Below are 218,238 nucleotides of genomic sequence, written 5' to 3'. Positions count from 1 at the left end.
CACGAGACTGTCACACATAGGGAGTCCAGTGAAATTCTTTGGAACGTGCAACACATCTCTGGTGCCATCGTTACCTGATCTTGAAACTAATGTCATCCTTACCTGTGTAAATGGTGACATCCCAACTGGGTCACAATGGAAAAATGGACAGTGGAACTGGACAAAGCAACCAACCCAGCCAGGATGGCTAATGAGTCCCATCCCAGTCGAGGCAGCTGGGGTGTAGTGAATGGACCGGGACAGTTTAGTGGCAGTGCCTTCTCCAGTCAGCTCCCGATTTGGACACCCACAGGGAACCTGGTCGTGTGCTCAAAGAATGTGCCAGTCAACTGGCTGGCGTCCTCACAGACATCTTCAACACATCTCTGAGCCAGTCGACAGTCCCAGCATGCTTCAAGTCGACCACCATCATACCAGTGCCGAAGAAGTCATCAGTGACATGCCTGAATGACTACCGGCCAGTTGCACTCACGCCAATCATAATGAAGTGCTTCGAAAGGTTAGTCATGTCACACATAAAGGCGAATCTCCCTGCCTCCCTTGACCCTCTTCAGTTTGCATACCGCTCAAAGAGGTCAACTGAGGATGCCATGCGCTCTGCCCTTCACCTCTCCCTGACACATCTGGATAAAAGAGACACACGTCAGGATGCTATTCATAGCCTTTAGCTCTGCCTTCAACACAATCATCCCTCCAAAGCTGGTTGTAAAACTGAGCAGGTTGGGCCCTGAACACCACGCTCTGCAATATTGGATCCTGGACTTCTTGACCGAGAGGCCCCAGTCAGTTCAGATGTGCTACAACACCTCCACCATCATCACACTGAACACTGGAGCACCGCAGGGCTGGGTGCTTAGTCCACTGCTCTTCACCCTGCTGACTGCACAGCCACAACAACACCAACCACATCATCAAGTCTGCAGATGATATGACGGTGCTGGGATTGATAAGCAGGGATGATGAGGCCGCATACAGAGACGAGGAGGAACGGCTGTCCACATGGTGTGAAGACAACAATCTATCTCTCAATGTCGACAAGACAAAAGAGATAATCGTGGACTTCAGGAAATCACATCCTGCCCACATCACACTCAGCATCAACAATTTAGATGTGGAGACTGTTAGGAGTACCAAGGTCCTCGGTGTGCACATAACTGAGGAACTTACGTGGACACATAACACCTCATCACTAATCAAGAAAGCCCAGCAGTGACTACACTTCCTGAGGTGACTGAAGCAAGCAAGTCTTCCCCATGCCATCCTCGCCATGTTCTACAGAGACACCATTGAGAGTGTCCTGACCAGCTGCATCACTGTCTGGTATGGCAACTGCAACATATCCGACCACAAAGAATAGTGAAGACAGCAGAGAACATTATTGGGGTGCCTCTCCCTTCACTACAGGACGCATTTTACAAACGCAGCATTGAGCAGGACCCCCTTACACCCCTGACGTGGACCTTTCACACTTCTGCCATCCAAGAGAAGATACTGCAGCATGAGAGCCAGATCTGCCAGGCTGCAGGAGAGTTTTTACCCCCAAGCTGTCAGACTCCTTAACACCAGGCTGCCCCCTGGGGTCCTCCACACGGCCTCAGCCACCTCTACAAACAGAACTTTTAGACATGGGAGCCACTGACCTGTGAAGACGAGTGTGCAGGGAGAGAAGAAGAACTGAAAATCTCATAGTGACATTGAAGGATTTGACACTCTGGATGTCCTTCTGCTGTGAAACATTCTGACCTGTCACTGTGTACACACGACTTAAACAACTATCTTCATACGCTGGTATTATCTATATTATTTATTAATTATATCACAGATCTTACACATCGATATTGCTGCTACTTCTTTGTCTTGTCTTGTTTGTGTTTTAATTTTTACATTTAAATTTAAATTCTATTTTTAATTAATTATTTGCACGTCATGTTGTTACACTCTTTACCCTGAGCTTCGCAATTTCATCTATCTGTATACTTGTATATGGTTGAGATGACAATAAAGTTCACTTTGACTTGAATCATGGGACTTGTAGTCTCAAAGGGCAACCCTGTCAGGGTCCTTGGAACCTGCTGCCTAAAGAAGCTCTCGCTACTTTAAGGAGCTTCTGCCTGACCCATAAGTGCTTCTCATGGGCTATGCCCTGGCACCGGGTGGACTGCCAGGGCTTGTGTTCAAGATGTCACCTCACATCCACATGGGGAGTCAGAGGACGTTGCTCACCTGGAGGAGTGGATGGAGAGAAAGAAAAGGGAATGGCATGTGTGCTTGAAAATGACCAGTATGAAGATATTGGCTAAAATCAGCGAGCATTTGAATGAGGAACTTGTGTTGGTGTCGCAGTGTTTAGGGGCTCAATGGCTCCCCCTATGGGTCACACCTAAAAAAAGTCACAACAGAGTTAGAAGATAGATAGATAGATAGATAGATAGATAGATAGATAGATAGATAGATAGATAGATAGATAGATAGATAGATAGATAGAATTCTTTATTGTCATTATGCACACACATAACAAAATTTTGTGTTGGTAGGACTCGGCTTTAAGGCAGAATACTTAAATACACAACACACTATAAATAATACAATAATCATAATAAGTATAAAAGACAGCAGCAATAAGACATCATCAAGTCCAGACTTTTCCTGAGGTAGTACACCTGCAGTGGGTCTACAGCAGAGGACTACAAGTGTGTGTGTTTGATTACGAGGTAAAGTGCGTGTGCGTGTCTACAGGGGGGCAGGTTAGGGGTAGACGTACGTGTGTGTGTGTGGGTATCAGCAGGGCCAGGTGGACTTCACAGCTCTGGGGATAAAGCTGTCTTTCAGTCTGCTGAGATGTATTTTTATGTTTCTTTACCGCTTTCCTGAAGGCAGTGGTACAAACAGTCCATTTCCCGGATGGGTGAGATCCGCAGCTATACATTTGGCCCTCTTCTGCGCCCGTCCAGCATATACAGAGTCCAGGTCTAGGAGAGGGACTTCCCCATGATCCCCTGTGCTGTTCTCCCCACCCCATGCCAAGTCCTTCCTGTCCTGTGCTATTAGCTGCTGTACCCACACTGTCATACTTGCTTTCTATAGCAGATCTGTAGAAGTTTCGTGAGCAGCCAAGAGGAGAATCCAGCACATCTCATCTTCCTGAGGAAGAAGAGTCTTTGTTGGGCCTTCTTTACCAGGTGAGATGTGTTCAAAGACCAGGTCAGATCCAATGTGATGTGGATACCCAAGAACTTGATATTGTCCACACACATTACAAGCCCTCCTCATGTTCTGTTCTTCTGGACCTCCTATAGTCCACAGTGACCTCTTTGGTCTTGCTGGTGTTCAAGATGAGGTTGTTGGCTGAGCGCCATAGTGCCAGGTGTCGTATCTCCTCTCTGTAGTGAGTCTCATCATTGTCTGATATGAGACCCCACCACAGTTGTATCATCCGCAAACTTCACAACCATATTTGTGGCATGGATGGCAGAGCAATCGTGCGTAAATAACGTGAAGAGTGCTGGGCTGAGCACACAACCCTGTGGCGTGCCAGTGTTCAGAACCAGTGTGGCTGATGCATGATCTCCAATTCTAACCACCTGAGGCCTGTTAGTGAGAAAGTCCCTGATCCACAGACACAACGATGTGGACAGACCCAGATTATGAAGCTTTTGTACCAGCTTGTCCGGGATTACAGTGTTAAACGCTGAACTAAAATCGACGAATAGCATCCTAACATAAGTGCTAGGGCACTGCTGATGAGTCAGGGCTGTGTGAAGTGCCATTGAGATGCCATCCTCTGTTGATCTGTTCCTCCTGTAAGCGAAATGATGGTTGCCAAATCCAGCAGGGATGGCATCCTTGATGTACTTTAGCAGGATTCTCTCAAAGCACTTCATTATTACTGGGGTCAGAGCCACAGGGCGGTAATCACTAAGGTGATTTTTTAGGCACTGGCACAATAGTAACACATCTACTTACATTTACATTTTTAACTACATCATATATTTCATTCAATATAACTTTTCGCCCGAATTCTGAAATAGCCGGATGCGTTGTACAGTTCACTGTCTGTAATGGCCCCTCGCCCCTGCTCAGGATATGCGGGTTTGACAATGGCAGGCAGGCCGGCCGGCCGGACTATTTGTAATGGCACAGTGATTGATGCCTTGTCCTCAGTGCAGTCCGGACAGGCCCCCTATGTGGAGTTTGCACTTGCTCTCTGTTGGTGTCATTTGTCTCTGACACGCACGCACACGCACACACACGCACGCACGCACGCACACGTGAAATTCACATAAAATGAGCAGGTGGTCCCTTATTACGAGGCGGGATCGGTAAACAGAATGCCAGCACTATCCATAATACGTATAATAACATACCTTCTCAGTTCCCAGTTGTTCTTGTTTTCCCGAAAGCCGAGACCCGCTGGCGTTTCTTATTTTTTCCATCTTTACATCCAGACAAAAAGAAGTCTGGTTCCATAAAAAAACATCTCGTTCAGCTGGCCGTTTAAAAACAGCTGACTTTGACAGCACTTTATAACGAAACTCCTTCCTTCCTTCCATCCCTCCATTTATTCATTTCTCTCACCCGCTTATTCTCATCTTCACAGAACACGAGCCCCTCGCGTACCAAATGTCTACGCTGCCGTCCATTAACGAACTCCAAAACTCGCGGGGAAGTCGGCAGCGGCCGCAAGACACTAATCAGCCCTAGACGGCAGTGCTCTCCCATCTCTGCCACACGAACGCACAAATCCACACTTTTAAAATCGCTAATTTACCTCGTGCGCCCTTCACCGGTCCTCCGCTCCGACAGAGTCTTTTACTTTGACACAACCTAACGGGGTGAAGACAGGAAGTTGCTCTTCCTCACTGTTCATTGGTGCTTACTGAATGACGTAACACCTTCTCGAGCCCGCCCACTTGCCTTTAGGAACGGATGACAAGCTTTCCCGTCGCTCATTGGTTCTCGTAGCTCGACGTTGCGCGTTTCCCCTCCCCTCCCGATGGGCTGGGCTTCTTTGAAAGTTCAACTTGGAGGCGCGCTTCTTTCTGGTTGGCCCTGGCAACGTGCAGTAAACAAACGGACGCAGCGCACAAGGGAGGGCAAAAAGGCGACGAGGCGACCCGGAGTGAGCGCCACTGCAGACGCACGCCATGGTTAAGCAGACCATCCAGATATTCGCTCGGGTTAAACCTACCAAGAAGCCCTTGGGGGTGAGTAGAAGAGCGGGCCGCACTCGCCGGTTTAAAGTGTTGTTTTGACCTCGTTGTGTTCGTCTAACGCAGAGGGCCGGCGTGGTGGTGGTGGTGTTGGTGACTTGCCCTCCCGCCCACAGGCAAATACCAGTTCAAATTTAGCTGTACGGGCCGGTGGTGTGTGCCCGCTCTCCGTCCGAGTGCCCCCTATTCTTACACTCGCCAGCCTGTCCTGAAAATTGAGATTTGTAGAGGCTGCGCTTAACTAACGAGTGGGCGAGCGAGTGACAGGCTGGCGGAGATTGGTGGTCTCCGCTTTACTGAACACGTATTGGTGTTGTCATCGTCATACATTTTATTTATGTTGCGTCTTTGCCATGTTTGAAGGGCGCCATTAATCTTCAGAAGTAAGCAGGTGCGGGAAATTGGTGTGTCGGGTGGTTTTAGGTCATCTGCTGTGCCCTGCGCCCCCCCTGAAAAAGTTTGATTTATGTTTGTACCCCTTTCAGAGGTAAAAGCGCATTGATGAAGACAAAGGCAAGATGAAGTCCAGTCTGTTTTGAACCGCATACAGAACACCGTGGATGAACAAATGGAATTAAAATACAATAAGCTGTTAACTCCATGTGTAAAAGTTAAATGTAAATTGATCAACTTACCTTTCTAAGTCTTACAAATCACATAAATGTGCCCCCATGGAGCTCAGACACTCATTGATGATCAGGGTATCCCACAAATAATCAGGTGGCACACGGTTGAGGGATCTGGAGGATTGGAGACCCCCGTGAAGCAATGGGGGCCGGCACCGTCAATAAGCTTTGACCCCCCCCGATAATGCCTGCATGGCAGTTCAGAAGCAGTTGTGCCCCCAGTTAAAACTGCTGTGCCACTGCCAGGACCGCCAGCAGGAGAGATGGGCCGAGTGGAAGCAGCAGGTGTGGCATCCAATTCAGTGCCCCTTGGTGCAGAAATGTCTGTGGAACCCCAAACGTGTCACCATCAGGGCTGGCACAGTAATCCGTACTCGAGCGATAATTGCAAGGTCCAACTATCGTAGTGCTCCAGCCGCAGCAAGGGACCCGTGAGAATTGGCCATTTTGGGACAGGAGCGCCGATTTGTGAATTTCCCCTTGGGATTAATAAAGTATCTATCTATCTATCTATCTATCTATCTATCTATCTATCTATCTATCTATCTATCTATCTATTATATAGCGCCTTTCACTCTATCTATCTATCTATCTATCTATCTATCTATCTATCTATCTATCATATAGTGCCGTTCATATCTATCTATCTATCTATCTATCTATCTATCTATCTATCTATCTATCTATCTATTATATAGCGCCTTTCACTCTATCTATCTATCTATCTATCTATCTATCTATCTATCTATCTATCATATAGTGCCGTTCATATCTATCTATCTATCTATCTATCTAGCTAATAAGTGGTCCTGCGGTGGGCCGTCATTTGAAGGTCACACTCCTCACTCGATGTTACTGAATTGCCACACAGCCTTCCTCTTTGGGACCCCCTGCTTCAGGTGAAGCCCCCAATTGACAAAACAGGGGTGAATGGAGACGTAGAGAGGAGCAGCTTGTGAACCTTCTGGAGTTCTAAGTGAAGTGTGTTGAAGTATTTTATTGTTGGGTCACTTGACAGAGCCGTGCCATGCCATTGATATGACACCTAAGCGCTGGAGATCTGGCATCAGTTAACGATGGGTGCCTGCTTACCATTTGCCTGCCTGCCCGCCCACCCGCCTGTGTGTGTGTCCAGCTCTGTCCTGGCACTTGTCTCCGCTCCCTAACCTGTAAGCTGTCCTATGAGTGTGTGCCCAAAGACAAACTGTCGTCTCATCTGTGACGAGCTGCGCCCTGCCAGGGAAGCCGAAGTGACCCTCGAATGCCAGGGGTGTCCGGCTGCGCTCCTGGGGGGCTGTCATGGCAGTGGGTTTTTCTTCCTGCCCCCTTTCCTTTTGCTTCTCACTTGGAGTTTCCTCAGATGAGCCTCCTTTTCCTCAGTCCTCGGCTGCCTTGCGGGTGACTCCAGGTTCGTTTCTTAAGGGCTCTGTCACCTGGTGACCTGTCCACGTGTCCCAGGCACTGCTGTTGCAATAATTGGGGAGATTAGATCACTCCTTCTTTACTAAACCCCAAGGAAAAATTCAGCTCCATAAAATACTCAAAGTACAATTAAATCAATCGAGACGCGGAGCACAATAAAGTCACAGCAGAGCGACTCTTCCTGTGGCTACCGGCTGGGATGAAGAAAAGGATGTTGAGACGAAACGCTGAAGGCGGCGGGCAGAAAACGAATCTCTTTACGCCACTGCAGGGGGCGTCTGTAGCCGTCAGTGCCCCATGATGGTGCCACCCGGAGGGCATGGGCTGAATTGTGGCATTTGATTGTTGCCGCTCTTCTCTTTTCCAGCATGGCCTCCATCCAGAGGGTCAGCCCTGTGACGGGGTGGGCTTGTCTCATCAGGCTATTCAGGGGCTTTGCAAGGCCTCAGCCCAAGTTGCTATCCCAGAACACGGGTGACTGTGACTGTCATATGAACTTTTTACAGAGGTGACAGGCTTTCCTAAAGCTGCATTAGAACTCCACACTGGAAAGGTGGGCTTCTTGTGGCAGAATGCTATAAATGTAGATGTTTAGCACTGGGCAGACCACCGCCACCTGCACGCCGAGCGTCTTGTCAGACCCCCAAGTCTGTGATTTGTCACTTCATCAGGCTGGCAGAGCTGACAGGCAGCAAAGGAGACCACCTTGGGTACAAGCGGGTGCTGCCAAATCAAAGTGGGCCTTCATTTTTATAGCAATAACATAAAAAGTTCTTTAAAAGATGAAATCTGAAAAATGCAGAATGTCACTCAGGGCAAACATTTGGGGGCGAGTTGTTGAAAGTGCATTTAAAATGGGGGGCCCGAGTTTAAAAGGTGCAATCTGTGGGGTCACGTCTGGGCTTTAATGGTGGGCTGGTCTGAAGGTGGCGCCTTCTGTCCCCTCTCGGGTGCCCCCCGGTCCATTTCTAAATGCTGACTCTCACCCGTCTTTAACAGGTTTACTCCGCAGACAATGAAGAGCCTGGCAGCTCCAGCTTGGAGTTCCTCGTCCCTCGAGATTTGGCTGATGGCTTCATCAACAACAAAAGAGAGAGCTACAGGTTCAGGTGAGCGGGCGCTTCGGCCAGCGTCTCCGGGGGGACTTCATGTGCTTGTAATTCCCCCTTCATGTGACGCTTCTTTGTCTGTGAGATGTTTGTCTGCTGTGCGTGTTTGAGGCAAATGAGGGAGTGACGGCCACCACTTCAGTCAGTCACCTCCTTCTGCTTATGTCTCGTCGTGAATGTGTGAAGCACGTGAAATCCTCAAGGGCCTGCCAGTCCTGTAGTGGGCACACAGACTGGTGGTCACTGGTACTTGGGTCTCTGGTCAGCACGCCTTTGGGCTCTCCGAGAAGACCCCACATGTTTTCTGGTGTTCCCATTCTCACTTCCAAACTTGTTATTACAGGGACCTGAACGGAGTGTCCCAAATGCCACCGCCACCCTCCTGTGTTACCCTCGCCCGGCTGTCCCAAGCCAAAGCAGGCAGAAGAGAAGGGTTACTGTATGTTGTTAGGCACGTGTCACCGATTTCTTAAGGTTCCTGTGTGACGAGTAACATCACGTCACGTACAGCCTGGAGGGACAGCAGCTGGTCTTACTGGGATTCTTAGCCTCCAGCTGTCTCTGAGCTGAGTGGTCTCCAAACCTGTAAGACCCTGTGAGACCCTCGCTTTCTCTAACTGCCTGATTTTATGTGCCCCTTCATCCAAGGGGACCTCGTAGTGGAGGGCTGACCCCCCCCCCCATCATTTGTTTAGGCATGAATTAGCAGTGTATGGCCAAAGCTACATGGATGAGACCCTCCAAGTGATTTGAGTTTTAGGCATGTCATTGTCCACAGTTGCTTCAAGTCACTTTAATTGTGTCCCTGTCACACAAGGCCCCCCCTCTGCTCCGCCAGGTCTGCTGTCAGTGGGGTTTGTGGGACGTGAAGGCGTCGAGGAGCAACGACCAGTCAGCCACAGTGTGGTAGACCCCACACACTCACAGAGCAAGGCAACCAAGTGCTGAAGTGTGTAACGGTGGCATCACTCACAGCGGAGTGCCAACCTGAAAGCGAACTGGGCATCTGGAGCTCCGTGTAATGGGGTTCAATGGCCAAGCCCATGCCTGCCATGTGTGACGCTCCGTAGCGGTGGGAATGTGGACTGACGAATCACACTTCACCGTCTGGTGGACCAGCCTGTGTGTGGTGGTGGGTGGGCTAGGAAAGGTGTGGACTCAAGCCCCTGGTCCCGGTGAGGGGTACGGCTAATGCTGCAGCAGACAAAGTCACGTGGGACAGCCATGCGTTTGCAGGATGGAGAAGACCCCCTTTCTGTTCCATTCACAGCCCCTTCTAGAAAGACACGGAGGAGCTTGAGTGGCCTGCCCCCTAAAACGGCGAGTGGGGGCCTGGTCTTCTGGTCCAGCGTCGCTAACTGACCTCAACACAGACGCACCCCAGTATCGTGTAGAAGGAGAAGTGGGAGCAACTCCATATTACTGTCCACGGTTATGAAATGGGGGGGCCAACAAGCTTATTACAGGGGTGAGGGTCTTTTTTTTTTTTTTTTTCCCCTCTTGTCACATCCTCCCCTTATCCCCCCCCCCCAGACTCAGTACATGAGTGGGCCGTGTGACGGTTCACTTCCTGCCTTGTCCGGCGCCGCTTGGTGAGGCTCCACTCAGTAGTGGAGAGAAAGTGAACGAGGAACAGTGTGGCCCCCTAGTGGTCGAAGTGTAAAGCGCAGGTTTTGAGGGTCTAATGGGTACAGAGAGAGCCCCCCTTGGCTCAAGATTTCATTTCTTTACCCTGTTCTTTGTTTTTAGTTTTGTTCTGTCGGGATTGTACTTTTCTGTGGCGGTGCTCTTTACTATTCACGCCTCTCTCGTGTCTATTGTGCTGAGTTTTTGGGGTCACTCTCACGGGGTCCTGCTCTGTCACCTACCTGTGGAGCCTAAGGGGGCGGGGCCACTTCACGATGCAGCTGGGCTCCAGGCTCCGCACAGCCAGCATTTAAGGAGGAGACTTTTGTTTTGTTTCTGACTCCGCGGTTCGGCTTTTTGATTCCCAATTTTTGTTTTTCCGTGGATTTCCTGTTTTTGCCCCCTGCGGCTGATAGACGGTCACAATTTGGTTTTGTTTTTGTTCTTTTTGCTATTTTAAGAGCCTTCATTCCATTTTGGGCCTGCGCAGTCCAACAGCCTCCCATTTGAGTTTGGTGCTAGGCTGCTTTTGGTGGCGAGAGCCGTAGCTGGGCACTTGGCGAAGTGCTGCTTTGGCATGGGGTGCCCACAAACGTTTGTCCATTATGACTTCTGCCAGCTCGGCTTTTCACTGTGGTCCATGGGGGAAGGCAGACATGTTTTTGTTTTTGTTTTTTTTTTTTTGTCCTTGTATGTGGTGGTCCCCAGGGAAGATCTTTGGGACTTCTCTGTCCTCCACTGAAGACCCTTATATCAAGCGTTGCACCCACCAGGCCTTTAGAATTGTGAAGGTCTGCTCCCACCCTTCCCACAGTCTCCTTATCCCACTTCCATCTGGCACAGCGCACACACCACACCATGAAATACCTGGTTGGCGACCCCTACAGGCAGACATGCCACCGCAGTTACCCCAGAGATGCCCATCTATTTGCCCCAGCCAGGTGTTACGTGGGTGCCCCCTTGGCCTGGTCCTGCCACATTCAGGGTTGTTTAATAAGAAAACATGAAGACTTTTTCCCAGGCCCTCCACTGTGCCTGTCTCTCAGTCTGCACACACGTAATATCCAGACAGTAACCTAATCTCAGACCCAGTAACACCCAACATGGTCACGGGTTCAGATAACGGACTTTTTAATCCACACAATGAAGCTCCTGCCCTCCTCCTGCCACAAGCCGCTGATGCCATCGAAGTGAGGCAGTGGTCTTCCAGTTACAGTTGACCCGGGAGCTGCGTCCTCAGAAGCACTTCCAGGTTGTACACGACCCAGGACAGTCCTCCCCCTGGCAGTGCCCTCTGGTGGTCCCCATAGACCTTGACAGGGCTGCGTCTTCCAGACTCCCAACTGCCGTGCCAAGTGGTCCACCTGTGAGGAGCACTGCCACCTGGTGTGTGGGGGAGTGAGCTGCTCCTTCCATTATGGCCTCCTATGCTCCATCCTTTATGCCAGCTAAGATGCCTGTCCTTTCTTCCTTCCTGGTTCCTACAGTTCTCCATATAAACGTATTTGCAGATTTTTCTGTCTCCAGTTGTGCGTGTGTCTCACCTGCACCACCAGCCCTCTGTCCAAGTCCATTTTGTCTTTTGCCGCCTTCACCTGGGTGGTCACTTTAACGTCCAGCTCTAGTGGGGGTCTCGTTCACATTCCCAGTGGGGTCTGCTCCTTGTATGCCAGACTTGGGACGGAGTTTGAAATGAGATTCTCCACGTTGACTTCTTCTTCTCTCCTCATCTCTTCAGGTTTCAGAAGGTCTTTGATCAGGCGGCCAAACAAGAGGACATCTTTGAGGAGATCGCCAGGCCGGTGGCTGACAGGTGAGTCATTTTGTACGTGGTGGAGTTGTAATGCCGTTCTGGTTAAGCTATTCACATGGCACTGAGTAGTGGGCATTAATGTGGGCACCCGGGCCCTTTACCAGCTACAGGCTTGAACTCGAGTAGTATGAAAAACGCCCGCCCTGGCATCTTCGTCTTCACCAGTTGGGCGTCCTTTGGTCCCTCAATAAAGTTGACACGATGTAGTGGGCCGACTGACTCTCCCTGCCACAGAGGGGTGACTGAGCCTGCTGACCATCCCAGCAGCAAAACCTCCAAACACCTGTGTGTGTGTGTGTGTGTGTGTGTGTGAGAATTTCAGAGCCTCTCCACTTATCAAGGCTTGGAAAATGAACACAGCTCCAGAATGTTCTGACCACAGTTCTAGAAGGAGCAGCTGAAAATGAGCCGGGCAGCTGGCATTCACCCGCCGCATGTCATACTTGTCATTCATGGGGTCTTTATGCTGCATTTGAAATATTGTTTTGTTACTCAATACATCTTTGTCTCCTGTTGTGTGATTTTTAAAATTATTTTATGGTGTTGCATGAAAACATTAAGCTGTCGTCGTGTCGGTCATGTGGCTCAGTCTTTTGAGGGGGCGGGGCCTGCTGGCACTGCTGTTATGACTCCGCCCCCCAGGCCGTTACCCACCCATAGCCCCTACACTGGGGGAAAAATAATGTGTGAGTACAGCATCTGTTATATAGCACCTTAACTGTCTATTATATAGTGCCTGTCAGTCATATATTGCCCTTTACTCTGTGTATCTAATATAGCGCCTTTCACATCTTTTATTCCTCTTTCATTCTTGCCTGTCACATGTGTCTGTCTCTGTTTCTCTCATATTGCGCCTTTCATATCGGCCTTCTCTCTTTCGGTTCATTCCTTCATGCACCGCTGCCATGTTCCTATCTCTTACTGTATAAAGCACCGTTGCCATCTCTATCTGTTATATAGCGCCTTTCTTATGTCCCATGATGGACTCCCCCATTTGGAGTGATCAGGTCTGGACACAGATTGGCTGTGTGGATAATTCATTTTATTTTCTTTCATTTCTTCTTTTATTTTTATTGTATGCTTCACAGTGTGTACCATTGGCTCAGTTTTCTGTTCAGTGGTCTTTGCTTTCATTGATGGGCGCTGACCCCCACTGACCCTTGTGTGCCTCGTCTTTTTCACGGCTCCACGGATGTGATGTTGTCTCCATTTTCTGTACCCACAATGTCCATCATCATCATCAGTTGATTTATTTTTTTTTTTTGACAGCCCCCCAGTGTGACTCCCAAAAAAACCTTGTAGGGAAAAAAAAAATGGAAGGAGTCTTGGGGGAAGGGCAAGTCAGAGAGACCCCCTTCCGGGTAGGTGGGGTACACGCAACACACAGAATGGGAGCTCGAGGGCTGGCAGTACAGTGATGGTCACCATTACTGGTGTCCCCCGTGAGTCGCTCCCCTCTCTCCTTTGGCGCGGCCCCGATACCCCCCAATCCCCCCCCCACCCAAGGCTGCACTCAGGCCTCGTCGTTCTCGCCGCTGTTCATGGCGCCCTTTTGCCGTCTCACATGACACTCGGGTCGGCAGCAGAACTGCTGAGAAGCGATTTCTGTGAGGTCTGCCTGCCCGACCGCCGTTTCCTGGTGTGGATCCCGAAGCTGGCACTCCCGCCGCAGCGCCATCCTTTCTATCTTTATGCAAAGGAGCCAGCTGACGCTGGGGCCAAACATGCAATTTGCGTGCTTTATTTAGCGAGGAGCTTCAAATCTGCGCTGCTCGTTGTGTTTCGCTTTGAACTCGTGCAGGCCACACCCTCGGCGCGCGAGCCAAGCAACCTATCATTAGGCTAATGGCGAGTGCCAGAGGAGAGGCTCCGTGTGTGTGCAGCGCCCGCTTTCCATTTCAGGCCGGGCCTGTGAAACTCAAGACCCCCAGAGTTTATGTTAGAGCCATCTTCTTTATTCTGAGGCCTTGTGCGGCTCGTCTTTGTCTCCGTGTAAACTGGCGTAATTGAGGACCACCTTTATAACATCCAGTAGACACATAAACACGGCAGATTGTGTAGCCACTGGAAGGGCAGGGCAGGGCACAGGGTGCAGGCCTCACGCAGGGTGGGGGGGCTGACTTGATTGTTTGCTTCTTAAGTAAACCGGACCGCCACCGAATGATGCAGGATGTTTAGGGTATCTTTAGCACTGGGAATGTGGTGAAGCCCCCCTTTTACTTCACTCCTTTATTACAACACTCCTTGTATTGGCTTTGGAGGGCACAGCGGTCAGTGCTGCCGCCTCACGACTCTAGAGATGCCAGTTCAATTCCCAGCAGGTTTTCAACATTGTGGCAGACCACCAGGGTCCTTACCCAGCTGGGACACCCCAACCATCTGTTTCTCACCTGGACCAACACAGGGCGGCCCCCTTGGTTTCCGGGCGGGGCGAAGGGCTCATGAGCACTGCCAGGGGATGCCTGGACGCTTGCAGGGCCCTATTTGATAGCACTTGTGCCACACTCGTCAAGGTGGTGCCGGAAGAAGCTCAGTGGGCACCTGGACTCCTTCTGGGTGCCCACTAAAAGGAGTCGGTCACCGCCACTCAATGGCAGGACTGCCTGAGAGAGGGGACTGTGCTGTATGGACTGGGTTAGTGTGGGGGCTGGGCGTGCCCGTTGGCATCACAGTGGATTCGTTCTGCTTGTGTTATCTCACTTTTTTGGTTGACTTCTTACTTTTTATTTGAATGTCAAGTCCATGTTGGGCTCAAGGGGGCGGGGCCATCAGCTGCTGAGGCCCCTCCCCTATTTAAGGAATTTGCATAGAGTGAATTAAAGGGCATCAGACTGGGACCCTCTGGGGCTGCTCGCCATCCTTTTAAGGTCCACTCATTGCTGCCACACTTTAAGGGCCTTGTGTGACGAGTGTCATGTGTGGTGTGGTGTCCAAGAGCGTGTGGGCACCAGGCAGGTGTATGTGCGCCAGTCTGAGATGGGCATCGGGGTGCTTGGCTGATCGCACATTCACATGCCACGGTCACATCCTTGGAGCAGGTGCAGGGCCGTGGCTTTAAGGTGGGCCTGTACGTTGAAATGGGGTGGTGGGGGGGCAACATAATTAGTTGAGACAAAAGAAGGAGAGCTGGGGAGGTGGACGGACACGGCAGCAGGAGTGCAGGAGATGACGGGGTGAGCGGGCACTCCATGGGCACACCCACTGAATGGTGTAGCAGGTGGCCTGGCTGTGTGTGTCCCACCGGAGTTGGGAGAGGTGGTCCTAGCAGTCGATGTCTCCACCTGTTGGAATGCCAATCTGGTTTTATCTGGATTGGCACGGCTGGTTTATCTCGATTTTTAGAGTTGTTTTTAATCCTCCGCGAGTTTCACTGCAGTTTTATCTGATTGATTGATTGATTGATTGACTGATTGATTGATTGATTGATTGATTGATGGACACACAGCACCCTTTTAGATGTTGCTTGCTATAAATATAACAGCTAACCTCTTGCTGACTTGTTGTGTGTCCTAATTTGCCCGGCTTATCTCCCCCCCCAGCCCATCACAGCCTCCCATTCTCAGAGCTGCTCCAGATAACCTGAGCGCTGAGTTTAGAGCCGGTGGTCCGGCCAGGTGTCCACAGATGGATGGCCCCCCCTTTGACTGGCTCTTTGGTCAGTGATTGTTTTGTCGTCTTTGTTTTCTGGGTTATTTGTGAAGGTCTTTTGTGTTTTTAAGAGCTGCAGGATGTGTAAAGATGGAAAGCGTCTTCGAGCGAGAAAGAGCTAACCTGTTAGAAAGGCCTGGGGGAGAGCAGTGTGGTGGCTCAGCAATTGGCTGCCACATAGGAGCCGTGCATTTCCTTTGATCTTTGGCGTGGATTCAGCCTGGTGCTTGGCGTACGGCTAATTTATTTTTCTCTCAAATATTTTAGATCTGCAGATGTGAAAGCCATGGATGTGGAGGGCAGGCAGGCAGGCTGCAGTTTACATAAATGGACATCGAAGCGTTGTGAGGTGGAAGGACAGGGAGAGGCAGCTTACATAGAGCTTTGTCTCCCCCAGGACGCTAGATGGCAGCAAGCCCCTGCTTGGGTGCCCACAAGGGCATGCTGGGTATTGTAGTCCCAGGGGACAGCTTTGTTGGGTCCCGATTCTGTAGGGCTCCATCCTCACCCAGAAGGGCTTGGGAGCTGCAGCGTCATACCACCAGAAGCACTCTGGGGGGATTAGAAAAAGGGAGATGCCAGCGTTGAGAGGGAGAGGATGACGCTTGCCAGGAGGAGTGGAGGGGGCAATGCCAGAGAGAGAGAGAGAGAGAGATAAGGAAGAAATGAGTTATAATGGTCCCTTTGAGTATTAGTTAGAGTTGTGGCTATGGTGGGAAACGCTTATGAGGAAGACTCTTTGCCTTTGATAGTTGTGCCCGAGTCTGCTTGTGTTGCGTGTTTGGGGAGCTGGAGCGCCCCCCGGTGTCCAGGGTGTATATGACTATACATATTGTATCAGACTCGCCAACAGTTTGAGTGGGCATTCTGTCATTCAAAGGAGCGCCAGCGGCAGGTGAGCCTAGAAGAAGGGCACACCCACCGTAGTCACATGACTGACCAAAGCGAGACGATCCTCTGAGGTAGCAGGATGCCTGGCAGAGCCCTGAAAAGGACCAGTGCTGGTTTTATGTATCTATAGTGGCGTTAGGAAGGTGACAAGCTCCCTCCATTTTTACATAAATGTGACCCGATTTTTATGCCAGTCCTGAAACTTCACGATAAAGAGAAGGCGATGAATCAGATGGCACAAACGCGTTAGCCGTGGCCATTTATTTAGTGAGGAAGATGACGGTACACATCTCTGTGAAAAAGTCTGTGAACCACTGGGGTTTGAAATCAAGACCAGGGTGACAGTCAGGTGTGAGTGTGGGGGGCTCACACAGTGGATTCCGAGACCCCTGGGGTACATTTTCGTTGTAAATGGCTCCTTCCCCATTTATGCCAATTGATCTCCTCTCAGTAACCCGTCATGGCAAAGTGAACGACGTGTTCTCGGAGAGGCCAACTGAAGCCCCTAATTCCTAGAAATGTTCGGAGCCTTGGCCGGGGGCTCAGGTGCACCCTGCTTCCTTTCATTCTTAAGGGCCTGATTGGAGTCCACCGGTGCCAAACTGAATGGAGTGGGCATCACTGACAGGGGCCCACGTGTCCCACAAGTTACTCTGCACGTCAGGACTTTCCAGAGACCCTCCGCCTTCAAATGGTGGTGAGGTACAGATCAGACCAGGGGGATCTTGAGTGGTCCCAGGAGCTCAGTGATGCGGATGAAGTTGGGAGCCACCGGGACTCTTCCTAGAGTTGGCCGCCATCTTGCCATACAGAGGAACTGGGTAAGAGGGGCTGCGGTCAGAGAGGTGACCGAGAAGCCAACAGTCACCCTAGCTGAGCCTCAGAAGTGTCCCCTGCTGTCGGAAGGACAACCATCTCGGCAGCCCCCCCTCAATCTGATGGAAGCCCCTCTTGAATTAAAGCCAATTAAAGCAAAAAAGACTCTCTGGTCAGATGAGACATAAATGGAAGTCTGTGGGCAGAACTGCAAGCACTACAACTGGTGAAGACCGGGCACTGCCCTTCACTTGCCTAATGCCATCCCTGTGGTCACCCCTGGCAGTGGCAGCATTGAGCTATGGGGACGGGTAGACTGGTCAGAATTGAGGGAAGGATGAAAGCAGCCAAATACACAGAGTGGTCCAGAGTGCAGACCACCTCAGACTGGGACAACGGGTCAGTGACATGAAGCACTCGGCCAGGACAGCAATGGGGGGGGGGGGGGCTTTGGGACAATTAAACATCGTAGGACATGTGGGGAGAGGCCTGAAGGTGGCACTTTTCGTCCAATCTAGCGAAGCTCGAGAGGAAGAGTGTGGTCAACTGCCCAAACCCAGGTGTGCCAAACTTGGAGAGATCGGCTCCTGATGACTGAAAACTGGGGAGCGGGCTTCTGCAAAGTACTGAGTGAAGGGTCCGAGAACTTCTAGGAAGGAGAGACTTCAGTTTCTGCTTATAAATAAATGTGCAGGCCTCTCCTAAACAGGTTTTCATTTTGTTCCCGGTGGGTAATTGGGGGTCGACTGGTGGGCAAAAGTGGCAAATCCATCCATTTACATTCAGGTGTGCAGAAAGTGACGAGAGGGTCTGAGTACTTTGTGAAGCCAGTGTCACACACAGCTTTGTACAAGTGTGTCCTGCCTCGATCAAAGTGGTCTTCTGAGGACCCTCATGATCTTCAGCATCTCTTTGGGGAGCTAAAATGGTGGCCATTAAGTCAGCAGGTGAAGCTCCGATGGCTGGCTCTGGGTCTGAGTGACACAAGCTTTATCTGCTGGGTGCCATCCTAGAGCTCCATAAACATCCCAGTGCATGCTGTGTATTGTTGAGGGTTGGCACACAAACAGGCTGAGTGACGTCCCCGGGGGTACACAGTGTGTCGGGTTTGACGGGACGTCAGGGTTTGTGTTCACAATTTCTAATAAAGCAGGCAGAAGTTGGATTTTTATATTCATTGTGACATACAGCACAGAACCTCAGAAGTAACACAAACTTCCAGTTCCAGGTCCAGTTTGAACTGGCCATTTTTTTTCTAACTGGTAAATTTTCTGCTAGTCAAAGCCTCCTCCCATTTAAAATGGCTGCCCCTTCGATGTCTGCGCTTTAAGTGAAGGCTTCTTGATGTAAATGTGTGGTGACTCACCGGCCATCAGCCCGTCCAGCCAGAGCTTTGGGGACTTTGTGGTCCGCTGCCAACGCCGTCTCACACTCCCGCTCACCCGCAGCACTGTCTGGCCTTGGTGTCACCACCTCAGGGTAGATTTGTCAGGTGTGACTCAGCCATTCTTTGGGTACTGGGCTGGCATCGTTGGAACATTTGAGCTGCTTTAGGAATTCAGACGTCTGGTGGTCTGTCCTGGCCTGATGTGACACCACTCTTGTGACCACACCAGTGCCTGGCGCTTTAGCTTTTCTTACCCAGCATTGGTATTGTATTGTATTGTAACGTTGGTACCTCTGCATTTTTGTGCCGTCATGTCTTTTGTGAAGGGTCTTAATTATCCACGGGAAACTATACTCTGTGTTTGTAATGGTGGGGTGGTAGGGGGGTCCCCATCATTCAGTTAACGAGGAGGGGTACCCCGTCCCGATTTTAGACCTGCTAATCCTCTGTTTGACTGACTCCAGTGAGCTGTCTGACCATTCTAGTGGATTTTTGGCTTTATAGCGCCCCCCGCCTGTAGTGCTGTTAAGATGCAAGTGAAGCTCCACCCCCTTTTCTCTCATTTCAGTTTAGACCTGCACTTATAATGGACTCCTGCAGACTCCACTGGGCTGCTAGTTAACTTCAGTACAATTTTGGCTTTGCAGTGCCCCATGCCTGTGGTGCTGTTAAGATGCAAGTGAAGCTCCGCCCCCTTTCCATCTTTACCCCTCAGACTGCTCTAATGCCCGTCTTTCCTCCACAGGGTGATCAGTCCACGTCAGTGCATATTCCGCTTTATAGCGCCCCCTGCCAGTAGTGCTGTTAAGAGCCAAGTGAAGCTCCACCCCCTTTTCTCTCATTTCAGTTTAGACCTGCACTTATAATGGACTCCTGCCGACTCCACTGGGTTGCTAAGTCAACTTCAGTATCAATTTTGTTGTGTAGCGCCCCCTGTCTGTAGTAACCCTCAAACCATAAGCCCCCTTTTGCTTTATTCAGCTTTTACATTCCCACTCTCTGAATTCAGCTCTTTCATAAAGGACTCTGTTAGGCTCATGTTAAGTTCATTATGCTGTCAATTAACTGCAGTGTATATTCAGCTTTGTAGCGCCCCCTGTCTGTAGTCAGTTTCAAAACTCTACCTGAAGCTCCGCCTCCTTTTGTTTTTTCACTTTACACCTTTTTTTTCCAGTATTTTATTATCATTATTTTTTTCTGTATTTCTTGAGTCTGCTGAGCTGTCAATCAGTTCTTAAGGATATCCTGCTTTACTCGCTGAGACTGATGCTCGCCCCCCCGATTTAAAACCTGCCCTACCTGAATTGAATTCTTCTGGTTATCTAGATCTATAGCGCCCCCTGTCTGATTAGTGATGCTAAGACCCACCCCCCCAATGAAGCCCCTCCCCTGCTCTGTCATTTTGATTTGAGCTCCACTTACACCTCGACTCAGGTGGTGCCATTGGGCTTTCAGTGTACAGTGTATGTTCAGCTTTCTAGCGCCCCCTGCCTGTAGGAAGTTTTACAGCCGTAGCTGAAACGCCACCTTTTTGTTTTTTCTTTTATGCTGTTTTTTTTTCTCCAATATTTAATTCTTTTATTCCACGTTGTAGCGCCCCCTGTCAGTCGTACTTTTCAAAGAGCTCTCATTTTCTCCGTTTCTTTTAGTCCTCTATTCCTTTATTTTTTTTTTTGAGTCACTTAGACTGCTGTTCAGTTGTAATAAAATTCTGCCTTGTAGCGCCCCCTGTCTACAGTAATGCTAAGATCATGCTGATTTTTCCTTTTCACCTACCCTGAGCTCTTTCTCTTTAGACTTGCTCTGCTCTCATTTGATTTGTTCCACTGGGCTCTCAGCCCACTCACAGTGGCGCCCCCTTGTCTATTGTGACATTTGACTCCTGCTGAACCCTGACAATTCTTTTTCCTTTCTTTTAAATTTACGTCTGCTCTTTCTTTACTTAATTCTTTTATAACCGACTCTCCTGTTCTTGCTGTATTCATACTGATCAGCACCCCCTGTCTGTACTCATGCTAAAATTGTGCTGAAGCTCCACCCCCTTTCTCTCTCTCTCTTGTCCATTTAGACCTGCTCTGCTCTGATCTGCCCCTACTGGTAGATGGTTCTAACTGCAGCCTGCAGTGCCTATGGTGTATGTCAGGTAATGCCCGCAACGTCAGTCACGAAATGCCCCTTGAGGTCTCCCACAACCCCGATCATGCGATGGCAATTTCGTGATGTTAGGGCACTACGTGACTGACCTCATAGGTATGGTGGTCTGCAGTTACATTCTGTTGTCTGCTGGTCTTGTGCTGACTCTGCTGAGCTGTCAATCAACTCCAGTGCACAGTTAGCTTTTTAGTGCCCCCTGTCTGTAGGAGTGTTTCAGTTGCCTTTAAATCCCGCCCCTTCAGTCCCGCCCCTTTTCCGTCTTAGAAGGTCTGCCCTGCACCTATAATGGACTCCCTCATTCCTGTTGAATCCCCTGAACTGTCAACCCATCCCAGTGCATATTCAGCTATATAGCGCCCCCCCGTCTGCAGTGATGTTCATGTTGCACTTGAAGCTTCTCCTGCTCTTACTCGTGTGAATTCTCGTTTTCTGTCAGTGAGTTCTAATGCATTTTCAGCTCTCTGGCGCCCCCCCATCCCCGGTCTTTAGTATCTTTAAGAAGCTCCGCCCCTTTCTCTCTTTCTGTCTTCAGCGCACATCCTGCTTTACGGCGCCCCCTGCCTGCCCTGCTTTCCCTCTGCAGCCCTTTTTCTCTTCTGCTTTGGCCTCCACTTTGACTTTGAGTCCTTTGACTCTTTTGTGACTCGACTGGCTTGTCACTCAGTCCCCACTCTCTCTCTCTCTCTCTCTCTCTCTCTCTCAGTTGTGTGGGCCTCTTTGTGTTGTTTGTCACGCCAGTATGGTGTGTCACATTGTCATTTTATGTCACAGCCTGCTGCAGAGACGCAGGTTCAGGCCCAGGCCTCTCTTTTGCTCTGTGAGTTTGTTGTGTTTTTTATTTCTTGCCCATCCCAAAGGCCTGGCGTGTGTGTGTGTGCCAGTGTCCGTGACTGGCTTTGGTGTGCCCACCACAGACCCTGCCCAGGCAGACTTACGTGGGATTCCTAGAATGTGTGGCTGGTGATGAATGGGATTGAAACGCAGGCTGTGTGAGATGTGATGGAATGTTCCAGAAATGATTATTTATGTATGTATTTTTGTTTGCCTCCTGTGTAGCTCCGGCGTAGACCGTGGCATTCCAAGGAATTGTGCAGATTCCTGTTTTCAATGTGTTCTCTCCCCCCCCCCCCCCACCATTTATATTTTTTTGTAGCTGTTATCAATTTTGCCCGCTGCAGTGACAAAGTGTCTCGGTATGTGATGGAGCGCCTCCACTCCACGTGTGTCGAATAAACGGGCTCTCCTGAGCGGCTCTCCTGTCCAGACGCTGATCACATTTTCCGAGATGCCAATTTGTGAGATGCCAAGGCGTCAAACGTGGAGGGCTTTGCTGCCAGCTCTTTGCCTGAGGTCCATCGTTCCTGACGTTTTGCTCTCTTTTCAGTCGTGCAGGTCTTTTAAGTTTGTGGTGGCACAGTGAGTGGTGCTGCTTTCTTACTTTTTCAGGGGTCCCGAGTGGAATTCCTGGCTGTGTTTCTATTTGTAGGGCTAAGTGAACCATTGGGGCCCCCCGCCATCCTGTCTGGGATTAGTTAGGACAGCACAGTGTCAGTCGATGACCTGAACGTGGAAGGATGGTTGTGTGTTTGGTCACCCAGTGACTCGAAAGGGGCCAGTGGGCACATGAGCGGGCAAAGCCATGGACTGGTGCCCGCCGTCTGGGGTTCAATCTCCCACAGCCCTGGGAACACAGCTGGAGTGTTTAGAAAGGTGTGTAAAGTCCACTGAGGTGGCATCCTAGTTGGAATTTGAACCTGGGTGGGTCCGCAGTGCTGACCACTGAGCCACCCAGTTAATGAATGAATGAATGAATCAGAATGTGTGTGCTTGACCAGCTCAGACTGGATTACTCCGTAATTTTAAATTTCATTTATAAACCTTCTCTTCTGTACTGGGCAGTCGGCTGACTGAGCAGGTAACCCCCAAAGATGCCAGTTCAGTGCCCCCTGGAGTATTCGCAGAGAGCCACTGAGTCGGAGCCCAGCCTAGAGTTTGAACCCCGACCCTGTCCGCTGTGAGTCTGCAGCACTGACCACTGTGCCCCCCTGTAAGTGACTGAATTATTTGTGATGTTCATCTGTGGCCAGTGTACACTGGACGCCTTCTCCTTGTAACTCCCGGACTTCATGTACAGACAATGTGGTGCAGGGCAGGGGGCCGAGTGGCTAAGGCCTCAGACTTCATACCTCAAAGATGCCAGTTCAGCTCTCGCCACATAGCCTCGGATTCAGACGCCAGCCATAATAATGATAATAATAAAAGCCAGAGGTCAATGGTCATTCTAAAGTGACCCCATGTTGACCTGTAGGAGTGTTGAAGTTGCATGTAAAGCCCCGCCCATTTTCCGCTACTCCTGCTTTTCCTATAATTAATTGCATTGCTGTTTCTCTTTTTGAGTCACCTGGACTGTCCTGATATATCCCCCCCCGCTGGACTTGTGCTGACCTAACTGTGCTGTCAAACTCCTCCAGTGAATCATCAGATTTTCAGCGCCCCCTGCCGTATGAATGTTCAAACTGCACCCAAAGCTCTACCTTCTTTTGTTTTTTTTCCATTTTCCCACCACCTTCTTTTCATATTCTTTTAGTATTTCTTTGAGTCTGCTAGATAGTCCTTCCTCTTTAATGGATATCCAGGTATGTAGCGCCCCCCTGTCTGTAGTAACATTAAGGTCCTCTCTGAAGCTCCATCTGCTTTTCCTGTGTTTAATTCTTTTATAACCGCCTCACGCTGACTGACAAAGCCCTCCAATGCAGATTTGGCTCTGTAGCGCCCCCTGGCTGTAGTTCTGTCCTGTCTGCACTTGAAGCCCCTCCCCTTTTCTCTCTTTATGTCAGACCGGCTCCATCTGTTTAGTTCACTTTTGAGTCACGTGGACTGGTGATCAGTGCTGATGAAGTTTGGCTATGTGGCGCCCCCTGGCTGTTGTAATGTTAGGATGACGCAGAAGCTCCACTCCTTTTCTCTCTTTTCCGTGTAGACCTGCGCTGATCTGTTCTTACTGGACTTGTGTTAACCAACTTCAGTGCATATTCAGCTTTGTAGCGCCCCCCTGTCTGTAGGTCCGTTCCGTCTGCACTTGAAGCCCCTCCTTGTTTCTCTAGACCTGCTCTTCCTGTTTTTTTTATGATTTTATTGCTGGCTCACCTGAACTGTCAGTGGATATTCGGCTTTGTAGCGCCCCCTGTCTGAAGCCCCTCATCTTTTCACGTGTACACCGGCAGGACTCATGCTGACCCTAGTGGGCTGTCAGCCCCCTCCAATGCAGATTTGGCTCTGTAGCGCCCCCTGTCTGTAGTTCCATTCCGTCTGCACTTGAAGCTCCTCCCCTTTTCTCTTTTTTCTGTTACCTGCTCTCTCAGTCCCTTTTAATGGATAACCAGTTTTGTGGCGCCCCCTGTCTGTGGTAATGTTGAAGTCACATTTAAATTCCTTCTTCTAAATGTATTTTTGCTCCAATGCATATCCAGCACCGCAGCGCCCCCTGTCTGTACTAATGGTCACTTGAAGCCCCTCCCATTTTCTTTAGCCCTTTCTTCCTATTTTTGATTTTCTTTGATGTTTGGGGAGGCCCGGCCTCTTCAGCTCTGTAGCTCCCCCTGTCTGTGGGTTATGCCTTATTTTTTTTATTATTTTTTTTCTGTTTAATTTTTATCTTATGCTCGTATTCCCCTGTTCCTGCTGGGCTCATGATGATGATAGATAGATAGATAGATAGATACTTTATTAATCCCAATGGGAAATTCACGACAATGACGATAAAGGTCAGGTAAAGTGGTGTCCATAAACTGACCCCATGGTGTCTGTAAGTGGGCCCTGTGATTGACTGGCACCCTGTGTGGGTTTTGTCCGCCCCTAAGAAGCCTGGTACCTCCAAGTTGTCACGTTGGTATTCCGCTCCCATTCTTAGAATCATCAGAGTCTCCACGGCTCCTGGATGTGTGACAGGAGGTGACATTTGGTTGTGGACAAAGCATTTGGCATGACACCCCCATACTGTGAGCCTCCATAAGAGACCTCTGAGTGGCTTGGCGCTCGGAGGGCTCTGTCCCGTGTCACCTGCTCTGGGGATGCAGTTGGCACCAGCGGGCTTCTCTCACCCTGGGAGGTGGCACAGAGCCACACCAGCTCTTTTCCAGGTACATTTCGGGGTTCATCTCCAGCCTTCACTCCACAGACCATCAAAAACCCCCTGAGACCGACATGTCAGGGGGGGAGTGGCACATGTACCCTCGCTTTAGACAGCCCCCGGGTTTGTCTGACAGAAGGACCTTTTCACATCTACTCCTCTCTTTGTTATTGTACTTCATCCTCATCCTCCTCATCATCGCGGTCACTAATTCTTCCCAATGGCAGGCGTCTTCTGTGCCTTATGGACAGTCCCCTTCCTTTCATGCCACTAGCTTCTCTTGTGCTCGTCCCTCTGCAGAGGCTCGGCGCCACCTTTCATGATGTTGAGGGGTTCCTCACAGGCTTTCCATTGTCACTTGGACACACTCAGTCCCCTGTGCTGTTACAGGACATTCAGTGCCATTAGCACACTTGGGGGTAGGTAGGCACCGAGAAACGGGTGGGATGCCACAGTCACGGCAGCTTCATCCTGGGCTCAGGTAGCTTTTCTTGTCAATTTGTCTTTTCACGTTTTATTCTGTTGATTCTGTTTGACCCGTGGGATTTCTTGCTGAATGTTGTCTTGTCATCTGTGTATTGTTTTGTGTGGGCAGTGGCCCACTGATGTCACCATGTGGGTGGAGTCCTGTGGTGTCACAATGTGGGCTGTGCTCAATGATGTCACCAAGTGGGTGACCTGTGATCTCACAAAGTGGGCGGGGCTCTGTGATCTCACTAAGTGGCCGGGGGCCTACTGATGTCACCTTGTGGGTGGGGTCCTGTGGTGTCACAATGTGGGCGGTGGCCTGTGATGTCACTAAGTGGGCGGTTGGCCTACTGATGTTACTATGTGGGTAGGGTCCTGTGGTGTCACAATGTGGGCGGGGCCCTGTGATGTCACTGAGTGGGCGGGGCCCTGTGATGTCACTGAGTGGGCGGGGCCCTGTGATGTCACAGCTGTAGCACCGCCACCCAAAACACCCACCCACCCTTTGCCAGCCTCGGTGCTGCTGCAGGCTTATTGACTGGTGGCGGGTTCAGGGCTGTTGTTTGGCTGCCATTACTTTTTCCCTTCTCTCAGTTTATATGTGTCACCTGCACTAGAAGCGTCACGATAAACCTCCAAATTTCAACTGGTACACATGACCACGAGGTGGCGCCAGTGAGCCCCAAACCCATGACACAGTAACACAGCAGGCGTTGTTTAAATAAACGAGACGAGGTTTATTCCTTCATGGCACCTGTTCACCGGCCCCTCAGGTAATTGTCCTCAGTGCCCAACAAGTCACCTTCCTCTCGTCCTCTGCCGAGCAAAGTCGGAGTAAGGAGGCTCCTGGTGGCATGCCATGTCTTCCAGGCCATAAAGGAAGTAGGGAAGCTCCCGAGGACCTTGACAGATCTGCATTTCCAGAATGAGGACCACTGCCACCTGGAGCGCTGGCCCGTTGTAAGACCGCGTGTGGATTTAAAGAAGTCCGCTGACACGTGAAATTGCGTCCTGTGATCGCCGTTGTCACTTTTGAATACGACTTTGTGTTATAAGACCCTTTGGCGTGACGTTTGTTTCTCTGTCAGAAGCGTTGCACTTTTTATTTTGAAACATTACGTTTGAATTAAATCTCATCTTTCTATTGTAAAACACCAAAAGTGCAAAGTCAGAAGTGTAGAAAGTGTGATGAGGAGCACACTGACCATGTGACGTGAGTGTCACCTACGGCGTTTCTTATGAGACCCCATCATGAAGCCAGCAGATGACACGTCTACACCGTTGCCCCGGTAACGCTCAGGCCTGACCCTTCTTTGAGACACACCTACAATGTCACACGGGTGACACTCACACTAAGGAGGTGCCGCCATTCACAGCAGGTGACCGTGACACCACACTGACCTCGGTGAACTTGTCATTTGAACCCCCCCCCAGGTACAACTCATGGTATTGCCTGCTTCTTTGATCCCGAGAGCCCCTCCGTGGTTGATCTTTTCGACTCGTGTCCCTCATCCATTAGTGTCCCCTCACGATGTTCTCGTGTGGCGACGTCTCGTCTTGCTGTCTGCTTCTGAATCTCTCGCCGCTGTCCGCATTGTGACCGAGCGGCTCACCGTCATTTTGGAAATGAGCTTGGCACTGAAACGTCGCCCCTCCTGCCACCCCCTCTTCTTTGGAGGTTTTGGACTTTGAGGAATTCGTCTGCTGGTGAAATCCCTCGTTGAAACCACTGAACACGTCCCGCCTGCGTCGTTTTGGATGTCCTTTTTGATTTCCGTGGGCGCTGCCACACGAGTCCTATGGGACCTGATGTCACCTTCGTGACGATGGGCAGCTCCTACAGTGTCTGGCCCTCCGTGTTTGGGCTGCGAGTTGTTTTGTCTTTGTGGGCGCCGAGTGCCACGTGTGTGTCGTGTTTTGCTGAATGGTGACGAAGACGTCCAGGTGGCACTTGTCAGGGTTACTTTGCCAGCGGCCTTTCCTTCAGGTCTTCTCTTTCTTTTTGTGGCTGCGCTTCAGCAAAGGGAGTGAAGTCTGAGATGATGAGCAGGCCCCATTTGGGGGGCTTCTTCTGCTTTTGTGTGGGCCCCTCACTGAGTCCACTGGCGAGTGTGATTCTCGTGTCCTCATGGGTGTCGCTGCCCGTCTGTGTGGGTGGTCTCGGTGGTCGTCGCCCCCTTTCAGCTTGACTTTCTTTTCTTCTTTAATTGCCACGCCTGCCGAAACGTGGGCTTAATCTGCATGGCTTGGAGTTAAAGCGTCGAGACGGGGGTCTTGTAATTTGGGATGTGAACATGAGAGCCTCACACAAACAGAGACTGGCAGGAGTCGCTGTGTGGCACCACCAGGCACCGTCCCCCCCATTAGCAGAAGTGAAAGCCGAGCTGCGGTCCCGTCACGGTTTGTAATTGTTGATCCTCAGAGACCACCGCCGATGGCGCCGAGAGACGCCTTGTGAGTCTTCTTCCCTTTAAACGTTGTTAGTTTTCAGTTCAACATAACGATCTGCGCCCACCTGAGGAAAGGCCGCTTCACGAGAACCACCTGGTGCTCTGCAGGGTGGGCTTGCTGCCGTAGGATGGCAGGTGGCACTCAGGAGTTGGCTGTGACTTCTTCTTCATCCTTTTATCAAATCAGTCACTGCTTTAGTGCAGGGGTGGGCACCGTGACGCCATTTTCAGCGGCCCCTGTGAGGTCGATAGACACGTGTCCACAAAACGATTCGATGTTTCTCGTTAAAACACAAATGCAGTAAAGTCGTGTCGTTCAAGTTCACTACAGCGTTTGTAGGGTCGCGTGTTAGGCCGGTCCCGGAAAAGTCCGGAAAAAACTGTGCATGTTGGGATTTTAAGAACTGGCTGCCCCCCTCAGTGACTTCACCGTCCCACCTTGTGGTGTGGTGATGGGTGTCCCCTTGAGCTTTGATGCACTCTGGAGATTTAATAAGAGACCCCCCAAATTTGTGGTTGGCACACGGGAGGGCAGCAGTGAGTAGTGATGCGATTGGAAGTTTATTGTTTCTACACCCTGGCGACTTCCTTGGCCCCCCCCCCCTTATGGTGCAGCACAACAGGGAGGTGGGATTAAGACAGGGGGTCTTTTGGAGTAAGCCATTATTTGTTAGGAAACTAATCAGGTAGCGGTACTGAGGTGTGACAGCTGGCATCGATACCAACGTCAGAATTCTAGTACCAACCCGACACTAGTGCTGTAGCAGCGCTACCTGAGGGGGCCGCGACTCCCACCACCCCTGGGAATCGGAATAAGCTTCGGATTTGGGTTGGCCAGAAACAAGAGGAGGTGCTGCTTTTAAAAAGCTGGCATTGGAGGTCTGACATCCCTTTGTCTCTGTGGCATCCCACACCACAAGTGGCACTGCAGTTACGATTAATGCCAACGAATTGCAGGTGACCATCCGAGAGCTGAATGAGTGACCAACTTTCAGTACCTCAGTGTTTCGGGCTGAAGAACGATGAGGAGGTCCGGGCAGGAGTAGCCAAAGCTCAGTGAACTGATGAAGAACGACACCCCCCCAAACCTGCTACACAGACATGGGCACGGGTGGGCAGCTCCACAGTGAGGCGCACAAACCTCTGCTCTGATGCTGGCACTTGAGAAGAAGATAACGGCTCTTAGTGTGGCACAGAAGAATTCCGAAAATTAGCTGGGTAAAGGATTGAGGGGCTTAGGTGGGCATCATCTGAGCAACGCGTAGAGGAGATTAAAGTGGCAGATGAAATGCTGAGTCACATCAAAAAAACTGTTGGCTCTACTCAGACTCTCTAATGCACCAGCGAGACCACAGCTGGAGTCCTCAGTGCCACCCTGCTCACCATCCGAGTTGCAGAGGGGAGCAGCCAGGTGCATCATGGGACTGAAGGCCTGTTTAGTCTTGGGGGGGTGGCGGACAGAGTGTGGGGCTCGTCATTCAGCTCTTCAGCGTCCCCAAAGGCATCGATGAAGAAGACCAGCAGGAGACTCGAGGATGACACTGGAATTGAAGGAGGGGAGTCTGAAACACCTGGAGGGGGTCTCTGGGCGAGACGGGGGGGACGGCTTAGCTAAACAAACAATCCACAAGGGCACTGATGCCCCCCCAATCACCCCCCTCGTCTGTCTGATGTTCTTGTTTGCCTTCAAAGCCTCTCACTGTTTTTTCTTCTTCTTTTGTTTCCCCTCCCAGTGTCTTGTCTGGCTACAATGGCACCATCTTCGCCTACGGGCAGACTGGCAGTGGCAAGACCTTCACCATCACCGGAGGGGCCGAGCGCTACGGTGACCGGGGCATCATCCCGCGCACACTCTCCTACCTCTTCCAGCAGTTTGACAAGGTAGCTTTTGGGGGGTGTTGTTGGGGGGGGGGATTCATTTCAATAAAATCCACACCCTGCTGTTTCAAGTGCTGTGGAGGGGCAACCAAACAATTTGACCAGCGAATGACCCCCAGAGACAAAGAAATGCTTGGGTATCATCTGATGGGGGGAGCACTTGGAGGCACTTGCCAGGGGATAGCACCATTCTGGGCATTTGCTCTTCATGGGTGCCACCTGCTAGTCATGTGACACGTGACGTCCTCCAGTGGAATTCCAGGTGACAAGACGGTCGTGAAAGGGCTTTCAGATCGACGTCACCTAAAAGTACCCTGTGAAGTTGGGGCCATTTTGTAAGAACTTCGTGGTGGGGTCACTGTGGTACAATGTGCCATCTGACTGGCACGTAACTCGCTTCTGTTTATCAAACACAAGCTGATTTTTCATATTGAGATCCTCATGCAGCGTCTTTGTTGAGGTTTATGGTTTCAGCACTCATTTGGACCCCAAGTCGGTGGTCTTCTCAAACCGGCTGGCTAATTTTTTTGCAATTCGTGAAGTGGAGGCTTGTCCCGGGCGCTCGTCATCTTCCTCATTCTCGCATCCTTCGCTGAATCTTTTGTGCCACTCAGATACCCGCGCACCAGACTGGCAGACATCCCCGTAACATTCCCTTGGTATAGGAATTTCAAATGGAGCCGTCGCTCACCTCTTCAACTTGGCATGACTCGGGGGCACATGAGGGCAAACACGACTGCATTGGACAGAGGGCCGTGCGGGTTTGGACAGGTTGAAGCCGTCATGGCATTGAGAGAGAAGCGCAGTGGCGTTGTTGTGCTTCACACTAAGTGGACGACTTTGATTTAATTATACAGTTGGTTTTGTTACAGACGTGGCAGAGTGGGTGTGAGGCCTCCAGAATGCTCTACGAAAGGCAGACCGGGACCCTCATTAGGCTGCCCACCTGCTACCTGCTGTTTTCTGGCCTAGCAGGCCTCCTTGTCGCCAGAATCCCCGACGTACGCCAAGAAGCCCCTTATCATGGCGCTGTTAGCCCACTTTTGTGTTGCAGATGTGTGGATTAACAGCCTGCTACACACCAGACCCCCAATTCTGTCAGATGAAGGCATTGCCCTGCTGTGGTCCTCTGTGCACCCCTGGCACACCTTTCCCCGACACAGAGACACAAAGTCCCACGCAGCCCACCTTAATTTACATGTGGGGGGCACTTCCACAATGTCCAGAGCAGACAGCGCAGTATAAGTCAGCAAAGCTCAGTCCTCTCCACCCCTCCTCGTCCTTCTTCCTCCCGACTCGGGCCCTGGAGTAGTGACGAGTGGACCCCCTTTTTATAGGACACAGAGAAGGACTCCAGGTGCCCACCGCCCAACCAAACCCATTGCCCTGCTATAAGCCAAGGGGGGGCTGCCCTCTATCAGCCTGGAGGGGGAAACTGTCCTGAAAATACTCTCTCGTCTGGTCCTTCCATTGTGGGGGTGTCCCGGCCGGGTAAGGGCAGCTGGAATCTGGCGATGCGTTTGTCAGGAGTTACATACGGTGGGTCCTGAAACCGCGTGATTTGACATGCGGACCCTTCACGTGTGCACAACGATCGGCGTAAGTAAAGAACGGCCGAGGAAATGCGAGACAAGAAACGCAGAACACACGGCTAAAACCCAAAACGTTTGCTTATGTTAGGGTGACGTGACGTGTAGGAGGGGTGAAGACCAAATATCAAATTTAACAAAACAGGGGGGCATTTAATCAAGAAGAAAAAGAATCTGCTCAGTTGACGTGTCGCTGAAGCCCACCCATCAGTCGGTGCGAAGTAAAAGACATTCACACGCGTGTGTGTTTAGTCTGATGATGATGATGAAGGTGAAGTCCGTGTCGAGACCCAGCAGACATCAGCCTTTCACTTTCTATTTATTAGTAGAGGGTGGGTCGTGATGATTGGCGAGGGGAGTTCATGTAAATGCCAGGGACGTGGACACACGTGCAGGAGGAACGTTCTCTGACGGCCCCACCCCGATGTTCATGCCACGTGTGCCACTGGACCTGAGGGGATTACGCATGAGGGGCTCCTGGGAGTATCAGAGTGCAGTAGGAAGCCCACCGTGGATGTTTTGTTTTCATCTCTCTCTTTTTTTTCTTCCTTCTCTTGGCATAGGATACAAGTAAAGTGTACAGTGCCCGCATCTCCTACTTGGAGATCTACAACGAGAACGGCTACGACCTCCTGGACCCCCGGCATGAGGCCGCCAAGCTGGAGGATTTGCCGTAAGTCCTTGACTTCGCCATTTTTGTGGGTCTTTGATGTGCCTGTTGTGTCAGGTGAGTTCCCAGGGGGCTGCCATTCTGTTTGTTTTCTGTGCCCATGCCATGCCTGGAGTTTTACCTTGTGCCCAGTCTGCAGTGGCTTTGAGCCTTCGGTGAGACACTGAATCTAATATTATGACCCCCTCGGGCCGCTTTAATATACGCCTGTACGTTTTCAAAAGGGCCCCTTTAATGTTGTGTGCCCCAAGTATGTGGCACAAAGGCAGGATTGAGACCCCCACAGGCCCCTGTATGTCTGAGCTTCTCCACAAACTTTTAATAAACACACACCCACAGCACACTGTTCTCACTCTTGATTTCGTTGGCTTCAGCGTCCTTGGGGTGGGGTGGGGTGTGGTCCCCCCCCCATGGTCGGATAACTATATTGTTCCATCAAGCGGTTGGGATTGGGAAGAGCCTCCCTCGATGATTCTGGCCCGCGGATACTCCCCTCGTTTCAACAATGTTGGCGTAAAGGCCCCCTTGTTGTGACGGTGCCCTCCCAGAATGCACCAATGGGAGATCCGCTCTTTCGTGATCCTACTTTATGCATCGGTGGCAACCCTGCTTGCCGCTGTCCTCTGTGGGCGTGTTGGGAGCTGCCAGCGTTCAGAATCTGATTTGGCATGGAAGTCGGGATTTGCACAGAAAGAGTCCGTTAATTAAAATGTTGGCAAAAAACGTTTCAGACTAATCAGTGAGAAGACCGTGAAACGGAGCCCACCAGGACAAGCCACAGTGTGTGTACCGTATGCGAGCCCAGGACCTCAGTGTTGCAGAAGCAGAAAGACGACTCCGGGGTGCCAACCTTACAGCTTCAACAAGAACGTTAAACTGGCAAAGAAAATGAAAAAAATAAAGAACAAACACGGGGCGGTGGAGTTCTGGAAGATTCCAAACATCTGGACACGGCTTTGTAAATCAGTCCTGCTGTCTGTCCATCCGTCCGTCCTTTCATTTCTGCTGTCCCCCTGCCCGACTGTCCCTTTGTCTGTTTGTCATTCCAGTCATCTGTTATGTTGGTCTATTCCTGATATCTCAACAAAGGCAACATGGTTCTGAGACCCCCAAAAACTGCCTGGAAGGGACCCCCTAAACTCAGTCAGGCCCCAAATATGACCTGTTGGCTTCGTCCAGAGCAGGCCCCCACAAAATGTTCACAAATCTGTCAAAAAGCCTCACAAGAGGGAGGACAACCGGCAACCCCTGCAGCTCAGTTGCATCTCACACAGTAAACTCGAGGGTACCAACGCTCTTCCCACCACCCCCCTCCCCCACGGAGGGTCAAGAGGATCCCCATTGGCGCAGCACGATGTGGTTTGTTTGCCAAGCATGGCTCTCTTGTCTGATGCCAACCTCAGCCTCGATGGCCTGACTGCTTTGCCCCTTTCCGCTGCACTGACTCTGGCAGGCGGTAATCTGTGTTTGTTAGGAGTGCTTCCTCCTCGGATCGTCTTTCGCTTGTCCAGGCATTTCTCAAATAGTTCACCTCGTGGAACAAAGAAACGTGAAGTCGCGCACTCAAGTGTGAAATCTCTCGAGCTCGCGCCAGTCCTACAGACGCCACTGTCTGCGGCGCTTCTGATTTGCTTTGCTGCTTTGTACCCTCCTCGGCCGAGAGGACGGATTCTTGGGAATCACAGAAGGTCCCGACCTGGGAAATCGTTTGTTGTTCCTTTCACAGTTTCTGTGACCCGAGCCTCATCATTTTTTGCCATTGGGGTGGCCTGGTGCCATGTTTGGAAGGGCACTGGCGCTGAAGCGAAGCTCTCCGATACGCTTTGCATATTTGGAGCTGTGCTTCCACAAAGGGATGAGATGAGCCCCATAGATCACAATGTGATTGGAATCAGAAGATACACGAGATATCGCAGGATGAACCCCGTAGCCTGAGATACGCAAGATGAGGTCGTCTTCATCATCATCATCGTCGTCTGTGCCCACCAGGAGCCATCATCAGGGGAAATTGATGGGGTGGTTAATAAGGTGGTGGTGTCTTTTATGGATGTGGCTGCTGTTCTTTTTGAGCCTGCGCATGCTGAGTGTCCGTCGATGGCGTTTTTGTTTGAGAGCCACTGAGATTCGTTGGCACGCTCGAGTTGTACTTGCACCGTCGCCCAGTTTTATTTATTTATATTGTCACATAAAACCAGAGACACGAGTCCTAAAGAAGGTTTGGGGCAGCCACCCGTCTAATGTCCCCTGGCTACATAAATGGGTATACAATAGCACTGATGTGCACAGATCAGAGTCCAAGAGCGAACATGAGGGCTGTGAAGGCCAGAAAGGGAAATGATGTCATCAGGGGCGGAAGGTGAAGGGTCCTCTTCTATAGGCTCAGACCCTGACGGGATGTCATCCAAGGGGCTGTAACCGGAAGTGATGTCACCGGTGGCTAGCCGGAACTTCCTGTGAACGGTCTGCAGAGAGAGAGAGAAGGAGAGTCGGCGCACTGTGCCACCCCCTGGTCTGGCGTGGAATTACACTCATTTAGACCCTTTAGCTGCCTCCCATGTGCACATGTGTGACAACAACATGTATATATTTATACTCTCACATAATTAATTAACTAATACTGTCAGTTACATGCTACTTAATTGTACAAATACATTGCACTTCTATGAGGTTTTGATCTTTTTAAATTGATGAGAAGGTCGTACCACACCTGGACTATTGCAGTGCCCTTTTATTTTGGGGTCCGTTGGCTTCTCTCTCCCACCAGTTCTGAACGCTGCTGCCCATCTTTGAACCTTGACCTTTAAAAAGTGACCAGGGCTGTTGAGCTGCCCTGATTAACCCCTACCTGCCTGCTGTGCAGTTCTTATGCTGGCAACACAAAGGGCCAGAGACTGAAACTGAGTGCCCACCGGGCCTTTTGTGTCCTGGCTGTGAAGTTATGGGATGAGTTCGGCCCCCTCGTCTCGCAGCTCGTTCCTACTGTTAGTTCACCGTGACAGCTGATTGTCCTCCCGTGGGCTCTTTTCATTTTGTGTATTTGTTTCTGTCGTTATTTATTATTATACTTATCAGTTATTGTCCTTGTGTAGCACTTTGGCCTCACCTCTGTTGCTTTATAAATATCTGATTGATTGATTGATTGATTGCACTACAGCTGACATGTGCTTTGTCTGTTTGTCTGTCGTCTGTCTGTGTGTGTGTGTTGTGTTTTTTTTTCTCTTCAGTCTATCAATTACGTATTTGTGATTCTTGTGGTGTAATTATAAAGATGGACTGCCATTCTAATTCTGTACGTCACACAGCAGCCGATCACAAGCCTGGCACAAATCGGCCTACCGTTTACTAAGCAGCCATTTGCGACACTCCACTCGCTGCTCAACTACCGTAATACTTCATGTAGAGGAGCACCCTAAAGCTTAGAAAAGCTGGGGGCTGAAAAATTCTCGTTTTTTTGTGATTGGCCCTTTTTACTGCTTACTAATCGAGCCTTTTTAGTGAGAATCGGCCGATTCCGATCACAGCGTCACTAAACATCTGTTGCTTTCCCTGCAGGCGAACTTCTCAATTCTGATCAGCAGTACACCTCACGTCTTCTGCCTTCTCCTTCCTGTTTATCTTCCAAAGGTGTTCTTCATCCTTCCAACTTCCTCCTCACTTCCTCTTTTCTGGTGCTGCTCAACACCACCACGCCCTCTTAGCCCCTCCCCTGTATTTGTTATTGGCTGCAGTTCTGCCCCTTGCCTTTCCTTTATGACTCTTATTGGCTGGGGCCCTCCCTTTCCATTTGTGATCGTCAGTGTCTCCACCCTCATCCCACACCTTTGTTTCTTATTGGCTTGGGCTCTGCCTTTTCCTTTCCTTTATGTTTCTTACTGGCTGCTGCTAAGCTCTTAGCCCCTCCTTTCCATTTGTGTCTGCCTGTATCTCCGCCCCCTTGCCTTTTCTTTTTGTCTCAGATGGTCTGTGGTTCTGCCCCCTTAGACTTTGTGTCTTATTGGCTTCAGCTCGGCACTTAGCCCCTCCTTTCCATTTGTAATTGTCAGTGTCTCCACCCACTTGCCTTTTCTTTGTTTGTTATTCGCTCAGGCTCCGCCCTTTCCTTTATGTCTCTTACTGGCAGCTGCTTAGCACTTAGCCCCTCCTTTCCATTTTTGCCCCTCTTTTATATTTGTGATCATCTGTGTCTCCGCCCCCTTGCCTTTCCTTTGTTTCTTATTGGCTCAGGCTCAGCCCTTTCCTTGATGTCTCTTATTGGCTGCTGCCCAGTTCTTAGCCCCTCCTTTCCATTTTAGCCACTCCTTTAGATTTGTGTCTGTCTGTGTCTCCGCCCCTCGCCTTTTCTTTTTGTCTCAGATTGGCGGTGATTCTGCCCCCTTTGACTTTCCTTGATGTGTCTTATTGGCTGCTGCTCCACACTTAGCCCCTCCTTTCCATGTGTGATCGTCAGTATCTCCACCCTCTTGCCTTTCCTTTGTTTCTTATTTGCTCAGGTTCCACCCTTTCCTTTATGTCTCTTATTGGCTGCTGCTCAGCACTTAGCTCTCCTTTACATTTCTTATTGGCTGGGGCCCCCTTCTTAACCCCTGTGTCTCCACCCTCTTGCTTCTCCTCTGTTTCTTATTGGCTCAGGCTCCACCCTTTCCTTTATGTCTCTTATTGGCTGCTGCTCAGCACTTAGCCCCTCCTTTACATTTCTTAAAGATAAAACACGATGGAGTCTGCAGGCTGAGAGTCGGCGTGCCCACCGGCTGTCTGTCAAAGCTGCCATTACGGCCTTCATCAGCAAAAACAATAATTATTATAATGGGCACTATAATGAGAGCCCGCTAAAGCAAAGGGCAGACCACCAATCAGCAGCCTCATTGTAATCAAAATAAACATCAGGACCCCCGTTATTAAAAAGCCGTGGCTCACGTCTTCACTTTCTACAGCTGGCTAACATCTCAGCTCCTTTGTGCCCATCACCCAGGGTGTCAGGCCACCTGAAAAGCAATGCGTGTCAACATCTGCATATATGGCTGGGCACAGCAGCTCGTGGTCCTCTAGCCGTAACTTTTGGTGCCCCCACTAGGCATGGTGACATTTCAGGAGAGATGGTATCTTACTGGCACCAGGTTAGCAGGGTGAGATTGCTGGGTGGTGAAGCAGCCTGCACAAATTGGCACAGCATTACACTGCATTATGGGAATGTTAAATTGGACTGGGTCGGTGTGCAAGAACCCCCCCCTCCCCTCAGTCCACTGGGCCTCTGGTTCAGTCTGTGCCACCCTGTGCACCAGTCGTCAAAGTTTGAAGGCCATTTTACTGGACCTTGAAACAACTTGTTTACGATGGCCAGGTAGAGGAGGCACCATCTGAGCAGCTCACCCCACGCTGTACAAGTAGACCAGTCAGGTGTCGTGAGATGGCATTGAAAGGTGCTATATGAAGACCAAAGGACTTTAGGTGCCCAAGTGTGCCAGTCTCAGCAGGTCACTCCATTTTTAAAGTGACTTCATTGTATAAATTGGCTAAACAGCTGTGCTGCTCCAGTGCAGTGTTATGAGAGTGTGCTGAAAGGCACTATATACAATAAAATGGGGGTTGAGGGTATCTTACTTTTGACTTAGTGAGTGGACCTGAGCCAGTCGCCCCATTTTTCTGTTTCTACAAAGTGATCAGCAGGAGGTGAATCGGCAGTTAGTTGGTAGCGAGGGGCTGCACTAGAGCCTTGGTGTTATATAGCGCCTTTCCATTTTGAACGCACTCCTGTGAAACTTGACTCGCGTGGTATGCTTGGTGAGTTTTATTTGTACGATGAAGTCACTGCAAGATGGAGCCCGGAGTGAGTTGGAGATGGAGGGGCGGTACATTGGGACCCTGTGATTGTATATAGCGCCTTTTATATACAGCGCGTCACCTGGAGACACTAGAGCTGCGTTCCCCTCTCCATAATGAGACCACTGAGAGGGGAATCCGTTTGCCCAGATGTACACAGCTGCCCAGCGTTAAGGGACTGTGCCTGCAGCTCTTTGCTAGTTCAGTACAGCTTGTAAAGTCAGACCCCTCTAAGATTAGCATGAAGAGGGGGTGTCGGAGGCCTGTACTTTGAAGCCTTGTCATTGTATATAGCGCCTTTCCTCTCCATACTGATGTGGTCCTGGGCTCCTGCTCTCCACTTTCTCTGCTGTGATTGCCGACAGGTGAATTGTTTCAGTCAGGTTACCTGTCGGGGGATTTAGTGGGAGTGATGGGTTGAACTGGTGACTGGTTACTTTGCAGTTCAGTGTCTTAGCCACTAGGGGCATCAGGCCCATTAAGTGGCTGTGTGTGACTCGTTTTCCGTTTTCAGCGGGCGCGTCACCAACACAAGCAAATGGCATATCTTGGGCATCCGTGCCGTGGCTTTCCGTTTCCAGAAGATTCCACCACCTGCATATCCTCGCGCTGGTCCTCAAGGTGGGCTCTCACTCCTTCCAGCGTTAGAAGGGGCGTACTTTGGGTTCCCCTTTAGGGCAGCTGTATAATGCCAATGTCACTAATGTTGCCCATCCTTCCTATTTTGCTTTTCCTCTCGGGCTGGTTGTTTGCGCCGATTCTCTCAGGCCTTTTGTGTGAAATTATTAAATATGAGCGTCCCGGAAATCGAAGCGGCTTCCCTTGGAGCAGACCCACGCACTCCATCAGGGTCCTGGCCCGTCTCCCTCGCCTTTGTCCTGTTGATTTGTCAGGAGGGCGCGTGGGAGTCGGACTTGCTGGGCCTTTCATGTGGTCTTGGCAGCACATGCCGTGAATGTACAAAGAGCTCATGTAGCCAGGAAAAATAATGGGGGCTACCTTCTGGGATTGGGGGGGTGGGGGGGGCGGTCAACCACAGAAGCGTTGGTGGTGGGCTTTTCTGGATTTACTGCACTTTTTGACAACAAGCCGTCAAAGATGGCTCTGAATTCCTGACAAGCCTGTGCCAAGTTTGAAATGGCAGGGATGTGAGTGACGCGCTTCAAGAATCCCATCACTGCTTCTCACACACGCGCGACAAAAACAAAAAGGGAAACGGCCCACCGAGGGTCCGGTCGAGCTCCAGTTCTTCTCCTTACGTCTGGTCCAATTCGGGGGGGGTGGGGGGGGACAACAGTCGGACCCCAAAAAATGGGACTCACCCCAGGGGGCCTGGCCCCAAACTGAACAGGCAGCCTTCAAAGCCTAAAGATGCCTTTTAAGGGAGAGGACAACTGGGAACCCCAGGCTGTCGACTGACAACACAACCCAATGACCTTGAAATGGGGGTTTCTTTTTTCTTTTCTTTTCTTTTTTTTCTCTTCTCTTTAAACTTGCAGCATGTGGACGAGTCGAGCGCTGATCTTCGTGTAAACTATATAAGTAGATCAAGGCGATGCAACGTGACAAACGTCAGGCCACATCCACACTCACAGAGCAAATTCTTGCAGTTATCTCATCGGCCAATCATGCGGCAGCAGTGCAGGTCTGGAGCTTCAGTTCACGTTCACTTCAGACACCACAATGGAGGAAGTGAATGTGATCTCCGCAGTCTGCACCGTGGCGCGAGTGTTGGTGCCATCTGGCTGGATGAGGAGTTCTGACCTCTCCATGGAGTTGGCGTGTCTCCGGCCTTCATTCATTCACTTTATGTCACTTAACGGGGGCAGCAGTCTTAGCAGTGACGTCCTCGTGTCCCTTTCTCCTGCCACACTTACCAGCTCATACCGTGGGATCCCAAGGCCTTGCCACACCATCTGGGAGATGTAATTCTCCCAACAAGCCGGGGGTCTCATCCTCAGGCTGCTCAATTGGCTCCTGTCGATGTAGAGGGTCTCTGGAGAGGTTTGTGTGCCCCCAAGGTGGTGTCCAGTGCAGCAGCTTCTGATAGGGCCCCTCAAGACAAAGTGGTCCCTGGATGGTGGGGGGGGGCTAATGTCACAGAATCACGAATTGAAGTAGAGTACCACACCCGTTATGGGGTTACTGGGGTCTCTGCCTGGAGCCCCCCCCTTAAATTGTGACGTGGCGCTGCCCTCTGGTGGCATTTGTGTGATGTGACCGTGGCAGACGGAAACTCGGACACACAAAACCACCTCTTGGGACGTGGAGTGTTACCTTTATGAGTGAGCAGCGGGCACTTCTGCAGACAGAAACCCCTCATTGATGATGAAGGTCAGAGGAGAGCGGCCAGAGTGGGTCTAGCTGACAGGACGGCGACGGGGAGCAGAAAAGCATCTCCACATGATCCACACTTTGCACCTTGAGGATGGTGGGCTGCAGCAGCAGAAGACCACGTCGGGTTCCACTCCTGCCAGCCCAGAACAGAAAGCTGAGGCTGCAGTAGACACCGGACCCCCAAAACCGGACAGCTGAAGACTTGGTGGTGCGTCTCCTGGTTCTGCCAAGGCACACAGATGGCAGGTGCCAACAGCAATGAATCCATGTGCCCAACCTGCCTTGTGCCAGCAGTCCAGGCTGGTGATGGGGGGGTGGCGCTCTGTTTTCTTGGCCCACTTATCATCACTTGAGTGCCACAGTCTCTCTGAGAACCCTTCTTGACCCCATACACCCCTTCATTGCCTCATCTTCTAATGGGTTCAGTGGTCTTCGCCGTCTCCAAATCGGAGTCCAGAAGGACGGGAGATGAGCTGATAGATCTGAAGGAACCGCCGACGTGGAGCAGACCTGCCAGGAAGGCACCCACAGCTCTTCAGAGAACACGAGGAGGTGCCACCCAATGTTGGTATGGTGGGTGTACACGTTGAGTAATGACACAGAATGTACTGGGTGCCAGTCTCGTTTCACTGGTCACACACACGGTACAGCATGTAGGGAAAGCTCGGCTGCTGTGCGCTAAACGAGAAAAGAACACGTGACAATGGCGGCTCCAATGATCTCATTAACAGCAGAGCGCCCTTTAGCGCTGCCCTCGTTGTCCCAGAGTGGTGTCAGCGGTGGGATATGAACCCCCGGTTTGAGGTCTGAAGCCTTAGCAGCTACACCACACGCCTACCACCCACTTCATGGGCACACAGACCTCCTCGCGCCGTCCATCGCATCCCAAACTCCTGTCACCTCTGTCACCTTTCCTCCTGGTGCTAATTTGGCACCTCTTTATTGTCTGTTTAGGAAAGTCACCATAATGGAAGACACAGAACAGAACATCCACTTGAAGAACCTGTCGTCCCTGCAGGCGGCCAACGAGGAGGACGCCCTCAACCTGCTCTTCTTGGGAGACACCAACCGCATGATAGCTGAGGTGAGAGTTCGGGGGTTTGAGGGTTCACTTGGTATTAAGGGGTGTAGACGGAGGGCATGTGGACCCTCCCCCTTGACCCGTCCCCTTGTTTCCACCCTTCTTGCCCCAGACCCCCCCTCCCCCCCCATTACCCTCCTTTCTTTATATGTTGGTGTCCTTGGGTTCGAGGCCCCCTACAGGCCACCAGCAGGTATGACGTGATTGGGCTTTGTGGGGTGGCAGTGCTGCGCCTTGACCTCAGGTATGTCACTGTGATGCCTGTGTGGCCTGCGCTGTTCACCCCACTCCCAGCTTGTGCCCGACGCCCACGACAGCATAAGCAGCTTATTGTTCCTGCCATGCGACCCCGAGGACGACGCGCTGCGCCGCTCCCATCTTGTGTGGCCGCTGACACTTCTGCCTTGGACAGGTGACAAGGCCTTTTCTGTGCTGGGGGTCAAGCTGCAGATGTGTTGAGCCCCCCTTCAGGCCTCTGAGATCTTGATGTGCACCTCATCATAACATCTAGCGGTCTCACGGCGCCAATTTTGGGTTGTTTACATCTTTTATTACTGAACCTCATCCAGCTTCCAGTGTCCACGTGTGAAGTGTGAAAGTCACTTCGCCCGTCTCTGTTGGGGGGGCTCCGGCCTAATGAAAAACTCAAAGCCCAAATTCTACCCTTAAGGCCTGAGGCCTAGGGGCTCAAAAAGGGCCCAAAGTCCGCACTCCCACAAGGGCCTCGCCACCCAGAGAGAGCAGAAAGTAAGGGGACACGACCAGGAGGTCAAAGAAATGGGCTGATGGTCAGAACTGGGGGGACGAGGGTCTCTCCTCAAAGCCACTATGGAGTCCTAAACAATAGCAGGGATTGGAAAAACTAACAAGGGCTAAACAGCCATCTTTTAAAACGGTTCATCTGTCAACTTTGGATGCCCAAGAAATGCCCAGGGTGGCATTCCTGAGCATAACTCGGAGAGTTCTGGGAAAGATCTCCATGGAGACACCTTTGTGATAAAACATAATCGAACTGTGAACTTTATCAAAGCAGGTCTGAGGCAAAGTTAAATTCAATGAGTCCTAAAACCTTACCACCCATTTACAGTTTAAAGCGTGAGGAGCAAAACATTTAGAATAGCTGGAGGTCCTGACCGCTTCCCTCTACAGACGTCACTGGAAGGGAGAGGGGAGCCGCCAAACCCCTAGCCCACCAACCGAACCCTTCATCACTGCATCTGCCTGGCGTTGTGCGGGTCCACCGCTTGTCACGCTGAGACGTGGACTCCATGAGACCCCTGGAGGTGTCCGGTGGGATCGGACCTTAGTGGCAGGAAGTCCTGAAAGTCGCAAGGTGGGACCTCCGTGAGGAGTTTGGAGGCCAGGTGAACATCCCGAGCTCTCTGCTGTGCTCATCCAACCAGTCGTGAACATGTGGTGGGGTGCATTATCCTGCAAAAATAGGCAACTGGCCCTCACCATGAAAGGGTCTACAGCAGTCTTTAAGTAACATCCACATGAATTGCAGGACCCCAACCTTGCACAGTGTCACACTGCCTCTGCCTGCTTGTCTTCTTCCCATGGTGCACCCTGATGCCATCCCTTCCCTGGGTAAATGTTGACCACACGCACCCGGCCGTCCACACGATCTGGAAGAAAACTTCACTCATCAAACCAGACCACTGTCCTCCCATTCTGACACTCACATGCCCATTGTAGGTGCCTTTGGCACCCTCTGACCAGTGCCAGTCTAGAGGGATGGCATAGCCTCCTGTGTGGTGGACTGGACTATTTGGTGCCTCTCAGGTGGTCTTGTCGCCCTGCCCAGATCTGTGCCATCGTCATCTAATGCCTCCTTGTCTCAAGTGGCAGCAAAACACACAGATGGAATGGCACTGGGGACCCCACTGGCCAAAAAGAAAAGCCAAACCCGCTGGCGTGGGCTTCATTTATCTAAGGTGGGTGGGCACTCACCCTGTGCCGCTGCCAGGTTGGCCCAGATGTGATCGTACAAATGAGAGTACAGAGGTCCCTCAGTGTTACTAAGGTGGCTCCTGACCCACCAGAAGGGGCCTAAGGTGGCTCCTGAGCCCCCCAAAATGAGCGTAAGGTGGTTCCTGCCCCCCCCCCCCCCCGGAGGGGCCTGGTGTTTTTTTTTCAGCAGCTCTAGGCTGGGGTGTTGCTCCCCTGAGACGTTTATCAAGGTGTCTCTTGTTCTTCTCTCTGCAGACCCCAATGAATCAGGCCTCCACCCGTTCCCACTGCATCTTCACAGTCCACATCTCCAGTCGGGAGCCCGGCTCGGCCACTGTGCGCCGCTCCAAGCTGCACCTGGTTGACCTGGCTGGCTCTGAACGTGTGGCCAAAACTGGCGTCGGTGGTCACCTGCTGACTGAGGCCAAGTACATCAACTTGTCCCTGCACTACCTGGAACAGGTGAGACGCGTGAGCAGCCACTTACAACTTTAGGGGGTCTTTACTAATAGTCACACGGAATGAGTGCAGTACAAGTCTCACTTGGATGAGCTCATCGACAGCTGTGGTGGGTAGGACAGTCATGTGACAAGTGGGCCATTTGTGGGTATAACACGAAAGCACTCGTGCCCTGCCTGCTTACCCTATAGGGGTTGCCCATGTGCAGCCATTTATGGATTTGACAAGGAGACCCGGGCAGGACACATTAGGAGAGTCTTCATGCAAGGCACTCAAACAACTGCCACCAAGTGTGACATATTGGACATGTGCAGCTACTCGTGGGTGTGACAGATAAGACGTATGCAGTATGGAGTCACTTCTGTGTGTGATGTGTAGGACACATGCAGGGGAACATGGGCAGCCACTTATGGGTGTGACAGATAGGACATGTATGCAGCCACTTCTGACTATGACGGGTAAGACACGTGCAGCCACTTGTGGGTATGACAGACAGGGCACATCATGAGAGTCTTGGGTGAGACTGGGGACAAGAGTATCTGCTTGTGGCCAAGACAAATGACAGGAGAGTCTTGTGGGTGTGACAGAGGAGACGTGTATGGAGTCACTTCTGTGTATGATGGGTAGGACACTCGCAGTCACTTGTGAATGTAACACAAGGACATGGGCATCTGCTTATGGGTGTGACAGACAGGACGCTTGTGTACCTACTGCTGTCTATGACGGGTAAGATGCATGCAGTCACTTAGGGGTATAATGGGGGACGTGAGCAGCCACTTAGGGGTGAGGCACTTCTACCAAGTATGACAGGTAGGACACTTGCAGCCACTCATGGGTGTGACAGATGGGACATGTGAGGAGAGGTAAGACGCATATGGAGTCACTTCTGTAGGGCACTTACAGTCACTTGTGAATATAGCAGGAGGACATTGGCATCTGCTTCTGGCTGTGACAGACAGGACTCATGAGGAGAGTCTTCTGGGTGTGACAGGTAAGACATGTGCAGTCACTTAGGGGTGTGACAGACAGGACACATGAAGCACTTCTACCAAGTATGACAGGTAGGACACTTGCAGCTACTTACGGGTGTGACAGGGGGACATGAGTAGCCACTTCTGGGCATGACAAACTCTTCTTGGTATGACATGTGAGACACACGTGCAGCTTCTTCCAAGTGTGCCAGGTGGGACGCGTGTAGATCTGAGAGCACACGCCGTATGGGACAGGGACTTCCTCTTACTTGGTGGATCAAGTGGGCCGCACGTTGAATTGAATGGCGGCTCATTTTCTAGGAAGTGGCCTTTGCTCTGCAGCCACAGATGGGATGACAGGCCAGTCCATCAGTCAAAGTAGACTACTTAGGGGGGACATCTCGTTGGGCTGAATGACCTGTCCTGTTGATGTCACAATGGTGTCACACGAGAATATTGGGGCACTTTTTGTGACAAGAGCAGGCCGCTCAGCCCAACGCGCTGCCCGAGGTGGTCCCAAAGTGTGACCCTTGATAAGACGGCGCGGCTGCTATTTGAGTTGTGCTCAGATCTCTCCGTGTGTCTCCACTGCAGGTGATCATCGCTCTGTCAGAGAAGAATCGCTCGCACATTCCCTACCGGAACTCCATGATGACCTCGGTGCTCCGAGACAGCCTGGGAGGAAACTGCATGACCTCGATGATCGCCACCGTCTCTGCGGACAAGAAGAATATCGATGTATGTGAAATGTCTGACGGGAAGGGAGACCTTGTTAGAGAGGCCGCTGGCCCCGAGTAAAGATTCAAACTGGCAGCCCCGCTGTGCCCCTCACGCCGCCTTTCTGCACATCTCGCTGTTTTATGAAATGTGAAGGACGGCCGGGCAGGCGGCCAGTGTGGCTTTAGTGCCCTCCGATTTCCGCTGGTCAGGTCCAACTTGTGTAGCTCTTGGAGATTTTAGGGTTTGCTTTTCCTTTGGTGTCAGCTTTGGGTGTCCGTAGTGCTGTGAAAAAGTATTTGCCCCCTCCGGATTGAAGCTTGTGATGCTGCGGGCTTTCAGATCTTTAACCAGAGTCCTTGAAGGGGGTCCTTGAGGGAACAAATCGCCCCTTTTTGTTCAACTCATTTAACTAATGAGCAAAGTTATCCAACATCAAGTGGTGCTGTGTGAAAAAGTAATTGCCCCCCAGTTAAATCAAGAGATCATTCAAGTCAGCCGACTACCCTGCTCAGTGTAGACGTCACTTATTTTGGCCTTCACCATCAGGCTCCGTTTTCTAGAATTCCCCAAGTCCACGACCCCACAATTTAAAGAAATTTTAGAAGAGATCAGAAGATGAAGAGCTACACGGCCATTTCAAAGGCTCTGGTCCTCAGTCAGCCATGCTGCCCTCTGGGCACCTCAGGGCATCTCATCTCAGAGAATCGAAGAAACAATCCCATGAGCTGCGGGCTTCTATAACCTCTGCAGAGGTCAGGGGCGATGACACTGGGCAAAAAAATGGGCTTCATTGAGCAGCAGCAGGGTGGAAACCTCTGCCAAGCAAGTAGAACTTCAGTGCTGCTCATGTCTCCTTTGCCAGGAGGTGCCACCTGGGGGAGCTCCATGCCAGTTGAGAGAACGTTCTGTGAGCAGATGAGACAAACATGAAACTCTCTGGAGGATGCACACCCCATCATGACCAGCGTAAGGCAAACACAGCAGTCCAGGGTAAGAGAATCGGCATTACAGCCGAACATGGAGGTGGTGATGGTGCTTTGGAACTCGGATGACTGGCCCTAAGTGAAGGACTTTCAGGTCAGCATCAGAAAACTCTGAAGTGGAATGTCTGCTCATCCGTCCGAGAGTCACAGCTGAAGCACAGTGAGGACGTGTAGTGACAGCGCCATTTAAAGCACAAGAACAGGTCCACCTACGGCCTAAAGCCAAAGGATATGCCATGGCAGGACATGACCAGGAAAGCCCAAGAATGTTTCAGAATTTAAGAGGGTCTGCTGTGAACAGTGGGCTCAAATTCCCCACGGTCATATGAAAGGCTGATAGTGGATTAGAAGAAGCGCTTGGTGGCAGTCATTGCAGCTAACGGTTGCACAGCAGGTATTAGTGCAAGGGGGCAGTTATTTTTTCACACTGTGCCAGTTTTTGTTAGCTCATTTTGTTTCAATCAATAAAAAAATAAAGAATACCTTATGAGTTTACTCCGGTGCCCTCATTAGATTTTGGGAAGCCTTCCATTTCAATGATTTGCAAGGACCCAGGAAGGGGGCAAATACTTTTTCACAGCACAGTTTTTTTTTAAATTCACCTTCCAGATCTTGTGCCCTCCTCACATCTGTCTTGACCCCCTTGTGCTTCTCTCTCTATTCCTAGGAGTCGATCTCGACCTGCCGCTTTGCACAGAGGGTGGCCCTCATCAAGAACGAGGCGGTCCTCAACGAGGAGCTGGACCCCGCACTGGTGAGCACTTTTGGATTTCTCTGAAGTTCCCCTAAAACGGAAGGCAGTGAACCCCTTAAGGGTTTCAAGGATGCAGTGCGAGCTCCTCGATTTGTCTTCTGGAACATTCTACAGTGTCATGCCAACCTCCGTGATACCCACATGGACACCTCATGTCTTGCCACCCGACCTTTCGCATGTCATATCAGTCTGTTCCCTCCACCCCCTGCTACAACATGTGGCACGTGCCCCACTATCAATGTGGCTGGATCAGCCCAAGACCAGTAAGAACGACGGGAGTGCTGACCCGTCAGGGGGCTTCCAACATTTTGATCCGATTGTCCGTCACAAACGGTATGGTCATGTTTCTGCTGTTCACGTTCTGCCAGTTACACCAGTCGGATTGGAGGGCATCATGTTATGGCACATATGGTAACGACTGTGTTGAACCTGTAGAGCACTAGAGGCACAAAGGCACTATATAAAACCCACGAGTTTGCAGGGCACAAGCTGTCCTTTTGACTCTGGTAGCTGTATGGTACTGTGCAGCTAAACCTACCCGGGCACTGCCCTCTGGTGTGGGCCTGTTTTTGGGCCACTTTGCCCTCTGGTCAGTTGTGCCCTTGTACTTTGTAAGTCACACAGCATGACCGCACAGCTGTACACTGCATGTTGCACTACTGAAGCCATTTAGGTGCCAGGCTGCTGTGTCTTCATCCACACAAAGTGCTGTACTTGTAAAGCTGCCCGGGCACTGCCCACTGGTGTGGTTCTGATTGAGTCACTTTACCTTTGAGTCCTTTAATGCCCTTGTTCTTTGTAATTCACAGTATGGCAGCACAGATGTTCTGTAGCCATTTAGGTGCCAGGCTGTCATGTCTTCATCTTCACACAGTGCTATGTCTCTAAAGCCACCCGGGCACTGCCCGTTGTTGTGGTCCTGATAGTCACTTTGCCATTTAGTCTCTTGTGCTTTGTAAGTCACAGTTAGACAGCATAGCTGCATACAAGTTGTGGTTTTGCTAGCCATGTAGGTGCCAGGCTGACGTCTCTCCGTTTGCCTAGGGTGGATGGTCAGATGATGGACACTCCAGTTTTGCTCCACTGCCTGCCGAGATGACGTTTTGTGACACCATCTGTAATGGAGGGATTGGTTTCTGTCATGACATATTGTTAGGCTAAGGCAGTGGACAGTAATCGGTGAGGGCGCCAGTTCAGTCCATGCCCCCACCTCACTGTGTCATGCCAAGCAAGTCTCCTAACCTGACCTATGAAGAACCAGGGCTGTAGGGGTGGAGCATAGCACTGCAGCATCGGGTCCAAGCCTGTAGGGGGCGCTAGTTCATTATGTGACATCCAGACTGCACGTCTTTGAAGATGTGAGTTCAAAACTTGAGTTCCCTGCGAAGCACCAGATGGGCACGGGGAGATTGCCCAGACTCCACACAGATAGCAGGGGACAGGATTTGAACCCAGGACTGCTCTGGTGCTGTGAGGCCAGCAGTGTCAAATATTCAGCGAGGGGTGCCAATGCCAATCTCGGGTTCCATGGTACCCACCTGCTTTCTCATTTTTCTTGTGCATGTGCCTCGTGTTAAACGTTGGAAAAGCGAAGTGTTGACCCTGAGGAGTCCCTGAGAACAAAAGCAGATTGTTTGCCAGGATCCATCCATCCATCCATCCTATTCCGCTTGTCTGTCAGGATTCTCGAGGAAAACGAGAACAAAGTTGAGCGCTGGAGTCGCTTTGGAAACGTGTTCACCCGGGAGAGTTTGAGCGGCACGTACGGCACAAGACAGGGAACGGACAAAGGCCGACGTCAAAAGGGGCTTTCAGTCTTGTCGGCCCCCCGAGTGCCCAGATGTTTCCACGTCGGCCAGCTGAAGCCACAGAACCTGAAGGAAGGGCTGAGGGGGGAGCCATGGAATGAAAGCACATGGAGCTCCCTGGGAGTAAAGGCTGCGAAGGCCGAGTGCTGCAGTGCCAAGGACCGCCGGCCAGCTGCTCCACGTACGTGAAGATGGCCTGCGTGGTGGGCTGTGGGGTCCAGAGCACTGCTTTGCCAAAGGGAGTGCAGGATTTCAAAAGGAAGGAGGTTGTCTGAGAAAGGAAGGGAGGTGGGCACAAGAGCTCCAGTGACCAGCCTGGGGAGATGTCCATGACACGTGCTGGACAGTCACTTTAGTCAAGCGCATGTGCTCCTCTACCAAGAATACACCTGTCAGAGCGGGCACAGTCTGGAAAAGAAATGTAACCTGGAAAATTGGTGACCACGTCCAGGTGATCCTGCCCGGATGGCACATTGTAGCCCAGATGGAGTGAAACTGCCCCCGTGAATGTGCTGCAGTTCACGCATTAACCACTAGGGGGCTACCTGAACGTTTTGAATCAAATCTCTGAATGCCAAGTATGTCAGTGGAGTGATTGACAGTTTGACCACCAGCCCTGCATAAAGACTTCCTTTGCTTTATATAGCGCCTTTCCATCATAAACTCCCACCCAGTGGTCCTTACTGGTGGAAAACAACGGTGGCCTTCTATACGGAGCACAAACTCTAACAGGCAGAAAGATTCGCTCAGGTTAATAATGAGTGGGGACTGTGTGTGTTAGGCTGACATTTTATATAGCGCCTTGCCAGAATGAACACAGACCCGGGGTACTTAATTGGCAGCTTACAGTTTGGGTAATGTGGGCGGTCAAGTAAAACACTGCACAAGGGTTCACGCCGGCCACGTGATTTACAATGTACACCGTAACCTCTAGGGGGCCACCCTGCCCACATTTCAGATTATCTAATGCTGTGACCACTGAGTTTGCACTGGGAGTCTGACTGCCATTAGCTCAAACAGGCGTACTTTGAATTATATAGCACCTTTCCATACTGAACTGGCTCCTTACTGGTACAATTCGGTGGTCTCTACATAAAGTGACCTGAAGGTTTTGTCAGGGTAATAATAATCGAGGACTGAGTGTGTTCCATATATAGTGCCTTTCTAAATGGGAAAACGTCCCTCTGGTCCATTCATACAGCTGGCATTCCAACACGGGGCGCCCCGGCTGATAAAGCGACACACTGAGGTTCATTTTTGGGGGTTTCGTCTGGTAATCTGACAGACATTGTAATTTACGTTTCTTCATTGGGGGGAAACTGCTCACCTTTCATATCTAATGTCATAAACACGAAATATTCTGATTGGCTGGGAGTTTGACCATCTCTAGGAGAAAGGTGTGGTCCTACATAGCACCGTTTATTTATTTATTTGTAAATGAAGTTGGTGTTCACATAGAATGAATTTGTGCCCCTAGCTGGATAAAATATCTGCTAAGCCTCATATTAAGGGATGGCTGCATTGATACTTTTATATAGCACCTTTCAATTTCAGAAACAAGACCTGGACTACTTTATAGATAGGCAGCAGTTGTCTCGGCATTTCTACAACGGGGACATTGGCTGGTCAAGTGGCTCAGTCGAGTCACATAAGGGGGTCAATTTTGGGGGACTTTGCAAAGTTGCGCTTTCCAATTTAATGCCCTAACCACTAGGGGGCCACCCCGTGCCGTTTATTTACTTATCCCACGTATTTCACGCAGGCTCTCTAGGGAGCTGGTGCCAAGCCATCACAGGGTGAACACAACCACCCACCCGGGCCAGTTTAGCAGTGCTAAATTCACCTAGGTGGGCATGAGACTGGATCACCTGAAAGAAACCCCCTGGACGTGGAGAGAACACGCAAACTCCATACAGGAGCCCCTGTGACAGGAACCTCTGTCTGCTTATTTCTGCACCACCATTCGTGTCTAAAGTGACCAGCTGACCATCTTATCGGACTGCCAGTTCAGACAGTGGTCATTTATTTTATATAGTGCCTTTACAACATCAGTTTTTTTTAACAGGTATAATATGGTGCCGTCCATACCAAGTGACTGTGAGCTCCTGTGGGGTTAAAGATTATCTCCGGTTAAAATGAGTGAGGCCTCCATTTGTTATGCTGATACCTTCTTATATAGCACCATGGCATGCCGAACTGAGCCCCCTGGTACTGGCAACAGTGGGGCGACACTGGCTGGTGATGTCGCTCACTTCACATCCAATACTGGGGTGTCAGTTTTGTAATGTGACGGTTGCCAGTTTGATGCCCTCACCACTAGGGGGCCACACCGTCCACACAGACATTCATTTCTAGTGTTGTGCCACTGAAATATTCTTACTGGACTGAGAGTTGGACCGTGTTCTTTTGTTTTATATAGCGCCATTCCCTTTACACTGCTACTATCTTTATAGCGTCTTTCACTTTTGAAAGCAGACTTGAGGCCCGTTTATTGCTTGGCTGCGGCCGATTCCAGTTCTGGGTGGTGAAGCGACTTGCTCAGAGCCACATGAGGGTTCAAAGCTGCCACTTTATGGTGGACATTTTAGATTTCTTTGCTTTATATAGCGCCTTTTCATAACGAACTTCCGTAGGTAGTGGCCATATAAACTGAATTTAAATCCCAACGAGTTGTTCTTCTGATTCTTTTTCTATATGGCGCCTTTCCACAGTGCTGAGGTACTTCAGTTGCACATTTGGGAACACCAGCAGGTGAAGCGACTCACTTGGGGCCACCCACAGGGTTTGGGGGTTTGAACTGGCTGCCATTTTAGTACCCTCGCCTCTAGGGGGCAACACTCTCCACATGGACATTGACTTTTAAATTTGTGGCCAGCGCTATATTGCTGTGTGACTGCGGGGTTGACGGGGCTCTTTGTGTTGTATAGCGTCTTTCACCAGTGACCTTCCTCCCAGGTTTTTACTGCACTGTGGGGTAAGTGCTTGCCCTATAATCTTAGTAACCCATCAGGGCTGAGGCTCTTTTATAGCGCCTTTCATTATTGAAACCTTGATTGTTGGGCTGCAGGTGACTCCACATTTCTTCAATTTAGGGTCACACGGGGGACAGTTTTAGGGGCTCAGACTGGCAGCCTTGTGGTTTACAGTTTGTAGCTTTAGCACTAGGGGGCGATGTTTCATATCTGATGCTGTGAGTTCTTATTTGTCATTCCAGATACGGCTGGTGGCATTTCTTTTGTTAGCCCCCCATCCGGTGCACCAGCAGGTGACGTGACTTATTCGTGGTGTCAGTGGTGGGATTTGAGCCCACAATCTCGAATGTCGTCAGTGCTACCTCTCCTAGAATCAGACTTGTTGCGTTTTATATAGCGCCTTTTCATAACCTGGTATAATGCAGTGCTGCCCGATTACGAGCTCTAGCAGGGGGTCCGTGTCGAGGATTCAAGCTGCCCCCCTCGGTTTAAGTGCTAGACCACCAAGAATGTGGGTGCACACGTCCCTCCTAACGATGGCCACTGCCTTACAAATGCGGGTGGATGTTTCATTTTTGAGGGCTGGTGCCCGTTTGAAGGTGGGGACAACTGCAGCTTAGGCAGCCCCCCATTAGTGGGTCAGTCGCTTCTCTTATCCCCTCAGATCCGCTGAGCGTGTTTGTGGTTTCATTTAAAACTCGGAACAAAGCACGTCCCCTACAAATACAAAGTGAGCCCAGAGGAGAAACGCCAAGCGTCGTCAGACCCCCGGCTTGGCAGTGGAACAAAAGGGGGTGTCAGACATGAAACAAGGCGACTGTGGGGTGCAGTGGCTGAGCCCAGTGTCTGCGGAGACTCGATGTGGGCATGGTGGGCCTGCAGAACAGCACCCTCTATGGGCAGGCAGTACTGCGGCGCCCCCTGCTTGTGCCTCAAGTGGTACCTGAGCTCTGGGCGGTGGAATGACCTCAGCCTTGGGTTCACATTTCACCCGGGGGTCTCCAGTGCTGTTATGAGGGACTTGGTGTGATGGATGGTCTGGGACTCGTACCCTTCTCTTGAATTCCATAAGCTGAGCTGCTCCTCTCTGGGTGGGCACCAATGTCGCCCTTTAGTATGACAGGTTGGTGGGCATTCAGCCCCTTTACATCACCAAACTCAAAGAAGGCCAAATTCCATAGGCCTCCTCTTTTGTGCCACCCTTCTTCTCTAATTAATGGTTAAACTTCAGCTGGTGAGAATACCCCAGTGCCTACCACAGGCCTGCCCATGTGCGCACAAGACTGGCTGCCAGCACTCAAGGAGTGCCACACTACCCTGTCTGCCCGAGTTGCAGCTTCACCTGCATTCACATTCCATGCCCTCCCCTGCACTTCTGTTTGCCCGGATCTGCTTGTTGTGTGATTGGCACTACTGTTGAATTTTTCCATTAGCCATTTTAGGTAGGGGTATCCGCTACGGTGGCTCCACTAGTTGGTAGGGCTGTGTGGGCCTCTCTCTGGCTGTTATGCGCCAGTCAGTGGTCTTAAACTCTGGGCTGGCAAGTTAAGGTGGCACAACTTCTGACGGGGCACACTGGCGGGCCATAAGCACCATCGTCATATTCCTGCCAGGTCTTGGCATCCAAGGAGAATTCTGTGCTGATTTAAAGCATGTGGCATACCTGTCAGGTTCAGCCCCCAACAGAGGGACCTTGCCCTGTTGTGCCCATGTAAGCAGGGGAGCTGGGGCTCACTGTGAAAAGGCACTATATAAAGTAATCCAGCCTGTCAGTGCCAAGCCACTCCATTCCTGTCCAAAACTTACTTCATTGTGCCACTGAGGTGTGTGAGGTGACCCTGGGTGACTGATAGTGACAATTGTGTCATAGCCTGACAGCTGTATAGTGCCTACAGAAAGGCGCTATATAAAGTCAAGGTGGCACATTTGGGCTTAACCAGTGACCACGCTCTACAGCCACTGCTGACCTTCAGCACGTCGATGGGCTGGTCTGTGGCGCTCGGGGGGCCGCCTTCTCAGCGACTGCAGGCTTTGGCAGGCCATCTGGAGGGGAGCGTTGGAGTTTATGAAGCCTCCTAAATTTATTTCTAAGCCCTGCAATAAAACTCCTGGCGTTTGCCGTCTCAGCCTAATGGCTGATGGCAGCTGCAACCTGGCGGGCTTCCCGAGGGAGAAGCCGAAAACGCGGCGAGTCGAGCGAGCGAGCGAGCGACTGACTTTGTGTGTTCTGCCTTCCAGATGATCGCGCGCCTCAAGAGAGAAGTCCAAGAGCTGAAGGACGAGCTGGCCCTGGTGACGGGGGAGCAGCGGACGGAGCAGCTCACCGAGGAGGAACTCCAAAAGTAATTGTGGTTTGACGTCCGCATTCACGCCAGCGCCTGCCCGCCCGACGCTATGCTGCTCGACACGCCGTTAACTCGCTGAACTCCGGGTTTGACTGAAGTGTCCCGGCGGTCCGTCAAGTGGGAGGGTGGGGGCCAACTGTGCTGTATAGCGCCCCCTGGCTCCTCATTGAGCCACAATCTGTTGCTCATGTTTGCTTACAGCGCCCCCTAGCCATGCCATGAGCCAGTGCCCGTTGTGCCCGTGAGTTTGTTCACTCATTATAGCACCCCCCTTGGCCCCATCGTTAGCCTCTGCCCATTTTGTCATGTTGATTCTGTTTCTGTTCATTCGTTACAGCGCCTGCCCCCTTGCCCCCACATTGTGTAACTGCCCATTTTGTGAGGGTATTTCCTTGTGTTTGTTCGTTCATCACAGCCCCCTTAGTGTCACATCGCTCCACTGCCTATTTAGGTTTTTTTTGATTTACATTGTCCCCTAATGTCACATTTGCCCATTTTGCCATGTTAATTCATCGAGCTTATTCACTTGTTTATAGCGCCCCCTAGCTCCCCCATTGCTCCACTGCCGGTTTGGACATGTTGTTTTATAGCGCCCCCTAGCCACCTGTCATTTTGTCATGTTGATTCTTTGTTTTTGTTCATTTGTTATGGCGCCCCCTTGACCCACATGGTGCAACTGCCCATTTTGCCCTCACGTTTGTTAATTCATCATAGCCCCCCACCCATTTCCACATTCCTCCATTGCCTGTTTTGTCATGTTGACTGCAGCACCCCCTAGCCCAGCCATGTGCCACTGCCCATTGTGTCCTGTGAATTCCGAGCTCCATTGACTTTGTTCACTCATTACAGCACTTTTCTCATTTTCTCAAGTTGAGTTTGTGTTTCTGTTCACTCATTACAGCGCCCCCTAGCCCCACATTGTGTAACTGCCCATTTTGTGGGGGTATTTCCTTGTGTTTGTTCGTTCATCACAGCCCCCCCCCCCCCTTAGCGTCACATCACTCCACTGCCTGTGTACACCTGTTGATTTACATTGTCCCCTAATGCCACATTTGCCCATTTTGCCATGTTGATTCGAGTTTATTCACTCGTTCTAGCGCCCCCTAGCTCCCCCATTACTCCATTGCCTGTTTCTCCATGTTGTTTTATAGCGCCCCCTAGCCACTTGTCATTTTGTCGTGCTCATTTACACCGCCCCCTAACCCCACCATGAGCCAGTACCTAATTTGCCATTTTGCTTCCTGGTGTTTAACTCACTACAGCGCCACCTACTGTAGCACCAGGGTTAGTCTGTCCAGTTGGAGGACTTAAGGGTGGTCTCCAGCACCGGCAGGGGAGACTTGTAGGATCCAGAAGGAGTCGGAGTTTAAGTGCAGCCCCCTGACCCAAACCAGCTGAGTAATTGCGGGTGTGAAAGGTGCCCAAAGTGCAGCGTGGTCAGGGCTTATAGGCTGTGGCAAAGATCTCACGTGGGCAAGGAGGGGGCATCTCTGGATTTTTTTTTATTTTTTTTTTTTTAGGGTCTGTCACCAGTCCGGACTGGAAAGTCACTCAGGAAAACGCAGCCAAGGTCCACAATTTCAGTTGTCGCCAATGTGCGATGGTGAAGCGACTTCCGTGTCTTGATTCTCCATCACTTCCCACGCTCGGGTGTGAAGGGAAACTGGCAGGGCTCCCCTGGCATACGGCCCCCCAATTGCTTTTCCACTCCATCTTTTGGTTAAACGTTTTCCAGTTCCAACGAGCAGCTGGACTTCAGTGTTTGAGGCGGGACTTGGCAACACACTGTGCCCCCTCGCCAGAGTCCGTGGGCTGACTGGCGCCCCCTGCAGGGCAGCTGTTTGTGGGAATTGGAGACGGAATAAGAAGACCTTTCTGTGTGGTGTGGGGCCTTTCATATTCATCTTATGATCTGTTATATAGCGCCTTTCATATCTGTCTGCCTACCTATCTAGCCATCTGTTTATTAGATCAGAAAGGCACCTTATATACAGTACAGTGTGTATATATTTAAATATATATAGTGAAATAAATATCCTCGACACACAAAAAAGGTTTGGGACAGCCACCCGTATACTTGAGTAGCACAGATGTGTACAAAGTCGAGTCCGACAGAAGACAGAACCGAGGTTACAGGAAGGTGGTCTTGTATTTAAGGTAGAAAGGCGGAGGTGACGTCATCGAGACCCGGAAGTGACGTCATCGGGGCTCAAGCTGGCAGAAATTCCCATATCTGGTCTGCACAGATAAAAGAAGTAGGTTTAGTGCACGGCGCCACCCCCCTGGCCAGCAGTGTAATTACTTTCGTTTGGTCCTTTTAGCTGCCTCCTATGCGCATGTGTGTGACAATAGAGCTCTATATAGATGTGTACGCTAGTGTCAATGTGTGACATTCTACAGAATGAGGAAATCGGGATGTCAAAGTATGACACGATTAACATTTCAGACATCTCCTTGGCCAAACTGGCAAGTCATTCTGTATGATGGCGAGGGGGAGTACTGAAGTGACAGAAGTGACGTCACATATTCTGTACAATCCCTGCTTTTCACACATTGCCAGTACCTTTACATCTGTCTATTTTATGGGGCCTTTTGTATCTATTACTGTGTATAGCGCCTCTCTTCTCTGTCTGACATATGGTGCCTTGTATATCAATCTACTTATCTGTCCATCTACCTGGCTGTCTGCTGTATAGTGCCTTTCATTTCTGTCTATCTACTTGTCTATCCGTCTGTTTATTAGATAGATAGGAGCACACATTATATGTCTCTGTATTATATAGTGCCTTTCATTTCTGTCCAGCTCTCTGTCTGTTTTTTATTGAGTGTCCTTCATATCTGTTATGTAGCGCTTTTCATGTGTGTCCACCTGCCTGTCTGCTATGTCACGCCGTTCACATCTGTTACATAGCATAGATATGAAAGGCACTATATAGCGCCTTTCTTGTCTCCCCATGTCTTTTACAGTACCACGTGTTTGTGTGTGTATTATTGTCTTCACTTGTCCCTCTCAGACCCTCCTCAGTCATCCTTCTTTTCAGTTTTTTCTGAGTGTCATTTGACTGACGGGTGTTTGACTGAGTCGTCCCCCTCTGATGCCCCCTGGCCAGGTGCTGACCTGTCCAGTTTTCCAGCCTTCGGTTCATTTCCTCTCCGGCCAACATGGAGGCTCTGTTTCATGTCCATTGCGGTCACCTTGATTGCCCTCTGCACAGCCTGCTGGCCCAGAAGACCATGCAGATTCCTCGCAGCCCCCCAGCGGCCGCAGCGGTCACTACTCACCTGCTCAGCTGAGGCCCGCGCAGGCCACAGACTGCTGGCAAACTCCCCCTCCGGGCACTGAAGCCTGGTGTTAGAGCGAGTGTGTCAGCTACAGTGTGGACCACCACTGCCCTCCACACCAGTGGCCAACCAAAGCCTAAAAGTCAGAAAAGTTGGGTCAGCCCTGGGCCTGCGTAGAAACAGGAGTCTCACCGAGTGCTCGATCCCAATTACCTTATATAGCGCCCCCCCCACAGCATAGAGAGCCCTCATGATAAGAGGGGGGACTCATCAGTCACATCTGTGTTTGATATAGCGCCCTTCATACCAAACCTCGTTACAGAGCTAACACGATGACAGCATGAACAAGTCGTGATATAGCGCCCTTCATATTGTTATTTCATATAGCGCCTTTCAGTGAACGCCATTAACAAGAACCTAAAAACAAGGCAGGCAGTCACTGTTTATTTCACATAGTGCCAGCTTCACCACAAAAGACATCATCCAGTCAGCCTTCTACGGCGAGCACAGTATCAACACAAATCTTTGACTCGTATAGCGCCTTTCAGTGAAGCCAATTAAGGCACCTAACATAAAAACAAGGCAGGTGGTCACTGGGTGCTTTATAAAGCACTTACAGTGTTAGGGCAGATCAAAAGATTATTTAAGACCACCATAATTAAAAAAAAAAAGTCTTGATATCAAATAAAAAATAAAAATAGCTTAAAGCAAGGGTGCTTATTCCTGCCACAGGTGATGGGCACACTGGCATTGAGTATAAAATAAATCCAGGAGTAACAGAGGAAGGGACGGCATCTGTATTCAAACCCTAGACCACCAGGACTCGCTCATCCATTTCATGCTTTATTTCCTTCATCTGCCTGTCCAAGTGGCTCTGGCTGCTGTAATTCAGCGCCCTGCCCATGAAGGGGGCACTAGACCAGTACATGGTAGTGCACGCCCTGACCACATGGCTTCGGACAACTGGAGGACCACCCTGCTGGAGGCCACGGGGGTTCAAGTTCAAAATATGTTAGTTGAATGTAGCGGCCTGATGCCCTCAGGATGCCTACTGTGGATGCCCTGTCCATTTTATGTGGCATGTGTCCACGTGGACCCCTGGTGATGCCACCCTCTTTGTCCTCAGGACCTTCTTCAGAAATCTGCGCTCCCTGGTACCTCCTCAGCCTTTGTCTTATATAGTGCCTTTCACAGAGAGCACAGTCTGAATGACTGGATAGAACAGGACTGGACACGTATGTGGTGCCCGCTTCATATGGCAGTTTAGCCACCATATGGGGGGTTTAAAGTGGATCCCTGAGGCCTGCCATACCCAGTGCTGACACCGCTGGTGACTCTTGGACTGTGCTCTCTGACATTTTCATTTGTTTTTGTTTGTTTTAGATTGGAAGAGCAGATTAAAACATTTCTGGAAGATGGAGACCCTGAAGCATCTCTGAAGGTCGGGGTGGACATGCGCAAGATTCACCACTGTTTCCAGAGACTCAAGGTGGGCGCCGTTCACTCAGTTTTAGGAGATCGGCAGGCTGGTCCATTACCAGTAAGACAAGGCTAATTCGGTCTGGGTGGACCCCCGCCATGAATCATCTGTCCGGGCCACCCAAAGGCATATTGTGTACTCGGTCTCTCCTGAAATCTGCTGGGATTCCAACAATTTGGTTAACATCTGTGATGAAGCCACACCCCTTCAGTACAGCTGTGCATAAAGCATGTAGCCCCGCCCATTCATGTTACAACTGGTCTGATTATGGGTGAAGCCCCGCCTTTTCACTCTAGACATCCTCAGATCAATGAAGAAGCCCCGCCTCTGACCTCTTCTCTAAAGACATTACTCAGATGTTCGACAAAGCCACGCCCCTTCACTATTGGCATGCTCAGCAGATCTGTGATGAAGCTCCGCCCTTTCACTTTGGAGGTGCTGAGATCAACAATCACATCCTTCACCTTAGGTGTGTTTAAAGGCTGAAGCCCCACCCCTCCATTATAGACATGCTCAAGTCTGTGGTGAAGCCCCGCCCCTCTATTACAGACATGCTCAAGTCTGTGGTGAAGCTCCGCCCCTTCATTATAGACCTGCTTGTCTGTGGTGAAGCCCCGCCCTGCCATTATAGACCTGCTTGTCTGTGGTGAAGCCCCTCCCCTCTATTATAGACATGCTCAGGTCTGTGTGTTGAAGCCCCGCCCCTCCATTATAGACCTGCTCAAGTCTGTGGTGAAGCCCCACCCCTCCATTATAGACATGCTCAGTTCTGTGGTGAAGCTCCGCCTCTCAATTATAGACATGCATATCTGTGGTGAAGCCCTACCCCTTCATTATAGACATGCTCAGGTCTGTGGTGAAGCCCCGCCCCCATTATAGACATGCCTCAGTTCTGGGGTGAAGCCCCGCCCCTTCATTATAGACATGCTCAGGACTGTGGTGAAGCCCCGCCCCTCCATTATAGACATGCCTCAGTTCTGTGGTGAAGCCCCGCCCCTTCATTATAGACATGCTCAGGTCTGTGGTGAAGCCCCGCCCCTCCATTATAGACATGCCTCAGTTCTGTGGTGAAGCCCCGCCCCTCTATGATAGACATACTCAGGTCTGTTGTGAAGCCCCGCCTCTCCATTATGACATACTCAGATCTATTGTGAAGCCCCGCCCCTTTGATATAAACCTGCTTAGATGCTGTGACATGTGTGGTTACAACTCATCGGATTCCTCATCAACACTCTGCCTCTCCCAAAACTGACTTTGCACATTTCGTTGTCCCCATCAGTGACCCTTGACATCTAGCCACTTCTGTCACTTGGCTGTCCCAAACCTCTTCTGGCTCTTCATTGGTCGATCTTGCAGCTCCTACACCAGAAGAAGCCTCTTCACCTGAGGGTCGTTTCAACGGCCTCTCTTCAGGATTCACTAGCGCCCCCATCTGAAATCCTCTGCTGGATCTTCAGTCTGTCCATCCTGCTGCCTTGTCCTTGTCCTTCGCACACTCCTTCAGCTGGCCATCATTGCCATTGTATTAATTGTACAGCCAGGAGGTGAGGTGGTAGTAAGTTGTGGAATATTCTCCATTCATTTGTGTGTTGGGGTCACTCCTAAAGCCCAAAAAGTGTCTGATGTGAGTGCGCCCCCTACAGGTGAGCCTGCTGGGGTCACAATGAAAGCTGTCGTATGAAATGGCTTTGTTTTCTTCCCAACATCCAGTGCAAGTTTCAAAATTTCTGACTTGGGTGCTGCACACAGCGTTGGCCTGAAGGGGGCGCTCGTGAACAGAAACCTCAAAGAGCAGACAGTGGGGACCAGAAATCCAAACCCAAAGGGCACATTTGGGGGCAACACATGGCTAATCCATCACCCCTTCTGTTAATGCCAACTATAAAAAGAGGAAATGCTGTTTCTCTCTTGGAGCCTTACTGGGCAATGGCTGAGCCCAGCTGGCACTCCTCTTGTCACCTCCAGATCCTTTCCTTCTGTTCTGCCCCTCCCACTCCACTTGCACCCAACTCAAAGCCCCCTTGGATGAGGCTGGCTGCGGTGCTGGAGTTCCTCTAGTGGCTCCTCCAGGTGTTGCGTGTAAAGACCACAAAGTGACCACAGCATCAGACTTTCAGCCTTCCTTTAATTTACCATCATGTTTAGGGTTTGGGGGATTCCAGTTGCAGTTTATACCCACAGTGGGTCTTTGTTGTCCCCTTCAGGGAGTGTTCTGTCCAGTGGTCATTCGACCTGAGTGGCTCCTCACATTTCCTTAGGCACCTACTGTGAAAGGCGCTATATACTGTCTGTTATTTATTTATTCATGTATTTGTTTCTCTTTCCTTCAGGTATATGCCAAAGAAAAAACGGTGCCTTCTGCTGTCGGAGACCACGGAGATTCGCACGCCGCTCCCCAAGATGAGCTGCCGCCCGACGAAGTGAAGCTCAGTAGGCTGGTGAAGCTGGAGGAGCTCCTGCAGCAGAGAGATAATGAAATCAGTATCCTTTAGTGACTTGGCATTGCTGCCCTAGTGTCATGACACATGCAGGGCCTGGCACAGTCCAGCCTGGCAGACCACCATTGGTGTGGTGCCCGGGTCAGGTTCTGGAGGAGCTTTATCTTGAGGGGCACCGGAAGCTTAAAAAAATGTCCACCAGGTTAGGCGGTGCAACTAAACTGGCCAAAATGGCTCCACATTCCCTCAGTCAGGGCTCTCTAAAGGCTGATGACCGGGTGCCGAATTCTGTAGCGCCCCCCCACTGTGCGGAGTGCAAGTCAGGAGAAGTTACAGAGGAGACACGGACGTCACCGGGCTGCAGGTGAGCAGCAAGGTCGGTGAGTCGTGAAGTACCAGGGAAGGCTGAAGGAGCTGAAACACACATGGCTGAAATGGTGGACATAAGGGGGCGCCACTGAGGCTGGACGACAGGCTATTTTAACAAATGTCAGAAAATAACGCGGGGACGTCCAAAACGAGTGACATGGGCCAGATGGCGAAAGGAGCCACCTAAGCTTCATAGTACCTGGGGCTCTGTTAACTGGTGCCAGTGGGCTGGGGGGCGCCTGGTCCATCTAAGGGGCTTCTTCAGCCATCCATGACACCCAAACTCAGCTACAGTGATACGGCCACAAAAGAGGAAAAACAAAAACTGGAACAAGCTGGCACCACTGAGTTAGTGTGTGTTACACGAGCAGATGAGAAGGTGGCGTGCCATACCACAACATGGCATGACATGCGATATCTGTTACAGAGTGCCGTTTCATGGCTGTGTGTCACCTGTCTTATATAGTGCCTTTCATAGGTGTGTCTGTCAATCTCTCCTTGTATTATATGGTGCCTTTCATATCCATCATCTGTACGTTATATAGCGCACTTCACATCTATCTATTATATAGCGCCTTTCCCTCTCCATCATATATCTCTACTTTATACAACGCCTGTTTGAGGCTCTCTCTCTCTCTGTATGTGTTATATAGTGCCTTTCAGATCTCTGTATTTTGTAATGCCACGCTCTCTATCTGTCTGTCTGCTATATAGTGCCTTTCCTGTCTGTCGTCTATCTTTTGGGCCTGTTGAGTTCCTTCCTCTGTTGCCTTTCATGAATCAGAGCCTGGTGGTCTGTCCTCGGGTGACAAGCCCTCCCACTGTGGAGTGGAGCCTTTCCTGGCATCAGATATCCCTGACAATGTTCAGAAGACCAGTATGGAGCCCCTGGGCCAGGCCTGGTGTGGCAAGGCTGCAGGTGCAGATCTCCCTAAGGCTGCCCGACTCGTCACTGATGTCGCCACCCATTTGTGACAAACACTTTTTTTTCGTGACACGTCCTCATTCTGTTTCTCACAAGTTGCTGGTTAAAGCGGGTGTTGCGGCACCCCTAGTGCCACTGCCCCGACTGTGAGAGAAGACCACTCGCTTTGTCTGCCCCTCTGGTTAGATGACATGTAAAGTGTGCAGCCGCGGTGCTGACTCACTGTCCTGGAGGGGCACATGAGTATGCCAGAGAGATGCTGGCACTGGGCACCTTTGTCCATTTTAATACAGGGGCTCTAATTGTCTCATTCGTGCTTTAGTGCCAGGCGTGTTTCCGGACTTCCTTGCCTGACCCCCTCCAGTTCCCTGCAGGGTAACAGCTGGTGTGTGGCACCATATTCCAGTGGCACAACTGCCCCCCTCAGCCACTGGACAGGCTTTTCTAGGCTGTGGTGGTCTTTTCCTGCCTTGCAGTGTTTTTCCATATTCAGTTTAAAAAGGGGTGTCCACCAGAGTCGATACCTGCATAGGAGACCACCAGTCCTGGGATTCTGTCCAGTCTTGTTTTATTACTTGGGTGGTTCAGCAATTAGTTCTCAGACATGGGTTCAACTCGGGGGGTCTGCAGAGTCTCATCCAGGGCCGCATTCTCTCTGGCCAGTGGACAGTGACGAGGGGCTTACCTGTGGTGGTCTGGGTGGGTGTTTGTCCTAAACTGTACTCAAGTCCCACTTCTTCAAGTGCCCATCTTAGGGAAGTTCAGTCAGTTTGTGTTGCTTTCTCTTGTTCAATCTATTTTATATAGTGCCTTTCATGGCCTGTTCTGTCACAAGACGTGTCACAGACATACAAAGAGAACGTCCCAAGAATCACAAAAGTGAACCCAAGAGCGCCACTAGGGGGCGATGTGCATAGGATGACAACATAAACTCACTTGATCATGTAAGGCTGGCACAGGGCACAAAGTACAAGCAAAACCCGAGGGGGCCACCAGTCCATCACAAAGCCCACCTGCACTCCCAGGTAGGGGTGTTTAAAGTGCCCGAGGAGGGCGAATGAGAAAAAGTCACAAAGACAAATGGCACCCTGGCAGGGGCGTTGGATCTGGGAGTCTACACGCTAACCTCTGTGCCACCCACCTACAGGGAGCGGAGAGTAGCTGTAGTGCCATAAAGCCAGAAGGTGGCGTGAGAGGCGGGCGAAGGGGTTCGTGTTCAAAGGTGCCATAGTAGAGGAAGGTTGCCTGGAGTGGAGTCCGCTGTGAAAGGTGATATCGCTGTATCTGCTTTATTCAAATGAATGGTCAAATAACCTTGAAAGGCGCTATATCAACACAAAATGAATTCATTGTGCCTTGAGCTGTTATCATCATATTTGGGTCACAGTGATGTCATTTCAGGTTCACCCCGTCAGGCGCTATATCAGTGTCTTTAAATAATGGGGGGTCTGCCAGACAGCCGATGTGCCTCATACTGCACTTGTTTTTATGATATAGCGCCTTGCGAAGGCACCCACTTGATGACGTTCGCCCACTGGCGCGTTCCAGACACTGTGCTCTTGTGATGTATGACGCAGGCTCCAAAATAACTGTTGGGGTCCCCCTGGTTTAATAAGGAGGACTGCCACAGTAATAGCGCCCAAGAGCAAGCTGCTGTGCCTTCTCTACCCAGGGTGCCATGTCTGAGTGGCACTCCGTTTCCATCTGAGCTTTAGTCCGAATGAGACGGCACATTCCGGAAGGGGCGGAGTTGGGGGGGCCCTCACTGGGTGTCCTCTCTGCGCTGTTGGATCAGAAAGAGACAACACCACTAGCGACAGCAGCGCCCCCTTATGTCCTGGGGTGGTATTGCTTGCCAGGGATGATCCTCAGTTGAGATGCGTCTGAGTGATGGGCAGTTTGTAGTTCAGCTGTGAACTTCCAGGTGTCTGTTAAATAAGAGTGGATCTGTCCAGGATTCTACATCAGGGACCATTGAAAAGCCATCACACCTCTGACACACACTGCATGTCTACAAACAGAGTCATCAACGGCGCGTCTTTACAACATCAGAGCCACTTTGACGAGAGCAGGCCGTTCAGCTCATCGGGGTCTACCTCAAGTCGAGATCTGAAGGCCACTGGATTCATGTTGTCACTTCATGCCATGGGCTTGTGGTGCTGTGTGAAGAAAAAAAAATCCTACAATTTGGGCGAATCTGCCCTCACGTTTCCAGCTGTGTCCACGAAGAGTAGCAACTGGGATTTGTTGTATGAACTCCCGTCATAATCTGAAACACTTCAGCTGTGCCAACATGTGATCTGTAAATGGCGCTCCTCCTCAGTTTCATTCCGTGGTCCTGAATCCCCCAGTTGCTCTCCTCTGGACTTTCTCTTGTGCTGCTTTGTCTTTATTTTGTAAATGTGGACACCAAACCTGAACACAGCACTGCAGGTGGTAAGTGTACACGTCAAGGTGCTATATAACCTCGCTTCACACCGAATCACTTCCACCATTCGCTCTGTTAACCTCCCTTTGGCTCGGCACCTTAAGTCTTTCCTCCTGTCTGTGGTCCTAAATCAGCCCTGTTGTCCCCCTCTGGACTCTCTCTGGTGCTGCTGTGTCTTTTTGTAATATGGAGACCCAAAGCTGCACTCAGGACTCCATATGAGACCTCACTGGTGTGTTATGCTGCTGAAGTAGGACCCCCCTACCACTTCAGGGCGCTATATAACCTAGCATCCTATTAGCCTTCTTATTTGCTTCTGTTAACTTCACTCATGTCATCTCTTCATCTTCATTTCCATCATCTCCTCCAGTCTTTGCTGCTCTGTTGCTCTCCGTGGTCCTGAATCTGCCCTGCTGTCCTCCTCTGGCCTTTCTCTGCTGCTGCTTTGTCTTTTTCTAATATGGACACTGAAACTGCAGAAGGTATTACAGGTGAGTCCACACTGGTGGTTTATGCAGCTGAAGTAGGACCTCCCTTATCATCAGGGCGCTATATAACCTAACATCCTGTTAGCTTCCTTATTCACTTCTAACCACTTCAGTCAGGCCACCTCTTCATCTCTCCTTCAGTCTTCCTCCATTGCTCTCCATGGTCCTGATTCATCCCTGTTGCTCTCCTCTGGACTCTCTCTGGTGCTGCTGTGTCTTTTTCTAATATGGAGACCCAAAGCTGCACTCAGGACTCCATATGAGACCTCACTGGTGTGTTATGCTGCTGAAGTAGGACCTCCCTTAACATCAGGGCGCTATATAACCTAACGTCCTGTTAGTTAACTTATTCAGTTCTGACCACTTCAGTCTTCATCTCCCATTGGCTCAGCTCCTTTAGTCTTCCTCAGCTGCTCTCCATGGTCCTGATTCAGCCCTGTTGCTCTCCTCTGGACTATCTCGAGTGCTGCTGTGTCTTTTTCTAATATGGAGACCCAAAGCTGAATTCAGGACTGCAGGTCTGCTTTCCTAAAAGACTTGTGCAGTGAAGTATTAGAATTGTAGCAGTAATAAGTAACTGTCGCATTCAGCTGTACAAATGTCCTTCCTAACTTGAATCTCTTCACTCCTGTCACCTCTTCACGTCCTTCACTCTTTCCTCCTCGGTTGCTCTCCTCTGTTCTTTCCTCTTGTGCTGCTTTCTATTGTTTGTACCCTGGAGACCACAACAGCACTCAGTACCCCTGATGAGGTCTCACAAGTGTGTTAAACTACTCAAGTAGACCTCCACTGACTTGTGCTGTCAGGACGCTATATAACCTGACCCCCTGTTAGTCCGTTTCTGTCCACGTCCTTCTCCTTCATTCTTTCCCCACTCAGTTGCTTTCCATGGTCCTGAATCTGCTCTGCTGCTCCCCTCTGGACCTTCTCTGGTGCTGCTGTGTCTTTATGGAGACCCAAACCCGACGTAGGACTGCAAATGAGTCCTCACAAGTGTGTTATGTGGCTGTAGTAGGACCTCCTGTAAATGTGTACTGCACACATCAGGGCGCTATATAACCTAAAGTCCTATTAGCCTCCTTGTCACTTGTGTCCACTTCATTGTGTCACCTTTTGCTTCACTGGTTCTGCTCCTCCACTCCGTTCTTCTGTCAGTGGTCCTGAATCAGCCCACTCGACTCTCTTCTGGACTTTCTCTGCTGCTGTTATGTCTTTTCTTTTCTTACAGTTGTGATCCACTGCACTATTTCTATTTATTTTTATAATTTTTAGCAGTTCAATCTTGTCACCTCAAAGTCCCAGCACCTTCACCCTTTCCTCTTCGTTTGCTCTTGGTGGTCCTGAATCAGCCTGGTTGCTCTCCTCCGTTCTTTCTCTTGCACTGCTGTGTGTTTTTGGCAGTGTGAGGACCACCGCAGCACTCAGTACCCCTGATGAGGTCTCACAAGTGTGTTAGATACCTCAAGACATTGACTTGTGCTCCACACATCGGGATGCTGGATAACCTGACGTCCTCTCAATCTTCTTACTCATTTCTGTCCACCTCTTCGGTCAGCCACCCCCCCCCCCTTCTTCTTCTTCATCTCCCCCAGTTGTTCTTCCTCAGTTGCTCTCCATGGTCCTGACTCGGCACTGTTGCTCTTCTCTGGACTTTCTCTTTTTGTAATATGGAGGCCCAAGATGCACACAGCACTGTGGACAAGTCCTCCTCTGCAGGGTGTTGTGCAGCTGATGTAGGACCTCCATTGACTTGTACTCTACACGTCAGGGCGCTAGATAACCTACCTCAGTCCCCTTGATTGTGTCACCTTTGAGTCGCCATTTGCTTTGAAGGTCTTTACTCCTCGTCTGCTCTCCATGGTCGCCCTCCTCTGACCATCTCCGGTGCTGCTTTGTCTTTTTATTTTTTCACGTGGACAGCGCAGCTCCACCCAGCACTGCAGGTGACACCTCACTTGTGTCTTGTGTGGCTTTTGACTTAATTAACAATAATTTGTGTCCTTTTTCTATCGTGACATGGCACCCTTTGTTTTTAAATGGGCGCCAGTATCTTGTGAACGTTTGTTTGCGGTTGCCATCTTGGTTGCTACCACATGACCACCGGAGGGGTGATGTCATCACGGCCACAGTGTGCACCATTTCCTGAATGTCCAAGGTTGTGGATTCTTCTCCACCGTTTAGACTGTTGCCTCGTGATCTACGGGAGTCCAAGACACTTTCAGAAATTGTCCACTAGAGGGGGTAAATGGCATCAAAACCCCGGCTGGACCCCCAAAGGGCCATAAAGATCTTGAGATTTACTTTAACAAAAAGCACAAAGCTCTGAAGAGCACAAAGGAATTGCCAAGTTAAAGGACAGTAAACAAAGTCCCAATCCAGAATGTCAAAAATCGAGAGAACACGAAAATCAAAGATAAGGCGCCGTGAACTCGAGATTTAACACTTCACTGCCCAGTGACTGAACTGTGAGGAACGATGGAATGTCTGCCCATAAACCGGATGAGGGGCCGTTCCTGGCAGTGAACAACCCACAAGACCCGAGGGACGTCACGTAGGCCACACCCCTTTACAAATAAGTAAAATGCGCCTAATACCCCAAACCAACATTAATACAAATTCAAAGAATTCGAACGACACACAAGTGTGGACCCCAGCCGGAGGGGAGTGCGACACGCTGATTTAAACTTCGCATTTAGATTTTGCTGCTCTGCATTTTTGCAGATGGTTCAAGAACAAGAGATGAAGTGCGTGACGAGAATTCCGACATATCAGACCCCCGTAGCTACGGCCACAAACCCCGTGAGCAGCGCACACCCTCACTGCACTGGCGTTTTCTAGAATAATCCAGTCAAATCCAATGGGAAAGATTAAGTTGCAATCATTTGACGTCCAAACACGAAACGTGCAAATGAGAATGAAGCCGACACCCTCAAAGTCGTCCCCCTCATGTGACAATCGGCACTAAATGGAGAACCTGCTGTTGTTCGGGTGTCGTCGTCCCATCCAGCCCCCGACGTCGTGATGTCACATTTGGCCTAAAATTGAATCGCCGCACTTTAGAAGTGAAACACTGGGAGCGTCTCGCTGGCATTATGTGGTAAGAATTGGGCAGATACGACTGAAACAAATGGCTGCATCTCCCCAAAACACAGAATGGCAGCGTCTCGGGTAACAACAAAGACGTCCAACATGGCGGCACCGCGAGGTCAAAAGCATAACATTAAAGTTGAATAACATTAAGAAAAATCAACACTGCAAATGTGAAAAGGAGAAAAGGCAAATGCCACGCCACAAAGACAGCCAGATCTGTGACGGGCAGGGTCACACTCGAGCCATGGAAAATTAGTGGCGTAGTCGGCAGGATCTGAGATGTCCTGGTGAAGACTCCGACTTGATGGGTCAAGTTTTCAAAAAGGAGAAGTTAGAACTGATGGCTCTTGAGGTGGCATAAATAAAGACGTCTGTGGATGGATGTCACCATGGTGGTCTTCCCCTTGATGCCCTCCCTTGGCTTTGTGACTCTCCTGTTGTTATTTCCTTAAACTCGCCGTGCAGGTATCCTGGTGAATATGCTGAAGAAGGAGAAGAAAAGAGCCCAGGATGCCATTAACCAGGTGTCCGCGGGTTCCAAGGAAGTTTCTGCCACAAAAAACCCCACACCTCCACCTACGGGCATTCAGACTGGCGAAAGCGTGACCACGGAGAGCAAGCGCCGCCCTCTGCACTTGAAAACAGGTAGGAGCCTCCAGGCATTTTACTTTCTTTACTGCTGTGCCCATTGCGTCGCAGTGTTGAGGTGACCAGTTGTCACGTCCCGTGGATGCCAGGTTTGGCATTAAAGCAGAACTTCGATTTTCCAGTTCCTGCCTGACTGGGAGGAGGAGGACGTCCAGCAGCGTCTGAGCAGAGCTGGAGGGCAGTGAAGCAGGACTGGAAGTGACCCAGTTGACGGGTTGAGTCCACACAGATGACAGACTCGGGGACACAGTGGGTGTCCTGTCACCTTTCTGCACTAACCCTGCGTGTGGCCGTGTCCCATCAGAGGGGCACTATATGAATATAGGCTGGGGCCATGTAATGTAGCAGGGTGGCAGGCTGGTTTGGTGGGGTCACAGCTACAAGTGCCCACTGACTCCAAACAAAGGATCTCGATCTGAACTGCCAGCTGTAAACGCCCGATTCACTGAAGCGAGGAAGAAGAAGGTGGGCGCCTGCCTGCAGCAATGAGCTCCTGTGAGCGTGCAGAGCAAAAAAAAAGACATGTGGACCCCCGTTGTGACACAAGTCTTAGTGCGTGGAGGCGTATTGAGGGGACGATCACCCAGTGTGACCTCGAAAGGTGAAGGGTAGGAGGAGGAGGAAAGACGAACGAGGCCATTGAGCGCCTCAAGTGTGGCACTAAAGTCAATGATGACGAGGGGATTTTATACTGCGAGGAGGGGATTGTCACCGAGGGACGGCGTGTCAAGTGTTTTTAGAGCGAGACAACAATGTGAGGGACCTTGGCGTTGGGCAAATTGTGACAAAAAAGAGGCAACTTGTGGCAGTGGCCTGGGGTCTAGATTACAGCACGCAGTACCCGTCCACGGTGGAGGAGACCACCAGTGGGAAGGGCGAGAGACCCTCCGTGCCGCGTCAGGGCCGTCTTAACAGCATTAAAGGGTAAAGCAGTGCACTGGCGCCCCCTACCTACACAACCACTCAGCAAGTCACCACATAGACAGATTAGCGTGGGGCCCCCGGACAGCTGCCCACCGTGCCCATGTGTTAAAATGGCACTGCGCTGCATCATTCCTGGCCGGGCTCGCGATCTTCAGCACACTCAATGTAAATCTACCCGGTGATGTCTGCTGTCACTGGGTGGGGTGGGCACCCGTCTGTCTGCCCATTCTCTGAAGTTCCAGCCATCCTAGAGGGGGTGCCACCAGTCTCATTCAGACACTGGGCCACACGTTTTAATTTGAGCAGTTGGCAGGCCCACGGGTGTGCGTTTGTGCCCCTCTCTGGTCTCCGGTTTGATTTGATTCTGTGGGTTTGGAAACGCGTCGACGTTAACGAGGATCGTCTGTTTTGCGTTTCACTTTAGTTTTCACTTTTCTTAAGGTTTTGTTTTACTTGTTAATTCAGTGATTCAGTTAATGAATTATTATTATTATATTATAGTGAGCGCCGTGGCCACTCTGGCGTTTTGTTTCTCAGTCTTGGGACTTTGGGTTCTCCTCCAGCTAGCAATGCCATTGGGGTGCCAGTACAAAAGTCAGCATTGGGGCCTTCCAGGTCGCCCGAGATTGCGGATGAACACAAAATGAGACCCGGCAGGTTGGCTATTTTTGGGCTGCGTTTCATTGACGGCCATTTTGGGTTTTGCTGCGGCGACGTTTTAGTGCCCTGCCCGGGGGTTTCCTTCTCTTTTTGTCTCCTGGGCCTCTCTGCCAACTCTGACTGCGCCTTGAGCTCTGTTTACATTCACACAACAGCTAAAGATGAACGTCTCTCTCTCTCTGCACCACCCCAGCCCCACCCTTACTGTGGTGCCCGCTGACCACCGGGACAGTAGGCCAGTATGTGTCCCCGTGTCGCTTTTTTTGTGTGCCCACCCTGCCTGGCTGGCTGGCTGGCTGTCCTGCTGTCCTGCTGCCTTCTCCCATTGCAGAACCAGGATGAGGAGCCCACACATAAAGTCCCCCAAGCAGACCAGGACCACCATCGGCCAGCCCGGACCAGCCAGACCCCCAACTGTTACCTGCAGGCTTCAGCCTCGGCAGACTTTGCACTTCGACTACCAGCTCCCCGTTGATAAGTGCAGGAAATGTCCCAAACCTGAGCCTTGTTGGGACATCCCGAGGGTGGATCAGGGCAAAGAAGTGAGAGGCTTCTTAAAATCGCGCCGATTCCCTGTGCGTCGTCACCTGATATGCTGATCCAGTAGATGTCAATCTGTGAATATTTCAAGACATAAGTCTAAAGAAATCGACAAATCCAAATGAATAAATACGCTTCGATGCAAAGTTCTTCCCTCCAAAGGTGTTGTCCCTCTCTTACGTGTGTCCTGTCACTTAGCCCAGCCTGTCACCTCTTCAGGTCACCGCAGACACACTCTTGGCACCACTTGCTGTGTCCACCGTTCTGGTGAGACCACCAACTTCCCTCAGGGCGCCTGGCCCTCCCACCGGGTGTCACCACGCTCTCCAGATCAAAACTCGTTCCTGTGGTCCCCCTCCATTCCGTGTTTCCTCCGTGGATCTGCCATCTTGGCACTTGGCCCCTCTTTCATCACAGAGCTGAGCAGCCCCCCATCTTGTACACGTCTGACTGCGAGCGACCGCGGGCTCTCTTCGGCTTCATTACTTCTCCCCTCTCTCTGTGTTGACCCCCCCGCTGACCACCGGGACGTCTAAACGGCAGTCACTCCAGTTGATGGGCTGCGTTCCCACCTTAAATGACAAACACAACGCCCACCTTGACTGAGTTCGCCACACAAGGGGAGGGTGACCGTAGACCTCTGGCCTATCTGGACTTGGGGTCTTTCTAATTTTTTCCTCCATTTTCTGAGATCATTCGTATGTTTTTTTTGGGGGGGGGGTCCCTGACTGTGAATTCGATGTTCACGTCTGGAGTTTCATTTCGCTCCTGTACTACTAGAAGGACGTTTCATCCGCCATTTTGCGCCGTCACTTTGTGTTTTCCGTCGTTAGGGGCGTGTCCTGGCAGGTCAAAGGCTCCCTTCCTCATCCTAATGGTGGATTCGTCTCCGGTTTTTCCACAGAACTTTCCCTTCTAAAGCCGCCTTTTGGTTTTTGCCTTTGCCTCGTGTGTTTGACCTCCCCATCTGGACCGTCTTCTGTTTTAACGTCTTACCTCCTGGGGCCTCATGTATAACGCCGTGCGTAGAACTCACACTATAACATGGCGTAAGCACAAAAGCGGGAAAGTGCGTACGCACAGAAAAATCCAGATGCAGGAATCTGTGCGCACGCATACTTTCACGTTCTTCTACTACATAAATCCCGATTTGCGTGAAAAGTAACGCACGTGCACGCGCCTTCTGTCCCGCCCCAACTCCTCCCAGAATTACGCCTCTTTGAATATGCAAATCAATATAAATAGCCTTCTGTGAAAAGACAATGGGAAAAGCACGGGAGAAAATATAAGAATTTCAGCGAATACCAAGTGGAGGCAAAGGAAAAACGTACAATTTGTTGGTTTAAACAGTGGGATAATCAACAAAAGAAAGTTGATCGAGTGACTTAGTGTCGGAGAAACTCGAAAGCTCAAGTTCACAAAGTCGCACAGTGCCCGAAATAAAAAAGAAATCACATATCAAAGTCGCCGTGAAAAGGTGAGTCGTAGCCCACCGTCTGAGTGTCATATGAAAGCTTATTAGAGTACAGACAAAAAACATAGGCACACAGTGGGGAAAAAACACGAAATGTCAACTTTAATCTCGAAATTTACACTTTAATCACGTAGTTTATTTTGCCATTAAAGTAGAACATCATAAACTTCATCTTAAAATCGTTTAATTTACTAGTTTCTCAAATCCCATTGTAACTAAAGTGGCATGTTAAATGCTTTGTTCTGTATTTGATCTTCTATGTGTGTGAATCACTACGGGCTTTTTAAACGGGCTTTCTCTTTCTCCGACAGGACACAGAATCCATTACATTCGTGATATTACAGCTCTCTGAATAATTAAAATACTGAGATGTATACGTGATATCTTTTTCATGATGATAGGAATGAAAGCATGTTATTAAACATGGGAACACGGTGGCGCAGTGCTTGTTCATGTCTCACGCAAGAGGCTTGCTGCGCCATGCGCAACCTTCAGTTAAATAATTTATCACAGCAGTACTGTCTCTTTCAAACGTACTAACCTCCAATTCCTGTCCTTACTTTTCTTTCTCCAAAAACTCAATCACCACACAATCAGCTCTGTAATAGACGTGAAGCCATCTGTAAGCTTAGAACTTCGATTCTTCAAAACTTTTAAGGAACATTGAAATATCTTAGTAGTACGTGTTCAATTATTCTATCCGTCTATCTTTCCAGTGTCGCGTCAGCACCAGCAAGAATACAGCGAGAGGCAGGAACAATTACTGAACAAGCTAGCGCTGCGGCACCGCGTCCTCACATGTTTAATTATTAACAATACAGATTATTTAAATGAAGTTAAAGTTTTATCTGTATAATATAATCAACATGTTTTGCTGCATTTCATCTTAAAAATGAATACCGTCATCACATGTAAATACACGCTTTATAAAGTGGCGCAGGTTGTGCAATATTATAACTGTATCTCAAGTTTACAGTGAGGTGATTGTACTTATAAGTCCAAACAGCTGTACAAGGAGCACTTGATGGACTGATTTAGTGTGTTTAGAGTTCTTGGGATGAAACTGTTTCTAAACCGCGAAGTCCGTACAGGGACTAAAGCGTTTGCTGTGGCTCAGGCAGCATCTGCTTCATGCTGTATACCGATAATTCTCTTTCCGATCAGCTGCTGCTGTGATTCCCCACTCAGATACAGTAATATAAATACTCCGAGTGGTGCAGTGAGAGTAATGTGGGAAAAGATGATCTGCCGTGGCAACCCTTAACGGGATCAGCTGAAAGAAGATGCAGTGAGAGTTACAACGCTAAAGCAGTTCTGGTATTTGGAATACTATGGCTATTCCCTGGCCCATTATATTGCTGCAGGTTAATTACAATCAGATGCGTTACACTAATAAACAATATGCAGTTAATTTCAGTGTATTTATAAAGCCGCGCCAGGAATGTGGATCTAAGAATGAAAGGGTGATCACACAGGAACAGTAGCACTGCTTTGACGCTGGGGGCCGCCAGTCTGCAAAACCGAGCGGAGAAATTGCGTACGCCAAGGAATGAGTTACCGTGGAAATGTGCGTGGCTTTACGCCAAGTTTAGGTTTTATACATCGCGATTTGAGCGTGGAAACGGGAGTACGCAACATTTCTGTGCGTACGCACCGTTTATACATGAGGCCCCAGGTCTCTTTTACTTAAACAGCTCTCAGTGTGCTGACGTAACACAGACGACTCCAAACGAGGTGTTGCTATAAACCGAGGACTTCTAAAAGGAAGCACAAAATCATAAAATGAGGATCCCGATACACAAGCTGATAAAACGGGGCAGCGAGTCACAAAAAGTAACAAATTGAGAAGGAAAAGAAAGACGACGTCCAAACACAAACCCCACGACGCTGCCAGCTCTCGCGTCTGCCTGGCAGTAGAAGGGCAGCTCCACCCACAAAGCACATGACATGAGTGACAGGCCACCATTAACTCCTACTGAAGGAAACTGCCAACAAAATCAAAAGGAAACACAAGACCCCCAAGAGGTGGGCTCCCTTCACGCCGGCCATGTTGCCCTGATCCAAAATTAAAATCCATTTGTGACCCAAAGGCCGTCATTTCATGGAATGGAGGCCGAGGTGGATGGCAGCTCCTGTGCTGTGATAAAGTCTTTGCCCCCTTCCAGATCTTCTCAGAAATGAAAAATGGCACGGCCACACAGTCCGGAGTCACTTGAAACAAGCCCAGACCCCCACTCAGCATGCAGGCCTGTGGTCTGCACAGACCCCAAACCAGGGCTACATAAAGGTCAAGTGCCCAGAAAGGGAGAGAAGAAAATCGTACAAAGATCTGTTACCGAAACAAGTGAAACGTCCAAAGCAAAAAACACAACACGGGCGCCAGAAAGGACAGCCCCCCAAAACGCAGACCGAAAACTGAAGGAAGTCGAACATAAAATTAAGAACGTCCATCAACCACAAAATCCAAAGAAGTAAGCGGAAGTAAAGAAACGGTGACGATGACAATGACGGAGCAGGGGGGCTGCTGACCGTTAAATAGTGCGGGCATGGCGGGGTCAGGGGGCGGGACCACACGGGTAGTGTTAGGAGCCCCCGCCCTCTCAGATTGAGCATCTAAACACCTGCACAGGTGTGGAAGCAGAGGACTGAGAACAAGGCTGTGAAAAAGTCTTTGCCCCCCTCCTCATCGCCTCTGTTCTTTACATATTTGACACCCTAAATGGCGTCAGACCTCCCAGCATTAGAGGACGGGGGACTGAGTGGACCCCCAGTGCCGGTTTTTTCAGTTCGGAATTTTCTTTAGTCGGTCTTTATTTTTAATCCAACTTTTATTCAGCCCCACCACATTTGGATGGGGTCCGAGGCAGGGCTGTGATGTCAGCACACAAACCCACCGACTCCGACTAAAACAGAAACTCAAAGCACACGACGTGCGAGACGAGACGCCCGACGCTTCATCACTGCCAACTTCTTAGTGCAATAAAAGAGGTGACAGGCACCGCCACACAGTCCTGAGCCACACCAAACAAGCCCGGACCCCCACAGCCTGCACAGACCCCAAACCAGGGCTAAAAACACGTTTGAAGTCAAGTGCCCAGAAAGGGAGAGGAGAAAATCAAAGAAAAATTAGGAAAGATTTGTTACCGAAAAAAGTGAAACGTCCAAAACAAGAAACACAACGTTTGGGCTGAAGGGCATCGTGATGCCACTGTGGCCTTCTATGTTACTTGGTAGGGAAGTTACAAGCATTCAATAACATTCAACAAAAGACAGAAGGCGCTATATTTTAATCTACGGGCTAGAAGACACAAATACGTTCACCTGAATGAGTGCAATACGTGAAATTCCAAATGTTACCACTTTATTATTATTTAACGACTTCCATTTAGTCCACGACGGTACATTTTCAATGACTCCACAGGCACAGGGAGACGGGCACAGGCGTTTTCTGGCATCCCCGGTGGGTAGAGTTCAGTCCAGGCCTTTAAAATGGCGGGGTGGGCCCCCTGCTCAGAATGGCCAGCTGTCTGTAATAATGAATGGCTGCCCCCTCAATCATGATGGCTGCTAGAATCCCATGTGCCCACCCTCAGGGCAGAATGGGAATTGTGGGCCTGCTGGGTCTCATGGGAGCTGCCAGGGAGGACAATCCCGTATTCTAGTGAGGGTCCGCCTGTCCCAGTGGTGCTCCCTGCGGTGTGAGGCTGTGCCACCAGGAGAGGAGAGGACAATATGTGCTGATACTTGTCACTTGATCAAGAAGACCGTGTGTGGGAGCTCCGAGGTGCCCCCTGCAGGCTTACTGCGCCCGTGTTTGAATTTTGTACACGCAAGGCGAGGTCGGCCCTCCACCTGCACAGTAATGCCATTGGGAAGTGACGTCCAGTGACATTTGATGTGATTGTGACGAGGCCCTGAATCAGCAGGCATTGATTGGGCAGACAGGTGGCCATTCTGGAGAAGGACGCGTCACATTGTAGGGATGGCGTCGTGCAGAGGAAGGACGCCGGGGATTCTGCAGACCCCCCCCTATCCAATAGTAAGTGGAGGTGCTATAAAAGGAATCCTCCCCCTGAAAATCCCCCTTGTTTGTGTCATGTGTTCTGGTGGCCATCACCTGTTCATGGAGACTGAAGATCACAAAGTTTATGATAGGACAGGAGTCTAAGGGGCCATCGGCCACAAACGACAGCAAGGCATCCGTAGAAAGACCTCCGGTTACTCGTGTGCCGAGATCCACCTCAGGGGGGCACAGATGGGTGGTCTCGATGCCCAGGACTGCCAGCGTTTCATTCCAGGCCACCTAACTGGTGGACTAGTAGATGTCCTTGAAGACCCAGTTCTTAATAGAAGACCCTAATGTGAGTGTCGCCTATTAAAGACCGCTGCTTATAGCACACCACACACACACACACACACACGCGCTAGTGAACGACAGAGTGTGTAAAGTAAGCGAGAGAAGCGAAAGCATTAGCTGAAAAACAAGGGGGGCCGCGAGGATGAGGAGGGTAAAAGTCATTCGTGTCCCCTCGCTGTGTACCCCATATAAATGAATGAACTGAGACTTCATTAAAGGGGAGGACAAGGCGGACCACCCGGTGACTGTCATTACAAGTGACAGATCATCACCTTACGCTTACTTATTTGGCGGACCCCTTTATCTGCGGTGACTTGTGACACATGAGGTGCCGTTGGCCCGATTGGAGCACAAGCTGCTGCTGGTGTCACAAGTGGGATTTGAACAGACATCTTCAGAGGGCCGAGTCCGTCACCAGTACACCCCACTGCCCACACGTCGTCATGACGACAAAAATAGACTTGTCAAATGCTGGAAGAATCGGACTTTCATCGGATTAATTAGGGAGGACGTTCCTCGAAGCAGCGATGAGGCGTCCACATCATCACCAGGACCACCAAGATCGCACGCGTCCAGAAACCCCCAGCGCCCTGCTAGTGTTAGGACCGTAAAGGTGAGACGTGGCAGTGCAGGACGAGTCGTACCACGCCGTGATAAAGTATGTGCCCCCCGAAATCTCGTTTTTTTAAGTGATCATTTGCATCCCCACTGTGAGAAAGTAATTGCCCCCTCCATTAACTCCCTTAACCAATAAACCAAATGTCAGTGACAGTGGCTCGAAGGACAAATCCTGTATTTTTCAAGTCCGCGTCATTACCTCGCCGTCGCCGTTGAACGTTTAAACTCAGACACACACACGACGGAGACGTTGAATTATTTTTTTTTTCCAACAAGAAAAAATGTTCCGCATAACAGAAAGGTGTAAATACCAGAATGTCACCACAAAAACAGTCGGTGAGGGCTGTCGAGTGCCGACATGTCCTTCATGTGACACGCTTTGAGATGGCCACCAGTGTCCAGCGTGACATCACCTTCGGTTTCTTTGCACACTTTTCTACCTGCACACGAGAGGGTCGAATGTCCGTGTCTGACCTGCACGACTGGCGCGCCCCTTGTGTTCCTGTGGGCTCTTAGTGACTTCCACACAAACATTGACAGCTTAGGGGGGCTGACGCCTTTCTGTCCCCTCACTCCACTGCACTCATTTTGACTTTTTGTCCCACAGCTGCTGCCGCACCACAGTGAAGCTTCACACGAGCGAAGTGGGCAGGCGCGTCACATCGGTTCAGTCATCCAGTGCCACATGTATCGGTGTCACTCTCTGTGTCAGCGTCTGATCACTAATCCACACTCTCGTCACTGTCACTCCATCCCACTCGCCGTTAGCTTTCAGTTTGTTCTGAATCTGCCTTTTCATTGGCATGCCATGGTATTTTGGTTGAAGACTCCGCCCCGCTCATGAATATTGATGAGTTGAGGCGGAGTTGTGGCTCGGAGGTGACAGACCTGCACTGGTATCGGGAAGGTTGCCAGTTCTAGTCCTGTTACTGCCAGAGGGGATCCTCCTCCGTTGGGCCTTTTCAGCGAGACCCTCAACCTGAGAACTGCTCCAGGGGGTGGTGCCCTGCAATGGCTGACCCTGCGCTCAGACCCCCCAAAGGTCATGCGAGAAGACCGTCACCCCTCGGGGATTAAAGCAGGGTACCCAACATCGAGGGTCAGTTGGGCTTCGCACGTTAAAGCGGCGGATCTTCACACGACACCCGCGTCTGACTTGACCAGAGCCCACTTTACGTGGAATTGTGAGGCGGGGGCAACGCCAAGGGGCCTGACAGGTGGTCATGGTGGCTGCAGGAGAGGGGGACACGTCAGGGAAAATGTCTGGGGGGCAGGACAGGGCGGGGGGGGTTGGAGTTGTTTCTTTCTTTGTTTTTTATCTCCAGAGCCCTTCACCTTTCTGTATTATTACTTGTAATAAATGTGTCCTTTTCCTTGTATTTCGCATTTCTTTGTGTTCTTTTGAGTTTGGGGACTGCAAGAGCGCCCCCCTCTGGATAAAACTGGGGTGCAAGATGGCAGGTGTGTGTGAAGGGGACCCTTCTTTATTTTCACTTTATTGATTTTTTCAAGCACATCACAATAAGGAAAGAAATGTACCTAGATTGGTAGACAGATTGGAAAGGCGCTATATTAGATTAGATGACATCAGCCTTGTGGGGACATTCAGCTGCAGACAGCAGCAGAAACATAAAAGATCAAAGATACCGAGTCACGAGACAGATAACACAATCGATAAATAAATGAAGGGCACTGGGCTGCACTGGGAACCTGCATTACAGAAAAGAAAGGTGACGCTTTTATTATTGAAAAGGACATTTGGTGGCTTGGCCTTCAGTGCCATCAGGGGGCTCCACTTCCTAGGACAGAGCAAATTCTGAAGCAGCAGGAGATCAGGTGGAGTCGGACCCTCAGGAGAAGATGGCATGGGCCGTGCAGCCTTAAAATAAAGAAGTGCCCACCTGTCCAGGGGGAGTTGGCCCAGCCCCCCCCCCCCCCAAAAAACCACTCTTATTCACTGCGTTGGCTGGCATTGCCAAGTGAGCTCAGGCCAGGGTTAGCTTGGTGTATCACCATGTAGTGAAGTTGCTCTGCTTTTCACAGAGAAAGTCTCTGTCTGTCTACATATAATATAGCGCCTTACACATCTGTTTATCTATCAGTTATATAGCACCTTTCATATCTATCTATCATATAGTGCCTTTCATTATCTATCTATCATATAGTGCCTTTCTATCTATCTATCAGTTATATAGTGCCTTTCACGGTTTGTCATATCTCTGTAACACACCTTCCTAGTGCCTCACTGAGACTGAGCTCTGTCTGGCTATCTTTGTCATATCTGTCTATCATAAGAGTGCACGTTATCTATCTGTTATATAGCGCCTTTGACGTCACTCTATGTATTTATGTATGTGTGTATCTCTTATGTAGTCCGTCATATCTGTCCGTATATCGCATAATGCCATTCGCTATCTGTGATCTGCTGCCTTTCTATCTATTGTACAGACCAGGTGACCTCTAGGTGGCGCTCTGTTGCTCTTCTCTGTGTGTGGACCCTCTGACCGCCCTTTGGTCCCGGACTGTGCGTTCTGCCAGAGTTTGAGGCCCCCGCTGCTCCACGTTGTCTTTCTCAAGTCCCACCTCGGACGTTCTTTACAAAGTGCGCGTCGTCGTCTTCGTCGTCTCCTCTCAAGCACTATACCCCCCACCCCCCATCCAAAGCCCCAGTGTCCGTGTTGTCCGCTGGCGGCCCTCACATCTCCGGCTGACACGCACGGCAGCTGTTTTCGTTTACCGCCCGCACCGGAGCCGCACGCTGTTCCGCTCCACAAAGGAATGTCGAAGCCGCGAGTGTCCGCCGGGCCGAGTGACGTCACGGATTCTCAGCGCACGACTCGGGGAAATCCGTGAAGTCCGCAGAGGAGAGAGAAGCTTGGAGGGAATGCGCGAGTCAGGCGAGCTCGTGCCCGTGTGGGAGGTTGGGGGGGTGGAAAGAGAGCGCGAGAGTTCCGATATGGCGCCTTTTAACGAGTTCCGGCTTGGAGCGCGGGCGCAGGTTTACGACGATTACAAGGAGATGAAACTTTAGCGGGTGTATTATATGGGGGTCCCACGGTCACTTCCAGTCGCCGGGGTCCTTGAGGTGTGTCACTGGGAGGACCTCGATGTGCAAATGAGAGTCTGACTTTTAAAGTATGGCACGTTATGACAGGCACTATATGAGTGCCGCAGCTGCAGTTGTCACCTTTGGGGTGACAGTGTGACGTGAGGGAGCCATTTCACCTGTCAGATGACATTATTTTTATTTACTTATTTATTATTATCTTTTACCAGTGAAGGACACTGCAGAATCCTAAGGTCTCTGCCACACTCTTTTGGGTGTACAAATGATGGCATTTTGTCATTTTCAGATATTGTATTACATGGTGAAGTGCCCTCCCCTTTGAAAGGCACTTTATTAAAGGTAAAGGACAGTAAAACTCACCTGCCTGTGTTTACACTGCAGAGAAAGTGACACCGTGGAAAGGCACTATATATATATATATATATATATATATATATATATATATATATATATATATATATATATGAGGGTCACAGCCTTGGTGCCACTGAGTCTCCAAGTGTGTCACCATACAAATAAGAACTAACCTTATTACACCCATGAAAGGCGCTATATAAAGGGTTAGGGCTGCTAATCCTGTGCCACTGAATCTCTGTATGCCACTTCACCCACCCACTGCATTGAAGGACTTGTTGTGATTTTGGGATGCTATTCCGTGTAGAAAGGCGCTATATTATATGTGAGGGTCACCGGTTTAGTCCCCCCTCCCCATCTGAGTCCTTGTAAGTATGTGGAAGAGACTGTGATGGCGGTCACTATGGAAAGGCGCTATACAGTCATCCTCTGAACTGTGGGGGTCAGTCTTTAAACTTTTATATGGCGCCCTTCACTGCAGCTGCATGTGTCCAGAAGTCACTTTGGGTGCCCAGATGCTACCCCGGCATGAATCAACCCTGAACGGGGTGCCAGTCTGCTGCATGGCACAATAACAAATCGGTCACAGTGGGCACATCTACTGTCACCCGAGTGCCCAGTGAGCCACTTGTATGAAATGTGAAAGCAGAGTAAAGCACCTCTGGAAAGGCGCTATATAAGGAGACAGTGACCCTCACAATGAATTCTTTTAGCCCCCCCCCCCCCCCCGTTGGCAAGCTTTGTGCTGGCCCAGTAAAACAGCTGGAGATGGTGCCAGCAGTAGAAAGGCGCTTTATATAAAAGCACACATTTGACAGTCCCAGTAGCCTGTTCACTTTCTTACAGTCCGTCTATTGGCATTGAACCCTTGCTGTTTTTCCCTAAGATGGCATCCAATCCTGGATTGTCCATTTCCTTTTATTCTCTTAGCGAGTGTGCCACGATGCGGGCGGGGCTGCAGCTAGCAATGCCACCTCATATATCCAGCATCCCGGGTTCAAATCCCTGCACCTGGAGTTGGCGTGTTCTCCTCGGGTTTTCAGGTTTGGCGCCAGTGTGAGTGGACTGGTGCCCTCTGCAGGGCTGTTTCTTCCCTCGTACCCGGTGCCGACAGGTTAGGCTCCACCCACACACATGCTTGAGATTGGCTAACTGAAACTGGGGCAGGATGAGGTGACCCCGGAATGTCACAATAGGGCAAGGCAGCCCCCCCCCCGGTGGGCACCACCAACCTCCTGCGCCCGCAGCAGCCGAGACGCTGACACTAGCGTGCTATTTTTGTATAAAATCTGAGCAGAACACATCCGAACGGTTTGCCTTCCAACTGTCATTTTCTCATAAAAATGCTTGGAAATTCCCCGAGTGGCCGCACTTAATGACTCCCAGACACACTGACCAGCTCTGCGCCATTTCATGTGCCTGCCAAGGCGCTCGATGTGAACGTGTTATTTAAGGAGCGCCACTAAATATAACTCTGTGTTTGCACTCGGAGCGCCGGCCCAGTCCTCGACCTTCGGCAGCAGGGACCCCGAGGACAGAGGAGGCCAGCCTGTCTCTGCTATAGCGCCTTTCTCTGTGGTATCCGTCCCACTGTCTAGTGTCTGCTTGTTCACGTGTTATGTAGTGCCCTCCGTCGCGACTGCATGATGATTTTCATGGCTTATATGGCGCCTTTCACATCTCTTTGTCTGTCTAACTTATCATAAAGCGCCTTTCACAGGTTTGAGCCTTCAGCCTCGTGTCACTTCACAGTGTGCAGCCCCTCACTGTCTCTCTCTCCCTTATATGGCACCTTTATCTCTATGTCTGTCTATTCATGTTGCTCTTGTACTCCAGAATGAAGGGGCACTGCCAGCGCTGATTGGCACTGCTCACTTTGCGTCGCCCTCTCCTTTGTTTGCCATCCTCTCTGCTTCTTTCTGTCTCGCCCGTGGCCTTTGTGATGTTGTGGGTGGGCAGCAATGGCAGCAGCACATAGGTGGTGGACGGTGAGTCGGTGCGAGGCCATACATGGTGCCCTCACGTCTCTCTAGTTCCCCCTGGTGGCTGTGCTTTTAGATTTTTTTTTCCTTTGTTTGGTGGTGGCGCGGGTGCAGGCCAGCTCTGGTATTCATTCTAGGGCACCTGCCAGCTTGACTTGGGCAGTCGCTTTGGGTTTGGATGGCCCTGCCCTGCCCTGCCCAGCCTCCCACTGCATCAGTAGCCAAGTGTGAAAAGCCGCTACGCCCAGAGCTGCTATTCCCGGAGCGGTGGCGTCATTCCACGGTGACGTCTTTGGCCTCCTCCTGCCGCTCATAAATTGTGGTTTGAAACTTCTTGATACGTCCGCATTAGGCGGTGGCTGCCAGTCCAGTCATTTTAAGCCATCTGACTCCTCCTGGGTGCTATGGAGTGTGCCGCTGCCCGCTCTGCCCACCGCACTGAGCACAAATCACATGATTCCGATGCTCCAATTTCCCCTCCTGACCTGAAAAGTGGAAGTTCAAGTTGGTGGCTTCAGTTTGGTGACATTTTGTGGCCATGTGACCCCCAACCGGCCAAGACACGGAACTGCAACATGTGAGACCGCCGCCTGCAGGGGCGCCTCTAAGGTGTGCCAGTGCTAATCCAGTGAACGTCCATCCAATAATATTCGGAAGCTGTGGGCTGGCAGGTCCTGCACGTGTCACTTCAGGATTTCATTACAGCTGTGCGCCGTCGAGTCCCACCATGGGGGACAGCAGCGTGACGCCTCCAGCGCCATTCATCGCGGTGGTCCGAGGAGGCCAGCGGCCATGGCAGTGAGTCTTTGGTCTTTGACTTTTTATTCCGGTCCTTCAGCCGTGGCCCCCAATGCTAGCGTGAGCCCAGGAGAAACAGAGACCCCCTGATATGACCACTGAAGACCCCCATGTAGCACAACCGCTGCTGTGCTTGGAGAGCCTCACTTGGGGGGTCAATGCACTGACCAGCCAGGACGCCATACAGAGAAACTCCAAGTGGGCAGGCCTGACCCCCCCAATACAAGTAAAAGGCCCCATAGGAGAGGGGGATGGGAAAGACCCCTGGCCCCAAAGAGCAAAGCTAAAATACCCTTTGTAAAGAAATGGTCAAAAATAAAAACAAAGTCTCGAGAATTCAAAAAACACATCAAAGTATTGAGGCCCAAAAAGCTGCCCCCCATCCCAACCCCCCCCACCACCCCCATGGCCCACCAGAATAAGAAGAAAATGACCAGTGAAACAAATCAAAATGTTGTCATTGAGCACACGTGGGCACACGAAACAGTGAGCCGCCATCTTAAATAGTGGTGAACGTGACACCAATTGGCCAACCAAGGTGGACACCAAAACAAAGTGACTTCATCAAGATGGCACCATGAACCAAAACATGAACACCAAATATAAACCAAAAATGCAAAGCCAGAAGGATCAAAACAGTCAAGGTCTGAAGACCACCAATGTTTGGAAAGGGGGGCCGAAGAACACAAAATGGAGTTGATAGCTGAGGAAGACGCCTTTCTATTGGCTGAAGGGTGGCCCCCAATGTTTTAAATTGTGGACGCAGTGTGCCGCCATCTTAAATACCATCACGAGTTACAAGGTTGGGGTCACAAAACACCAACTGGCCAAACAAGCCACAACCAAGATGTCCACCAGAAAATGAAGTGACCTCATCAAAATGGCGTCATCAAATTTAAATAGAAATGACAATAAAGTTTTGAAATACTGTGAAAACAGAAAGATTTTTGAAAAGCAAGTACAAAGATGAAATCTTCACGGGTTCAAAGCCTCGAATCTTTCAACATCACACAGAGACTTGTGGGTCTGAGGGGCATCACAGTGCCCGCTGGCGAGGGTCAGCCATGAATGAACCAAGACAGTCGACGGACACGTCCAACATGAAGAGCGCGGGGAAGTGACGTCCCACGTGACACAGCAGGCAAGGACACGCTTCATCACGGCAACAAGGTGCCCACCCTGGAGTGCCAAGTAAGGTGTTACTGGAGTCACAGTGCCCCCCCCATTGTGTCACCCGCTCGGTGGCTGGGATTGTTTGGACAGATCCGTTAAAATATGAAGACAAACTGCAGGTGGTTAGCTGACTGAGCGGCAGGAAACTTGAACACTTAAATCAAAGGAATTCTGATTTAATTGGCATCAACACTGCGCCCATTGTTTACGCTGGCATCTTAGAAATGCCAAGGAGGGCAGCAGCAGAGCCTCCAACTAAATTTCCAGTCATTCTTAAAGCCACTTTGCGGTCCACAGTGGTGACCTGGCTGTGACGTGTCCACACTTGGTGGGCAGTCATCTGTGGTCACAACTGAAGGCCACCTGGCCATCAAAATGTCAGCTTTCTAGTTTTATATAGCGCCTTTCAGCAGTAATGCCCAAACATTAGTGCTTTACTTCCACAGCGCACTTCTCCCCACCTTTCTCTGTTGATTTTTCTGACAGGTTAAATGACACAATTCAGGCGGGAGGATCCCATGTTTAAGTGTTTGCGGGTCAAACTCATCATTATAGTTGTATATAGCGCCTTTCCATGGTGTGGCCTGTCCGTCCGAGCTGAACACTTACAGTGCACTTGTTCCCGTTTCTCTTCATTGATTCACTCAGGGTCGCAGTTAAAGTCCTTCAGCGCATCAAGCTGGCAGTTGTGTGGTATGATATAGCGCCTTTCCATGGAGAACACTGTCCTGAGGCACTTTGAAGATGGATGAGTGTGAATCCCGGCAGCCTCACTGATCCATTCAGGCAGGAGGTCCCACTCTGTGGCTCTTGAAGAGCATGCTGTCAGCTATATAGCACCTTTCCTTAGCAGTGCCTAACCCTAAGCGCTTTAGAGCGCTTCACTACTCGTTTCCATCTTTCCCCGCTGGCTTCCCTGACAGGTTAAGTGACTCATTCAGGGTCACAATTTAAGTCCAACTGAGATTAAACTGTCACCTTTCTAGTCCTATATAGCGCCTTTCTGTTGGAATGCCCCTCCTTAAATGCTCTACAGCTGTCGCACAGCTGGTCCCATCATTACCTTTCGAGTTCCCTGATGGGTTAAATGACTCACTCCAGATGGTGGTCTCACTTTAGGTCTGGGCTTTTAAATTGTCAACTGTGATTTTTTGTTAAAGTGCCTTTCCATAGCAATGCCTGTTTCCATATAGTCCTAACTTTTGATTCGAGGGTCTCTCTGGCCATCACTTATTGAGTGACCTGCTCTCCCGTTATGATTATAATTGACAAGTGAGTGCCGCCTGCAGTGCCACCCAGAGGACGACTCACAATTCACCCAAAAAAATGGAAATAACACGAGCTGACCTGAGCCCAGCAGGTGGTCTGACAAGAAGGTTGAGGTGCTCGTGAAGTCTTGACCCGTAGATCCCACCGATGACGCTGTGTGTTTTGAGGTCTCCGATGTCACATGACCTTCTACTTTCTAGATTTTTTTTTTCCCCTGCTTCATCCCTCGCAGGGTTAATTCAAGTGGGTTGGCGAGGTCTTCCAGTTTCATTTGGAGAGCCAGTAGAAGCGGCCCGCCCTGCCCAGCCCGGCTGTCCACCCACCACCCCCGTAATAAAATGTGGCCATCTCACCACAGGCTCTATTTCGGCTCAGATATTTCATCCCTCGTAAATGAGGGCGGTGAGGCGTTGATGGCAGACAGCTGGCAACATCTGGAAACGTGCCGCCTGTCAACAGCCATGATGGATTTGTGGACCTTCCGGGCGGAGCGAAGTGTTGGCATCCGACACCGGCGCTGCACCGCGGCCCTTCATGTGAGGATAAACAGACGGCCCCCGCAACACCCGCCAACCGCGCCATCTCGAGGGCGGCCAGGGCTGTGAAGCTGCCACTTCGGGTCCTTCATGGAGACGCGAGGCTGCAGTTCGGCCATCTGAGTGTTTCATGAACCTCCTGATATGCCAATGGAGGAGGAGGATGAGACAACCTGGGGTGCCGGTCAGGGTTAGCGTTAGGGGTCAGGGCCATCGGACACTGATGGGTGATGTGGCCCACTCCGAGTGACACTGGCAGTGGGCTTTGAACCGAGGGGGTGCCCGGGCACGGCTCAACTGAATTAACAGCCTTTAGTGAGACGTAAACAGCATGCCATATAGCGCCTTTCCGTGGTGAACACGAGAGAGCACAAGAGGTGTGAACCCTGGCAGTCTAAGTGACTCACTCGGCCCTGGGGGTCCCATGTGAGGTTGGGGTCCAAGTACTCACCTTTACGCTTTTATATAGCGACTTTCAGTAGGGTTGCCCAGCCCTTAGTACTTGTCCTTGTCCCCGTGTCTAGCAGCCTAAGGGTCTTATGCAGACAGGGGGTCTCACTTATTGTCACATTTATGGTTTCTATAAGTCCCCCCAGCTTTATAGCTGCACTGCGCTCGTCTCATGAGGCAGGAGGTCCCGTTTGTTTCAGGGGAGAATCAAACTTTCAACTTTATGGTTTTTTATAGCGACTTTGCTTTGTCATGCCAGCTACATTACATTTGTCCCCATGTGTCTCACTCTGGCAGCAGGTGACACATTAAGTGCAGTTTTATATAGTGCCTTTCCAAGGTGCCTTCCGGCCTCTTCCTGTTTTTCACCCATGAAAGGTGGCATCACAGCATGCACTGCCACCACCCACGTATGAATAGTCCTTGAGCACCTGCTGTGCCACCTGGTGCCACCGCGCTACTGAGCTCAGGAGAGACACCCAAGATACTCGGATGAAAAGATTCTGACGTCACATTAGAGGCCTCACCGTGGAGTGGCCAGCCGGGGGTGGGAGGTCAGTAGGCCGAGGTGTCCAGGACTCTGACCGGCGCTGACCACATGGACCTCCCTGAGCTTTTCTTTTCTTTTCCTCGCCTCTGTTATTGGAGTGTCACTACGAGGGTCCGTTCACGGTGATCAGTGCCGGACTGCTTTGTGTCACTGCGTCTTTAAGCAAATCACTTTGGGCTGTGTGGTGAGTCATTGGTGACGTTTGTGTGCACTTGGGGACAGCACTCTGAGCGTGCGCCTAGAGAGGGGCGCTATATAAAACGAATTGGAATAGGAGGGGACCCTCAATGAACCAGTGGGCTTGGTTATGCTGAAATGGGAGTGGCTTCATATAAAACGCTGGCTGTGATTTAAAATGAATTAGGAAGCACATCGGTGGGTGTGGTTTTCACTTTACGAATGGGTGTGGCTTTAGATACTTTAATGAACTTGCCATTAAACAGATGAAGGGGTGTAACTGTAAAGACATGATGAATGGGTGTGGCTTTATTAATGCACTGGGAGTGGCTTCATATAAAGTGCAGGGTGTGGTTGAAAAATTAATGAAGAAGGTGACCAACACATTGGTGGGCGTGGTTTTGAGTTTACTAATGGGTGTGGCTTTAGACACTTCAATGAACTTGCCATTAAACAAATGAAGGGGTGTAACTTTAAAGTCATTAATGGGCAGAGCTGGAATGAAAATGACTACTATATGAATGGGTGTGGCTTTATACAATGCAGTGGGTGTGGTTTCGTATTTATAAAAAATTGTGCTTTTAACTACATAAGAGTGTGATGTGTAAACAGTAGTGGGTGTGACTTCATATACATAAAAACACTCATTTTAACAAAAAGAATGGGTGTGGCTTTTAAACAATTGTGGGGTGGTTTTAAAGAGGTATTGGGTGTGGCTTCATATACAATGAAGATTGGGATTGTTAACAACATAAATGGGTGTGGCTTTTAAAGAATCATGCGTGTGGCTTACAGAAGGAAATGGGCGTGGCTTCATATGCACAAGTAATTGCCATTTTATTTACATGAATGGGTGTGGCTTTTAAAAAATAACGGATGTGTCGTGAAAACGCACTTCCAGTAATGTCCACTAGAGGCGTGAAACCGTCAAAACCCGGCTATTAATGGAGTAAACACAGGATCTTCAGAAACGTAAAGATTTATTCTTCACAAAGTCGTATCCCAAAAGCAATGGAGCTCCGTGGAGCACAAAGGCAAATTGGAATTGCTTAGACCCAAAGCAAACAAGTCCCAATACGGCGAATCAGCGAGAAACGGAGCAAAGACACACAAACTCACCAATAAACTCCCCAGCGCCTGTGAAATGAACCGCCAGGGGGAGACCCCCCTAAAGGGTAGGGCAGTGATTGACAGGTGGCCCCGCCTCATCTACTTCAAAGTGGTCATTGGACTTACAGGAATGGCTGTGGCCTTTAAACATTACTGGGTGTAGCCTAAATTAATATAAAGGCCGTGTCTTCATTATAATTTAAACTTCTTATTTATCTTCAAGTACACCAATGGGTGACTTTTAAATACCAGTGGGTGTGACTTTACATGACGCAATGGGCGTGGCTTCAAATGCATCCAACTGACTATTCATTTAAAATGAATCTGTTTAGCCAAATAAATAGTAATGGGTGTGGCTTTGCATGCAGTCATGGGCGTGGCTTCATATGCATTTTTAAAATTGTAATTTTTAACTCCATAAATGGGTGTGACTTTAAAAAAGTGGTGGCTGAAGCTTTAGATGAGGTGATGGGCGTGGCTCCATCTACATTGAAAATCCTTGGTTTTAACTTCATGAATGGGTGTGGCCTTACATGAGGTAATGGGCGTGGCTTCAGCTACATTATTAACTTTGATTTTAACTTCAGAAATGGGTGCAGCTTTGAAGGACTAGTGGGTGTGGCCTTACATGTGTTCACGGGTGTGGCTTCACATACATAAAACAAACACATGGGTAGGTGTGGCTTTTAAACACCAGTGGGTGTGACTTTACATGAGGTAATGGGCGTGTCTTCATTCACATTTAAAGGCTTATTTCTACATGAATGGGTGTGACTTCTAAATGTGAGTGGGTGTGGCTTTATGTGGGTGATGGGCGTGGTCTTGCTGTCTGTTTCCAATCATGAGGACAAGCTGAGACCTGATTGTGTGCCGGGGGACAGAATGACTGCACTAAAGTAATGGAAGCCCCCCTCCTGCCACTCTGACCTTGTCAGTGCCCCCTGCCACACCGGCCCTCCATAACTGTTTTAGATCCGTAGGGCTCAAGCCGTTGCTGGCTGCCTGGACCACCGGAGCTCCTCACACATCCAAACCTACGGCGGCCATTTAACCAGAACTGCGTGTCTTTGGTAGGAAAGCTGAAAGAAGCGTCTTGTAGACACCAGGAGACCCCACGGGGCTCTGGAGTGGCCTGACCACGGTGCCACCCTGCTGTCAGTCGTGGTGGTCCGCCATGTCAGGGCCGGCTGTGCCCCCTGCTGGGTGGGCTCCTTCCATTCCTTTCTGCTCCCCTGACTTAAAGGAGCGGGGCTATGGATTGAGGGTCACCGGCCCACTTGTCCTCCATGCCATGGGGGTGGGGGGGGCCACCGGCGCGTGCTGCCCGAGTCGTCGGCTTTTTTATCTTTTTTGAATTCTGTTTTCATTTGAGTTTCTTTGTCATTTCCCAGAATTGTTGGCCTGGCGCTGCTTCTCGCTTCACGTTGCTGTCACGCCATTTGCCGTGCGAGCCTCCAGAAGCCTTTTCACGGCGTCACCTCGTTTGGTGAGACGCTCGTTCGGCCTCCCAGGACCCGTTTGAAGATCAGCACCACGACGGGCCGCCTGCGCCTTTGTGTCGGCTCCTCGGCGGGCATTTCTGTTGTTTGTTTGCGCATGTGTGTTTGTTTAGAACCAGATGTTCCCCCAGATGTGCCGCCGACCGCAGTGCCGTAGTCAATCAGCGGGCACTTAGAGGCAGAGAGCTGGGCACGCGTGGCGAGAGCGGGCCTCCATCACGGAGCAGCACTCCAGCGTCCACCTCGGGCGTCACGCCAACCTGGGCATCCCTGGGCATTTGGGGTCGTGTGGGGGTCACGGCTTCAGAAGCGGCTGGCCGGACCCCTCACAGGTCATTGCTTTCCTTTTCATTTTCTTCCTTCGTCCTTCTTCAGCGTTCGTGTTCCATTTTCGGGTTAAGAATTCCCGAGGAGCCATTTTGTTTTTTTCTATGTTGCTAGAAGGGGTGTCACATGATATCGCGGGCATGACGCTGTTCAAGCTGGCATCTCGGGAGTCTGTTTATCCTGAGACCCATCATGGGGGGTCCTGTGTCATCTACTGAATCCCACCAACGACTCAGGGCCAGACTTCCAGACTCGCGAGGTTCAAAGCCAAAGACCCGTCCAGCAGGAGGTCTCCTCACACCCAGGACCCTCCTTTTGTGGTTTTACTTTCCCGTTTCCGTCTATTTGCTTAGCAGACGCTTTTATCCAAAGCGACTTACAAAGCAGGCCAACATGATCGACTAAACATCAGTTTGGGGAACAAGTGTGACAGGACAGGGTGACAGATGTGATCGTCACAAGTAACGAGCTCAGATACAACATTCAGGTGAGTTACATGTCCTCGGGCACAAAAAACGAAAAGTGTAAATGGTGGGCAACTTGTTCCGCCAGCCAGGTGGTACACATGGAAAGGGCCTGGACTGACGTTTGATGACACGCCGAGGTGGGTGAGAAGGAGCAGAGGACCCCACAGGTGCTGACCACGGATCTGAACTGAACACGGGCTGCCACCGGGCACCAGCGGAGTGACCTTAAAAGAGGAGTGGCACATTCACCACCCGATACGCTGCAGTGGTCTGTGTTGTGACAAGATCCTGAGCCGGACCAGCAGTTGAGCTGCACACTCCATTCGAGGAGGTCTGACCTTATGGTCAGTGGAGGACAGCTGGTCACCAGTCACCTCCCCAAGGTTGTGTCCCAGCTTGGTGGCCCTTAGTGACGAGGAGCTGAGCTGAATGGAGATGATGGGTGGGCTCAGATACCAAGAAGGGCCTTCCTTGCCAGGCTGAGTTGGAGACGCTGCTCCTTCACCCAGGTGAGACATGCAGAGACCACCGCATGGAACGACTGGCACACCTGAGTGGCATCACAGTGGCACTGATAAGAGACACCAGCTGATGGGGCCTTGTGAGGAGGTGCACTGGGAGAAGAGGAGGACAGACGACTCGGCACTAACCCCTGTGCTTACCTGGTGCCCCTTGGCACCTCTCCTCACCAGCACACACAGTAGGATCTGCCCAAGTGGTAGGACTCAGACCACCTCAGTGCTTTTCAGGGGTCTCTTCTTGTCGCTCAGCGTCTCCCATCTTGCACATATGACTGACGTCCCCGTTGCCCACTTTGCACTTTTCTGCCTTGTGCGTCAGTGTCCATCCAGCTCGGACACTCGGCCACTCAGAAAGGGGGCGGCGAGGCGCAGAACGGACCCCCGAGGGTCCCCACTGATGACTCCCCTCCCCCACGAGACGATTCCTGTGAGTGACGAGCGGACCAGCAGATGTGGAGAGACACGCGGAGTTTCATTTTTAGTAAAGACGAACCCTAAGCGGCGGGCACATCAAAGCCTCAGGTAGGCACATTGGGGGGGTGGGGGGGGGAGTGCCGCTGTGGGGTCAACTTTACAGAAGACAAGCGAGAGGAAGCCACTCCGGCCATGTGGCTAAGGGCTAAGCTGTGCCAGCATTAAGAAGTGGAGTGCCCCGTATCATGCAGGACAAGTTCATCCCCAAATTCAGAAGCCGTAATAAATTAAGGAAAATAAGGAGATAAAACAAAGGAATGTGACGCCTCATTTCAGGGCTACCTGTACGGCGTGTGAGGTCAAAGGTTAAAAATGGGGATAGGAAAGAGAAAAGGCATTTGGAGAGAAATACTGAGGGAAAGGGGAAAGTCGACCCGAGGAGGAGGTGAGGGAGCATTAAATCATACAGCAAAATGGCCAAAGCGCCAGACTGGGCGAACGCCAAAGGGCTGCCAAGGAGGCCCTGAGTGATCTGAAAGTTCTAGAGAGGGAAGAGCAGCGATGACCAGAAACCAGGACTGTCTCATCATGGAGGACTCGAGGAGGTCCGCAAGTGCAGGTGGAGACCCCCTGCTGTTGCATCAATGCACTGGCCTCCCGTCTGGGTAAGGAACCTTCCTCTGATTCGGCCAGGATGCCTCTTCTCCTGCTACAATATATAGAAAGTCAATGACCAACAATCCAAAGGACATGTCTGTGTGTCCAACTGGTTGGCGCATCACAAACATTCACGCTGCTTCGTTAAATCCCATTGTAAATGGCATATAACAGAGAGATATGCGTTGCGTTCTTCATTCCAACAGATGGTGCATCACAACCATTTGCAGTACTTCATTTTTTTTACTACAAATGTTTGTGACGCACCATCAGTTGGAATGACAAACGCAGTACATTTCATTACTACATGCGTTACCAAATACATTCCAATTGATGAATTCTGAGATCTACTTTGATTGGTTAGATTTCAGTCCATTTTAGAAGGGCAGTACAACTAGTGTCTGTGTATCTGTGTGTTCATCTGCTGGCTATGTGTCTGTCATTCCAACAGATGGCACACTAGAAACCTTAACGCTGCTGTTACAAATCCCATACCAAATGGCATATAACAGAAACATATGCATTGCACGTGTCATTCCAACAGATGGCGCACAACAAACATTTGTGCTAATGCATTTTATCCCTAGAAAAGTTTGTGCTGCACCATCCGTTTGGGTGACAAATGCAGTACATTTTATTACTACATGCACTACAAGACACACTCCACTAGATGGTGCACTTCAAGCATTAACTCTGAATGTGCTGAGGTGTACGTCGCTTACTTGGATTTCATCCCATCATAGACGGATAGCACAGCCAAAAGAAAGGAATCGACAAAGAATAAGAAAATAAAAAACAAAATCAAATGGCCCTTGAACCCCAGTCAAGGAAGGAACCCCGACTGAAATACAACAGCTGGCCTCCAGAAATCTCCTAAGAAAACCTCAGTCCTTGAAACAAATCTTTATAAATCTGATTAGTTATCAAAAGCATGAAAAATAAAAAGAACTCAAAAGAGCAGAAAAGGGAGACGAGGGGCGTGTGCTGAAAGAACAATACGTGAAGTCAACAAAGAGGCCAAGAATTAAAACGACAAGCAGGGCAAACCAGGGGAGGCTCAAGGAAATGCGAGACCCACAAGACCTCCGTGTAAGCCAGAGGGGAGTCTCCAGTGGCAGAATAAGAAGAAATCCACGCCACACAAAAATGGAAAAAGAGGATCACAAAGGAAACCAATCCAAAGTCGCGATCCAGCCGACACAAAACAGAAGAACTCCACGAACTCCATGAACTTCAATGAAGGATCAGCTCTCAGCTTCAGAGTACAAAGACAGGGGGCGGTCCTTCAGCAGTGACATCAGAGTGGCCCCGCCTCCTCGGGGGTACCACCCACAAAGCACAAGGAACATGCGGGAACATCAAGAATAAATCTCCATGAAACAAGCAAAGACCGTGTGCCATCCTACATAAAAAAAAAATAAAATAAAAACAAAGAACCAAAACATGAAATCCCCCAGAAATCCACTGAAGCCAACGGCTCGAATCCTGGCTGAGCCCCAATGGTTTGTGGAAGAAGACAATTAGAGTAAAGTATTACACGTAGGAAGCAGAAAGAAACACAATGAGAAGTCCAACACTTGAAAGTACCCCTTATGAGTCACAGTGGACAGGTGAGGGTCAACATCCAGACAGTGGACAGAAGCAACCAAGAAGGTTAGGATTATTATATAGCGCCCCTCATGTGTGAAGTACAAGGCACCGGCGGTTTTGCTTAATCTTTATAACTCACTGGTGAAGCCTCACCTGCAGCGCCATCTGCTGTTTCAGTGTCAGAATTACCAGAAAGACAAAGCAGCAGAAGAGAAAGTCCAGAGAAGAGCAACTGGGCTGATTCAGGACCATGGAGAGCAACTGTGGAGGAGCTGCACGAAATGGAGACGTGAAGGACGCTTTTAAAATGATGGGGGGAAATAAAAGAGTGGAGGCAGGCTGAGACTTATTTGTGTGGCAAGTCCTTATAATTACGCTTCATAACACACCAGTGAGGCCTCAACTGGAGTACCGGGTGCAGTCTGGGTCTCCATTTTACAAAAAAGACATAGTGGCACCCTTGCCCGGGATTGGTTCATGCCTTGTGCCCTGTGTTGGCTGGGATTGGCTCCAGCAGACCCCCGTGACCCTGTGTTCGGATTCAGCAGGTTGGATAATGGATGGATGGACATAGTGGCACTATGGGGGGTCCAGAGGAGAGCCACTGAGCTGATTCAGGACCATGGAGAGTACGCAAGGAGGAGAGACAGAGTTAAAATGAAGTGGTGACCTGACAGAAATGTTTAAAAATGGTGAAGGGAATCAGTGCAGTGGATCTCAGCTGTCACTTATAAATTCTGCCAGTGATCTTCCTTCAGCTCGCTGTGAAGGTCTGGTGAGGCCTCACCTGCAGTTCTGTCTTCAGTCTTGGTGTCCAAATTTAAATAAGACACAGCAGCACAAGAGAAACTCCAGAGGACAGCAACACGGCTGATTCAGGACCATGGAGAGCAACTGAGGAGGAAAAAACCGAAGGAGCGGAACTGTTAAAGCCTGATGTGATGAAGTGGGCTGAAGTGTGGAATCGTACTGGCGTTGTGTCCTGTCCTGCACACCCCCACTTACCTGGAAAGGGGTCTCTCTTCGAATTGCCTTTCCCAAGATTTCTTCCTTTTTCTTTCCCTTCAATGGTTTTTTTGGGGGGGAGTTTTTCCTTGTCTTCTTAGAGAGAACCATTGTGGCCCTCCTTGTGTGATTTTGACCTAAGCAAAAATAAATTGTATTGTGATTTAAGGAGGCTAATAGGATGTTAGGTTATATAGCACCACTGACCTGGGGGGGCCAGGTCAACAGAGGGCCCCCTGCAGCTCCATGACACACTAGTGTGCACTCACCTGCCATGCTGTTTGCAGCTTTGGGTCTCCAGATTACAGAAAAGACATAACAGCACAAGAGAAAGTCCAGAGGAGGACAACAGGGCTGATTCAGGACCATGGAGAGTAAAAACTGAAGGGATTGGACCAAACTAAGAAGAACTCATGACGGAGGTGTTTTAATCTGACATGAGGGTTTATAGCGCCCTGATGGGTGAACTACAAGTCAGTGGAGGTTACATTTAATCTGTTTAACACACCAGTGAGGCCTCACCTGCAGTACTGCCTTCAGTTTTGAAGACAAAGCAGCTCAAGGGGAAGTCCTGAGGTGAGTAACAGGGCTGATTCCGGACCATGGAGAGCAACTGTGGAGGAAGGACTGACACAGCCGAGCCGTTAAAACAAATGGCGAATCAAAGGTGACACGAGGCAGTGGGCTGAAGTGACAAAGGAGTCCAGCAGAATGTTAGGTTATATAGCACCTTGATTGTTGGAGTACACATTTAAGGGAGGTCCTGCTGCAGCTGTATAACAGCTTTGGGTCTCCATATTACAAGAAAAGATATAACAGCACAAGAGAAAGTCCAGAGGAAGACAACAGTGCTGATTCAGGACCATGGAGAACAACTGTGGCTTAACAACTGAAGGAATTGAACCAAACTGAGGTGAACACATGATGGAGGTGTTTTAATCTGACGTGAGGGTTTATAGCGCCCTGATGGGTGAACAACATGCTGTGTAACACACCAGTGAGGACTCACCAGTAGCACTGTGTGTAGTTTTTGTCGCCATGTTTTAAAAAAGACAAAGCAGCACCAGAGAAAGTCCAGAGGAGAGCAATGAGGCTAATTAGGGACCTTGGAGAGCAACTGAGCGATGAAGCTTTAGAGTAAATGGAGATGTAGAGGGGACCTGACTGAAGTGGGATGAACTGATTAAGAAGCTCAGCAGATTCTTTGGTTACATGTTGTCCCCGATGTGCGGAGTAGAAGTTCAAAAAGATGATTGAACAGTGAATCCTGTGCATCTAGGACACCAGTGGAAGTTAAGGAGGACGTGCATTTAGGACTGAATCCAGAAAGGACTTGACACGTCTCCTCACCGGCACACACGGTGGGATCTGCCTAAGTGGTGGGACTCAGGCCACCTGAGGGCAGTCCCAGTGATGCCAGGATCAGAGAGGGTGGCAAGGCGGACCTGGAGGTGGAGCACAGATGACATGTTGGTATCTCTAACCTGCCATAGTGTGTCCAGCGCAGTCTGGAGATGTGGAATTGAACCAGAAACCTCAACGGCCTTCAGGAAGGATCAGGGTGAGACATGGAGACAGCGGGCTAAACAAATAGGTCTGATGGGCTGAGTGGTCTCGTGTCATCTGTCACATACCCCCGTAACTCACTTGTGAGCCTTCATCTGCACTACTGTGCTCGGGTTCAGGTCTGTTGGGTCTAATTTGATGTCATCTATTTGTACGAATGTCTCTTTTATTTATTAAGTATGTGTTTTGTGTTTATTGTCCTAGGTTACGTCCCTTGTGTTTTGTGGGTGGTCCCCCTCAAGGGGTGTGACCCCCTGCCAATCCTATTTATGGGCGGGCCTTCCACAGTTCATCGTGAATGTGCCGTTTCTCTTATTTCTTGTGCTGCTGCCTGGGATTTCCCCGATTTTTGACCCTGTGCTCTTCTTTGATTGCAGTTTTTGGATTCTGTATTGGGAGTTTGGTTACTGAGATTGACCCTTGCACTTCAGACAATTCCTTTGTGTCTTTTGGGGTTTTGTGCTTGCACAGCCTTTTGTTAAAATAAATCATTTTATTTTTATCACACATTTTTCTGGTCCTTTCTGGTATCTACCCAGGGTTTGATGGTATCTCGCCCCCTAGAGGGAAGTCATGAAAGTGCTTGTGGAGCCTTGATGCTTCTGGGACTCCCCCATTCACAACAACTGTGTGTAGGTTTGGGTCTCCATATTACAAAAAAGACATAGCAGCTCCAGAGGAAGTCCCGAGAAGAGCGGCGAGGCTGATTCAGCACCATGGAGAGCAACTGAAGAAGAAAGACTGAAAGGGCCGAGCCTCTGAGGTGACGTGACAGGACAGGACAGTAGTAAAGGAAATGAATTCAGAGGGTCACCACCATTAGTAAAGAAGACAGAAGTGCAGCACTGCAGAAGGGGAGCCACCAGGCTGGTCCTGAACCGGAGGGAACAAACAAGGACCACGGACAGCAATCAAGAAGGACAGACTGCTGGAACTCAGGCAGTGACAGAACTGAAGAGGACAGTAGCCATCAAGCAGGCTGGCGGGGTGTTAGGCTGTAGAGGACCCCGATGTGTGGAGTGCAAGTCAAGGGAGGTTATACATCAGTCCCATCATGCAACTGTGAAGGCTCCTCTAGATGCTTGTGACATTGGGTGGTCCGGCCGGGAAGCCATAATGGAAGGACAGCATGGAAGGAGGCGTAACCTTGGCAGGATGGGACGGTCGTTATCCCACTCAAAAGGAAAGATTAGCGGATGAAATGGGGGAGGTGTATCAAGAGCAGCCCCAGTATGACAGATGGCAGCGCTTTGCTGGTGTGGACCCCACCGAGATCCATGGAAGTCCTGAGGGACAACCCTGTTGGGGTCCTTGGGTGCCACCAGAGGGTGCTGTAGGGAGGAGGACTCCTTGTTTCAGGAGGCCTGAGCCCTGCACCAGAAGTCTGACTCCGAGTCTGGAGGGAGAAGGCGGAGCTCACCTGGAAGAGGAGGAAGAGGAAGAGGAGGGCTGATACTGGGGAAGGTTGTGGAGTGGACTGTGGAAAAGGGACTTTGTAAAATCCAAATGTTTGTTTGCCACCCGTTTGTTTTTGCCTCAGTGGCGCCCCCTGTTTGTCACTTCCAGGACGTGTGCCACATCAGTACAGCGGTGGGCACTCTGCAGACCCCTCCTGCTGTATTTATGCTGATGTTTTACTATTTATGTTTTTTTCTTAAATGTAATTACAGGTCTTCTGTCAGAAAAAAATGTTTTCAGGGGGTCAACATGAGGGGGCTATGGGCAGAATTCACACAGATGTTGTCCTCCACGCAAAGGGCAGCAGACGCATGGAAAGAGTGACCGAGTAGCACTTTGGGGGTCCATCAAATCCCCACTTTTTATTTTGTGATTTCTGTCACAATGTTTTATTTTGTATCCCTTTGTTTGTCAGCCATTTTGTGTTGAGTCAACAGGGGCCGCCATCCCATAACTGATGCGTCCAACATGAGGGGTTAAACAATCGGACCAGGAAATGAGCAAAACCGAAGAGTGGTCACTGGGTGGGCAGAAGTCAAAGGGGGGGGGGGCGGCAAGTCAGAAATGAGCCGCTGCTGAAGTTCCTCTCCCTAAAGATCTGATCCGATTTCCGGTGTCTTACAGAGTCACGGCATTGATGATGTCATAAGCCACGCCCCCCTCCCAAATCCCGTCCTCAGTGCGAGACCTCCACAAATACGAAGTGGCGCGGGGCTGAGTCCACCGAGGAGGTGGTCATAATCACGATGATCTTATTTATTCAGGATATGAAAAAGATCCACCGGGTGACCCTCAGACGTTCACTCTCCTGGGGGGGCTTCAGGCTGGCGCTACATTTTTTGGGTCCTCTGCTCCGCCCCAGAGTTTCTGATTTTGGTCCCTTGATTTGTGTTTTGCTCGCTCTTCTTGATCATCTCCTTTTGTTGTTTTTTTTTCCCTTTGGGCTTCCTAAGGTTCCCCTCTCACACTTTGAGATTGGCAGGCCGGGGGCCATTTTTGTGAGTGTAGGCCACAGGCCTGGTGTTTGAGTTTTAGGGTTAGGCCTACTCTGTGTTTTGAGGCCCACTTGGAGGTCTTTAAAATGGAAGTGTTGATGGTCCGAACTCATATTCAGTGGTGGCAGACCCCCTTGTTCTTCATCTCTCCCAACAGCGATGGCTTGTTTGGTGAAGCTGCTTTCTCTGTAGGGACTGGGGGGGCGCCATGAACCATCTGCTCGTGAATCCACACAAGATGAATGAGGGAACTGGTGGGTACTGGCGCCCCCTGCAGGTGATGGCACACTCGTTCTTCTGCCTTTCTGTGGTGTTGTGCCAGTCACTCGGTCCACTGAGGCCCATCAGCCTGCGTGCCGTGGTGCCAGTGGGGCTGAAGTGACGGCTTGGCACTTGACTTGTTCCTCTCCATCCTCTCAGCAGAGTGACGACGCGGTCACAGCCCAGCCAGCGTCCAGGGCCCTGCGGCCAGCCGTCGACGTCGTGTGCGGCCCCCGCTGACTGTCTGAGTCTCCTCACGACTGATGGCTTTGGGTTTCTGTCGCGTCTCTCATATTCGCCTCATTATGAATAAAGAGACGGGCACTGGGCTGCTCTTGAAAGAAAACTCCATCATCTTGTGCACACATGGCGACCAGGGCTGCCAGGCCACTCCGCCTGCCCACATCCTGGGATTAGCGAGTGCTTCCCTGCCTCTTGTTGTCCGCCCTGGCCCATTCAGTCCTCATCCTGGATGTGTGGTCTTCAGATGAGACCACGAGGGGAATGATTCAAGATGGGGTCCGGCAACGAGCAGCACTGCTGTGTGGACCACCGTGAAGCTGGCTGGAGCTGGAAGGACGCAGGGAGCAGGGTTGTCGTGCAGCCATTAGCCAGGTGGGCAAAGCCATGTGATGAAGTGGCAGAACATACCAGTCCAGCAGCCTGTGGGCAATCACCACGGTGACGCCTTAGGGAGGATGGGTGGGGTCATTACCTGGACAGACAGGTGGGCGGGGCTGTAACCACTGGGAGGAGCCTGAGAGGACCTGCTACAGTATGAAGGGGGCAACACATCGAGGCCCCAAGGGGACAAAGTTTGTGGTGAGGGGGTCACCCTGAGGGAATTCCTCTGCAAAGACAGATGGTGCCGTGACCCAGGACATGCTTAGGGGTGGGGGCGAGGGTGGCAGTGCCTGATGTAAGATGAGGAGGCCCAGAGGTGGTCTCCTGTAACTCCATTGGCTAAATTGGGTTGTTTTGTTACCCCAAGTCCCACGGCTGCAGTCACAGGGGTGACAAACAATGGTGGGGGGCATTTCACCCTGTGCAGAAACAAAAGGGGCTGTAATGTGGCAACATAAGGAAAAGCCCCCCCAGCCAGAGTGAAGCCCAATGCGTTGGAGTAGAACTTCACTGGACTCCCTACATTGGATATGAAGGACCCTATGAACCTGTGCACTCTGTGGGTCTTATACAGTATATAGTGCCTGGAGTGCCAGGTAGCTGTACCCTGTAATGACGGCGCTGGCGTCTGCTGAGGTCCTCCTCCTGATGAGCTCATGTGAGTAAGAACTTCACTGGACTCTCCTTTTGAGCCATCGACTGTCCAGTAACTGAGCCCAAAGCTGGGGGTGTGCTTAGGGGAGGAGCCAACATAGTGATGCTGAGAAGCCAGGAGGTCTGATTGGCTCGTCCTTTCACTCCATATGCTGAGGGACAAACGGTTTGAGTGCTGAGGACGAGCCAATGAGAGGGGGGACAGAGAAACGTCACCCTGAAAGAGACCAATGGTGAGGCTGGGCTGAGAGGGGGAGTGACAGCATAGGGAGACCCCCTTACAGCTAGAGCCCTGATTGGTCACTCAGTCTGGAGGGTGTCTCCTTTAGCTCCATTAGCTGAAAGGGTTGTATGTGGCTCAGGGTGCAGGTCCCAGTGTTTGTGGGGGTCCTTATTTTCACAACTTACTTGCTTGTGGACACCAGAGAAGGGGGGGCCATCACCCTGAAGGGAGACTGAGAGGGGGCCTGAGTGGTCTCATGGCAGGAGTCTGATTGGTCATTAGGGCTGAAGAAGATTAGCCGCATTGGCTGAAAGGGGCTTTAAGTTGTCTGTCTGGGTGGGCCACTGAGGGGGTCCTTGGTCCAAGTCTCCCCACTGACCGTGTCTTCTCTCCACAGGTGCAGCTCTGTCTCTGGGGCGGCAGGAGGCCTTTGAAATTTTCGCGAGAGACCACGTGGACAGCATCACCTTTGAGGACAACAAGGCCATCCTGAGGCTCAGGTGTGACACTCGGTGGGGCGCTAAAGGGGCCTGCAGATACTCAGTGACCATCGGGACACTTCAATATAACTGATGTGTGTTGGTAATGGGGGGCGGCGCTGCTGTTCAACATGAGACCCTCCTAAGAAATTAGAGGCCCACTTACTTGGGCTGGAGGGGCTCTCCTTCACCTTGGCTGGATAAGCTGGGGCTTATGGATTTTGAAGGTGAAATGCAAAGGAGTGGGGGGCCCTGCTTGATTTTCATTGGTGACATTTGGGGGCCGGTCTGGGGTCACTCGGGTTGGTGGGGGGAGACTGTGTGAGATACGAGAGTCTGCTGCTGTGTGAAATGAGACCCTTGCGGTAGAAGCCAAAAGCCCACCTGATTACCTGAATGGGGGGGCTGTTCCCTGTTAGCCCAGTCAGATGAGTGGTGGTCTCGGGTTTACCATTTGAAGACATGAAATGAAGAGGGGGCGGGATCTAAGTGATGATTCATCACTGACAAGTGGGCGGGTCTCACTGAGTGATCAGTGACTATTGATCAAGAGGCGGAGCCACGAGGGATTATGTGCCTTTGACGAGTGGGCAGGGCCACTAATGATGAAGGTGCAGGTCAATGGCTGATTAGTCACTCTTAATGAGGGGGTGGGTCTTACTGACTGACTGCTCACCACTGAGGCAGGGGGTGGGGCCATGAGAAATGACTCACTGGTGGTGAAGGGGCGGGGCCATGAGTGACATGAGGTTGGGCGGGTCATTGGAGACAAGTAGGTGGGAGTCTGAGTAATTTCTTGATCTCAACGAGGGGGTGGGTACCCCCAAATGATTTGTCATTATTGATGACGGGGGTTGATGAATGACTGATTGGTTACTTTTAATGAGGGGGCTGGTCTCTCTGAGTGACTACTCACCATTGACAAGGGGGTGGGACCATGAGTGATTACTCCCTGATAATGAAGGGGCGGGGCCATACGTGATTAGTCACCATTGATGAAGGGTTCGTCTCCCAGTTTTGATTTGTCGTGGTAACAAGTAGGTGGGGCTCTGAGTAACTTTCCCCCATTGGTGAGGGGGTGGGTCTCCCGGAATTGATGAAGGAGCAGTTCAGTGATTGATTCGTCACTCTTAATGAGGGGGCGTGTCTTAGCGAGTGATCTCACACTGGTGCGTCTGGCGTCACAGAAGCTCTGAGCCCAATGGCGGCCGGCGGCACATCCAGGGTGGGAAATCAACAGAGAGCTGCGGCCGATGAAACATAAAGAGTAGAAGTCATGCTGAGTGACATCTCCAGCTACGTGGCGTCGAGACGCTGCCACATGGGGGGGTCCGCAAACTGTAAGGTCACCTGGGTGTGTGAGGTGACACCCCCCAATGAAATCTGAAGTGATAGGGACCACCACTGCCATCTGTCAAGGCCTGCCAGCTCTGTACACAGCTTCATAAAGCCTCGTGCCCTGCAGAGCTGAAGAGGGCACTAACTTTGTTCTGGTGGGGTGGCAGGCTGTGCCCATCCTTTTGTGTATCTTGTCAGAGTCAAGCTGAAGTGAGGGGAGTGTGCCAGGTGCCTTCCTTTATGTTATATAGCTCCTTTCATTTCTGACACATCCATGTTTGTGTGTCCCGAGGGGACCCCCCCCCGCTGGAAGAACAACCCACACAGCAGTTGTGAAGACAAAGGGCCGCTTCTTCACACTCGGCGGAGCGTTGCCGTTTCCTGTGTCTGTCCTTTTGATCCGAGGACGACTGGAGCGGCTCCTCCCGTCTGCAGTCTGCTCCAGCTCCCCTCGGCACGCACTCGAGCGCACGGTGCCAGCCTCGCCGCCTACTCTGAGCCGGGATGTCGATGAGGTCGCTCCAGGGATATGGCACACGTTTGGGTAGAGGAGCGGGTCCTCCTCCGCCTCTTTTTTTATTGCAGATAAGGATTTCCTGCTCTGATTCCTTCTTCCCTTTTCTTTCTCACCAGGATTGCTGAAGCCAAGTCCTTAGGAGAAAACCTGAAGACGGCGAGAAGTCGGATCAGTGAGTATGCCGAGCGAGCTGAGGGTGGGCAGGGCTGGTGAAGGACGGGCCTGCCGCATTGTGCCGGTACTCCTTTTTGTCCAAGGTGACTTACAAACCCGATGATATGCGTCCGGTATGTCCGAGGTGGGGGGCGTACACACCTGGTGAGTGCCATCCAAGTGCCCAAAACCCAAATTAATGTACCAAGAAGTGGTCACCAAGCCCAACATGAGGCAGAATCCAAGGAGGGATGATTACAGGGAGAAACTTACAAGCATCTTAACAAATCAAAGTGGAGCCCCCTAGTGGCCACAGCATTGGACAGACACACAGAAAGCTGGCAGTTGACAATCGTCACTGACGTCACCCACAGGGACAAGCAGGCTGCTCCTATAAAGTGCATTGGCAAGGCGCTATAAACACTAAAATAGTAATGGTATCAGTCACGTCGAGTACGCCACGTGTGACCCTGGCAGCAAGTGCTCACACTGTTCAAGTACAGAAGTAGGCAAACATTATGCATACATACATCACATGGAAAGGCGCTATATAAACTCATAGCCCAGACCGGACATGGCAGGACCCTCAGCAACACCTGCACAAAGCCGACATCAGCGTTATCAGTCAGTCTTTACTTTATATAGCGTCCTTCAATGAAGCATTCGTAAACAAAATAATCAGGGGGCACAAACTGTGCCAGTGCCACGCGTTTGTTTTAGTGGCACTAGGGAGGCAAACCATAAAATGCCATGTGGTGTTTAGACTCTCAAGCAGACCCCCATGAGGGAAAGGAGATAAAAACGGTCAGCTCTGGCTGACTAGCGCCTCAAGAGCACCAGTGCAACAACAAGCAAATCAGTGCCAACCCACTAACAATCAAGAGCTAATGTGATTAGTCCAATGGGATGCCCACTAGAAGGAGATCATTTTGGGGGTGGGCACCACTGATATGACTTGCTGTGTCCCTCCATCAGCCTCATTATACTCTTTGGAGGATTTCCACTTCCTAGTGTGCCCCTGGAGAATTCCCTTGCATTCCCATGGTGTGGCGCCACCTGGTGGAAGCCCTCTAGCCTCACATCACTGTGGGCCTCTTTATGCCATGGCCTGTTGTTGGGCTCTCCCCAGTTCTCTGTGTATGTTTGAACAGAGCGCCCCCCTGAGGGTGCAGTCATCCAGAATTAGAGCAACATAACAATACAAGCACCCAATGGAACGTCACGGTCCCTACAGTGGTGTGATGCCCCCTAGCGATGTCAGTGGGTTTGACTGGATGCCCACTTCTCTCATATTTTATTGTACTGTCCTGTCCACATTAAGCTCCTTGTCCTTGACATGGACTTTTATTTCCGTTTTATGGCTCACCCTGTGATGCCAGTGAAAGGCGCTATAAAACACTCGTCCAGACCCCAGTTGCCACGTATTTTATTGTATTGTCCGGTGGGCTCCTACTCCCATAAGGGGACTTTTGATTTTGCGTTTTTTGGACCATTTTGTCTTTCTAAACCACAAGTTTCCCGTGTGACCGACACTCGAGGGTCCGAGTGACAAAGTCCAAGTGGAAGTTAACTGGCCGCTGCTGCGCTGGCTGGGCTCTGACGGCCCCCCATCTCTCAAACTTCAAATCGTTCCAGTCTGTTCAGTGACCGCAGCTCTCTGCTCTTGTCCAATGCCCATTATGAACGGATTTTATGTTCCCCCCCGAAGTGATTTGCGGCTTCTCCCACAGATTAATGGCCTGGTTGTGGCTGATCCCGTTTCACCGGTGGGCTATAAACATTTCAGAATGTTCCTGAAAGCCGTTTCAGTAAGTGGCTCGTCGATTTTATGGTCTGATGGCGCCCCGTGCCAGCGGCCTCTTATCTCGGGGTTTCCCTGCTACAGATGGCGTGGCGCTGGCCCTCTCTGGGGGTCATACAGGTGAGCCCCTCACTTACTCTCTTAACTGTTTAAGTGTCGGTGTTTATAATTGGGGGTCTTGAGCTCGGATCCAGGCGGCAGCCCACCAAGTGTGTAATCAGCAGCTTCTCCTGCCTTCTCGCTAATTAAGACCGTTCCTGTCTGAGCTCTGCCCTTTCAGGGATGCCAGTTCGAGGCACCTTAATGCCTGCCAGCGGCGCTCCATGCACCTCAGCTTGGTGTCATGAGGGTCTCTGACTGTTTCTGCCTCAACCCTCCATAATGTCACACAAATGGACATTCCTTATTTAATATGAGGGGTGACCACCAGGCTGTCATGGCAACTGTTTTACTGTCAACTGCTGCCCCCTACTGGCTGAGGTGCCACACTATAAATCACAAGATTGCCAGCTAAGGCACTCAGGGTCAACTTACAAGGCTACTGGTGCCACCGTCACCCGACTCAATGAGAGAGTCACCTCAGATGTCAGTGTTCAATCAAACTGAAAGTGCAAAGGACATGGAAAGGCGCTCTATACACAGGCACAGGTCACATGTTAGTGCATATCACGCAATCCCAGTGTGAGTTACGTACTCCGCCTGGCAGTGCCCACAATGTCAAAGTGTGCGACCATTTTAAACGATGGACAATGATAAAGGTCACCTTAAGCCATGTCACTCACTCTCTGTGTCAGTTAGTTCACCTGGCAGTACTCTCATCTTACACAGGTGTGCTGTTCGTGTGTAAAGGCGCTATATACACTGACAAACATCACACCTTTGTGTTCCTTCATTCTTGGGGTTTTGTTTACTTGGAAAGGCGCTATATAGAATGACAGAGATCGCCACAGTAAGCCATGTCACCCGTGACTGCGTGAGGTTCTTCACTTTCCAATGCGTTGTGTAACTGCGAGCACAATCGTGCTGTAATTGTAAAGAATGTAGGTCAGGTGAAAGGCGCTATATACGCCAGCACACCTCCCATTTCATGATGTCACCCACTGCCGGTGTGAGGCGTTTCGCCTGGCAGTGCTCACAGTGTAGAGGTCTGGTGAACACCGCCCTTTCCTTATGAATCATCCTATGGCGCTAAACACACTGGCAGAGGACGCGTCTTCATGCATGTCGCTCACTCCCTGTGTGACCTGCTTCAGCTGGCAGTGCTCACAATGCCAAAGTGTACAAATATTTTAAATTATTGGCTATTGTGAGGTGTTGATCACCTGGAAAGGCACTATATAGAGTGACAAAGATCATATGCCCACATGCCACTCACTCCCAGTGTCACTAAGCTGACCTGGCAATGCTCCCAGCTTTAACTATATTGTGATTCTAAAGTGTGACTCGCCTACAGGGGGCACTACCAGCTGGGCAAGGGGCTTTACAAAGGGCAGTGAGCAACTCCTATTAAAATGTCTAGATGTCAGTGGGCAGCCCAAACTCCATAATGGTTAACTTCTCCCAGCCACCAGGTGGAGCTCCTGAGCCCAGCAGTAAAAGCTGGCACTCACCTGGTAGGACTGCTGGCAGTCTGGTCACCAGGCAGTGAAGTAAGGAGGACAGAGGGCCAACTGGTAGAGGCTGGGAATAGTGGAGGTGAGAAGGGGGTGTCCCGCCCGTCAGCCAGTCAGGGGGCCCCTTGTTGTCTCCCTTACACCCCCCTTCTCGATTTGAGGATGGTCTGAGAGCGCCCCCTACAGGCCGCAGGTGTTGTTCACCTGAAGTGTCTCTGTATAGTGTGACTTGCCTTCCGTGGGCCCCCGAGTGAGTCACGTCACCTGCCAGCACCCTGTCCTTTAGTGATTGCAGTGGATACAAATTATTAGAAAAGTAACAAAAAGTGAGCAACCACACCAAAGAAAGTCACCAGTGTAGCAGCGGCCTCGGCTTCCCGCAGTGGGATGAGTTCTGTTTTCCTCTTTCGGCAAATTAGTCATCCGAGCAGTCAGCTCCAAGGAAGTCAGATGTCGCCTTTAATTTGGTAATGGTGGTGATTGGACGGTGGCCTCGTCCCTGTCAGATTTCTTGGCTCATTACGCTGGCAGCAGACCCGGCGCATACACACAGACAATATTTCACTTGGGGTCGCTCTGGCTTGGCAGGGTCCATGGAGCACATGCCTGTGGTCGCCAAACTCGGAATACGCAGCAGACGCCATGAAAGCGCCACTTCAAGACGCCCCGCGTTCAGACGGCCTTTGATGTTTTTGTTTTAGGGGTCTTCTTCTCTCTGATTGGCTAATTTGAGCCTGTCCATTATCAGACCTGCCCAATCCAGGTCAGGGTTGAGGAAGGGGCGTGGCCTGACGGTTAAAGTCCTTTGATTGGCAATTGAAGTGATTAACTCATAATGGGCATCATAGTGCAATGGGCATTGCCATCCCTCGCTTTTTTACAATTGAAGGAGATGCCAGTCAAATGCTGTCCTTCTCGCATGGTCTCCCAGTGTCTCCCCCCACGTCACAAAAATGCTACATTAATGGGAGATCAGTGCCATGTGGGCATTTCCAGGACTTATTCCTGGTTGGTGACAGAATTTTCTCTGCAGTTTCATTGTGCCCATTCTGCCTGGCACACAGCATGGTTGATGTCACCTCTGGTCCCCCTCTACATTGGCACACAACATGGCTGACATCGGCTGTGGAGCCCCACATATTCTTAATTCAGTGGCCAAGAAGTGGACAGATGGGTAGATAACTTGACTTGATTGTTAAGCAGGTGGCACCAGCGAAATTTCTCTTGTGCTTCGGCTGTTGGCCAACAACGTGGAAACCCCAATGTGAAAAAAAGATGTCGGACCCCCGTGAGCTGCCTATGGCTGTGGAACTGTGCAGGATGGGTGGGGCGACCATAAATCCACAAGAAGGTCAGTGTAAGGTGGACATCTCGGTGGGCAAACCTTGAAGATTTACACTTGGGGTCGATGTTACAGTGCTGTGCCCTCCTGATCGCCTCTCTTTGTGTATATTTGTTACAATGGATGGCACGTCTGTATGCGGGCACCCTTGAATTTTAGGGCTTTTATGTCCAACACCTCCTGAAAATGACAGCGTTATTCTTAAAAAGTGGCAGCAGCAGGAGACCCACAGACTCCGTCCTCTGCGCCAGTTTGAACGGTCCGGATCAGTTTGACCAGAAGAACATGGCTGACGTGTAGGGAGGCACATGACACGAGTTAACCAATGAATGATGGCTACGTGTACTGCCTGACTTCCAGTTTTCCATTCCAAAGCTGGTGACCCTGTGGCAGCGGGGGGTGTGGTGGGGGGGGGGTGAGGGGGGTTCTGTTACTCCCTTTCCTCTCCCCTTGAGGTCCGTGTCTTCATCTCTCACACATCGGACAGCAGACTTGAGAAGTGGGGGCAGAGCTCATTAATTCACACTTGTCCCCCTCTTCCATTTGCATTGTGGTCCCCAGCACGGCATGAAGGTGACTCAGCCTCAGTCCTGGACTCTCGTGCTGCCCGTCTCACTGGTGTCAGCCCTTGGGTGTTTGATAATCTCCTGAAGGGTCTGCACTGTAAATGCAAAACCACATTTTTGGGGCGTCCTGGTAGCCAGAGATAAACCTCACCCACTTGGATAGAATCACAGATCCTGCCGACTATGCCAGTGGCGGTTGTCCTAACTTTAGGGGGTCATTTTTCAGCTGCAGTTGATGATTTGTGACACCATCTGTTTATATCGTTACCAGGGTGTCACCTTTCTATCTCCAGTGTGGAGTCATTCCTGCGTTTCTCACATCTTGGGTGGGTTTCTGTAGCTCCCTTCTGTCGCCGATTGCCTATTTACATTGAGAACTATCACCAGCTCAAATCAGAATCAAACGCTGCCCCCTGGGGTCCAGTCTCGAGCACCCCCTCTGTGCTGACAGCTCCCTTTTACAGATCCTGCTGACTACACCATTGTCTGAAGACCTTAGTTTAGATTTCCTGTGTCTCCACCTTTGTTACACCATCCACATACCACTATAAGAGTGAGCTCATCGTGTCTTCTTGGACGGACGCAGCTCTCTGATGGTGTTGATTGGCTCTTTACATTAAGAACGATTCACATCCTGAAGGTCTGCACAGTAACTAGAGACCTGTTTAAGCCGGTTTAGATCAAAGTGGCTACTAAGTGTAAATGTAGAACACCTGGTGGGCACACTAAACCTCCTCCACCTTGACAGACTCTCAGATCCTGCCGACTACGCCATTGGCTACAGTCTGAGGTTTAGAGTTCATATTTGTGCTGTTTAACATTAAAAGAATGTCACCAGATAGCAAACAGATCTTGGATGGACTTCCATAGCTCTTCTCTTTTGCGATTGCCCGTTTGGGTCTACAAACCATATCAGCTGCAGAATTCTGTCACCAGAGTCCTGTCACATGTCCCCTCTCCTGGCCTCTCTCTTGTACTAAAGGTCTGCACTCTGTATGAAGAATCACATCTGTTAGGCTGTCTGGGTGGCCAGAAGGAACCTCCTCCACTTTGACAGACTCCCAGATCCTGCCGACTACACCATTTCTTTAAGTGCCACATCTCAGGTGCAGTTGAACCCGTGTTACCCCATCCATTTAACCTTACAGAATGTCACCTTTCCATCTCCAGAGCAGAGCTATTCAGGCCTTCATTGTGTCCTCGGTGAACTTCCGTAGCGCCCCTCTTTTGTTGTTGGCCTGTTTACAATTGGGAACGCTCAACAATTCACAACAGGCACAAATGCGGTCCCAGGGTCCGGTGTCTCGCGTCCTCTCTATGCTGACGTTTCCCGTGGATGTTTTCTAACTTCCTGAAGGTCTGCACTTTACAGAACAACATCTTGTGACCTCTCCTGACCAGAAGAAGCCTCGCCTCACACACTTTGACAGAATCTCCGATCCTGCCGACTACACTACTGGCTGTATTCCTAACCTGAGCTGTAATATTTTTTGAACCTTTGGTACACCATCTCCATAACATGATATAAACGTCACCTTTCCATCTCCAATATGGAGCTCTCCAGGTGTTCATCAACTCTTGGATGGATGGACTCCCATAGCTCTCCTCTTCTACTATTGGCTGTTTATATTTACTATCAACAAGTCATAACTGGTGCAAAATGCTGTCACCAGAATCCGGGTGCATCCCCTGGGTGCTGGCGTCACCTTTGGATGTGTGCTAACCTCCTGAAGGCCTGCATTATAAATGTAGAACCTCATTTCTTGGGTGAGCAGAAGAAACCTCCTCCACTTTGATGGAATCTCAGATCCTGCCGACTACACCAGTCTTAACTCCTAAGTGTCACATTGTAGCTTCAGTTGAACCTGTGCTGCCCCATCCATATAACACTAACAAATGTCACCTTTTGATGTGGAGCTTTCCAGGCGGTCATCCCATCTTGGATGGACTTCTGTAGCCTAACCCCCCCCCCCCCCCCCCCCCCCATTTTTAGGATTGTCTCTTTACATGGAGAACTATCTACAACAGGTATAAAATGTTGTCTCCCACGTCTTGACGCGCCCATCACACACAAGCAACTAGAAATCCAATACTGAATATCCAAACGAAAGGTGAGCCAATCAGACGTAAGCAGGAGCTGATTAGCTCCTTAACGAGTGCTGAGGGGGCGGTCCTTCACCTGCAGTGTCAGGTGGCCCCACCCTCTGGGGGTTCAACATACACCACATAAGCCACATAGCACCACGAGCCAACCCTGGCTATAGCAGAGTAGCTGCACTGGGTGGGCACCTTCAAGTGGCCACAGTATGGACCCCCATGACCGGCAGAGGACGCTGTCCCACCTCACACTTCAGCCCACTTACTCGCCTGTACGGACGTTTTCTCCAGCTCTGAAGGGCTTTGAACCCGCCTTCTGTCCCTTACGAGGTAATAAGAAGTAAAGACAGATGAGGGTCCCGGGTGGCACAAAGACCCAGTCAAAAAGGTGGAAAACACAAAATATTTTAAAGTGAAGGAGCGAGGGTCTGTCCTGCGGAGCATTGGTCCATCTGATGATGTCCACTTCCTGCAGTGGTCACCTGGTGACGTGAGTGGCCTTCTCCTCCATTTTGTGAAACACTCCCACCCTTACTCCTGTGCCCTCATGAGACCCCCTTCAGGTAGCATATGCGCCAGATGAGTAGAAGACCACGTCACAGGTGGGACACAGCTTCACGTCCTGTATCTTCTGCTCATATATGTGACAGTCACTCTCACGTGGCACTACTGTCTCACCTCAGGACTAAACCCCCCCCCCCCCCCCTCAGCAGGGGGTTGCCTTCTCTCTGCCGCTGGATGCCCTCCTGCTTATTGATTGGGGGTCCTGGATTCATGGCCGGCCTGCCTGTGTGAGGACTGTGTGACAGTTTGTAATGGAGGACACCGTGACATGGGGTGAGGTTGCCGTCTCTCTCTGCTGACTTCTTGCCCACCCCCGCATCACTGCCCCCATGCTGCTCCTTGGCACGCGCCACGCTGCCGTGCGCCGGGAGTCAAGTTGCTCCGCGGGCCTTTTGGCAGCCCGCATGCTCAGGAAGCGACATTTCGCATGTGTTTTTCCTCAATTAGGCTGGCGTGCCGCTCGCTCGCTGGACTTCTGAAGATGTCATCAGATTACAGGGTCTGTGTCAGCACTCTGCGCGCCAGCGGCAGTCCCACCGAGCGAAGCCCGTGTGTGCGTGGGCTCCGTTCCCGCTGTGGTCGGCGGTACCGCGCTCACTTTGGCCTCGCTTTGAATTTTTAGGAGGCAGCCCGGGTTCACAGCACTTCAGGCGCCTGGATCCACCAAATGGGCCTGCGCTCTGCCCGCTGTGCCAGGAGTCTCCCTGTCCTTGGTTTGTGGTGCCAGTTCCTTTGGTCAATTCACTGATTGTGGCTTTCAGGTCATTTTGTATCTTGGTCATGTCTTTGGGACATTTAAGTGAAAATGAGACCCCCAAGGTGAAACTGATGATTCTCATAAATTAGCCACACATATAGCGCCTTTCTCTGTTACTTACAATGCAGGATCACTCCAACGGACAGCGAGACTTTATAAAGTGCCCATCTAAAGCGAGTACCATCTCAACATACATTTGAGGTCCAGTATGCCCGTGAGTGCCAGCTGGCGACTGGTCATGCAGGGGTTAAAGTAAGCTGAATCTGTGACTGGGACTTCCTGAAGTGACTGCCATCCCAAGGTGCTTTGCAGGTCCAATACGTGTGAACGTCAGTGCTGGCTGGAGAGGTGACTCACTGAGGGTCACACAGAGTGACAAGTGGATTGAGACTGTGACATTATATAGTGCCTTTCTATAATAGCAAACGCCATCGCAAGGTACTCTGCAGGTCTGTCGCCTCTGTGAGTGCCAGCTAGTGAAAGATCAAACGAGGTTGAGGGGGTCAAGAGGACTGAGCCAGTGACCTTATATAGTGCCCGTGTGTAGTGACCAACATGTGCCTTGCAGGTCATGTATGCCTGTGAACAGTCAGACCAGCTATCACGGGGTCTGAGCCTGTGACTCATTTCATATAGCGCCTTTCTGTAGTCACTGCCAGCCTGAGCTGGTTTGCAGGCCGGGCACCATAAGGTTTTCCAAGGTCCCAGTGACACACTGCAGTTTCTTAGTCCTCATTCGGACGTAGTTGGTGAGTTCACCTTTTAGTTGCCCCCCTCAATGCACAGCCGTTGGGTGCCATGGTTTGGGTGTGATTGGCGCCTTATGGCTTTTGGTGGGAGATGCTGGGTACAAAAAGCAAATCCAAAATCCAATTATACAAAAGATGAATGGTGAGAGTCCCGTATCCGACATTGTCACGGTCACCACAGCCGTTTTTAAGGTCATTTATGACTTGACCCCTCCTGGTCCGTGCCCGTTTGTTTGGGCACTGATGACACTGAATTCCGTGGTAATGTTCTTGTCGTTTTGTCCACAGATGAGCTGAAGCAGCAGATGGAGCAGCGGCGCCTGCAGAGGGCAGCACTGGGTGAGTTGCATTTCCGAGGGTCCTCTCCTGGTGTCCGTCAGCCGGGGGGCACCCCTTGTTAAATTGGGGTCTTTTGTGTTTTTCACAAGCTGGAATTCTGTATCCATTTCCCCGCTTGCTTCCAAAGTCCAGGATCCAAACGGCCTTCTATGGAGGTGGCAGACAAGCACTTGCCCCCTTTCTTTATTTTGTTGTCCACCTTGTCGGCCATTATTTCTGTCACCGAGTGCCAAACCCAATTCGCCAACACTTTGCAAGCCCACATTTTCTTGCTGGTCTTAGTCTCTGCCCTCATAGGAAGGATGACTATACCAAATCAGGCTGGCAAAATGGCACCAGAGCCCTCCACTGCAGCACCCAACAACTCCAGCCTGTGGGCATCTTCTGGAGTCCATTTAGAGGTAATGGGGCAGAAAGCCAACCTGAGCATATGCTGTAGTGCCAGGTGGATGAAAAGTGAAGGATAATCCATCTAAGTGGGTGACGTCACCACTGCCCACTGGAGCTGCACCAGGCACAGTGGCCGACACTCTGATTGTAGCCCCCTGCCTTGTTGTGTCCCATGGGTGGAGTCCTATGTGGCTGCCAGATGTGTACCACAGGTGACAAAGGAGACCCTGAAAACAAAAGCTGGGCACACAATGGGTAATTTTGCCCTTTCATAGTCCTTGGACCCAGGTTCAATTCCTAGCCGTATGTCATTCTATGTGGGGTCTGCATGTTCTCCCAGTGTTCATGTTCTCCTACAACCCAAAGGCATGCTGGGAGATTGCCCTGAAATTTGCCCTGAAACAAACCGATGTGCGCCCCCTACAGCTTGATTCCTGTATTGCACCCTTTGTATTTGGACCCTGAAGTAAGGATGAGGTGGAATCAGAAAAGAGGAAGATGAGGGAAGAACACTTGAGGGGTCCTTTGGCATCCATTCACGTATATAGCGTCATTAGGAGCATCCACCATCTGAAGACGCTTTACAGACCCACTAATAATAATTTATTGATTATTGTTAAGGGCGGCACAGTGGCGCAGTGGTAGCGCTGCTGCCTCTCAGTTAGGAGACCTGTCTGGGTTCACTTCCCGGGTCCTCCCTGCGTGGAGTTTGCATGTTCTCCCCGTGTCTGCCTGGGTTTCCTCCCACAGTCCAAAGACATGCAGGTTAGGTGCATTGGAGATCCTAAATTGTCCCGTGTGTGTGCCCTGCGGTGGGCTGGCACCCTGCCCAGGGTTTGTTCCTGCCTTGCGTCCTGTGCTGGCTGAGATTGGCACCAGAAGACCCTCGTGACCCTGTGTTTGGATAATGGATGGATGGTTCTTGCTATTATTACTGTAGACCCAATAACATTAATACCATAAACCCTCATCCAGCCGCCTCAGTCTGGTTTGGGCAGTCCTGGACTGGAGGTTAAAGTAGTGCCAGTCCATCACCGGGCACCTGGGTATACACACTGGGCTAGTTTAGTGTCTTTGGGGTAGAAGTCGAAGTACTGAGAGAAGAATCCACATGGACAGACATGCAAAGCCCACATAGATGACCATCAGGCACAGGATTTGAACTGGGCACTCACTGTGCCACCCAGTGATAGCATTAAATGAAGTGAACTGCCCAGTGTGTACACACACGCACACACCTGACCGTCTCACCACCTGCCTCCTTGGTGCCGCTGCTTACTTCTTCTGGGCACCGTCAGCAGTGTTTGGCATCTCGTCCCATCAAAGGATGGAAGGCAAAGACGTTGTGTATGCAGAAGGTCCACGCAGAGCGGATGAGGAGGCACCTGTGGGCACACACGTCAGACACACATGCTTGGAACTGGTCACCATAGCTCGCCACGTTCATATTTATGCCACATGCCCACTCAGGGTCAGCAGGTGTTCTCAGCAGCCCCTCATAAAGGCCTACTTGAGAGCTTTGAGGAGCTGATTTACTGCATTTGTAAATGAGCAGCGACACCCGGCATGTTACCAGGCTGGTGGGGTGTGCCAGCCGCTCCTCACACTGTGACCACACTGGGGTCTTCTAACTCTGCCTGATCTTATTGGACAGCTGGCCAAGTTGCCATCATTATGGGTGGACACTGGCCTTTCATCTTCTGGGACTGCAGTGGTCATTGATGCCATCTGTACCCAGGCTCGAGGCTTGGCACTCACTCAACCCATCATAGAAGGGTACAGCTGGCAGCCACCAGGCTTGAGCACATGGTGGGTGTGGCACATCAGAGATCACCATCAGGCTCAGTTCAGGATGTCCAATGACTGGAATGACACCCACACTGTCTCCTTGGCACTGCCCCCAACAGCTGGCTGGTAATGAAGGTCCTTGGCATTTTATCGCCTCAGTGTCCTCATTCTACCCACTGTCAAACAAGAAACATGGCAGCCAGACGGGCAATAGAGGCTGTATATGGCTCCTTATAGCATGGTGTACACATACAGGGACTTCGCAGGTCCGCTTCACTTGTTCTGGTGGTCTCTCTGTGTCACGAGCACAGGAAGGTAATGCACATAAAGCGCTCCAGTCACAGATGGTGCTGGTGATGCCTTTGTGGTAACCTGTCTGGTGCCCGCTCACCCTTGTATTCTGCCCTTCTGCTCAGGGTGGACAGAGGGGTCTGCCAGTGACTTGGCGTATTCTGCTCCTCTCATTCCATCTTACCATGTGTGAGACTTGCATTGTCACGAAAAGACGTCGTCTCGTGTGGAGAAGATGAAGGGGGCGGCGAGGAGGAGGTGCGCGTGACAGCAGTGACACCTAGTGGCCGGTCCGTGCATTACTTTGAGAAACGAGCCGCAGCCAAGTGCAGTACAAGTGTAGGATTGCGCGGGTCCTTCTTGCCCTCTTGTCCTGTGGTCAGAAGCCCCCCCAGAAATTCACTCAACACCCCGGCGCACTGAGCAGAGCTGCCTGACCTCGAAACGTCTGTCGTCCTTACCTGGAAGGTCTCGGATCGCGAGCAGAGTCCACAACAATATCTGCAGTTAGGGGCCGTGCTGACAGACAGATGGACACAGAGGTGTGAAAGGCGCTATATAGCAGCGGCGTGTCAGAGAGGGGAGGTGCAGTAGTGGTCACAATGGAATTCATGCACTCTGGGGGGCACTCTGGGGGTCCAGAGGGCGTCCCATAACTGGGCTTGCCTTTGTAATTGGCTTGATCTGTTGGGCTTCTCTTGAACTGATGTATAGATAGGAAAGGCACTATATGATAGATAGATAGATAGATAGATAGATAGATAGATAGATAGATAGATAGATAGATAGATAGATAGATAGATAGATGTGAAAGGCGCTATATAGATAGATAGATAGATAGATAGATAGATATAGATAGATAGATAGATAGATAGATAGATAGATGATAGAAAAGGCACTATATGATAGATGTGAAAGGCGCTATATGATAGATAAATATAGATAGATGTGAAAGGCGCTATATGATAGATAGATAGATAGATAGATAGATAGATAGATAGATGTGAAAGGCGCTATATGATAGATAGATAGATAGATAGATAGATAGATAGATGTGAAAGGTGCTATATGATAGATAGATAGATAGATAGATAGATAGATAGATAGATAGATAGATAGATAGATAGAGATGTGAAAGGCACTATATGAAAGAAGTGAAAGGCGCTATATGATAGATAAATATAGATAGATGTGAAAGGCGCTATATGATAGATAGATAGATAGATAGATAGATAGATAGATAGATAGATAGATAGATAGATGTGAAAGGCACTATATGATAGATGTGAAAGGCGCTATATGATAGATAAATATAGATAGATGTGAAAGGCGCTATATGTAGATAGATAGATAGATAGATAGATGTGAAAGGCGCTATATGATAGATAGATAAGATAGATAGATTGATAGATAGATAGATAGATTGTGAAAGGCGCTATATAGAAGATAGATAGATAGATAGTAGATAGATAGATAGATAGATAGATAGATAGATAGATAGATGTGAAAGGCACTATATGATAGATAGATAGATAGATAGATAGATAGATAGATAGATAGATAGATAGATGTGAAAGGCGGTATATGATAGATAGATAGATAGATAGATAGATAGATAGCTAGATAGATAGATAGATAGATAGATAGATAGATAGATGTGAAAGGCGCTATATGATAGATAGAGTGAAAGTCACTATATAGATAGATAGATAGATAGATAGATAGAGTGAAAGTCGCTGTATGATAGATAGATAGATAGATAGATAGATAGATAGATAGATAGATAGATAGATAGATAGATGTGAAAGGCGCTATATGATAGATAGATAACACTTCTCAAACAAATCCCTAGTGCCAGTAGGGTCTGCCCAGGACATCCCATGCCATCAGGTGACACCAGTCCGCTCACCAGATGAAGTCACACACTAAGGTGACCTTTTACTTTTTCCACTCGGCCCAGCACAGGATGTCTCATTTATGGTGGACGTCCAGCTCTCCTAAACCCCCAGACACAGACGCCCCTTTGGCCCTCCCGTAGCCAGACTGACGAGTCAAGTGTCGACCCCTTTGGACCACACTGAGCCCACGGTGGTGCCAGTGTGGTGTTGCTTTGAAGACCTGCCATGACTGGAGCTGCGCACTATTCCAGAATATTCTTAAGGAGGCCGTCCACTCACCTGTCCTCGCCTGAAGCTGAGGTGTTGTTGCGCCTGAAGCTGAGGTGTTGTTGCGTCACACAGCAGGACAGTGAAACAAAACACAAAAAGCAAGTCAGACATGTTGGGGTGGTCCGTCAAATTCCTGACTTGAGCCCAGCTGGGTGGACCTGAAACGAGCAGTTGGTGCTCAGAATGTCAAACATGTGAGCGTTAAAGCAGAGAGCGGGCTGAGAACCCCTCAAGAGTGATGTGACTGAGGTCACATGATAGGAAGCTAAGGGGGTGATTACTTTTTCACACGGGGTGTCCACTCTGTTCCCTTTCTGCCTGGTGGTCTGATGAGGCCCTTCAATGTGTCAAATATGTAAAAGCGGAGGATCTTAGGAAGGGGGCAGTAACTTTTTCCTTTTTTGGGGGGGGTTGGTGGAGTCCTGCATTTTAACAGGCTGAGCTCTTGTGCCCCCCGCTGGCCAGATGTAGAACTGTGAGTGCTCTCTGTGGTCTCTTTAGGCATGACATCAAATGACGGTGAGCACTTGGTCGAGAGCGATCCCATGGAAGAGGAGCTTCGGGACAAAATCGAGGAAGAGAAAAAGAGGTGAGTGCCCACCTGCCCGCCCAAATGCCGAGTCCACCCTGCGCCCCTCCATGCCATGTGTTTGGCGCTATATTCTCCGCCTTTGTTCCCTCAGTTTCTGCCATTGGTCAGCTCTGTGGCCCCGTTCGTAACGTCTGCGTAATGTGACGTGGTGGCTCATGGCAGACTGGGTCCCTGCTGCCATCGGCTCCGATTCTTCCCTTTAAATCTTTAATTGAAGATGAGGACGGGTGCCCACCGCACGACTGCTTATTGTCCATGTAAGGTTGTGGTGGGTTTGATTAACCTCAGATGTGGGAACGAGATGCTCAGAGGCTACCCATATGTCACACAATCCTCCAGCTCTGTGAGCCGGCCCCAGGCCAGGGTCCACACCTGAGACTTCCTGGTGACGATGGGACACTTGTCCCCCAAACTCCTGCTTGTCCCAGTGCAGGTTCCTGTGTGCACATCATCCTCTGTCACCTCCATCATGTCCTCTGCACTCCTCCTGGGCCCTCAGCTCCCATTGCTGCAGGACTAGAGGTCCCTTTCAAGAAGACCCCCCCTACTTGTGGACATGGCCTCATGTCCTGGTTGTGGCTTTCTGCAGATCCTGGACGTCTTCTTGTCCTCCTGCCCAGACAGTGGTCCACACTAAAAAACAAAAACCCTGCACATGACAAGGGCACAATGTCCTGCTGTCCTTCACAGGTAAAATCCCACAAGGACCCGTGGACACAAACCACAAGCCCACTGGGATTTGATCCCGATCTCCCAGTGCCCCTCCCAGCCTCCACGTCTTTACAAATCTGCATGGCCTCATTGTGACAAACACTGCGGGCCAGCGGGCAGGATCACTCCATGCACCCTGGTGGTCTCCCATAACTCCTGCGACTTGCCCCCCAAGTATCCATCCATCTATTATCTAACCTGCTATATCCTAACTACAGGGTCACGGGGGTCTGCTGGAGCCAATCCCAGCCAACACAGGGCGCAAGGCAGGAAACAAACCCCGGGCAGGGTGCCAGCCCACCACAGGGCACACACACACCAAGCACTCCACTAGGGACAATTTAGAATTGCCAATGCACCTAACCTGCATGTCTTTGGACTGTGGAAGGAGCCCCCCCCAGTATGATTTATTTATTTATTTTCTTCTCAGCTACAAAGCGATTCACGGCCGTCTGAAGAGCCTGAAGACCGAAATCGAACATCTGCAGCTCCTGCAGTACAAGGCCAAGGCGAAGCTGCAGAAGGACTTCGAGGGCTGGTGGGCGGACGAGGCGGCCCGCCTGCAGGTACGGCCCCTTTGTACAGTTGGCACAGCTGCCACCCCGTGCAGTGGGACTCTCATTGCCCTTTTCCGAGGTGCTGTGAAAAAGTATTTGCCCCCTTCCCGTTCTCCTCCGTTTTTACATATTTGACACGCCGAGTGGCCTCAGACCGTCAAGACAAAATGCAGCCTTGGAGAAAAGGGGGGCTGAGGGGACACACACACACACACTCAAGGAGTAAAGTCATCCAACGTCCCCACCGTTTGAACCCTTGGCTTGAGTGACATCTAAACGCTTCCGGTCACCTGCTTGATCTCCGTCTCTCACGTTGCTCTTTGCTTTGATTGCGACACACTGGGAGCTTTGAGGGTCTCGACTGCTGACTTTAGGGTCCTCTCTGTTGGGTTCAAGTCAGGACTTTGCAGTTGTCCACTTGCTTTGTGCTTTGACTCGTCGTCTTGCTGTTCAACCCCATGACGTTTCCAGTTCAAGTCACAGGCAGATGATTTGATGTTCTCCTTCGGAAGAATTCCTGCTTCCTTTATTAATGGCGGGACCTCCAAAGCCTCCCCATCCCATCACACCAACAGGCTCATCAACTCTTGACGTTCTTCACATTGTGTGCCAGACAGAGTGGGCCCCGTGTCATCTAAAGGGTTTGACTTTTGACTCCTCTGTCATCCTTCCAAAAGGCTCGGAGACCCTCCTGGTCCCTCACAACCAACCGTTTCTTAGATTTTGCTCCAAACTTGAAATGCCCTTAGCCTCCGAGGGGAGACACTCAGGTTTAAACATCTGAACATAATGATCAGGTCTTCTAGAATCTCTGTGTCGTGGTGACGGTCAGCAGATGTCGCATGATGAGGTTTCCACTCAACAGTGGATCTGAGTTACCGATCCGCTTCTGTCAGCTGTTTGAGGGGGCACTTACCTTTTCACACAGGTAACAAACAGAAGGAATTCAGATCTGCAACAGCACACCTGTGTTAAGTAGAAGGGCTGTTCTACGTTTCTTCTTGCCCCCTTTATCTAAAATGACACCTAACACCTGAAGCCATTCATTGTGACAGATAGGAGATAACAGGAAGGGGCAAATACTTTTTCACAGCATAGTTTTCAATGTCTTTGGAACCCACAGGAGTGCAGACACTGCTTCTGTGTGCCGGCTGGTCACATATCTCTCGTTAGGACCCCCCATGGTGGATTCTTTATGGATTGTGTTGCCCCCTTTAGGCTCAAGAGCAGAGGTCGGCGTCGAGTTCATCAGACAGACTCGCCAGCAGCGTTCCTCTGTCATCGTCATCGTCATCTTTGGATTCCCTTCACAAGTTCAGGTGAGGTCACTCGCCCAGGTGGGGACTTGAGGTTGAGTTTTGAGGGGAGAGCCTGAGATCTTCCTAAGCAACACTCGGGTACTCAAAGCGCAGAGATGTTCCGTCGGGCTCTCTGTTACCCGCTGCCTCAGGCGCAGATCCCGTTAGGAGGTGGCTCACATTGTGACGGCGGGCAGCTGTGGAGAACAGCATGATGGGGAGTGGAGTTGGCCCCCGCTGCCCGGCCCCCCTGATTCGGCGAGTCACTCTGGTCATTTATGTCCTCACCGGTGTGCTCTTCTTGTATTCGAATACAGAAATCCAAACCCTGGGCACACGAGGGAGGCGTCCCTGAGGAGCAGTTCAGACAGCCGCGTGGCATCAGCCTTGTCAGGTGGCAGGTAAGGAAAGGCGGGCGTGTGAGGGTCAGGTGACAAGTCTGGTCTCTGGACCGCAGCACATTCTGCTGTACAGTATACTGAAGACTACGCTGGTGGGTGGCTGACTGAACGAGGGGCGCTGAAGAGCTCTGACTGCCCATACAGGACTAGCGGTGGGCCGAGTGGAATGGACTTCAAGACTATCATACAAAATCAGTCAGCAGCACGTCCTCCGGATCAGGCGGTTCAACAATTTAATTAGAATTGCATATATGGAAGTTTATATATTATTATATTAAATATCTTAATAACACCCTAATGACACACTTCAACGAAGATGAAGTCCATCCATCATCTGACCTGCTATATCCTAACTACAGGGGTCACGGGGGGCTGCTGGAGCCAATCCCAGCCAACACAGGGCGCAAGGCGGAAAACAAATCCCCGGGCAGGGCGCCAGCCCACCGCAGGGCACACACACACCAAGCACACACTTGGGACAATTAGAATCGCCAATGCACCTCACCTGCATCACTTGTTGCAAATCCTTATCTACTGTAATACCGAGATTGGCCTTAAGATGGCACTAATGTTACAAAGTAAAACTAATGAATTTGCTGACGTCACAATTCCAAGCGCTTCGTTAACGTCACATATTCGGAAAGACCGTTAAAGGTACCCGACAGGCCGTGACGGACGTGCACGTTTAGGGGCCTCTTGTGATGCCCGTGCCTGTCTGTCCGTCACTCCGCCACTTTAGTCACACTGTGGCCCGCTCACCCTTTAAGGACGTGTCGCTCAGACATCACGAACAGGTCGCGTCGTACAACGTTCTGAAGTTTCTAAATCTTCCGTTGATAAGGCATCGGCCACATTGCTATCTCGTCCGTCCTGAAACGGAGAAACGCGCTGGGCGACTTCAGCTTCGAGGTGCTTCACCGATTCTGTGTTACCTTCAGAGCGCTCCCTCGAATCGGTGATTTTTGTACTTTTTTTTCACGCTTTGACTCGTTCGACTTCTGCCCCTCGCACTTTAACCCGTCGGCTGTCCTGGTGGTCGCGGAGCCCTCCGCCCTTCTCTCCATGAACTGTAGTCTGCAGTCGGGGTGCCGTTCAGCTCGTCCCACTTATATGTGTCTCTTCTGGTCCTCGGCCACCAACTCCGCTTATTGTCAAGGAACGCTCGTCTGGTGGCTCGTGGTGGCGGCGCCGGTGTCCTCAGGTGCACAATCGAACCTCGCAACCCGTCGAAATGTGCGCCAAAGCCGTTCTGCGCACGCGCGGTATACATTTATTCTCTAACAAGAGTCAATAATTAAGCTACTTAAATAAACACATTACACGAATTAAAACAGACACTACTAACATTATTATTTGTCATTGAAGACATTAGGGACAAACGTATCCAATAATTTCATCCAATTCCTTTCTCATTTTAATCTGTTTTTGGTCCAGTATTGTGATTTTAAGCCGAACCTGATTGGTTTGCGTAGACTTAGATAACAAGTTGACTGATTCAGAGTCACACCAGAAAAATCTCAGGCTCCTTTTAGTCGGGTCAGTATTTACAGGTGTAGCACAAATCGACACAACACTGGCAGTCATTCATTAACAGCGGTACGAGCGACAAACGGGATGTGCCACCGCGAAGATGTCATTGTCACCTCACTCGAACCGCAGTCCGCCGTGTGCCAAAACCGTGGAGTCACCATGAGCCTCTTCTTGGGCCCCGTTTTAGCTCCTTTGTGAAGAGCCGACACTGAAAAAGAAATTAAATGAATTCTGTTTAAGGGAAGCCATTGCACACTTCAACCCACAAATGTGGAATTCCAATTATTATCTGCCTCTGTGTTTAGTAGCAGCGCAGCTGTTTGCTACAATGTGTTAAGTAACTACAACTCGGGCAAAAAAGATATATATAATAAAATTAAAATAATAAACAAAATATATATAAAAATATATAAATAAATTAAAAGAATAAAAAATATATAATAAAATTAAAATAATAAATAAAATATGTAATAAAATTAAAATAATAAAAAAAATATGTAATAAAATTTAAATAATAAATAAAAATATGTATAAAAATAAAAATATAAATAAAATTAAAATATTATAATAAAATATATAATAAAATAATAAACATATATAATAAAAATAATAAATAATATTTTTTGCTGAGTTGAACTTATATAGACAGAATATTTTATAGAATATATTAGAATAAATATATATATAGATGTTTTCATTTATTTTTTCACGTCATGTTTTTGCACCTAAATAAATGTATGTAAATTCTACTTAATATGTTGTTATTACTAAATATGTTATTTTATTACTACAGTACATATATTTAAAGCCGTGATGAAATTTGTTAATTCACAGCATAGATTAATTCAGTAATGCTGAAAGAATAAGCCAATAATAATAACCTTTTAAACAAGAGGGTGTAATAAACACTCCACTCCTCATTTATAACATATCACTATATAAAGTGTATGACTGTACTTCATTCCTGTTGGTTGATTGCCTTGCATTGCAAGCACAGAAATAGACGCCGTTGTGACGTCGGGTGTGCGACAAGTTGGCCAAGCGAATCAACAAATAAACAAACAAATAAATAAATAACAAGGGACCTGATTGGACGTCCACCACCGCACAAAACCGCGAGGTCTCCGACTTTTCTTCAGCAGCACCAAAGGCCGGCGGGCCAGAAGGCGTCAAAAGGAGGAGGGGCTTTATATCAAAGTGGGGCGGTCGGGTACGTCAAACGTTAAATCGAGTTCATTCATCGGGAATATCGGAATCTTGCGTTTTACAGGTTTAATAAAAAGTGTTCATGTTGAGTAAGAAGAACATAAAGTAGCGGGGTCGTTACAGCAGACCCCGAGGCTGATTACGTGTCTGCTAAAAGAAGAGAATTCTCAGGCTTTGCCGGTGTGGTCTCTGACAGGCTTTTTAAAAAAAATTATCAACAGCACCAGAAACAGCCGCTCGGCTGCCCCAAAGCTGACCGATTTTGGTCGAATGATCTTCATTCAGATGAGTGACGTCAGCCGCCCTCGCAGGTTCTTTTTTTTTCGGTGTATTCAATGCCGATCACTCGCTGCGCTCTCCTCTCGTTATTACTTATGACTTTGACAGCAATGTTATAACGGCCTCTTGGATGAAGTAAATAAAATACTCCAGCCATACTGTTGGGAGGGTCGCGTGTTTCGAAGACCCCCCACTGCCATGCCGCTTTCTGCTTACAGGCCCCCTGGAGTGCCGGGCTCCGCCATCCCTCTGACTGGAAACCCCCTGGTGGACGCGGATATCGTGGCTTTCGTGAAGGCGAGACAGACCATCCATCAGAGGATAGGTAAGGAACAGAGTGGGCGTGCGAGTGGGCATGGAGGTGCTGCCACCTGCCCGGACAGGGCTTCCGATCTTCTGGGCACTGCTGGCATGTTCTCAAAGTGCCCTCATTAAAGTCAGGGGCTGGCTGTGTACAGTATTTATATTTACTGTACAGGAAATGATAAGAACGTTTTACTTCTATAGCGCCTTCCACACGTGCAAAGCACGTCACAAGAATTCAAAATGAGCAATGGAGAAAAAAAAAAATAAAAATAGGAAAGAAATGAAGAGATCGACAGGAAAAAGGGGCTACAGAAGAGACAGTTACAGTGGATTGAAGGATATGAAAGGCGCTATATAACAGAAAGACATTAAAGGAGCTGGTTACAATGGAGAGAAGGAAACAAGTCAGATAGATAGGTAGGTAAGAAAGGCGCTATATAAAAGATAGCTGTGAAAAGTGCTAAATAATATGTAGGCAGGTAAATATGAGGGGCGCTAGATAATAACTAGTTAGCTAGAATGGAGAGGATCTCTATAAGGATAGCGATGAAAGGCGCTATACACAAAATATACATTTCTGTGCAAGAGACTGTAATGCAGTGTAGCACAGATAGAAGGAGACGGTAAGGTGCAGTGTGATAGATAGATAGATAGATAGATAGATAGATAGATAGATAGATAGATAGATAGATAGATAGATAGAGTGAAAGGCAGTATATGATAGATAGATAGAGTGAAAGGCACTATATAATTAAAATATAGATAGATATAGAGTGAAAGGCACTATATAATTAAAATATAGATAGATAGATAGAGTGAAAGGCGCTATATAATAGAGTGAAAGGCACTGTATGATAGATAGATAGATAGATAGATAGATAGATAGATAGAGTGAAAGGCAGTATATGATGGATAGATAGATAGAGTGAAAGGCACTATATAATTAAAATATAGATAGATATATAGATAGATATAGAGTGAAAGGCACTATATAATTAAAATATAGATAGATATAGAGTGAAAGGCACTATATAATTAAAATATAGATAGATAGATAGAGTGAAAGGCGCTATATAATAGAGTGAAAGGCACTGTATGATAGATAGATAGATAGTTAGATAGATAGATAGATAGATAGATAGATAGATAGATAGATAGATAGATAGATATGAAAGGTGCTACATAACAGGCACATGGAGTGAAAGGCACTAGATGGCAGATAGAGAGATAATTATAAAAAGTGCTATTTAATATTTATATATATTTATTAAAAACAGAGCTAAGCAGAGCGCTCTACTGTATGCCACGTACATCCGTCTGAAAGGTGCTATATAACAGATAGACAGATGTGAAATGTTCAGTTTACAGTAAATTAGCAAAAATGAAAGAGACTGTCATAGATATATAGCAGGGTATGAAAGGCACTATATAGATTGAATGATTAAAAGAGAAGATGTTCTGTATTAGCTAGATAATTGTGTATAAAGGGTTAAATACAACAGATATAAAACTTGACTGATTAATGTGAAAGGCACTATATAATGGCTGGACAGGAGAGATTTGAAAGGCACTGGGTGGCACGGTGGCGCTGCTGCCTCCCATCCCAGGTCATCTCTGCCTGGAGTCTGCATGTTCTCCCGGTGTGTTGGTGGGTTTTCTTCAGGTGCTCAGGTGTTCCCCTCACAGTCCTCAGACATGCAGGGTGGGTGGACTGGTTATGCTAAACTGGTCCCTGTGTGTGTGTGAGGACTGGCGCTCTATCCAGCTGCCGTTCCTGCCTTTCGCCCAGTGACTGCTGCCCTTGCTGTATGACACTGTAATAGATAGGGAGGTAGGTGTGAAAGGCACTATATAAATGTAATTACCTGGATACACAGATATAAGGGAGGGACCCTATACATTAGGGTAAAAGACTGGCAGGACACCATCAACAACATTTCCGTTTATATGACAGACAGATGTGAAATGTCTGATACGCAGTGCATGACTGCTGTAGCTCTGAAGGTGACATGTATGTGTGACAGACGGACACAGAGACCCCATTGATGACGTAGATTATTAGTTGCTATTCATACAGTAGTCAGATCAATCGATTAACATGAAAGGCTCTCTATGATGGAGGGTTAGGACAGACACCCTAATTCAGGTATCCAACAGACAGCTATTAAAGGCGTATATCACATAAGAAGGCAGGCCGAGTCAAGGCGCTATATACGCACGCATGATTGCGACTGTGGCACACACAGAGCCCAGGGCGGTGCCACGTTGCTCAGACTCTTTGACGTGCCCGTCGTCTGCCTGTCCTGTTTGGCTTTTGATAAGTTAATGCATCCATCGATGTTTCTTATCGCGCCCTCCCGTGAAGCGTCTCTCGCTCTCGAGTGGTCTGCTGCTGGGTTCTGCGCCCGTCACGCGCTGGGCTCCCCATTAGCCGCCTCCATATCAGATGGCGCAGCAGGGACGGCCATTAGGCCTCTGGGACAGGGCTGTGCAAACACGGCGGCAGACTTTCCACTTCACGCTTCAGCAGCGCTGCTCTCCTGGTGGAATCCCCTCGGTGTCGGCGCACCTGATTGTCACTCCTGGCCATGTGACCTCGGATGGCGGTAGAGAAGCTGCAGGTAGCGTGACGGGTCGCAGCTCCTGACATTTCCCCGGCGTTGTGTCCATGAAGTGTTCTTACCTGTCACAGGTGACTTGAGGCTCAGCACTGCAGTGTCAGTGGGGCGGACTCACCAGACGAGTGGGCTCAGTGGCAGACGGTGGCAGTGGCAGTCAAGTCAGCCATTTAATGATGTGGCAGACGTCACAAGGTGCTTTGAAAAGGAAACAGGATGTGAGGTGACACAATGGCGTGACACGACGACATGAAACAACGCGGACTAAGAGCTGATTGGCTGCAGGGGAGAGTCAGCCTTGGAGAAAGGGGCGGAGCATCACGCACATCTGGTGGTTACGACCAATAGAACCCGACGGTCACACCGTGGGCTGGAGGTCTGTAGATGGGGGGGCACTCCAGTATACGGGAGTCAGTTAAACGTACAGAGTAATGGGGTAGCCAGGCCAGGAAAAGGGGGCAACTCGAAGTTAGAAGCCAATGAGCCCCCCGGTCAGTCCAAGGGTGAAATGTGGACATGGCGAGGGTCATTATCAGGGAATTAGACTCGGGCTCAGGTGCATCCATTTGGGGGCTTTGAAGGAAAATGGGCGGGGCTTAAACAGAGATTTGAAAGTCAAAGGGGGGGGGGGCCACAAAGAGCTGAAGGTATGAGGCAGTGGCCACCAGGGGGCGCAGCAGAGACACAAGTCACCATAACCCACGTCACACAATTCTGTTTCCTTCCTCCAAACCTCCCCAGGTGAGCTTTGTCCTCCCTTTCTGGACTTCAAATCCGTGAGGATGGCAGAGGGGCTGCTTTTATACCCGCGTACGTCTGGTGCCAGCACTTGATCCCAGGAAGCACTTCTGGATCAGACTGTGCAGTTCTCTGGTGGCCACCGTGGAACCCAACAGGTCAAGTCTGGAATCTCCACAGCCAGGAGGCTCCACCCGGGAGCTCCAAGTACCTGGAGTCAGATGAGCCTCCAACAACCCAAAGTGGAGCTCTGGAGGTCTGCAGCTGGACTCTGTTGGCACCCACTGGCTGCAGAGATACATCCTTAGGCAGGGATGCCCTTCCAAACTACAAGTCCCATGCTGCCCTGTTGGTGTCCAAACCAGAGCCATACCAGAGGAGCACTGCCCCCCGGTGTACTGGCAGAGCACCTGTCCTGAGCAGGACGTCTCCCTCTGCCCATCCATCCATTACACTGACTGCCTGTGGAAGAGAACACCACACACGATGTCCCTGTGTCCCCTTAGACTGTCCACTGTCCTGGCCTTCTGCCCGGGTAAGGGAAGCCAGTCCGTCCCAGCTGGGGTACCAGCCCATACCTGAGAGGAGAGGCCAGCAAAGGTTAAAGTTAGTAAATGAATTATTAAATATGGGGGGGGGGGGCAATAAGAGGGGCGTGGCCAGACATGAAATTTGAATGGAATCCCAAAAGAGCCAAAGGTCAGAACTCCGAGTTAGGGGCGGGGCTTAGGTCCACATTTGACAAAACAGAACCAATAGGACGTCACGACGCTCGGCCCCTGGGCTCAGCCACAGATAGGGGGCGCTGCAGTCAGTCCAAGGCGAGGGGGCAGCAGAGAGCTGAATGTACAGCGTGCCCTCAGTGGGCTCCTGGTTTAGAGTGCTGGGTTTGTTTGATGCCCACGGTGGGTCACTGAACTGCTTCAGCTGGCTGAGCTCCAGTTGGAGAAGATGATGTAGACTGGGATGCTGTGGGCGCCAGAAAGGCGCTATATGAGATGAGGCTAGTCCGGGTCGATGGTGCTGCATGCCCTGCTTTCCTTTACTTCCTCATCAAGACCAAAGGCTCTGTGCCAACTCCAGGGCCCACTCACACTAAGCCACAACCCCAGCAGCACTAACTGGTCTCAAATTCCCGGGGTCAGCCTGGCGCGTCTTTTCACGGGACAGGGGGGCCATTGGCCTAAGATCTTCTTCTTGGGGTTTTTCAGTGTTTTTAAACCAGTTTGGAGTGTTGGGGTGCTGGGGTCTGTCCCAGTAACAACAGGTACAGTCCTGGATGGGATGGCCAGGCCATTGTAGGCCGTTGGCGGGATGGACTGCCTGTCTGCTCAGGGCACGTGTGACTCCACAGGATGGCTACATTGAGCCAGACGGGCACCACTGCCAAAGCGGACCTCGGCTCCCCCAAAAGTCATCCTTTGTTCTTTTTCTTTTTTCTCTGCCAGGCCTTCAGAATAAATAAATTACTTGGGGCGCCTCTACGTCACTCAGCTGCTGCTTGTCACTGCCAGGCTGGCACCGGACTTCAAGGACCAATCTGTCATCCCAAATAGACTGGCACAGATCCCGACCGCGGGGACAATGAGAGAAGACTTCGGTGTCCAGCAGGGGGCACCCTGTTGTATGAAAGCCACCAATCATTGAGCAAATTTGTCACATCAACTTTTGTATTTTATTTTTTTTTCCATAAACTTGATTTTTTTATAAAGATGAAGAAATAATTGAAACAAAACACAAGAACACCGAGTCGAGTTTATGTGACCAAACCCCACTGATATGGTCCACCGTCCAGCCACCCGTCATACCCCAGGGGTCTCTTCAGGGCAAATGTCTTTATATAGTGCCTTTCAGTGGCCAGCAGCACAGCTGATCCCACAGTGCTCAGTAAATCAGTGGCATATCTGGAATCCATCCGTCCATCCATCTTCTCACCAGCAGGTGCCAGTCCATTGGAGGGTACCGTCTCACCCACACCTGCTCTCACTTCACCAGTTAATCAAATGCCAATGCTGCCAGTACACTGTCTGTTTATCCTAAGTGCCACTCTGAGGTTCAAACCCACAGTTTCTATCAGGTGACCAGACGCCCTTCGGGTTACATGGATGGTAAGTGCTGGAGGACTCGACCTTATTAGTCATTTTATATAAAACTTCTTAACCACTAGGGGGCCCCACTGGGAGTGAGCTGACGGTTTCTCAGTTCGTGCCACGCACTCTTTGCACTTCTCCGCGATTCTCCTCACCCTGTGCTGGAGAGCATGAGAGCCGTTGGTCCGCAGCTGCAGATGGCGAGCGATTGAGCACCAGCTGGCACACATCTCAATGTGGGGGGTCAGTCATGCTGTTCTGCTTCAAAAGGGGGATTACAGAGAGGTGGACCAGGAGGCAAACACAGGAGTTCAGGGTCGTGACTGGTGGGCATCGCTAAACGAAAGTGAGAGTCCAAAATCAGCTGGGAGTTCTGCGCAAAACAGAGCCACAGGGAAAAGAAAATCTGCAGTCTCAGGATAATGTGTCGGTGCCATGCCAGTCACACCCAGCAACTGGCAGCAATGGGACCAGAAAATGGCATCATGGAAATTCCAGAGCATAATTCACCTTAATAAAAAGACAAGTGTCTGTCGATCTGTGTGTCCATCCGGTTGCTACTGTATGTCTCTATCATTCCAACAGATGGCACATTGCAAACAATACTACTGCTCTTCCAAATCCTATATCAAAATGTCATATAACAGAGAACTATGCATTGCATTTGTAATTCCAACAGAGGGCACATCATAAACATTTGTAGCAAAAAAATAAATTTCATTTATCATTCCAACAGATGGTGCATCACAGACATTAACACTGATTTTACAAAACCCATATCAAATGGCATATAACACAGACATGTGCATTGCATTTATCATTCCAACAGATGGTGCATTACAGACATTAACAGTGCTTTAGAAAATCCAATACCAAATGGCATACAACAGAGAAATATGCATTGCATTTGTAATTCCAACAGAGGGCACGTCATAAGCAGTCAGTCAGTCATTATCCAACCCACTATATCCTAACATAGGGTCATGGAGTCTGCTGGAGCTAATCCCAGCCAACACAGGGCGCAAGGTAGGAACAAATCCCAGGGCAGGGTGCCAGCCCACCACAGGGTACACACACACACTAGGGACAATTTAGGATCACCAATGCACCTAATCTGCATGTCCTTGGACTCTGGGAGAAAACCGGAGCACATGGAGGAAACCCATGCAGACATGGGTAGAACATACAAACTCCACACAGGAAGGGAACCCGGGTCTCCTAACTGTGAGGCAGCAGCGCTACCACTGTGCCACCGTGCCGCCCCACATCATAAACATTTATAGCAAAAAAAAAATACATTTCATTATTCCAACAGATGGTGCATCACAGACATTAACGCTGCTTTTACAAATCCCATATCAAATGTCATATAACACAGACATTCATTGCACTTGTCATTCCAACAGATGGCGCATGACAAACATTTGTAGTAATGCATTTTATTGCTACTGTAGCAATGACTGTGGTGCACCATCTGTTGGAATTACAGATGCAATGCATTTTATTACTGCAAACATTACCAAATACATTCCAATAGATGGGGCACTGCAAACGTTAATGTCGAGTCCGTTGAGGTCTACGCTGCTCCCTTAGTAACCTGCGTAGTTATTGCTAATTTAACACACTAACTCTAAATGTAAGTTGTTGATAGCAAATAAAAGTGATGTTAATAATCAGAGTGGACTAAAGATAAACGGGCACAGCACAGAATAAAAGCACCAACAGCTCAACTAACATGGCCACTAGCAGGTCGCATCACTGTGGTGGTCTGCCCTCCATTCTGAGTTCATATCGCTGTGGTGGTCCGTCCTTCACTACGAGTTCACATCTCTGGGGTGGTCAGTTGTCCACTGGAGGTGGACACCGTGCTCCATCCCCCCAAAGATGCCCAGCTACAGTTGCTGAAGATACGAGATAAACGTGATGAGGAGGAATCCCACCACAGACATTCCCAAAGCTGCCGAGTCAGAGGTGGGCTGAATGGGGCAGATGGGCGCAGTTTGCATGGCAACAGTCAGCAACAAAAGTGTTCAATAGTCTAAGATGAGTGGGCGTGGCAGTGCTTGAGTGGACCACGCCCCTTTTGCCCCCCTCGGCGCCACCTGACCCATCATGATGACCTTCAGTGCCTGCCTCGAGCAGATGCCCGTCCTGACTGGCAGAGGTAAAGGCTTTGGACTTCCGATCTCACTGCTGACACCACTAGCTGGCTACTTCACCTGCCAGGCACCAGATGGCAAAGCCACAAGAAATGGAAGCAAATGGACCTCAACAACGTTATAAAGGCACCTTGGAGAAAAGCGCCAGCCAATTAAGTGAAAGTAAACTCACCCTGGACAATTGGGCCGGACACACAAGTTCAGACCCCCTCAGCGAGGTAAATCTCAAAGAGTAACGGGCACAGGAGGGTCTTCTGTGTCCCTGCAGGGCATCCCATCCAAGATCTGTCAACAGAAGCACAACACAAACGGGCCAAACTGGAGTGGATGGCGAGATGTTTAATGGGCACAGGCGGATGGGTGGGCGGGACTTGGAGACTTTATGCAAATGCACCAAAGAACATGAAAACCGGCCAATCAGAGCGTGGGAGGACACGAAGGAGGACAAGCCACCGATTCCACACACACGATGGCCGCCTGAAGGACTGAAGCCCCGAATGCTGCTGTGGTGTGCAATGACCTCAGTAACGGCATTTTTAAGCAGTTTATCCAAAGCGACTTACAAATGAGGTCAACCTAATGGAGTAAATCGCAGTCTGGGGACACTTTGGGACAAGGTGACACAATGGATCACCACAAGTAAAGAGATCAGAACAAAATGCCAGCGAGTTACTCGTCCTCAGGTACCAGCAGTTCACCAAACCAGAGGGTCTTACACACATTGAGGGGAGTCAGAAGTTCAGGTGGAGGTGGGCTGCTCTGTCCATCACTGCACATGAAGAGTCCGGACTGAGATTTGATACCACGCTGAGGTGACCACCACCAGAAGCTGATCACCGGCAGACCTGAATGGTCAAGAAAGAGCAGAGGACCATCCAAGTGTCTCCAGACACACAGGTGCTGACCCACTGACCACCCAGTAGGTGAGCTTTGAGGATTTGAACTTTATTTGTGCCACCACAGAGAAGTGGCATGTGCATTCTGTGCCATCTTCAGTGGCTTGGTGACACATCCTGCCAGCAGAGAGTTGCAGTGGTCCACACATGACAAGAGCAAAGCCTGGACCAGCTCTGATCTGGTGGGTGTTGTATGGCGTGAATCTCCACTTGGACAAAGACCACCAGCCCACAGTGTTCACAAGGAGCTGGTGAGCTAAACTGAGATGACAGGAAGGTCCACCTCTGCCAGGCGGGGCTGGAGCTGATGATCCTTCATCCATCTGTGACACACTCAGAGATACCAACTGGTCCTCTGGAGGGAACAACAGGCACACATCTGTGTCAACAGCATAGCACTGGTGAGAGAAACTGTGGGACACCATGCTGGGACCAAGTGAGGAGGTGTAAAGGGAGAAGAGGGGAGTGGGGCACGTGGTAGGAACTGCCCAAAAGAGCAGCCCCAGTGGTGCCAGGGTCATGCAGGGTGGCAGGGACAATCTGGGGGTTGAGCGAGGCAGAGGAGAGATCTAACAGGAGGAGCACAGATGACGTGTTGGCAGCACCAGTGCTTGAAGTGGGCCCATACTGGCACACAATACTGACGTCTTCATGCGGGACCACCCACCATGCCATATGCCCACCAGTAATTTCAAGCACTGGGCAGCTCTGGCCTGGTTAGGGTCAAGCAGGCTGCTGTGGTCAGTAATGAGCTGCTTGAGGTGGGTCGAGGGTGGGCTTCTTCTGAAAGGGAGGGCCACAGTGGGGAAGAGGCCTGTGTTGAGTGTGTGGGCAGAGGGGACTGTGGTGGTGTTCAGGGGGGAGCAGGCTGGCTGGTGGCACTGAGGAGGACTGACTGCTGATGGCGCCCACCTTTTATTCTCTTTGTTTGGATAGGGACGACCAAAGGTGACCTGCAGGGGGTGCTGCCCTTCCAACAGGGGTCACCCTGCTCAACAGGACAAATCCTAGGACTGTGTTTGAGCCGCTCCGGCCAGCAGGGGGCGGTGTGCTGTAGTGTGACTTGTGTACTGGGCGCTCTGTAATCTCCCTATAATCATCCCTCCCTGCTTCTTCACCTCCCCATGGCTTTGGTCTCCGTCTTTATTCCTTCAGAGAGCACAGACAAAGTTGTCACCTTTAGAAATGTGACGGGGCCACAAGCCACACGAGGCTCACTAGACTCGAGGAATCTGGTGCCATTCAAAGATGGGGCGAGCCGCTCACGGACGACTGGCAGGAGACAAAAGCCAGAGAAAGGAATGTCAACAGCAGGATTAGTCCAAGGTGTGTCCTCACAGCCGCCGAGTCACGTCACCGTCACCTGCAGAGGCTCATGTGGCAGGAGCTGGAGGGGAATCATAAAGTGCCTTGGGGTGTCCATCCTGCTGGTCAGTCACAGGGGACAGAGACTGGCAGCAATGGGCACAAGCCAGCCCTGGAGATGGATGTGACACCTGGGGTCCTGTCTACTAGATAAAGGAGCTACATAAAGTCAAACTCCCCATCTGACTCCCTGGGTGACCCTGAATGTGTCACCTAATCGCCCAGCGCTGTTGTTAACCATAGAGTGGTTGTCACTGTGAAAAGGCACAATATACCATAAGAAATCACAAGGTTGCCAGATCAGTGCCCACCACCTGCTCCCTGGGTGCCCCCCAGAGGCACGTCGTCTCACCTACAGGTGGAGACCTTCAGCATTCAGCAGTAGACTGGCATATGTGCCCAGTGGATGTGGACTGTGCTGCACAAGGCTTCTGGACTACTGGTGTGACCCTGAGGGAGACCCCACACTTGGCAGGACAACAGAAATCACCCCAATGACACAGTGAGGTGCTACATAAGTGACGTGTCTGCCACTCCATCGGTGCGGACACTCTGCTCAGATTAAGAAGACACTAAATGATGCCATATGGCATATCTGTGCGATTCTCCCTCCTGATGCCCCGTAAAGTGTTTACCTCTCCTTAGCAAGGCGCTATATAAATCTGCCACTCCCTGCCCCTTCTACCTGACCGACCAGAACTGCAGTTGGGCAAACAAGGGAAGCAAAAGGGCAAATGGAGTGGAAAAGGTCAAAAAGCACATTTAGGGGGTGCCAGTGTGGAGGTGGCACAGGATACCAATCAGTCCTGATGTTTGCTGACACCAGTAACTGAGAAGAACCTCCAAGGTGCCAGTGTGGGTAGGCAAGCCTGCCATGGCATGGTGGACCTCAAAGGGAAACCATCTGGGAGGAAATGAGTGAGAACGAGTGTTGCATCATGGGAAGAGCAGGATTCCTGTGGCATCCTGGCAAGACTTGAAAGGGCAGCAGGTGCCAAGTAACCCACACCTTGCCAAGGATTTTAAATTCTCTAATCGAGAGAGCACTACTCATCCCAGCCAGTAGATGGCGGCACGTTACTCAGCAGGCAGCTGTGAGGGTGCCATACAGGCCTGGCACTACATGGGCACCTCAAGCGATCAGGGAGATGTGGTATCCTGCAGGGTTACTTGCCCACACATCGGCAAGAAAAGCTGCACACCCCGTCAGCATCAGGAGAAGCTTTGGGGAGAAACTCCACGACTCTCAACAACGAGAGGTGAGGAGGAGCAGGAAATGGGGGAGCCGCCCCAGCGGGCATCCTGGCACAACAGAGTGAGTTTAATGAGACCAATGGGGCTGGAGAGCTCTGCGCACAGGTTTACCCGCTTATGTGGCACGTTCTCCCTATAATCATCCCCCTTAATTTCTTCAATTGACATTTTTGATATCCCTTGGACTCCTTTAGCGTTCATTCAGGGTTTCTGGTGATGCCTAGGGGGCGCTCTACAGCCAAAGCACTGAGCCACAGAGCACACAGCAAGTCGTCTGTTGGCATAAGACGGGTCTGAAAACACAAAGACGACACGAGGAAAGAAACGTGACGACAGGCAGAACAGCCCAACGGGACCCCGGCACAAAACAAACATCGGGCGACCCACCCATAAAACAACAACTGGGCACAAAAGCGAGAGAATGGAATGTCAAGAGGAGGCTTGGGCCAAGGTGTGGCCTCACAGCGCCAAGTCACGTCACCGGCCAGGCGAGGGGACGTGTAAAGCACCTTGGGATGGCCGACCAGCTGCTCGCTTTGGAAGATCTGATCACAAGGCACAGAGCCTGGCAGCAGTAGGCACAGGACAGGAGACAGCCCAAGGCTTGGCACCGGTCAATCACAGGTCATGGGGTGCCATCTGCTCGTTAAAGGCACTACATAGAGTCACAGTCTGACACCATGTGCTTATACTAAAGGAACAATAGGACAATATCAGGAAATGGGGGGCTGAGAAAGGCGCTATATACCATATAAAGTCATAAAGCTGCTAGCCCAGTGCCCACCATTGACTCCATGGGTACCCCCCCCCCCCCCGAGTAAGTCGTCTCACCTGCCAGAGCTGACACAGCAGGACTTACCATCAGGCAGGTGGCAAAGTGTGTGACGCGTAGAGCACAAGGCCTCGGGTTCAATTCTTATGAGGAGCTGCTGGTGTGACCCCGAGTGAGACTGGCAGGCAGGCGCTATATAACGGTGCGTGTCTGCCACTCTGCTCTCCATTGTGACCGCTCCTGTGATGACCTTTACAAAGGCGCTATACACATCATGCCCACTACTCTGTCCAATCCTGACTTTGCTCTCTTCAGCGAGGCGCTATATAAATCACACGTCTGCCACTTCGCCCGCTCTTCTGACTGCCTGGCTGACCAGAACTACAACTGGGCAAGAAAGGTAAGTGAAGGGGCAAATAAGGACAAAACATACCACTGGGGGTGCCAGTGTGGAGGTGGCACAGGAGACCAATCGATTCTGACATTTGAGCAGACTGGTAACTGAAAACTCATTGTGCCAGTGTGGGTAAGCAGGCCTGCCATCACATGGTGGACCCCAAAGGGAAATCAAGAAACAATTGAAAGAGGGCTGCAAGAAGATTCCCGCCGTGGTATCCTTGCAAGACAGTAGAGGGCAGCAGGTGCCAGGTAACCCAGATTTTGCCAAGGGTGCGTGACTTTCCAACTGACAGAACAAGACTTGCCAGAATTCAGCACTTCTCATCCCAGCCAGCAGATGGCAGCAAGTCAGTGAGCAGGCAGCAGTGAAGAGACTGTACAAGACTGGCACCATATGGGCACATCAGGAGGTCAGGGAGATGTGCTGACCCAGCTGTTTTCTATGACCACAGGTGAAGATTTTAGTGAGAAAGGTGGCACTCCCTGCCAATGTCAGAACATTAAGGGAAAGGTTTACGGCCACCCGCTGAAGAGGAGTCAGTGTAGGGTTTCAAGGAAGAGTGGGAAATGGGGCAGCTGCCACACTGGGTAGCCTGGCACAACGAAGCCTCTCAAGTTAGGCCAATGGGAACAGAGAGCTCAGTGGACAGGCTTACTCTGGTACTTTGTATTCTCCCTATAATTATCCCTCCTTGGTTATTTAGTTGAGGCTATGCCAAAGGGGTGCTGCCCTGTGGCACAGGCAAATGGCCAAAGCATTGAATCAGAGAGAAAGTTCTCTTTAGACATGAGAGAGGTCTAAAAACACGAGGTAAGAAACGTGAGAAGACACTCATCAGCACGACATTCACTAAACTCCAAAACCCTGGCAGAATGCAAACATCGGGCGACCCACCCAAGAAACACCAACAAAGCACAAAAGGGAATGTCAACGGTGACACAGGAGGCTTAGTGCAAGGTGTGGCCTCAGAACACCGAGTCGTGTCACCTGCTGGGTCTCACGCTAGACGAGGGGATGGGCGCCCACCTATTCATGTTTGAAGATCTGCATCCCATGGGAGACAGCCTGGCAGGCGATGGGCACAAAACACAAGCCAGCCCTAAATGTGACACCTGTCAATTGCCTACAGGTCTTGGGGTGCCACCTATATAAAGTCCCTGAAGGTGTCATATAATCACCCGGTGTGCACATTCAAGAAGCAGAAGCACAATATTAGTAAAGGGGGGGGGGGCATATGAAAGGCACTATATACCATATGAAATCCAGCTCAGTGCCCACCATTGACTTCCTGTGTACCCCTGCATGAGTCGTCTCATCTGCCAGCTGCCAGAGCTAACACTGCAGGACTGGATCTACGTTAATATCAACCAGCAGACTGGCATATGAGCCGACTGGATAAGGGCATGGAGTGCATGGCACAGGGCCTCGGGTTCAACCCCTGCCAGGGGACTGTAGGTGTGACATGGAGTGAGAAAATATATTTGACAAGGCTGAAGTGGGAGAGGCAGAGAAACTGGGACAGCGAGTCCATAAGACACCTTGGTCACTTCAAGAAGGCGCCATCTAAGGCTACATATCAACCAGGCCGTCCAATCCTGACGCACTGAGCCTTACTTAATTTAAGAAGGCGCGATATAAAACCAGCACAAGGCCGCAGACTTAATCCTTACCAGGAACTGCTGGTGTGACCCTAAGTGACAACTTACAGTATTAGACAGGCTTACTTGAGGGAAAGAGAGAGAGAAAGAAAGAAAGATAGAGAGATAAAGAGATAGAGAGAGAGAGATAGAGAAAGAAAGAGTATCTAGAGAGAGGCGCTACATAAAGACGCAGGTCTACCACTTTCTGCTCCCTCTTGACATTACTGAGCTTTTGGAGTTCTGCTCTCAGTTTAGGAAGGCGCTATATACATCATGTCCCGACTCCGGACTTGCCATGATTCAGGGTTCAATCCCTGCCAGAAGCTGCTGGTGTGACCCTGAGAGAGAAGCTTCATTTAACAGGGCTTACTTGAGAGAAAGCTAGAAACAATGACAGTGAGGGTGTAAGGCGCTATATGGAGTACAGGTGAATGTCTACCACTCTCGTTTCTGATGCCACTGAATGAGCGAGCCTGTAAAGCTCATGCAGGTCTCACTTTCGGAGGGTGCTGCACTTCTCATGTGTACCAGTCCAAGCTAACTTTAGGAAGGCGCTATATAGAGCTGTATGCCCACACCCAGTTCTCCCTCCAGTATATTTCTTTATATACGTCACGAGTCTACAAAGACGTCAAATCCTCACCCACCTTGGTAGCTACAGGAAAGTCCGAAAAAAAAAAAAAAATCCCTGGTCCTCACTCCCTTATAGTGACGAAGGCGCTATATAACACATACACACACACACACACACACACACACATCATAGTTCTCTTTCACTCCAATTCTGCCTTACTGAGCCTGTAAAAGACCTTGCTGGGTTTAGGAAGGCGCTATATAGCATCAAATGCCTACGACTACTTACTGACCCCATAAACGATTGTGGGTGTAAATTGGTTTAGTCACTTTAGTAAGACGCTATATAGCATCACACCGCCACCACTCCTTCTTGCCTCTTCGCTCTTTGAGTGACTCATTGGTCCCATAAAGCACCTTGCCACTTTGGGGGGGGGGGGGGCTATATAGAACGGTAAGCGGGGTACCCGATTCTCCCCATGGACGCCCCGAGTGACTGAGCCCTTTCTCACGTAAGGAAGGCGCTATATAAAGTCGCACATCTCCCACTCAGCGCTCACGAGTTGGTCACTTGCCTGTGCTCAGCGCGCCTGCGCCTTTTATGAGGTACATCAGCAAAGGGAGGATTCGTTTCATCGACTTCAGTAATATTTTTATTGTTAATAATAAATTATTATAATATTATTATTATCGCTTTAAATGGCGGTAATCGAAGACGACGCGCATTCCTTCCTAACTCTCGTCTGCATCGTGGCCGTTGCTGTTAGAAGTCGTAAAGACCTCATTTATTTGCATGCATTCCCAGTTCAGGGCCGCGGGAGGCAGGAGCCAAACCCAACAACACGGGACTCAAGCAGCCCCCGACGAGATGCCAGTCCAGCGCAGGAGGCCCTCGCGCACGCGCAGACACACAGAGTGGTCATTTTAAGGGGAGTTGAAGTGCCACGCGCGGACAAACACCTGAAGCAAGTCGAAGCCGCGCTAAACCCCTGCGCCAGGAGTGGGTTGTTCAGCCCCCCCCCCCGCAGAGCCCACGTGTCCCGCCGCTATAGATAACGCGCCTTATCGGCCCACCTGACGCAATAAAGAGCTGGCGGCGACTCTGAAGACTTCACGCGCGCCCGCTCCCCGGGGAGGGTCATAAACGAGACTGGCGTTCCGGGATCCCGGTGGGAGACCCGCAGTTCTGTCCGCAGCACCCCCTGGCACTAACCGCTTACTCAGCCCGCACACCTGAGCCAGGTGGACTAAGCCGCGCGCTGCTCCCGCAGGTCACCAGCATGTGCCCGACTCCGGCGCCCTGCCGTACCCTCTGATGGAACTCCTCCTGACGGCTACTCGAGAAGGTGCACCGAAGACCCCCGCGTCATGGCCGGGCACAAGAGGCTCAACATGTCCTACCTGAAGGTGGGCCGACTGGAGATCAGCTGGAGCGCGCTGCTCATCTTGAGCTACGTCGTCTACTTGTTCGTGGGGGCCGCCGTCTTCCAGGCTTTAGAGAAACAAGCCGAGAACGACACGCGGAAGCAGTTCCAGGTGGACAAGCTGGTCTTCCTGCGAAATTACACCTGTCTGGACGTGGAAGCGCTTGAGCGCTTTGTGGAGGTAGGGGGGCTCTGACCGGGGTGGGGCTCGAGTGAAGCTCTTAGCGGTGCGGCTGGCGATCCTCACACGGGGTCCAGCTGGCAAAGCCGAGAGTGTGACACAGGTGACGTGAGCCGTAAGAGCGAACACCCTGCACGGGTTTACATCCGTGTGGTCAGCCGAGAGCCCGAAGAGAAGGGCAGCCGGATTTGGGGAAGGGGGCAGCAGCGCCACGGACATGGGGGCGGGTGTCCCGAGCGCACATTAGACGGGGCGAAGCGGTGAAGGCTCTGCATCTCAAAACTCGAGAATGTGGGTTCAGATCCCACTGCTGACACCGTGTGACCCTGAGCGAGTCACTTCACCTGCCTGCGCTCCAAGTGGGAAGACAAATAAAAAAAAAAGAAATGGCATCAATTGTGTTTCGACGTTATATCGCGACAAAGTCAAATAATTACATGAAAATCACCAGCGTCCCTTCTGGCCTGACGATTCCGGTGGGAATATACGAGGATGCTCCTGCCCTGACTCGGCGGGGAAACAGGAGAACTGATTTTGGGAATAAAGTGGGAAAAATACAAAACAAAAGAAAAAGTCAAATACAGTACAGCATAGCGACAGGCAAAATCAAAGTGAACAAAAAATAAAATAAAATAAAACGGGCGGTAAGGCGGAAACCTGTCAACACACACGACACGTCGGAGGGGAATGAAGGAGTTAATCGGCCGGTCGGAGCCCCAGACGGTTCGTAGCGTAAGGCGCTCTCTCGCTCTCTCGCTCTCTTTTTTTTTTTATGCCGGTTGCTGATTAAGCCGAGGTCACGATCCCGGAGACTCCGCCCCTAGAAACGACCCTGGCAACGGTACACAATATGGTTTCTCGTAAAGGAAAAGGCCAATTTTCAGCCTACATCATGACAGCCCCCCCACCTCTAAGGTGAACACGAACTCACCTGCCTGTCTCTCTTTCACTAATGAGCTCACAATAAATCGATCAAACAACAGAATCCTGCTGCCTGGTGGGTCTCATCGGACCACCGTGGTGCCCTCGTCATCCAGTGACAAAATAACGCCAGAGCAATCCCCGTAGCCCACGAGCGGCTTTGAGGTGGCAGTGACACGGGCAGGACAAGCAAGGGACACGCCCGACACGACTCGGCCTGCACGCTGCGCATCCATTGGCCCCGCTGACCAACATTCGTTCAACGCGAGGCCAGCAAACAACTGAAAGAACAAGCGGGTCCGGTCCGCGTTCACCGAAAAAGTACCTTTGACACGCATGCGCGTAACGTTCTCGAAGCCCTCCTATAAATAAGAGGTCCGTTGGGTTAGCCCCGCCCCTGCCTGCAGTAAAGCGGACACCTGAATCCAAGGCGACTTACCACATTTATGATACAAGTCCAATTGGAGCACAGGCGGGTCACGTGATTCATTCACGGTCACACGGTGTCACTCACTAGCGGGATTTGAACCCACAACTCTGAGGCTGGGGATCTGCACTGGCAATCGGAAGGTTGCCGGTTCGAATCTCGTAAATGCCAATAGGGACTCTGCTCTGTTGGGCCCTTAACCTGCAATTGCTGAGCGCTTTGAGTAGTGAGAACAGCGCTATAGAAATGCAAAGAATTTATTATTAATTATTAGAAGGTCACAACGCACCGTGAAAACGAGGCCATAACTTACCGTTTCAAAAACAGTCAGGAGCGGAGAGCTGCGAAGATTCAAGCAGTCAGCCGTTACAGCAATTCTGTCACCGTGAATATTCAGCCGTGTCATCCTGCTTTAAACTAACATCCAACCACCTCAAGCTGACTCCTTCACGGTTTCATCTTTTAATTTACTAGGGGGCTCCGCCCGCCAACCCCCCGTGTTTGGTTAATCGGATATACAATTTTAAAAGCTTGTGTTTTTCTTTGGAATTGTTGCAATTTCATTATTTGCAATGGGCGGCACGGTGGCGCAGTGGTTCGCTTCCCGGGTCCTCCCTGCGTGGAGTCTGCATGTTCTCCCCGTGTCTGCGTGGGTTTCCTCCCAGCAGTCCAAAGACATGCAGGTGAGGTGGATTGGCGATTCTAAACTGCTGCCGCCGTGTGTGTGTGCCCGTGCGGTGGGACTGGGCACCCTTGCCCGGGAACTGGCTCCTGCCTTGTGCCCTGTGTTGGCTGGGATTGGCTCCAGCAGACACCCCCGTGACCCTGTGTTCGGATTCAGCGGGTTAGAAAAATGGCTGGATGGATTATTCGCAATTTTAATTTAAAGCTCCAGTAAAAACAAGATCGCATTGAATTTTGATTCAGTTTTTGGAGACACGTCGTGACAACGCAACATATAAGTGCCCGTGAGTGAATAGCGTTTCTTTTTCTCTAATAAATAATCGGACTTTTTTCTAATGTTTGTCCCTGTGATTTGTTAATTGCCATAGCAAAAGCTCTTCTCACATGTTAATATGAATGGCATATATGAAGATCTCCTTTGGTGTCTAATGTTATTCTCGGAATATATACCACATTACTTTTCTTTTCGCCTGTTAAAATTTGCTTCTCTTCCCCGTGATCATAAATATACACCTGACCGAATTGTGTTTTCTTCGAAATTAAACTTGACTACAGATTCTCATAGCGTGTGGTCCTGATTCGAGTGACTCCACGTTTGGATAATGTGAACGCGTAAAGACGATTGTAGACTCGGATATTTTGCCTGTGGTGTTTGTGGATTCTGCGGTGGGCTGGCGCCCTGCCCGGGGGTTTGTTTCCTGCCTTGCGCTCTGTGCTGGCTGGGATTGGCTCCAGCAGACCCCGTGACCCTGATATAGCGGATTGTGAAATGACTGACTGACTGACTGACTGGCTGTTTGTGGATTTCACTTTCCTCAAACATTAAATCTTTTTAATTCTCACAGTTACGCCTCCTCATTGTGTAGAAACACGACGTTTCTCTGATGGCAACACGAATTAGACGATCTACAAGTCAAAACCTTACAATATTTCTATACTTTTGACAGATCACCTTTGTCCATATATTCGATTTCTATTCGCCTTTCCGTTATAAATAATAACACATTTTATTTATTTGTTGGCGCCTTTCTAAACACTCAGGTTATTCACGCAAGTAATTTCTCTTTGTTTGCGCTTAATGTGATCTTTACTATCATTTCATGGTACTTTCGAATTTGTCTGCTTTTATATTCTCTAACTTGCTCTGCGTGTGTTTCGCCCCCTCGTTTTATGACGTTTTCCTTTGTTTTCTACTCTTTGTCTTTTATTTCTGACCTCGCTTTGTTCTGCTATTTTATCAATTACACCTGGTCCGTGATGATTATTTTCCCTTTTTTAGACTAATAATTTCCGTTTGTTTGCGCTAATGCCATCTGAACTTTCTTTTTTCTGATACTTTTGAATTTTATTGCTTTCATATTCTGTACCTTCCTCTGTGTGTGTATTGCGCCATCAGTTTTTTTTTCTTTTTTTTCAACCTTTCAAATTCCACGGCTTTCGTATTCTCTTATAAAGTGCAATACAAATAAAATTTATTATTATTATTATTATCCATCCATCCATTTTCCAACCCCTGAATCCGAACACAGGGTCACGGGGTCTGCTGGAGCCAATCCCAGCCAACACAAGGGCACAAGGCAGGAACCAAATCCTGGCACGGGTGCCAACCCACCGCAGGACACACACAACACACCCACACACACACCAAGCACACACTAGGGCCAATGTAGAATCACCAAGCACCTAACCAGCATGTCTTTGGACTGTGGAGGAAAACCCACGCAGACACTGGGGACGAACATGCAAACTCCATGCAGGGAGGCACCCGGAAGCGAACCTCAGGGTCTCCTAACTGGCAAGGCAGCAGGGCTAACCCACTGCGCCACCGTGCTGCCCATATTATTATTATTATAATAGACTTTCGTGTCTCTCTTCTCCGTGCTGCTCTTTCTCCTTCACTTAGTCCGTTGACGTTTCATCAGAACGTATTGTCCTTAGCACCGCTTTATATGAGCTGAGGGCGGAGGATCTGTGTCTGCTAAAAGCCTTACACGTCTGAGAGTTTTGGTGACCATTGGTCTTATTTGATATTAGTTGTAAGTAGTGCGTGACTTGCAGGAATCTCATGTCCACGTCCCTGCGAGACGCTCCACAGCCGATCTCTTTCATCTCGAGGGTCTTTTAGAGTGTCTTGCCGAGAAGATCACGTCTCGTCTCCCTGGTCTCCCCTTCAAGTTTTCTGTATGATAATAGGAGAGATAATATACAGTATGTACAATTCATGGCTTATTTACCTGCACGAGTCTGACAACATCATTTAGCCATTGCAATGTCAATAGTTTTTTGGAAAAAAAAAAAAATCTGTATTTACATGTATTTAGGTAAAATATGAACAAAATCTAGTGCACTCTCAGTCTATGCATTGCATTTGTCATTCCAACGGATGGTGGATCACAAACATTCATCTCGAGTGACGTGTTGAAATCAAACTGATCAACTTACACTTACGTTTTAATGTTTGCAGTAACCATCAATGAGAATGTATTTTGTAATGCATGGAGTATGAAATACATCGCATTTGTCATTCCAACAGATGCGACAAAAAGTAGAAAGGAGCACAAGTATTGTGTCAAAGACAAACTCAAAAGAAAAGACAGGCCGGCCATCAGAGAGAATGACACTTTGTAAAGAAGAGCATAGCCTGCCTTGTTTTAGATTACTGCGCAGCTGTCGTTTAAATCTCTGAAATGACATTTTTATAATGCATATGGTAAAATACACATTGCATTTGTCATTCCAACAGATGGTGCATCACAGAGAGTTGCATTAATGTTTATAAAGCACAGTCGTTGGAATGGCAGATGCAATGCATTTTATTACCACATGCATTATAAAAATACATTCCACTAGCTGGTTCCCTTGTAAATATTAACGCTGAGGTCTACATTGATTATTAGACTTGAACCCGTCTTGATGGGTAACACAGGCCATCCACCTTAATGAAAAGACAAGTGTCCTGTGTATATGTGTGCCCATCTGGTTGCCTATGTCCCTGTCATTCCAACAGATGGCAAATCGCCAGCATTTGTAGCAATGTATTTTTATTACTACAAATGTTTGTAATGCGCCATCTGTTGGAATGACAAATGCAGTGCACGAGTCTCTGTCACATGGAATTTGGAATGAGATTCGTAAAAGCAGTGTTAATGCTTTGATGTGCCATCTGTTGGAATGACAAATGCAATGAGTTTAATTATTACAAATGTTTGTGATGTGCCATCTGTTGGAATGGCAGACATAGTAACCACACAGGCACACGGACGCATGTCCTTTCATTAAGGCAGATGAGTCCAAGTTTACATGGTAGAACCTCAGAACTCCTTTTGCATGGTGTTTAGTATGAAAGACGCTATATTTAAATCCCAAGGGTGCCAGGTCGGTCCCTATTAGTAACGACATGTGTGACCCTGAGTGAACATGTCACCTTTCAGCCACCACAATAGCTGAGGCAGGATAACAAAGTGCCCAGTAGCTGTAAAGCAGCTTGGGGTGTCAAAGGCGCTATATACAAGTATAGGGGTCTCTGATTCGAGTCCTGGTGTTGTGAGACCAACGTGGGTCATCTCACCCATCAGGCTCACATTGTAGAAAATCTGAAGTGTTGTGGCTCACTGATGCCATGAATCAAATCTTTTAATTATTTATTTTTAATCTTCATTCCTTCCAGGTCATCATGGACGCCTGGGAGAAGGGAGTGAATCCCTCTGGAAATTCCACCAACCCAGTAACTGGGACTTCTCCAGCTCTTTTTTCTTCGCAGGCACCGTGATAACCACGATAGGTAAGGTTCTCGTGGCTGAGTCTCAATGCCCAGCCTTGCATCATCGCCCTGTGCCAGCCTGCCATCTCTTTCCATTAATTCTCCTTGCTGTTATTGTGGATTTAGGGTCCAAGATAAGGGAACTCATCTCCTGTCTGCGGAACTCGCCGTTTTTTTCCGTGTGGCGCGGATGATTAAAGTGACATGTTGACAGTAGCCAGCGATGAGCCGCGTTATCTGTAAGATAATTTCAATCAGCTGTGTCAACCTCCGGCCACAGCTCTGAGTGCTCGGCGGCCCCCCGGCTGATTTGAGCGGTAAGCCCATTTCATCAGGTCGCCCCCTTGTGGCCAAATCCACCAGCCCGCCATGTCTATAAAATCGAAACTTGGTCAGGGGTATGAAAAGAGCACAGAGGGAAGCCCAGGGGGGGGGAGACGCCTGCAGTCAAACATGTGACCCCCCAACTGCCCCCCTTGAGCCCAGGGTGGTGTTCACCCTTCTTCGTCATGTTTACACTACTTCCTTTCTGTCTTATTCTTATCGCACTCCTCCTCCTCCTCTTCTCTGCAGAGCTCCAGTTTTCCAGCTCCGAGCGCCCATCAAACTTCATTATGAGGCCAGCAGCTTCAGTGGGTCACACTGCCCCCTAAAGGATTCCTGGGCACATTACACCTCTAACTCTGAATAATTGTTAGAAGCTGAGAGCAATGTGATGATGTGAGCCAAGGGGCTTTGGGGGGGAATGAGCCCCCAATCCTTTACTCTTTAAGTACTTTGAGCATGTTTTATTATATTATTATGGGGACCTGAATGCCAGTCTCTGAGTCATGGAGATTCCTTTGGGAATGGCACCTCAAAATACCCTGCTTTAGCTTGAAACTGTGGGGCAGTGCCCGTCTTTGGCTTTTTTTTTTAATTAACTGGCTTTTCTTTTTTTCAGGGTATGGGAATTTATCCCCCAGCACTATAAGTGGGCAAATCTTCTGCGTCTTCTACGCCCTTTTTGGCATCCCCCTGAACGTGGTATTCCTCACCACCTTGGCAAAGTGCTGACTGTCCACCTTGGCAGGCTGGACCAAAGGATCCTGACGCTTGTGAAGCACAGGGTAAGCCTTCTGCTGGGTCTCTCCTTCCTGATGACCTGCAGACATTGTGGTCTCAGCAGTGGGCAAGCTGGTGCCCTCTCAGTGGACCAACTGGCACCCACTGGTAAAGAGCTGAAGGAGGTGTTGACCTAATGGGCGTGGCATAACTGGCAATTGGGAGCAGGAGGAGCTGTTTAGGGCGGTGCTAAACAAACAGAAGGGGGTGGAGTTAAAAGTGGGGTGGAGCATGAGGGTATAAAGCAAAGACTCGATTGGGGGTGGAGTTAAAAGTGGGGTGGAGCATGAGGGTATAAAGCAAAGACTCGATTGGGGGTGGAGTTAAAAGTGGGGTGGAGCATGAGGGTATAAAGCAAAGACTCGATTGGGGGTGGAGTTAAAAGTGGGGTGGAGCATGAGGGTATAAAGCAAAGACTCTATTGGGGTGGAGTTAAAAGTGGGGTGGAGCATGAAGGAATAAAGGAAAGACTCGATTGATTCATTTTGAGAGACTGAGCCCCCCCTTACTGAGGACATGGGTCAGTTTGTGCATATAGCGTCTTCAAGTGAAATGGCACAAGCACAATGAATGTCACACATCGTCTGGGGACACTGGAGCTGGCAGAGGGAGTTAATGGTGGTCCGTTTCTTGAGTTGAGAGGAAAGATCAGAAGCTTAGGTGTCAGTGCGTCTGCTGTGAAGAGTTTAAAGGTTCAGACGAGTGTTTTTAGGGTGTGATTGGAAGTCCGTCTTCATTTTTTAGATGTTCTTCTGAGCCTGTTTGCTGCTCTTCATACGTATTTACTTGTTTTTTGGGGCAGAGAATTTGTTGTTGACATTTTTTCCAAGTAGTTACATCTAATGTTCGGTGTCCTTTTATTGGACACCATCTTGATTTTTTATGTGCCACATGTGCTAGGTTGCATTGCCAGTTGCCGGGGGCGTGGCCTCAGAGGTCATGACACATGATGTCATTGACGTGACGAGGTAAACTCTCACCTGTGATGACCTTTCAATATCCGAGTTTTCAGATCCTCAAATGATAAAAAACGGACTTCACGTGCACATTAGTTTTATTATTTCGGTGTCCCATTTCTTGGCGATTCTTACTCACGGATTTCACAGGACGGCTTTACTCATTTCGCATCTCTGCTTGTTTGCCGTTTCCTCTCTGTGAGGCCTAACAGTTAATGTTTGTCATGTGCCGTCTATTAGAATGTATTTTGTAATGCCTTTACTAATCACGTGTTTTATTTTGTATTCCAACAGATGCGCATTGCATACATTAGCACTGCTGTTGAGAATCCAATAGCAAATGAGGTCACAGACAAACCCAGAGTGGCTTTACCAAAGGGGGCATTCCGGGGGTGTGTCTAGGGGCCGGTGATGTCACCAGGCCTTTTAACAATCGCTCCCTTCACCGAAATGACAACGGAGACCCCCTGGGGGCAATGAAACAGTCTCTGTGCCAAAAATCATGAGGGAGGATGCATTTTTAATAGAGTGATCAGCTCTCTGCTAAGGATCTCAGTCATCCATGGGTCTTGTGGGGGTCTTAAGTCAGCCTTGACACAACGTGATACTATAAATCAATAAAGGGAAATTAAAGCAAGAAAACAAAACCTGACAGGTGCTTTCTGGGATTTGAAGACCACCAATAAAGGGTTGCTTAGTTTTTGCCACCATCATTGATAGCCTGATTCACCTAAATGAGAGCTGGCCTTGATGGTCAAGGACCACCGCTTTCCACTGGGATGTCAGGTCTCCAGACCCTTCTTCTCATCCAGGACATTTCTTGGTTCTTTCTGCTCTTCATAACACAAGCGTTCAGCCTGGGGGGTCTCAGGCTGATCTCAGGTGTTGGTGAGTTTTGCCCGTCACATGTTCGCTGAGAAGATCGAGGGAGGATCAGTGTCGGACGTCACCCTAGGGGACACTGCTGTCCAGCAGGTCCTTCATGTCTCGAACTTTTCAGTGCAGTTTCCATAACGGGGTAGTTGACTTGTTGAAGGGATTTAGCAGTGAGGGCTGCCTGAGTGGGCACAGGTGCCATCGAAATCGGATTTAGCTTTGTTGTTATTCTTAGAGTGTTTAGAATGAAGAGACCACCCAGCAGGAATCAGCCAGTCTTTTGTGTATATAGCGCCTTTCCCAGGCCACATCATCACAAGGCCTTCCTTAGGGAGAGTGGCGCCAGCTACATGTGGCTCAGTTGGTGACCGGGTGGCATGGCAGCCCATCACTTGAGGTCTGCTCCAGTCCCCCCCAGTGCTCCAGTGCCCTCCTGTAGTCTGCCAATATGGTGTGTGCACTGGTGACTTTGAAGTGGGCAATGCCAAGGCAGGCCACACCTCATGTCACAGTTTATTTAGTATAGCGCCTTTCCCAGGCCACATCATCACAAAACCTTCCTTAGGGAGAGTGGTGCCAGCTACATGTGGCTCAGTTGGTGACCGGGTGGCATGGCAGCCCATCACTGCTCCAGTGTCTGCAGTGAGTAGTTTAAGTGACTGGGTGCTCCAGTGCTCTCCTGTACTCCAAAGCTGCCAATATGGTGTGTGCACTGGTGATGCCAGGGCAGGCCACACCTCATGTCTCAGTTCACTTTATTTGTGGTATAGCGCCTTTATAGTGCAAGTTCTCAATCCCAGAATGCACAGATTGGTCAGTAAAGCAAAGCCTTAATGGACCCTCACATGTTGAGACAACACAAGAAAATAAAGCCCTGGGGGGTCCACAGTCCGAGTGTTGATGTCCCTGGCCTGCTGACTGCCTGCCCCCTGCTGGTCACTCTCCGCTATAATTCTGTGAATCTTTTCCATCATTCTGATTCCAAGGCGCCCCTCTGATTGGTGTCTTTGTCCCCTGCAGCAGGCCATCAAGATCCTGACCAATTCCATCTTCCTGATGTCGGGCACCCTGCTCTTCCTGATCCTTCCTCCTGTCCTCTTCAGCTTTGTGGAAGGCTGGACCTATGGACAGGGCTTCTATTACGCCTTCATAACCCTGAGCACCATTGGCTTTGGAGACTACGTCATCGGTAGGTGTCTGACACGTCTGGTGACCTGAGCAAGATGGTGGCACCTTCGTGACAGCCATCTTGGTGAGGTCATGAGAGCTTTGTTTCTTTGTCTACTTGTAATTGATGAAGGGGTCACTTTTTATAGCACCTTGCTTAGTGTGCACCACCTGGCACTCTGACCATCATGTGGCTGGCTCAAGGGGACTTGCTGAACGCAGGGTGTATCTTGTACCCTGGCCACGATGGACGATGATGATTCTTTGTTAGGCCACTTGAGAGTTCTCAAGCACGCAAGTCCCAAAAAGCTCCAAAAATGCCCATTAGAGGGGGAAATCCCATGAAAAACCCAGGCAAGTAACAGAGAGGACCAGGCAGAATTTTTTTTTTTTTTTTATAAAATTAAAAGTTTATTCTGAAATAAGATGGAGCAGAAAGTGGCAATCCAAGCCAATCCAGAGTCCCAATTCCAAGGCAAAATCTGGAAAACACAAAAAGCCAAAGCAGGGTCTCACTGGGGCTCAGATTCCTGATTTTGTTTTTCTCATCTTTCTTCATTTCTGATTCATTTGTGTGTGTTAGTTTTATTTCTGTTCATGTTTCAATGTGTGTTGTGGGTGGTCCCCCAAGACCACCTGCCAATCATCGCCAAAAACTGCCCTTTAAATTCTGGGGGGTTTTGGGTTCCTGGCGGTGCGCCCTGGAGTTGGTGAGTCCTTGTGTTTCTCTGCGCTTTGCTCCTTTCTTATTTTGGATTTCTTGAGCTTCTGCTCTGTTTTCCCTTTTTGGATTCCCTTCTTGCTTATTCAGCTCCTCTTGGCCGTTGTGCTCCATGGGGGTTATTCTTGTCACAGGATGATTTTGGACAATAAATATTTTATTTATAAAGGAAGATCCTGTATCTGTCCTGTTGCTGGTTACTTTTGATGGTTTTATCCCTTGTAACCAGTAGGGGGCACCACTGAGCCCCAAACTCCAGACCACAGTCATGAGTTCCAGGAATGGAGTTTTAATCCACCAATCACGTCTTACAATCCAGCACACCCAATAATCGCCCAAAACGATGACGAGGTTTTCCTCTGCTTCCTCTCCTTCTGCCTTCTGGAGTGGGCTTCTCTTATGATGGACACTTATAGTGACTTGTGGGGAGCAATTCTGGGGTGTCTGAGAACCAGGGTAGTACCCCAACCCCCCCCCCCCGTGGCACCCAGGGACCCCAAACAGGGCTGCACTTCACAAGCTGGGGCACCTCCTGCAGACCACTGCCACCCAATGCCCCCTGGCCTCCACCATCTGCTTGTCCATCCCCTGGCACCTTCCATCTCATTAAGAGGTCATGCCATTTATCCTTCTTGCCACTCACACCCTCTGGTGGGAATTACAAAAAAAAAAAAACACCCACCAACTCCCAGGTGCAATCCGCCAGGAACTCTGGGAGACCCTCACTGTTATAGAATGGGGGTGGTCCCAGGCAGTGATTGACAGGTGCCCCCCCCCCAACACACACACAGAAAACACGAGGCACAGAACAAAGGCTCCATACACTCAGGGGCCACTTTATTAGGTACACCGGGCTACTCTGGGGTCGGACCCCCTTTTGCCTCTGGAACTGCTGTAATTCAACATGGCACAGAATCAACAGGGTCCTGCAAACCTTCCTCAGGGATGGTGGTCCACATTGACCTGATAGCATCACGCAGTTCCTGCAGTTTTGTCAGCTGCACATCCATGAGGTGAATCTCCCGTCCCACCACATCCCAAAGGTGGTCTATTGGATTGAGATCTGCTGACTGTGGAGGCCACTGGAGTCCAGTGAGCTCCTCATCATGTTCAAGAAACCTACTTGAGCTTCATGACATGGCGGGTTATCCTGCTTGAAGGAACAATCAGAAGATGGCAGTCATAAAGGGATGGATGTGGTCAGCAACAACACTCGCATTTCAATGATGCCCAATTGGTACAAAAGGGCCCAAAGTGTGCCCAGAATATATCCCCCACACCATTAGACCATCACCAGCAGCAGCAGCCTGAACCGTTGACACAAGGCAGGATGGACCCTCGCTTTCATGTTGTTGACCCGACCATCCAAATGTCACAGCAGAAATCGAGACTCATCAGACCAGGTGACGTTCTTCTAATCTTCGGTTGTCCAGTTTTGGTGACTTGTAGCCTCAGCTGCCTGTTGTTAGCTGACAGGAGTGTCACCCAGTAGGGTCTCCTGCTGCTGTAGCCCCCCATCTGCTTCAGGGTTTGACGTGTTGTGTGCTCAGAGCTGCTCTTCTGCGTACCTCACTTATCACAAATGCTTATTGGAGTTCCTGTCACCTTTCTGTCAGCTCAGACCACTCTGGCCATTCTCCTCTGCCCTCTGCCACTCACTGATATTCTCCCTTTTTCGGTCCACTCTGTAAACTCTAGAGATGGTTGTGTGTGAAGGTCCCAGGAGATGAGCAGTTTGTGAAATACTCAGACCAGCCGTCTGGCACCAACAACCACGCCATCACGTTCAAAGTCCCTTCAGCAGGTGGTCTGCACAAGGTCTGCAGGCCAACATGCACTGAGGTGCTGCCATGTGATTGGCTGATAAGATGTTTGGGTTACCAAGCAGTCACACGGGCGTCACACTAATAAAGTGGCCACTGAGTGTAGGCACACCTAACATCATCAGAGGGCTCAATGTGGCACGAGGCAGACATTCAACAAGAGGAGAGGATGAAGAGGAATGGCCACTTATGAAGTGACGTGACCTCAGAGTGGGCGTGAGGAAGCTGACTGTGTGTGGATGGCAGCAAACATCTGTGGTGGGTACCTGTGAGGACGCCCCCTTTGATTTGTTATCTTGTCTTTCTGGTGACGCCATTTTGTGCCTTATATGGTCTTCACCCTTTGGTCTCCATCTTGCTGTGCCTGCACCCATGTTGTTTGTGGCTGCTATGCATGCTGCTGGTCACATGATGTGCCATGTCATCAAGCTCCGCCCATTCGAGGTGGTGTCACCAAGTTGCCTGCACCAGAGTGTGAGGCTGAAGGGATTCAGAAAGGACTGAAGGCCTGGTGGTCCTTGCCTGGTGACCCGGTGGCTCTGCAGATGTCACAGTTTTCTGGGTTTTGACATTTTTTTTAAGTTTCTTTTGGTTATTTTGACTTCATGTTCTTTGCTCCCAGAGCCAAAGAGGCAGCTTGCCCACTCAAAAAGGACACATGTGGACATTTTAAAAAGAGGGAGAGGACAACCAGAAATCCCCTGGGCCAAAGCCAAAGCCAAAAATATCACCTTTGTCATAAAGTTGATTAACAAAAGAATGAGAAATGCAAGAAGACGTCTAAAAGGGGCAAATACCCTAAAAGTATGAAAAGTGATAGAAAGAACAATAAAAGTGAAGAGCACAAAAATCCAAATCAATACATAACAGCCAATGAAGCGGGACCTCATCCTGATCACCCTGTGACACAGAAGGTGGTCCCTGCCCCACCCTGCTCTCTACTTTATAGCATCCATCAAATAAATGGATTATAACCCCCCCCCTCCCCGTATCAGGGGTCCGTAGCAGAATCTGTGAGTGTAGGAGTGGGCAGGAGAGACAACTTAATGGTGGAACTGGCTGGTGTCGCACACGTGCATGGGGGGCTCCTTTGAGAAGGTCAGCACTACCACCCAGGGGCACAAGGGGGCGCTGTCACTCACACTCTCGTCTTTCTATGCACAGCTCTGAAGGACTGTAGCCAGCGGGCACTTGGCCACACCCCCACACATCTCACCAGCCCCTCCCCTCCCGAAGCCCCGCCCCATCGGTGGCGGTGGAGGACGACAGAAGGGGACAAGAGGGGCTCCTCTCAGGCTCCAGCAGTTTGTTACTGTTAATGGCACAGGTTGACATTTTTCCACTGTACCTCTCGTATCCTTTTATTTAACGAGGTTACCGAGGTGGTTAACCCCGTCTTGAATTGAATTCACTTCACCCACGTAGTCCACGTCCTCCCGACTCTGGACAACCAGAGCCCATCTGGGTTGGCTGGTGGACCCACATAACAGGGGGTCTTTTTTTAGCAGAACCCTCAGGTGGCACCCATGGACCCTGAGTGGCCTGTCCTTCTGGACTACAGCACCCAGCATGTGGTGTGGGTGCTCATACTGGGACTATGCAAGAGGAACACTGCCATCCAATGTATTAGGGGATTAACTGCTCTCCCCAAGACCACCCATTATTGTTTCACTCCGACTGGGGTAGTAACTGAGGACCACTGTGACTGGGTTACACGTCCATGTATAATGGCCATCCATTATGGTCATACCAGGAGTCGTCACTCATCCCAGTGAAGGTGCCAGTCCATTCAACGTGGCATCGAGAGTTCACATTCAGTCACAATGTCACTCCCCCTAAATCCATGAATCTCCTGAGCCAATAAATGGATACCTCACCCAAATGGCGCCCCCTTGAGGCGTTTCGTTAACACCATAACAAAGCCGTCACCCGTTAGGTGAACCTCAGCAGCCCCATCTCTTTTTCTGGAGCTGCTTGGAATGGCGCGCTGTGATAATCCAGAGCGAGGCTGTATGTGCGGACCCCCGGAGGTGCCCGTAGCTTCTCTTACCGCTGCTCTTTCTTACAGGAACCAACCCCAGAAATCACTACATCTCCATCTACCGAGGCCTCGCAGCCCTGTGGATCATCTTTGGCCTCGCCTGGCTGGCTGTGCTCTTCACCCTGGGGGCCGGCGTGGTGGAGAAGGTCATCGAGATGAGGAGGCGCCGGGACAGCATCGAGGAAGACAAGACAACTGAAGAAGACTTGGACCAGAGTGCCTCCCAGTATTCTGATTACGGGGGCACTGGACTTACTGTCGCCCCTCAGCCGTAGAGCAGGCCGCTGTACGACCAGCAGTGTACTCTCAGGGTGGGATCTCCAGATATGGGACCTGTCAAAATCAGAGGACCTGGGAGGACCCCCCACCGCTGTGTGACGGTGTCTTTGTCAGGGTCCGCGTGAGATGGAACCCCCCCCCGCTGCCCACTTTCTCCCCAGGTCCTGTTAATGGCACCTCCAACAGTGCCCCTCTTATGGATGTGGTCACAGAGAAGCCCACCCTTCCCTCACAGCTTACCGAGAGTCCGTCAGACTGTGGCTGTCCTCATCTGAGTACAGAAGCCGGGGGGGGGCTGGGGGTCCACCTCCTCTGGTCCGTTACTCGTGAATCTGCAGAAACTCTTTGGGGTGACCATCATTGTGAAAGGTGCTATATACAATAAAGACCCTCGAGCGATTGTCAGTCCTCTGATCTGTGGCTCGCTGGTCCGGAGTGCTCTCCGTGGTACTGAAGCAGTCAGTGACACAAACTGGGAATCCAATGCCATGAAATAGCAGTGGGAAACTCTTCCTTGTGTCTGATCTGCTGGGCGAATCTTCTGTCTGAAGTTTTGAAAATGGAGAGACAAGCCAAGTGCTGTGGTGTGGGCTCAGCAGCTGGTGATTGCGGTAGAAGAACATCTGGTGGGATTTAGAGACCTGACCAGAGGTGGGCCACCACACCTAATATGCCAAACGAGAGTCGTCGAGGATGGGAACTTCCCAAAGTTAACACCCTCATTACCAACAATGAAATGGAATGCAGAACGTGTTGGCACACCTGGCCAATTAGGACCCAAGTGCCACACATGACACCTCAGTGCCACCATAACAAAGTCTGCCTTTAATTATTATTATTATTATCTGGTTGGCAATGCCACTTACCCTTAAGGATCAATTGGTGCGATTTCTGTTATGTTTTTCAGGCATGGCACAGGTAGGTGAAGTGACCTGCTAAAGGGGCGCATGGTGTCAGCAATGGGATCTGAATCTTCACGTCCATAGCCTTAACCTCTACACCACACTGCTTATTAGCAAACTTTGGGGTCTTTCCTATTTTATCTTGGGGAAAAATTTTGCCCAATGAACTTTAGGGCATGGGAAAGGCGCTATATGAATAAAATTATTATTATTATCTGAAGAGGATGTAATGCTGACATCAGGCTATGACATTGTGACCTGGCCAAATCACCACAGTGACATTCACCCTTTGTCTACTTCAGTGATTTTTTACCCTTCTTGGAGTCACGGACCCCATTAAGAATCTGATGAAAGTTGTGGACCCCCATCCCCAGAAATATTCAAAAAAACACAACTTTGCATACAATGAATATAATGTATTTATCGAGGTTTGATTGTCTCATGTGTGGTGGGCTGGCGCCCTGCCACAGTGCCCAGTGTTGGCTCCAGCAGACCCCCGTGACCCTGTGGTTAGGATATAGCGGGTTGATGGATGATTGTCTCTTACATACATGACATGTATGGTGACCGCTGCTTTTCTCACGAGTATGTAGCTGACGTATTTGGCTTTGGTGAGATAAATACTTGCAAGAAAAATAATGGAGGGAGACGTAACACACGAGAAAGTTCACGTGAGGAACATCAACAGTACCAGGCTGAATGTTCATTTTTACCTGACCCTCACAGACCCCCTGAACCCCATCCATGGACCCCCATGGCCTTGTGACAGTGGCAGGTGGGCCACGTCCTGGAGACATCAATGGTCATAACCAAGGAGCAGGTGGGGACACATTGACGGTGTCACTTTTGTGGTGCAGTTAAAGTCCATGCAGAAATAAATGACCATAAAAGCAGTGCAGGAGGTGAGGTCAGGACGGGGAGCGGGCACTGGCACACCCACCACATGACAGAACAGCTCGGGATCCTGGTTGGCAACCCCCCTAAGCAGACAGGCGGTCCAGTCCCACCCTCTGGAAATTACCCTCAATCTGCCACAGCCAGGTATTACGCGGGCGTCCCCTTGGTCACTCTGGAGGATCCTGTGAGCCGGACCGCCCTCGTGGAATCGCGCCACATGGCTGTAGTGCCGTAACTGACGCTCCCTCACAATGACGGTCATGTGCCTCATCTGGGACTCCATGAGTAACACAAAGTCAAGCCAATCATGTGACTCTGGTGACTCTTCGTATGAAGTCAGTAGATGGATTGGGAGGGCTTGGGGGTCCATGAGGTCGCTGGAAAGGGGTGAGTGGCACAAAAGGACGAAGGGTGCTCCCTGTTTGTGACACATGGACGCCATCCAGTGACCTGAGATGAAGACTCGACTCCTGTGTCTCTTCAGAGAATCCTTGGGTCCCGCTGGTTTGACTTTGTGTTGCTCACAGAGTCCCAGATGAGGCACATGACCCTCATTGTGAGCAGGCATCAGTTACGGCACTACAGCCATGTGGCGCCATTCCCCGAGGGTGGTCTGACTCACAAGATCCTCCAGAGTGGCCAAGAGGATGTCCATGTAACAACTGGCTGCAGCAGATAGGTGGTCATTCCCAAAGGGTGGGACTGGGCCGCGTGTCTGCCTGGGGGATTGACCACCAGGACCCCAAGCTCTTTCACTGTGTGGTGGGTGCAGCAGTGCCCTGTACCAGTGCCAGCACCCCATCCTGATCTGACCTGACCACAACTCTGCCTAAGCCTGTGCTCTGTCCAGACCCCTCACCTGACCCCAGGTAATCTGCCGTCATCCAACTTGGCCGGCTTGTTCATCCCATCTGCACTTTATTAAGTCGCCCGTTTGTGTCACAGACACGGAGAAAGGGTCTGAGGTCGGCAGAAAGCTCCACAAATCAGGCTGCAAGCTTCACTTGCCTGCCCAGAAACGGCTCAGCTAAAGTCAGCCTGACCCTAACTGTCACCTGCAGGCTGCGGCCTACTCAAGGCCTCCAAATGGGGAGATGCCTTTACAGGAGCAGAATTCACAAAAATGCCCTCTGAGGGAGAGGAATTGTTGAAACCTCTGGCCGGAAACTTTATAAATGAAGACCTAATGATAGTAATGAATGCTGAAAGGGTTTAATAATAGTACATTGTATTTCTAGAGCACTCTCAAAGCACTTAATAATAAGAATATGTTTTATTGCTATAGCACCTTTACCAGGCTCAATGTGCTTAATAATAACATGTTTTATTAATACAGTGCCTTTCCCAAGCTCAAAATGCCTAACATTCATGGATTATTATTAAAGAATTAAAAAAAATACAAAAAAAACACAAAGCCAAAATAGAAGCAAAAAATATAAAAAGGCAACTTGTGACAATGAAGTCCTAATAAGCAAAGCAGAAAATGAAAATCTCAAAACAGAACCAAACGAAAAATAAGAAGACAGACGCAGCTCCCAGACTCAGTGGTCCACGGCTGGCTCCTCCTCCTGCTGGCTGAATATAAAGGAAGAGGGCGGGGCCAGCAATAGGGCCATCAGCATAGCTCCACCTCCTCACGGGGAGTGGTCTCACATGCAAAGACACAGAACTTGATAAAGCAACAGAACAGAAATGACATAAAAAGATGAAGACCCCCGTGACCCTGAGTTAGGATATAGCGGGTTGGATAATGACTGACTGACTGACTGACAGAAATCATTTGAAAAGAGAAAAAGCCCCCAGCCATCACCCGACACACACACACACACACACACACACACACACACTGGACTTCTGTTTGCCATCCTGTGGCACGTCCACTTATGCAGGCTGCGTCACCTGAGCCGTGTTGTATATTTACCTGTAGACCACAGTGGGCCGCGCTGACCCCCGTCTTTTGCATTAACTTTGTTTAAACTCCCCTGCTTGTTTGGCTCCCTTCAGCTCATTTGCCACTTGGACTGCTGGAAGGCCCTGAGTGCTGGTGGGTCACTGCAGTTCATCATAAATGGCTGAAAGTACACAGCGAGCTCCTGCAACAACACTGAAAAGTGAAATCAGCACCCGGGAGGGGGCGCCAGTGCACCGCAGGACAACCCCAGGCACCCTGGGCCAGTCAGCAGACCACCAGACATGCAAAGCTCTTCAGGAAGAATCCCAAACGGACACGGCGGCCTCACTGGCATTACAACCTAAGACTTTGGGGCTACGAGACAGAAATACTAAACACTCCGTCATTTAAAAAAATCAGGAAATGAAACACGCGGCCACCTGTGGGCACCTGCGGGCACCCATGGTCAACAAACAGCATCAGCTCAAAGGGCTCCAGTGGTGGACCAGCAGCCAGTGTGGCAAGTCATAAAAAACGCCATGGCATCTGAAGGACAGCACAGGGAATTAAGGTCAATGCAACTGGATGCCACTGCAGATACCATAGTGGCACAGTGCCCGGTCCTGCCATCCCACTGACTGATGCCCTCTGTGGAGTTTACATGTTCTCCAAGTGTCTCTGTTTGTTTCCCATTAGTTTAATTTAGTCATTAATGTGTAAACCGCTGTCAACAAAAGTGAGTACACACCTAAGTGAAAAATGTCCAAATTGTGCACAATGTGTCGATATTTTGTGTGTGGTCACCATTAATGTCCAGCACTGCCTTAACTCGATAGATAGATAGATAGATAGATAGATAGATAGATAGATAGATAGATAGATAGATAGATAGATAGATAGATAGATAGATAGATGTCACCTATAGAAGATGGTGACACTGTCATGGACCTACCGTGAAGGAAGGTGCTATACATATTGCACTTTTCCAGAATATTCTTACAGACAGTTCCACCTCATCTGACTGATCAGAAGCTGACGTGTCCTTTGGTTGGTTTTGTGGTTGGACGAGGACTCAAAACACATAAGCAAGATGACAACAGAATGACTCAGAATTTTGGGGTGGCCACTCAATGTCCTGGTGCTGGCTGAGCTCAGGGCATTGTCTTTGGTTTATGGGCCTCTTTTTGAGTTTCCTGGGTCACCTCACAGCGTGTGTGTCCTGCAGTAGACAGTGAAGGGGGCTGTGGGTGGGTCACCCGTCCTGGTTTAAGTGGGTCTGGCTGGCAGTGTGATGAGGCCTGGGCTTTGCTCACGGCTGCTGCTAATGAAAGTCCACGTGGCACGTCACCACAGCGTTGAGGTTCATAAAGCTAAAGGAGGGCTGCATGTAGTGCCTTACTTGTTAATGAAAGGGTTAAACTGAAGCCATTCATTTCATGATGGACCCTTGCAGGACCCCCTATAATGTTATGCAGATTACACCCATTTGAGACCCGCCAGAGTGACATCATCATGAAAGTAGCTATATTAAATCCAAGAGGGGTGCACCTTCACACCCCTTGCCCCCCGTGCCAACTTGCTGTGCTGAGTCACTTCTCTTGCATGTGAGACAACGTATAAAAAGGCACTATATAAGATGACAGACCAGTAGATCATGCAGCCATCACTAATGTCCTTTGTGTCACTTCACCTGACTGCCTGCACTCAGACTCTTTAGCTCAATCTCAGTGTAAAGTACCTCAGAGAAAGGCGCTATATAAAAGGCTTGTGGGTAATGAATAGCAGACATCAGAATTGTAGAGTTGCTTTATATTTTGACTGTTAAATCTAATTAACTCAAATCCTCCATCGGCATCTAAACTTTGATTGGTTTCTGGTAGGAGAGGACACAGACATGGGGGTGTGACAGTTGCTCTCCGGGGTCACTGGCAGCACTTGGTGACACCAGTGGCGTGATGAACAAGACCTCAAGTCATTTGCATTGATTTAAAGCATTGGCTCTGTGCCCATTGGTTAGCCGTTGAGACACCTGCTGCCAGAGGCCAAGGGCACAAGCTGAGCTGTCATTGTCACCAGAGTCCTTAGTAAAGATTTACAGAGAGCCACAAAGGAAGCTGCATTCGTGTTTGTTGCCCTTGCTGCACACTCCATATCTGCTTTGCCCACAGCTGTTGGGTTCCCAGGGTGCTGCCCACGGTTAGATAACAAGTTAATTACAATAAGGTGACTGTCACTCTGTGTTCGCTTTGTTTTTGGAATTACTCAGGAGGAGCGCCCCCTTGTGGCATTAATAGCTGCATGGATGAGTAGAGCAGACCTACCTGTCCTCTACACTTGAATGGCTACAGTCCTGGTGACATCTAACAGCTGGTAGTAATGGAATATGGCTGCTCTCTGTGGATGCCCCAGACAAAATCAGGCCAAGTCTAGGATCCTGCCAACTACTCCATTCTCACAGGGAGCCTGAGCTTTGATTCTCATGTCCAAACCTTCACCTACAAATCATTAAGGTCCAGAGTGTGGGCTGACCACTCTGTCCCTGATGAGGAATCCTTAGTGACTTCAATATGTCTGGAGTCCTGCACTGGCATGATTAGTCACATGGAACAGCACCCCCTAGTGCAGCATGCATGAGTGCAGTGGACATCCCTGTCCAGAACACTTGAATGACCAGAGTCCACTAAACATCTAACAGCTGACCACTAATGAAACATGTCTGCTTCTAATGGACTGCCCTGGCAAAGTCACACCAATTGTAGGATCCTGCCGACTACTCCATTGTCCTCTGCCATTCTCAAAAGGATCCTCCTCACATTTCACAAGTCTTCAATCTCTCGCGTGTTGATCATTAAGGGCCAGAGTGTGTGTGGGCTGACCAGGAATTGTTTGTGGCTTCATTGTGTGCCAAGTCCTCGACTGGCACGATTGCACTGGTTTCCTTTCCACTGTGGAATCAGCTACAGAGCTCTGCAGGCCAATGCACAGCATGTGTACCCCTGTCATCGGGGGATCCACAGACACTGGCATTCTCACTGTCCCAAAGACCCCACCAAACATACATTCAGTCACGTGGCATGTTGACGAGTCTCCACCAATCATAATGATCACATTAAGCCTGAAGCCCCGCCCCCCTGTCCCAACTTACTGTTTGCTGTCTTTATAATAGCATGATGCCATGGTGGCACTAGCAGTCTCGGGGTCAAATTCAGGGCCCAGTATCTGTCTATGCAGAGTTCCCTCCAGGTATCCCAGTTTTCCTCCCACATCCCAGACACATGCAGGTAACATTAGCTGGCAATTCCAAACTGGCCCTGTGTGAGTGTGCCCTCCAATGGACTGGCATCGGTAAGACGGAGGTTTAAAATCAACAGTAACCTGGCCCTGTATGAGTGCATGTGGATGTGTTGGTGAGTGGCATCCCACCCAGTCCTGCCGGGAGTGGCAGTGACCCCCTGTGACCCTGAACTGCATTAGCTAGTAGACTGAATCGATGGATGTTCATTTTATTAAAGTCAGCGTACTGATGCCAACTTCCCCATGCTGCCAATCGACACGTGTGAGCATCCAGCTCATTGTCACTTTAAGCTGCGAGATTTTTCCTTGGAGGAATTTTGCTTGCTTTTGGTTTTTTTTGGAATGTGGTTTTGTGTTGATCTCCCATTGTGAAAGGCGCTATATAAAATGAAAACGGACAAATTGACAGGATGCTTTGTTGGAGATTTGTATTTTCTTATTTTGGTCTCAAGTCAATTTTCTGTGGTGCCTGTTGTGAAAGGCGCTATATAAATTTGCACTGACTGGTTGGCATTCTGCTTTGATATAAAGCGCTGCTTGTAATATCGTGATCATGTGCTTTGTAATCTGCCTGGCATCAGTGCCTGCTGTGAAAGGCGCTATATAGAGTAACAGTGGACTGATCAGCAGTCTGCTTTCTTGTCTTGCGTTGTTTTCTATTCTTTCCTGATGTGTTTTGTAAGTAGCCTTGCCCTATTGCCCACTGTGAAAGGAGCTATATAACATAAGCATTAACGGACTGGCAGTCTGTATTGCTTTGCTTTCCTTTATTACTACTTCATTAGCAACCTTGGTGTGAAAGGCGCTATATCATATCAAGCTTGAATAACTGGGAAGTGTTAGTTACTGGGCCCAGTGTGAGTGGCTGCATCTAATATGTGTGTGCAACTGGCATCATGTCCAGTCCTGGGTCATGGCTGGCACTCATTGCTCCTGGATAGGCAATGCCACCCTGAACTGGATATGCTGGTAAGGCGGACAGATGGATGGACAGCTGATTTGCATTACATTTTCTTTCAACCAACCCCAGTATCTCCAGCTTACTGATGCCAGCTTTCCTGTGTTGCCTGTCAGCTCCAGAGAGCATTTGGCTCGTGGCGACTTCAAGATGCAGGAATTTCATATGATAGATTTGATGCATTAGGTTAGCGATTAGGTGCGTTGTGTTGGCATCGTTGTAAAGGTGCCACATAAGACAAACATGAATTGATTGTATTTTCTTACTTTGTGAAAGGCACTATATAACATTAGCATTGACTCATCAGCAAGTGTTCTTGTTGTTTTGGGTTGCTTGGCATTTCCCCTTTTGTCCTGTGTACGCTGCCTCGTTCTGCTGTCTGGGGTGAAAGGCGCTATACAAAATTTGTATGGACTGCCTGGTGGTCTTTTTTGCCAATAAGCCTTGTGGTGCCCTCGGTCTTTTCCTCTTATGGATTTCATTTGCAGCCCTGCTCTAGTGCCTGCTGTGAAAGGCGCTATATAGAATAAGCACTGGCGGATTTGCAGCCTTCCTTGTTAAATTGTGCTGCTTTCTTTCTTTCTTTCTTTCTTTCTTTCTTTCTTTCTTTCTTTCTTTCTTTTGGGCCTGCTATGAAAGGCACTATATAATAAGCATGAGATCATCAGCACTCTTCTCTGTTTTCTTCTCTTGTGCACTTTGTAAGCAGCCTTGCCCTGCTGCCTACTGTGAAAGGCGCTATATAAAAAGCGAGAAGTGCTCATCGGTCTCCTTCCTTGTATTGTGTTGCTTTCTATTCTTTTCTTGTCCGATCTGAAAGCAGACCTAACTCTGCTGCCTATTGTGAATGGCGCTATATAACACTAAGATACATTGACCTGGGATCGAGTGCGCCAGCTGAGTGCCCGTGAGTGTGTGCCCCCTTCAAGGTGCTATACACCTCCCACTTTGTGCTGCCCTCTCTTCCTAAGCACCAGTTCACGTGGCCCCCCACTCCCCCACCGTCACTTGCTGTGCTTTGCTTCATTTGCATGGCAGGCAGCTCCTTCATGTGATCGCCGAGATTTGACTGCCTGCCCCGGGCCACCTGCTCACCTGAAACCCAAACCTGCAGCGGAGCGGGCACAAACATGCCCAGCTGGTCGCTCTTCCCCTGGTGCCGCGGGTTTCACATCCCATCCACGGTGGTCCTGACACTAATCTACATTGTCTATGTGCTGGCTGGTGGTGCCATCTTCTGGAAGCTTGAAGGAGATGTGGCCTACAAGTCCATCGCGGAGATGGAGTCCAAGAAGGTCGAGGTGCTGAGCAAGTTCACCTGCATCGACAGGGACTCCATGAACGGCCTCGCCCAGGTAGGTGGCCTCTGATGAATCAGTCATTTGGCCATAGTGGCCGCATCTCGATTTGGTCCTCAGTATGTAAGCAGGTGGGTGGCGGGGGGGTGTTGGAGTTAAGGGGTCAAGCTTCTGTCGCTATTGGCAACTACAGATGTCAGAGATGCGAGGTCACGACCCTGCATGATGTCATCATGCCATATTCAAAGGTACAACCTGTAGGGGGCAGCACATGTGTGGCACTGTCATATGTTCTGGTTGTCTGTGTTGGAACCGTAGCCCCAGACCCTAACAGACCCCCTAAAGGAGGAGATGACAAAGCTGTCACAAAATCTCTGCACTCCAGCCATGTAACACTTGAGAGGAGGGCGTTTCTGTTCACAGCACTGTGGAAAGGTAGTTACCCCCTTCCTTATCTTGGTTGTTTTTTGCATATTTCACCAAAATATGTGAAGCACTGATTTAGAAATGATGGTGCGCTGTGTGTTCACTCAGGTCCTCTTTATCTAGCATTACACCTTATCTAAAGATCTCATGCCATTCAGTGACAAACTGGCAAAGATAAAGGAGAACAGTAGGGGGCAATTACTTTTACACAGCACTATATCTGTCCATTACATAGAGCCTGTCATGTCTAAGCATTTATGTCATATAAAGTACCTTTGGACTGATCTACTTATTACAAGGCACACTTCATGTCTATCTCTGCCTTTCAATGCTCAGTCTTTCTATTTTATTATTTAAATATATAAAGCAGTAATTTAGAAATGGAGCTTCATGTTTACGCGTCTCATTGTTAGTACATTACTCTGAAGATCCAAAGGTGATTAGTAAAATTGGGGAAATTAGGAAGGAGGCAAATACTCTTTCACAGCACTCTGTCTATCTATTATATAGTGCCTTTCATCTATCTATCTATCTATCTATCTATCTATCTATCTATCTATCTATCTATCTATCTATCTATCTATCTATCTATCTATCTATCTATCTATCTGTTATATAGCACCTTTCATCTATCTATCTATCTATCTATCTATCTATCTATCTATCTATCTATCTATCTATCTATCTATCTATCTATCTATCTATCTATCTATCTATCTGTTATATAGCGCCTTTCATCTATCTATCTATCTGTTATATAGCGCCTTTCATCTATCTATCTATCTATCTATCTATCTATCTATCTATCTATCTATCTATCTATCTATCTATCTATCTATCTGTTATATAGCACCTTTCATCTATCTATCTATCTATCTGTTATATAGCACCTTTCATCTATCTATCTATCTATCTATCTATCTATCTATCTATCTATCTATCTATCTATCTATCTATCTATCTGTTATATAGCGCCTTTCATCTATCTATCTATCTATCTATCTATCTATCTATCTATCTATCTATCTATCTATCTATCTATCTATCTATCTATCTATCTGTTATATAGCACCTTTCATCTATCTATCTATCTATCTATCTATCTATCTATCTATCTATCTATCTATCTGTTATATAGCGCCTTTCATCTATCTATCTATCTGTTATATAGCGCCTTTCATCTATCTATCTATCTATCTATCTATCTATCTATCTATCTATCTATCTATCTATCTATCTATCTATCTATCTATCTATCTATCTGTTATATAGCACCTTTCATCTATCTATCTATCTATCTGTTATATAGCACCTTTCATCTATCTATCTATCTATCTATCTATCTATCTATCTATCTATCTATCTATCTATCTATCTATCTATCTATCTATCTATCTATCTATCTATCTATCTATCTATCGTGCCTTTCATATCTGCCTCTCTGTTCTGTGTCTCCTTTCTTAATTCCCTCTCAGTCTTTTCTGCTCCTGCGGTGTTTCCTCCCTCATCTTTTTAGGTCAATTCGCAATTCTCACTTTTATTGATTTTTGACTAATTTCCTTCTGATTTGTGATGACCCGTTTATTGAGGTGGCTTTGTGTCACCGTGTATTTAAACACCTCTGTATTTTTCATGTATTTGATGATTTATTTTTCATATTTTTGTAAAGTTTCCAGTTGATGTTTTACCTGTAAACTCACTTAGCGCCCTCAGCCCGCACACCGAGTGGAGGAGCGCCCCCTATAGACGTGTGGCTGGGGACCTGGGCGTCAATGGGCTCCGACTTCTTTTAACTCTGAATTAGACTGGGCGGGTATCAGGTAACGATGAAAGGTCATATAGAAGAAATAAAGACGCATCTCATTCTGCTCACGTTTAACAATCGACTGTGTGCGTTCTGTGAGGCTGTTCTCGACATATTTGAGTTTACTTTCCTTTTCTGTTGGTTTTTCGTCAGGTGATGTGACCGCCTGTTAGTCAAGCCGCCAATCGAGTGCGCTTTTATCGCGTGTCAACAGATCATAAAACAGAATGGCGTCTACATTAGTCAAGGGGAAGCCGAGTGACTCCGAGTTTGTTGGCAAACGTCACCTGTGCGCGGCTTTCCGGTAAAAAATGTAACATCAGATATCGCCTTTCAGTGGGTGAAACTCGCAAAAGACGCCATTAACGCAAGTACAGCGAAACGTCAGCGACCCCGTGTGCTGCCAGCCCGAGCGGTGCCCTACGGCTTAGCGATCGGCGGCGCCACGACGTGTTTGGTGCCCACCACGGAAAGTCAAGTCCAGCAATACGTCAGGTCTGCGGCTGTTCATCTTAAAAAGAGCACCGTTTGGGACCTGCGAGAACTTTAGTTTTCTATCAATCACCCGATCGCCATTTACGATTTGATGTCCCTTGTATTTCTCATTAGTCGTTCACCGGAAATTCATCGTTTGTGTGATACACCGATTACAACGTCACATTTAGAGCACCGTGAACGTCAATTTACAAAGTTAACCGACATGCAAAATTCAATCGGTTAGTTAAACTAAAAGACCGCAGCCGCACGCACAGAGCCGCAAAAATAACGTCATATGGATAGATAGATAGAGAGAAAGGCACTATATAATAGATAGATAGATAGATAGATAGATAGATGAAAGGCGCTATATAACAGATAGATAGATAGATAGATAGATAGATAGATAGATAGATAGATAGATAGATAGATAGATGAAAGGCGCTATATAACAGATAGATAGATAGATAGATAGATAGATAGATAGATAGATAGATAGATAGATAGATAGATAGATAGATAGATAGATAGATAGATAGATAGATAGATGAAAGGTGCTATATAACAGATAGATAGATAGATAGATAGATAGATAGATAGATAGATAGATAGATAGATAGATAGATAGATAGATAGACATGAAAGGCGCTATACAACGTCATGAATCACTAGATGGATGATGTTTTCTAATAACCTCTCTGGTGTAACAACACATAAACTTTCAGAGCACCTTATATAAATATTTCCTGCCACGCTCCACCATGCCGGGGGTCCAGAAGATTTCCAGAAGTTTCCTTGTGCCGTCCTCTCGGCTAACTTGCTGCCTCAGTCTGTTTAGCTTTGTAAAAGTCGTCACCTTGCCGCACTCACCTTAGGGTGGGGTGTCATTTAAAAGGGTAGAAAGCCCACACCTGGAGGGCATTCACACCTGGCACCTTGGCACTCATGTTAAGTCACAAGCACTCCCCATAATGGCATTTGGGTGTTCTTTTGTCCTTCCTGTGCCATTTGAGGTTTGGCTTCAGAGTCAGTTATGACCACTGGCGTGGACACAGGTGGTGGCTCCGTGACATTTGGCCACTTTGTCCTTCACATTCATTGCTGTCCACCTCCTGTCCCTTGCAGGTTATTATTCAGTCCTACAAAAACGGGATCAGCCTCACGGACAACCTGACCATTCAGGGCTTCTGGAGGTACAGCAGCTCAGCTGTGTTTGCTGCCACAGTGGCCACAACAATAGGTGAGTGACATCATGTGAGGGGTGACAATTGTGCACTGTAAACCCCCCTCCCCTCCCTTCTTTCACAGGTGATCCAACTGCGGTGACATTGTCACCAGATAGGAAGTTGTCACATGTAATGTGTTGAGCCCCTCCCTGAACATCTGTGGTCATCTGTGATCATGTGGTCATTCAGTATAAGGTGAAGAACACCACCAGGTGGACAATGCAGAATACTAGAAGTGAGTTCATGAGCCACTTGCAGCCGACATTAACATCCCAAACCTTCACTTCACTTCACTGTGGCTGCCCAGCTTCTTGTTACGATGAGGACTCCTTCAGCATCTATATAGCGCCTTGTCCAGTGTGAGGGGTGACTGAGGTATGTAAGACCCATCCCACGTGAGTTTCCTCCTAGAATGAGAAACCAGCCATTCCACATTTGAGTCACTTCACCATCCAGCCACCCGTCCTCTCCTGGTGCAGAGCCATGGCTGTCATGCCAGTTCATCCGCACGTTCTCACTCGTTGCCAATTTAAAGGCATCAAATGACCTAAAGGGCAGAACAGAAAATTCTCACTTGGGCACAGGGAGAACATTCAAACACCACATAGACAAGAATCAGGATGAGACCTGAACCCAGGGGCTGAGATGCAGACACACTAACCACTGTGCCACCAATGCCAGGGAGTGCTCACCGTTTAATGAACTGGCAAGTGGAGGTGAAACACTGGCATCCAGGGATGGCATGAGCCCCTTGGCAATCATATAAGGTGAGGCTGCATGCCAGCACACCACCACCCCCTCCAGATGGCACCCCACAATCCTGTCAGTCTGGAGATATCTAAGCAGATTGATGCCACACTGTGCCCAGGGTCTCAATTAGTTAGGCCTCACTGGCTTTTGGAGTTGGGGGGGGGGGGGGGGGTCCTTGTGTGAATCTGGATTGCCCTTCCACACTACAATTGGAAATCCTGCCACCTCTCATGCCAGGGGGATGAATTCTTCAGAATATCAGACCTCCCCCAGTCCATCCATTATTCATTCATCCCATGTGGGATAGGAATGGCAGAGCACCCTGGCAGACTGGGTTGCACCTCCACTCCTGTGGTCCTTCCATTATGGCCTCCTGACTGGTTAGGGATTCATCCTCAGCTCCAGTTGGGATGCCAGTCCATCCATTGTGGCACTTACAATACCGTGTAGTGTACATCTGATATGTCAAAGATCGCCCCTTGATGTTTCAAGCCCAGAGATCTGCTGTGTGCATATCTCATCGAATAATGGGGGGGGGGGGGGTCTAAATGCGCCCGCCCCCCCTGCAGATTTTGACACCCTAGATGACTACCCGTATCAGCTTGTCAGATGACACACACCAGTAGTATCACGCCAGCTCCCTCGACTTCCACTGGCAGTTCAAATGGAGATGTTCTCTTTGGCAGTTTGGCTATGCCATGTTGTGCCAATGGCTGGCTGGCGTATTTTCTGAGCATGGCTTCGATATTTGATGGGAGTCTTCATCATCTACTGACTAACTCGTGCAGACTTCCAATCTCCAGCAGTAAAACAGCTCCACCATAAAATATCGAAATAAGACACTAATGTTAATGTCCATCTCCACCATGCCAGGTCATCAAGCGTCTTTGAAGAGAATTGTAAGCCTCAGCACCCTTCAGCCAAGCTGATGTGCCAGCAGATGTAAGTGGTGGCCAGCAGGGTGCGCTCTATCACACACCTGTTATGAGGAGAGGGCACTGGTGGGCAAAAGTGCATAACCCTAACACTGACCTTGATCAGGTGGGCTGGCACTATCTTGATAGCATTGGAGAGACAACGAGTCCATGGCAACACACACACACACACACACATGTCACACTCACATGTGACACACACACGTCACACTCACATGTCACACACACACAGGACACTTGGGAATTGTCTGTCAGCATAAACAAGTGCGCATCGAAGCCTCACACAGGCAGGACACGGGATCTGTGAGACACCAACACCAACTGCTGCTGCCATCGTGCCCCTCAGAATCAACACAGGAGGCCCAAATTCTAGACACTCAGGGCTTGCTGGGCATCCCGCATCTAAAAGTGACCCCCATCTGGACTTCTGGCCGCTTTCAGGTGACAATATGTCAAAGCTGAACAGAACTTGAGGGTCACAAGCTGATCGATGGCCTCCTCAGACCATTGAGGGTTGGGGGGGGGGGGGTGGTATATGTGGTCAGCACCTATGGCACCCACTCTCTGCTTTGTGCCAATTTTGTCTCCCAAGGCTACGGGAACATGGCCCCCAGCACTCCGGACGGCCAGATCTTCTGCGTGTTCTTTGCGCTTTTTGGGATCCCCCTCAACATGGTGGTGCTGAACAGAATCGGCAAGTACATGCTGTCCATGGAGCAGAAGGTCAGCGCTTCTGTCGGCAGGAAGATCAACTGCCAGGTAAGCAGGGTGGTATGACGTAGTCACGTGAGCGAGCGGTGGCACCAGTTTCTGACAGCCAGCTCCAGTGCAAGGGGTTGGACCACCGATCAGGTGGTTGGTGACTGGCAGGGGTGTTCTCTCCAGCCCTGGTGATGCCCTTTTTCACGTTGGCAGAGAGGAATCCTGAAGTGTCTTCTTTAGGGGGCATCGTCCGTGTCTTGTAGGCCTCATCATCAGAGTGGCGTAAGCACTTGAACAGATGTGATAAGCTGCCATTGTGCTTCACAGCCCCTCAGTGGTCATTTCCACAGGCTGTGAAAGAACATAAAGGACCAAAGAGGCCATAGAGTGGCGCAGAACGTCATTGTCACCTACGCTACAAGAACAAACTGAAATTCTTGTGTCACCATCGTGGGGCAGATTGGGGTGGCAGGAAAGTAATAAAATAGAAGCTTTTTGTCCCCAATAAAAGCTGATCTGGACAGAGGTGCACCACTAGGGGGCACACTCCATGGTGCTATGAAGTGCCCATAGTTTCTGGATTGAATCTTTCTGTTGGGCATAACCCACTCCCAGCCCTTACAGTATGTTGGGGGGATCAAAGGTGGCATGTCCCCAGGGGCCACTGGAGGGCAGTGACATTTAATCCTCTCATTTGGGCAGAAGCCCTATGACAGATGGTGTGGCGTATAAGGATGCAGAGTCGGTGACCCTACACGGTGGACAGAGGCGCCCAGTTGCTAGGAAGGCAGCTTCTTGTTTTGGATTCTTTGCCCCTAATTTGTGGGGGCTCCTCATTTTTATATGTTGGTAGCCCTTTGGTATCGTTGTTAATCTTCCTGAATGGCACCAGTAGGGGGTGCTGTAATGGCTGTAATGCCAGGCTTTATTCTGACTCAGGCAGTGCTGTTTTCCACTGAGCTTTCTGGTGGGATGCACACCACACACAGTGCTGGCTTGGCACATTGCAGGTTGGCATTGACTGCCTCAGGGATAAAAGCCCTAAATTAATAGGAATAAGAAATAGAATGGGTGTGTGAATGTCACGGGCCTGGCAAGGCTGGAGTGCATGGTGGCATAGGGGTTTCACAGCTCTTTAGGGCACTCCAGGTGGGCAGTTTGAACCCAATGGGATGCTTTTGTGTTAAGTGGTGCCATGGTAGACCCACCTGATCTTGTCTTGTCCTGACCTGGTTTAGCTATGGCTTACTGAATGTCTGGACTGGCATTGAAGAAGAGCCGGGATGAGACCCCTCTCTTTCTGCCACGTGGCTTTCTTATGGCTTTGTCTGGTTGATGCCACTTGGGCACCCCAGCATTCTCAGATAAAGTGCTGGTGTGTGACCACATGTTGGCGGCTGGTCACCTCTGAGGTCAGCTGATCCCACCCCTGGCCCCGCCCCGTTCCACTCACCGCACTAATGACACTTTCTATTGTCCTTTTGGCCAGCGCACCGTGCGGGTTGTCATCGGTTTGCTGTCTTTCCTGGCCGGCCTGAGTTTCTTCTTCTGTGTGCCCACCGTGCTCTTCCATGTGTATGAAGACTGGACCTACCACCAGGCGTTCTATTACTCCTTCATCACTCTCAGCACCATCGGCTTCGGGGATCTGGTCGCAGGTAAGCAAGTGGGTGGGTGGTTTTGCGCACAGGTTCATAAGAAGCCCACTCAGATACCTTAATGGTCTTCAGCCTTTTTTTTTTTGACTAAGCACTGGCAGTGCCCATTGCTGGGTGGCTTTGGCTTACTGGAGAGCTAAAAAGGCAGATGGTGCACCAGGTAAGCAGAAGGCACAGGTGGCACTCTGGTCCTGTAGCAGTTCAACACCCCGAGCCCCTGGGTCTGTCCTTTCAGAACTCATCATGGAAGGAGCTATAAAAGATGATGTTTACAACTCAGCCAGCGTCACCATCTGTCTTCTTCTGGTCTGTTGGTGTCAGTTTAGCTCCTGTTGAGAATCCTTGAGGTCAGTGCCAGCTCAGTGGTTTAATGCCACGTGTTGCACCCCAACCATGGAGACTTGAAGGCAACTGCTGTTTGTATGTTGCATGGAAGCCCTTCAAGACATTCATATTGAGGAACGGCATGGAGAGCCCTTGGCCTTTCGAATGTGAGTGTTTGTGTTTACTGCTTCTGTCATGGTTGGCAAAATGCTGCACCCCCAGAATCATCTGCCCAGTTCACCTAACTGGCACAGGACTGGCCAAAAGGTGACCAAAGGTGAAATGGTCAAGCAGGGGTCTGACGATGAAGAAGGAGGGTTAAGAAAGAATTTACCAATAGGGAGGGAAAGGTTTACATGCAGCAGATGGAAGGGGTGGAGCTTCAGTGAAAAGAGGAGGGGCTCTAGTATGGCCTTTGAGTGAGACACAAGGGGGCACTGCAGAGCGCACAAGGATTGAATGCTGAGAATGGCAAGATAAGGAGGCAGATCTCTAGGGGGTGTGGCTTCAGAAAAGAGGTGGGGGAAAGTGGGTGTGGCTTCTGGGAGGATAGGTGGGGTGCTTAGTGGTGGTGAATGATAAACAGCGCAGCCAAATCACATCAGAATGGGAGTACAAATGGAGGAGAGAAGGATTATGGGATAAGGGGCGGGGCTTCAGGCGAGAGAAGTAAAGCAGATGTGGCTTTGGGGAGAAGGGGCGGGACTTTGGTAACCATTAGAATCATTAGAAGCTCTGCTGAGATTTGAGACAGGGGGTGCTAGAGAGCCTTCTGGTGGTGACTGACACAGACAGCTGAATAAGAGCCGAACAGCAGGAAGTAAAGGCTGAGATTAAAGGGGTGGGGCTTCAGAGGAGACACAAAAAGCAGATGTCACTTCTAGGACAAGAGGTGGCACTTTGGTAACCATTTGAACTTTTGGAGCTTTCTTGCTAGTCCTGAGGCAGCGCCTTCTACAGACAGGGGGCGCTAGAGAGTTTACTAGAGTTGAAGAACATCTGGCAGGTGCAAATTAATACAGAAAAAGAGGAAGGAGAGAGGAGGGGCGGGGCTTCAGGTAGATGTGGCGTCAAGAAGAAGAGGCGGGGCTTGTTAGCCATTTGAACTTTATAGTGCCCTAGGGACAGTCCTGCCACAGACAGCATCACAAATGGGGCGCTGCACAGCTCCCTCCACCCTGGTGTTGATGGACAGTAAGAGCTGGTGGTCAGCACAGCTGAGCCTCATTAGAGGTGGCAGGTAGAAATGAATACAGGAAGTAAAAGAGGAGGGGAAAGTGACATCAGGGGAAAGGGGCGGAGCTTTAGAAACTACTGGACCATTGGTAGCCTACTGAGAAGGGGCGGAGCAGCGCACTGCCTGCTAGTGTTGAATGATAAATCACATCAGGATGGAGAACAGAGGGATGAGAAAGAAGGGGCGGGGCTTCAGACAGCAGAAGACAAAGGGGCGGGGCTTTGGCAGGCCTTCAGACTTTTGGACCTCTACAGATAGGGGGCGATGTTGAGCTGACTCTGCACTGGTCTTGATGGACAATAAAAGCTGGTGGTCAGCACAGCTGAGCCTCATTAGAGGTGGTGGAAAAGGAGGAGGGGAGGTGGGCGTGGCTTCAGTAGCAACACCACCAACATTTATTTATACAGCGCGTTATCATAACAATACAGTTACAGACAGGGGGTGCCAGAGAGCTTACTGGAGCTGATTGACAATAAGAGGAGGGCGATGGGAGAAAGGGGAGTGGCCTTGAGGAATCTAAATAGGGCGGAGCTTCACAATACTCAGAATAGCAGGGGGGCTTCAATGTTTTTGATTTCACAAGATCACAGGAGTCACACGGCTTGAACCCTCGGCTCAGACTTGTACATTAGTAGCATAAGGGTCACCTTAGGGGTGGCCGCTCCAGAGCTGGGACTTTCTAATGTTGTTTCCCCTTGGGGGGGGGCTCCCTGTGATTTTCTCCAGGTATTAACCCCGACGTGACCTACCCATCCTGGTACAGAGACTTCATGGGCTTCTGGATTTTCTTTGGATTGGCTTGGCTGGCCCAGGTCATCAACTTCTGTATCAACGTCCTGGAAGATCTGAGCGGCTACCTCAAGCAGAAGCAGGCCGCCTTCCTGGAGAGTAAAGCACTGGAGGAAACTGTGCAGGAGCAGCTGCCTTCTGATCACGAGGACAACAAGTGGGACACGAAGGACCCCAAAATGTGAGTGAGTCGGCCGGCCAGCCAGCCTGAGCACCTCACGCAGGTTTTGGTCATTTAGGTTTCCTTCTGCTGTGCACACGGGTGTCACTTAAAGGTGACAAGGCAGTGTCACCCTCACCAACATTCCTTTTTTTTAACAATCCTGCCTGCCTGCTGGACCCAAGTGTCCCAAGCCTTCTTGCCCACTGACTCACAAACGGGTGCCCATGTGGGTTAAACCTCCAGGGCATCACTCACAGCGGCTGGGCATGCACCCCCTGGTGGTATTACAGTGCAGTCCTCTACCCCAGTCACACCTCAGTTTACAGTGCTGGGAAAAAGTATTTGCCCCCTTTCTCAAATCCCATTTTGTATATTTATGTTGAGGAACCGTAGAATAGTAATTAGTACTAAATATATGAGAGTAATAAAGTTAATCAGCACTTGCATTGCCTGTGTGAAAAGGTAAATGCCCCCTTAGTTCCCCATACAAACAGCTGATCAAAGTTCATTGATAATTTGAGTCATCTGATGAAGACACCTGTGCCATTTTGTGATGCCTGAACTCAGGCGATGCCATGTTACATCTGAATATGATGCCCGTCGCTGGTCACATCATCATGCGAAGGGCACTAAAGACGACAGCCCGCGTGCTTCTGCATCCAAATCTTTGCATCAAAAAAATAACAACAAAAAAAAAACATCCCAATGAAAATTTAGGCAGGTAGCAGGTCATTAGATTATGATGGCAACTTACAATTTTAATAAACCTCCTGTCGTCAGCACAATACTGGAACATTTTCTAAGCCCACTTAATCTTGAGCAGAGTCTTGGGGAGCTGCTGCCAATCCCCGCGCGGGCAGGGCACAAGGCAGGAACAACCAGTGGGCAGGATGCCAGTCCATCACAGCATCACCAAACCACCAAACCTGCATGCCTTTGGACTGTGGGAGAAAACCGGACCACCCAGAGGAAACCCACCAATACAAAGAGAGAATATACAAACTCGACACAGGGAGGACCCGGGACGTGAACCTCGGTCTCCTTACTGCAAGGTGGCAACGTTACCACCGTTCCATCATGCTGCCCACCGTAATAATGATAGTTGTCCATTTTATTTATATAGCGCCTTTCCCCATGCTCATAGCACTTTACAAAACAGTCAGACTATAACAATAGGAATAAAAGTACAGAAAAAAAATTAAATAAACAGCACTAAATAGATAGTAACTTATGCTTTAAAACTAAATTTAAGACAAGCGCTGAAAACAAACAGTTCTATACTTGAATAAGAAACAATAAAGTAGAATAAAATGTAGAAATTACTGATAAACGTGTTGTGCAATTAAAAATCAGATGGCAGCAGCCGCTTTCAAATCTGTCCCGTCATGGAGGTGACTTAATGCCAGAAGTCCATTTCAAAATGTGACGCTTGTGTTCTTAACGTCCTGCGCGGCGCGGCCGGCGCCATTGGAAAGTGACGCTCGTGCTCGAAACGTGACGCTCGTGCTCGAAATGTGACGCGCGCTCACCAACTGCACGGTGCACGCGCGCGGACTCTCACACGTCTCGATGTCCATTGACTGCGCTTTGGTGATTTTGACCTCCTAACTACACGCTTGTAAGGGTCGAGGTGGTCTGCATGTTTGAACGTAAAACCAGTTAATGACGTTTAAAAAAAATAAAGGAAATGATCGACATAAGTGCCTTAAAATAACATAAGAGCTCAAGACACAAGGCAGGACCCGACAGTACACTGGGCGCCAGTCCACCACAGCGTCTGCTCACGCACAGGGTGGACATTTAGTTAAACACACACGTCATGAGAGAACACGCAGACCCCACAGAGCGCGCTCTCCGACACCCTGTGGACTCGCGAGGTGACCGCCAAGCGCCCTCTAGTGTTTGTCTCAGGGGTCTTCCTGCCTGGGCGCGGACTGCACTTCTGCTCTCTTTTTGGTTTTCTGTGTGAGACTCGACTGTAATCAGGTTTCATATGTAAAGCGGTGCGTCATGGCGCTATATGAGAATGATAACTGATGGATTGTTTCAGGTGCACACAGAAGGCCAGCAACACGACGCAGTGAAGCCGTGAAGACACTGAACTGAATCCCCCGATCATCTCAAGCCTCCCCACCCCTCTGGCCTGCATACCTGACAGCTTCCAGGGATCAAGACCTCCCACTGACATCATCTGGGCATGCAGACGTCCACCACCTCACAGGACCAGAAATAAATGGGGGCTGAGTTGAGGAGTTAAAAAAAAAAAAAGTGTTCTGGTCTCTTATTGTGGGGTCTCTCACACCGGGGGTCTCACAGCGGTGCGCACACATGTGAAGCTCTCACCCCTTCAGTATTGTAAAGCAGTTGAGTGCCAGCGAAGCTGTAAGGAGGGCATGGTGGTCTTTGGTAATCAATCTGCCTTCTCTGAGGTTTATGGTCTATTTTTTTTGGTTCTTTATTTCACCTTATATAATTTCTTGTATTAGGAATTTGTTAGTTTTCACCTACCCCTTGGGGTCAGAGCACAGGGTCAGCCATTGTGCAGCACTCCTGGAGCAATTGAAGGTTAAGGGTCTCGCTCAAGGGCCCAGCAGAGTAGGATCTCTTTTAGCAGTGACGGGGATTCGAACCGGCAACCTTCTGGATACCAGCGCAGATCCTCAGCCTCAGAGCCACCACTCTGCTCAAATGTGTCCATCTCTCCAAATGACAGCACCTTTCATCGATGGAACTATTAGATAGATAGATAGATAGATAGATAGATAGATAGATAGATAGATAGATAGATAGATAGATAGATAGATAGATAGATAGATAGATAGATAGGGGTGGCACGGTGTCGCAGTGGGTAGCACTGCTTCCTCACAGTTGGGAGACCTGTCTGGGTTCACTTCCCGGGTCCTACCTGCGTGGAGTTTGCATGTTCTCCCCGTGTCTGCGTGGGTTTCCTCCCACAGTCCAAAGACATGCAGGTTAGGTGGATTGGCGATTCTAAATTGGCCCTAGTGTGTGCTTGGTGTGTGGGTGTGTTTGTGTGTGTCCTGCGGTGGGTTGGCACACTGCTCGGGATTGGTTCCTGCCTTGTGCCCTGTGTTGGCTGGGATTGGCTCCAGCAGACCCCCGTGACCCTGTGTTCGGATTCAGCGGGTTGGAAAATGGATGGATAGATAGACAGATGAAAGGCGCTATCTATCTATCTATCTATCTATCTATCTATCTATCTATCTATCTATCTATCTATCTATCTATCTGTCATATAGTGCCTTTCATGTCTAGCGATCTGTCATATATTGCAAGAGTTTTTTTTGGGGGGGGGGTTCTTGACGTCTAAGGGAGTCAAGGCTGAGGTCGGGGAGGGGGGGGGGGGGTTGTCTAAAAGCAGAGCCTGTTAAAGCCCATTTTGTGATTTTGGGCTTTACTAGACTGACTTTGCCAGCTGCCATTACTTTGCGATTCTGTGAATGAGTCCCACAATGCCAGTCGCCTCCGGCTGATTCCGAGGGCTCGATGGTCCCTTGTCTGTCCCGCTCTGCTGCTCTCCTCTGGTTTCTGACAGACTGTTGAGTCTGTGACATCACCCACACAGCCTATGATGTACCACCTACAATATATGAGACCACCTGTCACATCGACGTGAACCCTGCGCAGACCCCTAGGACTCTGATTGGCCACTTTGGTAACAACGGATTTCCTACAACGAGTTTTTGTTCGTCTTCAGGTTTCAAAATTAGCAAATGTATGGAAAAATGTGAGGAAGGAAACGTGCGGCAAGAAGAGCGGTGATCCTGGAGGGCAAACACCACCGCCATGTTAATGGGTCATTCGCTATTTCTTTCATGCTGTAAACAGCGCCCGCTGGTGTTCAGGCTTGTGTCTGCAGCGGATTGTGACACAGAAGTCTAAACGGCGACCAAGAGTGTAACCTACGAGCAAAGCTGTGGCGTGGTCTGAAGGCAGAAGAATAAATCAGCCTTTAGGTCGAGTGGACTTATGGGGGGCCGAGTCTCATGGAATTCTTGCTTCCTGTTGCCAATGTCTCTCAGGAATGTCACTGGGCTGATATTAAGTTCTATTCATTTTACCTCGGGGTGGCTCAGTGATTAGCACGCTCAGGTCGCACCATTGGTGACAATCATCAGTCCAACACACGCAGCTGGCAGACCTCAAGGACACATAAAAGACCACCTCACCGCTATAATCCACTCAAAGCTCTCGCAGTTTCTCCTTCCACGTTGACTTCAATGCATTTCGCCAAAATTCACGAACCTTTCCAGGATTTCGCTAAACTCGAAATGAAGCGGTGGTCCTGCTGCGGACCTCCACAACTCGGGGATTCAGCGGCTCCACTGGACAGCCAATTGGAGTGCAGGATTGTGTCACGTGCTTTACACGACTTCATTCCGATAACCCCCCCACCAGCACAGTATAACCAGTGACGTATAATACAAAGTGACAACCTCGTCGATGAAGCGGCGCTCTGGGGGTCCACAGTTAGGGTCCATTGGGGGTTTCACTCATCACGACGAAGCCTGTGAAGGTGTGCCACTCCACCAAATGCCCCCGTTTACTTGTATTTAGAAGCCATTGGACACAATCAAAGACCTCCATTACGGCAGCTGAGTAGCCAGCCCCTCGTTTCCACTTCTTCTTAGGGGCTTCATATGACGGGACAAAACACGAGAGGCGACGCACGCCGTGCGGTCAACACTAAAACACGAATTCAGCGAAGCCCCGCCATGACGCGCCCTGCAATAAACTGAACCGAGCAGCGCCGCCTTCCTTCGCCCCCGAGCGATCACCAAGTCCCCATCGGGGGTCACCTGCCCTCAGAAATGCCCGTCAACTTTTCACAATTGCGGTGGCCGAAGGTGGAATCGGTTAACTTGAAAGGCGCCCACCATACGCACGCGCAATAGGGAATCGAAAGGAAGTGAGTGGCACACGAGCCGCCCGCCTGCACCTCTGACACAACAAACAAACAAACAAACAAACAAACACACTGAGGTGTGCCCACCGGCGCCACCCAACCCGTCACGTGCCTTTGCGATTCGCGCGCCAAGCCCCGCCCTGTTTGAAATGTCCGCTGTCTATTTTTATTTTGATTTATTTGATTTCATTTTTATTTTTAATTTAATTTGTAAAAATCGCAGGTGTACTAATTCAGCGACAGTTCAGCTGTACACAAGTCACGGTGCGGCCGTTACTGGGCTCACTGGAGGGCGGCACGGTGGCGCAGTACTCGCGCAGCTGCATTGTGGTAAGGAGGTCACGTGCCAAGCGTGTGGAGTCCGCATGCTCTCCTCGTGTCCTCCCACCGACCACAGACAGGCAGGTGAGGTGGGCTGGCCTTGCTGAAGTGACCCTTGATGTGTGGGACCACCCCGTCCAGGTGCCGCTCCTGCCTTGCGCCGTATGTAAAGGCTGCAGCTCCCCTGCGCCCCCATCCTGTATCAGTGGGTCAAGAAGATGGAAGGATGGGACGAAAGAAAGTGTGTAGGCTGCACAGGGAGTGTCGCCCGGGAGTGTCGCAGTGTCCCCCGGGAGTGCGGACTCCCAGAAGTCCCGTAGGAGCTGACAGGTGATTGACGGAGGACACGTCGGGTGCGCCCTGCGAATACAAACAGGCGACACAACGACATCGGCACATGTCAAGGCAGCCCACTAGATGGCAGTGTTGTGTCACAAATGGCCGAGTCCAGGGGTCTGCGACTGTGACTGTGACAGACGGTGAGCCATCGGGTTAAATGGCGGGTTTCATTAACAACACGAATCGGCAGCTTAGGGAGGATTGGCTGGAGTTTGGGGTCCCGACTTAGCTGCTCATCTATTGGCTCAGTAACTTCACAACATCATGTGACCCATTTAGGTTTAGGAATGAAATATTTCACAAATAAATTTAGAAAACTGAGGAGAAGTGAAGCCGCGTGATTAACAGACGAGTTCTTCTCATCACAAACCCCCTTTCTGTGCACCTCAGGTGGGCTTACGGTTTGGGTTTGTACCACCTACAGTACCACTGGGGCATTCTGGGTGTGTGCCCAGTGGCTCCTGGGGGCAGAGGGTCCTTGGATCTTGTAAGTCGCCCCTCTGCTTGAAGAGACCATCGAGTGCCTGCACCCCAAACCCCCCAGAAATAAAACACCCAGGGGGCAAAAACATCTTCACAACACCCCCCCCACCCTAACCCCCACCTCGCAGAAAGGATCGAGGGTCTGTCTGCCGAAATCTCAAAGGGGAACCCCCTCCCCGACCCCCAACATCATTTACAGTAAAGTGCCCACTAAGTGTTTAGACACCCACCAGGGGGCACCGTTGAGCCATCTGATGGTGGGCAGCTGTTGGCCCCTGACAAAGAGTGCCAATCAGGTGTAATGCCAGTCAGTGGGCCTCCCAGGCCATGGCACAGATCAGTAAGTGTATGTGACTCTCTAGTGCCAGCACCTCCACAAGTCCAGGACCCCACTGGACGTAATGACACATACACACACACACACACACACACCCCCAGGCCGAGTGTGAAAGAACAAACTCCTGCATTGCTGAAGATCTCTGCCAGCATCCTGAGCACCTGGGCACTCCCTGCCCACCCTGCCAACTCCACCTTCAGGATGGCAACTTCTGACCAAAGACATCCTGCCACACTCGCAGCTCGGTGACATCCAGCACCCCTGAAATGACAAACACGGTTAGTGGGCCTGGCATGGTGACAGAGCTGGGACCAATATGGCATCTGCCAGGGTGGCACTGGGCTCTTAAACACAGCAGCTGGTGAGGGGATCCACGCAGCTGGTAATTAGAGGCAGCGGTGGGATTTGGAGCGATAAACCTGCTGAGACCCACTTAGAGCGCCCCCTGTGGAGACATCAGGTACTGCAAGTCCTATAGTGTGAGGAAGAGGAGGAGGAGGAGGACTTCACTCAGCAGCCGGCTGAACCCTCCTCATGAAACACCTCACTCGGAATTCAGGTGGCATTACCAGTTACTTACCACCTTTATATAGCGCCTTTCTGTGAGTGCTCTACCTCTCTGAACATGTGCCCCAAGTGCCAGGCACATGCCCACCCCGTGGAGAAATCCACCACATATTATGGAAGGTAATCAACTTACTGATCTTTCTGAGACAAACTCCCTGTGGTGCCAAGAAGAGGAAGGCTGGCACCATCACTCTGAAGAGAAGAGAAGCAGCAGAGACAATGATGAGGCACGTGAGGATGGTGAGCACGGGTTCGATGAAGCACTTCCAGTTACATGGCATGTTGGGCTCCAGGGGCGGCGAGATGATGATGAGGGCAGTCAGACTCCTGATGGCAGCGCAGAGGGCACTCCACCAAACTGTGAGGACCACCACTGAGAACATAAAGAGAGAAAGGAGACTCCATGAGGTTTCCCAAGACTGGCATCACTGAGAACAGTGGGCACAGGAAGAGGACGACCCAGTCAGTCATGTGTTGTTTCATATAGTGCCTTTAACAGTGAGTACCTTCAGAGAGCAAATGAGAGTCCAGGAGTAGAAGGAGGCCCAGCTACACACACACACACACACATACACACACACACACACACACACACACACACACATACTGCATGCTCTGTTCAAGGGAAGGGCGCTATATACAATTCACCCAAATGCCCTTTCAGACTGGCACCACTCTTTAGACCACAGGCAGCTGTATCTGCATTATGCCAAGGTCACAACAGACCTGCAGATTCCCAGATGAGGTGACGGGAGCAGACTTGTGATTTGATATAGCGCCTTAGCAGTGTGGCTCATCACAGATACGGTGCCAATGTGTTCCTGAGACCCACTCAATGGCAGCGTCTCAAACAGCACCCCTGGGGTGATATATAGCGCCTTTCCATGGGGAGCACCGCCTTTAGGCTCAGATCATGTGGACATAATTCACACATTGACCAGCATTGGGCACTGAAACATCATCCTTGTGACTGTATATAGCGCTTTTCCACAGTGGACCCCACGGGTGGCATGCCAGTTATACTGATGACAAAGTGTCACTTGAATGATGCCACAGAGTCCCTCAGAATGAAGGACAAGGGTGACAAATGTCTCGAGAGGAACATCAAAGACCCAACAGCACGAGCAGAAGATCACATGGAGATTCACACCTTTCAACTTTCTGTGCTGTGGGTGACACGCTGAATCGCATTGTGGGCATGACAGATGTGACTCGCGATGACAATGACGATGACGACTCCATAACAGCGAGATGTGCAAATCCACGCTGCTCTTAAATCAAGCAGTGAGTCCCTAAGAGGTGTCTTCATTTGAAATGGAACTGCACAAGTACAGACAGAAGTCTCAGGGGTCAAGGGCCTGCCCAAGCTACCTGGAAACGGGCAAAATGTCACCAACCCCAACTGCATTCAGCTTGTCATGAAAAAAATGAAAAAAACTGAAGTGTGACACCAAATTGAGTTTGTCATGGACAGTTGAACAAAGGGTTAAATGAGGGCGGCCACTTTACTGGCGATTTGATTTGTGCCCAACAGCGCCATCTGCTGGTAGCTCAGCGTCACTTGTCCTCCTCACTGACGCCGCTGCTGAGCGTTAAGACCCACGTGACTGCGCCGTATGTCGGCTCTTAGAAATCGGCGAGCGTCTGCGATGAAAGGCGCTATATGGAGTGACATGTCAGCGTAACATGAAAAACCAAGGACATGTGGCGTGAAGTGCCAACACATGGCAGAGGAGCAGATGGGTCATTTGGAGCTTCAATCAGCATAATGTACCGTAACACAAGTGACGAACAGGGTGGGGGTCTGCCGTAGAGTAAATTAGCAATGATGGACAGGCAGGTGAAGAGCGCGATGACAACGGTGCTCAGAGAGAACATACTGGGGGTCCCGGCTTGGGTCACTTTACAGACTTGGGGACACTGAGTGCAGATGAAGCCGAGGCGGTGGTGTGAATGTGCAGGCTGCGCGTGAGGCACACGAGAGTCACACAGAAGGAGCCGCGGCAGGTGGACCAGGCTGAGGAGTGACACATGGGTCACACAGGCGGTCACACATGTGGGCTTAGTGAGCCTCTCAAAGGGGGTTCCGTGTATTTAGAGTAAGTCATTTGTTTATTTTGTGTCCGTGGCCCCCTTTAGATGGAAGAAGCCCGACGTCACCTCCTTGGTGTCCCATGTCACTTCCAGTGAGCCAGTACAGGACAGCCACTGGCACAGCAGAAACTGTCGTTTGACCACATGAGCCCACCAGGAGCAGACCCCCTGCATTACTATTTGCAAGCTGGCAGAGGGAACCAAATCCTCAATTACACCCCCAATGGGCGGCCATTTTGTCAGCTGCTACTCTACTTTTGTTACTTTGCATTCTCTTGCTGCATATTAAATGGGGGTCTTCTCGGTGGGCACCCAAACCCCCCCACTGGCTTCTGTGTTCGTATTTCAAAACTCCAACTGAAAACTCATTTCAGTGAGATTTGTGTTTCACAATTTGACGAGACCCTGCTGGACCACCCATCACTAGCACCAGGCATATTGACAATTTAGTAAAGCCCACCACAAGATCTCAGCTGGCACAATGAAAGCCAACACTGCCAAGCATGACTTGCTTGACCCCGTCACTGTCCCTGTCCCCAACACTGTCCCCATTACTATCCCTGTCCCTGTCCCCGTCACTGTCCCTGTCACTATCCCCATCACTGTCCCCGTCAAACACGGCTCTCTGGGGTGACCAGTAAAACTCAAACTGAAGCACATGCTGCCTCGCCACCGAGCTGCCAAACATACCCTGACGTGTCGTCCCTCAGGCTCCGCCCTGTTGGCTGTGAAAGCTCCGCCCAACGCCACTAATGCCAGCCACCCATTGGTGTATTGAAGACCCAATCAGGCTGCCCTTCTGCCTCCTGCCCTTCAATGAATGCCAAGTGACTGCTTAAAGGGAGGGGTGTTGTACTGTGGGGTGCCACCCTACTGAGCAGTAAGACTCGATGAAGACCCCCACAGGCCCCTGGGTGACTGAGCTCCTTACCTGAGAGCTGACCAGACACGTGTGAGCATTCAATCTTTTGATAAAGGGGTGCAGGGACCCTCCTGGTCATTGCAGCAGTGCACCGATACCCAAGTGTTTAATTTAGTGGTGGGGGGGGGGGGGAACTGGAGAAAATGCTAATTGCCATCATGGACCCCTGAGTGCTCACCCAGAATGCCCTGCTGGTGGATCCACTCCTATTGAGCAGGTGGCACCTTTGGTTGCTATGCAACATCTCACATGGCTCCCACACACCTGATTTTTGTGTGGCGTGTTGCCATGTGCCCGATGCCCGTTAGTTACCACTTAACACATGGAGCTCAAGGTGGGCTGCTGCTAAGGTTCAAGAAATACCTCCTGGACGTGTGCCTCTGCTCCTTTGTCATGTGACTATTGGGCAATAGCTGCAGATGGGAGGGGCCATTCATAGGGACGGCCCAAAGGCGGAGCTCCCAGACTCCTTTTAAATGCATGAGTCAGTCTGGAAGGAGCTTTGATGTGTCAAGGGACAGCAGGATGGAGGTCTCCCTTCACTGTTAATCAGGTGTTCAAAGTGGATGGCCCACCACCATGCCAGGGCAGCCTCACTTTACGATCCCAATGCCAAGCAATGAGGAAACACCTCTGCTGAATCCAAAGTCACCGATCTTCTCCATTTGCTGGCTTTACTAATGACAACCCTGTGTCCCCTGTTTCAGGTGCAGCCATCAGAGAGGTGCCAAGAGTGCAAGGTATGCACAACCTGCGAGTCTGGAAGTTAGCATAACGGTACAACATGGCCACCCTGCATGTAAAGTGTGCAGACCCAGAGGACATCCATCAATGACCAGATAGAAGACATCTGTGACAACATGGGGGTGCATCAGGTCACCATTCAAGCAGAGGTGACAGGCCAGCAAGACCCCACAAAGGACCTCATGGTGTGTGCCACTTGCATGACATCCTGTGAGGCCCATGGCATTGGCCTGGTGGAGCTCCACAGCTGCCCTCAGGATGTGATTCTGCACGTTGAGCCTCGTACCCTGCAGCCCGATGGCATTGTCTGTGTAAGCAGTGTCTGTCAAGGTGTCCTACTTTGTGACCTCCCCTGGTCTCAGGGTGGCACAGAGAGTGACAGGCAGAGGCACATATTGAACAATATGCCAGGCTGCTGTGATACCAACATGGAGACGGAGACCCCAGTGCTGTAGCCTGCCTTGCACTGAGGGCTGGCACTGCCAACCTGAAGCCTGACAGGATACGAACGAGATGAGCACTAAGCTCTAATTCCAAAGCTTTAATAAATCTGATTACTGCTTTAGTCTTTATATAGCGCCTTTCATAGAGAACACAAATAACATGTAACCGTTAATAAATACAGTGGGTGGGGTAAAGGATGGATGGATGGATGGACGGATGGATGGATGGATGGACAGATGGATGGATGGATGGATGGCTGTGTCCAAAGTCCAGGTCAGGCCTGGCCGCTTCCTTCTCAAACCCCCAAGTGTTACGATGAGCAGCACACACAATGGTGGGAGACCCAGAAAAACAGACCACCCAGAAAGGACTCGGCCAAGGCAGCCCCAGCCTAAACTCCACTGGCAGGCTTTGGCCTACTCGCCCCCTAACAGGTCAGACGTTGTCTTTAATGTGCCAGTCAGGTCTCCTCGCTGGGCTTCAAATTCTTGCTGTGGTTTGTTTTTCGTGTTTCTTCCTTTTGTTGATTGTCTACTTCATTCTTTGTTTTTTTGTATTGTTTTTGTATGTAAGCTGCGTGAATTCTGTTCCTTGTGTTATATGTGTGGTCACCCAAGAGGCGGGGCCACCTGCCAATCACCCCAGGAACTGCCCTCCCCCCACCTTATACATCTCCCACAGTTCCTGGCGGCTCATTTGGAATGCGCTTTGGAGTCGGTGAGTTTTCGGGTGTCTGGCTGTTTCTTGTCATAATGGACCTTTGGACTTCTTGCTCTGGTTTGGACTTTGGGTTTTGTTTTTGGGACGCTGGGGTTTCCTTGCTGGCAGCTCAGTTCTGCTCTTCTTAGTCAGACGGAGTGGTTTGTGACAGTAAATTGTTTTATTTCTAAAGCCTCTGTGTTTGAGCCGGGGTTTGACGGTGAGATCCTCCTCTAGTGGACACTTTTTGGAAGTGCTGTTGGAACTCATTGGGACTCCCAGGTCAAAACGGCACCAAAATACTCAAACTACACATAAAGAGGGGAGAGGAAGCATGGAAACCCCTGGCTTCACAGAGCAGTGCACCCAAAACCTTCATACAGGACAAAACGGGTAAAGGGGTCTGCCTAACAAGACCACCCACAGCAGCAAATGTAAATGTGCAGTGCAGAGATCCAAATCCAGAAAGAGAACAAGACAATCAAGAATGACGGCAGGATGCCCACCTCAGCCAGGCGCTCTATGGGGGGACATAAGCAGGACAGCCAGTGGCTCAGTGCGGTGGGCTTCTGCTTTGTGCCTCCTTAAAGAAATTGGAGTTTTCTAAAGACGACTCGTAATATTTCATTTGTGTGTTCTATTTAATGTGTGCTTTATTTAGACAGCTTGAGCTAATAAAGTGTGTGCCCAGTGCCCACACAGGAAAGCTGGCATTAAATCAAAGATCATAAGGGGGGCTGCAGGACAACGGGATGGGTAAAGTGCCTAGAAGAGTGTTGGATTGTGTGGTGCAGGGACACAAATGGGCAGAAATTCTGGGAAAAAGTTAAAAGAGTGTAATTCTGTATCAGTATTGTGGACTGTAGGTGGCGCCGGTGAACCACAAACGCCAGACACCACTGCCACCATCAGAATGAAGTTATTTAAATGAATAAGAATACCTGGACGGGCCTCTTAGGTCAGTCCTCACAGGGTGATCCAAGAAATCGATGCCCTCCTGTCTCCGTCCCCTCCTCGGTGAATGTCGTCCTCTTCCTCCCGACTCCCAAATGAAGATGACCTTGGGGTACTTCTAGGGTCACAGCATTGCACTTTGGAAGCACTTCCAGGCCAGGCAGAAGCCCCCTAAAGTAGCAAGTACCCCAACCAGTCTGCTCATGAGGACTACAACTCCCAGTATGCCCTGTGAATGTCTTACTGAGAAGCACACCAGAGGGATGTCACCACCCAGTGTACCGGAGAAACACACATCTGCCCTCCATCTACTATAGCAGCCCCCCGACTAGGACAGGTACCACTAACCCACCTGTCCACCCACATCCTTCCATTAAAATGGATGACTGATTGCTTACTCATGTTGTATGTGTGGGTGTGGGTGAGTGTTCACCCTGCGATAGAGACTGGCACATTTTGTCACTGCCTTGCCCTCTATGCCAGCTGGGATAGTCTCCACCCCATGCCCTGGTATTTGTTGGGGGGGTCAGAAAAGGACATGGTGTTTATTTGCTTAGCAGACTTTCAAAGTGACCTACAAAAGGGGTCCACGTGATTGAGTCGTCATAAGGGATGGCGTTTCATCGCGAGGGTACAATGCCTCATGCTGTGCCAATAGCGCCACCTGCTGGGCGGATCACTTCAAGTCGGAGACGCGTCAGTGCGGCCGCCTGGACTGCGCCATTTGTGTTTGCGGACGTCTTCATTGCGTTTCTTCATCTCTCTTTAGACCCCCACACACACACACTCGTCTCCTAGGGGTCCCTGCTGCTCTTTCTCAGCACAGCTGTGATGTCACAAAGTGTTAAAGGACCCCAAATGTTTAAAGTGCGTCAAATGTTCCCATTTCTGGACTTTTTCTAAATGTGAATGTGAAAGGCAAAGGCAAACAAAACCATCAGAATGAAGTCAAGAACTGCGGCCAGGGTGGTCTCCCATGGCTCTGTGCCCACCGACAGCCCATTCAGTACCAACACTGGCACCGCTTCATCACAGGCTCGGTGTCCCTCCATTTAATAAGATGTCTCCCCGTTTGAACCCGTGTCTGTCTGTCTGTCTGTCTCCTCCAAGTCCCGAGGGTCTCCTATCACGGCAGATGACGTTGTTTTTTATGGCGGACACCAACACTCCCCTCACACCGACTCGATGTTCCAAACCGTCAAGGAGCTTCTTGTTCTCCCGCCCCGCGCCGTTGAGATCCTCGCAGCCATTCCGGGACTTGCTGTTGAATTTTCCGTGTGTCTGACTGAAGCACTTGGCACAGACGTGTGAGAGCCAGCAGCCCACCGTCACACACCGGGAGAAGCTGTGATGGAGTTCACGGCCTCTGGGAGAATGCAGCGGGCGGTTCGGGCGAGACCACCAACACTGCCAGGCGGCTCTGCCTTGAATTTGCCGCTAGGCTGGCAGAGTGGCACAGTCGCTAGTGCTGCCACCTCACCTGTCCCGCATCTTTCAAGTGCCAGGCCTTCCTTTTTGTTACTTAAACTTTATTTGTCCCCAGGGGGACATTTGGCCTTTTTTACTAAAGCTCTTTGAATTACTCAGCGGCTCAAAGTCCTCCATGTTGTTGTTTTACAGCGTTGTTCATAATGGCACTTCACTCCTCCTCTCTGGCCTCCAGGGGGTCCGCAGTGTGTCCCATAGCTGAGCCTGGCCCCTTTAATTAGCCTGTTGATTGGGTGGTCCTCTCTCGACGTGATGTCACCAACCCATCACACTGCAGTGGCCATTACAGAGCTGTAGGTGATGTAGTGACAGGTGTCACTTGTCACACTGAAGGAACGCCATCTGCTAAGGAAGGACAGTCTGCTCTGCCCTTTCCTCTGCCCTGAGACCAGTCCAACCTGTCATTGAGGTGGACCCCCGAGTACTTGTAGGAGCGGACCACCTTGACATTGCCTCCCTGGACTGTCACCAGGTGCAGTGGAAGTCAATCAGCAGGTCCTTTGGTGTGGCTGTCAATCCTCTGCCTCACCCCCTTATCAGCAGACCCCACAAGTGACAGATCCCTTGAGGGTGACCCAACCTGCTATTGTATTTCTAGTCAGAGGTGTGCACAGTGATGAGTGGCACAGATGGGCCTCGCACTACAGCCATGTGGCACGACTACCCGAGGGCGATCCTCATTATTGTTGGCCCGAGGCCAAGGGGGACGCCCACGTCACACCTGGCTGTGGCAGATAGAGGATCATTTCTGGAGTGTGGCATTGGACCGCCTGTCTGCCTGGGGGGGTTGCCAGCCAGGATCCCGAGCTCCTTTGTCGTGTGGTGGGTATGCCAATGTGCTGTGCCAGTCAGTGCCTGCCCCCCACCCTGACCTGACTGTCATCTTGTTCTGCTGTGTATGTCGTGTATGATGTTAACTTTGTTCTGCCTGCTCCTTGGATTCTGTATGTGGTGCCAAGGGGGGTGGGGCCACCTGAAGCTCCGCCCCAGGGCTATTTAAAAGCCAGCAGCATGTGATCAGTCATCACTTTCAGGCCATCGGTCACTCGTTTGCTCGACCATTAGCTTAGCAGTCCCCATGTCCCCTCCAGACCCTTCTTAAAGGTCCAACTCCATGTTCCCGACTCCCGCAACTTCCTGTGTAAAGATTCAGCCCTGATTGAACTTCCCCTGAGTCTCCACTAGGTGTCGACAATTCACCGTTTACTTGGCAAGATTCTGCTGGATGGTCCTTATCAATGCCATTGAGGGTTTGGAAGATCTGACCAGGGTTTTTGCGGGAGCGCCATTAGTCCAGACAGCGGCGACACCTGGGGTCGGCGCAGAGCCACCGTGTGCCAGAGAGGGGCGTGAGGCAGAAACTGAGACTCTAGAAACAGGCAAGAGCGCCCCCCTGTGGACACGATGAGGAGGCGTTTAACACACGCACAAGAGATGCATGACGCGGACCTTTCTGTCGTCACGCTGCGAACGTCACACGTCACACATTCTCAACTGGCAGTCAAGCAAGCACTGAAGGTGGCACTGTGGACGAGCGAGATTTGCTCTGAATATCAAACAGAAATGCATGAAAGTCAAAGACACGAATTGGACAGCAGGACTGCACAGCCGTGACATTCAGGACACCAATCACGACGCGCTCAGGATGAGACTGACCACCAGAACTGAACAAAAAAAACAAAACGAAATAAAAAGCAACCAAACATCAAAAGCAGGAAATTCAAAAAGGCAAAGAAGAACACGGCAGGGTGGGGACGTCACCAAAATATCAAAAAAAACAGGTCACCTGGTGGGAAAAACAAGCAAACACACGGGACAAACAGCCCACAGCCTGCTGCTCAGACAAAGGGTTAATATTGACGAGGAGCAGGAAGTGACAAAAACAAAATGGCGTCCGTCAGGCGAGCGGGTCAAAGCAAAGGTCCTCACAGGTGGCGCAGTGGTAGTGCTGCTGCTTTGCAGTAAGGAGACTGTGGAAGGTTGTGGGTTCTCTTCCCAGTTCCTCCCTGTGTGGATAGCGCTTTGAGTACTGAGAAAAGCGCTATATAAATGTAATGAATTATTATTATTAAACGGCCGCAGCATCCCCCAAACTCCAAGAACTCTTCAAAGAGCTCCTTAGTTTACACACAGCACTGCTGCCATCTTATATAGGTGAGGAGTGATGACTGGCCGTGTCATGTGACACACTGGCACTGGCAATGGGCACAGCAATAATATGGCAGCGCCATGCAGACCTTCACAGGATGGCACCGATGTCACCCCGTGTTCTTTTTATTTCTGAGTCGATTTCAGGCTCATAGCCCACATGACCAACTGTAACAATGGCCCCCTGTGATGGAGCGGCGCCCCCTAAAGGGCTCACTCGGGCATCTCACCATCCTGAATCCAATGATGCCTGTCTGTGTGCCACTGTTGGAGTGGCAGACACAGCTCTTCACACTTCTCTGCTGTGATGTGTGACAAATGACAGACATGAGCTGGTGTCCCGACCAGGACAGGGCCTGACCCATTACCCAGCCGGGAGGCCAATGTAATGAAGGGACACGGGGAGACTTTGTTTTTAACAGCAGTGGCTTCCTGATATGCGAGATGGCAGCACACCCACACTAGGACTCCCACACGGACACCCGCAGGGCATAATGGGAGTTGTAGTCCAGTGGGGTTTGGTGGGGACCACCAGGGGGAGCTGTAGGGGGTGGTAGACCCCACTTTGTAAGACCTTCCATCAGGCTTTGGCCTCGCACCAGAACTACTCTCAGGTCCAACATAAGGCGAGTCAGAGGAGAGGAGGAAAGACAAAGAGACTGAAGAGAGCCACGGTGGTGGGAAACGCTTCATTATGTAAGAGTTTCACACAACAGAACCCTTCCTTCTTTGAAAAACTTTCGAGTCTGCGTGGTTGTATTGGGAGTTTGGGGAGCTGCGGCGCCCCCTGGTGACCACGGATCTAACATGTGGGGCCTTCAGTAACAACCAGGGAAGCAGACCTGAATCCCACCAGCCTGCCCGTCCCAGAGGGGGTGCACCACAAGGCAGCCGAGCTCCCACTAGAGTGGTGGGCTTCAGCCAATATCGGTTCAAAGTGTGCCACAACAATCAGAGTTTGAAACTAAACCCTGAAATGTCCCAAAATGCCCTTAAAATGCCCCCACTAGGGAGGACCCCCACCTTGTTCAGAGTAAAGCAATGGGATCTCATCAGAAGGGGAGGATTTAATAAAAGAGTAGAAAAAAATACAAACGTAAATAGTTTAGAGGAGCAACAGAATAACTAAAATGGATTGGACGAAAAGGCGCTATAAAGCACACGAGTCCACAAAAATGAGAGAAGTCACCAAAAGCCAGCAGGACGCTGGACTGGGCGGGCCCTTAACTGTGAGTGACAGCTGGCCACGCCTCTTGGGGGTCCACCCACAAAACACAACTGACACGAGAGGACAGAGAAGCTGCCGGAGGACTAAAAGGAACAGAAGAGACGTAAGTGACACGCAGCGATTGACTTGATGACGCAAAACAAACACGAAGAATTGTGTCTCGATTGACACGTCTAAATATCCTCAGCTTGTCCCAGAAATGTGTCACTTGTCACCCTCTGATGGAGGGCCAGTGAAGGATCGGCAATTACAAATCTCATCAGTCAAAGACAGAACCCCATGTGCTTAGGTCTGAGAGTTGTCATTGTGACCTCCTGGCAGGGGGTCTCAGAGGGCAAGGACCACCGGCTCATGTCAGTGGTCAGCAGGACGGGACACTCCAGACGTCTGTTACTGACCCAATGATGGGGCGAAGCCCTGGGCTCAGCTGATGTGGCCTCACGTCCTTCTGCTCATTTCAGCTGCTGTCACCTGCTGGGCTGCTCTTTGTCATCAGGGTGTCATGTCATACACCAAACGTGAAATAAGGGGTTTCTGGGTCACAAATAGGGGGATCCTCAAAAAGCCTGCATAACTAGACATCAAGCCGAGTCTAAGGGTGTGTCATATGTGGGGGTCTTCTCATACTGGTGGGTCAGGAGGCACGGGACACAAAGAAATGAATGGATTGGTGACGAATGGGAATTCTTAGGAACGCAAAAAACAGGAGAAGACAAAGAAGACCCAGGGAAGAACATTGAACACGAGGGACCCTCGCTTGACTCCAACACCCTCCTCTTCCTCCTCCTGCAGCCTGGACAGTCGCTACAACTCTGGGCTTGAGGGGTCAACTTCACGTCAACTATCATCTCCTAAACGGTGGGCCACACTGCACACTGAGACGTTTCAGGTGAAGAAAATGTGGAGTCTGAGGGTGGCGAGCCAACCACCCGTTATATAGCGCCTTTCATGTCTAGCGATCTCTAATTGTGGCAAGGCGCTGCACGCTGGGCACTAAGGACCCGACACATAAAGCGGCTCATTTGATGCCATCTGGCCATTCCAGATGTTTGAAATGCCACTGGTCTCCACTCCTGCCAGTTTCTTCACGGATTTCAATGAAATTCATGTTATATAGCGCCTTTCACAGAGAGCACCGGCAGACCAACAAGGAGAGCATGTCCTAATGACAGAGAAGGGCACCCGTGGCCAGTGCATGACGTTCTGTATATAAAGCAGTGAATTGACAGAAAGCACAAAATGGCGTCGCTGGTAGAAGTGACGGCACTCAAAAGAACGGGGCTGCTGGCAGAAGGACACAAGTCACCCAAAATCAGGTGTGACCCATCACCATTCTTAGGATGTCCTCTTCTGGCAGGCTGCCCGTGGGAGGCTCTGGAATCAGTGGAGTGCCAGCCGTCACCCTGTCTGTGCCTGAGTACCATTTGCTTTCTGCCAGGCCAGAGTTTTCTGCTTTTTTTTATTTGTGACCTGCCATCTTTCTGTTGGTTCCATGCTGCCCCCCCCCCCTCCCCATTTACAGATGGGCATTAGTAGGATGGCAACCTGGGGTGGGCATTTGCACAACTAAATAAGCTCAGACTTTACTCTGACTGAGTTTTTGATGGGTGGTCCGATTGAGGGGTTAGGATTACCCACCTAGCTGGTCTGATGGCATGACAGATAAACTGCTATGTGGCATCTGACCTTAGGAGTGGCTGAGACAAGTCAGATGGGGCAAACTGTCATGTTCTTAAGGCAGGTATGGATCAGTCACTTGGGGGCCATGCCAGGCAACTCAGCCCACCAAGCTCGTCAGTCCCACTCACTGAATTTCTCCCAAATGACATCAAATCCCCACCACCTTCCTGCCCACCAGCCATTATGGGTTTCTGTCGAGTCCTGTGCCCAGTCTCCTTACTTGAATGTGCCAACTAGCAGGCAGCAGCTCGCCACTCTCCGGTGCCAGGATTAGTGACAGACAGATGCTGTCTACACGGTCACCGGAGAGCCCCTCAAACTCACCTGCTGATTTTTTTTCGTCCCCCGGACCCCAATGCAGCTCGTCCTCTGCTCAGGCCACTTGAAGACCTTCTGCACTTTCCCCTCCACTACATCAAGGTGCCTTCTTTTTTAGGCTGCCACTTGACCCAGGAGTACTTGCAGTGTCACCCATCCTATCAAACTCTTCATGGCAGAGCCCGCTGGCAGCCCCTGTATTCACATTACCTTCAGGGTACATTGGCGTTAATTTGTAATTTGTATGTGGCTGACGCCTTGGTGCCATTTCTATTGTTTGTCCATTTGGTGACGTGACTTGCTCAGGGTCACACAGTGGTGTCAGTAGTGGGATCTGAACCCACACCCTCGGGGTTTGAAGCCCAAAGCCTTGACCGCTGTGCCACACTGCCTGCCTCCTACAGGCCACTCGGATGCCGCTGTCCATGGCGCATACCCATACGAGGAGGTCCATTGCCATCCATGAGTCTCGTGTCCCTTCTGGTCTTTTCATTTTCATTTTTAAATGTCATGGACGGAGAAAGTTGACTTTATAAAGGGACTTGGAGCAGACCCCTCTGTTAATGGCAGTCAAAGAATCAAACAGTCACTGATGGCTGGCATAGCCTCTTGTGGCAAGGGTCCCAAGCATGCCCACTTCAAACTGAGGAGGATGGCGTGGCACACTGCTCATCATCATCCCAGTTTCAGAAGGGTCAGAAGTGAGGGGCTTCGGCTATTGACCCTCCTCACCTGTCAAAGTCTTCCAGTAATGTCCTTGTGCACCTGAAAAGCCAACCAGAACGAGTCCAGATGGACTTACAGACACCTGCAAATCGCACAAATGGCATTGCCCATTGGGTAGGGCAAAGGGTGGCACAACGTCGCTCTCCCCACGACAAGGGCGACCTCCTGCTCCTTCACTGGGCCACCTTCTTTCAGCGAACGGCGTGATGAGGCGACTGAAAGGCCCTTTGACTTTACCGAGGTGACCCTCAGACCCGCCAGTAAAGACGGGCATTGAAATAAGCGCACCGCGAGAGACGAGCGTGACGTCACCCCTTCTCCGGCACGTCACTCGCGTTTATCGCGCACCTTTGCGCGCCTCGGCGGGGCAGGAGATGGGGGGGCGCTCGTTCATCTGCCACCTGTGCTGTCGGCGCAGCTGTGTCACGGCGTCAGTGGCGTCCCAGTGGCGCGGCTGTGCACATCGCCACCCGCTTGGCTCCCAGTTGACAGGCGGCCGGTCAGCTCGCTCCGAGACATGGGGCGCTACAACGGCAAGACCTGCCGCCTCATCTTCATGCTCGTCATGACGACGCTCTTCTTCCTCGCCGAGCTGGTGTCCGGCTACCTGGGCAACTCCATCGCGCTCGTGTCCGACTCGTTCAACATGCTGTCCGACCTCATCTCGATCTGCGTTGGCATCTTCGTCCTGCGCCTCGCCCGCTTCCAGCGCTCGCCTCGCTTCACGTACGGACTGCCGCGCACCGAGGTGCTGGGCGCCCTGGGCAACACCATCTTCCTCACGGCCCTGTGCTTCACGATCTTCGTGCAGGCGCTCACGCGACTGATGGAGCCGCAGAAGATCTCGGACCCGGAGCTGGTGCTGATCGTCGGGGCGCTCGGGCTGGCCATCAACATCGTGGGGCTCATCATCTTCCAGGAGTGTTGCTTCTGCAAGCCGCCGGACGGGGGCGCCGAGGAGACCCGGCTGCGCGACGGAGAGGACAGCGAAGCAGGTGCCTTTCGAACCGCAACGTGGGGGGTCCTATTGGGGGTCTTTGGGCGGGTCGTGTAAGGTCACAGTTTCCTCTTCAATGTAGGCTGGCAGTTCAAGTCAGCACCTGAGACACAAGTGCCCATTTGAGCCAACGCAGGTTGGCACCCACAGCAAGGGGCAAGGAAGGCTGGCGGCTCGCAATCTCACCAATCTACGAGGAGTCACAGAGCAGGTGGGGCGGCTCAGGGAGAGTTGGGGGGCTAACCTGAGCGGCTGGCTTTTCTTTTGTAGAACGCTCACACACACAGAATTTCTTGTTGGTCATTAGGTGCCATCACCATCAGCAGCATCCAGCTGGACAGCCGAGACCAGAAGAAGGACGATGGCCCAGCTACTGTGGCCTTGAATATCCGAGGTGAGTTCGGCGAGTGACAAATGGGGGTGGGAACTCTTGGGGTCTTTGGAGGTTGGGTGGCTGCCCTTCTGCCTTCTTGTGTACCACCCATAAATAGCACTGTTCTTCATGCCATCCTCCTCCTCCTCCTCCACTTTGGACCACTTTGTTCCTCTCAGTGGATCCTTAGACAGTGAAGGTGGCTCAGGTGTCCCAATGCTTGTCTCTCCTCAGGTGTCCTGCTCCATGCGCTGAGTGATGCCCTCGGCTCGGTGGTGGTGTTGGTGACTGCCACTGTCTTCTATATATGGCCCTTGTCATCTGAGTCTCCATGTAACTGGGAGTGCTACGTAGATCCCAGCCTGTCCATTATCATGGTCATCATCATCATGTCGTCGGCCATTCCTCTCCTCAAAGAGACGGCTAGCATTCTGCTGCAGATGGTGCCCAATGGAGTCGACGGCAAGAAGATTGGTGAGTATTGGCATGTTTAGATGATCAGGTTGGCACTGGCACAGTCTGGACACTACATGGGCTCCATCTCAGATTGGCTCCCTTTGTCCTTATCAGCTGCTCCGTTTGTCCCCAGGGGATGCTGGTGTGACAGGCCACCCTGGTGCTCAGATTGCCATGGTGAGTGCCATGGGAGACCCCAGGTGTTTACCTGTCAGGGCCACGGTGCTCAGCTGGGGACGAACGGAAAGCCTTTAGATAGAAACAGATGAAGGGGCACCCCGTCCTGACTGGCACAATGATTTGGAGGGAAAACATCAAATCGATACGCGAGTGACACCATGGAGCCTGAGAGCTGGCCACTTTGGTCACATGCCAGCTTCATTTGAGGTGAAAGACAAAGAAACAAAAAAGTGGCAGAGCTGAGTGGCGGCTCACCTGTGCCCTTCAAGGGCATGAAAGGCGCTATATATAATCTGGGAAATACGCTATACACCGATCAGCCCCAACATTCACACCACTGCGGGGTGAAGTGAATACCGTTGGTAATCTCGTTAGAATGGCACCACACCAGTCAAGGGGTGGGCGCATATTAGGCAGCAAGTGAACAGTCAGGTGGGCCAAACTGGGATGGCATCTGCAGAACGGCACATCTTGCGGGGTGTTCCTGGTATGCAGTGGTAAGAAAAAGCGGCACCAGCCACCTAAAGATTATTGCAGGCCATGTACACCTCTTGGCATGGTAGTGGTACTCCTTGATGCCAGTTGCCCTGCCATAGTGTAAAAGTGGTTCAGGAGTTTGAGGAACACGACGACATGATGAAGGTGTGGATTTGGCCTGATGGAGCGTCTGTGGGGTGTGTTGAAATGAGGGGCCACACCTCGCTACGTCTGGGACTTGAAGGATCTGCCACTAATGTCCCACCACAGGACCCCTTCAGAGGTCTCATGGAGGCCGTGCCTGGAGGTGTCATAGTGAGGGAGGCAGGTGGTCCAAAAGCTGGGGCTGATGGGTGAGCAGAGACAGCTGGCTGGACAGGCGAGGCACTCTAGAAGAGAGGGGTGGATATGAGAGGTGGACAGGAGACTGGCAGAGGGTAAAGACGCCATGAAGGATAAGCGGGCATGAAAGGCGCTATATGAGAGAGAGAAAGAGAGAGACATGTGTGAGGATAGAAGACGTGCTGTACAAGATAAAGTGACATTGGTATGAAAGGCGCTGGATGAGAGAGGGTTAGATCTGAGGTACTATGAAAAATGAATAGGAAAGGCGCTAAATAAGAGACAGACAGGTGAAAGGCGCTATATAACAGATCCACAGACAGGTGAACAGGTCACACGTAAGACTGCTACCTAAGCTAGCTAGACAGCTAAGAAGAGGGGCCACAGTAGACCACCGGCCACCCTGCTTCTGATGAGCTCCTTGCTTGCTCTTTCTTCCAGGTGAGGCTCTCCAGCAGGTGCCCGGCGTGCAGGGCGTTCATGAGCTGCACATGTGGGAGCTGGCAGCAGGGCGCAATGTCGCCACAGTCCATGTGAAGAGTGCCAACCTGGCGGCTTTTCAGCACGCTGAGCACCAGATTCGCGAGATCTTCCACCAAGAGGGGATTCACTCCACGACCATCCAGCTTGAGCTGACCCACCAGGACAAGCCCAGCAAGGCCGCCCTTCTCTGCTCGGCCGCCTGCCTGTCCCAGGAGTGCCAGAGCCAGATGTGCTGTCACACGGCCCCCAGCGCCTCGGGATGTGACGTCAGGGGCTACGTGGAGATCGGCAGTGACCCTCCCGAGGACTTTGTGAATGGGAGTGTGCTGAGCCCACCAGACGAGGTGATGATCCTGCCAGAGTCCGTCGACCAGGCCCCCAAGAACACAGATGTCCTGAGGAGTACTCACCTGTAAGGGGTGCTGTGTGGAGAGGACCCAGAGACCCCAGAGAGGCAAATGAAGGAGATGACAAGCCACCAGAGCAGGGGTGACGATAACTGAATGTTTGAAATTCAGGAGACCACACCATCATGATGTCCTTAACAAAGGGGGAGACCTGAAGCACTCAAGTCAGTCCTCTTGACCCAATGTGACCCACACTGTCACCAGCTGTACCAGTATCCCCCATGCCAGCCCTGGCCCATCTACCCCATGCCCTGCCCCCTATGCCCAGTGGCCTACGCTGCTCATGTGCTGCTGTCTTTTTGATACCCGGCCCCCAACTGGCCCCCCCACTGCCACATCCTCTACACTGTCACCCTGGCCAGGCAGAAAGCACCGGACTCTCCAAGTCACCCAATGGCCAGCAGCAGATGAGTGGACCAAAGGACAGCAGTGACTCCTAGGGATGGGGCAGGACACTTGGGTCCCTCAGATGGACAGGTGTCTTATATAGCGTCTTTCATATTGTATGAGATGTCATAGAGAGACGGCCATCAAGGCCTATCAGAAGTGACCTTAGGCTGACCAGTGGCCGACAGCTCAGGGCTGTAATGATGAGGACGGCGGGCACGTCACCTTTTATGCACTTTTTTCTTTTCTTGTTGCTGTTCACCCCAAGGCCAGCGGGCACCTCCACTGGCACACAATGACTGTCAAACAGACACTGGAAACACCACAAGGAGGAGAAGAAGGGACAAGGCGGGAGCGGCATCATGTGACAGGAAAGGTGCCAAGACCACAATGCTATGGCAATGCCAGGTGGTCCGCTGAGCAGACTTGATGAGGAACAGTGAAAGTTTGATTTAGTTTGAAGTGAAGTCTCATTAAAGTTTACAATCAAACTGACTGGGCGTTTGTGTGTCACTAGATGTCACCTGGGGTCTGCACGCGTTGGGGGGGGGGCTTAGAGTAACCACAAGATGGGCCTGAGTAACCCGCGCTCAGGTAGGGTCTCCTTCAAAGAGCTGCCCACCTGTACTGCTAACTGGGCATCATACTGGCTGACTGCCTGACCAGGCTAGACCCCAAGTCTTGGCTCAGTTGATCACATGCCAGGGCCGTGTTTGGTGGGCACATCATCTGAGCTTGAAGGCTGAGCCTCTGCAGACCACCAGGGTCCAACAGGGCAGAAGAAAAAGAGCAGTTGGTGTCCACGTCATGGACACAACACCTACCAGCTGTGGTGGGCCAAAAGCTGTGCGTGAAGGTGCTGTGACTGGCACAAATGACCACATTGGGCAGAGCCAGGACCTCAGCTCTGAGTTCACAGATATAAGACAGGTGACTTGTGTCCTGCTGGTCTGCTGTCACCAACACTTGGAAAGTGTCACAAAAGGTCAATCAAGCAGTCAGTTTATACAGCGCCTTCCATGCAGAATGAAAAACTTAAAAGAGGAGGTGCTGGACATGGTGGGCAGTGCCAGTCATCATGGAGACCACAGGCAGAAGGAACATCCAAACGAACAGACTTATCAGTTCATCGGCCAAAATGCATTTCCCATCAGATCCACAGCTGCTGAAAGGCACTATATACAGTGTACTATATACCTGTGAATGAATGGCGTTACTATTAGGTATGGCACGGTGGACCCGATGCCCTGGATTTGAATCCCACGTCTGGCTCTTGTCCATTTGGAACGTGCAGGCCCTCCTGCTTTATTCAGTTCAGGGACATGGGGGTCGGAGCCCACCCCAGCGAGCAGTGGGTTCAAGGCAGCAAACAGCACTAGAGCGGGCAGCAGTCCATCACAGTGCCAGTCGTGCACACAGCCACCCTGTGGCCATTAAGGGTCACCAGTCCACCTAATAAAACAATGAAATAAAGTCATAAAGCCAATCCACGAGTTAACGACACTCAAATCTAGAAGCCACTTTGGAGAGCCGGGCATGGGGGTCTCTGGGACCCTCAGGGACCTGCGTGTTTCGTTACATTTAACTCTGCTCCTTTGCTTTTTTATCAAGTAAACTCTGGGGTTGGTGGGCATTGACCTTGGTGGGGGGGGTTCCAAATTTATATATGAAAGTCTTCTCCTTTGCTTTGTTACTTTTTATCCTAAGTTTGAAATTCAATAAAAAAGAATCACAAAAAATATGGTGCCTCTCAGTTACACCTTCATTATACGGTATCTATCTATCTATCTATCTATCTATCTATCTATCTATCTATCTATCTATCTATCTATCTATCTATCAGTTATATAGCGCCTTTCACTTCTATCTATCTATCAGTTATATAGCGCCTTTCACTTCTATCTATCTATCTATCTATCTATCTATCTATCTATCTATCTATCTATCTATCAGAGATATTATGCCATTCATCTTGATGTCCATTATATGTTACATTCCATTGTCTTTGTTATATAGCGCCTTTCACTTCTATCTATCTATCAGTTATATAGCGCCTTTCACTTCTATCTATCTATCTATCTATCTATCTATCTATCTATCTATCTATCTATCTATCAGAGATATTATGCCATTCATCTTGATGTCCATTATATGTTACATTCCATTGTCTTTGTTATATAGCGCCTTTCATATCTATTCATCATATAGATTGATCTCCTATTTTTTCCTCCCTATTATAAAGCCCCTTTCACATAACATCGTCAAACGTATTTAAGCAGAAAACAGCTCTGAAGAGGGCGCTAGACCATCACAGAGCCCCCCCAACACACACATGTGCGCGCGCGCGTTCACAACAAGGCCTCATGATGAGTACCCCGTTTAAATATCTGGGATGGAAATTACAGCCCATGAAAGAAGAGCGACAGGGACAGAAGGAGAAGAAGGCATGAGCTCCGCATAGAGCTGCGCTGCTGAGGGGTCTGAACTCAGCTTTGCTGACCACCACAGTGCGTCCCATCAATCGATGACAAGATGAAGAGTTCTTAATGCCCTCAGACGGGAGCACACCAGCGGTGCTTAGAAAGGATGATGTGAAAGGCACTATAAAGACAACATCAGCAGAAGCACACCGCATGTCCATTCACACAGTCAGCGGCCAATTCAAGGGGCTACCGGGGGTCTTCATGCCTGGAGGTTTACGGATGTCCATGAATGCAGTGGAGCGAACGCTAAATAATCTGAGAAGACGAGGACCAAAGGCGACAGCGTAAGATGGCGGAGGTCTCTTGTAATGACACATTCAGCTCTGCACAGCCTGGTAAAGGGCCCAGGACCACCACCTGTATCGAGTAAGGTAGGTTTAAGAAGTTCATGTTATTATTATTATTATTATTTATGACGAACAAAAGCAGCGAAACCGAATAATGAAAACAGAATGAGTTAGAGCGCGTTTTGTCGCCTGAGTCGACTATGAAGGCTCAAGAGGTGACCGATCGTCAGCAGAGCTGTCAGCAGAGTCACAGGAGCCTGAAGTTTACGGCAGCAGATTGGCTGACGGTCCCATCTTCAGGTGTGTTTGGGGGGATTTGACTATCAGAAGCCCCTGGACGCGCAGTACTTGAGTCGAGCCGAGCGCAGCGCTCTCCCAGGTAGCCATCCGTCCAGCTTCTAATCCCGCTTTTATCTCAAGTAGGGTCTCGAGGGCGCTGGAGCCCACCTCTGCAGGCACACAGCACAAGGCAGCAGCGATGGATGTAATTCCCTAACCCGGATGCCCACTGAGATGCAGATCTCCGGACGTAGTCATTTCCTCAGGATGCTCCAATCCCGCTTCGGAGCTGCTGTCACTTGTGCGCTGTCACAAATAAACTGGACAGTAGATGGCAGCACAGGAAGCCAAATGCCGCCTGGTTTCTACGTAACCACGTGGAGCAAAGCGGCGAGCGACCAAAACACGTGTCTGCTTGTGGCGGTCCGTTCGATCGGCACGTTGATATTCTCACCGTCAGTATGTGACAGTCTCGGGCCAAAGTCGCTTAGCTAACGATGTCACAGCAGAGGATATGAGACGCTGCTGATGGAAGAAGAGCCGCGCCTGCTATTAATGACTTTAAGAACATGAAAAAGGAGAAGTGGAGTGGAGTATTCTCGTGAGTGGGGGACCTCCATGATGAGCAGATGCATTTCAGATGTTTTGCATGTCATCCTTGTCTTTTGGTGACCTGTTGTGTTCTATTTAGCCCCCTGTTCATCATTCTGACACCCACGCAACCAGCCTCTCCTTGAAATTCACCATTTTGGTGTCTGCTGCGCGGCGCGCCGTGTAATTAGAAACATTTCGGCGAAAACACAGGCAGGGGGCGTGTCTCCAAAGATGACGTCATTCTCGTCATGTCGCAGACGCGCCAAATATAAACCAGGCTGGGAGCGCTTCAAGAAAGAACGGAGTGAGGCAGGGGACACAGAAAGAGAGGGAAGAAATGAGCAAAGGACGGAGAAGATGAGGGGCAGATGAGGGGACATGCAGTTTAAACGGGGGCACAGGCTCAGCCTGGCATAATATGGGATTATACAGCATAGCGTCATATCATATACTGTACTATAGTATAGTACAGTACAGTGTGGTGTCATATAGCATAGCGTCATATTATATAGTATAGGACCATATTGTATAATATAGTACAGTATAGTATATTATAATCTAGTATTATATAGCATAGTACCATATCACATACTGTAGAATACTACAGTAGAGTATCGTATCGTATAGTACAGCATAGTATGTTATAATATAGTATCATATAGCATAGCATCATATTATATAGTATAGGGTCATATTGTATAATATAGGACAGTATAACATATAATCTAGTATTATATAGCATAGTATCATATCATATACTGTAGTATAATATATCAAATTGTAGTATATCATATAGTCTAGTAATGTCCAGCACAGGCCATCATATTAGAGCAGAGTATCATATCGTATCGTATTGTACAGCATAGAGGGCACTGTGCCCACTGTGACTTTATAAGAGTGGCAAACAGCTGGAGTGGAAGGCAGCAGCCACCAACCTGAAAGAGGCTCAGAATCTCCAAGGACGTGAGCCCTGGCCAGTGGCTGCCCACCGTGTACACGCAGTCTGCCCACCAGGGAGGTGGCACTACTGTATGTCGGGGCTCATATCTGCAGTCACCTGTCCCCTTCTAAGCGGTGCTCCTAATCTTTATGGGATGTGGCACCTTTGCCCCCTCAGGTGAGGTCCTTTTCCTTTTCATTCCTTTGATTATTCAGCCCGAATCCTGGTGACCAAGTCAGGTGTCATTTATGGGGGTCAGTGGGAGGGGCTCAAGAGTCACCTGACAGGTCCAGTCCAGCCCCTTCCATATTTCATAAAGGCAGGCAGGTGAACTCAGACTTGGGGACACCAGAAGATTGTGCTGACACCTGAAGGCTTGTTATTTTATAGCGCCTTTTTGTTAGGAAGCCCACCTGAATGTGGTCTGCAGGTATCTGTTTGCATATTTCAACAAAGTGACAGCTAACAGGTGATGTAAGGTGACTGGTGGCTTTAACGGCGTATTTAACTAGAATCACAGGTGGTTCAAGTGACTTTCACAGTGCTAGCAGTTTTTATAGTGCCTTTCTACTGTGACTGTCACCTTAGTGCACCTTCCAGGTACCGTCAACACCTCTGCCAAGTAAGGACTGGCCAATAGGGGGCCACATGACCCTCTCTTTTCATTTTAAGTTGGACGGCTGGTGCCACCTGACGTCTATCAGTCACTCAGACATGCTGTGTTTGTTAACTGGGCAGGCAGGGCCACTGCCAGTTGTGATTGGCGAGAAAGAGACAAACAGACAAGTGGCACGCTGCCACTGCAGTCTACCAGTCCAGAGCAAACAACGTGTTGTGCCAGGAAAGGGCAAGGAGGAGGAGGGCAAGGAATCCGAGCCGAGGTGACCACCAGTAAATTTTTATTCTTCTTTTCTTCATTATGTAAAGCACTTTGAGCTACTTTTTGTATGAAAATGTGCTATATAAATAAATGTTGTTGTTGTTGTTGTTGTAAATGGGGCCAACAACGGTGGGACGGGTGGAGCAGACCAATCGCTGTGTGCCCAGCCTCGGCCTTTGGCCGCTGTCCTGGTGTTTCTGACCGTTGGTTTTGCTGTGTGTGATCTGCTCAATGCCAGGCTCTTGTTTTGTAGCAGTCAAAGTCTGAGGCTGGCACAGTGTCATAAGAATGGGGGCAGCTCATGCTAGTTAATGAAAATCCATCAGCATTAAGTGGTACCATCCATGGGGGTCAGCAGCTCTGACCTTGGAAAGGTGCTAAATAAATCAAATGAGTTATCATCATCATTATTAAGAGGGCACCAGTGGGCACAGCACAGAGCACAAGTCGGCCCACCTTAGGCGGTGGGGTACATCACAGCAGAACCCAAGGAGAACGGGGAAGCTCCACACAACACACCTGGTAGCACTCGTCTTTGGGGATGTGATGTTTGGTGTTCTGGTGCACTGGATGACGGAGGGCGCTATATAAAAAAAAGTATCATCATCATCATCATCATCATCATCATTATTATTATTCATCAATAAGTAATTTATGTAACTTAACGCAGCTCTTTCTTATTTTCAGTGCCAACAAGTAAATCTCAGAAGCACCGGGCAGAGGTGGCACAGGTTCCACCCTAATTGAGGGAGCATACAGAGTGCGAGTGAGCTGCCATGCCTTGTTGCCCCACCTGGACTTGCCCCACATTCCTGTGTCTCCATCAGAGGGTCTGGGGCTGACTTTGGTCACTTTACCTGCTCCAGTGCCCAGCGAGCCTGCAGAAGCAGATGGACTAGGACTAGTCCTGGCATTTCCGTGGGGCACCCCCAGGCCATTGACCCCTGTAAATGTGTGCAGACGTGATACGCGCGGCCAGTAAAACATTAACAGTTTCAGACATTCCACCCAACACATTCCATCAGGGTGCTTTGTGACAGGAGTGTCCTCGCTGACCCAGAGGCCTGTCTACTTTGAAGCCCTGGCACTCTTTTTTTTTTTCACCTACACTGCCCGCTGAGAGCTCAGCCGGGTCATCGCATTCAGTGGTTTGCCACCTTTTTGATGTTGTGGCCCACTTTTTCACGTGGGGAGGGGGGACGGGGGGGGACCACCTTGATGAATTGAATGCGTCAGAGTTGTGAGAGAAAATACATCATGACGACTCAATGCCAGTGTGACTGGCACTGACACCGTGATCAACTGCCATTATGAAGAATGAGAACATCGTGAAAACACCACTCTGATTCTTCTGCCCGCTGACATCGTCCACTTTCACGCCTGCTGTCCTCGGTCCTAGCACAAGCACATTCACTGATTATCCTCGGTGACTCTTATGACACAAGTGGTGACATTTCTTTTGGTATTCCAATTGGAGCACCGGCAGGTCAGGTGACTTGCTCATGGTGACACACTGGTGTCAGTAGTGGGATCTGAACCCACAACCTCAGGGTCTCAAGTCCAAAGTCAGTGTGGCCCCCTAGTGGTGGTATCCCTGCGCTAAGCAATTCCTATGACTTTGGGATGGCGTCTTAACGCACCTGCCCACCAGATGCCTACAAGATGGCCAAGTCTCTCCTCCTCTGATTCTGTCACCTGTGTTGTGGCTGCCAGAGGTTCCTCAATTATTTCTTTTATCCAAGGTGACTTACGGCATTTGAGTGACAACTGCTTTCATTTCTTTTGATTTTCCAATTGGCACAAAGAGAGGTGAGGTGACCTGCTTGAGGTCACACAGTGGTGTCAGCGGTGGGACTTCTACTCTGAAAGTTAGAGCCTTTAAGTGGTACAACACACTGCCTGGATTATATAGCACCTTTCACGTCTATTTACCTTTGCCCAACGTTTGAGATGCGCTTGACTTCACCTCTTTTGTTTTTCCAGGCTGGTACACAGGCAGGTGAAGTGACCCGCTCGGGGTCACACAGGGCCACTGTCATTCTACCCGGGCTTCTGATAAAGAGCAGGAGGAGGCCACTGTCAGGCCTGCATGCTGTGACAGTGAGTGGGTGCCCAGTGTGACTAACCCGCTGCCCGCCTCGATCTTGTTTTGTGTTCCTCCTCAGTTAGCTGTCTGAGTGCCCGTTAATGGTGGCAGCCTGGCAATTAACATTGTACCCTGTCTCAGTTAATGACATCTCGATATAAAGGGGCAGAACACAATGTCATCTGAACGTAATAAAAAATAAGTGCAGTTAGATGGTGATGGGCGCCTGAAATGAGCCTGAAATCAAGTGCCACATGGAAGGTAGGGTGGGTCTGCCATGAGGGTGGCATTCGTGTGCTTTATTGGCACCTAACATGCATGTACGCAGTTACTCGTACCCCTCATATTGACCCACAGGCGCTATATAAGACAGGGGGTCGGAGATCTGCAGGAAGCCCACAACGACACCCCCATGACAGAGCACTGCGCCACCCGCACCAGCATCACGGCTGCTGAATACCCTAACTCAGCAGGTGGCATCGGCCAACCCTTCTAATCAGTGCAGGGGGCGCAACCACAGCAAGAGTGGGGCACAAGGCAGGAAGAACACCTGGACAGGTGACAGACAACTGCCCACCAGGAAATGAAAAAGGTGCTGGGAAAAAGTATTTGCCTCCCTTCCTGGTCTGCTCTGTGTTTACTCATTCAGAGCAATTCCTCCATACGGACCACCACACCATTTCAAATGACCCCAAAAGTAAATGATTAACATCCACAAAACCAAGGGCCTGCACCCACCAGCCTCAGTGTCCGGCAGCTACTTGGGGAGGGCATGCAGAGGTGGTCCACCCCTGCAAGAACTTGGGAGTCCACATCAAGGACTGCTCTCAGAACACAGAGGAACTACAGAGAGAGAAGAAGAGGAGAGCAGAATCTTCATCCTTAGGAGACGGCGTTCCTTTAATGTTCTGAAGTGACATCCGTCACAACTTCTGCACCTCCATGATGGCCAGCGAGGTGTGCCAGGCTGGAGACATCAATTCAAGAGAGAACCACCATATCGACAAGCCAACTTAAAGGACAGGCTCAGTTATGGGACACACTCTGGACCACTTGGGGGTCATAGAGGAGAGAATGAAGACCAAACTACTATATAGCGCCTTACATATCTATCTATCTATCTATCTATCTATCTATCTATCTATCTATCTATCTATCTATCTATCTATCTATCTATCTATCTATCTATTGATGTTCTTCTAAGACTAGTTGGTGTTTCTAAACTGGTCACATGCACATGAGCTGGCACTGTGATGGACTGGCACTTTTCCAGGGTTGTGTCCTGCCCAGCTGATGAGCAAAGGGCACCAGTTATCTACAGTGAATGTCAGCAACATTTACTTGGAACACCAAACTTACATGAGGCCAGCAGTTTCAGTTAAACGCTTGGCTAGTGAAGTGAGACGCTTCCATGGACTTTCCACTGCCATCAAAGGTGTGAGTAAGCGGGGAAGTGGACCCTGAAAGTGCCAAGGATCCAGAAAGTGCTCGCTCTCTTCTTCACCATCTTCCATGCAACCCCTGTGATCAAAGCAGGTCCTCATCAGACTTCTAGAAACCCAGGCTGAAAAATCTTAAAATATTCATAACAGAACTATCTATCTATCTAATCCTGCCAACTATGCTAAAATCATCTATCTATCTATCTATCTATCTATCTATCTATCTATCTATCTATCTATCTATCTATCTATCTATCTATCTATCTATCTATCTATCTATCTATCTATCTATCTATCTATCTATCTATCTATCTATCTATCAGTTATAGCGCCTTTACTTCATCCATCTCTCTCTCTCTCTCTCTCTCTCTCTATCTATCTATCTATTTATCTGTCTGTCTTTGTAATCTGAGTTTCGAGACCCCTGCGGTGACCGTCCCGGCTCTACTCGTCTTCTTTCCGTTTTCTCTCTTTTCTTTCTTGTTGTCCTTCTTCATCTCTTTACGCAGATCCTCTTCATTGTTGCTCCTCTCCAAAGTGATTTTTCCAGCCTCGCATCCCAGACGCCCTCAATGCGGGGAAATCGGCGTTTCCGTTCCAAAGGTCAGCGAGTTGTGATACAAATCACTTCCTGTTTGGATTCCTTTCTTCCCTTCTTGTTTTCTCATTATTCCCGAGGCATCGTCTTCCCAGCTTTTCTTAGATGCCCAAGCCCGGCGTGCTGCCAGCTCTTTTTCCAAAACACGCTGCTATTTTGAGCCTGGCAGGCGGTGGCCAGCGTCCGTTACATCCAGTGAGTGCAGGAGATGCACGAGGGTCTCGGATTGCCTCCTGGAGTTCTTCCAATCAAACATCCCCGTAGGTCACCGTTGGAGTGGAGTGACGTTGGCTTTTATCGTCAATTGGCACGAACCGCACCGGAGGAAATGCTTTACTCGGCTTTTCCGGCAAAACAAAGCCCTCTGAGTTGTACGGAGTGCATTGGCAGCCTTCAGCATAAGGGACCCCCGTTGCTGTCACTGAGGAGTCGAGTCTGGTGACAGAATATGGGAGAGGTGGGTGCCGCCACTGCACTGCAGTAAGTCAGACACTCAGCAGTGGGCGTTAGCAGCATGAAGAAGGCAGTCGAGACTTTAGCGTCGATGGCCCAATTTCACGTGACACTTGTGTCTTGAGGGTCCGGACTTGTGGTGTGACTGCTAGGCTGGGTGAGAACGTCGATGATTTCCTCAACTTCAGCTTAAAATCACTGCCCTGCCCTCTAAGTTGTAAGGTGTGAGTGGTCTTCAGCATAAGGGGCCTCTTTATTGTCACTATGAGGTGACAGATACATGAGTGGTGGCACCTGCACACAGCAGTCCGCCTGATCCACAGCAGAGACTGTTAACATCAAGGTGTAGGTGGGCTCCACCTGTGCTTTGTCTAAATGTGTGGAGCCCACCTGTTTGTATGCAGGGTCTGGGCTCCTGTTGATTGGCAGGTGACACCAGGTGAGGACATCGATGGCAAATCTCCGCCCTCGGAGTGTGCAGGAGTGAGCAGGGTGAGAGGACCTGACTGGTTACAGAATAAGAAGATGGTGGGCACCGTCACAAAGCCACCAACCTGACACACGGGTGTGACCACTAACACCACGCTGGGTGAGGGGTGGCAGGAGAAGGCGCTTTGCTGGTCTTGTTAAGGCGCTCAAAGCAAACGTCATATCTAATGTCTCCTTAGCCCAGCCTGTCACAGCCGCATGCTTTGAAAAGTCCGCCAAATGACGTTTGTCCCTTTGAACATTCAAGGGCTACTTAAGAATGCCATCTGCGCCCAAAGGACTCCTGGACCACCTGGACGACAGGACAACGGAATGACAGTTTGTGTCGGTCAGCGCCGACTCCTCTAAGCTCATCACCAAGCCCAGGGGCTCAGTGCACAGCTGGGTTTTCAACCTCTTGACAGGCGGACCCCCGGGGGGGACTCACCATCCCTCACCTTCCACACAGGAGCTCCACAGGGCTGTGTTCTGAGTCCTCTGCTCTGCAGCTGCACTCGACTCTAACAGTCAGATGGAAATGTGGTGGGCAGAAGGGGCTTTAGGGGTCTTCATACCTCATCCTGAACCCCAGGGGGCTCCACAGAGGCCATGCGCTGAGTCCTCTGGGGGGGTGGAGTCTGCTGTGGTGGGCCTGCTCTCTAACAACACGGATGAAATGGGGAGTCGGTCACACTTGGGGGTCTTCTCTCAATGGAGCTGAAGGTGAGGAAACAGTAGAGGGCTGACTGGCCGGCCATTCAGTTTTAGATACCCCAGTGTCCTGGTCACAGCACATTGACACCTTGGGGACAACATCTTTACCATCTCAGGGGCCTTGGGGACTTTAGGCTAGTAAAGAACTTCCAGACATCCACCACTGAAAGGACCCTGGCAGGACATATCAGCGCCCGGTTTGGAAACCACGAGGCTCTCCAACGTGCAGGGCATCCACACCAAGAAATCCACCTGAGACGGCTGGCATCCGATAATGACGATGATGATGATGACCTCCTGTTTGTGCTGACCAGAGAGATGGGCGAGGAGTTGTGACCGCCGACTGCCCACACCCTCGGCGAGGGCAGTGCCCAGAGCTGCCAGCGGCCCTGTTGTCCATTCTCCTATGTTCTTGTCATTGCGCAGGTTCCTCTCTCCCTCTGTTGGTGTTCACAGGAATTCCTTCGGAATGTTTTCAGATCCCTTCAGCTTTTAGCGTGGGGCGCATCCTGACCCGCCATTTTGACAAAACCCCCCACATGTGACATACCGTCAGACTCATCTTGATGTCCACTTCTACGAGACATCAAGGGTTTTTGGGGTTCCCCCTATTTTTGGCCCCCTGCACCCAACTTTGTGTAAAAAATGACCCCTTATGGTAAAGAGCCAACCAATGAGGACTTGCAGACCACCCCAGCTGACCCCAAGTGCCCGGCTGAACTTTGGTTTAACACAAAAGGTGCCAACTAAAAACACTTCACAGAAATGTTCTGAAACGAAGAAACTCCGAGGAGCACAAAGGGCACAGAAGGCATTGCCTGAAAAAAGGCCGTCCAGGAGCAGCCAGACCACCAGAACTGAAATCTGAGAAGAGGGACAAGTAAGGGGACAGCAGAGCAGAACTCAGCGGCAGCACAAAGCGCATTTCATGAACCGCAGGGGACTGCTGGACCTTCATGGGGGCAGGGGGCGGTCCATTGACAGAGCCCCGCCTCTTTGCCAACCAGACACGTGGAGGTGAAATAATCGACAATAAAAAGAGCAGCAAACACTCGAGTAATGCAAGTGATTCACGTGAAAAACACACAAGCATGGAGTCTTGAACTCCAGCGATGAGAGGAAATGCTGGCTGAGGTACAGCAGGGCCCACAATGCACTGCAGCTAAGACCTCAAAGGTTCACAAAATGTCTACCAACATGAACAGGGAGGGAGGGGGAAAACCGTTCAACAAACCCCTGACTAAGGAAAACAGCAAAGGTCCTGGGAAATCAGAAAGAATTGAAAAAAATCAAAAGGGTCCAGGTGTCCATAAGAGACAAGAGGGTCTTATTGTAAAGGACGGGGAGAATGAAATGGGGGGTCCAAAAAATTCCCGACAAGCTTGAAGCCAGAAAGTGAACCTGATCTGTCAAAAACAAGCAGAGATTTGTGCACCGGGATGACCCCACGTGTTGGCAGGAATCTCGTGTGGTGAGCCAAAAGGTGCCACACTGACGACATCAGCGATCACGAGCTCCCGGAGGACGATAGGAGTGTCGTCATAGTAACGGGAATGCCATTCCCTCAAGAAGGTGACAAAACAAACATGGCGTCGGGGAACAACATCAAAAAAAAACCACTTTGAACACTTTCAAGCTCAAATTTAAAAACGGCGACGTCCCAGAGGACAGGCAGAGCTTGAGAGAAAGCTGGGGAGAAAGGAAAGGACCAATCAGAGCAGAAAAATAAGAAAAGAGTCAACATCACGGCCTTCTGGGAGAAACGGCAAACCAATAAAACCAAAGCTCTCCGTTTATAGAGCGGAGGCCACACCCCTCACCGCTGCATCATCGGCCAGCCCCGCCTCTTGAGACTCAGCCTGGAGGAGATCAGGAAGAAGACGATCAGCTGGGAGCCAACAGCCAATTGAAACAACACGATGAGCGCAGTCAGAGTCAAGGCCTGACACAGAAAACACTGAAGTTACAAAAACAAACAAACAAACAAACAAACAAACAAATGAATAAATAAATAAATAAACTGTACCATAGCAAAAGGTCAGTTATCCAGAAGTGTACTCACCTCTGCTCATTCATTGGTCAAGAGCCCTGACTTCCTCCTGAAAGGTCAAACTTTGCACTTTCTGCACTTTCTTTAATGACAAACCAGTAGATGATCCTGCATTTTGGATGTCGTAAGCAGAATGACTGACATGTGGATCAGGAGATACGAGGAACTGGAGATTTTTTTGCCTTGCACCTTGGGCTTGCTAAGACACACTTCAACTTCTCTGTGACCCTGCTCAGGATCAAACCGGTTTGGAGGATGGATGGATAAATGGATGGAGAGATGGCAGAATGTATGGATGGATGGAGAGCTTGATGAATGAATGAATTAATGAAGAGATGAATGGATGGATGGATGGATGGAATGGATGGATGGATGGATGGATGGATGGATAGATGGATGGATGGATGGATGGATGGATGGATGGATGGACATGTTGCTTCTCTCTTGCTCTCTCGCTCATTTTCTTAGCTCCATAAGATGCTGAGCTTTGTGATTTTTCTCGTCATTTTGATTCTCTGGCTGATTTCTGCCCCTCCTCAGATGTCGGCCCACGGGGGCTCCACACTCTCCTCGTTGTCGTTTTCTAGCCTCCTCCTAAGACTTGTGGCGTTTTTTTTCACTCTGGTTCATGTGGGGTGGGACGGCCTTGGGGGGGCCTGGACCCCTGCTGCTGCCGGTCACGGTTTGCCAGTCAGTCAGAGACCACTAAACGGCTGGGCGTGTCCCTCAGATGCCGACGACTAATCAGAGTTGTTCTTGGTAATGAATTGCATGTGGATGAGAGGAAGTGGAGTAGCAGGTGAGGAAAATGGAAACTGAAGTAACAGAAGTCAAAGCGTCCTTCAGGTCAACGCGAGTGAAAACTCATCACGGGTTGTGAGGAGAGAAGGAGATCTTCCGAGGATTCAAGGATTTGGTTCAAATGCAGAACTTAAAGAGCCGCTTAGTGAGCCAAGAACAAGAAACAAAAACCTGACCCTCATAACCCTACTGAGGGTAACGAGTGAAAAGCAGAAAGACGAGTCCCAGAGAAGCCATCAGGTGCCCACCACATCAGCGTTCACGTATGTCCAATGACTGTGTTGCTCTTATTGATTCCAAAGTTTTCCAGTAAAATTAGCTCTAAAAGTAAGTTGGCATGTGGAGAAGATGGGCACCAACAGGGCGGAGAGTTCAGCTTGGCACATAAACACTTACTGAATCTGCACAATCGGTCAGAGACCCAGGGTGGGCTTAGCGTGTTCTCCCCTTGTTCCCTTGTGTGTTTTTCACACAGAGGAAGGACACGGTTGAATGTTGGATTCTGGCGGGTTGGGTGGGACTCCACAAGTCAAGGCTTTAAAAGATCAAAAAATAGACCTTCAGTGGAGAGGACTGCCGTAAACCCCTGGTCTTCAAGATAAAAAATGATGCCAACGTCCTTAACTTTCAAAATTGTACTAAACAGTCACAGAGAGGAACAAAAAAAACAATTCCTGAATGGAGGAGGGGCGGTCCTCCACCTGAGCACTGCTGGGACCAAAGCCCCCTTAGTAGAGGGTGGTCCTTGACCTGAACATGACAGTGGATGCATTTTCGAGGCCAACGGCGGATCTGTAGCTAAATGTCACGGTGGTCACGCCCCCTGAGACTGAAGGCGTACCTACAGCTGAATGTCACGGTGGCCACGCCCCCTGAGGCTAAAGGCGGATCTGCAGCTGAATGTCTCAGTGGTCCCGCCCCCTGAGGCTAAAGGCGGATCTGCAGCTGAATGTCACGGTGGCCACGCCCCCTGAGACTGAAGGCATACCTACAGCTGAATGTCACAGCGGTCCCACCTCCTGAGGCACAGGGTGGGTCTGTAGCTGAATGTCACGGTGGCCACGCCCCCTGAGGCAGAGGGCGGATCCACAGCTGAATGTCACAGTGACCCCGCCCCCAGAGGCAGAGGGTGGATCTGTAGCTGAATGTCACGGTGGCCACGCCCCCTGAGGCAGAGAGCGGATCCACAGCTGAATGTCACAGTGATTCCACCCCCTGAGGCAGAGGGCGGATCTGCAGCTGAATGTCACGGTGGCCCCGCCCCCTGAGGCACAGGGCTGTGACCAAACCGGGACAGCTGAGCAGGAAGCAATGCAGTGGTGAGGAAAGAGGAGAGACCATCAATAAAATGGCAGGACAGCGAGGTGACTCCCCTCGGGACCCCCGGCAGTCCAGTGATTTCTCTTCCAGTTGTACCCGCTGTACCAACCTCAAGATGCAGGAGCTCAGGTAGACTTCAGCTAAATGAAAAGCTGGGGTTGTGTTGGGGGGTTAGAGGGTCTCCACTATGACCACCTGACTACCTCAGAAGTCTTCCTTTACAGTTGAGAGTCACCAAACAATATTCTGAATTGCCAAAGGCAAACGAGAAGAAAGCTGAAAAAAAATAACCGACAACGGCCCAAACGGAGACGACAGACGGAAAGTCCTGGAATACTCGGGACTGAATGTCACGGGCCACCTGCAAATGTGTCACCGCATCGGCCTGAGATTTGGGCAGGGAGGCTGTGTGTCCCTGGAGTGGCCTGTCCCTCTGTGGGGCTTATCCACATGTTGGCTCAAAATGAAGGACCACCTCTGGGCATTGGGGTCTCACTGAGGAGCTGTCACCGTTAAGTAGGGCCTTTCGTTGACCCCCTGACCCTGCCCTGCTCTGAGAATGGAAGGACAGCTGAGTGGACGTTTGCTTGTTCCTCCAGGATTTCCAGTCCCAGCCTAATGACGTGCAGACTCGGTGACCTGGCATTGCTAAATCAGACGGACCCTCTGTGTCTGTGGGTGTTGGTGGGTGGGTGGGAGCTCAGCCCGCGCTTGACTGACGTCCTCTCCAGGGATTGTTCCTGCCATCCACCAATAGGATGACCCTGCTCAGGATGAGGGGGCTTTAGAACGGATGGACGGACCCCCATAGTAACCCTTGTCTGTCTTTGCAAAGCAAGAAGAAAATACGAAGGTAAAATAAGAAGATGGCAGGGCTGGCAGCCATCAGAGTGTGCAGAAGAAAGTGTCACACTGAATAGGCAAATTGGGGACAAAGAGGTCACCTTGTCCTATCTCACACACCTTAGGATCAAACTCTTTCCCCGTATATAGTGCCTTTCATGGTGAACAAGGGAAAAGTGAAACACAACTTCCACCTGTGACAACTGGAAAAACAGAATGGCACTTGAGCTGTGACACTGCGCCACATGGGACAGCGGGGGGGCCAAACAGTAATCTGAGAGGGCACTGCAGCTCCTCTATTAAAAGATAAAGGGACGGCTTGGGGCAGAGCGAGGCAGACGGGTCACGGTGCCCGACACAGAGTGTCACTGAGTGTGGACGGCCCACCCTGAAGAAGGAATGGCCTCCTCTACAGCCAGAGTCACCCATCTCCTCCTGAGGTCCCACCCGCCATTAACTGCATGGGGTGCTGATGTCATCCATCCTGTTTATGTCTCCTCCATGATGCCATGTTGGCCTAAGCCAAAGCACTCAGAGTGTGCCAACTGGGAAAAGTTTGGTGTTTTCCTCCCCACACACTTCCAGGGATCAAAAATAAACACCCAACCTGGAATTGATGGCCGAAAACTGGAAAAGGCTGTTTGTGTTGGGCCGGGATCAAAGGAAAGAACTCTGGGCGTTCCCATGACGACCTTCAGAAACGAGAGCAGCCGAAGCCAAGAGAGACTCCGCCCACCCAGACGCAGCCCCTTCAGCCAATCAAGTGCCAAGATGAGACGCGGGGACTCTGAGGCTCCCCGTCTGATGATTTGGCGATGAGGAAGAGGAGCGGACGGTTAAAGTGGACAAAAGACAAAAGGACCTCTGGGTAAATCCACCCCCAGTTTGTGCCCATGTTGGTAGACCCCCATGCAGTCAAAGTGCTGCGTGGTCAGTGCACTGAGTGTGTGTGTGTGTGTGTGTGTGTGTGTCTATATGAGTTGCCACAATGAACACCCCTGACCGAGACCTCCTAGACCGGACTGTGGCTTTGTGTGTGTGTGATCTGCTTGGCCAAACCATCATTTGGCTCCGGCCTCTCTGGTTTGGATGAGCTCTGCTGACCTATGAAGAGCCTCTCGCTGGGTGACTTTCTTTGTTTTCTTGAATTTCCAACACTAAATTTAGGAACATCTGGAAGAAATTCAGCAGGACATTGAAAACAAAAGACAAGAAGAACAAAAGAAAACAAAAGATAATGACACCCCCCCCCCCCCCACCCCAACACCCACACAATTCTGAGCTCGTGAAGCACTCGGGGCTATCAGTCAAGGCGCTATATAAGCAGAAAGGCCCTCTAGGGTCACGCCCCCCTGCAATGGCGCTAGATTGACAAGTGGAACCTCGTCCCAGAGCCAGACCTGAGCTTCAGGAGGATGCTGAGCGTCAAACTCCAGCGGCTGATCTTCACGTTATATAGCGCCTTACCAGGTGTGGTGCACACTGCAATGTAAAATGTGAACGCGACAAGCAG

The 218,238-nt window shown here is 50.1% G+C and overlaps 4 protein-coding genes across 4 annotated transcripts; all 4 read left to right on the top strand.

Annotated features, from left to right (window-relative positions):
• The first annotated feature begins 5,031 nt into the window (after positions 1-5,031).
• On the top strand, positions 5,032-130,403 carry kif6 (kinesin family member 6). Its single transcript, XM_028796324.2, has 22 exons — positions 5,032-5,204; positions 8,258-8,367; positions 11,732-11,806; positions 29,483-29,630; positions 31,780-31,889; positions 40,995-41,124; positions 43,330-43,536; positions 45,099-45,242; positions 46,875-46,961; positions 53,980-54,083; positions 58,752-58,857; positions 61,179-61,329; positions 69,052-69,231; positions 101,932-102,034; positions 103,985-104,040; positions 113,799-113,849; positions 118,988-119,075; positions 120,220-120,355; positions 121,565-121,665; positions 121,962-122,045; positions 125,279-125,385; positions 130,171-130,403. Exons 1-22 carry the CDS (start codon positions 5,145-5,147, stop codon positions 130,185-130,187), a joined length of 2,355 nt encoding a protein of 784 aa, XP_028652157.2. The 5' UTR covers positions 5,032-5,144; the 3' UTR covers positions 130,188-130,403.
• Positions 130,404-140,947: 10,544 nt separating this feature from the next.
• LOC114647699 (potassium channel subfamily K member 16-like) lies at positions 140,948-156,623 on the top strand. The gene is given in 7 exon segments (XM_028796325.2): positions 140,948-141,476; positions 147,176-147,227; positions 147,230-147,289; positions 148,212-148,301; positions 148,304-148,377; positions 151,225-151,393; positions 155,984-156,623. Coding segments are annotated over 7 exon segments (930 nt in total). The 5' UTR covers positions 140,948-141,239; the 3' UTR covers positions 156,232-156,623.
• Positions 156,624-165,307: 8,684 nt separating this feature from the next.
• On the top strand, positions 165,308-178,195 carry kcnk17 (potassium channel, subfamily K, member 17). Its single transcript, XM_028796245.2, has 6 exons — positions 165,308-165,532; positions 169,308-169,422; positions 171,686-171,852; positions 173,285-173,453; positions 175,741-175,984; positions 178,017-178,195. The coding sequence occupies exons 1-6, from the start codon at positions 165,308-165,310 to the stop codon at positions 178,048-178,050; spliced, it is 954 nt and encodes a 317-aa protein (XP_028652078.1). The 3' UTR covers positions 178,051-178,195.
• Positions 178,196-196,791: 18,596 nt separating this feature from the next.
• Positions 196,792-200,448, top strand: LOC114647638 (zinc transporter 10-like). The gene is made up of 4 exons (XM_028796244.2): positions 196,792-197,380; positions 197,690-197,776; positions 197,990-198,229; positions 199,652-200,448. The coding sequence occupies exons 1-4, from the start codon at positions 196,903-196,905 to the stop codon at positions 200,107-200,109; spliced, it is 1,263 nt and encodes a 420-aa protein (XP_028652077.1). The 5' UTR covers positions 196,792-196,902; the 3' UTR covers positions 200,110-200,448.
• The last annotated feature ends 17,790 nt before the right edge of the window (positions 200,449-218,238 follow it).

The sequence above is a fragment of the Erpetoichthys calabaricus genome, chromosome 3, assembly GCF_900747795.2.
Source record: "Erpetoichthys calabaricus chromosome 3, fErpCal1.3, whole genome shotgun sequence".
In the NCBI taxonomy this organism is placed as follows: domain Eukaryota; kingdom Metazoa; phylum Chordata; class Cladistia; order Polypteriformes; family Polypteridae; genus Erpetoichthys; species Erpetoichthys calabaricus.
Note: the sequence above shows the minus strand (reverse complement) of the source record. Positions and strands in the feature narration are given on the sequence as shown.

What these genes read in the sequence shown, in the direction of transcription:
- kif6 (XM_028796324.2), top strand. Translation starts at nt 5,145, where the DNA reads ATGGTTAAGCAGACCATCCAGATATTCGCTCGGGTTAAACCTACCAAG. An exon ending in CTACCAAGAAGCCCTTGGGG is followed by an intron (nt 5,205 to 8,257) that starts GTGAGTAGAAGA and finishes CGTCTTTAACAG; the next exon opens with GTTTACTCCGCAGACAATGA. An exon ending in CCCTGCACTACCTGGAACAG is followed by an intron (nt 43,537 to 45,098) that starts GTGAGACGCGTG and finishes TCTCCACTGCAG; the next exon opens with GTGATCATCGCTCTGTCAGA.
- kcnk17 (XM_028796245.2), top strand. Translation starts at nt 165,308, where the DNA reads ATGCCCAGCTGGTCGCTCTTCCCCTGGTGCCGCGGGTTTCACATCCCA. An exon ending in CCATGAACGGCCTCGCCCAG is followed by an intron (nt 165,533 to 169,307) that starts GTAGGTGGCCTC and finishes TGTCCCTTGCAG; the next exon opens with GTTATTATTCAGTCCTACAA. An exon ending in CACAGTGGCCACAACAATAG is followed by an intron (nt 169,423 to 171,685) that starts GTGAGTGACATC and finishes TTGTCTCCCAAG; the next exon opens with GCTACGGGAACATGGCCCCC.
- LOC114647638 (XM_028796244.2), top strand. Translation starts at nt 196,903, where the DNA reads ATGGGGCGCTACAACGGCAAGACCTGCCGCCTCATCTTCATGCTCGTC. An exon ending in CGGAGAGGACAGCGAAGCAG is followed by an intron (nt 197,381 to 197,689) that starts GTGCCTTTCGAA and finishes GTTGGTCATTAG; the next exon opens with GTGCCATCACCATCAGCAGC. An exon ending in AGTCGACGGCAAGAAGATTG is followed by an intron (nt 198,230 to 199,651) that starts GTGAGTATTGGC and finishes TCTTTCTTCCAG; the next exon opens with GTGAGGCTCTCCAGCAGGTG.